Source organism: Ambystoma mexicanum, chromosome 7q (assembly GCF_040938575.1).
Source record: "Ambystoma mexicanum isolate Mex_15411 chromosome 7q, UKY_AmexF1_1, whole genome shotgun sequence".
Classification (NCBI taxonomy): Eukaryota; Metazoa; Chordata; class Amphibia; order Caudata; family Ambystomatidae; genus Ambystoma; species Ambystoma mexicanum.
The window spans coordinates 290,176,509-290,464,866 of NC_090941.1; positions in this window are offsets into that span (position 1 = coordinate 290,176,509).

Sequence of the window (288,358 nt, forward strand, 5' to 3'; positions counted from 1 at the left end):
ACCACACCACATCCCCCACTGGTGCCCGGTCGTGCCTGAGATTCCTCCTGGGTCTGCACCATCTCCTCAACCTCAACAGCATCAAGTGCGTCATCACCTGCAAAAACATGAAAGACAAAAAATGGAAACAGGCATTAGCACCATTGCACACAGATAGGCCTGACAAGCCAGAGATCCAGTACATGATTTACACATGTTCCACATGACTATAACCCTGGCATGCATGCACTGTCACTGAGTTGGAAGGGGAGGCAAAAAGCAGACACTGATGACACCAAGATGGAAAAGCAACACATTTGCTGCATGCTGGGTAGCACTGGCATCACACATTAGCCTGTGAGTGGCATGTCCAATTAGGGTTGTAACGGTACATCGGTATACCGGTGTAAATATCGTGAGCTTCCTCATTTAACTGTCAAAACCGTCACTTTGTTAAAACCGGTTTACCGTGGTTTACCATATTGCTGCCAGCAGCTGTTGCCAACTTGTGTGCTTTTCAATTTGCATGGGGCTGCTAAGAGTAAAAGCAGCATGGCTTGCTCTCACACCCTGGGAGGAGTATGCTTGGGCTGCCTTGCCTTGATCAAAGCAGCTTATTACATTTTCGAGTCCCTCCACCTCAGACGTGGATAAACATCAGTCCGCTTTGCCCAAATCATGCTTGCAGTGCTGCCGCTACATTGAGCACCCTACCTAGATCAACAAACAGCAAAGCAGGTGACCTGCTGGTTGAGGGGGCTCTGCATGAATGCACGAGACTCAAGTGCAGGGAAGGCCCGTGCCAAACTGGACTTACATGGGAAATAAAGCATAAACACTTTCTTTTTGTAATCTTCCAGACACTTATCTGATCGTATATTCAGCCCGTTTTCCAATATGCATTTGGCAAGGCCTCGTCTGTCATGAGGAGGAGGGGTGGGGGGGCGGGGGACTTTGAGGGCGAGTGGAGCTCACACTTATTCGTGGCAGACCGTTGTAAAACATTTTTTCTCTCCCTTTTGTTCGCATGAAGTGTAGAAAAGAGTTGCGAGAGACAGAGGTCAGGAGCCAGCCAGCCTGTTGCTAACAATCTCCAATCAGGCGCCTAAATGTATCGAATTTGCCCGGGCACACTGGACATGCTGTTAGTTCACAAAATTAAAGGTCCTGCAGCACTGGGAAGAGAGCACACTTTACAAGAGCTCTCCTCGAGTGACACGTGCAGGGCTGCGGTGCTAGGAAAAGTGCCCAATGTAGTCTCCCGAGGCGTCCTCTCTAAAGCATGACTGTCGGTAAGTAAATCGCCCCCTGGCATGCTCTGCGTGAGGATTTGTAAAGTGCAACTAGGTTCTCTCCGTGGCAAGAGTTGTGCCTTCCATCCGCCCTTATCCTCACCTCTGTACACAGCACTGGACTCCTGTCGGACAGGGCAAAGGCTGGACTAAGTAGGTATGCTGGGTGGGGTGAGAGGGCTTTTCTCTGTGCTTTTGAATTGAAAATTGTGTGGTACCTCCGAGTACATTAGCACAAGCTCAAATATCATAGAAACACTTCCACTTTACTTTAGATTAAAGAAAAAAAGTTATCTGTGCATACATGCCAACATTCAGATGCACCTGGGAGGGAGATTTCCACAGGGAAATTGGAACACACACATTTCCCCATAGGAATGTATTGGGGCTACAATTATTTTAGGAGGGAGACCGTGAAAAATAGCAATATTTTTCACTGAAAAATCGGGACTCTCCCGCCTATATCGGGAGGGTTGGCATGTATGTCTGTGTTTGGTAGACTCTGGAAAATCTTTTATTTCTTACTTGGCTAAATGCACATTGAAAGTTCCTTTATTTTCACCTCTCACTCATACTCTCATCGGCTGCATTATGAGCAGCAATTCTCTTTTCAACCACGGGGTCGTCTGCCATATTCGTTTCTTTTGGTGTTCCTATTGAGGTGACTTTGCTTATGCATTGGTAGAAATATTTCCTCTTGTTAATTGGTCGGGTTTGTGTTGAGTTGTAGTTTTTGTTAAAATTATCTTTTTTGGTCAGCTCATGTAAGAATTAATCTGATATTGCTGGGCTGAGGCTTGAACTCATGTTGTCCTTTTACATGGTGGGGAGTGCATATTTGTGAAGGGAGCATACGGCTCTAATTCAAAAAGTATGGTCAATAAAACTGCTTCACAATCACTGATGGAGCACCGCACGTATAAGGTCATGAACACAGAATTGATGATGCTAGAAGTCGTGCAACTTGTGAGTGTTCCTTTCATAAGGGTATCTAGTGCGTTTACCAGCCTTGGTAGTGTTGGGGCGGTAATGGGTCCCCTGTGCTGTGGGTCAAACAGTGTGTGGCCATAACATCCAGGCAGCTAGATTGGTTGCTAGCACAAGAAACCACCTCAAAAGTGCCTAGTCTGAGTGGCGTGTACATTTTTTTGTCAAATTATAGATGCTTGTTGGCATGAAGGGACACTGTTGGTTGTTCGAATATGTTTAGGTAAAGTGCTTAAAATAAATAGTATACATTTGCTTAATGGGTTTTATTTGGTGCAACACAAACGCGTGTTTCACACGTAGGTTATTTATTTCCAGGCATATTCGAATCTGTTTTTGCTCGGGTCGATGTACCCATACCAAACTGCAGAATGCTGCTGAAATGGCAGTCACTGCTAAATCTTTTATGCCAATCACCTACCTTTTAATTCAACAATAGATTCTGTATACATCTTTGAACACGCGCTTATTGCCTGCATGCTTAGTGTCTCGTTTGACAAGTGATCTTATCAAAAATGCTTAGCATGTATTTAAGGTTTTACGTCATTGAACTAATATATTGCTTGCTGATTTCTATTTTAAACCATCATATTTTTACATTTAATGTTACCCTCGACCTTAGAATCTCAGTTTTTAGTTTAAAAAAACACAAGCATATTTTTGCTAAAGATTTCTCTAAAGAAAACGTGTCTCAGAGCTTGCTTTTAAAGACAGTTCCAGACATTCAGGCACGCAACGCTGTCAGTGACATAAATCTGACTAGAGGCAGCAATACTAAAACAAAAGCCTTTCTGAATCGTACAAGTGGGGGTTGTAAGGCAAGCAGCTTCTGTTCTGGGGTCCCAAGACCCCATCTTTTTCAAAACCAGGCAGCCCAGGATGAAAATTATTGGGACTGAGCAGCATGCACAAACCGCTGCTCCAGTTCACACTCATTAGCCCCTCTTCAACTCGAGATAAGGCAGTGTTAACCTGCCAAGATCAGTTTTGCAGGTTTCTTGCATTTGTGCGGGTCCATTGTAAAAAGTCCCCTTGCTTACAGCTGGAAAACCTTACTCCATAAGCATATGCAAACAGCGAAAATGCATTCATGTGTTGGTGTATTTTAAGGTTTTCAAATGCAAAAGACCAGTGGAAAAATAGTATTTTATGTGGTACAAGTTGTTTCAGTTAAGGTAGTTTTGTGTCCCTGTTCTCCGAACCACACATGTGATCACGCAATCCATTATAAGGAATAAGACATGAATTCAGTGCAACATAGGAAAAGCCTTCCGTTAGGGAAATCTGCTGTATAGTTTGTAGATAACGGAACATGTTTCCTAACGCATACAGTAATGGGATATTTCCCTGGTTGAGCATTATATGTGCTTAATGTGAGCCAAATTGTGTATGAATGCCACTAATCTCTGTGTGTTGTTCACTGTCGCCCCCACACCAAAGGGTAGAGTATGTGCATATTTATTCACCATCAAACTCCTTCAATCTGTAGCTCGCAGATTATCAAGACAGGAACATGTTTTTGTACCACCAACGGGCCCCATACACGTGTGACGGTTTTACAGTTTAAAGTGTTTTGAAATGCCTTGTGTGCTGGTGCAGCTTGAGCACAGGGTACTTGGTACGACAAAAAACTCATGCTTTATGACCAAATCCACCATTACAGTGGCTAACTGAAGTCGGACTTCAACTTTCCTGCCATTGCATAACTTTTCGTTACTGTTAGGACAAACTTTGCATTTTGTATGACAAAGTCAAAAAGGACCAACCAGATTCCGTCCAAATTTGGCTTAGCAAAGTTAGATGACATTGATTAAAAAAATATAACTTGACGGTGCTGTATTGTTATTGTTGTGAGTTTTTCAGATAAGTAACCTTTTTTACCAAGATAATATTTCTAAGTGCAGTTGAATACATGTGTAATAACGCGATAACCACGGTATACCGTCATTTGGCAAAAAGGTTATCATACCGTCACAAAAGCCATACCGCGACACCCCTATGTCCAATACACATACATGACACATGCCAGCACACAGATGGCATGTAGCATAGCCATGGTACATTTGACAAGTACAGCCATATGTCAGTGAATGAGTACTGTCAGCCATCCATGTGAGATGGACATGATGAGATGAAAAATGCTACATAGTGTGACAAAATACGCCTGTGCCACTCACTGCAACACATCCAGTGTACAAGAATTCAGTGATTGCAGGCAGATGTACACATCAATGGTTGGTCACTTAAACTTCACAGGAAACAACTATCAAGTACCACATACAAACAGGCACCGAAAATCAATGTGAGCAGGCCAATACTCAATCAGCCTGAATGGTCTAATCATTCACATAACAAGGTAACAAATGTGGGCCAATGTGGGGTGTAATCAATGACAGAAGCATGTCACATATGTGACAATAGGGCTGAAAAATGCATTGCAAAAGTGGGAGAATTGAAACAATCAGCCTGAATGAACACTGAAAAATTCTGAACAATGTTGTTGCAAGATGACAGTTCAAGGGCAACTGCAGTAATGTGGCGCTAAATGGCTACTGTGGGCAGAAGGGATACTGTCATACCCAAATCCAAGGCCAGTGAATGTTTTGGAGGAAGCACATGGGTGACCCATGCCACTCAGGTGCACACACCCTCACCTGGCACTCAATCAGAACCCGTCACCCACACAACATACACATGGATTACATACACATGCATGGGCACTCACGGGACAATGCGTCGTAATCTGGTAGGTCTCCCACGCCTTGGATCTGTTCCTCTGTGACGAAGGGTCCAGCAACAGACTCATGTTCAGTGAGTTGGTTGTCCTCTTGTGGAGACCCACCCCCAGTCACCAGAGTAGAAGCATGATTTGAGGCCAGCTTGTTCTTTGCTCTGCGTTTCAGGTCATTCCAGTGCTTGTAGCAATCATCAGCTGAGCGCCTCACAAATCCAAGGGCACTAATGATGTCCGCGATGGTCTGCCAGTGTGCCTTATGTTGACCAGGTGTGGTCTTGCACCCTGCAGTCACCACCATTTCGCAGCTATGTGCCGACACATAGGCCACTAGTGCATCAAGTTCTGCATCATTAAAGCTAGGCTTCCTTGACGTGCTGGTGTGTGTAGCCGTGTCTGGGGTCTCAGCATGTAATTCCAGAGCACCCTTCTTCCTCTTTTTCAAAGGTGGTGTGGATCCTGAGTGGCTTACGCCGCTCTGGTCAGTGGGGGCAGAAGCGCCGGTGGACTGGGTACTAGGAGTGTGCGAATGCACAATGACCATAGGTCTTGGTGCAGGCATTGGCTGCAGGGTGATGTTGGCAGGGGCAACGTCGGTTTGATGGACCGGGACCGACACTGTCCTGGCTGGGAGACTCAGAGCTGGGGTGGATCGAGCTGCAGCTGCCCCTGCAGCCTCCCCACCCTGCCTACTTGGGGCAGCAGATGACATAGCTGCCTCAGATCCACGTGGCCTGGTGACACCAACTTGCACCGCCACACGTGGCGTAGACTTGCTTACCTGGAAGTCAGCCTGGGAGTCATCCTGTGGTGGTTCAGGTGCCACAATGGGCTGGTCCAACAAGGGCTGAGCTGGGATGGTGTCAGATACATTTCCCACAACCATGGGGGGGGGGCATGGGCGTCCCTGATTGCTCCTCCACACATGGGGGTCTAGGGGCACCCTGCAAATCCTGGCCACATCCCCTACCGCGCCCACCATGCCCACCTTTTGGAGGTCGGCCACCTTTGCCTCCCTTACCGCTTGGTCGCCTCGCAACCATGGCACTGATGTTGTTGTCCGTATAGGAGTAGCAGTAAACGATTGTCCTGGGCAATTGGGGGTGAAAGGGGTAGGGTACTAGATGGAATTCATACCCTAGTGCTCTAGCAAGGCTGTCTGTGACCCCTGGGGGAAGATGACGGGTAACGCAACGCACAGGCACCCCAAAAACAAAAAATAACGTGCACGCAACCCCTCATAGACCACGTGCATGGAAAAATGAACCCGCACTATGCTGTGGCACCCAGAAACACAAAAATAAGCATACGCGTGTTACACGCAGCCTACAATGACCTCTGAAGGAGTACGTGACACACGGGGCAAGCACAGTTGGTAAATACGTGCGCGACTCACCATCTGCCTGGAAAAAGAATGTGAAAAAGACGCGTTGGGAACACGCCAGCCAAAAGGAGAATTGTACGCTGTCTGAGGAGACAGGACAAAAGAAGAAGTGAACGCTGTTTGAGTAAACATGCCCAACAAAAAAAATGAACGCTGTCAGAGGTAACAGGGAGTACGAACTTGAAACGCTGTGAAGTAATCGCGTGTGAACCGACAAGAAGTACAGAATTTACCCACTCGCTCTCCACGAAAAGCACGTACAAGGAAATGGGGTCCTACATGTACCTTTTAAACCGGCCCACACGTACAACGTCACTTACGCGTGTACGCGCTAAGGCCCTTTCCTCCAATCACATGAGCTGACACTTGGACATGCAGTTTTTGCACATGTACGATGAACATGCACCCGTGTTGAGGGAAACGCCCGCGCGCGTCACAGACACGTAGGCCCTTTCCTCGGATTACACGCATTCACACGCGGACGTGCAGTTTTTTCACGCACCCTGAACCACTATGCCCACGTCACGAGGTAAACGCCCGCGCGCGTAACATCACACACGCGCTTACGCGCTAAGGGCCTTTCTTCGAATTACACGCAGACGTGTAAGATTTTCACGTGCCAAATCACTCTGTTTCAAGCTGGCCAAGCAACAACACATGGAAGACCACCCTCCTGCCCAGAAGGCCGAATTACTGCCCCCCAGAGCCCCGAGCACGCTCCCATCTGCCATCTGCTGCTGCCTCCCTGACTGCTGCCCACGTGCCCTGCTATTTGGTGCCTGCACGTCAGCCAGGGTTCCAGTTGCTGTGTCCACCCCTGCTGGAACAGAAGACTCCCGACTGGGATACCATCGCCCCACAGCCCAGCCCCAGGACCCAGTTGCCCACCCACGCCTGCCTCGGGGGTCGCCATGTCGGGGCACACACCATCTAAGACCACTGGCGACCCCCAGCCAGAGAGGCAGAGGGCCACCAGCTTCAGTGTGAAGGAAGTTGGTGTCCTGGTGGAGCAAGCCCTGGGGCATTTTGATGCCCTCTTCGGAACATCACGCGCCAAAAAGGAGGGACGGGAGAGGATCTTGGATGACGTAGTGGTTGCCATCAACGCGGAGGGGGTGGAAACCCGCGATATCAAGCACGTCAAGAAGCGCTGGGAGGACTTCAGGTCCAGGACCCTCTACAAGGCCCGGCACCTCGCGGAGAGAGGCCGGGTCAGCATGAGTGACATCCAGATGAGGGTCCTGGAACGCGTATGCCCAGTGCTCCACGCCCAGATCCTTCGGAGGAAGACCTGTCTGGAGTTGAACAGTAAGTGGCCAAGCATTGGTGTGTGAGACAGGGCATGTTGCAGTGTACTGGTGGTCTGATACTTGCCTGTATGTGTGACATAGGCCATGTATGGATGTGTGTGTGCAGGGACATCATGGTCATGCATGTGAGACCAGTAATGTGTGAACCACATGGTTGGTGCATGTGTTACAATGCAACATGGGGAGCTGTATGCCAAATGCACACATGAAAGCATGCCAGTCTCTGTTATTGGACATGGAGGGGGTGTGAGGGATGGGTGCTGCTGTCATGTACATGTATGGTGCACATGTGTGTGTGTCTGAGAAGTGTGTGTGTGACTTTGAAATGCCATGGATGCATGTCCGTGATGATGTGTACATTCACTCATGCAGTGCGGTCACCGTTGTATGCACTGTGTCTATCCAGTGTGTCTGTGGTGTACAAGCCATGATGCATGACCCTCCGGTGATGTGTGTGCATGGGATCAGTGTGAGCCATGATGCATGTGAGTTTGAAGGGAACATTTTGGTTAATAGAGGCCCTTGTACATGGATGCTGATGTTGATTGCAGGCGCTGTGCCTGTTTCTGCATGTGTGTTGCGTGCATTCACCAATGTGTCATGGAGGGACAGGATGGAAGTGACGTTTGACACTGCCACTCATGTGTTATTGCTTCCTGTCTAGGGGAATATTGTACTGTACCCTAATGCTTGTGTTCTATGTCTCCCCTCTATGCAGCGTCAAGTGAAGAAGAGGGCGGAGACGGCGCTGTGGAGCCAAGCGGCAGGGATGCCTTCACTGGGTGGCGACGCAAGGCCCAGTCACACTCCCAGGACTTGCCATAATCCGGGAGCCAGGGGGCTGGTGCCGCGTCTGCCACTACGGCTGTGGCGGAAGGGCCGGGTGAGCCACCACAGGGGCTTGCAATGGTGGAAGACGGTGTGGAGACAGCCAGGTCATGGTCTCCACAGAGGAGGAGGAGCCCGTTACTGAGCCGCACATGGGGCCTGGTGGGGGTAGTACCAGTGGTGCAGTCCAGGGCCAGGAGGCAGCACAGGTCACCACGGAGGGGCCTGTGCATGTTACTGTCCTTGACCCTGTGACTGCACCACCATGCACCAGCAGGGACGCCCCTTCCCAGGGCTGTCCGCAGGTAGGGGAGAGTGCCATGTGATCTGCCTCTCCACTACCTGTGGACGAGGGGTCCCATGAACGTATGGGCTCCGTCCTGATTGGTGTCGTGTTGCGCACGCGTGACATTCGTGATGACGTGCGTTCTTCCTGGGCGGAGAACGCACGCCATCACGGACAGCAGCGTCGCGACGTGGCACTGTTGGGAGGGGCCCTGGTCGGTGGGTTCCTACATGTGACGCGCACCCTGGCGGACCTCTCCTCCTCTGTGGAGACTATGCGCCAGTCGTTCTCCCTGCCGTCTTACGGCCCAGATTCCACCAGGGCCCCCTGTGGACCTGGCCTGACCAACACAGCCAGCTTGGTGGAGATCCCATCACTGCCACAGTCAGGAGTCGGCGGTCCAGCAGGGCTGGACACCACAACTGGAGACCAGCTGATGGAGGATGTGCAGGCATCATCGGACAGAGCACATGGACAGCAGCAGCAGCAGGAGCAGGCTCTAGGTGGGAGCAATGATGGCTCGGGCCATCGACATCAGGGGGGCAGGCATCGGACAGAGGGCAGGAGGACCCTGGAATGGGTGTGTCTTCCGTGTGGCTAGGTGCGGAGCGGCAGCGGGCGGAAAAGACGCGGCTCACCATGGTCAGGGCGGAGTTCTCCATGCGTCGGGCGTTGAGGCGGGCAGAGTGCCTTGGGGCCAGGACAGAGGCCCGCCTCCAGCAAATAGGCATGGAATTCGATGATGCCCTGGCCGAAAATATCACTGAGTGAGCCGCAGGACTTGCCCGTCGCCATTGTAAATAGTTTATAGTGTTAGGTTTCCTTTTTTTTTAATTTTGGGGCTTTTCGACTATGCCCCACACTTTTGTATATATTTTTTTTGTTAGGTAGGTTATTAGATAGGTTTCATTTGTTTCGTTGGGCTCATGGACCCTTGAAAATTGGATTGTACATAGTTGGACATTGGATTTATTTGGACATTTTAATTTCATTTCACCATGGATCAATGGATTTACCTTTTTGGTTTCATTTGGATTTGGTTTGGTGGACAGAGAGTTTTGGCCATTTTTCTTTTAGGATTCCTTGGGGTTTTTTTGAGGATTTTTTTATTTTTATTTGGACATGCATTTCATTTCATGTTTGCCATTATTTTATGCTTTAAGTACTTTCAATTGGTTTTCATGTTAATACATTTTGATCTTTTACTTCAATGTGTGGGATTAACTCATTGGGTTCATGCATGTTGACATGTGGGTTTACTCAATCAATGGCAACCTGTGTGTGTGTGTGTGTGTGTGTGTGTGTGTGTGTGTGTGTGTGTGTGTGTGTGTGTGTGTGTGTGTGTGTGTGTGTGTGTGTGTGTGTGTGTGTGTGTGTGTGTGTGTGTGTGTGTGTGTGTGTGTGTGTGTGTGTGTGACGGACATGTGTTGATGTACATAGTTGACTTTTGGTTTGTGTCATGAGATGGGCATGTCACTGCTGGGTGGGTGAGTGGGTGGGGGGACATGAGTGGGGGCCTGCTGGCAGGCGCCCCTCACTGCTGGGCGGTGGGGGTGCTGGGTGACATGAGTGGGACATGAGTGGGACATGAGTGGGGGCCTGCTGGCAGGTGCCCCTCACTGCTGGGGGTGGGGGTGCTGAGGGACATGAGTGGGACATGAGTGGGGGCCTGCTGGCAGGTGCCCCTCACTGCTGGGGGATGGGAGTGCTGGGGGAAATGAGTTGGTGATCACTAGTGCAAGGTGACATGTGGCATGGCTGGGGGCATGCCCATGGTGGATGGACTGCCTGCGGGACATGACGAGGGGTGCTGGGTAGTCCCCTGTGGTGTGTTTTGCCTGCAGGGTCCGTGGAGGGGGTAGAGGGCACACCTGTGAGAACCCACACTGCCAATTGATGCACTTCCCGTGCACCCCCCTAGATACACGTACCCCGCTCTGACAGCGAAAGCACGTGTGGAACTTCCCCTGTACCGCGTTATACACGTACCCCGCTTGCACAGGCCCACTCGCGTGTGAAACTTCCCAAGCACCCCCCAAATCTACATACCCCGCACGCACAGGGCCAATCGCGTGTGAAACTTCCCACGCACCCCAGTAATCCACATAGCCCGCACACACAGGGCCTGCCGCGTGTGAAACTTCCTGCGCACCCCCCAAATCCATGTACCCTGCATGCACAGGGCCAATCGCGTGTGAAATGTCCCGCGCACCCCAGTAATCCACGTAGCCCGCACGCACAGGGCCTGCCGCATGTGAAACTTCCCACGCACCCCAGTAATCCACGTACCCCGCAAGCACAGGGCCAATCGTGTGTGAAACTTCCCGCGCACCCCAGTAATCCACGTAGCATGCACGCACAGGGCCAATCGCGTGTGAAACTTCCCGCGCACCCCAGTAATCCACGTACCCCGCACGCACAGACCCAATCACGTGTGAAACTACCCGAGCACCCCAGTAATCCACGTACCCTGCTCGCACAAGCCCAATCGCGTGTGAAACTTCCCTCGCACCCCAGTAATCCACGTAGCCCGCACGCACAGGACCTGCCGCTTGTGAAACTTCCTGTGCACCCCCCAAATCCACGTACCCCGCACGCACAGGGCCAATCGCATATGAAATTTCCCGCGCACCCCAGTAATCCATGTACCCCGCACGCACAGGGCCAATCGCATGTGAAACTTCCCACGCACCTCAGTAATCCACATACCCTGCTTACACAGGCCCAATCGCGTGTGAGACTACCAGCGGAGCGGGGTACGTGTATTCAGAGGGGTGCGCGGGGAGTTTTACAGGCGTTTTCGTGGTTGTGAGCCTGTGCGCCATGTACGGGATTTGTGCGCTGTACATGGCGCATGGGGGGGGTTGGGGCGTAACTGGCGCTCCTGCAGGGTCGCTGCGCCACTCTGCGCCACGGCTGGTTTTGGATGTTAAAATCCATGAATATGCTGTGCGCGGAAATGGATTTTAGCGCACGCGGCTGGCGCAGAAAGTCGCACGCGCACACTGTGCGCCAGTCGCGTGCGCCACTTGTGCGCTGAATTCTTTGAATTACCCCCTTAATGACACTTACTTTGACATCACCCACACTCCTACCATGTACACAGGCAGAGTTATGCAATCACCTGGATGAAACTGCAGACAATGGTGGCTTTTATACTTTCCAAAATGAATACCAAAAACAGAGGACTTTATACCAATAAAACTAATAAAATGGGTGACATATTTTCCCAACAACCTATCACAGTAAGCTACAGAAAAAGAAAAGTAGCAATAACCAATAAAAAAACAATGAAAATGACAGAAATCTATTTTTCCCCACCTAGCATCTTTCATAGCCACAGCTATTGAATGCGGCTACAGACCATAGTTTGTATTCGGGGCTAAATGTACATTTGTATCCAACCTAAAAATCAAACCAAAACGGCCCACAAAACTTAAACTAAATGGAGAGAAATCCCTTAGCACATCAAATAACACACACAAATAAAATGCTGTGCTGTATCATCCACATAACAATTTGATTATTGCACAGAAAATGTATATTTATAGACACAGGTACAAATATAACCGGCCTATGGTCTCAACTAATTAAATGATGAAAAGTGTAGATGCGCCTACGCACGTGCTATCTGTAGATGTGGTTATACAACAGCCCTTCATGGATGTTTGTCGATAGCTGCAGCTAATCGTGAAAACCACAAACTTAAAATTGTATTTCCACCCTGCCATACTATAATCAAGTGTCCCTAACATGCGTATTAACCCCCCTCCACACCCCATGGTCTTCCTCCATCTCCCCCTTACCTTAACCCCTAAAACACTCTATGCATGTATGATCCTAACCCACCCAAAATGGTCCATAGCCGTAGCTATCAATGACTACAAACACACAGCGTGCCATTTATCCTCAAATAGCCGCGGTTACAACACTTCCACAAACACACAATGTGCCATTTGTCCTCAAATAGCTGCGGCTACAACATGGAGGAGCATTTACCCGTGGTTAAAAACAGTGAGTTCCAGATGGCTGCTGCATAGCCGCGGATAACCACAACAGTACCATCAACCAATCAAAGACTTCAAAACACACACATCAAATACACCCTGCTCATACAAACTACTAGAAAATTGAAGCTAGGAATAATTTTCATGAAAATAGAGAAAGACTGCACATATCATGGCTGGCTGCAAAATTGTGTCGCTCATAGGAGACAGTTGGCTGTTTTATTTGCTGGCTTTTTGTGAGAAACTAAATATTAATAACATGGAACTAGGTTTGAGAGAGTGTACAATTAAATGGTTTGCATTGCAGGGAATGCGTTGGTTCCAAGTTTTTCCAAAATTGTTAAGTCTAAGAATTACAGGACAACCACACATCATACTAATTCATTGTGGAGGCAATGATTTAGGGAATGTATGGGGTGTTTACTATTTCCTCACACCATCTTTATCTTTTCCGATTTGACTTAGAGGCAAAAATGAAAATGGAGATGGACCACCAAATTTAATGATAAAATTGAGAAATCCTGAAGAAATGTTAACAAATCAGTTTCAGCATTCATGAGAGACCACATCCAATTATGGATATCAAACAACAACATACAGTTCTACATCGCCAATTTCATGACAGAGTACACCTAACCGATGAAGGAAATGCGGTATTCATTGATAACATCAAAACAATACTCTGGATGTGCTAAAATACTACTCAGTGTGCCACAAAACAGTCATTTTAAGGACTACATATCACATATGAATACACAAATAAAATATGCAAAATAAATCTTTTTTTTCATACCAGCGGCTCCAGTTCATTGACTTTTATCATTGCTCCGATTACAAAACTTTGCTTCAGACGAGAGGGACTCACTTCAGATTTAAAACTACAACAAAACTTAAAACATCAATACACCACAACACAGCTCAATCGGTAATGTATAATACTTAAAGTTAAAGAAAGCTAAATAAAGCTAAAACTAATGACAATAAAGTAGGCAGAAAAAAACGGCACAAAACTACAGCATATGGGGTGTCTAAAACTACAGTAGAAAACATCCTTTTAATATAAATTTTTTAAACAATTCTCTTCTGTTCTTCTCCAAGTCTCAGGTACAAAAATCTAAAAGCACACAACCCAAATTGATAACACTCTAAAATACCTTCCGCGTCACTGACCATGGCCTTTTGGCCATGGTCACTGATTTTTCATCGCCAACATCACTATACCTATATAAATAACTTTCAAAAATAAATAAAACACAGACGCCCCAAAACACATAGCCGCAAATACAGAACTACTATTACTCGGGGGTATCTGTAGTCATTTGTAACCTCGGATGTAGTCACGAATATCGGCAAAACGGGCAAAATAAATAAATGCTTCCATGCCCCCAGGCCATTACCAAGTACCCCCCTAATCTATGCCAGCTCCTCCCACTCCCCAGACGACCTCCTCGCCTTCTCTACCCTCTACCTTTCACTGCAGAACACACAGTTTGCTTTCAAATGTCAGCTATTCACTGCTATAGCCGGGACAATAACCTTGGCTATAGCCACAAATATATCTTGCATCAAGAGAAAAACAAGATGGCAGTCGTTTCATTTCTGATAAGCATGATCCTGTAATGCACCATGAGAGATAGCTCTATTTTCTGGGGGTGAGGTGGCACCCCCTTCACCGTCAAATATTTCAATAACTACTGCACAGAATTACCCCAAACCAAGCAAAGCACTCATTTGAACACTTCATGGCCAAGTTGTTTCATACCTGGTTCAAATCCGTCCAGCGGGTTGGGCTGTGCGCTTTGGCAAACATTTGCCTTTTTTGTCTATGGAAAAATGAATGAGAAGTAGGCCACACTTTTGAAAGATTTTTTTTTTTTGATGCTTCGTAACTTTATTATTTTTTAACAAATCTTGACAAAACTTTGCACTCTGGGGGGTTAGGGGGCACACACTTTTAATCAGTTTCGACATTTTGTTCAAATCCGTTACTCGAATCAAAAGTTATTAACAATAGAATTGCTGAGAGGTTCCTATGTGTCTCCGACTCACCTTAACTATAGGGTGGCTACTTTGCATCTCACACCTTGCACTAATGGTTTTTTAGGCAGGTTTGACATCTTTGTTTGCAATCTAACAACTTCTAATAAAGGATGAACAATATATTTCAAAACACTAACATTCCATCAACCATAGACTTTGTGCTTCACCAGTGATATCAATAAAATAAACACCAGGGATATCTCTAAATTGCATTGGACATGGTAACATTATTAGGGAATTTGCAAATCATTTGCTCAAACCTTACAGGAAACCTGCTCAGCATAAAGAGGAAAAAGCGATTAAAGAAAGGTATGAAAATGTGCAAAGGTATGCTAAATATTCGCCTTAACTCTATGAAAGAATCAGCATGCCCCAAAAATATTCACTAACACCTGCCAGTATTTCTGTATCAAGCAGCATTGGAGAAAGAAAGACATTAAAACGTTCTGTGTGTTTCCTATTGTAAGTTATTGCAGACGGAAGCTTCAAATAAACCTTCCTAAACTTTGTCAACCTCTAATTTTATTAATCACCTCATCCAGTTCATTTACATCAAAATCGAGGAACCCTATAAATATACAAAGGCTAATTAACGTAAGAATGTACAAACCCATGACCTATCTGTGCACAGGTATCTACTGTAAAAAAGCATCACTGCTGCTGCTATTCTCATGGTTAAACATGTTCAAATGTCCAACTGATGAGGAAAATATAAAATAACAAAAATGACAACTCGAATAAGACAATGCCACAAAAAATAAAGCCTCCTCTCTGAACCTCTTGCATGGACCTGTAACTATGAACCCCGGGACATTAGCTAACACGATAATGCCCACCTGGCTCACAGCTTATTGATAAATAATAATTTTCTGCAACGCAGATGTACAATATATTACACACTTAGTGGGTCATTATGAGGTAGGCAGTAAGGGGTTAGCGGTGCTGGTAAAGGTGCCGGAACCGTCAACCCCTTACCGCCTCATTACGAGTCAGCTTGCGGGTCCCGCTAGCAGACGAGGATGCTAACAACGGGCCCATTATTAACGGGCCCGTTGTTAGCATTATCCCCGTTCCCATTGAGCCCTATGGGGGCTCAAATGGGAATGGGGATGGGTTCCTTGAATGACCAAGGTCAGAATGGCCCGGTAATTCCTCATTCAAGGAACCCGGACTCGGTCCCCAGTAAGGAGGTAGCCATGCCGCTAATGGCGGCATGGTTACCTCCTACCTCGTAATGACCCCCTTAGACTGAAAAGACAGTGGCCCTCATTCCGAGTACGGCGGTAAGGGGTTAACGGCACCGGTAAGGATGCTGGTGCCGTTAACCCCCTACCGCCGCATTCCGAGGTCCCTTAGCGGGTCCCACCAGGACCGGCTAGTTTTACCAGCCGCCCTTAGCGGGACCCGTTAAGGGACCATGGAGCTAATAATGGGCCCGCTATTTGCAGGCCCGTTATTAGCTCCTTCCCCATTCCCATTGAGCCCTATGGGGGCTCAAATGGGAATGTGGAATGGTATTCGAAATGGGGACTTACCGGGTCCGCATAGGTCGGCATGTCCCGGTAAGTCCCCATTCCGACACCACGGACCCGGACCCGAGTTTGGAGGCAGCCTTGACCCCCAGTAATTGCCCAAACCTGTGTGTAAGTTAATTTCTTTCCATGTTTTCCTTTTTTATTTAAAAGTAATATGCGTGAAAAAATTGTTACAAATATAGATTTTTCTTAAATCTGCAAATAGAAATCTGTAAGAGGGTAAATAATACTTTATCAAAAAGCAAGCTCTTAATAACACAACAAATGCACTCTCTCAGAGTTTCAGCTACAAATAAAGCTGTACATATGTACTGATAATTACTATCTGCTTATCTAAAAAATCCACAGATGTTTACATTAACAACTTAGTAAGCATATGCTCAGTGTGACTTCTGCAAACAGACCTACATTATTATTAAGAAATTCAAAATGTCTATAACCAAACATATAAATAGCATTATGTCTAATGCTATAATTGTATTATCTATGCACACATAATCTTTTTGTATTTTTAAAGAAGATGGGAATAAATTGCCACTTAAAAATAAATATTAAGTATGACAATATGGTATTCAGGTAAACTTATCCCAATCCTAATTTCCACCACCTCCCACAGCAATCCATTTGTGGCATAGATCACAGATAACTGAATCTTCCATCCCATCAAGCACCTGGCATCTGTGAACACTTCTCAGAGACAAAGACAGGAGAAAATCAGGTGCCTGGTAGTTTTTCTTCTCAGCAGTCTTTTATTAGGTGCAGTTTACAAAACACAATCTGGAAAAAAGCAATTAGCAATATTATGCCTCCAACCTGCTTATATAGGCTATTTGGATGACACAACATCGTTATGCAAATGACTACTTGGGTTAGAGCATGTTTCTGATAGGTCCTCTTAGCCAGAGAAAACTCACTTCTCTGTGATTGGATGACTTATCTGGTACACCCCAAGCCCACATTAGCATAGTTGGCATCCACTATTTTTACTGACACACAAAAAAGCTTGTTTGTAAACTTGGCTAGACACATGTATAACATTTCTCAACTCCTGCCAAAAACAACTTCATCACATCACTGTCAATTCTTTACTTTCCGAGGTCCTGCCAAGTCAGTTAGTGCTTTATATCATGGAGAAATGAATAACCTCTATTATATGATGCCAAATAATGTAGCTGGTCTCTCAAATTTGCCTACAGAAAGTACAGTATACCCTTAATAACATAGATAAATGTATTCAAGTATCCTGTGCCTTGTCTAACTACATCATCAATCTAGTCTGCATTTGCTGCCAAGTTCCAAGTTTAACCTCCCAGACTCAATTATCTCACTGCAAGATGCTGCCAAAGACCATCTCGTGTGTCAGCCTCCGTTGCTTATAAGCATAAATCAGGGTTTTCACACCTGGCCTTAAAACTAGACACCATTTTGTGCTTGAGGTATCCATTTTGAACAACTATATCTCTGTCTGCCACTGTATTAATCCTTCAGGGAGCCATTATTTATTAATCTAAGCATGTATTACTATGTATTCCATATTCATAATATATCTTTATATACTCATGGTATGTGTGTGATATTTAAAGCACCCTTCACTTCCTCAGTCATTTTAACCCAAATATGCGCATACCATGTGCACTATTTACCTTAAATAAAGCCACTATAATCCTGATTTCTGCAATAATAGAACCATTTGATCTGCCTATCATGTTATCTGTACTCAGTTCACGGGGGAGGGGTTGGCACCCCTATAGATAACCCTCATAAGTTAGACATTAGCAGCTGGTAAAACTAAAACATGTGGAGTTGACACAGCTCCCAAAGTCGAGGGTTCATTAAGTATTGGTGGTATCACACTGGTGAAATCAGCTGCTGGACGTGGTGCCAATTTCCATCTACATAATACATGAGCCCCAAGCATTTTTATTTTGTGGTGCTTGTGAAATTTCCAATATGGATCATCCACATCATCTCAGAAGACTCTCACCAGATGATTTATCATGATAGATGTTCCCAAGCTTTCTGGTGGAACATTATGAGGGCCACATCTTAGTGTTTTCTTGTACAATGTTAGACATGTTCAAATGTCCAACTGGCAAGGAAAACATAACATAACAAAAATGACTACTCTGAAAAGACAATGCCACAAAAAATGAAATCTCCCTCTGAACCTCTGCAGCATTTCTAATGACTCTTCAAATACACTATTCCAGTACTGCCAGTGTTTGAAGAATCTGGCTGTTTCTAGCAAACCTTTAATAGTTGGAGGTTAATTATGCACAACCAACACTCACAGCTACAGTGAAGATATAAGACCACATATAAGCCGAAAAAGGCTGCAGCCAGTATGGGCCAGACCATCTTGTGCAATTTCCAATACACATCACCCCAGAAGACTTGCACCAGAAGATTTATCATGATTGATGTTCACAAGCTTTTTGATGGAATATTACAAGGGCCACGTCTTACTGGTTTCTTGAACAATTTTAGACAAGTTCAAATATCAAATTGGTGAGGAAAACATACGATAACAAAAATGACAACTCTAAAAAGACAATGCCACAAAAAAATGAAACCTCCTCTCTGAACCTCTCTATCATTTCTAATGACCCTTCAAATAGAGTGTTACAGTGCTGCAGGTCTTTGAAGACTCTGTCTGTTCCTAGCAGGTCCTTTAATAGGTGGCGGTTGATTCTGCACAACCACCGCTCACAGCTATAGTGAACATATAAGACCACATATAAGCCAAAAAAGGCTGCAACCCAAAATGGCCGAGACCATCTCATGCAATTTCCAATATGAATCATCCACATCATCCTAGGACACTTGCACCGGGTGATTTATCATGATAGATGTGCCCAAGCTTTCTGACAGAACATTAGAAGGGCCACTTCTTAGTGTTCTCTTGCACAATTTTAGACATGTTCAAATGTCCAACTGCTGAGGAAAACATAAAATACAAAAATTACTACTCTGAAAAGACAATGCCTCAAAAAATGAAATCTCCCTCTGAACCTCTGTAGCATTTCTAATGACTCTTCAAATACACTATTCCAGTACTGCCAGTGTTTGAAGACTCTGGATGTTGCTAGCAGCACCTTTAATGGTTTGAAATTAATTATGCACAACCATCATTCACAGCTACAGTGAAGATATAAGACCACATATAAGCCAAAAAAGGCTGCAGCCAGTATGGGCCAGACCATCTTGTGCAATTTTCAGTTCACATCATCCCAGAAGACTTGCACCAGAATAAATAAAAGAAAATTTATTATCATTGATGTTCCCAAGCTTTTTGACAGAATATTACAAGAGCCACATTTTACTGTTTTCTTGCACAATTTTAGACATATTTAAACGTCCAACTGGTGAGGAAAACATAAAATAGCTAAAACGACAACTCTAAAAAGACAATGGGCCTCATTACACGGACGGCGGTGGACCAAGGTGCTATTAGCACCTTGGTCCATGCCGGTAAATTACCGGCACCGCCTTGGTGGAAAGGGGAATTACCGCCCTATTCCAAGGTTGGTGGGGCGGTAATTCCCCCTTCCCCCATTGCCCTTCCCCATTTCCATTTTTGCCCCATAGGGCATAATGGGAATGGGGAAGGTGCTAATTACGGCACCGCAAATTGCAGTACCGTAATTGGCTCCCTGGTCCCTTTGCGGGTTGATTTTTAACGCCTGCAAAAAGCAGGCGTTACATTCTCCAACCCGCAAAGGGACCTCGTAGTAAGGCGGTAAGGGTTAGCGGTCACCAGTACCATTAACGATGACCGTTAACCCTTACCGCCGTCCGTGTAATGAGGCCCAATGACAAAAAATGAAACCTCCTCTCTGAACCTCTCAACCATTTTTATTGACCCTTCAAATAGAGTATTACAGTGCTGCAGGTGTTTGAAGACACTGGCTGTTTCTAGCAGCACCTTTAATAGGTGGAGGTTGATTCTGCACAACCAACACTCAAACCTATAGTGAAAATATAAGACCACATATAAGCCAAAAAAGGCTGCGGCCCAGAATGGGCCAGACCATCTGGTGCAATTTCTAATATGCATCATCCACATCATCCCAGGAGACTCGCACCAGATGATTGATCATGAGTCATGTTTACAATATTTGTGACAGAACATTAGAAGGGCCACGTCTTATTGTTGTCTTGCACAATGTACAATGAACATTCTGTGCCTCCCTTTTAAAGCATGGCCTATAATCTGCGCATAGGAATCTACTGTAAAAAAGCATTGTTACTGCTACTGTTCTCCAACCAAATAAACACACTATTACTACTCCAGTCTAATGAGCCAGAGTCCCAATAGCAATAATCCCAGAGCCAAGCATTCCTGCATCAGACAATGCCCCACAGCCTTTATTAAAGCACTCATGTTGATTGGACCTGTAACTATGGGAAAGCTAAATATTCACCTTAACTCCATGGAAGAACCATTGTTCCCAGTACACTGTCATTGACAGCTGCCACTATTTCTGTATCAAGTAGCAGTAGAGTAACAAGAACATTAAAAACAAATCAGTTTTTTCCTTTTTTAATCCGTTGCACATGGAAACTTCCAAATAAACCATCCCAAAATGTTACAACCTCTATTTTGTGTACTAACATTGGATTGCTGAGCACAGAATGCACCTTCATTTATTGGGGCCATTTGCATCAGAAAATCCATTCCATTTCTATTTTACATAATAGCAGTTTGCACTACTAATACCATTCCTATATTCTTTATGAATGTATATTTAAAAATAAAACCAATCGAACATATTTCTCATGAAATTAAACACTATGTTTCACAAAACAATAAACAAATGAAGACAATGGGCCTCATTACGAGGTGGGAGGTAAGGGATTACCGGCACCGGTAAGGGCACCGGTGCCGGTAATCCCTTACCTCCCTACTACGAGTTCCCTTTGCGGGTGCCTCCGTAATGCCTGGTTTTTGCAGGCGTTAAGGACGGGACCCACAAAGGGACTCTAGAGCTAATAACGGTACCGCAATTTGCGGTACTGTTATTAGCGCCTTCCCCATTCCCATTGAGCCCCATAGGGGCTCAATGGGAATGGGGAATGGCCCTGGTGAATGGGGAATTACCAGTCCCTCCGACTTCGGAATGGACCGGTAATTGCTCCATTCACCAGGGCGGAGTCGGTAGGGTTTTGGAGGCAGCCATGGAGCTAATAGCTCCATGGCTGCCTCCAACCTCGTAATGAGGCCCAATCCATATTCTCTTCTAGATAACCACACAGAAACACACTTCAGCAAAAAAATCTTTTTTAAAGCACCACACTTTCAAATACCCCACTTCAGCAAAAAACATCTTTTTAAAACACACACAATTTCAGATCACTCCAAAAACACTTTAACACACACCATAAGTGAACATGCAAGCACTGTAAGTAAAATCAAATTTCTACTGCTCTGTGATCATTCTATTGTTTTGAGTGCAGTTAGTACACTTAATGATTCATCATGCATCTCACTGAAACTCATTTTCGTTCCTAATAAACAACTCCCAACAATTGTTCCCACCCATTTTCTACATATACAGCAGGACCACTTCATTGTTAACAAATACAGTAAATAACAGAGAAACACAGAGCCCCATGCTCAACATATTATCAAATAAAACTTTCAACAAAACAATGACAAACAACTGATTAATGTCAACATGAGAAAAGTAGACAAAATGGGGAGTTTCATACTTTCCAAAATCAAAATGCAAAAAAGAGGACTATATTCTAAGAAAACTAATAAAATGGCCAACACACATTCACTGCAACCTATCACAAAGTAGTACACATTTACAACATTAACACCACCCAATTACAAACCCCAAAACACATACAAAACCCTGCCCAGCATCACTAGTAGCTGTGGACATTCAACGCGGCTACAAAGCTTACTTGTAGCCGCAGTTACACATACACTTTTTACAAACTAAAAACCAAACTAAGCCAACCTTCAAAATTTCAAATAAGACAAGACAATACCTAAGCACACAAAATAATACACCGATACAATTATGTGCTGTATCATCCACATAACAATATGATTATTGCACAGGAAATGTATGCTTATAGACGCAGCAACAAATATAACCATGCCTAGAGGCACAGCCAATAAAAGGACAAAAAGCATTGACGCGCCTATGCACATGCTTTTTATACACAGGGTTATACAAACGTCCTTCATGGACGTTTGCTGTAAGCGTGGCTATTCACAAAAACCATATATTTAAAAATGTATTTCCACTCCCACAAACTCCAAGCAAGTGCCCCTAACACACATACCAGCCCCCCCAACCCCTGACTCCACATGGTCCTCCTCCGCTCCCCTGACCTCTCCCAATCCCCCAAAACACTAAATGCATCTATAAAGCCACTCTACCCAGAATGTTGGATAGCCGAGGCTACCACGCTTCCACAACAAACCCACAATGTTCCATTTGCCCTAATATAACTGTGTCAATGCAGGGGACCTACCCCTCAGGTAGCAATGTCATGCACTGGATGGCTGCTGGATAGCCGTGGATAATTATAACAGTACCATAAACCAATTACAAACTCCACAACACACCCATCATACATACCCTGCTCATACAAACAGCTAGAAATTCAAACTAGGAATAATTTTCCTTGAAACAGCGAAAGACTGCAGATATAATGGCTGGTTTGAAAACTGTGTGGCTGACCGGAGACAGTTGCTGTTTTGGTTACGGCTTTTTGTGAGAAACTAAATTTTAACATGGAACTTGGTTTGAGAGATTTTACAATTAAATGGTTTGGATTGGGGGAATTAATTGGTTCCATGTTTTTCCAAATGTGTTCACTCTGAGAAGTACAGGGCAGCCAGATGTCATACTAATTCATTGTGGCGGCAATGATTTGGGGAATGTACGCGGTGTGTCTCTTACTTTAATGATGAAACAAGACATGGGAAAACTAATGGAACTATTTCCTCACACCATCTTTATCTTTTCCAATTTGACTCAGAGGCAAAGATTGAAATTTAATGGTAAAATTGAGAAATCACAGAGAAATGTTAATAAAGTAGTTTCAGCATTCATGAGAGACAACAGGAAATGTAGTGTTCCTTGATAACATCATAGCAGTACTCCAAATGTGATAAAATATTACACTCAGTGTACCCCAAAACTGTCCTTTTAAGGACTATTACATATAAATACACAAATACAATTAAATAATAACGAAAACATTTTTTTTATTATACCCGCAGCTACAGTTCATTGACTTTTATTATAACCGCGGTTATACATTGTAAGTTAAAGGGGGGAGGGGCTCACTTCAGGTTTTAAAATACAATGGACCTCATTATGAGTTTGGAGGTAGCCATGCTGTTCTTAGCGGCATGGCTGCCTCCAAACACGTGTCCGGGTCCCGATAAAAGGGAATTACCGGGCCATTCTGACTTCTGCGGGCCTGATAATTCCCATTCTCGGGACCCGGACCCGGTACATCCCCATTCCCATTAGAGCCCCCATAGGGCTCAATGGGAATGGTGAGGATGCTAACAACAGACCCGTTAATGATGGGTCCGTTGTTAGCATCCTGGTCTGCTCGCGGGTGGCGGTAGCATGTCTGGTCTGGCCCAGACGTGCATTGCGCCACCCGCGAGCAAACTTGTAATGTGGCAGCCCGGAATGAACGCTGTCGGTACCTGACCGGCACCGTTCATTCCACGGCCGTCGGCCTCGTAATGAGGCCCAATATAACTTAAAAGATCAAAACAATACAACACAGCTAATGTAGTAATGTAAAGTAGCTGAAGTTAAACAAAGCAGAGAATAATACATGACAGTAAATTAGGTATGGAAACATTTAATCGGCACAAGATATAACCGCATGAGTGACAATACACAGACTAAACTACAGTGTATGGGGCATCTAAAACTAGAATGGTGTGGCTTCTTTTTGTATTAATCTTTTTTAACTATTTTCTTCTGTTTTTCTCCACACTCTCACAAGTCCGAAAATACACAGCCAAAATAGATAAGACTCCCAAATACCCACTGGCTGCCTCCAAACTCGGGTCAGGGTCTGTGGTCCCTGAATGGGGAAATACCAGGCCATTCCGACTTTGGAGGGCCCGGTATTTCCCCATTCAGGGAACCCGGACCCGGATAATCCCCATTCCCATTTGAGCCCCCATAGAGCTCAATGGGAATGGGGAGGGAGCTAACAACGAGCCTTTTAATAACAGGCCCGTTGCTAGCTCCTTGGTCCCCTTGTGGGACCAGCAAAGGACATCTCGTCTGACCAGACGTCCAGAGCAGGTCCCGCAAGGGAACCTCGTAATAGGGCGGAATGGGTTTAACAACGCCGGCACCTTTACCGGCGCTGTTAAACCCATTCCGCCTGGGTCGTAATGAGGCCCCCTGTGTCAATGACCATGGCCTTTGGCCATGGCCAGTGATTTTTAACACCCACATCACTATACCTTTAAAAATAACTTTAAAAAAGAAATAAAACACAGACACCCCAAAATGTATAGTCGTGGGCATGGAGCTACTCTTACTCTTAAGTAATCCTTTATAATCCCTGGACATAGCTGTAAACATCGGCAAAACTGAGAGAAAAAAATGCTTTGCTGACACCTGGCCCTCACCAAATGCCCCCTCATCTATGCCAGCTCCCCACTGTCCCCAGATGGCCTCCTCACCTCCACTGCCCTCTCCCTTTCCTCCCAGAACACACGCTGTTTCTGAGATGCAGTTGACTTTCAGAGTTTGCTGTTAGAGGCTATAGCCGAAGCTACAGAAAGCTCTGTGTTGCAAACTCAGACCCTAGACCCCCTCCAACTCCCAAATGTCACTCAGTGCCCTCTAGCCACCACCCCTACACCACTGGCCTGATGGCATGTGCATGTTTTTTGACCTGCAAATTGCTTTTTTCCGGGTTTTCTTTTTCCTATATGCTCGGCTATAGCCGTGGATATCTCTTGCATCAAGAGAAAAACAAGATGGTGGTCATTTCATTTCTAAAAAAATGATTTCGGGTAAATCCCCAGGATATAGCTTTCTATTTTTGAGAAGGAGCACCCCCTTCTCCTTCAAATATTTAAATAATTACTGCATGGAGTAACCCCAAACCACGTATGCCCTTTGGCTAAAATTGACCTTGTTTCTCAATGGTAAAATGAATAGGAAGAAGGCTGCACTTTTGGAAAAAGAAATGTTGAGGCTTAATAACATTATTTCATAACAAATGTTCACAAAACTTTGAGGTCTGGGGGGGCCTGCAGGTTTTGAATCACTTATGTAATTTTGGTCAAATCTGTTACTCAAATCAAAAGTTATTCATTATATTTTGAGGGGTTCTTATGGGAGTCTGACACACCTTAACTAAAGGGCGGCTATCACTGCTCCATAATATGTCACAGTTTTATTACACGGCACACTCCAGCTAGGGACTCCTTCCCCAACAATGAAAGTGGCGTACAATAAAACGTGTTTAATTTTTAATAAACTACATATTCTTTTTGAGTAGGCCTCCAACCCGTCTCGTACCCAACCTCTGCAAACACTCGATGTAACAATTGACTAGGAACCAGGCTGGTGTGTATCAATAAGATATTTATTCATTTATTATTTAATGAAAAAGGAAAATCAAACAATTTCACAACAGCCACCAATGTTGTGGCAACACAAATACAATGACCCTCACAGAACAATTAGGTTAAGATTGGCCTATTTTTTGGCATAGGGCATCTTTTTCCTGATACAGGGCCTCATTACACGGATGGTGGTAAGGGATTACCGGCACCGGTAAGGGCACTGGTGCCGGTAATCCCTTACCGCCCTACTACGAGGTCCCTTTGCTGGTCCCTACCTTAACGGCTGGTTTTACCAGCCGTTAAGGACGGGACCTGCAAAGGGACCTTGGAGGCAATTACAGTACCGCCCCTATGGGGGCTCAAATGGAAATGGGGAAGGGCCAATGGTGAATGGGGAATTACGGCCCCGCCAACCTTGGAATGGGGCGGTAATTCTGCCATTCACCATGCCGGGATTGGTAAATTACCGGCGGCAACCATGGCGCTAATAGCGACATGGTTACCGCCTTCCATGTAATGAGGCCCACAGTGTGCTATTCTGTTCACTGAAGTTATCTCTCTGCTGTTTCATAGCGCTCAACTTCCGGTGTTCCTGGTCAAATTCCTCTTGGGATTGGACCTCTTTAATAATTAACTTGCTATTCTCCTCTTTCAATTGCTTGATCTGATTTTGTAAAGTAAAGATATACTCTAAGCAGGCTCTATTGTATGTCACTTGTTGGTTCAGTTTGAGTTTACTCTCTTTCAGAGAATCCACCCTTTCATTGCACTCCTCTTTTAGTGCAGATAATTGGGATTCTCGCTCTGAACTTGTTTGTTGCTGTATTGCCAACTAATCCTTTAGATGCTGAATGGTATTTCCTAATTCTAACTCAGAGTTTTGGCTCTCTCACACTTTCTCCTCGACTTGCCTTGACTCCCATTTTACTTGCTCCAATAACTCAGATTGATTCTGGCCAGAGGTTACACTTGCCTGGTACCTTTCTTCCATGATTATCATGTGGAAGTAGATGTATGCAGTGAGTTGGAGCATCTTAATTTGCTCATCTTTGATGTTCTGCATCATATAAAACTCGGTCAGGGTTGATGTAACAGGACGCTGTCCTGCCACACATCCATATTTATAGAGGTCCCCTGTTACATCATACTAGATAGCCAGGCTTCATGTTTTTGTTCTGTCCATTGCCCTCTAATTAGCAATTTGGATAGGAGGTGCTATCTAGCCATGTTAATTTCCACAGTGCTCATTGTGAAGTGTGTTCTACTGCTGGTGGGTTATCTATACAAGGACAAAATCTCCACCTTGCTCCTGCCTAGTTTATGCTTACACTATTTTATTTTGAGACACAGCCCTGATACCTAGGGTACAAGTTTTTGGATGGCGCCTTTACAATACAACCCAGTTTTCTATCCACTAAAAGTAACAATAGCTTCAATGGGTAGTCTGCTGTGCTGCACTGCCATGGGTGAATACATTTTTCTCAATCACGGCACGAGCTGACACTTTGTCATGGTTTTATTACATGACACACTCCAGACAGGTACTCCTTCCCCGACAATAAAAGTGGTGTACAATAAAATGTTTTTTCATTTTAATATACTACGATTTTTTTTTAGTAGGCCTCCAACCCATCTCGCACCCAACCTCCACAAACACCCTGTGTCACAATGGACTAGGATCCAGGCCGGTGTCTATCAATACGCTATTTATTAATGTATTTTTTAATGAAAAAGGGAAATCAAACAATTTCACAACAGCCACCAATGTTGTGGCAACACAAATGCAATGATCTCCACAGAACAATAAGTTAAGATATCCTATTACAGTTCACACAGGTCTTTAGTGGCGAAACATAAAAAGAACAATCTTCCACCAAGTTATAGCACCACCAGTTTAGCACTCCGCTCTGCAAAACCCACACCCAAACATCAATTAGATTTGATTCCTTTGAATGGAAGGCAGTGGCAAGGATTAGGAATAGAGAGAAAAAATCGAATTTGGGGTAAAGCCCGCAACCCCAAGATGGGAAGTCAGCAAAGAAAGGGAAAACCCGTTTTTGGAGCAAAATGGCAGAATGGGATTTTGATTCTTACTCACAACTGCTAGGGGACATAATAGAAGGAAATTCCACCAGGGCATGAATAGAAATGAAGTGGGAAAATCGGTTTTGAGAAAAAGCAAATGCAAAGGGTAAATACGGTGGCCAATGGAAATTCGTTTATACTGGGGCTTACAATGACTCGGGGAAGGGGTTTAGCTTACAATAGGAAAATCATTTTTTAGTGACAAGGACAGAGGCACATAACAGGTAGACTTCTAGGCAAAAGGGATTGCTCACAATAATAAAACCTGCTGGGGTTTAACCGCACAGATGCAAATAGGGATTTGTTTGCTAATGCACACAATACACTGACAAATTTGGTTTTCAGCCACAAGGAGACTAATTGTATTTCAATGGGGGAATTAATTGGTTTACTTAAAATATACTAAGGATTTAAACAGACACTGGGTAATTTTTCAAAGGAGATATGCTAACATACACAAGCAAATAAGAGATTCTTCTAGGAAGAGATGACTGGATTATACTGGTAATTTGGGGTTTTCAGTGGGGTATTGGATTAAATGTACTACTCCAAAAATGAAGGGGTTCATGCAATTTAGGGCAGTGGTTATATACTACTTACAAAGCAAGCCTTGGTTTAGGATTCAGGAAAGCCAGCTGGATCTCAGGGCTCTCTGGACAGCTAGGGAAAGGGGTCTAGTCACTGCACTCTCAAAGATGGTGAGGTTCAGCAGCCATCTCCCAGTCCTCATTCTCCTGTCTCACGTTTTTTGTGTGTGTCTCCCTGACCTAGTGCAGCCCCTCTTATATAGCAAAAATGACATCCCTAACTTTACAATCTAGGGGGAGTACCCTGAATTTATCCCTGCTGCTCGGATAGGACAGTTTACCATTCCTCTCTCCACCCCCTGACATGAATGGTTCAAGGGAAGAGAGCACCATCTCTCTGTTTGCATTTATTACAATTCTTTGTTCTCATTAGCACTTTTTGGCAAAAACGAGTTATGTCATATAACTTCATAATTATGCTAGCCACTGCCATGTGAAACAGATATGCGGTTTTAGCTGGTCATGGGGAATTAGATAAGTCAATCGCCAAATCCATACGATGTAGCATGGCCATTTGGCACATTTTTGTCCTTTTCATAAAATGTATAACAGTTATGAATCTGCAAATGATCAAGCATGTTCCTAATTTCATTTCCCATCTTTTCACCAACTGTCATATTTGTCACCTGTTCCGATCAGCCAGAAACATGTTTTAACTGGCCATTTATATTTTTTAAACTGCCTAGAAATTACATGAAAAAATGGCATTAAACGAAATTAATCCTCATTCTGATTGCTGCAAAAAATGCTTAAAATGAAATCAGTCTTTTAATGTCAATCAAGAGTGTCTTGTTCTACCTGTGAGAGGGGCGCTTCATCCCGCACAGTCATCTGTCTTCCTATGGGCTCAGCCGGTGAACAGAGATTTTTATGACTCCCTTTGAAATTGGCAGTTTGTTCTTTGTAGTGGGCTCAGGAAGGGCTCACACCACGTGGTCATGCTTTAGCCACACTTTGCCTTCTTTGAATTCTCTGGGCTCCTGCCTTCATGTCTGCAGAGCAGGGAATTATGACCCCCTCAGCAGCATCACATTTTATTGCAGGGTTGCTCGCTGGTAGGTGCAACTTCCAGCTGGAAGCAGGGCTTTGTCATCATGAATTTCCTGCCTTCATGCCAGAACTGTTACGCTCACCTGACTCCCACGGAGGCGCTGGCCTGGTTCGCGCTGCTGTGACCTCTTCTAAGGTGATGCGCAGGGTTCGGAAGACGGACTGGACCGGGCCCCCAAATCTGGCTTGTCTGGCTCGCAGAAGTATCCTTCTGTAGGCGAAAATAGGGGATTAACTTTCTGCGGGGTAATGCAATCGGCCTCCCACTTTCCCATCTCACCCTCCTTGAAACCCTTCTGTGATTTCTCATAGCGTCTCACCTTAGGGTCTGGAAGGACGAGCTCTCCATCCTGCTTCTGATGCAGGGGCGCGTTGGTATCCAGTTACTTCACTGGATTTTCGGATTGGTGAGAACCAAACTTGCTTGGCTTCCAGGTAAGTTTTTTGATAAGAGGTTCCCCTTGTGTCCATGCATTAATGTACTAATGCTAGTGTCTTTTTCCCCATAGGGGCCGGGGTACGGAATGCCGGGGAACAGGCACCAACCCGAGATGAGAGGTGAAATCCTTTTAGAAATCAGGTAAGTCTTTAATGAGCATTTTTTGGTAATGTCTTTTCATTCGCTCATTAACGCTGATGTCTCTTTTTCCCCTTAGGGGCCGGGGTCCGGAAGTGCCAGGATGCAGCGCGGACCCGAAATGAAGAGGGAATGAATCAACAGGTAAGTCTTAACATGGAGATTTAGCTTTCCTTATTCCCCTTCTCTCTCTCACCTTTTGTTCTGGTCTTTTTCTCCCTAGGCGCTGGGGCGTGACTGCGAATCCGGATGATCGCTGCTGAACATGGAGGCGCCCTGTAAAGGTGAGTGGAATGCGGCGCTGCAGCGATCGACGCAATAAGCTTTTAAATTAAAGTCTTCCTTTTCAGGATTGTCGGCGAGATGTCTCCGGGATGCGGATTTAGCAGGTAAGGACTTTTCCTTCTTCTGTTCTCTTCTTCTCTTCCTTTGCAGGTGATCCAGGATGCTGGCAGGCGTGGCAGAAGTCAGGATGCAGGAGTAGACACGGTGAGCGTCCAGCTGCTAGATGCAGAACAACGCGAAGCATGTGTGGCTGTTCGGGTGGGGTTTAAATAGCCTTGGAAGAAGTTCCAGGTATGTATCCTTCCTCCAATCAGGTATGTATCCTTCCCCGACCACGCCCGGATGGTAAATTAGTCCCACAGGTAAAGTAGTTCCTTTCAGGCCTCAAGGATCCTGCAGCATGGTCTGCATCAGGTAAGTGCACCCAAGCATTCCCATAATGAGCCTGGCGCCTATTGCGCCAGAACTGATGTCTTTTATGAGCGCCTAGGCGCCAGGACACTGTCGAAAGGGCCCCTATATGGGGTTGCTGGGTCCTTCCTTGGGGACTGGATGTCCGCTTTCAGGGACGCCAGGCTTGAACCGGCTCCCCGGGAGCGGGCATCATGACAAGAACAGTTTTTTCCTGTAGTAAGGGTCTATTCAAAGGTGAATGGAGTTTTGTGAGTTAGAACATATTATGCATTCGTTTTGGTCACCACCACATATCATATTTCCCTGACATTTCTCTGTGCAAGCAGTGCTATCTTTTTCCACTGTGGCTTTTTAAAGCCGTTTTTCTTTCCACACGTGTGCAGGCCTTTTTTGCTTTTAATGTTTAAAATCCTGTCTTGCCGGTCACATGATTCTTTGATTTCTCCTTCTTGGGTGAATTTACATTTGCTGATGGTCCATTGACAATGATGGGTGGGCCCCCCTTTCACATGGTTCTTTAATTTGACATGAACACAAAGAAAAAACCAAGCTGTTTTTCATTTGCAGTCCTTAAAGGGCTGCTGTTCATGTGAAAAAGGAAAGCAAAAGCCATGTTTGGTTGTAGTGTTGAAATTCTTGCCCCTCATGTGAAATAAAAGTAAAGTAAGGCCTTTTTTGGTTACAGTGTATAACTTCTTGTCATTCAGGTAAAAGGAAAGTAATGCAAGGCCGTTTTTGGTTGCAGTGTAGAACTTCTTGTCATTCAGATGAAATAAAAGCACAGCAAGGCCGTTTTTGGTGGCAGTGTTTAATTTCTTGCCGCTCATGTGAAATAAAAGTAAAGTAAGGCCTTTTTTGGTTACAGTGTATAACTTCTTGTCATTCAGGTAAAAGGAAAGTAATGCAAGGCCGTTTTTGGTTGCAGTGTAGAACTTCTTGTCATTCAGATGAAATAAAAGCACAGCAAGGCCGTTTTTGGTGGCAGTGTTTAATTTCTTGCCACTCATGTGAAATAAGAGCAAAACAAGACAATTTTGGTTGCAGTGTATAACTTCTTGCCACTCACGTGAAATAAGAGCAAAACAAGGCCGTTTTCGGTGGCAGTGTTTAAATGCTGCTGTTCAGGTGAGAGGGGCTTCTGTCTAGGGCCTTTAAATGCACACCACAAATAAATATTACAGGGCCTGCAGTAGCGGCCCTGTAGTTATGGTTAAGTTGCTCAACCCATAGAAAGAGCACTTTTTGGGCAGCTTATAACATCGCCTCCCCTGGACCAATCCTCACAAAACTATATGGCCCTGTCAGATCGATCCTGCAAAGTGTGGTGAGGTTTCTTCAAGGTGGGGGGGCAAAGTGATAGGGCGGTCCCAAAATGGGTGTTTTTTCCAATAGACGCAATGGAAAAGAAATGTTTGCTCACAGGTACAGCCCAAACCGCTGGATGGATTTTGAGTAAATGTGCGGCAGGAGTGGTGGCTTGGTCCCGAAAGCATTCCTTCATGAATTTGGTGCAAATCCATCCAGTAGTTTCTTTTAAAAAGAGCAAAAAGAAAGTAAAAGAAAATTGGTGATATCTGGGTTTGGTCCACAGACTCACTTCCCAGTTCGGTCCGTGGACGGGTTTCGGATTGGCCCAGAGGATGACATGATGTCCGCATACATCGGACATACCCAATGAGTAATCAATAAAAAATGTGAGATGTGTCAGATTTTTGGAAACATCTGCTATGTTGGATTCACGGACATACGCCGGTGTCTGCGAACACTGCAGTAAAAATATATTAAAAACACAACATTACACTTGTCAAACTTATCAAACAATCACTGGGGAAGCGAGGGGTGATGAGGATGGGATGGGATATGGCCTTAAAAAGCCCAAGAAACACCTACCTACTGTGATCAAACAGGTTCCCTGGAAATTGAAATGCACCCACAACGACATAGCCGCCCTGATTATTAGAGCTAAAGCCCTCCATACTCCAGGCCCGGATGTATTATCAAACTCAATGTTAAAAGAGGAGGCAATCATGGTGCTGATCTTCAAAAGTGGTGATTGTGCTGATCCTGGGAATTACCGGCCATTTGCGCTTTTGGATGTCCTGGGGAAGCTGTATGCAACCCTTCTCCCCCAGAGACTAGAAACATGGACAAAAGAGACAGGTAACCAGGATCACTTCCAATTTGGGTTTGCTAAAGGCCTCTGGACCTCTCACCCGCTATTTATGTTAGCACTATTGAAAAACAAACTATTAAAATCTAAAAGGAAGTGCTACTTGGCATTGATTGACTTTTCAAAAGCTTTTGACAGCATTAGCCGACAATTGCTGTGGGCAAAGTTAACAAAGTGGAACTGCCCGCCAGACCTGATAGCTCAGATCAAAGCTCTACACACTGACATGACTGTCAGAATAAAGCTAAATATGGAAGGAGCGCTAACAGAAAAAATCAAAACAGACTCGAGAGTAAAACAGGGCTGCCCGCTTGGTCCCTACATTTACAATTTGTACATTTCAGATCTTGCAGCATTTATGAAAGCCTGCAACTGCATCTACCAAAAAGTAGGGGACCACGAGCTGACTCATCTTCCATATGCTGATGATCTTGTCCTGATGTACAGAACCACAATTGGGCTATAGAGGCAATTGAATCGCCTGGAAGCATAAACAGAGAGGAATAAACTCTCAATCAATAAAGAGAAAACTAAGGTGATGCAAGTTCAACAGCACAAAGGAACGAGTACCTTTAACTGGTACATTGGCAGGGAAAAGCTGAGTATGTTCCATTGTTCAAATACCTGGGCCTGTTGATTTCTGCTAAACAAGCAGAGAAGGATAATATGGCGGCCTTGATAAGGAAGGTAGATCTACTGGCCAATCAAGCTATAATACTGAAAAGAAGATTTGGTGCTTTCTCGCTTCAACCTGTCATTGACTTCTATAAAGCGAAAGTGGTGCCAATAACCAACTACGGAGCAGAGTCACTAGTATATGTCCGTAATCAACTTTCGACATTACTTAAAGGGAATTTTCGGAAGCATGTGCTTGTATTACCGAAATCAATACCTGTACAAATTGTAAGGAAAGAACTGGGCCTAATTTCACTAAGGGCAGCAGTAGACTGGAAATGATACAGGGCAAATGCGTAAACCAGGAGAATACAGTAGGATTAACGTGGTTAGCACCGTGTAGAAAGCTGCTAACCACAATTAAGGCTTACCCAGAAGAGCTCCTGTCCAACCCAGATAAAATAAAATGGAAACTCTGGGAACGGGATTCGATACAAACTGGGGAGGAAGGAAAAGTGTACAAATGGTTTAAACAGCTTGGTTCGAGCTTGGTTCGAGGAAAAAAGGTTTTTTTTGTGATCCTGTTACTCTGGAGAAAACCGGGCTGTCCCTTTCAAATGGTGCCAATAAAAACATGCCCAGTGAAAGTTCTTTATGTGCACAAACAAATCAACAATAGGAAAGGGAAAAATGACCACAGCCTGGCTAAAAGATAAGACAAATCTTGCCAAAATGGAAAAGTCTGCACAAGAAAGTGTCACTGTGCTAAAAAAAAGACAGTCAATTCTACTATAAAGAAATCATTTATTCCTGCAAAAGAAAAACCCCAAACTTATGAAAAAAAGACGGCGCTGGCCCTTATACCCGCGCAAAGGATTACAATGGGCCAAGCAAAAACACGAACAAATTTACCCCCAGAGTAAAACAAAAACAATCAGATGGCACTTTCAGCCAAAAGACCCGCTAGTAACAAACACAGAATTGGTTAACACTCCACAAAAAGTAGTTACTTTGGTCCAAGCTGATTCAAATACATGGAGATAAGTAACGGACAAGGAACTACTTCAAGCATCTGGGCGCAATGAACCTGCACAAAATAATATCATAGCAGCATCATTTGAAGATTCAGATGGCCCAGATTGCCGGATAAATAGCGGGCACAGGACCTTGAAAAATGCAAATAACATGATTGTTGGTCACTTACAGGGAACTGAAGATGACAATCATGCTCAAAACAATTGTGTCAACCCTTCCTTGTCTAAATCCCTGGAACCAGGAAACTGCACTGCAACGCCTGAAAAACATCCAGAAGCATCCACTCCTTATGGTCGCAGAGACAAACGACCAATTGTTGAAGTGGACCTAAACCACTCGACTCTGCAAATGGCCTTACAAAAAAAAACTAAAATAGGTGTAAGTAACATGAAACAGAACAATTGTCAGGAAAATATTGATGAGAGTCAAGCAACATCAAAAGGGCAAAAGCAAGCCACAACTGTGCCAGTGATCCAAAACCAAATAGACTTAAGTGACATACATTCTTCTATACCATTAACTGACAGTGATGATTCAGAAGATACAGATCAGAGTACAAATCGGAATAAAGAGGAAAATGAAAACCAAATGCACTTGCAAATCGACCAAAGTACATAACAGACACAAAAGACCTCCGCAAGATCCGACAAAAGATCCTATTTTAGCGTGGGCAGGCCAATATGCACCAAATTACAAATGGCATTTGGCTCAATGTTGACAAAAACCTTGGCCCCGTTTCTTAAATTGTATGAAGGTCTACATGAAAATTATAAGGACCCGTCTACTTTACTGGCTCTCATGCATACAAAAGTAATATATATAGAGTCGTACATCGATGCCATAAAGGAGACAAGAGCCAAAGAAAAAGAATCAGAAAATGTAATTATCAAAACTCTGATTGAATTAATGGAGGATGCATGTGAAGACAAGAAATCCTTCCTAAATGGCTTCAGAGACATACTTAAGCTATTAACACCAGAGCGAAGCGAAGAGCCGTTGAGATTAAATGACAGGAAGGAAACAACAACTGATCAGCTACTACCAGAAAGTCTTTTACCACTGATAGGTGAACGTGTGCATGTAATTAACCCAGGAAGCAAAAGAAAAATACCACTTGTAAACTGTACGCTACAAACTTTGTCAAACACGAATCAAACACCCCTGGCTTTGCAGTTGACAAAAGGCAAAGACAACACACTTTCGAACTTAGTGAAAACTGTCCATTTACAGTCTGGCCTAGGTGCCAGCGGGGGAGACCCAATAGGCTCTAGTAAAACATCAAAAGTTGTCTTCGCAGTATTTGAGCCAATAAAATCTATCGGCGAAGTGAAAGGTAAGGAGCTTGGAGCCAGAAAAAAAAACACAGTTTTGCAAACAAAAAAACCTAAGAACCAACTGATGGGAAAATTGTCTTGCAATGGAGGAGCCAGGAACTTCATCAGAAATATAAAACTAATGAAAGAACCAACCCTTGAAGTAGAACCATCTCAGAGCACAAAGTTGGCCCTACAAGAAGATAAAGAAACAAATGGTAAAACAAACACAATACAATTTACTAGCAATCAGTCAAAGGTGGTGGAAACAACATGCTCAGAGGAAAGAGATCAAGAGGCGCTCATGAACCTCTCAACCTATGAGGCAGAGAGCATCATAGAGTTAGAGAGTGAAAATGATATGGAGGAAACTCGGAGTTCGATGAATGACGGAAACAAACTGAAGACCCCTCCTCCTATATCTCCTACATTTGAAACTCTGCAAACAAAGAGAGAGTACTTGGTAAATAAACAAAAACACAAAACTAAACAAAAACAAATAAAGGATGTCATGGTTGTGCACTCCAAAAAGTCTATGTGCCAAACAGACATCCTATACATAACATTTAAAAGGAAACTGAAAATGTCAAAAAGTTGGTGCCCAAAATAAACAGAGAAGATGGAAAGGGCCGAAATTGTCACTTGAGCGAATTTTGAAAGCAGATGATGGTCTGATTCTGAATAGGGCAAAACTGATGAAGCTACTGTGCTCAGTTCCTCCCTTACGAGTGATAGAGCCAAAAGACATCAAAATAGTGGCCTTTCCGTATGAAAAACAAACAGACCATATACATATACATCTTGCCTCCAAGACAATCTCAAATCTAATCAAACCAGCAACAGAAGATCCAAGAATTCTAGGCTTCGATCTTAACAGTCTGCAGGAGAGTGATCAAAACAGCAAAGCCCAGTGGATGGCAATCAAAGTAGATCAAAGTCGCCCAAGCCGTGAGACGACGGAATATATAGATAATGATATCAACAGTAAACCTATCAGATTCTCACCAACAATTCTGAAAGGCCCACAGGCCCTACGTATTATGGTCAAAGGAACCCACTAAGGAAATGGAGACTACCAACTTTGTAAACTCATCAAAAATATCTACAAAAATTGACGATAAAGCGTCTTGGGAATGGCTATCAACAAACCTTGCAAGGCAAAGTAAACAATAGACTGCCCGTCAACAAGTTCAAACAAGGACAAACATTGCCTTATGGAAATCTAGAGGCTTTAAACATCTGTTCAAGAACATAAATCAGGAAATCCTGTTGGCCGACATAATATGTATTCAAGAATGCTGGCTACAAAGTACCCCCTTTATTGATGGGCATGCATGTCTCCTAAACAAAGCTCAAAAGGGAGCTAAGGGGAGGCCCTCAGCTGGGTTGCTAACCATTATAAAAAACACGGCAAGAAAAAAAATCATAGGATGCCTTTCTCCATCTCCCCTGATACAAATTGTAATAATGCAGGATGAACAAGAAGAAACAACAACGGATGCAAAAACCACCCAAATACTTTTCAACTTGTATTGGAACAGCAAGGCAAAAGAAGGCAAGAAATTTCTGCAGACAGTTATGAAACACATAGATGAACTCAGAGCAGAATTCCTGTCATCAAGTCTGTTTGTTTTTGTACAGTCAATATTTAGGTCGCCACAAATAAACAACACAGGGGACAATGTACAACGACAGCCCAAAAATCTTCGGTCCAAACAATGGCTGAAAGAAACAAAAATAAAAGACTTAAAAATGGAAAATGGAAATGTTAAAGGTGACCCAAGGAGAGCAGCCACATGGTCTTCTTATAATGCCAGTGCAACATTGGACTATTTTTTTGTCGATTCTGGCACTTTCCAACAAATAACATCTATGGATATTTTAAACACCGACAAAAGTGATCATAAACAACTTATTATAACACTTGAACAACTAAGGCGCACGTTGAAAGATCAAAAAAATTAAAATACAGATTCATGGCCTTACAAAGTCAGCATTAACAACGTTCTAAATAGGCTCCGATTAACAGACAGAGAACTACCCCGTCTAAACGAAGCTATCCAAAAATGGATAGATCAAAAAAATTCAGATGTTGAATACGAAAAGTGTTTCAGCCTATTTAGAACTGCTGAAGCAAAGCATGGATATGCCCAAGTAAAAAGACTCCATAAACATGATCATCAACTTGCTGAAAAAAAGAAACAATTGCAAAAAAATCTGCAGGCTATAAAGAAGAAAAAAGAGCCATAGATAAAAGACTGGAAGCAAAAACAGCAACAATAATTGAAATTAGTGCAAAGACTCATCAAGCCCAGCTTTATCAGCAGGATGGAGAAAATATGATCCGGACAATTGAAAGTAAAAATCCAAAATTCTTTTGGGCATTAAAAAACGAACGGACAAAGCCGATAGGACATGAACAACTAAACCCAATTCAGGAATCTCAATGGGTGCAACACTTTAAAAAAATATATGATCCAAAGAAAGAAAACTTAAAACAATCAAAAGAAACCCCAGCTAAAGAATCATAGAAGATTCCCTTTTCAAAAAGCGAAATATTAACAATTATCAAGAAAGCAAAGGGATCACGTGCCCCGGTCCAGACGGGCTATCAAATTTTACTCTCAAGTTAAATCCAGAAATGTGGGCAGATTTATGCTATGTCTTCTTCAATAGAATTACCACAACGCGACAAATGCCCAAGTCATGGAAAACCGCGATTGTAATCCCGATTTTTAAAAAGGGGAATCGGACCAAGCTGTAAAATTATCATCCTATTTCCCTAATAGATGTCCTGAGAAAAGTATATGCAGGAATACTTCCGAAGAGACTAAAAGAGTGGATTGTAAAAAGCGGCAAATTTGACCACAGACAGACTGGTTTCATGGAACGGGTTGATGGCGGCCTCAACCTTCTCCCGCTTAACATCCTTAAAATTAAATCATCAAAAGATAATCAACCTATTTATCTGGCATTTATCGACATGGCATCAGCCTTTGATAGGTTGATAGAGAAATCCTTTGGAAAAAACTCAAGGCAGTGGGATGCCCGCCTGATTTACTGGAGGCAATTATAGCACTCCACACAAACACTAACCTTAAAATACGGCTAGATTTAAAAGGTAACCTCAGCAGATGCATAAAAACAACAAGAGGGCTGAAGCAAGGCTGCCCCCTGGCCTCGATATTGTATAACTTCTTCATTCACGACATTGGGAGCTCCTTGGATCCGGAGAGATCATGTGCACCTCGTATTGATAGAACCGTCATAATGCATTTATTGTACTCAGACGATCTAGTGTTGTTGGATCTCACTCCTATAGTGCTACAAAGAAACTAGATGCCCTTCAAGTGTATGCTACAAACAGCAAGCAACAAATACATGCAACAAAATCAGAAATCCTAATCTTTAAGAAACCGCAGACGAAAAGAAACAAGGGATTTTATTGGAGGTTAAACTATACCTCCATTAAACTATCCAATAACTTGAAATATCTTGGAGCAATGATCAGTTCAGATGGTGGTGACAGCCCATGGAAAATAAATCTGGAGCTAAAAACGGACCAGCTAATTACCCAAGCTCTGACCCTGAAGAAAACTTTCGGGAAGTTCTCAATACAATGCTTAATCGACTTTTACAATCATAAAGTCACACCACAATCACCTATGCGGGAGAGTGCTGTTTGAGAATGCCATGGGAAACTTGGGACCGTCTGGAATCCAGATTTTGGAAAAGAACGCTAAGGCTGCCAAACTGTATCCCAAGTGGAGTAATAAGACACAAATTGGGACTCTATTCGCTACATGTAAAAGTGGCGTGGAAAATGTTGACAACCTATAGAAAAGCAGAACTTAGTGACCGCCCTTTACAAGGTGCTAAAGGCACAAACTACAAACATGGAGCCTGGTCTCTTAAACATCTGGAGACACAAATGCCAAGAAATAATGGAAAACATTGGCATCAGTATGGAAGTATTGCACAACAACCCAAAAAAAGGTGAAAGAAGCTCTCTTAGCTGTTGATTGGACTCAAACAGAAGACATATGTGTGAAAGCAAAATCTGTCATGACCCACAGAACGTGCCCCTTCTGGACTTCCTGGTCCTTGTCACGGCGTGGCTTGCATTCATTTTTTCTCCCAACATGGCCATATCACATGACAAGCCTCGCACCAGCATTCACGGCGGATGTAGTGCGTACCATAAATATGCCACGCCCCCGCGGCCCGCGCGTCTCAATGCTATTGCGAAGTAGCGACCAGATGTGTGCTCCGTAGCTCGCAGTATTGTTCCCCTTGCTTCTTCCACTCTAACCCAATTCTAGCCCTTTCTTTCCTTTCTTGATTCCTGGACTTGTGTGCTACTTGCGCACCCTGTTATTTCCTGGATTCCTGGACCCCTGCATCCCGGTACTTGAACGCACGCTGGAGTCGGAAGAGACTCGTGCAGCCTTATTCAAGAATCGAGCAGTACGCAAGAAGGCATCGATCACAAGTCCAGTAAAGATCGAACTCAGGTGAGAAGGGGGGAACTCCTTGACAGTTTGAGACGCCAACCTACCAAACTCGATATGGACATGGAAGCGGCCGTCCAGGACCTGATGCGTGGCATGCAAGAGCTATCAACCGAGGTGCAGAATCTAAAGGCGGAAAACGCCGCTCTCAAACAACTAGTTCTATCCCGCGATTCTACCACAAAAGAAAGTCTGTTGCTGGGCGGTATAGTGGACAAATATGATGGCTCACCAAAAACCCTTCGAGGATTCCTGGATTCATGTTTGGTTCACTTTACTTTTAAGCCCTACTACTTTTCAACTCCCGGGGCTAAAGTGGGCTTCATAATTTCCCACCTTTCAGGAAACGCCTTAACATGGGCCACGCCCCTTGTTAATTCCGGCGACGTTCTTCTAGATGACTATGATGGCTTCATACAAGCCCTTAAAACCATGTTTGACCATCCAGGACAGGTCTATAGTGCCCAGGAACGCCTGTTAGACTTTCAGCAAGGATCCCAGGATATGCTCACCTATGTTACCCGATTCAAGCAGTTAGTCAAGGAAGCTGATTGGTCCCCAGAGGCGAGTTTTACCCTTTTCAGGAGAGGACTGAATGAGGAGATTAAGGATGAGTTGGCCAGAGTGGCTCACCCAAACTCATTCCAGGCACTAATGGACCTTGCCATGCAAATAGATTTTCGTATCCAGGAAAGAAAGGCAGAGAAGAAGAAATCCAAAGCTAATCCTCCAAAGCCGTCTTTTGAGAGTACCACCAAGGCGGACACAAACCCAGGCTCAATCTCAGAACCAGAGCCCATGCAGATAGGAGCCTTCCGTGGACCTATATCCCTGCAAGAAAGAATGAGAAGGATTCATACGGGGTTGTGCATGTATTGTGCCTCAGACAAACACCTGGTTAGGGAGTGTCCTCTGGCCCCTCCTCCGCGTTCGGGAAACGCCAGCTGCCGATCCTAGATGGAGCAGAGCTTCGGGAGAGAGATGTTTGCTCCACATTAATTCCATCCTTGAACTCTCCTGGACAAAACAATTTGGTAATACTACAAGCCTTCCTGTCACCCTCCAAGAATAAGACCTATCCCATTCTGGCCATGGTGGACTGCGGAGCTATGGGAATTTTCATTGATCAAGACTGGGTTGTTATTCATCATATTCCATACGAGGCACGAAGCACCATGCAACTGGTGGAAGCAATCGACGGAAGACCCCTCTCTTCAGGACCCATAAACCTGCAGACAAAAGAGATCCAACTTTCCATAAACCATCACCAAGAGCAGATTACATTCGACATCATTAAGTCAGCCCATTACCCCATGGTATTGGGTATGCCCTGGTTACAGAAGCACAATCCGTATATCAATTGGACAGCAGGATCACTATTCCTAGGCTCAGAGTTTTGTATGTCCCACTGTCTAATCCTGGATCCCTCCTCGACACCCCCTAAAGAACCACCAAGAGACCTGAAAACACCACTCATAGTTTCTAATATCATACAAGTCCCAGAGGCCTATCAGGGATATGCTGATGTATTTTCAACTGCCATAGTCCAGGCCTTACCCCCTCACAGACCTGAAGACTGTGCCATAGATACAGATCCCTCAGCAGTGATTCCTTTTGGCAGAATGTTCATTCTTTCCGAACCTGAGAAAAAGGCCCTCAGAGAATACCTGGATACCAACCTTGAAAACGGAACCATAAGACCTTCAAAATCTCCAGCGGGTGCTTCATTGTTCTTTGTTCCCAAGAAGGACACCAAGGAACTCAGACCTTGCCTCGACTATCGTGGCTTAAATCAATGCACCCTCAAGGATCGGTACCCAGTACCCCTGATCTCGGATATCATGGAAGCTGTGAGAGGCACCGTAGTATTCACGAAATTGGATCTCCAGGGTGCCTATCATTTTTTCCGTGTCCGGGAAGGAGACAAATGGAAAACAGCCTTTAGAACACCCTTTGGTCACTATGAATATCTAGCCATGCCCTTTGGACTAGCTAATGCCCCCGCTGTTTTTCAACGTTTTATGGACAGGGTGTTTTCTGACATGTTATTCCTTTTTGTCATTGTCTATCTGGATGACATATTGATCTTTTCCAAGGATCCTCTAAAGCATGAAGAGAATGTAAAGGCAGTACTGCAACGACTCTGTGAACACAAACATTTAGCCAAACCCGAAAAATGCTTGTTTCACGTTACTTCTGTTCACTACCTGGGATTCATCCTTAGCCCAGAAGGAATTGGTATGGACCTTTCAAAGGTAAAGGCCATACTGGCATGGCCTGCTCCCACCTCCGTGAAACATGTTCAATCCTTCCTGGGGCTTGCCAACTTCTACCGGAAGTTAATTTCTTCCTTTTCCGAGATCGTCCAGCCAATTGTTGCTCTCTTGAAGAAAGACACTCAGTTTATCTGGTCTACGCCGCAAGACAAAGCATTCCAACGATTGAAGACAGAGTTCACGCAAGCCCTCATCCTGGCCCAACCAGAGATAAATCGCCCATTCCTAGTGGAAACGGATGCCTCTAACTACGCCATAGGAGCAGTCTTGAAACAGGAACTTGAGGATAAACTGGAGCACCCCATTGCTTACCTCTCACGAACCCTGACTCCCAGTGAGACACACTGTTCTGTCCTGGAAAAGGAACTGTTAGCCATCCACCAGACCTTCACTGAATGGCGACATCTACTTCTGGGTGGTAGATATCCAATTCAGGTCTGCACGGACCATCGGAATCTTCAGATTCTACAATCATTGGAGTGCAGGAATAGTCGTCAGGCGCGTTGGGCCTACTTCTTTGCCCAATACCAAAGTCCAAATCACTCATGTTCCCGATCACAAAACATGATTGCTGACGCCTTATCTCGACATCCTGACTATGTAACTACTGAAGACAAGGCCTATCCTAAGATGTTTCCCCACACGATCTTTGTAGCTCAAGCAGTCAACCTCCTGGAAGAAATTCAAGTACAAACCCAATCCTCTGACCTCTGGAAGGATATTTCAAGGAAGAATCCATGGAACCTAAGACTTATGGAAGGATACTTATTCAAGGACAATGCACTGGTCATTCCTACACAGAAATTACAACAAAGAATGATAAACCTCTGTCACGATACCCTTCACTCTGGACATTGTGGCATATACAACACCCTCCGTCTTATACAAAGACAGTTTTGGTGGCCTGGAATGAAGAGCGACGTGCAGCAGTACATCAAAACTTGTGCTGTCTGCAGTCAAAACAAACATGATAACAAGAGACCGGCGGGTCTTCTAATGCAACCATTGCTGCCAACAAGGCCATGGGAATTCATTGCTAAAGACTTCATTGTGGAATTACCACCTTCCCTAGGGTACACGACCATCATGGTCACCATAGATTTTTTCACTCATATGGCTCATTTTACACCTCTGTGTAAGTTACCATCCTCATCCGAACTTGCTGGAATTTTCCTGGAACACATATTTCGTTTATATGGACTCCCTTCCAAGAATATATCTGATCGAGGACCTCAGTACGTCTCTCAATTCTGGAAACATCTCTGTCCCATTTTGGGAATCCAACGCGCCCTCTCATCTGGTTATCATCCCCAGACCAACGGGGCCAGAGAACGTGCTAATCAGACCCTGGAACAGTATCTTCGATGTTTCGCCACCAAGGTTCAGGATGACTCTCCGCTCATGATACCCGTGGCTGAATTCGCCTACAACAATTCTGACCATTCAGCAATTAAGGCCAGCCCCTTTTATTGTAGTCAAAGTTTCCACCCATCAGTTCTACCCTCTGTTCTCCCTCATCCTACACCAGTACCTACTGTCGACTCCTGGATTGAAACCCTCATCAATGTACACCAAGAGGCCAAAGAAAATTTAGAGAAGGCCAGAACACAGACTCAGAGGTATGCAGATTTAAAAAGGAGACCAGGTCCTTCTTATGCAATCGGTGATCAAGTCTGGTTGTCCTTGAAATTACTACCCCGGCATCTACGACCAAACAAGTTGGCCCCTCGGTACTATGGTCCATTTCCCATCAAGGAAATTATCAACCCGGTTTCATACCGGATTACTCTACCAGACTCTTGGAAGAAAATTCACCCAGTATTCCACACATCCTTATTAAAACCCTACCACCAATCCTCCCGGAAATCCTACTGACCTCCTCTTCTACTGGTCGACAACCAATTCGAATATGAAGTATCTCGAATATGTGACTCCAGGTATAAACGGGATCAGCTTCAATACCTGGTTGAATGGAAACGATATCCTCCTAGTGAAAGAACCTGGGAACCACTTTCTAATCTCAAGACCCCTCGGCTACTCAGAAGATTCCACCTTATACACCCGGGCAAACCTTGTGGAACGGGTTTTCAGAGGAGGCATGCTGTCATGACCCACAGAACGCGCCCCTTCTGGACTTCCTGGTCCTTGTCACGGCGGGGCTTGCATTCATTGTTTCTCCCAACATGGCCGTATCACGTGACACGCCTCGCACCAGCCTTCACAGCGGACGTAGTATGTTCCATAAATATGCCACGCCCCAGCGGCCCCACGCGTCTCAATGCTATTGCAAAGTAGCGACCAGACGTGTGCTCCGTAGCTCGCGGTATTGTTTCCCTTGCTTCTTCCACTCTAACCCACTTCTAGCCCTTTCCTTCCTTTCTTGATTCCTGGACTCGTGTGCTACTTGCGCACCCTGTTATTTCCTGGATTCCTGGACCCCTGCATCCCGGTACTTGAACGCACGCTGGAGTCGGAAGAGACTCGTGCAGCCTTATTCAAGACTCGAGCAGTACGCAAGAAGACATCGATCAAGAAATCCAGCAAAGATAGAACTCAGGTGCGAAGGGGGGAACTCCTTGACAAAATCTCACAAAATTCAAAACACAGAGATACCCTATTGCGCTTCAGACTGAACATCTTAAGAACTTGTCAGATCTTAAAAAAATATGGCCTAGTGCAAGACAATATGTGTTATCTCTGTAACGAAGAAGAGGAATCCTTGCAACACTTGACGATGTTTTGCAAAAAACTCAAATCTGAAAGAGAAAGGACTCTCCTACTCGCTTTGCCAACAACATGTGGTTTGGACTCCAATGCATGGTGGGACGCCATGTATGTAGTGCTCAACAGAAAAACGGTCAGAGGCCTAGGCTTATTCTTAATTGCAACACAGGAAAAACTTGCTGAGCGAGACAACTCTGAAAGCCTGTGATTTAAGTGTGTGATTTAGTTGTAAATTTCACCTAGACATAAAAGCCAAAAATAGGATAAGTAAGATCGTGGTAAGAATTTAGACGAATAATAAGCGGAAAAATGTTCGGCTTGGTGATAAAGACAAAAGAGAATGTTAAGCAAATATTTTATTAATTTATGATAAATGCTTTAAATACATTTTTTTTAAAAGTCACGCAGTGTGGGCACTGGGTGCAGTGTTTGCATACTGTCAGTATGGTACAGGGTATGGTTGAAGGGCAGCTTATATGTGTTTGGATAGTGTGCTGCGTGCACAATGCTTGCAGTATGGGCAATGTTGCACACATTTTGTGGTTAGGTTGGCAGTGAAACAATATCTTCTAAGTGGAATTGGGTAAGACAATAGTATGTGAATGAAAGGGCGTAGGGGTGCCCGAGACAGTGTAATGTTTATACATTATGATAACTGTTGCATGTAACGCTGTGCATGTCCATTGCTGTGTGGAGGTGAGTTAGAAGTGCTGGTGACAATGGTGTGTATGTACATAGTGGTAGTTGATGACATGCTGACATGCATGATTGCATTATGGCGCAGGGAATGTGTGCAAGGAGCACACCCACTGGAGCAATGCAGGTTTGACAGTATATGAGGCCCACAGTGGTGATCTTTGGAGAATGGGCCTGGAGCACAGTGTCGACGTGCTATAGCATCACATGTGAGTTGCAAAGCGTGTATTGTGCATTCCATGGTTGTGGTGACAGTTGCAAAATGCTACAGTATTTGGTGTGCGGCAGGAGATTGTGCAGTGACAAGTTGTGCAGTGTGGCCACAGGGTGAAGTGTGTACGTAATGTGAGCAGGGAAGTGGGTATGGTTGACGTGCAGCTTATATGTGGTTCGTTACTCTGCTGTGTGCAGATTTAGCTGTGTGCAGATTTATTGAAGTAGGTTCAATATTGTGAAGCTATTGTGCATAGGTTTCCAGTGACACAATACTTTGTCAATGGTAGTGCGTAGGGGTGATGCAGGCTGTGGTATGTTTGTGGATTCTGCTAAGTGTGACAGGTTTGCGTGAATGGGTGCTTTATAGTGTGGGGGAGTTGGGTAGAAGTGCCGCTACGTATGTTAGGTTTGTGCATAATGTTAGGTGGCCACATGGTTGCTTGCTTGGATGTATAGTGTTGTGGAGGGTGTGGAAAGGGCTGGAATGTTGTGTGTATGGCGAAAGGTGTGCTCAGTGCATCTTATGCTATTTGTGGATGCTGCAAGCGTGCATTCGTTAGCAGAAGTTTCTGTTGGAGCGGCTTTGCAATGAAATGGAACGTGTACTGAGAGTGTTTAAGTGTCAATATGGAGTGGTGTATAGAAATGAGAGTGTACACTGCCGAGGTTTTGTATCTAATTGCTGCATGCATGTTTGAAAATCTGACAGCACCCAATGGGGGAGTGCTGCAAAAAGTGCCAGTGCAAAGGGAAGAAGTATTGTGTGAGCTTTACTGGGCCGTAGATGGGAAAGCTCCCGTGCACATCCTGACATTATGAGCAAGGTGGGAAGGGAAATGGAACTGTGGGAAATAGGCAATGAGGAGTTTAGGGCGTGGTTCACAGGAAGGGGCGGTACCATTTCGTCCCAATACTGTGTCGTGAGGGTGGTCGAGATGGAGAGACACACAGTGCTTATCGTTGGTGATACCTTTGTGCGCCATCTGCACCTGTGTTGTGTGCAAATAGGCGTTGCTGGTAATTTCGGGTTGGAAGGAGTGGACACTTTCTGGGCTTTTCGGGGTGACTGCAGTTTCGGCAAGATGGTTTGCCTTTGCAGATATGTGGCATCCGGCATGAATGTTGACTGTGTCATGGTGCACTATGGAAGTCTACATTTCTGTTACATGTCGATTAATCCGTCTTCTGAAGAGGTTGTACACTGCAGTGATGCATACTTTTCCTACTGCAAAGGTGGTTTTCTAAAGCATAACACCAAGAGGACAATGGGTTCATGACGGGGTAATTTGTCCCCAGCCAGAGGTTGGAAGGTGTGTTATAAACAGAATTATGCGTCAGTTTATGCAGACTGCTGGCATGTTCTCCACCGGCTATGAGATTATGAGGTCGCAAAATACGAAGTGGTTTCATAGAAATGGCATTTATTTGAGCACCATTGGCAATGCTGCTTTCTTTTACACTGTGCAAGAAGCATTGACCAGAATGTGGTAAAAATGTGATGACAGGCAAACAGAAATGCATGTAAAGAGAAAATAAAAAATAAGTTGCTTGCACCCACGTGAAAAATAAAAACCCAAAAACAAACCTTTATACATCTACGATGGAAGACTAAATCCCCTACCAAGTTTGATATTGTTTAACCCCCCTCACTATCATGATTACACGTGCCACATTGAGGGCGGATATGTGGATGTATGCGGATTGGGAAATGGTGCATACTTTCATTGAACTTTGTAGTGGACGTGCTTTGGAATGGCACGACATTTGTATTGTAAATGTGGAATGGTACATTTCAAGTGTTGTACAGGAGTGAAAGTGTTGAATGATGGAGGCTTTGATGTAATTGGTGGATATGTCTGTGCCTATTTACGCGTAAAGCAATGAAGTAGAGCTGCAGAGAAGAAAAATTAGTGCTGCAGCTTTACAGGGGTGCGGCCCTCGCGCTAATTTGCAAGGCGCACGTGACAAAATCTGCCCTTTACACCACCTTGCCCAATTGCCATGGCAGTGTGGGGATTAGTCAATCAGGTACTGTGGGTGTGGTTAACAGGAAGGGGAGGTGAAACTGTTCTACATTACACTCTGTGTACTGAGGGTGGCTGACATGGCGAAACGTATTGTGTTGAGTGTAGGTGAACCCACTTTACCAGCAATTTCGCTTTGGAAGGAGTGGACGCTTAGTCGAACGCTGTGTATGATTGCCATTTCACCGATATGCATGCACTTTGCAAAGACCTTGCCACTTTTCCAGCAGTATCATCCATTACGTCATCCATTACGGTGGCATGCATATGGGTTACCTGCCTTGTTTAGATATGTTCCATAGATTGAGGAGATTTCTGAATGTAGTGAGGACGCTTTTTCTCACTGCCAAAGTGCTTTCATCATCCATAATACCATGAAGAGCATGGCCTACTGCTCATGGATGTTGTTCGGAGCCAGACGCAGGAAGGTGTCCCATCAACAGAAGCATGCATACTTTTTTGTCCGCTAGTGGAATGTTATTTTGGAACAATGACCTCATTAGTTGTGGAAATGCAGAGTTTTTCCAAGAAAATGGCATACTGTTGTCACCCATTGGCAATGCAGTTTTGTTTGCTCGTTTACAGGATGCAGTGAAGACTTTACTGTACTAATGTGACCAGAAGTACACACACAAGCTAATAAAAACCAAAAAAAATGTGTTTGTGTGGAAGCATCTAAACAACAAAAAAAAACAAATGTCTCTTTTAAGAGTTGTCCCTTACTACAAACCCCTCCTACCCTGGTTGCATAATAGGAAGAGGGATTCCTACTTCACTCGGGACAGCCTTCAGCGTACTTGTGGACCAGCACGTGCCACATTCGGCGCTTCTCACCATGCTGGTCTATGGAAATGGGACTGCAGCGATTGTCCTAAGAGGTGGTGCTCAGTGTGTGAGTATCAGGAAAGCGCACCAATAGGAAGAACTCCTCCTGCTGTACTCGAGCGCGGCTTGCGCGGTACTTAGAAAAAGGCACGTGCCACATTATGCGCTTCTCAGCATGCTGCCCAATGCCAATGGGACTATGGCCTTTGGAAAATCAGGTGCTAAGGGTGTACATCACAGGAACGAGCTCCAATAGGGGAAGGAGTCCTCCTGCTTCACCGGGACTCAGCCCTCGCAGTCATTGGGGAAAGGCACTTGGCAAGTTTTTTGCTTCTCACCATGGTGGCCAATGGGAATGGGACTATGGATTTTGGCCAATCAGGTGCTCTGGGTGTGTGTCACAGGAAAGGGCCACATTCACGTTCTCTATTACGTTGTGTACTGCGGTTGGCAAACATGGCAAGACGCACAGTTTTCATCGTGGGTGATGGTTTTGTGGAAGATCTGTGCGTGTATGCCCTCCAAGAAGACTTGTTTGGCAATTTTGGTTTGGAGGGAGTGGAAGCATTGTGGTGTAGTGGCGAAGCATGCTGTTTCGGCAGACTGCTTGCAGGATGTTGACTCGTGGCCTCTTCAGAAACTGTATACGTTGTGATTGTGCACTTTGGAGCCTTCTTCATGGGTTACTTGCCTTGTTCTCGTGTGTTAAGGTAACTGAAGCTTACTATGAAAGCAGTGCAGCGCATTTTTCCTACTGCCAAGGTGCTTTTCTCATGTATACCCCGGAGAATAGTGTGGAAGTATTCTAATGATTCCTGTCGCCAGCCAGAGGTGCGAAGGGGTCTCATCAACAGAAGCATGTGTGACTTCTTGAGTGCTGCTGGGATGTTCTCCTGTGAGAATGAGAACATTGGATCAAGATACATACACCTTTTCAAGGCAAATGGCATGTCTTTGTCGGACAGTGGCAATGAAATGTTGTTTAACAATCTACACACTGCAGTGAAGACCCTATTGTAAGAATGTGAGCTAATGTTGAAAACACACATTTATGTATGAAAACCGCAAACAAAGTGTTTCTAAAGAAGCACCTTTAAAAAAAAAATACCACCACAACTAATGACATCTGCTCCCCTGGTTGAAAGTTATTTCCCCAATACTGGACGCGCCCAGCAGTAAAAGTCTGCAAATATCACAATTGTTGCAGGGTGGCACGTGTTACATATTCCCATTTTGCAGATGACGGCCATAGAAATGGGCCTGCAGAGGCTACGGGATTGGGCAATAACGTTTGTGGGTGTGGTGTGTACGGCCAGACTGTAATACACAGTGTATTTGTCGACAGAAATTCAGAGGGTGCGGTTGTGGCTGTGTGTTTCACGAGGCATAGCGTGCAGGGTTTAGGGGATTTCCACATTCATTGAGTGAAAGTGAATGGAAAACACTGTGTAGTGGGTACTCATTTTGCGATCTATCATGTCCATGTGTAGTGCTATGGAGTAGCTACAATGAAGTGCCAGATTTTGGTTTCTCTGTGTGACACTTTGGTGATACGCAATCATGCCGATATTATTGTTCTTCGTTGTGCAGGGAAAATTGCACAGCATGTTACACACCCTTAAGTGCTGTTTGCGATGAAGGATGCACTTGCCCAGTTCAGGTGTTTGTATATGATCGCTTGCATAAGTTTCTATCGCATTATGCAGCCACTGATGTGGCAGCGTCATTTTGTATTTGGTCTGTGAATGCAGACAGTGCAGTACATTGGAAAGAAGAGTATTTGTGGCTTTGTTCGACAAGTGCCAATGGCATACTTTGCCCATGGGACTATGACGTTTCACAGCACTAATACTTTTCCCCACCTATAATGTTCATCTTACTATGGCAATCATTTCGATTTTTGCACACCTCATCTAAACTGTCTTGGTGCCCTTCTTGAAAATAGTGATTTTTTTTGTAGTTAGTGTTGCGCTGTGACTCTCTTGAAAACGCTCTGCAACACATTAAAAAATGTCTTTACAGCGACCCCCATCTTTAGCCCATTCAACTACAGTGTTTACCACACTGCCACGCCTCCCATCCTGCATGCGTGCATTGCCAAACCCGTTGTTGATATGTGAAAGGTGCTTTTATTATTTACCTTTTCCCATTTCACAGTTTATTTACATTTATTATGATGTTCTCACACACGCCACAGAAGGAACGGCAGGAAATGTCTGGTACAGAAGGGCCAGCAGCTGCCTGGATACTATAGGGGACGTGCGAGAGACGGAATTAATGGGTGGTCCTCACCTACATAGGTGCTAGTAATTGTAATGCTCCCATAAGGACCGTTCCCATGCACTTCCAAGTACCGTCACTCTACAGTACCACGTTGCAGTACATGCACAATACAATGCCCTTTGCTGGGTAAGGGTCTGCAGCGTGGCATATGGTTTGCAAAGGTTGCTTTACAGCTCCGTTGCCCTACAGTAGTGCCCCTCTTGTTGCCCGCAGCAGATGTGGCAAATGCTGTACATGAAAGTATCATACATAATTGTTGGAATGGCGGTAGCCTGCCCACTGGTTCGTTGTGTTTTCATTACAGTTGTCGACACATGCACTACAAACACTTTATGCTTTGCCATTACTGGTAAGGGTAGCAATCACGGATATACATACATTGTGCAATACAAGAATGTTTACAAGAATGCGAAACACAGCTTCATTACGTGGAGCAGGAACTCATTTATTCTGTGCGGCCCATGCAACTACACTGCTTTTTTAACCACTATTAAGGTTGTTTGCGCTGTGCATATCCTGCTGTTTCTTTCCTTGACTTTACATGCACTAGTATGTGCGTGAGGAAGGGGCACTAGTTTTGCCATTTTGCAGACTTAGTAGAAACTGTCTGTCCTGTAGTTACATGTTTTCTTCAATTGTACGACCGGCAGGCAACCTTTTGATACTTTCAGTCACACTGCTGAGTGCAGACACAATCTACCTGTTTCACGGCTCATGGCAAGGCAAGTAGCAGATAAATCAAAGTAATGCGACATTTAACACACCCATGTGACACTGCAGGTTCCTGTTCATTGTTTACCAGTGGCCGTTATACGGTTAGGAGTACTTTAGCCACACATTGGTAGGTTTGCAGATGCAGCTACGAAGTCGGCAGCAGTACTTTAAATGCAGTAGCCTACTGCATGAATACGTAGGGCTGGCGACACGGGCGGTGTTACCAGCATACAGTGGATGATTTATGCATGGGTGTAGGTGTGGAATGGAAACACTTGCGCTTCCACAACTACTTAAAAGTGCATTTGAAGATGCGGACATGCAGCCACTAATGGAGTCCTATGGATATTTGCAGGGTGATTGCACATGTGCCAAACAGGTGCAGTGTTCTTAGAAAACGTCCATATTGTTCATTTCTAGTCATCTTGGCCAGTACTGTGCGGCGTAGATTTATTATGCCCTGTTAACACATAAAGAGAGCCTACTGACACGCTACACAACATTTACTATTTACATTTGTAATTGGTACGATACACCAACACTATTTGGAAAATTAAGGGGTAACGCAAATGGATATATACACCAGACAATTTGGCCTTTCCACACGTTTATCATGAGGGCAGCCAAGGAATCAGTAACTAACCATTGTTAACGGGATGTTATGGTTATGTTGCTGTACCAAATATTTATCTAAAGCAACGTTCTGCTTACAGTGACCTACTGAAAACCTATGAAATTCACTAACAAAAACATTGTTAAAGGGACGTTATGGTATAGTTGCACTAGCAAAGACCTATTGTCATGATGCCTGCTCCCAGGGAGCCGGTTCAAGCCCTGCGTCCCCGAAAGCGGACATCCAGTCCCCAAGGAAGGACCCAGCAACCCCATATAGGGGCCCTTTGGACAGTGTCCTGGCGCCTATGGCGCCAGGCTCATAAAAGACATCAGTCCTGGCGCCATAGGCGCCAGGCTCATTATGGAAGTGCTTGGGTGCCATTACCTGATGCAGACCATGCTGCAGGATCCCGGCCTCCTTGAGGCCTGAAAGGAACTACTTTACCTGTGGGACTAATTTACCATCCGGGCGTGGTCGGGGAAGGATACATACCTGATTGGAGGAAGGATACATACCTGGAACTTCTTCCAAGGCTATTTAAACCCCACCCGAACAGCCACACGTGCTTCGCGTTGTTCTGCATCTAGCAGCTGGACGCTCACCGTGTCTGCTCCTGCATCCTGACTTCTGCCACGCCTGCCGGCATCCTGGATCACCTGCAAAGGAAGAGAAGAAGAGAACAGAAGAAGGAAAAGTCCTTACCTGCTAAATCCGCATCCCAGAGACATCTCGCCGACAATCCTAAAAAGGAAGACTTTTATTTAAAAGCTCATCGCGTCGATCGCTGCAGCGCCGCATTCCACTCACCTTTACAGGGCGCCTCCATGTTCAGCAGCGATCATCCGGATTCGCAGTCACGCCCCAGCGCCTGGGGAGAAAAAGACCAGAACAAAAGGTGGGAGGGAGAAGGGAATAAGGAAAGCTAAATCTCCATGTTAAGACTTACCTGATGATTCATTCCCTCTTCATTTCGGGTCCACGCCGCATGCTGGCATTTCCGGACCCCGGCCCCTAAGGGGAAAAAGAGACATCAGCGTTAATGAGCGAATGAAAAGACATTACCAAAAAACGCTCATTAAAGACTTACCTGATTTCTACAAGGATTTCACCTCTCATCTCGGGTCGGTGCCTGTTCCCCGGCATTCCGTACCCCGGCCCCTATGGGGAAAAAGACACTAGCATTAGTACAATAATGCTTGGACACAAGGGGAACCTCTTATCAAAAAACATACCTGGAAGCCAAGCAAGTTTGGTTCTCACCAATTCGAAAATCCAGTGAAGTAACTGGATACCAACGCGCCCCTGCATCAGAAGCAGGATGGAGAGCTCGTCCTTCCAGACCCTAAGGTGAGACGCTACGAGGAATCACAGAAGGGTTTCGAGGAGGGTGAGAGGGGAAAGTGGGAGGCTGATTGCATTACCCCGCAGACAGTTAATCCCCTATTTTTGCCTACAGAAGGATACTTCTGCGAGCCAGACAAGCCAGATTTGGGGGCCCGGTCCAGTCCGCCTTCCGAACCCTGCGCATCACCTTAGAAGAGGTCACGGCAGCGCGAACCAGGCCAGCGCCTACGTGGGAGTCAGGTGAGCATTACACCTATCAAATTGTATGAAAAAACTGTGTTATAGGGACGTTATGGTTACAGGTAAAACCAAAAAACCTCAGAAATTCGCCAGATTATGGTAAGCTAAGCAAACATAACTTGCGCCACCACCGTGGTGCTTTGCAGCAGAGAGGCTCAGGGGCTATTCAGAAATGAAAATCTACCATTTTATTCTGCTGATGCACATGATTCCTGCGATATTACAGGGAGAAGCCACAAATGAAAGAACTCAAAACACTATTTGAAGGGACGAAAAAGGATGCCATCAAACTTTGGAATGAACTCTCCCACAACCTTACAGAGTCCAATAAAGATCTCGACTTCCAAAAAACTCTCAAAACTCTTCTGTTTATAATGTCCCTCCTAGGAGTACACTGATTGTTTTGAACAACAGTGCTTAGATGGCCTGGCCATAGGCACTATATAAATACCAATCCCAATAGCAATAGAAATATCAATCACATCAGGCTAGATGTTGGGAGTGGGAAAGAAGACCTGTGAAGTTGTGGATTTGGGGGTAGGTTGTGGAGCCATTTACTGGTAAAACATGTTTAGTTTATCTGGGGTAGCCCACAGAAATTGCATGAGATTACTGCAGCAACACAACAACACATGCTCAGAAAGAAATGTACGTCCCATTAAGCAATGATTGATATAGGGCAATGGGAGAGTGTAAAGGAGGGAAAGAGCAATTGATTGGAGTGAGGGGATATGGAAAAAGAAGGGGGACACATGTTGGATGACTTTTCAATTCTGAGCCATTTTTCCAGTTATCATGGGAATCGGCGAACTGCCACCCCATTCTACCGCAAGAATTTCTGTTATTGGAAAGTATTACTATGCTATTATCACAGGAATAAGGAGCTAGAAAAAAAGGTTTAACATCTGCATTGCTTATACCTACTGGGCACGGGACAATGGTATTTGGAACCACAGGAATAGTGTGGCATAGCCAGTGGCCATGGCTAGTGGTCCGAAAGCAAAGCTCTTTTTGCAACACATATAGAGACCGCTGCCGAAGGCCATAGCTAGTGAGACCTCAGGGAACTATTCAACATGTTCAACATGTTCAGCTGTGGACACTGGCCATGGCTGAAGGCCATGGCTAGTGGGCCCTGAGAAAACTAAGATATAGAAAAACCCTTACAATTCAATGAAAAACCGTTTGTTAAGAAAGCTAAGGTGATCAATTGTAACGCAACAAAACCCCTAAAATTCAGCATTCGCATTGCAATCCACCTCAGGGAAAAGAAACTATGTCACACAAACCAAACAGTCATAGGGGATAATGGTCAGGCGAGGGCCATGGAGGAAAATGAAATTGAGGAAGTGAGCTTGCTGGTGCCTTTGAGGACAGGGAAGAGTAGGGATTTTCAAACGTTATTGGCGCATACCAGGGGAATTCCACAGGCATGGGTCATTCAATGCCACTGTATGTGTAATTTCTATCGGGGGAATCCAGCCGTAATATATAGAGTGAAAAAAAAGTAATTTTACAGCTGCAGTGATCACATCTCCTACGCAGGGGGTAATAGGTTTCTGTGCCGAAGGCATTAGGTAGTGGGTCCGAAAGAAACCTATTGGTGCAACATACACAGTGGCCGCGACTGAAGGCCATGACTAGTGAGCCCAAATAAATCTATTGGTGCAACATGTACAGTGGCCACAGCTGAAAGCCAAGGCCAAAGGGCATGGCTAGTAGGCCCCAAAGAAACCTATCAGTGCAAAAGGTACAGTGTCCACGGCTGAAGACCATGGCTAGTGGGCCCCAAAGAAACCTATTGGTGCAACATGTACAGTGGCAACGGACGAATGCCATGGCTAGTGGGCGCCAAAAAAACTATAGTAATACAAAACCCTTGAAAATCAGTGAAAAATCTTTAGTAATTAAGGTGATCATATTCAACATGAAAAATACATAGGGCTTCCTCACGGGTTGGGCGAAGCGTTAAAAATGGGGCAGTAGTGCTATTACCACCACATTACCACTCTGCCCAATCCGAGTTTGAGTGCTAAATTGGGAGATTAACCTCCAGCTATTAGCTGGAGGTAAATCTACAGACTTTCTGCCCATTTTCGGTGCAATTAACACAGCGCAATTTACGCCATGGTAAATGAGCCGAAAAAGGCCCATAGAGTCATACAGATTCTTTAAAAAATGGGGATTAATAGCTTGCCGCAACTCGGGATCCGGTGATAATAGCGCCGGAACAAGTTGTGGTAAAACAATTTGCATTGATCAGTATCCCGGCGGATTTCCCGCCGGGATACCGCCCAACTTGTAGTGAGCGCCGTTGCAACAGAACCTTTGAAATTCAGTGAAAGAAATCCTTGGTTAAGATAATCAGATTTAACAAAACAAAACCCCTGAAATTCAGCAATCGCATTTCAACCAAGTGCACTTTAACTTTCTCCCCCTTGTGCGCAGCGTATGACCACACCATGATGACATCACTGATGATATCATATGAAATGTGAAAGTAGAATAGTCCCTTTGAGCCAAGTCACACATGCCACGGTGCCACCCAGTACCACATAGTAATCATCATTGGAAGTTCACCTCCAGTTCAGCGCCACATCAGCAAGGCATTGTGATTGTACAAATTAGCCCAAATGCAAGCCTTTTGCTCCAGAAATGTGGCTTTGTCTTACAGGGCAGTGCTAATGTATACACAGCTTTATCAACTCAAGACAGATATATATCAATGCTGCAGAACTGGTTTCACCCTTATTAAGGATCATTAGTGCATTATAGTCTTGACAACATTGTGGTTCAGGCACTGGGATATATTTAGAAAACACCAGCACTTTATTTCAGTAAAACATAATTCTACCATAACATTTATCAAATAAAATACTCTGCGTCTGCGCGATAAACACTTTTTCAATATAAATTATAATAAAACAGATTGATGAATTGCAAATGTGACGAATCACAGGTATTCCTCCCTTCTCCCATAGGGGAGAACACTCCAGTGAGGTTAGTGAGGTGAGCCCACTCCGAAAGACCCTCCTTTGGAATCAAAACAAGTGGTACCTTACTGGAAGAGAAACATCCTTTGGGGACATGGACTCACGATCCTGTGATTAACTCCCTGAAGAAATTACCATAGCTGCGGCTATTGGACTGTCTTCCATAGAGAATACTATGAAGGTGTCATGTTTGTCTGAAGGTAATGCAGGTAGACATATGTCTGAAGAAAGTAAGGACATTTATATCCCTTTAACTTAAGATGTGTATTTTACTGAGATGAGTCAGAGCATAAAGAGGAGAGGAGAGCCTGATACGCAAGGGAGGCCCCCGTGACCTCATCACGCATTGTGTAGGCATAGTCAAAGTACATTGGGGAGCCTGTGAGTTTTAAAGGATTAGAGCAGCAAATTGCGAGACGCCGGAATCCTGGTGTACAGGACCAAAAGGAAAGTGGTAAGAGCCAGCAGAGAAGGAGAATGTCCTTGGTAGTGGCAAGACCATGCATACAGAGTGGTAGGCGGGATTCCACAGAACATTGCAGAGACTACTGCAACAGGAAGTCTGAACACCTTCCGAGCACCAGCGTATGCAGATGGTAGATGTCCGACCCAAGCCGAGAACGAGAGACCAAAGAAGAGCAAAGAGAGCGAGAAGGAGTAAGAAAGCGAGCACGGAGCCCTGCAACCATTCATCAAATCATGAGAGGTACTGGGGGAATAGAGAGCAGTTGGAGGCCACTAAGGAATCATTATTTATGTGAAGTAACTCGTCCCAATCTTAAGAACAAAACCATAACCAGAAATCTGAATGGTTGGAAATGTGAAAATCGAAGGGAACACAAAACAGATAATCCGGTAAAGAAAGAATGGGAATATATGAAAAGAGAAAATTGTCCCAGTGACAAGATCAAAATATTGTAGAAGAGCCCAGATTAGAAGGGAAGTTAACAACAAGTGATAAGAGAGACATTTAAACAACCCATGTGGGGCACTAAGAGAGACTTGGAATGGAAACCCTGGTAAGAAGGGCAAAAACCCTATGTGTGCAAAGTTGAGACGTGTGAGACGGAAAAGCCTAAAACATATAACGAGCAAGGAAAGATAAGGCTTAGCATTGAAGAGGATAGAAGAATCCTAAGTCCCCGAGAGAGTACAATTGACAAAGAAAACCTAAAAGGTTATAGAACTAAAGATTCTTTGCAAATGTATAAACAGAAAGAGTGTGAAGAACATACATGTGACACAAAGAAGAGGAGAAACGATTGTAGGGAAAATTATTACCGAGAGAGGACCCTAGGAAGGTCAAGAACTAAAAGTTGTCTTGAAGAACTACATGACCTAATAAGAAAGACTATCATAATGCACTATACCAAGAAATATATAGTATAACAAGAAATTTGGATACAGAGAAGACCAAGGGAAGAAGAGACATTTGCTTGGCCTATTAGTTATATTTAGTGGTAGGGTCAGAGAGGGTTAGCTTAGACGGAGGACAGAATTTCTTTGGACTTCCTGATATCTGACAAGCACCTTTTGTTTATTTAGAGAGGTAGGGTATTCCCTTTAGTCATAGGGAGATATAGGCCTTATTCTTTTAGTTTAATAAAGAGAGCACAAAAATCTCCTCAAAATGTCTTCCCCTTTCTTCCAACCCACCACACAAACTAAAACCATATCTCACCATAAAACAAGGACAATCTAGCAAAACAAAATAATTCCGAAAATGAAACATTAAAGCATATTAAACACTTTGGGCCTCATTACACGGTAGGTGGTAACCATGGCGCTAATAGCGCCATGGTTGCCGCCGGTATTTTACCGTGTCCGCCTTGGTGGATGGCGGAATTACCGCCCTACTCCAAGGTGAGCGGGGGCGGTAATTCCCCATTCACCAAGGCACTTCCCCATTCCCATTTCTGCCCCCATAGGGCTCAATGGGAATGGGGAAGGAGGTAATTACGGTACTGCAAATTGAGGTACCGTAATTAGCACCAAGGTCCCTTTGCGGGCCCGTTCCTTAATGGCTGGTAAAACCAGCCGTTAAGGTCGGGTCCCGCAAAGGGACCTCGTAGTAATGAGGCCCTTTATCTCTACATACACAACGGATTACCAGGGGAAGAGAGCACAAGTTCATGCATACCTGTGCATACCTGTGCATTTTTAAGCAAACGCACAAATGGCAGTGTACATGTAGGCACTTGGAGAGGCTTTATTGATCACTCATGACTCCACTCATGACCGCCTTGTAAAACTGCCCTTCAGTCCCCACATTTGTGAGGCTCCATCCCCGTTTATAAGCCCAGTCAATCAGCAATTAGGCAATGTATGCAGTATTTCTCAGCAAAATATTATCAATGAAAATGTTCAGAGGTTCCACCTTCTAAGGAAATTGTATTTTTCAAACATGGTTTTATATTCTAAGAAGCCTCGTTTTTCTCTCAGATAATGGAGCAATATGTCTGCGTAGCCTGTCAGACTCTGCTCTGTGGTGCCTTCAATCAGGCTACATCTTCAATTATGGAACAACCATATACATTGGCCTTACAGATGTTACGTTTATGTTCCCAGTTGTAGCACCAAAAAAGGATACTTTGCAGTGGTGATGGTGCTGGGAAACTGCAAGGGGCATTTTCCATTGCCCTGGAACACCAGATGAAAGTGCAGGAGAAAAGGACATCTTGAGATTTGAGATAATTCAGTGACTGAGAAGGGCAGTGCCTTAGACTGGAAGCAGTGGCTGGGGGCTAACATTCCCTCCTGGCGATTTCCCCCCAGACGAAGACCTGCATGCAGAAAAAATGGTAATGCGAGCCTGTATACATTGTTGGTGGGGTCCGGTGATTTATTCTGTTCCCATTGTATGCTTGCATTTTCCTTTTGGCCATACCCAGTTTCCCGACCATTTTCTCTATTTGGGTAATGTTGCATTGCTGTAGTTTATATCTTGACATCAATAAGAACATTGGGGATTTAGGTTCTGTGGGACAGTTGTGAGGGCAGTTACAAAGCTGATGTGGCGATGTAAACAGCCTGCTTAAGTCCTGAGGCTATATTGTGGAACTTGTGCTTAATAAACCAAATGTGCTCCTGAAAAGACTTGAGTATCCTGGCTGTGACTTGGTGTGCATGGAGCTATCTTATATTTAGCAAACTGGTTTCCAACCACTTTCTTCGTTGGCTCTGCAGGTGTGTCTCTGGGTGGTTAGGCATCTTCTTTTACTTGTTTCAAATAATTTCCGGCTGAGGGGTGGACACTCTCCAAGCAAACATTTAGGGCACAGTCTTCTTATCCTCTCAGGAGCAACCATTAAAGAAAGAGGTTATCAGTGTAATTTGGCACAGGTTTGGGAAGCTGTCAATTGACCTCTTTTCCTCTTGCGAGATGGTAAACGTTAAAGCTATTGCTCGAGTTACTTCCTCCTGAAGGTATGCAAAGTAGATTGATCAGGTTGTCATTATCAGCCGTTTGTAGGGCAGGGATTTGGGTTTCCTAGTATACTTCTGTATGTTTTTGGATCAGCTGAAAAATTGATTTGATGTGTATTTTGTAATAAAACACAGGTGTTGCAAAGCGGTGGACTGTATAGTATCTTTTACTTTGCATATTTGTTACCCAAAGTAAGCTTGACCTTAATACAATGTACCTCATCTATAATGACTGAAACAAAATAAAGACCATTTGGGATAATTCTTGGATTGCGTAATGTTAATCTCCAGTACTTCTAGGTCTACACCCCCTCACTACACATCCCACCCCCTCCTTAAAAGACTATGGCCTATATGAAGACATGGATGTGTATAGAGAATTCTATGAAGCAACCGCATTTTGTTCCTTGCTGGTTAAATGAGAAGGGCTGGTATTGCAGGGTCTGACTTTTATATATGAGCAAGCAGGTTCCCTGCATCACACTCCCTTGATGAAAAACATTATCACAAGGTATTACTTAACAGTATCAGAAATATTTAAAAAAAAGTGTTGAAAGAACAGTCAAGGAAGCCTGCATCAAGGTCTAATTGAACAAGAATGGAAGACGTCTGATGATGTACTTGATGCTTGATGATTGAAATCAGAGAACAAAGTGGAGCTGTTTCAGTTGGCTAAGGTGACAACCAAACCTCAAAGGGGATAGTTAAGTATGAGCATTCATATGGATTAAGAAAATAAATGTTGCTGAATGTTAGATAAATAGGTTACAAAGAAATATGACCATAATTAGAAGGGTTGGGGAGGCAAACAATTACATCTTTTGCTAGGGCAAAACAGCACATTACCTAAATCTAGAGAAAAAGCCCCACCAAGAAGAGAAGAATTGAAAATTAAAGTCAAGTGAGAAACCAACAAATGGCTGGTAGTGGATTGGTGGGCAGGCCACTCTAGTTGGCCTGAGAGCAGACATGTAAGAGATAAAGACCCACTGTAGACAGAGTTAAGTGAAATATGGAGGGAGAAAGATGAAGAAGGCGGAAAAAATGTCCACATTTGATCCATGACTTTGGTGTACTCTAATTATGTAGTATGGTAAAAGTAGTAAAGTGGTCATATGGATGTATTAAGTAATTACATAGGTGATGATGTGTTTTAAGTTCAATGTAATTACACAATATGTTTGGTATGTTTGTATTTAAAGTAATTAATTAGATGCCCATTGGTGGATTCTGACTGTATAGTATTGTAAATGTGTATTTAAAGGGTGATTTAATTATTAAATGTGTTTGTGTTTTTGTGCCGGCCATGCTTAAAAAAGGAATGAAAAAGTTTAGTTCAGCTCCTTAGACTTTCTGCAATTATGTGGTGGGGTTTATACACACTCTTCAAACTCAGGTCATTGTTTAAATCACTTAAAATAGAATTTTGCACTACTACCATATTTCTCCTGGGTTTCATTCGGGATTCACAAAAGCAACTTAGCAAACCTGGACACAGTAAACATAGGTGAACTCAGTAGTAACTTTATGTTTAAACATTGGTTTCTTGAGTATCCGCAATATTACACTGGTAATGGGTTGCTATGCACTGCGTAGCGTGTGATCCATGACTGGGGGGGGGGGCATAAAAGAGCCAACCTACCTTTTCCATGACATGCTCTGCCAAGAAAGGAACAAAGATGTTCCCCCCACCAAAAGCGAGTGAAACCACAAAGGGATCGAATTAACACTGATTAAAATGATGTGTTTCGCTAATCCCCTTCAATAAACTGAATAGGGGGTTTGAAAATTCGCGACACATGCCATTCTGCGTAATTATCGGTATACACTGGGCTCCGGCCAGGGACTCATTTCTTTGCTGCACATTTTTTTTTCAAATTCTTTTGCAAGCTAAAATCGATACTATGCTCCATAGACTGTGTTTTAGCATTTTCTTCACATATGATCATCATCTAATTAAACAAAATTAAGGCGTTCATTTGTTTTTCTTGCCTGAGGGGTGGAGGGAGCGCAATATTGAATATGGTGTCTTGCAATGCCTCTCTCTTTTTTCCCCTTGGTTTACTGGGTCCCTGTTGTTCCCAGCGTATAATTTGCAAAACATATTGCTTCAATACTTACAATGAGAGGAGCATCCCAGCTGTGGGAGGGAAAGGACAGCACTCTCCAATATTACCATAATAATCTGCCTAGGGTCCCAGGGGCCCTCTGGTGCATACAATTCTCTCTACTGCCGGCCCCAGCTGGAGGACATTCTCTTGACATGTATGCCAACCTTTGCCTGCAGGCAAAAGGGAGGGAGAAAAAGGCAAAGAAATAATCATGGAAATAAAATATCTTGTCAACACTGTTTGGAGGCCCTTTCCAGGCTTTTGCTGAGGGAGGGAGTCGTTGTGCTGACAAAACGGAAGCAGACTCATGAAAAGACTGCAGCTGCCGAGTGCTTAAGTAGTGAAAATATGATGTGCCACCATGTTAATTCAGGGGATTCAGAAACGGCAATAAAAAGTGCGCGCGGATATGACAATGCCTGTCAATATACGTGACAGCGTAATGCGTCTGGGCCACGTGACATGCTCAGTGTCGCAGGCGCTGCCCCGGAAAAGTAACAAGAAACGATCTGGGCTAATCTCTACGGAAGCTTTTAAATACAAGTAATAAAACACTTGCCAAAATCAGGTGGAAAGACAAGTCTCTGCTAATGCTCCTGGCATCAACAGAAACGCTTGCAGCTCGTAATCAAATTTTGCCAGACATCGTGTTACTTACAATTCATTAAAACTATCATGCCATGAAAAACGCCTTTCAACCTAGGAAGGCGAGTGGCAGAGTGGTTTGTATCCCAGATGCTGCCTCCTTAGAGAGCCAATTAGATCTAAAAGTATGCTGAGAAATGTCATCGCAATATCCCACATTGAGGGAGAACGGATACGTGTCTCAGTTGAGAACTTTGTGGTCCGAGTGTTTTTGTGTATTGTATTTGTAGGGAGGTTTGTAGAACGGCAATGTTTGCATGACGGCAACATGGCGCTGTAGAGGAAAACGACAAGTGACCGGGATTGGGAGACACAACGTTTTCCAAACATACATACAGGCCAACATACCGAGGCACCTGGGAAGGAGATTTCGTCCGGGAGACATCAAGTTTCTCATAGGAATGAATTAGGGCTAAAATGATTTTAAGCGGGAGAACGTGAAAAATTGAAATATTTTTCACTGAAAATCGGTAGTCTCCTGCCTAAATCAGGAGGGTTGGCATGTATGCGGCAGATTTCTGTCTTCCAAGCATTCATCATATTTCTGTATGTTTCTCAGATCTTTGTAAGAGCAATGTTTTTAAATTCTTAAAAACAAGGGTTTTTTCTTGACCCCTTCAGTTATCTTGCAGCAGGTTCCAGTCTATAGGTGCCAACACTTATAAGTGTCTGTGCTGATTCTCGCTATCTTGAGTATGTGAATGGTACATATGCATGCTGTGATCTACGTCTCATAGGATGCTATTGGCTGAGCTTTGAGGTGGGTACCATAGGTCGAGAGAAGTCTATGTCATTCCAGATGAAGCACACAAATTTGAAGAACACCACCCGGCTTCTGTCCGGTAGCCAGCGCAAACAGACCAGCCTCAGAGAGATATTCTCCAGCCAGTAGTTTAGCCACCACATTTTGGACTTGTTTCAGACAAGTTATCTGTTTGGTAGGTACTGTTTCTGATATTAAGACAGGGCCAGACAAAAGCCTTTGGTACTTCACCTTGTGGGGGAAAGAAAGAAATGGAAGACGTTTTAGCTGAAGAAAATTATAGTTCACCACCGAGGATACTTGGTGGGCACCGAGAGACAGCTCATCATCCATCAGGATGCCCAGAGTCCTTACCATGGAATTTGGTGTGGGCATAGACCAAATGATTCACGGAAGAAACCATCATCGGAAGGATTGCATACCATGTTAACCAGTTATTGGACATCCTGGGTAAAGACCTCTCCTTCAATGAAGACTTGTGAATAATGCACAATTACGTTGTCATGTGATGTTTATGTTTTTTTAAAGTGGAACAACCACCAAAAAAAACATCACTTCCCTGCCTGCTGTATGATGGGAATCTGGCCTGCTGTGTTTCCCCATTAGCTCTCAAAATGGCTGTCCTCCCAGTGACATGGCCATTCAGGGTTTAAGAGCTACTGCGATGATTCTGATGTACACCAAATAGTATTTTCTCTTATTTGAAGCAAGGGACATTCCCTTTAAGATATATTTGGAGCCACAGGCCAAATAATAACATTCTACAAACACTAGAATCACTTTATTGTTCTTTCAATTTTGCAAGGAGCTATAGACTTTTTTAAGTTACATCTCATTTAACATAGATAAATCCCTCCGCTCGGGTATATGGTATTCCCCTACTTCATTGAATGTACACATTCTAGAATTGTCTCAATAGAAACCTTCATCCTTGGCATCCTACTATGCTCTCTCCACACAGGGAATGCAGCTTAGTATAACACTCTGTTTGTACGCAGATTTGTTTGTTCTCAACACAAAAAATCCCCAAAATAGATTACAATTACAAGTTGCCTCATAGTTCTAACAGACCACCTGCTACAAGGCAGGGCCAGAGGACAGAAACCCTATGGCAACAGCCCGTGTTTTTGACTTTTCCTGAACATAAGGTCCTGGCTAATAATGTAAATATCACAGGGAGGCTGTATGAGGTGTGGTGGTACAAATAAAAAACTCTCCAGCACTTACATTATTTTTGTAAAGGTGGGAACAGACAACTGAATTTTTGACCTAACTGTAATAACTGAGATCACAGACAGCAAATAAATCTGCTATTCACGAAGCTGGGGTTCATCCCGTACGAGTGCCAATGCACATAGAAAACCTGTACAGATCCCTTAACCTAGGACAGATGGATGCTCTTGCCAAAGCTGCATCCAGTCAAAGCCAATACAGCATTAAACCTCTGCGCCAAACACAGGAGAGGGCGCACTACTGCCAAAGAGAGTAAAATACAATTAAACCACAACATATGTCTATGATACCAGGGAAAGCACCCTTCTGAAAATATACCCCAACTAGGGTAGGGCAGTGTGAGAAACTTGAAGGTACTCTCAGATCTACTCCCCAGGGATCTTTGGTTCAGGTGGCCAGGGAAGGGCCATCGCTTTTGGATCCTGACCCTGCGGGTGGACTAGCGAGGGAGGATCACCTGGGTGGAGGATTTTTGAAGATTGAAGAGAGGGTACCTGGAGGCGAGGCATGGTATCCTCCGTCTCTAACGCTGACCTATCAGACCCTTCCTCAGTCTTTATGGGATATTAACAGTTCTTTTCAGCTTTTCCCTGTAATTTCACATCAAGTACTGAGACGACGAAGAGGCAATTAAGAGTAATGCATACTTCCTATTGGAAACACCACTATAGCACTGGGACGAAGAAGATGGTGTCTGAACACTACAGAGCCAAAGGTTAGGCATGTTGCAGTAATTGGTCTAATTGGAATCAGGCAAAACAGGCAAAATAAGCACACCTGAACACCCCTGATGGGATACAGGTGTACAAAAGGATGGTGTGGAAGCAGCAGAGCAGAAGGGGAAGGGGAAGGAGAGAGCAGCAGAGGGGAAGAAGAGAGCAGCAGAGGAGTCCAGACGGACTGTTGGGAACTGGAGGAGAGCAGAACCTGAGAACACTGGAAAGTTGCAGAGCAGGGCATTCTGCGGAAGCATGGCAAGGTTGCCGTGTCTACAGAGGTTCCACAGAGGGTGAAGTGCCAGAGAGCCAGTTCCAAGGCAGCAGGCAAGTGCCTGGCAGAGACCACTTGGTAAAGGGTGGTCACCTGCCAATACAATAAGCGCAGGCCTGCGGGACAGCACAGGCCAGTGGGTGCCCAAAGGCAAGGGCAGGGGGAAGGCATAGGCTGAAGGTGATTGGACGGAAGGCCAGGACCCAGAAGGACACCTTAGGACCCAGGCCACCAATCTCAGCGACTGAGGGGTTTAGCACGGGGGAAAGAGGAGGAGAAGAGGAAAGTCTTGAGGAGCTTGCAGAATCTGAGGCGATCCGGCTGAAGATGGTGAGGAAGGGGGAGGCTGTTCCAGAGAAGGGAGCCAGCTGAGGAAAGAGATCGGCCACCCGCTAACTGCTTAGAGAAGCGCTTGACATGCAGAGAGTTGGAGCCAGAAGATCATAGAGATCTGGAGGGAGAGTGTTTGATGATAGCAATTGCTAGTTTCTAGCCCCAGGTAGGTGTAGCAGTCAACATAGTTAATGCTGCCCAATTTAGCAATCATTTCCTGCTTGTGAACCTTTTTGCAAGTTAGCAGCATGCTTTTAGTCTTGGTGATGCTTATTACAAGGTTGTTTTCATATGCGTAATCACATAGCTCATTTAATATATCTCTCATACCTCTATACGTATGTTAAAACATCACTAGGTCGTCTACATACAGCATGCTGCCAACAAGTCCACTACCCAATTTGGGTGGGCAGTAAGACTTTGCTAAAAGTTGAAGAGGCAGGTCAGTCAAGTAAAGGTTAAACACAGGGTAGCCAGCACACAACCTTGCTTGACTCCCCAGCTGAGACCTATCAAACCTGACACGCCACCTTCATTATCCAAATGCACCCTAGCTGCTGTATTTTTATTCAAGAGCTGAACATCATAGAGCAACCAGTATGGACATCCAATCTTCTGCAACATTTGGCACAATATCACATGATCCACCCGATCAAAAGCTGCTTTGAAGTCGACATAGGTCACATACAAAGATGGTCTATCTTTGCCAACTGTCCCCCTCATAAGCCTTTCAAACATCCTTATGTTGTGTGTCGTAGCCGAGCAATGTCAGAAGCCAGTCTGGTGTTGCAGTTCCTTTAACACGAAAGTTCCAAATAGCTTCCCCGTTACATCCAACATGGACAGCAGTCTGCAGTTGTCTGGCACATTTCTGTCTCTTTTTTCATAAATGGGGACCAACACATAATGCTCTACAAAAATTCTTTCAAACAACATTCATAGGATTTTTGCCCAGGCCTCGGGTGATTTTTTAAGCACCAAGTTGGTCAACCCATTTGGGCCAGTGGCTCTTGAGCCTTTTAATTTCTTAATTGCACCTACTATAACCTTGTGTGAAAACTTCATGGGCCACTGTAGTTCAGGATTTGGCTCTACAAGTGTATAGGGAGGGCCTGGTCAATCCTCTTTTTTTAACAGGCTCATCACAGCGTCTCCTTTTATTGGGTTTACTATCGTCTTCACACTATCTCCTGTGGCTTGGAATAAAATTTACCATATGGTGTGAGTATACCAGGATTGGAGAACCCCCAACATTCGTTGCCATTGGGCATTCTTAATCAAGAATCTCGAATGTCTGAGACAATTTCAGTAATGTTTTTTTTCCTTTCTCACCTTAGATAATATCTCCTCCAACGTTTGATTAGACTCTCTAATGCTTCTTAATATTCTTCCTAACTAGCGTTTAGCATTGCGGATCATGATATAGAATGTATTTCATGCCTTTAATACGAGATCACAATACGGTTACCTTAATAGCTCCACTTCCATCTGCTTCCCACTTCAACCAATCTTCAAATTCACCAGGAGTAAAATCGGCAAGGGTTTCTAATTCGTAAAGTAATACATGCAGTGCTACCTTTGTTACTTTGTGGAGGTTCGCTGCAGACCAATGCATGCGATTACCTGCACTATGTTGGTCAAGTCCCCCCAGGTAACGTTATTACCAAAGCGATAGACCAGCGTAGCCCGGGTCTCACATTTTCTCCGTCTATACTTCCCTGGGACATCCCGTTAGCTCTACCATTTATTAGGAGCAATGTGTTTTGTTTCATTAGGGCCATTCATCACTTATTCTTGTCCTGCAACATTGTACTTCTGCTCATAATATTAATATAGATAGCACATTCCGTATTGTCTGTGCATCAGGCATTTAAATCACCACCCACAAGGTTGGCTCCTTGCCTTTCATCTCCATCACATTTTGAGAAGGTATCCTTGATACATTCATAGATTGTATCTATATTTTCGAGGCCAAGTGGCACATATACATTAAAAATGAGCAACTTTCCAAACCTATTCCCCTTTTCCAGTTGTACCTCTACTACGATCACATTATCCTTAAGAGTTGACTGTGGCATAATATCAGATTTAAGTGCATGCATGACACCAATGATAAGGCCACTGTACGGTCGACCTTGAGTTCCTTTTTTTGCAAGTACTTCGTATAATTGGAACCCATCAACTGCCACTGAGGAAGTCAGCCAGGTCTCTTGCAACATAAACATTTCGTGCTTTATAAGAAAATCAAGAGAACCTGACTCACCCAGAAGATGCAACAAGCAATCACAATACTTCACTTGGTCTCTACCCCTTGTGTATGAAGAAAACCTTTCAACCGTACCTAGCCTTTTTCATTTTTCTCTAGCGATGCTTGAGTGATGTCTCTGCCACTGCTTTTTACATTTCTTTCATTACTTGCGTGGTCTTTGCATCTCTCACAGCATCCCTTAATCTTTTCTTTAATTACTTCTTTATCTAATATGTATCCTATGTTTAATGGTGTAGGCTGATGTGAACGAATCTGATGACTTATCTCTGCTAGGGCACAGTGTATATGTGAGATTTTACCATTATTACCAACAAGGGGTTCGACCAACTCAAAATCCCTAAATTAAGGAATTTTATGGAGAATATGAAGTAGCTCACTGGGATGTATCCTCTTTTTTGTTATTTATTTATTTTTTATTTATTTATTGTGCATTTGTTAGGTGCTTATACAACAAGTAAATTGTATTTCAAAGCACCCACATGCCAACAGGGAGGGGACATTGAAATTGAAAACAATATATACACTGGAGGATAAAGATGAACCTACTAGGCCTTGTGAGTATTCAGAATGTGCAAGTGCAGAGAGAGAGGAGGGGACGAGGGAGTGGGTGGTAAGTGCTGGAGTGTCCGTGCTCATGGGTGAGCAGCAGAAGAAAGTGCCAAGAATACTAAGTGCTAGGTAGCATAGAGCTGCAATAAGTAGGTAAGTGCAGGCCTACAAGGCGTAGGCCAGTGGGTGTGGAGGCAAGTGCTGTATGTAGACAGGGGCTGAGGTGATTGGGTGTGGGGAGACCAGGGCCCCGAGGACACATAAGGGCGCTGGTCACCGATCACAGCGAATGTTAAATTAGCATAGGAGGGAAGAAGGAAAGGAGGAAGTGAAAAGGAAAGTCTTGAAGAGCTTCTGGAATTTGAGAAGGTCTGGCTCAAAACAAAGAGAAAGGGGGAGGCTGTTCCATAAGAGAGAGCCAGATGATGCAAGAGATTGGCCTCCGGCCCTCTGTTTTACGAAACGCTTTACCCACAGAGAGTTGGTACCAGAGAAACGTAGAGGTCAAGAGGGAGAGTATTTAGTAATAGAAAGTTGCAGATAGCATGGTCCCCAGCCCCAGACAGCCTTGTGGATGATTCAGAGGGATTTGAATTGAATCTGTGCAGCAATTGGGAACCAGTGAAGAGTTTTTAGGGCAGGAGCGATGCAGTCCCTGGGCTTAAGGCTAAGGATAAGTCTTGCTGCTCTATTCTGAATTAGCTAGAGGGGGTTGTAGAAAGGAGAGTGTAGATTCAAGAGAAGGCTATTACAGTAGTTAAGCCTAGATAGAACCACAGCTCGGGTAACAGTTCTACGTCTATTGTAAAAACCTTGGTCTCCACAGGAGGTTTCGGCTCTATAACAATGATGGGATTTTCCTTTCAACTAAGAGTAGATTGCAACCGAGTTATGCGCTCTCTGCCCCCGTCTGTGTGGCTATGGCCCCAGAAGGCTTACTCATGTCACACAGCGTTGGCTCTGAAGAAGTGCAAGTCTCATGGGTTTAAGCTCTACTTCCTTTTTTTTCAGGAGCCAACTAGTCAATGTTGCCAGGCCCCTTTGTGTCCTCTTCTTACACCTGGACTCCCTCATCCGATTCTCTGCGATTTAGGGTGGGTCTCAGTGTTTATAGAAGAGTTCAAAAGGTCATTGAACCTAGAACTGGGGGTGGTGGAGCGGAAAGCGTCCTTCCTTCCACTTGCTTCCTCGGTCCATTTAGACGGAGCTTTGCCATTCTTCTTTGTTTCCGCATCTGGAAGATGGGTGATTCCTCCATCCCATCCATTTACACTCTTTGTTCCTGGACTGGTTTATTTACTGACATATTTAATAATATGCTTATGTCCTTTAGTGTGCAGGTTCCTCCTATAGTCTTATTTTTAAATTGGGCTGCTATTGATTCAATTACTGCACTCTGTAAGTTTATCCCCTGCAGTATTGTGCCACACAATTTCAAAGTGTCTTAACGGTGAACTGTAACGTACCATTTGTGTCTGTGGTATGGGCTGTGGAATTTAAGTTTCCTGAGGCTCCCATGCTCCCTGTGCCATCTGATGCTGGGTACAGCATGGGGGTTGTCGACATTCTTTGAGATTGCACTGGTGCCATGGGCAAAAGAAGGGGGAGTGTTGATGATGCAGGAGGATGGAGCTGAGTGAGGGGTTGGTTTTCTGTAGTTTTAACTGAGGAGCATCCGCGGTCAATTTGGTTTGGAGGAACCCTTACTGCAGCGTATCATGTAAGATGTAGCACAAATCCAGCAGAACATTATTATCTATGCTTCCAAATTCTATGAAGGAGTGCTCTAAATGTATGTTCTGGGCATGCTCCTCCGGCACCGACTGCACCGGGTCCTTGTTGACCAAACTTGCTTCAGCCTCTCGATGAAAAAAGACAGTGATTCTTCCACGAGTATCAGTACCATCTGCCATTTCCTGGACCTGTTCTTTTCCCCCATCCAATTCAGTTACGATTTGAAGATCAGTCGCTGTTGCCCGTGGCCTAGTCGTTGGCATTTTAACGGAAGGTTTAATTTGCCGCTGCCTTGCGGATTAGCCCTTATTTAATACTTTCCTGGGCATCGGTCAACAATTTTGCAGCAGTTAGTGATACACTTTTAGCTGAAATTTGAACGTCAAATGTGAATACAGAGCAAATATCTAAATTGTTACGGGGTAAGTCATATCCACAGATGTCGTACTGCAGATGACTTATGTCAGGCTTCCCCGTAATTTTTCTTTTACACTCTGTACTAATGCCTACTTTATCACCAGCGAGTGTAATAGAAAAGGAAAATACAAAAGGTGGGTGTTCAGAGGGGAGAGATTAAGGGGTGGGCGTAAAGTTACCTTTCAATCCTCAGTTGATATGAATGTCCACAACGTCCTCACTCCGACCCCCCATCCACCCAAACACCAAAACACTTTGCGCGTGCACTTCGCGCACAGGATTGCCTTTTAAAGTTCCAGCGCTTGAGGTGACAGCAGCACGAAAAGCTTTCCAGGTAAAAAGTAAATCCGCTCACAGAACCCCCACTCCACCAAAACACTTTGCAAGTACACTTGGCACAAAATATTGGATTTGTACACAATCTTAAACATTTATGGCAACGAATCACAGGATGACTGTGTGTTTCAACCAGTTGTGGTCTTCTACAGGGCAAAAAGATTAATTTGCACAGATATCCCAGAGAAACACTTAAAACCGGATGGTATACTCTGAATGGCAATGCAGCTTTAATGAACTGATCAGAAAGAAGATTGAATCCCAGATCAAACACTGAAAAAATCAAGAAATGCAACTGTGTTCCTTAATAAATTAGCAGGTTAGTACTCTTGGCACCAATTGACTGACGGCTCCAGTGCTAACCTAAACGAATAGTCTTAAGTTCTCATTAATGTAATATTATCCAGTTAAATGGCACTTTTTTAAGTTTGATCGGAAGAATGAATGGAGACATTAGGGAAGCCATGCATGTGCCTGTGTTACTCACCGGACGGGAAGTAAACCAAATCGATGGCCGGAAGACACAGGACTGAACTATTGATTGAAGAGCTAGGTCGGGGCCTCCAACCTAGTCTCCTCTCTGTGAGGGCACAAGACCTTTTTAACGATAAGACCCTCTGCTGGGTAAGACCAGGCAGAGGGACTGATCGCTCAAAAGGGCGGGGAGGACAAGCCGCCAAGAACCCAGCTGTAAAGGAAAAACAAGAGGTGAGCAATGGGAGATTTAAGATAGATCCCTTTCCCTCGATACTTCTTTCTAGTAGTACCTGAACTATGCCCTCCCCTTGTTTCAAGGCAACCGGAACCACCTACAAGGAAGAGAGGAGAATGAAACCTATACTAACTATAGTGGTCTATTAGCTAAGGAATATGGAATCATATAAATAGAAAACCCTTACCACTGATGTGCTGTTGAGTCTGTGTTGTCCCAAAGAGTTCATAAAACGGAGGTGCAAAATAACAAACGGGTAGGTTAGTTAGGGAACTGAACCCGGGCGGAACGAGGGGCGCGCTAGAGTCGGGTAGGTGCACTATCTGCAAGGCGTCCCTGTGCACTACTGAAGAATGTCCAATGGAAGTCTGATTGTGGAGAGGATGGTAACAGCAACAATAAGAGACACAATTGAGTTGGAGAATTGCAGGTGATGTAGTTCGGCGGCAAGGTACAATGAGTACAGGAGATGCTTGTTAAAAAGTGGTGAAAAAGAAGAGTCTTACCAATGCCGTGATCACAAGTTTCCAAAAAGCGGCAGGCATAAGCAGTCCGTGAAGGAGGAAACAGGTCTGGTACACGGGTAAGTGGTTTTCCAAAAAGCAGCAGGCATAAGCAGTCCGTGAAGGAGGAAACAGGTCTGGTACACGGGTAAGTGGTTTTCCAAAAGCGGCAGGCAAAAGCAGTCCGTGAAGGAGGAAACAGGTCTGGTACACGGGTAAGTGGTTTTCCAAAAGCGGCAGGCAAAAGCAGTCCGTGAAGGAGGAAACAGGTCTGGTACACAGGTAAGTAAAGGAGGATCGAAGACGGAACTTCTAAACACCGGGATGCAACTTTAATCAGAAGCAGCGTTTCGCCCGGTTCTGAGGTTTAAATCGGGAAGGAGAAGGCGGAACTGGACGAAACCGAGGTTCACGCATCATCGCCTTACCGCTGACAGCGGGAGGCGGAAGGCTGGGAATCGTAGTCCAACTTGCCGCAGAGTGCTGCGGAGTGAGCCGAAGCCACTATTTTCCAGGGCAGTTGCCAGTGGGCGTAGAATGGGTTTGCAATGTGACGCATACCCTTACGGAGGGCAATAATCTTCCTCCGAGCCTGCCGAGGCGTAACAGCATCCACCCCCAAAGGCGGCACCACCCCCCTACGGGCATGAAAGCGGCGAAGCAGGGCCAGAGCATGAATATTAGATAAAGGCTCCCAAGGCCTATCCTCAGGGCCAAAACCCTTCCAGTCAACCAGGTAAAAAGGACGACCCCTCCGAAGTCGGAAATCCAGGATATCAGCCACCTCGAACTCATCATTGCCATCCACCCGCACCGGGGGCGGGCAGGCCGGCAACCGCATGTTGGCCGGACAAGGTTTCAGCAGGCTGACATGAAACACTGGGTGCTGTTTCCAGGACGAGGGCAATGAAAGACGCACAGCAACTGGATTTAGGACCTTAGTGACAGGAAAGGGACCCACAAACTTGGGTAAGAGCATTCGTTTACCAGGCATCTCAGGTTGCGTGATGACAGCCAAACCTTCATACCCACATGGTAGTCGAGTGCAGGTGTCCGATGCATGTCAGCAAATTTCTTAGCCTTTGCCTGAGCATGCAGCAGGTGTTGACGAACGACCTCATGAATGGACTTGAGGTCCCGAACACATGCATGAGCCGCTGGATTGTCAATGGGAAGGTCAGGATCCAGGGGCAAGGACCGCGGATGGTGTCCATAAAGTGCAAAAAAGGGAGATACACCAGAAGCGGTATGCAGAGAAATGTTATAAGCGAATTCAGCAGGTGGTAGCAACGCCAACCAAGAGGACTGGAAACGAAGTGTGAGGCAGCGCAGGTATTGCTCGAGAGTAGCGTTGAGCCGTTCAGTTTGCCCATCTGTTTGCGGATGGAAGGCAGAGCTGAACCTGTCATCAATGCCCAGAGATGCCGTCAGAGCCCTCCAGAAACGTGACGTAAACTGCGGTCCGCGATCCGAAACCATAATAGAAGGCAGACCAAAGAAACGAAATACGTTCTTAAGGAACAATGCGGCCAAAGTCGGAGCAGAGGGCAAACCCACACAAGGAATGAAGAGCGCCATCTTTGTGAAATAATCAATTACCACCCAGATGGTATCAAAACCTTCCACCGGTGGCAGGTCCACAATGCAATCCATAGAGACCATGTACCATGGCTTGTGAGGAACCGGGAGTGACTGCAACAAACCCACAGGTTTGGACCGGGAGTCCTTACATTGAGCGCACACAGAACAGGAGGCCAGATAGTTAACCCCGTCTTGTGACATAGACGGCCACCAGGCCCAACGACGGAGCAAGTCCAGAGTCTTCTTTTGGCCTGGATGAGCCGCTATCAAGGAGTCATGGGATAAAGCAAGGGCCTGGAGACGGGCTTTCCCCGGGGGCACAAACAGGCGGCCCTGAATATAGGGAAGTCCTTGTACCACATCAAGATTTAGGGCTACACATTCCTCTTTATGTGTATTCACCCAGTCCGAGATTAACGAACGGAGCAAAGGGCGTGGAGTACATGCACATACTACCCTAGAAGGCAGCAGAAGAGGGCAATCGGGTTTGCTTTGCTCCGAGTGAGAGGGCAGGCGAGACAAGGCGTCTGCACAAACATTGAGACGGGCTGGCCTATACGTGATGGTGAAGTTGAACTGAGAAAAGAAAAGGTGCCAGCGGGCCTGCTGGGCAGTGAGACACTTCATTGATTTGAATGCCAATAGACTCCGATGGTCAGAGAAGACAGTAACCGGATGACGGGCCCCCAATAGGTGATGACGCCATTCAGAGAAAGCGTCCTTGACTGCCAGCAATTCTCTTTCCGTGATAGGATAGTTGCGTTCGTATGGTGTCAGCTTCCTCGAAAAGAACGCAACCGGATGAATCTCACCCGAATCCTGACAGGGTTGCGACAGTATAGCCCCGATGGCCAAAAGGGTAGGAGCGGATCGGGATGTTGCAGCACTGGGGCTGAAGAAAAAGCCGCTTTTAAGGCCTCAAAGGCGGATTGCGCTTCTGGTGTCCATCGGTATGGCTGTTTTGAGCTAGTTAAAGCCGTCAAAGGAGCCGAGATGGTAGAAAATGAAAAGATAAAGCGCCTGTAAAAATTCGAGAACCCCAGGAATGACTGTAGGGCTTTGGTTGTAGTAGGAACAGGCCATTCCAAAACGGCCTTAACCTTGGACTGGCTCATCCGGATACCCCGATTGGTAAGGTCATAACCTAGAAACTCAACCTCCGACGAATTGAAGATACACTTCTCGGCTTTGACGAAGAGACGGTTCTCTCTCAGCCTTTGTAAGACGAATCTCACATGTTCAGTGTGTTCACTCTTGGATGAGGAGTAAATCAGTATATCGTCTAGATAGACCACAACAAACCGGTCCAGACAATCGTGAAAGACATCGTTCATGAAGGCCTGAAAGGTGGCCGGGGCGTTACACAACCTGAAGGGCATCACCAGGTATTCAAATAACCCGTACCGGGTCTTGAAGGCGGTTTTCCACTCGTCCCCTTCTCTTATGCAAACTAGGTTGTAAGCACCCCGCAGGTCAAGTTTGGTAAAGATTATAGAGGATCCCAACTGATCCAAGAGTACAGAGATCAGGGGTAGAGGGTACTGGTTCTTAACTGTGATTGTGTTTAATGCCCTGTAATCAATGCAAGGGCGAAGGTCGCCTTCTTTTTTAGGAACAAAAAACAGAGGATACGCTGCCGGTGATCTCGATGGTCTGATGAACCCTGTAGCCAATGCCTTATCAATGTACTCTTTTAGCACTTTGTCTTCTGGCAGTGTGAGCGAATAAACCCTGCCAGCAGGTATTTTAGCCCCCGGTACCAGGTCGATAGGACAATCATATGGCCTATGTGGGGGCAACTGGTCTGCTCCACCTTTATCGAAGACGTCCTGAACAGAAGTGTATTCCCCAGGGATGCGAGGTTCAATGGCATTGGTAATGGCACCTATCAAGGCCATTGAGGCCACCAGGGCTTGACAGGAAGTACCGGAGATGCTACTAGTCTGAAAACACCTTTCGTTACAGACAGAGGAAGGAAATTGTACCACCTTCCTGGCCCAGTCGATGTCAGGATTGTGGTGTTGTAACCACGGAATGCCCAAAATTACAAGAAGCTGGGGGGCCTTAATTAGATGAAATGCGAGTGTTTCGGTATGTCCATCGTCCGTCTGCATACGGACGAGAGACGTGCTTTGAGTAACCAGACCCGAGACCAGAGAAGAGACGTCTACCGCATGAACGGCTTCAGGTTGTGGTTTAGAAACCACAGGAACGTTATTGCTCATGGCATAGTCATAATCCATATAATTCCCAGTAGCACCGGAATCAATTATAGCCTGAGAAGAGAAAGAACAGTCAGTTGTAGTGGTAAATACCACTGGCAGACTAACAGGTATGGTAATTGCCACATTCGAGTCCAAAGATAATACCCCCGGCGTAGGGACTCCTGCTATCGCCGGGTTCTGGCGTTTCCCGCCTTCTTAACGGGTCTTTTTGGACAATCCTTGAGTTGGTGCTCAGACGAACCACAGTACATACATAAATTGTTGGATCGACGGTGTTCACGTTGTGCAGGAGACAACGGACCACGCACTGCCCCTATCTGCATAGGTTCAGAAGAAGCAGAGGAAGGAGGATTAACGGAATCAACGGAAAGGGGTACTGGAGTCACATTCTTCCGTTCTCCCTTCCTTTCAGATCTTCTAGTGTCTATTTGTAACACCAAATCAAGCAACTCCCCGAATGTGGTAGGAATCACTGCCACAGTAGCAAGGATGTCTTTTAACTCCTCAGACAATCCTTTGTAGAATACCGCAGACTTCTTCTCTTCTGGCCAATCCGTCTCGGCTGCCAACTGATTGAACCTAGGGAGGTATGCAAACAAGTAAGACGTACCCTGACGTAAATTTAAGAATTCTAGATCCGTGGCCTGTGACTTGTACCGGCTATCAAACACCCTATTCATGGCTGTAATAAGAGCGTCACAGTCATACAAAACATAGCTATTGGATTCAAGCAAGGGATTAGCCCAGGCTGCCGCCGTCCCTCCAAGGTGCGAAAGGACAAAGGCCGCCTTCGTGGTGGGATTGGGAAAGGCAGAAGGGCGACAAAGAAAATGCAATTTGCATTGGTTGATAAATGTCCGGTACTGCTTTGGGTCACCAGAAAAACGTTCCGGAGGAGCCAATGGGAATTGGGTGGCCATCAGAACGGGGCCCGAGGCGAACCCAGAGGCGGAGGCTGAATGAGCTCCAGAACCTGAGGCAGTAGCACCGGACGGATCAATCCCCAGAGTCTGGGGTGCAGGAAAGGGCCTCATGTTGTCAATCTGCTGGTGTAAGGCATCATGTGCGGCAGTCATGTCTGCCCGTAGTTCGGATACCAAATGAACTAGAGTGGCCAACGGATCCGCTTCTTCCATGGCTTCTGATTTTGTTACTCACCGGACGGGAAGTAAACCAAATCGATGGCCGGAAGACACAGGACTGAACTATTGATTGAAGAGCTAGGTCGGGGCCTCCAACCTAGCCTCCTCTCTGTGAGGGCACAAGACCTTTTTAACGATATGACCCTCTGCTGGGTAAGACCAGGCAGAGGGACTGATCGCTCAAAAGGGCGGGGAGGACACGCCTCCAAGAACCCAGCTGTAAAGGAAAAACAAGAGGTGAGCAATGGGAGATTTAAGATAGATCCCTTTCCCTCGATACTTCTTTCTAGTGGTACCTGAACTATGCCCTCCCCTTGTTTCAAGGCAACCGGAACCACCTACAAGGAAGAGAGGAGAATGTAACCTATACTAACTATAGTGGTCTATTAGCTAAGGAATATGGAATCATATAAATAGAAAACCCTTACCACTGATGTGCTGTTGAGTCTGTGTTGTCCCAAAGAGTTCATAAAACGGAGGTGCAAAATAACAAACGGGTAGGTTAGTTAGGGAACTGAACCCGGGCGGAACGAGGGGTGCGCTAGAGTCGGGTAAGTGCACTATCTGCAAGGCGTCCCTGTGCATTACTGAAGAATGTCCAATGGAAGTCTGATTGTGGAGAGGATGGTAACAGCAACAATAAGAGACACAATTGAGTTGGAGAATTGCAGGTGATGTAGTTCGGCGGCAAGGTACAATGAGTACAGGAGATGCATGTTAACAAGTGGTGAAAAAGAAGAGTCTTACCGATGCTGTGATCACAAGTTTCCAAAAAGCGGCAGGCAAAAGCAGTCCGTGAAGGAGGAAACAGGTCTGGTACACGGGTAAGTGGTTTTCCAAAAAGCGGCAGACATAAGCAGTCCGTGAAGGAGGAAACAGGTCTGGTACACGGGTAAGTGGTTTTCCAAAAGTGGCAGGCAAAAGCAATCCGTGAAGGAGGAAACAGGTCTGGTACACGGGTAAGTGGTTTTCCAAAAGCGGCAGGCAAAAGCAGTCCGTGAAGGAGGAAACAGGTCTGGTACACAGGTAAGTAAAGGAGGATCGAAGACGGAACTTCTAAACACCGGGATGCAACTTTAATCAGAAGCAGCGTTTCGCCCGGTTCTGAGGTTTAAATCGGGAAGGAGAAGGCGGAACTGGACGAAACCGAGGTTCACGCATCATCGCTTTACCGCTGACAGCGGGAGGCGGAAGGCTGGGATTCGTAGTCCAACTTGCCGCAGAGTGCTGCAGAGTGAGCCGAAACCACTATTTTCCAGGGCAGTTGCCAGTGGGCGTAGAATGGGTTTGCAATGTGACGCATACCCTTACGGAGGGCAATAATCTTCCTCCGAGCCTGCCGAGGCGTAACAGCCTGACCCTGCTCCAATTGAATGGGCATTTCTTAGGCACATTCACTCCATGATATCTTCATTTTGAAATCATATCAAGGCTCGTCATTCTCATTAACGTGAATTCTCTAGAATTCAATACTGCATCATACACTTCTGCCGCCTCTGCAGCAGCTCCATGGCACTTTCAGAGGCACAGACCTTGCAATAACCTTCCCTGTTGTAATATTAACCACCTCAATGATACTCATGTAAGCATCCTAAAAGGATGAATGGCGTTCATCAGGCATGCTTGACATGTGATTGTGTGTCAGCCACACTGTACTTTCAGATGTACAGGCTTGACTTAAACTCAACCTACAAAAATGTTCACCACCTCAACAGTACTGTTGGAAGAGAAAATGAAAAGTTAAAAAGCTTCATCACATGCACTTGGCATATGAAAGTCTTTGCCCTAGCAAACCACATTTGTCCGTGTTATGTGATGTTCATGAACCTGACATTTTGCAATATTACGTACCCTACTGGTACTCATTTAAGTTAATTCAGAAGTATGAATTGCCATGTTGTGAAAACTTGACATGTGACTAGTGTGTTACAAGCCCTACAGGCCTTTCAAATATACAGGCCTGCCATGTCTTCACCCCATTCTATTACTAGGCACCTCAGTGGTTCTCATTGTATTGGCCACAGAAGGAAAAAAAGGAAAAAGAAACTCTGGCATCAATGACATGTGATCAGGTGTAGACTGGCATATAGGGAACTCTAAATGTTCCCCGGTAGGCTTCTGCACCCTGGACCTCTTTGGTGTGGTAACCTGTTTTATTTCCACATTTCCTCATGAGAAAAGGGTTGGGCTGGCTGAAAATGTGTAATATGGGGCCACTTTTAAAAAAGATTTCCAGGGCTTCTTTTGGTTCCCAGTCCACCCATGCGTGTGATTGATTCTGGCCAAGACCTAAAGGTGATCAAGAAATCTCAAAATTCCCTTCACTGTTACTTATTCAATCAACTTCACAAGGGCGGACGGATGAGTGTCCCTATCCATATTTGAACCTGTGGCTCATAATAGATGTTCAAAATGTCCCATCCCCCATATCAAGTGGAAACTGTTTGGGTGTGAATAGGAAAAGCACCTCTGTCTAGATTATTGGCTACCCACAATCAGCAATAAATAACTATACATATGATTACACATGAATACTTATCCAAGCTGCACTTGACTCAGTGTATTATCACAATGCAGTTATTATGTCCTATCTAAAACAAACAGGCTATGTGTTTCATGCGTTCTAGCATTTTGGGGCCTAGAAAGAAAGACGTGCTACTATCGATTTAAAAAAGTTCTCATATCAAAACCCTCTTTTCATATCCCCTTCCTTCTTCAGAATCCTGGTTCCAACAGGTGAAAGAGTCTGTCTGTCTGTCTGATAGACAACGATGAAGGAATCTCAAAGCGTTCCATGTCAATATCCCATTCCCGCCATATTGGATGAGCCCAGACACCAACCCCTTCCTTTCCACTCGGCCCTGTTGTCCGGAATGGAATGCAACAGTTTTTGGTAAACAAAACAAGGGTAGGTGAGGAAGTGGCTCTTCACAGGAATCCCTAGTATGATTAAAGTCAAACAGAGATTAACATCAATAATCTCTCCTTCCTTGTTCCCATGTTTATCCCACTATGCAGTAGCTTCACTTACCAGGCAGAGGGCTTTAGGCTGTGTTGTCTGCTGACAGCTACCAGTTCGCCTCATGCCATACATCAGTATTGAAATTGAGAGGGAAAAAACAGGGACCTCCAGGCCAAAACCTGGCCTTCAAGAGATAGCTTCCTAATAATAGGGTCATGGGTATGAAGGGATAAGCATTAAGATCGGTCCTTCACCGACAGGATATGCAAGGACTGCAGTGTGCAGAAGCAAGAGCACTGCCAAGAACGGGAAGGAGACTAGCGGTAGCCATGCCGGCGCAGACTTGGACAGAAACAGCATGGGAAAAGCGACTGCAGAGGGTGTGTGAACAGAGCAAAATACAGATATGCAGAGAAACAGGATTCAGGTGGGACGAGGGGCCAAAAGCCAAACTGGAAGTCCTTCAGCAAGGATGAACAGCAGCATCACGGAATAGATGGAATCCACTGGCCTGGAACACTGAAAACAAAGCAATCTTTTCTTTCTTGTGCTGTGTTTTTAAAGGCCGTCCTAATGCATAAGTGTTGGTAGTTTTACTTCTGTGTTGTTGTATCTGGTCATTCTCAGGGGCCATCTTGGATTGGTACTATGATCAATATAGAAAACATATTTAACTGGTGATGCTCTAGGCTACCTGAGCCCTTTCTCATTTATACCTTGAGTAAACATTCCACTGTCTTTGTGCCTTCCCTCCTACGTATAATATTAACCCCCAAATTCGGGGTTGCTCTGAAACAGTACTTCAAAAAGGAATAAAATGCGTAAACCTGAATGCTCAGTTAATTAATACACTTTTTTTGCATTGAAATATAATGTTTGCTCATAGCTAAACACAAAATACATTAAGACAACAATGCTTAAAACAATGTATCAAGAACTAGAGTTACAATGCAAAATATATAAGACAATCAACTATGAAATTACTATGCAAAGTACACAATACAATCCATCCCCACATAAGATACTAAACAATGATTTGCTTATTACCACACTATATTCATATTTTCTTTTTTGTCTAGACAAATAAATATATATCCCCAAAAAGTACCCTACATGTACATGTTTCTTTCCCGAGAGCTACATTTGCTTGGACATTCTTGAGGTGTAATAGACTGTGTTGATCGTGTCCAATACATGATAGTCTCCATTTATGTGTAGACTATCATCCATGCATCACAATAACACTGTTTTAAAATAATTTTAAATAATAATCTGAATCTATAGTTATAGAAGGGGAGTTACCTAAAGCTGTTATTTTACCTCTACTTCATTTTCAAAGCGACCATTACTTTTGTAATTGGATGTTGTATTGTATTGTATTGTATTGCATGGGTATGTAGGTCCAAAGAGAGTGATAGTCTGGGGGCTCACAGAGTGAGGTGAGCGGCTGCATTCTGGAGAGTCTGTAGGCATCGTAAGAGAGCCTCAAATTGACCAAGATATATGCTGTTACAGTAGTCTATAGAGCCCATAATGGATGCAGTCACAATTTTAGTCCTAGACTCAGGCAGCAGAAATGGTAAGACTTTTCAGTGCGTTCAGTTTGGTATAACCTAATTGGCAAAGCACAAAGATTTGTGCTTCTCTGGAGCCGGTGGCCATTAATTTGATCCCTAGGCTCTTCATTATCGGAGTGGGCTCAGTACAGGGACCCATGGAGGCTGGCCAATAGTCACAGTTCCAAGACAGTCCTATGCTGTTTAAGCCTACCAAAAGGACCTTGGGTTTATCTCTGTTAAGTTTAAGCAAGTTGTTGGCCCTCCACTCCTTGCAGATAAGCAGTCTTTCAATTTAGAGTGGGGGGGGTCAGATGATGGGACATTCAGGCAAAAAAAGCATCTGCATGTCATCAGCGTATGAGCTAAAATGCACCCCGTGGATTGCAATCAAATTGGCCAGAGCCTGCATGTATAAGTTAAACAAAAGGGGAGACAGAGCAGACCCCTGGGCGACCCCACTATTCAAAGCTATGGAAAAAGAAGTGAAAGGGGGAGGGAGACTGTTTGAACCTGGCCAGACAGAAAAGAGGTAAACCACCTCCGCAGGATGCCTGAGATCCTGCCTTCCAAAGACATTGGAGCAGGTTCTGATGGTCAACAGTAATAAAGGCCACGTAGAGGTCAAGGAGAATCAAAGCTCCCACCTCTCTGCATTCCTGAAGCAGGGCAATGTCGTCCATAAGAGCAACCATCACATATTCCGTCCCCATACTGAAAAGTGTGAAGGAGGTGGTTAGATTCCAAAAAGGGCAGCAAGCTGAGGGGTCACAATGGACTCCATCAGTTTCATGAGAACAGAAAGTAGTGAAATAGTAAGGTAGTTCTCCAGTACTGCTGGGTCAAGATGTGCCTTTTTAAGTAGGTGAGAGATAACTGCGTGTTTGAGGGACTCAGGGATATGCCTTGTCGAAAAGGAGAGTTGAAGCGCAGCGGTAAACAGAGAAATAGACTTATTAGAAGCTGCTTGGAGAATACGAAGAGGAATTGGGTCAGTGGGGGAAGCAGATCTAAGTTTCAACAGTGCAGGGGAGACCATACTGTCTTTCACTGTGCTGAATTGAAAGACACTGATTTGTGTCTCTTCAACGTTAAGAGTTACAGAATGGGGATCTGAAGGATCTGACCTTCCTATTCTTATCGGATCCCAAATGTTACAGGTTTGTCCCTAAAAAAGAGGCAAAATGGTGGCAATGTGCTTGTCTTTGCAAGGTCTTTAAGGGAGGTCGTACTGGAGTGGTCAGTTCCTTAGCAACTCCAAACAGCTCCCTCAGAGAACAGGAAGCTGTTAAAATGCGCTCAGCAAAATGACAAGATTTCACTTTTTTTTATAGCAGTCTGATATATGGTGCACGCCTGTATGTAGGCTAGCTTGGCAGAGGGTTCGAAGTGACTATGCCATCTCCATTCAGCTTGCTGACATTGTTTCAGGAGCCTAAGTGCTGTCAAAAACCATGGAGCAGAGGGCTTGGCACGTCCAACTGTGAGCCTGGAGGGGGCCAAGGTGTCTGCTGTTTCCTGCATAGCATCGATCAGAGCATCACACAGATTTCTTGTTTCACTTACTATCCCTCTTTGAGTGAGGGCTGTGATCAAGTCTGGAATAGAGTTAGGGCAGACCTTGGTCCAGTGTCGATGAACTTTGAATGAGACATTAAATCTTTGTCTGGACACTGGAGAGGGGAGAGAAAAAGGCAGCAGATAGTGGTCCGACCATAACAGGGGCTGGGAAGGGAAGCTGTAAAACCCATTAATTCAGAGAAAATTAGATCCAGCGTATTCCCTCCCTTGTGGGTAGGATTGTGGTTTCTCAGGGTAAAGGTACAGTCAACCAAAGAGGATACGAGTCTGTTAGCTTTCTGATCATTACGGTTGTTAGGGTGCAGGTTAAAATCACCAGGGATGACTAGTTTAGAGTGAGCCCGGGAAAGGTCTGCAACCAGCTGTGCAAAGTTATCCAAAAATTGATTGGTCACATGACCTGATGGGCAATAAACTATCAAAAAGTGAGTTGAGCTCTCAGGTGGGTGAGCCCTGAATCCTAACTAACAGTAGTTCACACAGTAGTTTATGGGTCAGGGCGATGGTAGATGTTCACCTCACCTTCTGCTCGTCTTTACCATACAGAAAAAACAAACAACCTCACTATTTAATATTGCCAACTGTTTAGCTAGATAGCCAAATGCTTACCCTTAAATATGCCTTGTTTCTCCTTATTTCTTTAAAAAGGCCTGTTTCATCCTGAGAAACACATTTACTTTCTTTACTTTCTTTATGCCATCATTATAAAAGTCTAGAACTCACATAATCAAAATCTGATGGGATCAACAGGCACTCCGGATGTAAGAGAAGTGATGGCCTACCTGGCAAGTGACTGTAGTTGCAAAGTAACAGCAAGAACAGGATCGTGGGAGGAAGCTAGAGTCTGAATGTTGCACCAATAACTGAAAGAGATGAATGTCCCATTGGCAAGTAAAGAAGTGTCTAAGAAGACGAGCCCTGTATCCTCTGTCAGGTAAATATTTTGTAGAAAGTACAAAGCACCAAAGCAAATAGCCTGTAAGTAGGGTCTGACATGCAAGAGCAGGTGGTTGTGGGAGGAGAGCATATCATGAACAAAGGTTCCCACGTGTAGGTCCTCCCCAATGAATTTGCATTTGAAGAATGTCTCCAGATGAATATCAGTCAAAAAGCCTGGAAATGTACAGAAGATTTGTATTTAATGGAATGGTAACATGTATATGCTTTGTGATAATTAAAAAAAAAGGTTTGAATGAGTTCCTTCTTCGATTGCATTTGGAATGTATTCAAAAGCAATGTTGTTCTTAACATATTTTCCCTTTGTGCTGTTTTTTTAAATTATGGATGCAGATTCCTTTTCACAAAAGAATGATGTAAAAAAAAGACATAGGGCCTCATTCCGAGGTTTGCGGTAAGTATGGGTTTTTACCGGCATGGCGGAAAGACCGAGTCCGGTCTGGTACAACGCCGCAATTTACAGGCCATTCCGACTTCGCGGGCACGAGCTTTCCGCCATGCCGGTAAATCCCCTAGCGGCATACCGCTAAAGGGCCCGTAAAAACCCCTTAGCGGCATGAAGCGAGACGGTCGTTACAACACCGCCACCGAAGCTCTGCTATCCGTTATTAGCGGTGACCGTAATTTACGGACACCGTAAATTACGGTCACCGCTAATTAATGGATACGGAAATTACATCATCGCACAGGAACGGGAAGGAGCGCGGCGGCCATCTTTAAAAACACAATCCATTGCCATCCCCTTGATACAGAACCCGGAGGAAGATTCTGAACCTGAGACTTCCCAGCATTCACCTATATCATGCCGAAAGCACTCAAAAAAGGAGCTGCACGCCTCCGCAAGGAGCGCTTTACACAGGATGAGCTACAGGTCCTGGTAGACACCCTGCATGCCAATGCAGAAGTGGTGTTCAGCACTGATATGCGCAAGGCCACCATAGCAAGAAAAAAACAAATATGGGACCTGGTTGCCCAGAGGGTGAGCGCTGTCGGCAACACCCCCCGCACAACAAGGGACTGCCGCAAAAGGTGGGACGACCTCCGTCTCAGGGTGCGGGCCATCCTATCGGCCAACAGGACCCAGGCCCTGGAGACAGGAGGAGGCCCAGCATCTCCAATCAAGATGATGCCCTGGGAGCAGACTTGTGCCGACATGATGGGCCCTGAATCCATCGAGGGGGTCGGCGAGATGGAGTGCGGTGCCCCGTCATCCGCAGATGGAGGTGAGTGTCATGAGTGAAGACAGTAAATGCATTCCCAATTCAAGCCACCGCCAAGGGATGGGCAAGCAGTCATGTCACATATGCCCCCCCCCAATCATGCCGTAACAAGTGAGACCCAGGCTGATGCCACTTGCAAGGCTACAACCCATACTGCCCATAGCACACAAAGAGGCAGTCACTGTGAGTCAGCACAGTACTCTGCCAGCTTGATTGACCCAGACACCTGCATGCATTTACCATCCTAGCCCAGATCAATGTCCCACTCACCACCCAAATGTCACCCAAACGCTGCAACACCATTCTCATACCATAGCCTTGAAGCGATGCTGACCCCCAAATCATAGCTAATGCCATCTCTCTCTTCCACCCCACAGGCAGCGGACATGAAACTGAGGGCCATGAAGCCACCCAGCCCTCCACCTCCAGGGGCACAGGCAGGGGACAGCGGAAGCCTGTAGGAAGGAGGAGGCCACAGGCAACACCATCTGCACCAGCAACCCCCATGGAGGCTGCACAACCCCCACCCACACCCCTACCCATGCCTGCACTGGGAACGGACACATACCCCACAGTCCACTCGGAGGAATCCAGTGTGGCAGGGGAGCACGCTGCCATGTGCCTCATCGACGAGCCGGAGAGCCCTACATCGGTTCACCTATCTGACGTGGGGGAGACATGTGACACAGCGTACAGGCCGGAAACACCATCTCACACACAAGTCGCACTCAGCGACTCTGGGGAGAGTGACACCCCAATCCTTACAGGCCAAGGAGCACCACCTGCCTGTCCTGTATCCTCCTCCCCTGCCGAAAGCCCACAGAGCCCTGCACGGTCAACACCACGGCTGGCTACCACATCTGCCACACCATCCACGGATGGAGTGCACGGGCAGCGCATCACAGCCCTGCTGGAGGACTTCCTACGGGACAACCGTCAATCACATTCACAATGCCACAATGACCTGCAGGCCCTGGGTGAGGTAATCACTTCAAACACCAACCGCCTCTGTGAGGTGCTGGGCCGGATTGCTGATGCCCTGGAGGCAGCACACCCAAGAGCACAGCCCCAGTGGGAGTACCCACCATCGCAAAGTTCATCCACACAGACCAGCCCTGTCCGCCGGTCAATGCGGACACTCCGCCGCCAGAACATGAATCCCCCTGGCTCCGGAAGTGGCCAATGAACATCCTGGCACACACATTTGGGAGGGGGAGGGGGGTGAGGGTGTGTCATTGGGAGTTGGGGGGAGGGGGAGGGGGGTGAGGGTGGTGGTTTTGTTGTACACGTTCAAACTTAAACTTTTTAATACACTGGTTGTTCGTTCACTAAAACAGAGTGGACATTGATCATTTTGCTTGTGTATTTTAATGTCGCACAGTACATGGTGTACATGTATCCCCACACCCCGTGCCCAATGTCCTCTCATCCTGAAACCCTCAGCTGACTTGTGAGTCAGAAATATTGTCCAATCAATGCTTGACGCACAGAACGTCCCTCCTGTGCATCGGGACCCGGCTGCTGTCCTGCCATTCCTACCTCCTCCCCCTCATCGTCATCTGGTGGTGGCATTTCCACGTCAGGGGCCAGTGGCACGTTCCGACGGATGCACATGTTGTGTAGCATTACACATGCCATGGTGATCTTGGACACCTTCTCGTGGCTGTAGATGAGTGCCCCACCTGAACGGCTGAGACTACGAAATCGTGCCTTCAAGAGCCCGAAGGTCTGCTCTATCACCACGCGTGTACGGGTATGGGATCTGTTGTAGTCCTCCTCGTGCCTGTTCTGTGGGTTGCGGACGGGGGTCATGAGCCACGGCTTCAGAGGGTAGCCAGCATCACCTGCATGGAAGTGGAAATGAGGTAATCGTGTGTGCCCTCATGGTGGAAAATTGTACTGGTCATGCATGGCCACAGATGATTACTGGGATGAGCATGCATCCCCCCCTTCCCGGCCAGGTAGAGTATGAACCCCCCCCCCTTCCCAGGCAGGTGGAGTATGAACCCCCCCCTTCCCAGGCCAGTGGAGTATGAACCCCCCCCTTCCCAGAACTACTCACAGCACCAAAGCAACGCCATGGCCCATTCAGATGACTCACCAAGCAGCCAGGCACGACGTCCGGCATGTCGCTCCATGTAGCGTGGTAGTGTTGAGTTCCGCAGAACCAAGGAGTCATGAGTTGATCCGGGGTATCGGGCATTGCAATGTGTGATGGATTTACTGGCATTACACACCATCTGGACATTGATGGAGTGGTATTGCTTGCGGTTGCGATACGGCACCTCCATGGCATGCGGGACCACCAATTCAACGTGGGTGCAGTCGAGGGCACCTATGCAATTTGGCATGCCTGCCAGTGCATGGAAGGCAGCTTTGGTGTCGTAGATCTCCTGGGGAGTCTGGGGTAGGGATATGTATTCCCTTGTGTGGGTGAGGAGGGCATCCAACCCTTCTTTGAGTATCCGTGAAAATATGGGCTGAGAAATGCCATGCATTTGCCCCACTGTATGCTGGTAGGTGCCTGTGGCAAGGAAGTGGAGAACAGACACTACCTTCAGTAGAGGGGGGATGGCAGTGCGTATTTCTATGCGGCTCACGATATCATCATGTATCATGTCCACTATGCTGGTAATGGTGTCCCAGTCAAGCCGGTACAGGGTGTGGATCTGCTCTGGTGTGAGGTTGAAGGGGGTGGCTCTGATGCGGGGGATTGGGGGCTGCTGGCGTGGTAATGGTGGCTGCACCGGTAGGGCATGCTGGCCCTGTCTCACCCTCCTTCTCCTCCTGTGTATCCTCTGTGGTGGTGGCTGTGGTTGTTGTTGTTGTTGCTGTTGTAGTTGTTCTTGCCTTGCAAGCAGGGCCGCCAGCTCCAGGAATGCTGCTACAATCGGTATCATTTTGGTGTGGGAGGGGGTGTGGTGTGTGGGTGTGCTCCTTTTGTGCTGTGCCAGACTCCATTGCCTCCACCTGTGCTGATTGAGTGCACCTGTTCCTCTTGGAAACACTGCTCAGGGTCCTTTACACCTTCTCAGCGATGCCAGTATTTACTCCATGGCGGTAAGGTACTTTGCGGTCTTGTGGAGGCCGTTTTTTCCATGTCCGCTTTACTTGGGATCAGCTCCGGTTTACGCCATGCCGCTAATTACGGCATGACGTGTCGTGCGCGTGCCACTAAACCGCTATTTACGGCATCGTACTTTACGACGCCGTAAATAACGGTGTGGTGGGTCAGAATGGGCCGTAAAGGGAAACGATGCCGGTATTCCTTTACCGGCATCATTTTTCCCTTACCACCCAACTCGGAATGAGGCCCATACACTTTAAGACCTACACATGTTTTGCCTACACCTCTGTACTTCTCACCTATTGTGTTTGTATGGCCTGGGCTCATTGCGCGTGCTGATTCTTTGTGCATCGTGGGGTAAGCGGCCTCACCGGCTCTTAGCAGCTGCTGATGTGCACTTTCCTGCTTTTCATGCCTGCCCACCACTCAGTGCGTGTATTTGCTTATCTCCCTCATTCCACATACCTCTCCATCCACTTTCTGCATAGATCAAATGCCTCGTCACCTCCCCTCTCCGCTTCTTTCTTGCACCATGTCCACTTTCCCCTATTTTTACGAACTACTTCACTGTTCTGCTAAGTCTACCATGTAGAACTAGGAGAAAGCTACCGTTCAATGGAGCCTGGCTTTGGCTATAGCCTCTAAAGACAATTCTTATCTATACCTGCAGGTCTGGTATGTAGAAGACCTTCATGTTGTCTAAATCGCCCATCTCAGGCCCTGCAGCCTATTTATGGGTGCGTGGGAAGGGACATACACCAGGGCTCCTCCTGTCGCAACCCACGCAAGCAAGGGTGGTTGTGCTGTGCCAGGATTAATGGAATTTCCAGATGCGGTCTTATTGTGGCACCTCCAAGACTTTAATAGTCGGCAGTGACTACAAGTCCCAGGGGTTTGCGCAGGATGGTCACCAAACATCACGCACAGGTGCAATGCGGCTGTGTGCATGGATCCTTGGTTTGCCCATGAGAGCAGCGGGGATTTAGAGAAGGAGGTGAGCGGCTTCTCAACATGTGTCTCTGCGGTAGTGGCATTTTTTGTGATTCTGTGACTCGCTTGGCTGTACTGACTCCAGCCATCTCCTCTGAGTTGACCACAGCACGCGTACCAACCTGAAATAGGACTGACCTACCTGTTCTCGTGCTCACATTGCTGCCTGAGCTGGATTGTGTCCACAGCTTTCTGCCCGTTAAAGAGGAACTAATAGGATTGTGTTTCCTGTGTGTTCCCTCTAGATTTTCTGTCGCTTAGCTTGGTCCTTGTGCCACCCTGTGGGCCCCTTCATACACCTATTGTTTTCTTCGAGTGTCTTGCTTGATAATGACTGGGGCAGTCACCTCGAGACTATGGACTCAGGCAAAGCATGTAGGAAGATTCACTTTGGTTCAGTGAACATCTTCTCTCCGAGGTATTGTGTGGGTAAAGAGGGAGTACTCAGTCGGAGACAATTGGTGAAGAGAATAAAGTTCAAACTATGCCTTTTGTTTCCATCCTCCGGCTTGTTTGGGAATCTTGTGGTAGTCCTATTGCCTTTCATCCCGTGAGTAGGTCCAGTATGAACTACTGAGCCCTGGACGGGCTTATTATGAGCAAAGGCTACTGTCTCCTTGAGATTATTACATGCCATGACTAATTGGAAAAAGTGTATACCGAATAAATAAGACAGAATTCTGACAACTTCCAATGTAGGAAGCTGGTCATTGTTGGGAGAGATTTCTCTTGACTGCACCTTTCCTTCCATCTTTATGGAACCCCAAACTTTTTGCGTTTATTTTTGATTCTGACCTGTGCCTTAAGCTTCACTGCACTGGCTTTTGCTCATATGTCATGGGGAAACAGTCATGTCCTTCAGGCTGTTACTACTGGGAAACCTTGTTTCCCTTAGTCGTGTTACTGTGTTACTACTTGTGGTTACCTTAGTATCACTTGTGGTAACTTTCTATCATTGTACAATGCAGTTTACAGTACAGGACAATGGGGTACATTTTTGTTTTGCCATATACTAACACTCAGAGGATTTTTGGTTACTCTAGGTGTGCTAAAAGGATAGGCTATTGGCAGCAGTGACTTTTTCCCACTTTTACTGCGTTCGGCTACTAACTGTGGCTACTGGTCGAACATGGCTGTGCCACGAGATTTTTCGCTTGTTCTTTTGCCATCTTGTTCTTTAGCCTTTTTCCTTGCCTGAGATGCCAGGAAAATCCTTATAAGGACTTCCAGTGCCCGGGAAAGCAGAAGCTTTTGGCTGGCTACTGGAGAGCTCTGTGTGTTTGCTGGCAGGATGTGGGCTGGCACTGTCTGGTCCCAATCCACAAACTGGTTTCAGTGTGTCTCAGAGTTATGCATGAATGTTCCCGCCAGTGGTCCTGATTGGACCACTGGAAGGGTGTGTCTGTGGGCTACTTCTGTCATTGGCTAGTGCGGGCTGCAGCTTTTACCTGGCTTTTCGGATTAAGAAGGGGACCCCTGCACCAACACTTCAGAGATCCTGGAGAAACCTGAAGAGCCAAGAATCCTACCCGCAGACCTGTTGGAAGGAAGATTGGCTACCAACTTCTGCTGCTGTCCTGGAGGAGCCCTGTCTTGCTGAAGATTTTTACCAGTCCTGCGAGGGAGCTGCGACCCTTGGAGTCGAGAATCCATCATTCCTGATATCTGCTTGGTACCCTCCAACCAAGAGCCTTCGGAAGGGTCCCAGGATAGTCCTGCTGCTGCCCAGCTCTAAATTTGGGCTACCGTGCTGCTGGCGTCACTTTTCTGAGTTTCGGTCTGGAACTTGGTAGATCCTCAGCTGGCCCTACGAGACTAACCTCTGCAAAATGTCAGCATCCTAGCACCAAGGGGACCCAGGATAGGAGGGAAAGTCCAACAACGCCAGTTGAGTACATTTGCATCACCATGCTGCAGTGACCACCATCTGAAATCGCTTACCTGACCTGAGTCCAGTCCTGAGAGGGGTCCTGCATTGAGTTTTACTGCATTCTTCAATCGAGAGTCCTTGCAACAGTGAAAGACACCAACCAGTGATCAGCTAGAACCTGCAACCCTTGCAAATCGAGGACTGCGACTTTCGGCATGAAAAGAAACCATGGACCCTGTTCCTTTGTCTTGCCAGGTCTGGGGAAGAATCGGAGCACGGAGTAAGTTACAGAGATTCTTAACTACCTCTATACTCCCATTATAAGAAGTCAATGGGCTTATAAAAAGCCTTTATTCTAACACCTTTTGGCTTTATCATTACTTGCTTGAGCAAGACTTCTGAAAGTCGGGGCTACTTCTGTTAGTTAGTTTAACTTGTACTCTAACCATAATAACCCTTCACTGGACCCCAGAGACCCTACCTGCATTTTTTCCTGCTTCAAACATTCTGTGGAACTCTTACCTGAATTATTGGGCAAAAGGACCCAGACAACTTAGGGCTGGACAATTTTAGTTAGGGATCATTCTCTGTGGACCTTGAGTGCATAATACTAATCTTACCTTTCCTTTGCAGGAGTTTGTGATATGTGTTATGCCATATAATAAGTGAATGTATATATGTATCTATTTTATTCAGTGTTGTGTGATAACTCTACTCGCTAGTAGTCATTTTTCTGTAGTGTGTTTTGGCAAATAAATGATAATTGTATTTTTATACACCCTGTCTAAGTGTAATTTGTGATTCACATTGTGTGACCTCATTGTGGACCCTTCACAAGCTCACCACCTCCGAAGATATTTGCCTAGACCGCCTGTCACTGCTACCTGAACTGGTTTGGCTACAGATCCCCAGAGTTGTCCCTGTCACAATATAGGTTGGCCTTCTATACATCTGTCCACCAGGCCAGAGTATAGGAAATCAGTCCTAACAGTCATCAATATGTTAAAAAGAATTTAAAAATCATGGCTCAAGGGAACCTGGACACCTTTATACTTTCGGCTGCTGCCCTGGAGTTGTCACCTCTTCTGTGGCTGGAAAACTACCTGCCAACGCCTCCAACCTCACCAGGGCCAACACCTTTTCCCTGCTTCGACCTGGAGTCCTGCCTGCCAACCCTCCTAGACTCCAGTCCCTGTTGTCTGCCCCATAGTGTCCATGGCTTCTGTATTCCTCCTTCTCCCCTAAGAGGTGTTAATAAACAGAACTAAAATACAAGTTCTTCCCATAAACATGTGCCCAGCATCCGCAGCATACTTGAGTATAACAATACTCACTTTCTTGGACTGAGACTTGGTTTTCTAGCAACTACATGGCCGCTATTGGGACCCTGCTTCCTGATGGATTCAAAATCCTTGTGAGAAACTGACCCAATGAAGTGGGTGGGGGAGTTGCACTTATATACCCTGTACACAATTCCACCACTAATATTGCCATTGCTGATACGGTTTTCCTTCAGAGCCTTGAATGCAAGTCCCAATTGGATGTCACCGCTTGTCTCACAATTGCACCATCTACACACTTTGTGCCTCAAAGAATGCCCTAGTTACATTTACAGAATCCGATTTGCCTCCATCCTGATCCTCATTGTCGGGGGCTTTAATATCTGGCTTGATATGCTGGCGAACAAAACTACTGCCATTTTTAGGAACTCCTGTAATTCGCTTTCCATTGGCATTTGGCTGTCCAATCTTAGCCACTCAGGGGATCATACCCTCAACACATTCCACCCAACCAGCATGGCACTCACTAAAACCTGCAACATCCCCCTTCCCTAGACTCACCATCACCTGCTCATGGCCTGTCAGGCCAAACCTGTCAGAAACCCACCAACTTCCTAAGATGCTAAGTTTCCTTTTTTACAGTGTATGTGTAGAAGAGGTCCCAAATAAAGCCTGCACTCCCATCGCCCATTTTGAAGTACCAGGAACGTTCACACCAAAATACATGACGTATGACGAGCAAATAAACCAGCAGAGAGCCGCAGTAGGGCTCTGCCCAGTGCCTATCAGGAGAACCACACCTGTTGAAATACCGATACCTAGAAAACCATGGACAGTAAAGTATCCATTGAGAAAACCCTACCAGCAAATAAGACGAAATGAAGATAGCCTAAACACTGTCCCAGAAGGAACCCAAAAGGCCTTAATGGAAGACGAATGGTGATGTCACAAGGGCCTGGACTAACATGCAGAACCAAAGAATGACACACAGAGACAAAACGCCATGAATAAGGATATCGTGAACCTAGAAGGAGAGACGATGTTGAAATACAAAGAATCTTCAGCTGTAAAGCAGGATGAAGTCATTCAACCAGCAAACAGCTGTACATATGCTTGAAACCGCAAGAAAGCTGAGAAAACAGTGCAGCTTGCTATGCTTAGTAGAAGATAGACTGCGGCAAGCGCCACCTATACATATCTACCTCAATGAAGCACATTATATAAGTGCGAGTACACTTTACACAAAAGCAGAATCAACTCAGGTTACTAGAGGCCAAACAGGACAAGATTCATATTCCAGCTAAAACAAGAAGAGATGGCTGAATCGAATCTTAGCAGATGCAACTTGCGCCAGGAAAGAGCCAAGGTCAGACCAATAGAAGGAGCGAACAGTAGCTTCGCAGAATTGAAACTTAAGAACAGAATATCCTATCTCTGGAAGGTCGAGATAAGGAGGCGTAGGCAGGTGGCAAGCTGAATAAGAACTAAATGCACAAATTGAGGGAAACTAGGCAGATTCATGGTGTGAGTAGCACGTGACCATCCGAGCAAGAAGAGGCACGGGTTCACACTTACACTTGGCAACCGCCCAGACAGAGATATCATAACTTTTCCTGACAAGAAGACACAGTTTCGAGGCCAACCACAGCCAACTAATTGACACATAGCCACTAAAGTAATGATTGATTGAAGGAAGGTCAGGTGGATCGTGGGGCACCCTGCACCTGGCTGACCATTCTGCGTGCTGCTAAGTAAAGTGGAAATGTATGCATGCGGTTGAAGCCAACCCAATCACAATGGACCAAATAATCTAGGGTCCTATAGATAGTAGAACCAATGGGACATCATACTCTTAGTGACGTCTACAAGAGTGATGTTAGAAGGAAGGGCTTAGACGGCCACCTGATAGAGTTTATCCAATCCCCTCACTCCGTTACCATATACAGATATAGTACCTATATTAAAGTTACCTTTTCCAAACCAATAGAATTACATGATAAATTTTAAGTGTTACACGTCAATTATGATGTGTTTTGAATATAAATGCTCTTGTTTGAATTAAGTTCACAGAGTCGAAGCAAGACAGACTATCGCATCACTGTCGATTTCCATGATGCCCTGTTTTTTGTACTTGTCATTAAACGGACTCCCTTTGCCAAACCATTGAGTTGTCCTTATTGATTGGTGTTGGAGTAGAAAACCTGCACCCCATCCATCTCAAAGGTGCAGCTATCTTGTCTTAAAGTACTCTGGAGAAAACCCTGACTATATGGGCCGGCCGGGGGTCTCCCCAGTACACTTGGTAACAGAGATTTGATGGTTATCGACTATCGATTATTGACCAAAGTAAGACACCTATTGACCATTGACATAAAGTAACTCTAGGTCTTCAGCAATATCATTAGTCATTTGCCATTCGGCTGAGTAGACCGTGAAGCTCCCCGTAGACAATGGTAGCCTAAGAAGAATCTGCAGAAAGGGCCGGAAGGGACCCGTTTTCCCCACACATCCCTTCCCATTCTTACGGGCAGCTGAGCGGGCGAAAAGCTGAAGGAGGCGGTAACAAAGGCGGTGATCCCGAGGGTCCAGAGAGGAACTATGCGAACAGTGAGTGAAACAAAAATTGAATGTTTTGGCAAATGATGCATGCCTTAGAACAAGTAAAAGGAAAGGTAATGGAGGGAGGAGGGAAAACAAAATATAGTTCGAAGTAGAGAAGACGGTATATATATAAAGGGATAATGACTCGAGTGTAATAAAAGTAGAGAGAGGTTACAGGGGTAGACACCCGAGAAGAGAGAGGTTACCGGGGTAGACACCCGAGAAAAGAGAGGTTACCGGGGCAGACACCTGAGAAGTGAGAGGATTCACCTTATTCCTGTGCTTTAAATATAGCGGCTAGAAGAAACGTGTACCCAAAGTCCCACATAATGGGGAACAATTAGACTACCACAAAATTTAAAGACATTGTGAAAGGGGTACGCTTACACTCCATGAAGGGGTAATGATTAGAAGCAGAGATATCTGTGTCCAGCTGGTGTCCGTCTAGTCTGTCAAGCATCTGTCTTACATGTTTCTCTGTTGTGACGTCATATGTATTGGATATTTTCTGGGAGAACTGATTTGAAATTTCATGCGATTTGATATCTGAGACAAAATCACACGTGAATTGATGTTTTTTTAATAAATTGGAAGATATAACATTTTGTGGAAAATTTGGATTGGAGCTTGCAATATTTGGTGCTCGCTCATATTGTTAGAAGCTGTTTTAGTCGCACAAAAACATTGACAAGTGTTATATTAGAGGAAAGGGAACAGATTTAAGCATAGAAGACATATCTCCATTGGCACACTTATGCGAACAGTTTCCAAAGCACGCACCCAAGGTAAACAAATATAGTACCGAGTTGGTTAAAGATACTGCCCACAAGATGTTTATGCCGTGGCCACAAAATGGGTCTCTATCCAAAGCCGCCTACAACATATGATGACATATTTGCATGCCACATATACAGGCAAGAAGTTAGAAAAACACCTTGCTGTTCTTGAGTTATGGAAAATGTATGAACAGGGGAAGGAGGAAGAACCACCAACAGATTGGATACTTAATGTATGCACAGAGGGGGGTGAGACGCCTACCGCGCCACCTGCCCCACCTGAAGCAAAAGTCGAAGAAAGTAAGGATGAGGGATTATACCCGTTGAGGGAACTTAAAGCAGCCACGGGGTACAGCAACCCCGCATATGAGTCACCTATACATAGTAGTGACAAAAATGAAGTGAAGGATAAGGACAAGAATATTACCTCCATAGTCCGAAGGGACAAGGGGAGATGCGATGATGAAAGAAAAGATCAGGTGCAGACAAGTGCCTCTCTCGACAAAGAGAGAGAAGGGAAGAGATGGAAAGGGAGCGAAGACAGAACTGACGAGATAGCATTCGCAAAAGACAAATGGATGGGATGACACATATTATTAAAACTCGATGGGTAAGGCAACGATGACACGAAACAAAAGGAGAGGTTAGATGTGACACAGAGAAAGGAGAAAAGAAGGAGTTAAGAGATGAAAGGATAAGAAGGAAAGACAGACAAAGGCGAGAACAGCTATATCGCGAAGAGCAAGAAAGACAGCTCGATCGCAACCCAAGAGCAGCCTATGATCAAGACAGACAGAAACAGCAAAGGTTAGAAGAAGAGCAGAGAATACGTGAAAAAAGAATAAGGAGACGAAGAGATGAGAAATTTGAAAGGCAGATGAACATAGAAATGAAAAGAGAAAGGAAGAAGATAGGGTGAGAGAAGAGGTGAGGAAGCGCAAAGAATTTGATGACGATATAGAATGTAAGTGAAGACAAAGAGCACGCGATCGTGAATATCTGGGGAGTGAGGTTAAAAAACCTGCTCCAGTTGTAGACTGGGAAGACATTGAGGAATTCTTTCCCGTGTACGATTCAGTACCAGGCACGTCTAGGACAAATATTGACGATGACTTCGACACCAGAAGCATCAGAGAAACGATTGATAGAATCTATGATGAAATGGGGCTAAACAAATACCCCAAGGGGAGGGGGAAGATGAGCGCCTAGAAAGCACTCAGCTGTATGACACTGAGGATGTCACCCGAATTAGTGGGGATAGAGAGCTATCTCTGGATAGATTGGAAATAAGTAGGAACAAAGAGGATACAAGAAGTCGCACTAGTTGGGGACAACCAATGTCCGACTCCGAAAGGGAGGAGCGTGAGGAAAATGAGGAAGAGGGACGGAACGAAAGACGACTCCCAAGAGAAAAAGGAGTAAGGTGGTCAGACAATAGCGAACCTATACCGAGAACATCAGAGTCTTCCATGCAGCCTGACCGATATGAAGAAGTATCTCACGGTCAGAAGGGGTGTCTTCACCGCCCTATGTGGACAGACTAAGGGCATTTCCAAGTAGACGGCGATGCAGGAATATTACCCCTGCAATAGACAGTAGAACAATGAGAGAAGAGAGAGAAGGCTACACATTCCAATTTCCGTTGCTCGAGAAGGGGGGAATAAGACCACAATATATTCCATGGCCACACATGGATCGAGAACATTTAAAAAACAAGCTTCCAATACTGACATCGGGAGCCGGAAAGTGGATACACGAGTTAGAAAAGATGACAGGAGGAAACACGTTAGCTATAGGGGATATGAAAGGTCTCCTGATCGCCATACTTGTTGAGAGAGCAGATGATGTGTGGGCACAAGCAGGCTACCCTGGCGTAACCACAATTAATACCGCACATGACGGAGCACCATTTAACAATTGTAGAGCCGCAGTATGTAAAGCACTACGAGTACTTTACCCAGATACTTCTGATATGGGAGCTATAATGACTCGAAATATGAAGGAGTCTGAAGATCTGTTAATTTATATACAGAATTTCCAAGACGCATGGGTGCTCGAGACTCATGAATCGTGGACGAAATCTATACCAGTGTTTTACCATATCCTGTGCCAAGGGCTGCCAGGGCCGGTGCAGAAACAACTCAAGAAACTGGTGGGAGTCGAACCCAAACCTTGGGCTGAAATACAGTTGACCATCGCACATTATTGTAGACTGTTGCAGGAAAAGAATAGCAAAAAGGAAGCAACTCAAAAAGGTGAGGAAGCGAAATTGGTGCAAAAGAAATTGTCAAAATATGCCCTTGAGGGAGCCATAATAACTAGTAAAGCTGCACCAAGCATGCAGCAGGTGGCTAGTCTGCAGCAAAATAACCAGGGCAAGACAGGATTTTATCCAAGGGGAAGAGGATTTAGGGGAAGAGGATGGCAGAGCAATCAGGGAGGTTTCCAAAATAATCAAGGAGGCTTTCAAAATATGCAAAATGGTAACCAAGATATGTCAAATGGGCAAATGATTCGACCACTGCCAGTCTGTTGGCTGTGTGGAATGACAGAGCATTTGGCGCGCACATGCAGAAGTCAAGGCATGATGCAGAATGGCCAAGGAACAGGAGCAGGCATGACAAATCCACCTGCAGTTTTACAGCAGGGTGGTGCACAGAATCACACGGTGCAACAACAAGCACAAGGAGCGCAGCAAGGGGTGCAACCACAAAACATGGGGAATTTTCCACAAGGACAATCTTAACAGGCACCGCTGCAACTATCACAGACCATGAACCCTGGAATGGGAGGTAACAATGTGAATGGGGGAAATCCACCAGCACACAGTAGGCCGAATTTATATATAAGTTAGGACAGCTCACTGGGAACCCTGATGTGTTCTATCGTATCGGTGACACCAGACCCTCACAGGGAACCCAGGGTGGATGTCATCCTAGGGGATAAGGAATATTCCTTCCAAGTTGGCACGGGTGCGACACGCTCGTGCATACGTGAAGGCAAATTTTCCTTGTCCGGCGAGGCCATAGATACTCAGAGTTTTACAGGAGCGACCAGTCGAGTTCCCTTTACGAAGGCACGTCCAGTCTCTATAGGGGATTGCGAAATGAAAGTAGCTCTACTATATTCTCGGCAGACCCCAGTAAATATTTTTGGTCGAGACTTAATGACAAAGTTGAACATGACAATCTCGTTCACGGAGGAGGGCATAGTATGTTCCACTCCAGGAATTGCACTATTCAAATGTATGTGAAATGGTTAGAGCATACTCATGACACGTAGCCATGAGGGCCATACCATTAGAGCCAGAAATCATCGCATACGACATGCGTGTGCTTATGGCAGGATTACCGGGCCTTGCAGACAGAATCATGAGAATCCCTGATGAGTTTTTATTCAGACCAAGAATACTGATGCACGAGGAGAAGGGACAAGTATTTCCCTTGATGATACACACAGCTGCAATATGAGGGAAAGCGGTCTTGGTTGACGGTTACGATGACGAGGGCAGACGATTGTGCGCGATAATTGCCATTGAAGAAGGATATCGAGTGACTGACATCACAGATGACGGTCTGTTTGAAGAACAAGCAGAAATGGGAGAGACGATGGTGGAAGTGAGTCTCACCTTTTGGGTAAAGATGATGAAAAGAGAAGTACCTCAGAGAATGATGTTGGTACTAAAACGTCCTGAATATTTTGATGACGATGACAACATAGCTAAGGTGCCTTTCTCAGTGTGGACTACAGGGCCCTATGACATGGAACTCTTGAAGGGGGTTGGAGTAGTAAGGATTAAACTGAAACCAGGAGCAATTCTACCCAGAGCCCGACAATATCCCATATCCAGAGAGGCAGATGAGGGGATTTTCAAGACAATTTCTGCCATGATGGACCAGGGCATCTTAGTGACATCAGAGTCACCATGTAATACATCAGTGTATCCTGCGAAAAAAGTAAAGGAGGTCATGGAGGCTAGTACAGGTCCTAAGGCCAATAAACAATATTATTGAGGCTGAGTTCCCTCTAGTCCCTAACCCATCTACAATCCTATGTAATATACCTGTTGAGGCAAAATATTTCACAGTGATTGACTTGAAAAATGCATTTTTCTCCATCCTGTTGCACCGAGACTCACAAGATCTGATGTCATTCACGTTCAGACAGATGCGTCTGAAAAGCACAAGGCTGCCACAGGGCTACTGTGAGTCTCCTAATATTTCCAACTGAGTCCTGCAGATGGACTTAAGCAATATCGCATTAAAAAGTGTCGCTTTTCAGTATGTGGATGATATCTTAATCTGCAGCACAACAGAAGAGCAATGCAGGCACGAGTCTGTTCAGCTACTGACTATACTGGCTGAGAAAGGATATAAGGTTGACAAGGAAAAGTTTCAATACTGTCAACAAGAAGTGCTGTACATAGGCCAGCTGATTTCACATGAAGGAAAGACAGTGACCCCAGAAAGGGCTGAAGCCATATTGAACATGGCTAAGCCACACACGATAAAGCAGATGCAGAGCTTTTTAGGTCTATGCAACAATGTCAGGGCATGGGTCTTCGACTACAGCTCTTACACCAAGCCTTTACTTCAGGCTCTTAAGAAGGCCCAAGTGTCGAAAGAAAAGATCAAATGGTCTGAGGCCATGGAGAAAGGGTTTGCTGAACTCAAAAGAGCTATTTGCACAGCTCCAGTTCTAGGGATCCCCAATTATGCAGAGGAATGTTACCTGTTTTCACACACACATGGCAGCGTCATGACGGCAGTACTCGCTCAAAGAACCTCGCTGGGGTACAAGCCCCTGGTGTATTACAGCGGGAATCTGGACCCAGTAATGAGAGGCCACTTCCCATGCGAACAAAGTTTAGCTGCCACAGCGTTCGCCATAGAGAAGCCGACAACCATTTTAATGGGCTGCTCAATGACATTGTACGTCGAGCCATCATTATGTGCTATTTTATAGAAACCGAAAGGCACATTGACATCTCAGAGAGCTTCTACTTATGAAGTGATTATAACGAATCCCTCGATAAAAATAGTCTGATGTAAAATAGTGAACCCAGCCGTGTTCATAGCAGTGCCAGTTACTGAGGGAGAGCCCATACATGACTGTGCAAATTAAGAAGAATTCTATGATGAAATCCCCAAGCTGAAAGAAAATGCCTTGGCAGGAGGAGAGATCATCTTTATTGATGGGTCTTCAAGGATCGATCAAAATGACGGACAAAGGTATACAGGCATTGCTGTAATGAAACACATAGCAAATGGGAAATTCGGAGTACTTATTAGTGTGCGAATACCACCCCATTACTCAGCACAGGCTGCAAAATTATTGGCATTGATACTCGCTATTGAGAATCACGCAGACCAGGAAGTAACAGTGTACAGTGACTCTGCCTATGTGACGTCAACTGTACACGCAGGCTTACCGCGCTGGAAGAGGAGGGGCTACCTCCGAGCAGACGGCATGCCAGAGCAGCACGCAGCCCTATTGGGCAGGCTGATTAAAGCACTACAGCTCCCAGTGGGCATAGCGGTCATGAAATGCGCCGCCCACACGAAAGGGACAGATTTTATCTCACGAGGAAACCAAGGAGCAGACATGAAAGCCAAGCATATCGCATCCAAAAGTGAGACGATTGTGGAAGTGGAAATCGCCTGTACCAATGAAAGAGCGATGGTTGCACGAACAACACCTGAAGCCTATAATAGCCTTGGGCAAATGCAGCTAATGGAACTGCAAGGGGAGGTACCACAGGAAACGTTGAGGGTGTTCTTTAACCCCCTCTGACAGCTTGTGGTGACAAGACAGCACTGGTAAACCAGTAATGCCTGTAGCCCTATTAAAAATAGCACTGGAGCAGTTACATTACCCGGCGCATATGATAAAGGAGAATCTAGCAGCAACGCTCGCGGAAGACTGGTTCATACCAAATTTAGCTGAGCATGTTGCATTCTTTATGGTGAACTGCATAATCTGCCAGCAATTCACCGCTGGGCACACACTAAAAGTAATGAGAGGAGTCATCCCCAGGCCAAATGGGCCTTTTCAGCACTTGCATGTCGGTTACGTCGACATGATTCAAGTATGTAACGGGTACAGATACTTAATTGTTGTGGTGTGTCTATTCTCTAGATGGATAGAGGCAGGTCCATGTACACACCCAAACTCTACCTGTGCGGCCACATTTTTAGTGAGGGAAGTGTTCCCAAGGTGGGGGGTATGCGAAGTCATGAGATTGAGATTAGATAATGGCCCTCACTTTGTTAATTCAATATTTGAACAGATTAGCTTACTGCTTGGTATAAAGCACAAGTTCTCGTTGGCTTATCATCCGCAAGGTAATGGGATCTGTGAGAAGCTCAATGGCTTGTTGAAGGAGAGAATAGCCAAGTTGAAGCTTACTCTAAGGAAGGGATGGTTGCACTGCCTTCCATTGGCACTGTATGCACTTCGGAACCAACCAGGCTCCGACCATCATTTTACGCTACACGAGATGGCCACAGGAAGAAAAATGAGAACTCCCCTGACACCCCGAGATAGAGTTAGATATGATGCCCAGTCAACAGGAGAGGTTTTAGGGTCTGAAATGCAAAATTACCTGAACTGCATGATATCTTGCCTAACTGTAATTTCAGACCAGCTGCAGCGACGAAGAAAAGGGTGCAGCACAGCACAGAACACAGAAGGAGACACTGCATCAGACTCAGTTCAAGGTCTACGTGTTCCACTCGTCTTCCCTGGAGACGCCGTCCTTTTGAAAAACCATACAAGGAAAAGGTGGGACGAGCCAAGATTCAACAGTCCTTTTATCGTAGAGGACTGCACTACATCCGCTGTGAAGTTACAGGGCAGGAGAGCGTTCATTTTTCTTGGTGATATCAAACCCTACATCGGAGAAGGCCCCCTACCTGCACCCCAATGAGAGGAATCGACGAGCGACGGGGAAGAACCACAGCACGTGCAGACACAATCCATGACGAGGAAGAAGGACGCATGACCAGCAAAGTAAAGACAAAGAACTTTTTTCAAATTGTGGCTTAAATTGGACACTTGTGGTGACAAGACAGCACTGGTAAACCAGTAATGCCTGTAGCCTCTTAAATTGGACACTGAAAAGTTGAATTTATAAGTGTGCCCAGTTGCATTGAGAAGTTGCACCCAATAGCCTCTCTGAGAAAGTTGAATTTAGAAGTGTTCCCAATTGCATTTAGAAGTTGCACCCAATAGCCTCTCTGAGAAAAGTCGAATTTAAAAGTGTACCCAAACGCATTTTCATGTTGTGACCAATCGCCGCTCTGTGAAAAGTTGAATCTAGAGGTGTACCCAATTGCATTGAGAAGTTGCACCCAATAGACTCTCTGAGAAAGTTGAATTTAGAAGTGTACCCAATTGCATTTAGAAGTGTACCCAATTGCATTGAGAAGGTCCACTGAAAGAACTGCACCTACTAGCTTACCCTAACTAATCGTATTTATATAACTAAACAGTATAGCTATGTATTGTAGAACCTAAACGGCAACTAATAATCTAACACAAACTGGATTTAGATTCATACCTAATACCCTCCCAGTATAAAGGTGAACTGAAAGTAGTACTCCTACCAGCTTGCCCTGCTCAATCCTATTAGGATAACTAATAGTTTAGCTATGTAATGTAGAATCTAAAACGGTGACAAATAATCTAATACCCCCCTATGTAAACTGAATCTAGAGACTGACCGAATATCTTCTCTGTGTTCAGGTGAGCTCAGAAATGTACCTAATATATTAACATCATCTGCCGGCAATTGTATCTAGAGAGCATCAAATAGTCTAATATCGTCTAAGACCAGTTGAACCTAGAAGTGTGCCTAAAGGCGTGACACCCGATCCTAGAACTACAATCAGAAAACCCTCCTAAATCAACCTAAAAGCCCGCACCAATCATGAGCGCACCCATTCCACCAGAGTCTGCCAGAAACGACCCCCGTGGACCACCCCCACTCTCCGATCTGCCTTCCCTCCCGCCCCCTTCCTCCCAAATCACCCCACCCTCCTCCACACTCACTGCCACTCCCCTCTCCAAACACCAAGCCAGAGGAGCACGATGGCGAGCCACTCACCCTAAGACCTCTCATCCCCAGAACCCCACCCCCGACCCGCCAGCATTGCCCACACCCGCCCCCCTCACTATCAAACCTGGCACACCCCACTCCGAAACCACCCACCCACCGCCTTGCCCTCATACCCCTGCCACCTTCCCCCACCGACCGCACCCTTTCCCCTCCCTAAAAACGCACGCCTAGCCCTAGCACGAACTGAAGCTGCTTCCTTCTCCCCCTCTGACCCACCTACCCTCTCCCACACACCAGTCGCAGCAAAGAAACTAAAGAGGAAACGCTCCTGGTCGCCCTCAATCTCTCAGCACTCCTCGCCTCCCCTGCCTCGACCCACCACCTCTCTCCCGCATTCTCCGCCTTCCCCCGTGCCCTCCCCCTTCCTGAAACCCCTCTCCCTTGATTTCTCATCAACTGCAACCGAAACTCCCATCCGCCCACTCCCCTCCCTCAAATCCCCCAACCCAAACCCGATCATCCTATCACACCCAGCCATCCAGCCCCGCCTGAAACCTGCCAAGTTTTCTGCCCGGCCACTATTCCCCTCTAGCATCGCCCACCGTACCCCCCCCACTCTCTCCACCACCGCCCCATCCCGCTCCAGCACCGAGACCTACATTGCCTGCCGATGTGAACTGTATCCTATTCAACGCCCGTTCCGTAGCGAAAAACAGACATTGGCCCTCATTACGACCCTGGCGGAAATCGAAAAACGATGGCGGAAATGTAATACCGCCATCGAATACCGCTCGGTGCGATTATGACCCGTCACCGTAAAGTACGATGCCATTAGCGACACCGTAGTGAACGCCAACGCTAACTGCACCAAGTACGCGCACGCGCGCCATGCAAAACCGTAATTACCACCATGGCGCAACGGTACGCGAATTCTGACCCTAGCGGACATTTACTTAACGCCATCAAGCATGGCGGAAAGTACCATTCCGCCATGGTGAGAATTACGGCATCGTGAACCAACCGTAAATGGCCCTACTGAGTGCCTGTATACCACTCCCTGCCCACATTGCACAACTCCTCGTAGGTGCAATGAAGTTACACAATGCAACCAGTGAAATGTACAAGTCACCCATGCATGCCAACGAACAAATGAATGTAGGGGCTCCAAGTGCCTTGTGAGTGGCCATCCATATTTGGCATGTCACCATTGCCGTACTGATGCAGCACAGGCATGTGAAGGTTCAAGTACAGCAATATGAACAGAAATATGAGACAAAACAACAACAGGCCCCCATCGCTTGACACCAGTGTAAGGCAACATTCAAAGCAGTATCCTGAGGGAGACTGCACCAGCCCTGTACTCTTGCCAGTAAACAAACCAACCATCAGCATAAGCATGTACCACACAAGTTGGCAGAGTGACTGAGCAGCCAGGCTCATCTCAAGAGGGGCCAATGGGAGCTGCAGGGCACAGATGGCACGAATACAGAAGCTATTCCAATGGACATGACCTCAGTCTCCCTCCAAGAAACGCACGCAAACACAGGCACCTGTGACCAGCCATTTTCTGATAATCACATCATTCCACCAATCCACCTGGCTGACCGGCATCTGTTACACAAAAGCTAATCCCCCGCCCCTGAGCATGACATCATTAAAACAGTCATAATGGCAGCCCCTATCCCTGACCTTACTGGGCTTCGTAGGCAAACGCGGCCAGTACAGTACCACGCAACTATACTCAGAAGCCGGAACCCAATGCAGATCTTCTCACAATACATCGCTCCACAAATAGGAATATGCTACATTACTTGCAAAGAATAACGCTACACGGTTAATATCAGAATAAAATTTTAATGCACATCAAATTCACCAAGCCCATACAGCTATTAGGTCATAAACTCCAAAATATTTTTCATTACTGTGGGCTGCATCCGCAATAAATGACCAGCTTCTTCTTGTGTGACGCCCTGTTCCTTCATGGTACACAGGGGCTACATTCACGTTCAAAAAGGCAACATGGAAGCGCCTAGAACCGCAGGGCCGTCCCATTAGGTAGGCACTAGTCCAGCTGAAAGGTTGATATGTTGCTCCTAGCCACTAGTACTGCGTAAGGGCATGTGGCCCATTGGCGATCGTCCCATAAGATCGTAAGGGTGCTCCACTGATTAACTCGAAGCAGCAGGTGTCGGGAGTAAAAGCCATCTGCAGGAGTGGCATACAGATGGCAGCGGCAAAAGGGGAGGAGATACCTGTCACCCAAATGAAATGAAAAAGAATAGTATGGGCATCAGAACTTCATTTGTATTACTCACTTCAATGATCACACTAAATCTACAGCCATATGCATGCTAGCCCACTCAAAAGGATTATTTCCACCCAAAAATCACTTGCGAATCATAACTATATAAATCGAGGTGAAAACACTATTACAAACGAGTGTTTGTGTGCATGCGTCTGTTAAAACAGAATCCATTAGATGGGATTAGTAACGTGCATAGACACAAGTGTTTGAAGGCGCGTCGAGACAGGGAGGGTTCAACAAGGGCAGATAGACGATGGTCCCACTATGGCAGCTCTGCATCACATAGCGCAGGGGAAGGGGATAGATTCCAAAAAGCCATGTACATGGCAAACTCTCAATTAAATCATCTGTCCATGCATCCATACATCATTCCCTCATCCCGGTATAAAAACGCCTGATTATTTACTCACATAACATTTGAAATTTCCATTGAGTCTGTGCGTAATGCAGTCTGCAAAATCCACTGTGCTCCAGCCCGGAATTCTAGTGTTGTGAAGTAACATGTATTTGGGAACGTCCTGCCTTATCGTCCACTACGCTATTGCGCATCCCATACTATTCATATCAATCATTGCATTCTCGCCATGGCCCCTGTCCCAAGGACATTAAACAATAGAACGTTATATTTGCAGTCAGACCTGTGGGCGTCTCCTCGCCGCTAGCTGAAAACCGAAAGCGCTGTCCTTCGAATTCCTCATTTGCAACATCACGTCGAAAAGGCATCTGTGACCGCTTGAAATCACAAATTCATCCATGTAGTGCGGCAGTGTGTGAAAATGGCAACTGGCTTCACTCACAAATGGGACGCCCCGCCCGTCGGTGAACCTCGGTACAGTGCTGCATGAGGGTCCACCGTTAATCGAGTACTACATTCCACTGACCCTTCACAAGTTTGTTCGCGACTGCAAAGATAGTATGTGAAACAATGGGACCATAGCAGAATGAACATATAAACCAATATTTCACTGCCATCGGGATTAAATACATGATTGTAATAGCAAGATGCCATGCGTCAAATTGCAGCGTTGTGTGCGGGACGTGCTCGCCCAAAGGGGATTGCAGCTGGCACAGGTGGAATGAATCACCACAGGTGGAGGCTATACAGCCTGAAAACACATAAATTGCACACCCAACCCCCTCCCACAACCACACCCACTCCAAAATGCTACCGGCAGGACTAGCGATGTTGGCCCTGGGGGACCTGATAGCACTGCAAGTACTCCAACTTCAAGAAGAAGACGAACACCAACTACTACAACAACCGGCCGCACAGAGGAGACGCAGGAGGAGGAGGAGGGCAAGGCAGGGCCAGCAAGGCCCACCAGCACAGCCACTACCACCACGCAGGCAGCCCGCAATCCCACGCCTCCGAGCTCATCCGTTCAACCTCACTGCTGAGCAGATCCACACCCTCTACCGTTTGGACCGGGACACCATAACCGCCATTGTGAACATGACACACGCTGACCTTGTCAGCATGATAGATAGCCCAACCGCCATCCCACCCCTACTGAAGGTGGTGTCTGTACTCCACTTCCTGGCCACAGGCACCTACCAGCACACAGTCGGACAGTTGCATGGCATTTCACAGCCACTGTTGTCACGGACACTATTGCAAGTGCTCGATGCCCTCCTGAAGCACGCAGACGACTACATCTCTTTACCACGCTCGGAGCAGGAGATTACAAACACAAAAGTGGGATTCCATGCACTTGCCGGCATACCGGGTTGCATTGGTGCCATCGACTGCACCCATGTGGAATTGGTTGTCCCACATGCCATGGAGGTCCAGTACCGCAACCGGAAACAATATCATTCTCTTAATGTACAAATGGTGTGTGACTCCAACAGGATCTTTACACATTGTTGTGCCCGATTTCCTGAATCAACCCATGATTCTATGGTCTTGAGGGACTCTACAATACCACGCTACATGGAGCGACACGCAGGGAACAGATCCTGGCTACTCGGTGAGTCTCATTTCATGCATGATAATGTGGGGTATGTGATGCGGCAATGACCTGGCAGGAAGGGGGGGGATGCGTACGTAGCAATGTCATTCCACAAACATCCTTTATTGTCCACATACAGGTGATGCCGGGTATCCACTGAAGAGATGGCTCCTTACACCACTCCGGAACCCACAGAACCAGCATGAGGAGGACTACAACCATGCCCACTCACGTACCCGTGTAGTCATAGAACAGGCATTCGGCCTACTGAAGGCTCGTTTCCGCTGCCTCAGCAGGTCTGGCGGGGCACTCCTGTACCACCATGAGAAGGTTGCAAAGATGGTCATGGCATGTGTCATGCTACACAACATGTGCGTACGTAGAAATGTGCCCATGCCCCCTGACGCAGAACTGCAAGCACCTGAAGATGGTCATGATGAGGGTGGGGATGTGGCAGCACCTCAAGGAGTCCGCGAGGCACAGGAGGCCCGTGAAATTCGTCAGAATATCATAGATTCATGCTTCTAGCACTCACGCCTGGTGGCTGATACATGGACACGGGACTTGTGGCACTGTGTGTGTCTGGAACATGCACAATGTGGACTGTACGCCTATAAAGGCCTCGTACACAAAGATCAATGTCCACACATCTCATTGGATGATTATGAAATGTTTATAGCATATGTGAAATTATATTACACACCCCATCGACCCGCCACCCAAGAAAGCCCAACACCCCCACTCCACCCTCCTACCTCCCCCCCCGAACACCAGTGTCCAAAGATGCTCATTGTCAGTGGGCAGACGCTATTGCAAGCCCCCTCTCCGGGTATCAGGGGCACCCCTGCCTGTGGAGCGCAGGTTCCTCCCAGATCTACGTTGGGGGCTGCCCTGGACGGAACTTGCAACGGATGATGTCTCTGCCTGCTCACGTCCATGCATGTCCCTAAGGGTTTGTGAGAGCTCAGTGAGCACACGGCGCACAGCGGCAAGTTCACCACATACGTCTTTGGACGTCGCATGCAGTTCCCCCCTCAGGCTCTCAGTGCTTCTCTCCATTTGTACCCTTAGTGTCTCTGTACTTCTCTCCATTTGTACCCTTAGTGTCTCTGTACTTCTCTCCATTTGTACCCTTAGTGTCTCTGTACTTCGCTACATTTGTACCCTAAGTGTCTCAGTAGATGTTTCTATGGCTGCCTTAGAACCCCCACATTCATCAGCATGCTCCTTGAGGAGCGTGGCCAGTTGCTGCTGTTGCACGATCACCTGGTCGAGGGACTGTTGCCTCTGCTGGGCCATGCCCATTTGCGGTGGTGTCACAGAGGGGCTGATCACCTCATGTTGCCTTGCCACAGGGCTTGTGGGGGATGGCCAGTCGTCGTCTTGTGGGTGCCCCTGCGTGGTATCCTCATGGTGTACGGGATGAAACAAACAGGGGGATTGAGACAGGTCATGGATGGGTCCTACATCGACAGCACCGTTTTCTGTGTCGGAGCATGCTGGCATTAATGCAGTGTCACCTATGGTGCTGCTGCCACCAGAAGCAGTGCCTTCTGTGGCATCCATTGGGGGGACCTGTGGTGCTGCTGTTGTGGGCATGCTGGCTGCTGGGGTGCCTGTTGAAGTCCCCTCCTGTGTGCTGCCACTTGATTTGTGCTGCTGCCGTGTCTTGATCCGTGCAGCTGAGGTGGAGGGTCTTTGGCCGTTGGTCTTGGCCCTCTTTGCAGGTGTGCTGGTAGGGGTGTCCTGAAGCTCGTCGTTTGAATCGGACCCTGTGGTGGAGTAAAGGAGGGCGAGCGTTATTTATGGGGCTGTGGAAATTGGAATGGCAATGTATCACATGCATTGGGGTGGTACCTGAGGGTGATTTGGGTCAGGGCCTTGGAGGTGGTTTCATTTTTGTGTGGATTGAGGATGCAGTTGTTTTGCAGCCTGCAGTTAGGGTGTGCATGCTGCACGTGTAGAGGGTGTTTTTAGGATTTTTAATTATTTATGTATTTAATGTGACTTTTAAAGTGCGCTATCAGGCCAATGTATGTGGATGTTCTCCTGGACATGTGTTTCTGTTGCACTATGTGGACACATGGTACTTCACATGATTGGACATTGTGGATTTAGCATTGTTTTATTTGGCCCACCTACCTGATTCTTTGGATGTCTGCACTCCTTTCTCCATCCCTCCGACTCCCTCTATACTCTCCATTCCAATGGTGGAGGCACAGATTTCTTCCCAGGGTGTCAACTTGATGGGTGATTCCGATCCTCCCCCGGTAGCTGTGGCAATGTTACGGTTGGCTGATAGTATGCTCCGTACGCGTATCCGCAAGTCGTCCCATCGCTTTCTGCATTGCTGTGGGTTGCGGGGTGCGGTCCCCACCGCACTTACCCGCTGTGCCACCAGGGCCCATATGGCCTTCTTGTTCGCAAGTGCCGTCCTGGTCATTTGCGTCGAGAAGACGACGGCAGCATTCTCCTGGAGGGTCTCTGTGAGCACGGTGAGTTCCTCATGGGAGAAGTGGACCTGCCGCTTGCGGTCGCACGCTTTTTTAGCAACTTTTCCCATTTTGATTGTTTTGACTAGGGTGGCTAACGGGTTGGGATGTGTCTCAGGGTCGGATTTTTAATGGTTGTGTTGGGATTCTGATTTTATAGGTGTACGGCGTGCTGTTTCCCGTTCCGGGCCCATGTTTTTACTTCCGTTTCCGTATATTTACGGTCACCGTATTTTGCGATTACCGCTCATTACGGTGACCGCTATGATGGGTGGCAGAATTGCACCTAGGGCGCCGTACGACGGCGGTGAGGGGCGTTTTGGGGACATTTCCGCCATCGCGGACTTTGCACTTCCGCCATGGCGTAATGCTCGTGCCCGATGGGTCAGAATTAGCCGCACTTTACTCCATCGTGCAATGGCGGAAACGCTATTTACGCTATGGCGGTCAGGTCAGTTACTTTCCGCCAGGGTCGTAATGAGGGCCATTGTATCTATGACCTCCTCGCCTCTGTCAAACCAGACCTAGTCTTCATCACTGAAACCTGGTTCTCTGATGACTTCGGCCCAATCGCTAGTGAAGCCTTTCCCCCCGGCTACTCCCTCATCCCACTGAACCGTCCATCCAGAGGAGGTGGGGTAGCATTTGTCTTCAAAGCTCTCTTCCGCGCCTCAATCATCGACACCCAACCCTCCATCCCATCCTGCGAATCTCTCCTCGTTAAACTTTCCCTCTCCCCATCGCTCTCGCACAGCTTCCTAATAATCTACAGGCCCCCTGGCTACGATAGACAATTTGCAAACAACCTTTGCGACTCAATCGCCACCCTCCAACTAAACCATCCCAACCTCACCCTCCTTGGTGACTTCAACATATGACTCGACATCCCCACCAACCCTATGACACACTCCCTGGTTGACGGCTTAGATGCAATTAATCTCCAACCCCGCGTAAACGGACCGACAAAGGACACACTCTTGATGCCATCTTCAGCTCCAACACCCTGATTCATTTAAAGCCCCCCACCCCAATCATCTGTTCCGACCACTTCATTCTCTCGTTCGCCATCCACTCACCCGACCCCCTTCCCGTACTTGCATCCGAACCTCCGAATTTACACAAATGCTGGAAAAAACTAACGATCACCCCGGACCTAGCCGAGGCACTCCTCCAATCTCCACCACCCACCTGCCATCACAACAACCAACTAACCCCTAAATCCTTTGACTCATGGCTCAACGCATCCCTCCTGCGACTCAACCCCCCATGCAAACCATCAACCTGCCGTGGCCCTTTCCCCAGATGGTTCACTCCTGAGTTGAAGACCACTAAACGACTTTACAAATGCCTAGAATGCAAATGGCAGAAAGAGAAAACCCACGAGAGCAAGACCACCTTGGCCCGGCACCTATATCAATACAAGGCCGAAATCCAGAAAGCAAAAAAATCCCACTACAACTCCCGAATCCTAAACTGCAAAAACCCAAGCAAAGAACTCCACAAAATCATCTCAGAATTCACCAATCCAGCTTGTAATACAACCGTCCCGACCGCCTCACAATCACTTTGCGACTCACTCTCCCTCCACTTTTACAACACGGCTATCGAAAGAACAAAAACTCTAAACACCAAACTGGCTAAACTACAGCCACCGGGAATTCCTCCGCCCGTACCGGCCAGCCCATCAGCAGCCGCAAACCCTACGCAACCAACCTTTGAATCCTTTAGTCCAATATCATCAGAACAGTTTCTTAAACTTCTATCTGCCCGCAAACCATCTGGATCACCACTGGACCCTTGCCCAGCCACAACCCTTAAAGAAATGTTTGCCTCCACCTGCGCAGGAGAACACGCAAGATCTATCATAAATTCCTCCCTCTCCTCGGGTATCTTTCCCGACGCATTGAAAATGGTCCACGTCAAACCTTTTATTAAAAAACCCTTGCTCGACCCTCTCGAGCCCAAAAACTACCGCCCAATCTCAAACACCAGGTTCCTCACCAAACTCATTGACCGAACCGCCTACTCCCAACTAAATGCCTTTGTCGAAACCAACAACCTCCTAGACCCCGCCCAATCAGGTTTTAGATCACGTCACGGAACTGAAACCACCCTAACCTCGATCTGGGATGACCTTAAAATGACAGCAGACTCCGCGGGATGCGCCGCACTAATCCTCCTCGACCTATCGGCCGCCTTTGACACGATCAATCACTCAATTCTCCTAGACCGACTCCACTCCCTAGGAATTCGTGGAACCGCCCTTAAATGGATAGTTTCATTCCTCAAAGACAGGCACCAAATAACAACACTCTCCAGCTTTACCTCCCAAGCCCGACCAGTCGACACGGGAGTCCCTCAAGGAGCATGTCTATCCGCCCTCCTGTTCAATCTCTACCTGAGCACCCTCCCACCAATAATTAGTTCACACAACATCCTGTGTTACAACTACGCCGATGACACTCAACTAATTCTAAAATTCCTGAACTCGAAACCCGACTCCCGACCTGACCTGGCATCCTGCCTCCTTAACATAGAACTCTGGATGACCCAAAGCCACCTCCTATTAAAGCCCTCCAAAACAGAAATCATGGTCTGCGGCAACTCCGACATTCTTCCGAACCCACTACCCTGGCCATCCGCCATGGGCAACTCACCAACACCCTCCAACACAGTGAAAAATCTTGGATGTACCCTGGACTCCGACCTAACACTCTCGCGCCAAGTCAACAATGTCTCAAAATCATGCCACTGCCACCTCAAAAACCTTAGGTGCATATTTCCATACCTCTCATTCCCCAACAGAGTCTCTGCGGTCCAATCAATCGTCATATCAAGACTGGACTACGGAAACCCCCTATACCTCGGAATTCATGCCTACCAACTAAACAAACTCCAAAGAGCACAAAACACAGCAGCCAAAATGCTACTTGCGCTCGGTCCAAGGGACCACATTCCCCCAGCCCTTAAGACACTGCACTGGCTTCCAATAGCCCGTAGGGTGGCTTTCAAAACCTTATGTCTCTCCCATCAAGCACTGCATAAAACTGGACCGCAATATATTCAAGACAAACTAATACCTTATCACCCCACTCGCACCCTAAGATCAAGCTCAGCCGGCCTCCTAGTAATTCCTAAGACAAACTCAGTCCGGCTAGGCGGATCATCATTCTCTTCCCTGGCCCCAACGCTATGGAACTCGCTCCCACCCCACATCCGCCTAAATGAAGACTTAACGGCCTTCCGCAAACTACTGAAAACCTGGCTCTTCCCATAAAACTAACCAGATCCAAACTAGCTTCATCACAATAACACCGACCCAGCAATCCACCTGAAGCAAGAAATTTACAACTAAAAAAACTCGAATGTAAACTATAAAGACGAGTAATGCAGACCAAAACAGTGAAGTGGAAAATAGGAATAAGTAACCGGAATCTAGGAGACCTGAATCGATAAAATGGACATAACGAATGAGGAGGGAACGTAATGAATGACTTCGACACAATATGTAGAATGGACGAAGCATATAGAACAGATGAACACACTAAGTGGAAGGGTGCGAGAGTGGAAGAACAGACGACTAGAAAGATCAAATGAATATAGAGATCAGAGGAAATAGATTAACATACTAGAGCCAATGAGTATGCAGAGTGGTTGTGTGCGTAGAGTGGGCGAGCGTGTAGAGTTGATGAGTACGTGTAGAGTTGATCTGAATCTGAACGGACGAACGTATAGACTGGATGGAAGTTTGACCGACGAACGTATAAGAGCGAACGAGCAGGTAGAGAGGAGAAGGGTGGAGAGTGGATGAGCGTGGAGAACGGATGAGCGTGGAGAGCGGATGAGTAGGGAGAACGGATGGGTGTGGAGCGTGGAGAGCGGATGATTATGGAGAGCGGATGGGTGCGGAGAGCGGATGGGTGTGGAGGGCGGATGAGTCCGGAAAACGTATGAGTGTGGAGAGCTGATGAGTATGGAGGGCGGATGAGTGTGGAGAGTGGATGAGCGTGGAGAGCGGATGAGTATAGAGAGCAGAGGGGTGTTGAGCGTGGAGAGCGGACGAGCGTGGAGAGCGGACGAGCGTGGAGAGCGGATGAGCATAGAGAGCGGTGGGCGTGGAGACCGGATGAGTCTGGAAAACGTATGATTGTGGAGAGCGGATGAGTGTGGAGTGTGGAGAGCGGATGAGTGTGGAGAGCGGATGAGTGTGGAGAGCAGAGGAGGGAGGAGAACAGAGGAGTGTGGAGAACGGAGGAGTGTGGAGAGCGGATGAATATGGAAGAAGGAAGAGTGTGGAGAGCGAGAACGGAGGAGTGTGAAGAGCGGATGAGCGCGGAGAACGGATGAGCGCGGAGAGCGGATGAGCGTGGAGAACGGATGAGTATGGAGAGCGGATGGGTGTGGAGAGCGGATAAGTGTGGAGCGTGGAGAGCGGATGAGTATGGAGAGCGGATGGGTATGGAGAGTGGATGAGTCTGGAAAACGTATGAATGTGGAGAGCAGATGAGTCTGGAAAACGTATGAGTGTGGAAAGCGGATGAGCGTAGAGAGCGGATGAGCGGGGAGAGCAGATGAGTATGGAGAGCGGATGGGTGTGAGCGTTGAGAGTGGGTAAGCATGGAGAGCGGATGGGTACGCAGAGCGGATGAGTCTGGAAAACATATGAGTATGGAGAGCGGATGAGTATGGAGAACGGATGAGTGTGGAGAGCGGATGAGTGTGGAGAGCGGATGAGTGTGGAGAGTGGATGAGTGTGCAGAGGGGAGGAGTGTGAAGAACGGAGGAGTGCGGAGAGCGGAGGAGTGAGGTGAGTGGATGAGTGAGGAGAGCAGATGAATATGGAAGGAGGATGAGTGTGTAGAGCAAGAACGAATGAGTGCGGAGAGCGAATGAGTGTGGACGAGTGTCAAGGATGAATGCTATTAGCGGATGAGTGTGGAGGGCCGATAAATGTGGTGGGCCGATGAGTGTGGAGGGCTGATGAGTGTGGAGGGAGGATGAGTGTGGAACGAACGAGTGTATGCAGCGGTTGGGTATGTAGAACAGATGAATATGACGAACGGATGAGTACGTAGAGCAGAAGAATAGTACATAAAGCGGATGAGTATGTTGACCGGACGAGGGTGTAGACCGGATGAGTGTGTATATCAGTGTGCATGCATATGAAATACTGGAGAACATGAGTGGAGCACACTAGAGAATAAATCATAGACTAGAACACGCATGGGAACCAGAGCGCGTGAGTGTGTTGTGCAATCTTGAACGCCTGAAATGACCAAGAATGCATAGAACGGACCTGACCGCTCAGAATTGCGTGACGTATATAGTATGCCTTGGAATGCATGGAACCTATGAAAGAGTATACTTCATATCACCCCCCACGCTTACTCTCTCCTTACACCACCACTCAACTAGAACACAGAGATACTATGACACCATTCAGTGTAACTGTTCTCATATCAACATCTGCTGCTCACCCCCATCACTCAAAGTCATGGGTGCACAAATGCGGCCCGCGGGCCAGTTGCGGCCCGCCATGCTCTTTTGTCCGGCCCACGAGGCACAAAGACTTTCCTAATGGAGGGCGGCCCGCGGCCGCCCTCCATTAGGAAAGTCTTTGTTGTCTTCCGGGCCGGACAAAACACTGGCCCTCATTGGCTCAGCACACACACGCACCACGTCGCTCCTACGAGCCACGTAATGCGTGTGTGCTGCACCAATGGAGGGCCAGCACTACGGCTGGCGTGGTCCATAAGGCTTGATACCGGAAGGCATTTTAGCCTTGGACCACGCCAGCCGTAGTACGATTCCAGCGTTCCAGCTTACCTGCTGCACGTCTCCGGTAAGTGGTCTGTTTGTGTTTGTGTGTCGGGTTTGTTTTGCTTTATGTTTGTGTGTGTATGTTGCGATGGGGGATGGAGGGGGTGTGTCGGATGTGTATGAATGTTTGGATTTGAATGTATTTTGTGTGTATGTTGAGATGCGGGGGTGGGGGGTGTCGGCTGTGTATGAATGTTTGGATTTGAATGTATTTTGTGTGTATGTTGAGATGCGGGGGTGGAGGGGGTGTCGGATGTGTATGAATGTTTGGATTTGAATGTATTTTGTCTGTATGTTGAGATGCGGGGGTGGGGGGGTGTGTCGGATGTGTATGAATGTTTGGATTTGAATGTATTTTGTGTGTATGTTGAGATGCGGGGGTGGGAGGGGTGTGTCGGATGTGTATGAATGTTTGGATTTGAATGTATTTTGTGTGTATGTTGAGATGCGGGGTGGTGGAGTGTTGGATGTGTATGAATGTTTGGATTTGAATGTATTTTGTGTGTATGTTGAGATGGGGCGGTGGGGGGGTGTCGGATGTGTGTCGGATGTGTATGAATGTTTGGATTTTAATGTTTTTTGTGTGTATGTTGAGATGCAGGGGTTGGGGGGTGTCGGAGGTGTATGAATGTTTGGATTTGAATGTATTTTGTGTGTATGTTGAGATGCGGGGGTGGAGGGGGTGTCGGATGTGTATGAATGTTTGGATTTGAATGTATTTTGTGTGTATGTTGAGATGCAGGGGTGAGGGGGTGTCGGATGTGTATGAATGTTTGGATTTTAATGTTTTTTGTGTGTACGTTGAGATGCGGGGGTGGGAGGGTGTCGGATGTGTATGAATGTTTGGATTTGAATGCTTTTTGTGTGTATGTTGAGATGCGGGAGTGGGGGGGTTGTCGGATGTGTATGAAGGTTTTGATTTGAATGTTTTTTGTGTGCTTAGTTGGGGGTGGGGGTTCGGGTCTGTTTGGGTGCATGTTTGTGTGTGTGCTGAGTTGGGGGGTGGGGGTTCGGGTCTGTATGGGTGCATGCTTGAGAGTGTGTGTGCTGAGTTGGGGGGTGGGGGGTTTGGAGTTGGGGGGGTGCGGGGTTCGGGTCTTTATGGGTGCATGTTTGTGTGTGTGCTGAGTTGGGCGGTGGGTGTTCGGGTCTGTATGGGTGCTTGTTTGAGAGTGTGCTGATTTGGGGGGTGGGGGGTTCGGGTCTGTATGGGTGCATGTTTGTGTGTGTGCTGAGTTGGGGGGTGGGGGGTTCGGGTCTGTATGGGTGCATACTTGAGAGTGTGTGTGCTGAGTTGGGGGGTGGGGGGTTTGGAGTTGGGGGGGTGGGGGGTTCGGGTCTTTATGGGTGCATGTTTGTGTGTGTGCTGAGTTGGGTGGTGGGTGTTCGGGTCTATATGGGTGCTTGTTTCAGAGTGTGCTGATTTGGGGGGTGGGGGGTTCGGGTCTGTATGGGTGCATGTTTGTGTGTGTGCTGAGTTGGGGGGTGGGGGGTTCGGGTCTGTATGGGTGCATGCTTGAGAGTGTGTGTGCTGAGTTGGGGGATGGGGGGTTTGGAGTTGGGGGGTGTGGGGGGTTCGGGTCTTTATGGGTGCATGTTTGTGTGTGTGCTGAGTTGGGAGGTGTGGGGGGTTCAGGTTTTTATGGGTGCATGTTTGTGTGTGTGCTGATTTGGGGTGTGGGGGGTTTTGTTGGGGGTGAGGGGGCCATGGGGTGGGGGGTTTGGTTGGGGGTGAGGAGGCCATGGGGCATAGTGTTTGGTTGGGGGTGAGGGTGCCATGGGGCATAGTGTTTGGTTGGGTGTGAGGGGGCCATGGGGAATAGTGTTTGGTTGGGGATGAGGGTGCCATGGGGCGTAGTGTTTTGGTTGGGGGTGAGGGGGCCATGGGGCATAGTGTTTGGATGGGGGTGAGGGGGCCATGGGGCACAGTGTTTGGTTGGGGGTGCGGGGGCCATGGGGCATAGTGTTGCACTCCAAGAGTGAACCCAATAATAAAGCTAAAACGGGCACAGTTAGGAGATGTTCATCTTTGGCTTTTTGAGGAAACCTGACTCAACGAAGGCCATACTCCTCTTGGGCAACCCAAATAGCAAACTGTAGCAGTCCAAAATAACGGCATGTCCAATCTAGGGTTAATAAAATATATATAAGTTAATTAAACAGGCGAGATACAATAACTAAATAGAAATAAATTATAACAATGGAAAATGTGTAGTACAAAATGTAAGTTTGAGACCCCTCAAAAACATTCTTTTTCCATGTGTTTAGTATAAATTGGGGGTTTAAAAAGCCTCCTGCCACGCCCCGCCTACCGCCCCGCCCACATTTACTTTTTGGCCCACTATAGCCCTCATGTAAGGTACTTTCGGCCCTCTGTCAAAATCATTTGTGCACCCCTGCTCTAAGTAAACATTGCTGGTCTCACACCCCCAGCCAGGCGTTCTCCTCAGGCCTAATGCTGCCACACTCGGTCTGGATAATTCGGCCAAAGCGAACACATACTCCTGATCTCTCAACCACCACACCTACCGCTAAGAAGCAGCTACCACATGAATTCCACACCAGCTGCACACATACCCGGTGCGCACACGCACCTTTGGACTCTCTCTAATCTCTCTACTGACTCGAACTTCGGTTCTCAAGGGCGTTCAACCTACCAGCACCTTCAGACCATACCAATGGTATATAAGGCGCTATATAAATGCAAAATAACATAACATAACATAACTTCCTCTAAGCAAAAAAGGGGATGAGGACATAAAAACTGACACTCTGTGCATCCTGGTTGCAGGATGAAGAAGAAAAATTGCATACATAAGCCACAATATAATCTGTTGACTTTGAACTTCGGACTGAGGCACACTTAAGCCTCGACAAGAAAAGGATATGCCAAATTTTGACCGAGGACACTTACATTGGAAGCAAATACAGTACCATTCCACACCGGAACTCTATTCGGAATCACTTATGTTGTCCCATAGTAGAGACATCACCAAGGACCTAGTCACCTATTTCGACTTAGTACTGAGGTCATACCCGTCACTGGTAGGGAGGCTCACCAATGTCACAGACTTTCTACAAGATCCTGAAAACAAAAAGACAATAAGACAACTCCTCACTGTCATTGCCGAACAACTTATCCTACTCCCTGAGTACAGTGAGAAAGAATCAAATGTTCCCAACACAGGCGGAAATAAATGAGCTTGTCAACACACTGTTCTTTTGCATAATCAAAGACTTTCCAACTCTTATTGGAAGAACGACAGACACACTCGCATTTCTTCGAGACTCAGCAAACACTGAACATTTAAGCCATCTTTTAAAAAAGATCAGAATTCTAGTCACACTCCACGCGACCGGACAGTGCAGACATTGTTTACATCAAGGAAAAAACATACAATCCTGAACCCAGCAAGACAGGACAGATGTCCCTGTGTCATGATCTCTGCTTCCAAAAGGTCAGGGTTTTCCCAACTCCCTTGGAAGCAGATCCATAACCCAGGTTCCGAGTGCCAACCAGTCCCAATTGGGACCTTTTGGACCCAGTCCTGGCGCCAGTGGCACCAGGCTCATAAATATGCCCAGTCCCAGCGCTGGAAGCGCCGGGCTCATAATGCTTGGGTGGACTTACCTGCAGCAGACCATGCTGCTTACTTGCCTGCCAGTTGAGCCTCTGATCCTCTTCTGTTTGGAACTACTTTTCCTGTTGGGTGGGGCAGGAGCCACTCCCTAGATTCAGAACACTGGAACTCTTCTGGAAAGCAGGAACTCTTTTCTTACCTAGGCGTGGCTGTGGAAGGAGACACCTAAGCACTACAGGAGGCTATTTAAACCACACCCGATGGATGAATCTTGCTTTGCGTTATTCTGCATCCTCTGCAGCAGAACGCTCATCGTGTCTTCTGCATCTGATCCTGGGCCTAAGGAAAAAGGCTTACCATCCTGAATCCAGTCTTCAGCAACACCTATAAAGACAAGAAAGAACAGGTTAGCATTACGGTCTTCAGTGACAGCTCTTCACTTACCTGGTCCATCGGCTGTCACCAACGCCTCGCGCTGCATTCCGGCATCTGAAAGACAAAGGCTTACCTACTCCTCGTGCGCTCCGGAGGTCTTCACACTGCATTCCGGCATCTGAAAGACAAAAGCTTACCAACTCTTCGCACGCTCCGGAGGCCTTCGGCGCTGCATCCCGCATCTAAAAGACAAAACAAGGTGCGTTTAAAGACATTGGGGAACTTTAATACTCACGTGCCATTACTCCTTTCCACATCTAACCCAGTGGGTATTCCGGCACCCTGCAGCCGCTCCGAACTTGTACCTGCAAAATAAAAAGACAGTTAGAGCGCATCGTGAAGCAGGCAACAAGCGCTTACTTACGTGCTTCCAGGCGCTTCTATTCATCACACGGGCTCCATCTTCAACTCACTTCAGCCCGTCATCCGCCATCGCCGGAACCCTGCAAAACAAGAAACATCATTACTAATGACTTTAAAGACATTAGAATTACTCGAAACTTACCGTTCGTGCAGTAAACGACGGACAGCAGTCCTCTGAAGTCAAGAGGCCTGCTCCCCTTATCCAGTGAAGAAACTGGTTACAGCACCCTGCCCCGAGGCAGATGGAGAGCACGGCGTTCACTTACCTAAGGTGAGAGCGTTAACCTTTGGGGTTCTACAGGAGAAGAGAAAGGGAAGAAGAGAGAGACATTCAATAACCCAGTTCCTTAATCCCATATTTTCTATCTGCAGACATCTTACCCTTCGAGTCAGACATACAGTGCACAGAGGTCCAGCCCAAAGAGCCAGCCGTGTGTTACACATCACCTTTGAAGATACGGTATACGCCCAGTCAAGACCGGCGCCTCTACGGGAATCAGGTGAGCGTTACAGAACGCAAAGCCTACCACAAAACTCCCGTCCAGGCGCTATGGAAACCTCGGATACCGACCAGCTAGCCCAGTTACTTGGGGAACTAAGGGCAGAAGTGCATGCAGCCCGTCAGGAAATGAACGCTCTAAGAAGGGAACTGATTATTTCCAAGGAGCGAACAGATGATCTCGCTAGACAATTGCTACAGTCACAAGCCGGACAGACCCCGTTACCCGCATCTGGGGGAAATCTTCCTTCTACATCCTCTATGAATCCAGTGCAGATCAACCTACCTGGGAATGTACCTCTGGCTCCGCCCGAACGATTTTCTGGTGACCCAAAGAGGTTTGCAGAATTTATCAATCAGTGCCGGTTGCATTTCTTATGCCGGCCAGCAGCCTTTCCAACTTATCAAGCTAAAGTAGCTTTCGTGCTTTCGTACCTTAGTGGCAATGCGGCAGACTGGTCGATCCCTCTAGTAAATCAAGATGATCCGGTCCTCCATGATTTTCAAGCTTTTCAGCTCAGTATGGAAAAACTGTTCGCAAGACATTCACAGGGGCAGGCCTTGGACAATGAGCTTCTTTCGTTGCGACAAGGTAATCAAGACCTTTTGGCTTATATTGCGTCTTTCAACAGACTGATAGTGGAAACTCAATGGCCTGAGGACAAAAGGATTACGCTGTTTTATAGAGGTCTACGTGGAGAGCTCAAAGATGTGTTAGCCCAAGTAGTGAATCCCCCACAAGATTGTTCGGACTATATAGACTTAGTCGTTCAAATAGATCACAGACTGCAGAACAGGAAGGCCGATAGTTCCAAGTTTGATGCTCGAGTATTTTCCAAACCGCCAACTCCTTCCAAAGGAGTAGACTCCGGGGAACCCATGCAAATAGGGGGTCTGAAAGGTCCTCTAACACAAAAGGAGCGGGAAAGGAGAAAACAGTTGCAATTATGCCTCTATTGCGGAAACTCAGGGCACTTTCTTCGAGACTGTCCGGTGAAACCTGCCAAGAAGGCAGTAGGAGCTGCAGTTACCAAAGTTACAAACTCTGAGCAGGGAAACGACCTCGCCCGACAAGAATAGAGGTCCTCTTGCCGAGCGTGAAAACCAGTTCCGTGACCTCGCATTTCGTGATACCTATGGTCCTCATTAGCCCTGATAATCCGGATCGATTACATGCAATTGAAGCTTACGTCGACAGCGGTGCCATCGGCAATTATGTGGATCATGAAATGGTTTTGAGGATGAATCTAACTCTTTGTCCCAAGGCTGTAAAGGACGTCATTACTACGGTGGATGGTACGGAGATAGCCTCCGGGCCAGTAACGCATACCACTCAAGAGGTGACGCTAGTAAGTCAAGATGGACACCATGAGAAGATCGTGTTCGATGTGATCAAGGCCCCTCAGTTTCAGATTATTCTAGGAATACCTTGGTTAGAGAAACACAATCCTCTGATCGATTGGCGAGCAAGAACGGTCCAGTTTCCAGAATGTGTCTCTACTTGTCACCCTCCACCTGGTGTTGCACTGGCAGCAATTTCTTCAGAGACTCCCCAGTTACCTCCCGAATACCTAGAATACCAAGATGTTTTCCGGAAGGATCAGGCTAACTCTCTACCTCCTCATAGGTTTTATGACTGCCAGATAGACCTGATACCTGGATCTACTCCTCCTTGTAGTAGAATTTATGCCCTCACCGAGCCTGAGAACCTTCACCTTCGACAATACCTGGATCAATACCTGGCAAATGGGTTTATTCGTCCTTCCAAGTCCCCTGCTTCTTCAGCTTTGTTCTTCGTTCCAAAAAAGGAAGGAGACCTTAGAACTTGTATAGATTATCGCTCCCTGAACCAGATCACCGTTAAGAATAGATATCCGTTACCTTTGATCCCTGAACTCCTGGACCAAGTCAGAAAAGCATGCATATATACAAGCTGGATCTTAGAGGAGCTTACCACTTGGTACGAGTAAAAGAGGGCGATGAATGGAAGACGGCCTTCCGCACCAAGTATGGGCTATTTGAATATCAGGTCATGCCCTTCGGACTTTGCAATGCCCCAGCCGCCTTTCAATATTTTATGAACGATGTCCTCAGAGAGCTCATAGATGTGTGTGTTGTTGTTTACATTGACGACATCCTCGTTTATTCTTCATCGGAATCTGAACATCGGAAACACGTGAAAATGGTCCTCGAAAGATTGCGTCAACACAAACTTTTCGCTAAGTTGGAAAAATGTGTTTTCAACGTGACTGAAGTTGAATTCTTGGGATTCATATTATCACCTGGCGGAGTGCGTATGGATTCAAAGAAGGTCGATGCAGTTCTCAAATGGCCATCACCATCCTCCGTAAAAGGTGTGCAAAGCATGTTAGGCTTCGCTAACTTTTACCGCAGGTTTATCCCCGAATTCTCTCGAATAGTCCAGCCCATCACTGCCTTGTTAAAGAAAAATAAACGTTTTGAATGGTCTACCGAGGCGGAACAAGCTTTCCAGGATTTGAAGACTAAATTTATCTCTGCACCAATCTTAAAACACCCTCGTCCCGAACTCCCCTACATCGTGGAAACTGATGCTTCAAGCCTTGCCATGGGGGCAGTTCTATCACAAAAGGACCCGGTAACCAATCAGTTGCATCCCGTGGCATTTTGGTCCCGCAAATTCTCGCCTCCTGAAATCATTTACACAATTACTGACAAGGAACTTCTGGCTATCAAGTCTGCCTTTAAGGCTTGGCGGCATTATCTGCTGGGGGCCCGACACACCGTTACTGTGATTACGGATCACCGAAACCTGCAATATTTGAAAACCGCAAAAGCCCAATCCTCTAGACAACTCCGTTGGGCATTATTCTTTGCCGAGTTTGACTTCATAATTACCTATCGACCTGGTACAAAGAACGGTAAAGCTGATGCCCTTTCTCGGATGGGAGTGGAAGAACACTTGATCAACCCTAAACCTGTACCAATCATTCCCGAACAAAGAATTCTGGGTGTAATCGCCACAGAATCCATAGAGGAAGTTAAGGATAAAGCCAGGCAACTTGTAACTCCAGCAGACATACAGAATTGGCATCTGCAGGGAAAGGACTTTGCAGTAAAGGACAACTTATTGTATTTCCAAGAGCGATTATACCTACCCAGCACAGATTTACAGAAAAAAGTAATCTCTTGTTATCACGATTCTTTAATGGAAGGACATCCCGGTATGGCCAAGACCTCAGAAAAGATCAAGCGCTACTTCTGGTGGCCGTCTTGGAAAAAAGATATCAGAGACTTTATAATGTCCTGTGGAGTATGCGCCCAAAACAAGAGTCAAAAGGAAAGACCAGCAGGCCTCTTACGCCCTATTGACATCCCACCTCGCCCTTGGCATACGCTTTCTATGGACTTCATCACCGATCTACCTCCATGCTCCGGATACAATACGATTCAAGTAATCGTGGACTTATTCTCCAAGATGGCGCATTTCATTCCGCTCAAAGGCTTGCCAACAGCAGCAACTCTGGCCCGAGAATTTCTCAAAAACATCGTCCGACTGCACGGTTTTCCTTCGGTTCTAATTTCGGATCGAGGTAGTCAATTTATTTCTCATTTTTGGCGAAGTTGCTGTCGGTCGGCTCAAATTGATGTGAGACTATCGACCAGTCACCACCCTCAGACCGACGGACAAACCGAGAGGACCAATCAAACTCTGGAACAGTATTTATGCTGCATGCTGCAACAAACTGAAAAAACTTGGAAAGACATCCTTTGGATAGCCGAATATGCCTACAATAACTCTGTCCATTCGGGAACTGGGAAAACCCCGTTTTTTCTTTTGTACGGCAGTCACCCTCGAACCTCGGAGTTGGATCCCTTCCAAGATCTTGAAACACCAGCAGTAGACTACCTGCATTCTACAATCACCCAAGCCTTTAAGGAAGCTGTTTCTCACCTTCAAAGGGCTAAAGAACAATACAAGAAAGGAGCAGATCAACATCGGAAGGAAGCCCCTCAATATCAAGTAGGGGATCAAGTCTGGTTATCCACCAAATATCTACCTCTAAAAGGGCCACGCACATTCAACCCAAGATACCTTGGTCCCTATTCCATCACTACCATAGTAAACCCAGTAGCGGTCAAGTTGGACTTGCCCCCGCACATGAAGATACATCCGGTCTTCCACGTCTCTCTATTAAAACCCGTGCAACCTCAAACCCGACTAACTAAATCTCCAAAACCTATCCTAGTTGATGGAGAACTCGAGTTTGAAGTCAAAAGCTTTCTGGACTCCAAGATCTCCAAATCTAAACTATTTTACCTAATTGACTGGAAAGGCTACGGCCCCCAAGAGAGATCCTGGGAACCTGCTGAATATGTCCACGCTCCTCGCCTAATCAAAAGATTTCACCGAACATTTCCTGACAAGCCAAAACCCCCGGAGAAGCCCGGTTTGGGAGGGGCCTTGAGGGGGGGTACTGTCATGATCTCTGCTTCCAAAAGGTCAGGGTTTTCCCAACTCCCTTGGAAGCAGATCCATAACCCAGGTTCCGAGTGCCAACCAGTCCCAATTGGGACCTTTTGGACCCAGTCCTGGCGCCACTGGCACCAGGCTCATAAATATGCCCAGTCCCAGCGCTGGAAGCGCCGGGCTCATAATGCTTGGGTGGACTTACCTGCAGCAGACCATGCTGCTTACTTGCCTGCCAGTTGAGCCTCTGATCCTCTTCTGTTTGGAACTACTTTTCCTGTTGGGTGGGGCAGGAGCCACTCCCTAGATTCAGAACACTGGAACTCTTCTGGAAAGCAGGAACTCTTTTCTTACCTAGGCGTGGCTATTGAAGGAGACACCTAAGCACTACAGGAGGCTATTTAAACCACACCCGATGGATGAATCTTGCTTTGCGTTATTCTGCATCCTCTGCAGCAGAACGCTCATCGTGTCTTCTGCATCTGATCCTGGGCCTAAGGAAAAAGGCTTACCATCCTGAATCCAGTCTTCAGCAACACCTATAAAGACAAGAAAGAACAGGTTAGCATTACGGTCTTCAGTGACAGCTCTTCACTTACCTGGTCCATCGGCTGTCACCAACGCCTCGCGCTGCATTCCGGCATCTGAAAGACAAAGGCTTACCTACTCCTCGTGCGCTCCGGAGGTCTTCACACTGCATTCCGGCATCTGAAAGACAAAAGCTTACCAACTCTTCGCACGCTCCGGAGGCCTTCGGCGCTGCATCCCGCATCTAAAAGACAAAACAAGGTGCGTTTAAAGACATTGGGGAACTTTAATACTCACGTGCCATTACTCCTTTCCACATCTAACCCAGTGGGTATTCCGGCACCCTGCAGCTGCTCCGAACTTGTACCTGCAAAATAAAAAGACAGTTAGAGCGCATCGTGAAGCAGGCAACAAGCGCTTACTTACGTGCTTCCAGGCGCTTCTATTCATCACACGGGCTCCATCTTCAACTCACTTCAGCCCGTCATCCGCCATCGCCGGAACCCTGCAAAACAAGAAACATCATTACTAATGACTTTAAAGACATTAGAATTACTCGAAACTTACCGTTCGTGCAGTAAACGACGGACAGCAGTCCTCTGAAGTCAAGAGGCCTGCTCCCCTTATCCAGTGAAGAAACTGGTTACAGCACCCTGCCCCGAGGCAGATGGAGAGCACGGCGTTCACTTACCTAAGGTGAGAGCGTTAACCTTTGGGGTTCTACAGGAGAAGAGAAAGGGAAGAAGAGAGAGACATTCAATAACCCAGTTCCTTAATCCCATATTTTCTATCTGCAGACATCTTACCCTTCGAGTCAGACATACAGTGCACAGAGGTCCAGCCCAAAGAGCCAGCCGTGTGTTACACATCACCTTTGAAGATACGGTATACGCCCAGTCAAGACCGGCGCCTCTACGGGAATCAGGTGAGCGTTACACCCTGTCACTAGAAGACAGCAGATTGGCACACAATGTCATTTTTCGCCTAGTCACTGACTTTCCAGAGCTAGTGGGGAGAGCTATCGATGTTGATGTCCTCACATTCATCAAAGATGCAGCTAATGTTGCACAGATGGGAATGCTCCTGCACTGAATCGTATTCCAAGTGGAACTTTCCAACCATCAGAGAGACTTTCTGAGGAGATTCTAAGAAAGCCTTCCGCCGAGGGACAGATCGAGGGAGCAGAGTCAAGAACTTCATTTGTTATATTTATTGTCATTCTTTCCCTATTTCTTCATACTGATCAGTGTCCAATATGTCCTCAAGACTGAAGCAGATTCGAGGAGTGGACTGGGAGCTTACTTACTTTGAACATGCACAGTAAAGGAACTCACTGAAGCATTATTTTATTAGATTTTTCTCCCCATAGTCTGGCAAAGGAACTGCATCCTGAAATAAGAGACAATTTTTCATTCACAAGAAGGGGGACACTTTTGAAGCACCTGACACTCTTAAACACAGAACTTGAAAGACGATATTGGGTGAGGGAAGAATAACAGTGACATTTGTTGATTGATTAATATGGGCGTCCAGAGCAGCAACCTTGTCCTCCCACAAGCAGAGAGGCACCCCCGCTTCTCTGGAAGGAAATGCTGTCGCCTAACGTATAGAACCATAATGTACTTATGCATCATATTTATCATTATTTTACTGTCATTAACTGCATTCTTTATTGGTGCACGAAGCGTTCCATTTTCAGTGCACCCACCTGATGATACCCGTATGAAACCCACAAAAGCACCCAGACATTATATAGTCATTCCAGTCCCTAGGAGATCTGACGGTGGAGTGAATAAACTCGAAATCAATGTAATTAGCAATTATACACACACACTTGAGGTAACGAATGAAAAGAAAAGTCAGAGACAGAGCCGGCACGAGATGAATGAAGTGAAATCACCGACAACTACACGCACACCAACACTGAATGCACATGAAACAGGCCTAGTGTCAATGACCGCGGAACCACAAACCAAAGCAGTAGAGAAGAAGAGACTGCCTGCCATAAAAACCTTCACAACAGATATTGTAAGAAAACAAGAAGAATTAAGATAAAAGCCAACAGAAGCAGTCATATTAGAAACTCTTGAGAAAACAAAAGCCAACTACAGGAAAACATTAAGAATCAAAAGAAGTATGCATGGAGATGACAATGAACTAAATGACTACCTGGATAGCACAGCACATCTGGGAAACAACATTTGGCACCAGCACATGAAGGAGGTGGGAGACGAAATTCTGGAGGAGAATGCTTTGTTTGTACACTCCTACCGAACCGCATGGGGAAGTCCAAGGTCTTCGTAGCTGTATAAATTGATGTCCCGACAGCACACTGTCTCTCACACGTAGCAATGTGCAAGACCAGAGGCCAGTTCATGGGAAGTGACGCCTCATTGATCTGGGCAACTGAAACAGATTATCCCGATGAAGATGATTATGTCCAGGATATTAAGACGAGAAATAGAGCTCATACTAGGAATCATGTGGTCAGGTACGAGAAACCTGAAGTTAAAGGAGCATGAATAAGATGGGAAGTAAACCCGAGACTAAACGTCCAAGGGAAAACTCCAGAAGATGCTCAAATTTGGAAAAACAGAGGCCAAATGCAGATTTGGGGAACAGTACTCTCACCAAACGGATGGGAGCAAGGAGTAGTGATATGCCGAGCATGGATGGTCCTTGGAGCCTTCAAGGAAGCAATTGAGAATTCACAAAGACTGTGCAAACCAGTATGGCCAAAACTTGCAAAGCTGCTGACATGGGTCGAAGACAGAGAAGGACCCCTGCAGATAGTGCCACTAGAAAGCCCGAAATTGTGCTTCAGGAACAAAGTCACAAGGAAGATGGGAGAGAATCAGAACTGTGGACGAATCTTTGACGCTCCAGGAATGGTACATGGAACCGCAGTAATTATGGATCATTATTGGCCATGCGGACCCAAGGCATACATCAGACTGCCGAAAAACTGGGAAGGCATATGCACAATAGTAAATGTCCACGTTCCAGCACTGGTGATCCCAAAAAGAGACCTGAACATTGACAGTTTCCTGAAAGCAGCTGCTCACCTGAGAAGGAAGAGATCTGTGGAACTGATAACTCGAATGAAGAGAGAAAATTACTTCACTGCCAAATCGGAAGAAGCATTCCACGCAATCCCATATGAGCATGGACTGTTCAATCTCACCTCATCAGTGTTCACAACGCTCTTCGTGCCAAGAATTGAAGTTGGAGTAAACATTAAATGGTTGCAGATAACCAGACGGGAATTGCTACAGACAATCAGTACAGCCATAGAAGGATTCAATGCGATTAAGGAAGAGCTAAGAGCAATCTGACTGATGACTCTCCAGAACAGATATGTCCTTGACATGATCACAGCTATGGATGAAGGAGTTTGTGCAAAAATTGGAGAATCATGTTGCACATTTATACCTTCTCACAATGAAGCAATTGTAACTTTAACAGAAGCCATAGGAATGCTGATGAAGCTACAGAATCAGATGATCAATGAAACCGACGAAGTTGACGATGACAGCTGGTTTGGATCACTATTCTCGTGGTGTAACGCTCACCTGATTCTCGCAGAGGCGCCGGTCTTGACTGGGCGACTACCGTATCTTCAAAGGTGATGTGTAGCACCCGGTTGGCTCTTTGGGCTGGACCTCTGTGCACTGTATGCCTGACGTGAAGAGTAAGATGTCTGCAGATAGAAAATATGGGGTTAATGAACTGGGGTTATATGGGTGTCCCTATCTCTTTCCTCTTCTCCTCTCCTGTAGACCCCCAAAGGTTAACGCTCTCACCTTAGGTAAGTGAATGCTGAGCTCTCCATCTGCCTCGGGGCAGGGTGCTGTAACCAGTTTCTTCACTGGATAGGTAGCGCAGGCCTCTTGACTTCAGAGGACTGCTGTCCGTCGTTTACTGCACGAACGGTAAGTTTTCGTGTAATTCAAATGTCTTTAAAGTCTTTAGTAATGATGTCTCTTGTTTTGCAGGGTTCCAGCGATGGCGGATGACGGGCTGAAGTGAGTGGAAGATGGAGCCCGTGTGATAAATAGAAGCGCCTGGAAGCACGTAAGTAAGCGCTTGTTGCCTGCTTCACGATGCGCTCTAACTGTCTTTTTATTTTGCAGGTACAAGTTCGGAGCGGCTGCAGGGTGCCGGAATACCCACTGGGTTAGATGTGGAAAGGAGTAATGGCACGTGAGTATAAAGTTCCCCAATGTCTTTAAACGCACCTTGTTTTGTCTTTCAGATGCGGGATGCAGCGCTGAAGGCCTCCGGAGCGTGCGAAGAGTTGGTAAGCTTTTGTCTTTCAGATGCCGGAATGCAGTGTGAAGACCTCCGGAGCGCACGAAGAGTAGGTAAGCCTTTGCCTTTCAGATGCCGGAATGCTAACCTGTTCTTTCTTGTCTTTATAGGTGTTGCTGAAGACTGGATTCAGGATGGTAAGCCTTTTTCCTTAGGCCCAGGACCGGATGCAGAAGACACGATGAGCGTTCTGCTGCAGAGGGTGCAGAATAACGCAAAGCAAGATTCATCCACCGGGTGTGGTTTAAATAGCCTCCTGTAGTGCTTGGGTGTCTCCTTCCACAGCCACGCCTAGGTAAGAAAAGAGTTCCTGGTAAGAAAAGAGTTCCTGCTTTCCAGAAGAGTTCCAGTGTTCTGAATCTAGGGAGTGGCTCCAGCCCCACCCAACAGGAAAAGTAGTTCCAAACAGAAGAGGATCAGAGGCTCAACTGGCAGGCAAGTAAGCAGCATGGTCTGCTGCAGGTAAGTCCACCCAAGCATTATGAGCCCGGCGCTTCCAGCGCTGGGACTGGGCATATTTATGAGCCTGGTGCCACTGGCGCCAGGACTGGGTCCAAAAGGTCCCAATTGGGACTGGTTGGCACTCGGAACCTGGGTTATGGATCTGCTTCCAAGGGAGTTGGGAAAACCCTGACCTTTTGGAAGCAGAGATCATGACACGTGGGTTCCACCATGGATGGCAGATGCATTCAGGGTTTCTGGGAGCCCTGCTAATGATGATATTACTAGGATTTTGTGTCATCAAGATAATAATCTTGCAATGTCAGAAAACTGTGAAGAAAGCCATAGGGATGAAGATCATGATTGATGTCAAGCCAGGATGGAGGCCTAGAGATCTCACTGATGATGAAATAAGAGACTTTGTGAAGGCCAGCGAGCATGCACTAGAAGGTACAAAGTTTCTTTATCCCAGAAATGATGAGGAAAAATTGATTTACTGCAGCCCAAATGGACAATGCCAATTAATGACATGGAATAAAGATGAACATGTAAGAACAGCAGGAAGCCTAAAAAGAGTAATAAACATATGGACTCCAAAGAGACAATTCTTCAAACCATCATGTACAAACCTAGAAGATGAAGAAGGAATGAACCCAGATGATGAGGTGAAGATGAATACAGAGGAACCAAGTAAGCTGAATCCAGAGGAAGAAGTAGAAGTGGTCGATGAATCACCCAGAGGGGTGAGAGTAGAGGAGGTCCCAAATAAAGCCTGCACTCTCATCACCCATTTTGAAGTACCAGGAATGTTCACACCAAAATACGTGACGTATGACGAGCAAATAAACCAGCAGAGAGCCACAGTAGGGCTCTGCCCAGTCCCTATCAGGAGAACAACACCTGTTGAAATACTGATACCTAGAAAACCATGGACAGTAAGGTACCCAGTGAGAAAAACCCACCAGCAAATAAGACAAAATGAAGATAGCCTAAACACTGTCCCGGAAGAAACCCAAAAGGCCTTAATGGAAGACGAATGGTGACGTCACGAGTGCCTGGACTAACGTGCAGAACCAAAAAATGACACACAGAGACGAAACGCCATGAATAAGGATATTGTGAACCTAGAAGGAGAGACGATGTTGAAATACAAAGAAGCTAAAGCTGTAAAGCAGGATGAAGTCATTCAATCAGCTAAGTAAAGCAGGATGAAGTCATTCAATCAGCTAACGCCTGTACATATGCTTGAAACCACAAGAAAGCTAAGAAAACAGTGCAGCTTGCTATGCTTAGTAGAAGATAGACCGCGGCAAGTGTCACCTATACATATCTACCTCAATGAAGCACATTATATAAGTGCGAGTCCAATTTACACAAAAGCAGAATCAACTCAGGGTACTAGAGTCCAAACAGGACAAGATTCATATTCCAGCTAAAACGAGAAGAGATGGCTGAATCGAATCTTAGCAGATGCAACTTGCGCCAGGAAAGAGCCAAGGTCAGACCAATAGAAGGAGCAAACAGTAGCTTCGCAGAATTGAAACTTAAGAACAGAATATCCTATTTTTGAAGGTCGAGATAAGGAGGCGTAGGCAGGTGGCAAGCCGAATTAGAACTAAATGCACAAATTGAGGGAAACTAGGCAGATTCATGGTGTGAGTAGCACGTGACCATCCGAGCAAGAAGAGGCACGGGTTCACACCTACACTTGGCAACCGCCCAGACAGAGATATCATAACTTTTCCTGACAAGAAGACACAGTTTCGAGGCCAACCACAGCCAACTAATTGACACATAGTCAATGAGTAATGATTGATTGAAGGAAGGCCAGGTGAATCGTGGGACACCCTGCACCTGGCTGACCATTCTGCGTGCTGCTAAGTAAAGTGGAAATGTATGCATGGGGTTGAAGCCAACCCAATCACAATGACCAAATAATCTAGGGTTCTATAGATAGTAGAACCAATGGGACGTCGTACTCTTAGTGACGTCTACAAGAGTGATGTTAGAAGGAAGGGCTTAGACACCCACCTGATAGAGTTTATCCAATCCCCTCACTCCGTTACCATATACAGATATAGTACCTATATTAAAGTTACCTTTTCCAAACCATTAGAATTGCATGTTAACTTTTAAGTGTTACACATCAATTATGTCAAGTTTTGAGTATAAATGTTCTTGTTTGAATGAAGTTCAGAGAGTCGAAGCGAGACAGACTATTGCATCACTGTCGATTTCCATGACTCCCCGTTTTTTGTACTTGTCAGTAAACAGACTCCCTTTGCCAAACCATTGAGTTGTCCTTATTGATTGGTGTTGGAGTAGAAAGCCTGCACATCCATCCATCTCAAAGGTGCAGCTATCTTGTCTTAAAGTACTCTGGAGCAAACCCTGACTCTATGGGCCGGCCCGGGGGTCTCCCCAGTACATATGAAAAGCGTCTTAACTGCTACCTTTGCAGCACCTTCACCTCACCCAACACAGGCCCTGAAGCTTCAGCCATTGCTCCTGATACCCTGGTCCCCCAGGTTCTTAGTGAGATAACTAACCAGCTAACACCTCTTAGCTTCTATTGTCAAGGAAAATAGGAACATACTGCCGAAATATGACAGCTTTGACAACACATACTTCACACATTTGAAAAGAATAAACAGAACCTTTGAACATCGTTTTCACAAAAATATGTCCAATGAAGATAGGATGGTTGGCCTGTGTCATAAGATAGGCAATTTCACTGCCATTAAACACACAAAAGGAACTTGCATACTTGCATTGACCAGGCAACCAACAAGTCTGTTCAAGTCTTTAGGGTCTGGAAGGAGTTGAGAGCTCCAGTCAAGCCCTCGCCCAGTGCCACTCAAGCTATGGCTGATGACCTGATGTCCTATCTTTCCAATAAAATCCAGCTAATTCTGTAAGACATTGTGTGCCATGTTGAATCTGTCCCTCTTTGTCTTTTCCAGCAATTGAAGTCACACTCAAAATCTTCCCTTCTTCATTCGAACAAAACACCCCCATGGAAACTATAAAACTGATGATAAACATGAAAGTATCATATGAACAAATCAACGCTTTGTGCTTGAGGGCTCGGATGGCGGGCCATTAAAGCGCATGTTGGCCCCCCCGCACCAACCCTGCCGTGATATGAAAGCTATTCGCACCCCGGGATTTTCTGGGGTGCAGATCGTTTTTTTTTTGCCTGATTGGAGATCAGCTCAGCGTGAGCCCATCTCCCGTCGCAGAAAAAATGTTTTTACAAAAATGACCACCACCATTAAAATGGAAAAGGGACTATACCCCTTTTTGGATGACGCCAGCCATAAAAAACATGTTCCAAAATGGCCGCTGTCATCCAAAAAGTGACCTGGTCCCTTTTCTATTTTCATGGAGGCGGTGCGGGCAGTGAAATCACAAACGCGCCTGGGAAAGGCAGATTGTGATTGGTTAATTTGTCTTTCCTGGGTGCGAATGATACACATATAACATTACTTCTCTGGGTTAATCAATAACAGCTCCGTGCAATAGCTCTTCCATGCTGGTGTTTTTATTCAGGCACTTGAAAAGACTTGAATCATGCCCTGCTGAAGAAACCATCAGATGACCAAGCTATCTCAGTGACCTATATTGCCCATTGCTTTAAGTGTTTCATTGACAAAATTCTGGGAAAGGCAGCGATTGCACAACTCCTTGACGTCAGTGAATCCATCAACCTTTTAAATTACCATCAATCTGTGTTCTGGTCAACTAGAGGAGCAGAATTTGCTCTCATTTTCATGAGGCGTAAGCTTCTTTAGCCCTTACACATTGATTTCACAGCCTTCCAAAATCTTCTGTTTACTGCATTTGACACTGTCAACCATACCACTTCGCAGGAGCATCTGCAAATTCCTTCAACATTAACAACAGTGTTGAATGGATTTCTTCATTCCTCTGTGATGGGGAGATTCAGGTGAAGTCTGGCCCCTTCCACTCAGAATCTAAAATCTGTAATTGTGGAGTACTTTTTTTTTTTATTTAAAATTTTGTTTTTGATGCATACGCATCTTTACAAAATATTGATGCAGTTCTTATATACTTCCATAAGTTACATCATAATGTAAGAAAATGTTTCATACTTCCAATATTAAAAGAACAAATAAATGCAGTTACTGTCCGTGCATCATAAGGAAACAATAAATGAAAAGTGTCTCTAATTCTAGAATAATACATACATTAATAAAAAATAGAGTATAAATCCTACGCAGCAAAACAATATATAATTACATAATTCGCTAACATGATGAATTATAACATATAGATTCAAAATACAAACAAATATATAAATACACAAACTTTAGGTCACGATATACACATTTAAAGTTGATTCAATAATTTTCACTAAGCGCACAGTTGCAAAGATAATGGAGTTACAAGATCCCCACATGGACCGAGACCATATTAGCTCTCTTCCAACTTCTGAGTGTGTGAAAGAGAAGGACTTAAGGTTTAACATCCTATCTGTTTCAAAAAAAAGGACATGTCAGAAAGAAATGTTTTAAGGTTTCTAAAACATTAGTGTTGTTACAAAATCTACAAGAATCATCTTGAACATTATAAGCAGTTTTAACCCAGTGTTTTGTTCTTACTTTTGTTGGTAAAAGATATAAGCGAAAGCGCAAATAATGTATCCGAGTTTCAGCACTCGGGCATAACAAAAGATATTGTAAGCGTGGAGATTGTTTGTGTCTAAAGGATGCGTATTCCGAAAAGGATGCGTAAAGTGAGATTTGATCACACGTAGCTGCCCAGTCATTCCAAAATAACCGTTTATGTGCAGTGGATAATTTATCCTCTAACTCGTGAGGAGATATATTTATTCCAGATAAGATAGAGGAAATACGCTTTGAAAATTTCTTATCGATCTCGGATGTAGAGTTTGTACAAGTCTTCATAAAGCGAATTTTCAATCAGAAAGTTCATCTTTGCAAAGGTTTTGAGAATGCGCCAATTATGACGCACTGCCAACGAGTTTAAGCCTAGTTCGTGACGAAGGATGGCATTTGGAAGATATGTTGGTAATCCTAAGGTTGCCTTCCATAATTTAGCCTGAAGTTTGTTTAAGAAAATGGATACGTCTAAAAGACAGAGATCAAGACCATATAAAATGATTGCTTCCACCTTCTTTGAATAAAATTCAAACAATGGTACTAAAGAAAACATACAATATTTTCGAAAAATGATTTTCATTTGATTTTGTAATGGAATAATTTTTTCACTCAATGCTTTATACCAGAAGGTAGCAGAGGAATTATTGGCAAGATTATATCCCAAGTATGTTGTTTGTGTAACAATTTGAAGATGATTTAAATCGATATGCCAACTAAATTTCCGCACTTTTTTTTTGGAAGATAAAACTAAGATGTTAGATTTGGAGAAATTTATCGTAAGATTGTTTAATACACAAAAATGATTGAAGATTTCAAGTTTCTTCTGAAGGCCGGAATGCATGCTATCGAATAGAAGCACATCATCAGCATATGCTAACCAAGAAAGTTTAAGTTTGCCAAGCCGAACCGGGTTAAATTGTGAAGACTCCCAGAGATCTTCAATGTCCGATAGATAGAGATTAAATAGTACTGCCGCGAGGTTACAACCTTGTTTCACGCCAATTGCTGTCGGAATGGCGTCAGTTAGCAACCCGCTATTAGAAATACGGACTCTAATAGAAGTGTGGTGATGCAACAAGGCGATAAGTGCAACTAAAGTTGTGGAGTACTTCAACACACCATCCCCTCCCCCAGCTCTTCAACACATATCTACAACCATTGGCTAACCACATTGGAGCATCCTTCTGCACCTTCCAAACCTTCCTGGGTGACGCATAAATTGCATTCAAGCTTGGATTCAACTACACCCTCGATTCCAGCTCTAACTCACCTTGGCTTTCTCTCATACTGAAGTGGAATTTCACCAATGAAATGACTTATGGCCTAATGCTACCAAACCTGAAATAACTCTAGGTGGGATACATTGTCCCTTCCTCTCTGCCTTGCACCTGATGTACTTCTAATAACTCCTGTAGCTAGGAATGTGAGGGTTATCTTTGACGACACTGTCTCCAAGTCCAAGAACTTTCTACCCTCAAGCGTATCCTCCCCTTCTTCAATATGTCTCGCAAGGTGGAGACGACAAGGGCCTGTTCCATTCGAGGCTGGACCTTTGCAACAGGCAATTTCTTAGTCTCCTGAAGAATCTAACTCATAAGAGGCAGGTGAACCAAAACAAGGCTGCTGGACTTTTCCTTGGGTGTGTACCTGCATTATGCATGCCTTGAACTCATTGCACTGGCTCCAGGTGGGGGGGCCGATTGAATCTGTGGCCCCCTTTCTCCAATGCAAAGGGTACAAAGCACTGCCCTGTTGGCTCGTAAGATCAGCTTCGTTTATGTCTGTCCATCGGCAGGTGAACAGAAAGAAGATTTATGGCAGAACTTTAGGGGACTAGCCTTTGTAACAAGTTGGTCAATACTCTCAGAGGTGAAGAAAACCACATATGATCCAGAAAACGACAGAAGGCTCTAATTATCAAACAAGGCTTTGGCTTCTAGGTCCTTGACAGCTGACCTTCTCTGACCGTACCTTCAGCGCAGAAATGTTGAGCTCTTGTTGCTTTGCTGTTTTGCTTCATTAACCTACCTCTGGAACATAGCCCTTGTTATCATGCAATATTTATGCCTTTTTGCACTTACTCCTCTTCTCCTACCCTTGCACTTATCAGATCAGCATGTTCCTAGGCTATCAAGATATGCTCTCCCCTGCCACCTTACTTCCGGGGAGTTAAGAGGTAACATTGTTCACTGCCAGAGCCATATAAATCACCCATAAATAAATAAATGCATTAATAAAGATTAAGTCCATCCACGCCAGATGTTTCTGCGCATTTTGATACTCGTTCCCTTAAAATGTGGAAAGCAAAACTAAAATAGTTCAAATGCTGAGGAGAGATTGACTGGATGCACCCAGGGATACTTGAGATATCTCAATATGTCGGTTGGGTGGTGTCCACCCACACTGCACGGATCATGTATTTCCTGGCTCCATTGCTTACATTGGAGGACCGAGAACGTCTAGCCTTCTGAAATGTTTACATAACTAGTCAGGAAGCAAGCAGGCTGATGGTGTATCATGAAAAAGGATTCATTTATCTGCCTCCCTCTTTAGAGGATGGAGGAGATCGATAGGTTTTTCAACAAACCCCGAAAAGTCTGTCCTTCTAATGTATAGCCCTCCTAGGTCTTGCAGTGAGCCTCGTGTAACAGGTCAATATTTCATAGAGGATGAAAGCTACACACTGTAAGCTGTGCACTTGCTTCTGTACTCTCTGCCACACATATATATTTTGTACTAACTTGTATTTTATGAAGGTCAAATTATTTGTAAGATGAAATAAAAATGTGTGTGGTTCCATGCTTTTAGTTAGTAAGAAAAGGTTACTGAGATTTCTGCAACCTGAGAGACAATTATTTGTAGAGCAGAAGGAATATGTTTTAGTCTACCAGGCACTACGAAAGGTAATTCACAAGACACAATAGAATAGATGTAGTTGAATACCACCTTCACCTTGGCCAGCTGTCATACAATATGGCAAAATCTAGGATTGTGAAGAAATTAAACCTAATTCCTGACCTAAAGCATCATTTGGGAGCCAGATGGCAGGAACATTGCACTGGTGTAAGGGCAGTTTAGCACTAGGTTAAAGTTTTATTATGTCTCTTTGCCTTTGTGCTATTAATGCACCATGACTGTAACCGATTTGATTACGACCTGTTCAGCCTTTACTGTCGAGATAACTGTTTTGTAACACCTTACTTTACCTGACAATGGGCCTCATTCCGAGTTGGGTGTTCCAGTAAAAAAGTACCGGTATCTGTGGATACTGGCACTTTACCGGACCGCCCGACTATGGGTTTTCCAGTGGGGCAACTAGGTTTCCTCCAGCTAAATGCTGGCGGTAAGCCATGCACCCTACAAAAAATCCCTTGTTACTACCACCGGCATTCCCTAAGGCACTCCATGAATGGGGATTTACACTGCACCGCCACCACTCGAAATCTAATGCCGCCGGACTGAGTGCCGGTAAAGGTAAGTACCAAATGTTGGTATCCTGCCGGCTATACTGCCAGGATACCGGCATGCTCGGAATGAGGCCCCATGTCTTGTGATTTACTGTAACTAGCGCCTAGATGCCTGTGGGCTTTGTGTTCTGCTATAAATGCAAACATGAATAAATAAATAATAATATTTCCTCACCTCAGTAACAAGTTGGCACATGAGTACCAAATACTGTAAAAGGAATGTCAAAGCTATGATCAGCAAGAGCTGGATCAATTAATCATGTAATGCTTTCTGTGTTCACTGTGGAATACATCCTTTGTGTGTTCCATACAGCACAACTTCTGTAGCATTATTTCCTTTCTGTGGGAATTATGTTGATCATTACAATAGCCAAAGTTGAAATCCATATGGAAAAATTGAGTGCCACAATGATTCAGAAGTTAGCTCAGTGTGTTAATCACTCATTGCAGAGACATGTGTTCATATGAAAGATTAGAAGAGCACATTCCAGCAAGGCTGACTGAACCTTTCCTATATCTGAAGTTTATAGACCTACCTGCATATGTACTTGGTTTTACAGTATAAAAGGTGCTATTATCAGCAAGTTTCCTGCACCAGATAGGGGTTGCTATAAAAACGAACCTGTCATTTGTGTGGTGAAGGTCTAGAAATTGGTTTGTTCAGAGGGGGCGTTCTAAAACCTAGGCAATCCCCTCCAAAGTTGAGAATAAACTATTAGTCCAAGAGGTGAATAAGTATCCAAATTCAAGAATGTGCAACCAAAGTGTTCATGCTTGTATCCTAGCTTTTCCAGCAGACGATAGAGTAATCCTGGTCAAATCATATAATATATCTTGCATTACTGTGCTTTCTTCTGTGAGGTTTGCCTTCTTGCATGCTGGTGGCATTGTTTAGCTCATTACCTGATCTTTCTTCTTATGAAGGCCATTTGTGTGAAAGGGGTGGTAGACAAGAGAGAGCGGACCAGATATCGTAGGCCATGTGCAAGCATATTTTAAGATCTGCTCGTTTGACACATAAACATTTTGCTTTTTGTGTAAAAGTCAAAGGTTTTTCTGCACGTTTATGAATGACAACTTCACAAGCCATTGTTTTAGAAGTATTTAAAGCTTAAAAGTACAAAAGGCATACCTAGATTAAATCTGCTAAATCACATCGATTTGTATGCTGGTACTTATATACTTCCCTTGATGATGGAGAGAATGAAGCTAGAATCATTCCCATTTTGCATAACACCCTTCTGTAATATTTCGGTTTTAAAAATGGTCAGGTTTGGAAATGTGATTTGTGTACTTTGCAAGTCAGTTTTATAAAATGAGATTGTTTTAGTACACGGTAAGAGCTGGAAAAGAAAGTGTTCAAATGCAGAAATTGCAGAGTTGGTACAAATCCCAGCTTCACCCCTTAAGCAATATGTGATCCTGGGCATCTCATGTAATAATGTATTACCTAACCTCTCAGAATTACCAGTCCCTAATCCTTTACAAATTGTCAGCCCTTCAGAGTGATTGACTTCTTTCTCAGGGTATGATCTTCATAAAAGCCTCACTCATGGTTTCACTGGCTATAGGGTTGCTTCCACTATAACTGTAACCATTGATAAACTGCACACCACAGCACTTGTTACCTTGATCTGTAATGGCAACACTATTTGAAAACCATGTCCCACTTCTAATCTCGGTCTGTCTGGATAGAGGCACCTTCCTGGTAGCTTCTAATCTGCATGCCCTTTCCAGGCTATGCTATGTGTAGCTTTCTTCTTCCTTACAATTGGTCTAGGCTATCCATGCTTGAGCACTTTTGCATTCTCTGAGGCAGCTAATGTGAGTTATCTGTCTATTCTGGGTTACATGTACCTTTTAAATACAGTCCTGCGTTAATACTACAGGCTGCATACCTTCCCGGATGCTATTGATAAAAAATATCCTGTTTCTATACTAGAAGAGAAGTAACCTCTATGTAGATTGCAAATGTTGGCCTTCAAATGCTACTTGTTTATCATTCTGATTAGAGCAAGTATGGAGAGGGTAAGGGGGCTTAAAGGGAGTAAACGTGCTTATTTTGAATGCTGTGAGGCAGCATATCAACCTATTGGTTATCATCACGTTGGTGGGGGGGGGGGGGGGTGCCACCAGATATTCTTGATCACTTTATTCCTTTGGTTTGGTGGAGGGGGGGGCAAAGATGTCCATGCCCAGGGCCCCAAAAATGCTTAAGATGGCCCTGCATACTCCTATGGTTTAGGATGTATCTTCATTTGCAGCCCCTCTTTTGCTGGTATCAGAGAGTTTCGAGACTCTTCCAGAGTCTTATCCCACTAGAACTAGCTAGAAAAATATTGAGCTCTCTCCCATGACTCTTGGAGATAATTCTTAGAGAACGGGCCTGCACCACGCTTCTCTCCAAGTGTTTTGGGCTAAGACTACCAGGACCCCTCACCATTGTCTATGCTGGTTGGGGCTGACAGGAGTTTTCGTCCAAAGCATCTGGCGAGCCAACTTTTGCAGACTCCTGTCTGAGAGGGACGTTGCTAGTAATGAGCTGCTTTGTGGCGAAATAGTACTTCGGTGTGGTCCGTTATTTCATGCCCAACTTCCTCTCCTCTGTTTCTCTTTGGCTGCCTCGGCTTCCGTCGTTATGTCAGTAATCATCGCACTTGTAAAGTTTGTGAATGATGCAATCCTTCATTTGTCAAACTCTCTGACGAGCCTCCCGTAAATCGGAACGTTTCTTTAACTGCCTCTCCCTGCTTCGTGTGCGTCAACCCTGTTTTAATTTTGTGTGTTTCTGTCTCCTCTCGTTTAGTGAGTATCATTCTGTATTATTTTTGCTTGGGTTATGCGTTTAAATGTAGATTTACGACGACGTGTCTTTGTTTCCAAAAGGTGTTGCTTTGCTGCTGAGGGGAAGGCTTTGGCGTGCGTCACTCCTCCTGCAACAGCTTTCTATATTTCTCTGATGTGCACTGTGCTGAAACTAAAACGTCTGCATAGGAACACATTGGTACAAAGCACTATTTCTAATGATGGCAGCGCCCTTCCCATCCACTCATTCTTTTCACTAGACCCTTTGCAATTAATTCTGTGTGAAAATAAAACACGCCTTGCAGGAAAAAAAGACTCGTCAGTGTGTGTGTGTGTAATGAAACTTCATGGTGGGGAAATGAGTCCCGGCATCATTCTGAAGTATTCTTTACAGGGGATAGGTAGATTACTGCAGGGGAATTCGTCCAATTCAATGTCAACACATGTATTAAATTGAATTTCGCCGCAAATATATGCAGGGTGTGTGTAAGGGTAATAATTAAGGTGACGGTTGAAGGGGAGCTCCTGAGGGGTTTCCCCCTTATATTTTTCAGCAAAACGGTTAACAAAAAAAAAATTGTTGACATCGATTTCGACCAAATCACCTGCAACCCTCTACTGATGGTGATTAGAGCAATACGAATAGGCAGAGGCGTAGACAGGGTAGGGCCTGAGCAGGCAAGACCCACCCAATATCTGGAAATGCCCTCTGTGTGGGCATTTAGAGATGCTGATGCCACTGTGGTGGGCCCAACTACATTTCAGGCCCCACTTGTTAGACAATCCTGGTTTACGCCTCTGTGAATAGGCTGCAGAGCACACCTGGATCTTTGTAATCTGATAGTCATACTGAAGCGAAAGCATCTGGGAATCCTCTTCAATGGCAAAAGGGCTATACGAAGTACTGGCAAAGCCAATAGGTCTGGCTTTGTAGATGCAGAGGGTATCAATTATTTGTCTTGCAGAGGTTTGAAACAAACGATAAATAGCCTGATTCCTGGAATTATTTGCTTGAAAAACGCAGATTAGCGCGCCTTTCTGCCCGAAAATCCCCATACTTCAAACAGGGATTTTCGGGCAGAAAGGCGCGCACATCTGCGTTTTTCACGCAAATAATTCCCTGAATCAGGCACAAAGTGCATTCTCCATTTACAAACCCAGACCTATTGGGCCTGATTCACAGAAGTGTTTTTTAATGCTGAAATCCCATAGGAAAACGCTCTGTGAATCGGGCCCATTGAATGTGTCAATCCTTGTTTTCATGTTGGACTTGCTTTGCATTGTGTCTTCACCCAAAGAACCTTGTCGCGCAGAAGAACTATTTTGATTTTGCACTGCCACTTTCAGGTCCTGGTGTGGATCAAGGCGTTCTGCTGTGTGGGGTGCAGACAGGGAGGAGGGGGCCGTCTGTAGTCCAAGGCTTCTGTAACAGCAGAAATCTCAAGCTACTCTATTGTGTTGTGCATGTATATCGTGCTAAATGCTGGACACCTCCAGATTCTAAGCACAGGACCAGGAATCAAACCCATGCTGCAACAGATCGCCTTGTACCCCAGGCAAGCATGTTGACCCTGAGCTATCCTCCTGGATCTACTGTTACAGCCCTCAGAACGGAGAGTGAGGATGGAGAGTACATCTTTGCCATGCTTGTTTTCAGGCACAGCACAACACTGCAGTTGCCCCTCTGTCATTTCCAGCTGCTTGTGCCACCCGCCCCCTACCTGTGCCTTGGGTTCACACGATGTGCAGCACTGTTATTTCCCAGCTAGGCTTGCGCTTATAAATGCCATGCATTCATGCATAGATACATAGATACATCATTTGGGAATGCAAAAATGTGCTACTTTTGACACAAAAAATATATTCAAGTAATGCATAGACATAGATGTATGACAGGTGCATTTTCCATATTGCACATACATCACAAGCACAATAGTTGCACTGCAGTTGCCAAGCAGTTTCCCAGTCGCTTGCACCTTCAAGCACAAGAGCGCCAGGGACCACTCCGGTGGTGATAGTGCGCGGTACAGATATCCTTTAACATTAACATTAACATAACAGTAGCATTCTAACGAAGGCCAGGAGAAGGATGGCTGCTAAAGATTGAACTCGCCAGGGTGCCTTGCTCGGGTCACTCCTGAAGGTGGCGTCTGCACACCCTTTCTTAGTGAGCAGCTGGCTACTTAGTCACTTCAGGAGTCCGTGAGAAGGGCTAGTTGCTCTTGATAACAGAGGTGATATGTGGCATCTCTGACAGTAAATGATGGTATGTAGGTCCCTGGAAGAACGTTGGTGGTGGAGAGATCAGGACCGGACCTCCAGAGTTGCAGCCTCATTATGGCTTTCAGGAGTGTCACTCAGGAAGTGACTATGCTTCAGAATCCAAGATGGAGTTCTCTCATTGAGCGATCCCTCTGATGCCCTCTCCCTGCAGCTTGCGCAGGAGCCTCAAACTATCCTTCCCTCTCAAGGTCAGAGGACTGAGACAAGGACTTCCCTGACTGAGTGTGGAAACATCCAACAAGATGGATTCTTTCTGTAGGTGTGAGGGAGGGGGGAATAGCCTCGGACACGTTTGGTCTTCACTGGTTATGAGCTGACAAAGAAAGAAATATAAATGGCAAAATATCTCTCTAGGCAGTGAACTTAGATGTGCGTCAATATATGTAGCGCCTGTAGCCCGTAATATAAATACATTAGTGTGACTAAATGACCATTGCTTTGCAGGAGTACGTGGATGGGTAGTGGCTAAATCAACTACTCAGCCACACACTACTACTCAACCAGCAATGGTCCCAATCGTAATGGCAAAACTGACACAGCCTGATGGGTATACCTCTTTCTCCTTTGGTGGTAACCCGGGCCGATAACAGGCTATACTCTCAGGAGGTGTGTGAGGTGATAGTGGTAACAAGCCAAACACAACATTGCAACAGTCCAAAATAAAACAATGTCAAATCAAGGTTCTGTAAACAAATAGACTTTTAATTGAACAATGCAAAATGCAAATAACTGTTTAAAAACAGTATAAATCTCACCCCTTTAAGAAAGAACACATAAGTTGCCGATTTATTTATTTATTTAATATATTTGTAAAGCACTGAGACAGAAGCACTAAGGCATGAGACTGCTGATGGAATAGTAATGTATGGCACTCTAGGTACTTGAGCTGGGGTAATCACGCAAACAATAGCAGCAATGTCACTTTAAAGGATGTATCTTTGGTAGGAAAAGGTTTAAAAAGGAACTTACACTCCTATCGGGTCCAGAAAGTGGACATGGGGGGTTGGGCCTCTGAACAGTATTTTGTTTTTTTATCTTGGGCGGTTCAACAGCTTCGAATTGGGGTTATCTGCTCTGTCCTTGTGGGTGAACCCGGTTTGAGATGTGGCAAGTCGTGCTGTATCAGATAGCTAGTCAGAGTCAAGTCAGCCTTGAGACAGGACTCTGTGACATTCTATGCAACGTTCAGAGTGATACATGTCAAAGAGTCTTATTAGCTCGGGTCAGCAGTCGAGTTGAATTAAGACGATGTTATCGCTGAGACGAGTCGATGAGTGACACAATGACTTGCAGCGGTTTGATTCGAGCCAAGGCGAGATCCTGTTGGTTCAATGTGTGCTTAAAGAAGCATTGAGTTGAAGGCTTCTGCACTGTTGAGCTGGTGTTCGAGCTGAGGCAGCAATTATTGCTGTTGGTGCGATGCAGTGTTAAACTCATTTGCAGGTTCGAAGGTTGCAAACAGTGGTTTGAGAATGCGGAAGAGCTCCAAAAGCTGCACTGTGGGGTCTGGGTTGGTTTGAAGGTGTCTAGCATGGTGCAATTAGTTTGAAGGTTGCTCAAAGCAGTGAAACAGGAGTCCATGCTGTTTAGCACATCTTAGGGTGCTGTAAACCCCACTCCAGGTGCTCTAGAATGAGGTAAATCCTCTGCCTTCCTAGTCCAGGGAGTTTAGCAGGCACCAAAAGGGGTTTCTTCACATCAGGCGAGGTGCCTGGTTCCAGTGTAGCAGGCAGAGCAACAGGTTTTGATCCACAGACATTCACCGCAAATATGCCCTGCTGGTGGTTAGGGCGCAGAGCAGTTCTCTGAGTTGAATATCACCTGTCTTCGCTTCTATGACAGGGGACCATGGAAAGGACTACACTCCCAAAAGGGTCCCAGAGATGCATCCATCTTGGGGTCCAGGAATGAATTAAGGAAAGAATGAGAGACACCCTCATTATAAATGTAAAATGTCACAGGGGATTGAACAGAAGGAAGTCTACTTCAATTTTGCCCCTTTCCAAAGCCTACACTTCAAAGACCCTTTGGTGTGCAGCACCCTAGTTTGAGGCTGGTCTTTGTTATGTTAGTGCTCTTTTGAAGCATGGTTTCCAGGGGATCTTCGTGTGAGAGCTCCTATGGCCTTGGGGAGGTTTTACCCTAGCTCCCAAGCAATCAAAGGATGCATCATCGTCCCTATTGTCTCACTCACTGAAATGGAGACTGCCAGGATAGTCAGGAATATGCAGTGTGCTCACATAGCTGGTGTGGGCTCACAGGGTTGTCACTTGTATGATAGCAAAGTGGTGTGGCTTTAATAGTTTTGTGCTCTTATCAGTTACTATATCATAACCGAGTTTAGGTTTTTCTCAACGTGTACCCTGTCACCAGAAGGATACGGCAACAATTATCACATTTTGGATCGGAGATGCAGAATTTAAATTGTAGCCTCTGTCTGCAGTGACTTTAGATGATAGCAGCTGTCAGAAATGCATATGTGACCTTTCAACTGAACCTGTCCTGTGCTCATGTCCGTCAAAAACTTCACCCATGTGACCATGGCACAATAGAATTGGCGGTATACTCCGCGAGTGTAGGGATACGTTCCTTTGATGTTGACTACTTGATGAAATCTATTTTCTACATCGATGTGACTTTGGATTTTCATGTGTCCCTTCAGCTGCACGGAAAGGCATGGTGGTCTGTGGTGTTCTTGTCGGGCAGGGGCAGTGACAGGGGATTCCCAGAGTGGCTTTTATTTTTCACACAGTCATGGCTGCATTGCCTGTGATGTGCTTTGCTGCGCTCATGTGAATTCTGCTTTGTGACCGTAGGATGGTGCACTGTGGTACCTGTGGCTCCAGTCTGATGATGTATCATGTGCATGTGCAGGGGTGGGCGCTGTGTTTGTTGCTACCATTTACACATTGCTGTACAGCTATGGCACGTCTACATCCATTGTCCATCTCATGCATTCTGTTGAAATCATTTGGGTCACAGTGTTTGGCACCCAGGACGGTGTCCAAACACCCCTACGACACCCCCCATGGCCCAGACAGCAGACAGGTTACATATGCCTGTGGTCCCCCCCACAACAACACCCCCCATGGCCCAGGCAGCAGACAGGTTGCATATGCCTGTGGTCCCCCCCGCAACAACACCCCCCATGGCCCAGACAGCAGACAGGTTGCATATGCCTGTGGTCCCCCCAAACGACACCCCCATGGCCCTGTGGCCAGACTTACGCAGCAGCCAGGCACATTGTGCAGCCTGTTGTCCCATGTAGCGGGGAAGTGTGGAGTTCTTCAGCACCATTTCATCATGTGTGGATCCAGGGTATCTAGCACAGCAATGTGTAATTATCTTGCTTGCATCACACACCATCTGGACATTGAGGGAGTGGTATAGCTTCCGATTGTGATGCTCCACCTCCATGGCATGGTGGACTACCAGCGCCACATGGGTGCAGTCGAAGGCACCAATGACGTTTGGCATGCCTGCCAATGCATACAATGCAATTTTGGTAGCATTCATCTCCTCCACAGTCCGTGGTAGGGATATATGGGCCCTTGCGGGCTTCAGGAGTGCATCCAGCACCTGGTTCAGCACAGAGGAAAAACATGGTTGTGAGATGCCATGCAGCTGCCCCACTGTGTGCTGGAAGGTGCCTGTGGCCAGGAAGTGGAGCACAGACACTACCTTCAGCAGCGGTGTGATGGCGATGCAGATGTTGATCAGGCTGACCAGGTCATCATGAATGTAGTCCACTATGGTGCTGATGGTGTCCCTGTCCAGGTGGTCCACGGTGTGGATCGGTGCAGGGGTTAAGCCAAATGGATTGGCCCTTATGCGAGGGATTGGTGGATGCCTGCGTGGTTTCACTGCCTGCACTGGTGCTATGTGCTGGCCCGGTCTCACCCTCCTTCTCCTCCTGCGCCTCCTCTGCATTCCCTAGTTTACTGCCTGCTCAAGGAGTAGAAGTGCAGCCATGTCCTCCAGCTCCAGTATAACTGCTAGTGGTATTATTTTGGACTTGGAAGGGGTGCGGTGTGTGGGTGTGCTCCTTTTGTACTGGGCCAGACTTCATTGCCTCAACATGTGCTGATTGTGTGCACCTGTGGCAGGTCTGGACACAGCAGATTGCTATTAATGGCTGCCCCGTGATGCCGGTGTTAGCGGCATCATGGTAACCCTTCTTACTGGCATCTGGATGCTGATAAGTGCATGTCTGTGCAACTCGTAATGTGGCCTACATTGCGGCATGCCAGTGTTACTGGCACGGCCGACGCGTGTCCACGCACATTCCGTTAAGGTGGTGCCCGTCACAGCAGGTCCCTGATGATGCTGGTTACACTGGCATTGCGAGTTGTAACATGCCGGTCCCGTAAACGATGCCGGTATTACCATACCGGCATCATTTTTGCCAGACCGCAAACTCGTAATGAGGTCCAATGTCTCCAGAGCTCTGGTTCTCTCTAGGCTGGACTACTGAAACAGCCTCTTCCTCGATTTACTTCTTTCCTCCCTTCTCCCTCTTCAACTAATCCAGAATAGGGCTGCAAGACTTATCCTTGGCCTCAAGCCCAGAGACCACATCTCTGCAGCCCTAAATTCTCTCCAATGGCTCCTGGGGGCTGCAAGGACCAAATTCAAGATCCAGGCCCCATCCACACGGTTTTTTGGGGCCTAGGTCCCCGCTACATTCAACTTTATCTCCCTAAATACCTCCCTGCTAGAGTTCTTCAGTCCTCTAGCTCCAACACTCTGCAGATCAGACGTTTATTCAATCAGAGAGTGGGGGGTAGATCTCTTTCTTCAGCAGGATCCTCCCTCTGGAATGGCCTCCCCGCCCCTCTCAGACTTGATACGGATCTCCTTAAATTCCAGAAACTTCTCAAGACTTTCCTTTTCTCCCATCCCCCTCCCTTGCTAATGTGCCTCTTTTGCTGAGAATGGTGTCTAGTCCCTTATGAATCTTAGCGGGGCCAGGTCCTCCTCGACTAATATACACTAGCACCCCGTAGCCAGCACTTCCCTCATCACCTTTCCTTTACTGGTCTTAGCCTGGACCAACCAGTCTTTGCATTTTTTTACCCTAACCCCTGTTTTCTTCCTTAGCACTTGCCCTCCTGGGCTCCCCTCAGCACTTGCCCATCCCTGGGGCCCCCTACTTCCCGTACTTCTCCTGTGCCCTTATCCGCCCTGACCTGCACCCTCCCCCTGCACTTATTATCACTGCACTTGCACGGTCTGGAAGTCACACGGCCTAGTAGGACTGCTTAATGTTATTTCTCCTCTGTTCCCTACCCACCATGTTTGCCTTGTGGCATCTGGAAACACTTGTCTATAGGCGCCATACAAATGTCCAATGAATACAACAAATAAAATATATAGGCTACATTACACGTCTATCTATCTATCTATCTATCTATCTATCTATCACATCTGCATGATATATCCTAAATATGATGTTATCGGTAACACGAGGCAATGCAATAAACAATGTCATGCTATAGCCTCACATTGCTGCTGCCAATGCAAATACGTAACCTTACCCTGAACCTGCATGTCACTAAGGTACTGTCTTTTCAAAAAAGCGCTGCATAAGATTATGGCAGATGGGGATTTTTAATGAGGCCTTGCACCAGCAGATGGTTCTTAGAGACGCCACAGCCGATTGCTGTGACCACTGGTGGCCTTCCCATAACTTTGGGGAAAGTGGCGCTCACTCGTCAGCATTGCACTTCAGCACTAAGCCAAAAGTGATTTTTACTGCAAAAGTGATGCTCTGAACATGTGTGATTGTTCACAGCCTAGAGCCTTCAGCAATTAGGTTCTCAGACGGTTTACAATGGCACTGTTAGTGAAACAGCAGCCAGCCTTGAAAAACTCTATGGCAGCCATCATGAAAAAAGATGGCTGTGCGTGTCTGGCATGAGGAAACTAAAAATAACTGTGGTTTGCCAAAGATCATAATAGTGAAGAGGTGAGGGTGCCTCTAACCACTAGTAGAATGACAAGCTGTGCTCAGGGCAACGTTCCAAGCCACAAGTATGGAACTAAATGATCCACAATCATTATGTATATAACATTTCATAATAACACTGTATGCTGGCAAGGACTGGGGTTGAGGTAACTCCAAAGAGTAAACTTTCTGACTGCCAGCACATGTGATATCCAGAAGGCTTTTTTTCGGAAGTGTTTTTTTTGGTCTTTGTGCGGTTTGTCATGCTGTATAATTTTAAGGGGGGGTCAAATCACCAAAGAGCGTGAAATACACAGTAGATGTTCACATAGAAAAAGCTCTCAATAATAACCCTTTTGTCATCAAGGTGCCAGACTTTTTTTGATTTTACCCTACTAGTTTTACCATTCCTTTCTCTTACCTTCTGTTACCAACAACATTCACAAAACTATATTTTGACTATGCCACTCTTGGGGCAGGCTTGGCAGTCGCCGAATGAACAAGGAGTTTGTCCTGGAGTACAAAGTATATAGATGATAGGTGCCTGGGCAAATAAGCCATCAAACATCCGGGATCACTCTAGCACGCTGACGAGCCGCTTATGCACCCAACATTACATTGTCTACTAATTTACAATTTGCCAAATCTGCTTTGGAAACACAACCCAATGTCCAGAACTCTTTAGGACACATTCGCCACCTTCCTTTCGCAGGACCATGATTCACCAAACAGGACTGGCATACACCATGCTATCTCAAATAAATGTTCCTCAGCTGCCTGTGTTTGTAACATCTATTTCCCACTTTCCCATCCCGTTATCTTCCCTTCGCTCATGTTCTTCCCTACAGCAGGTACACCTCTGGATACCCCTGGCAGGGGCACGGTGGGACACTCCATCCGCTCTGAAACTTCATAACAGCATAAAAGCACATCAGCATAACAAATTCAAAGGCAGGCACCCATTTATTTTCATGATTTGCAATGTGCCGCATGCAGTGAGCCTTGCTTCAGAGCGCTCGGCAAATAGCTGTATTTATTTATTTATTAGTGCATTTGTGGCAGCGCACTGAACCCTCAGGTATATAGACGCTAGTTATAAGAGAAGTACAATGGGGAAGGAAAAATAGGGTGTCAGGTATCAGGGAGAGCAATCACACAGAGAGACCAAAAAGAGTTGGTGTGTCCATATGGGAGACGGTGCAGGAGCAAGGTGTCTTAGATCCAGGTGTCTTAGGTGAAGAAGCTTTAGCATTAGCACTGTGGCCCTAACTCCTTGCATCCTCATCGCTTTGTTGCCTCTCATTTTGGGCAGACAGATTTTTTTGGGGAGGGTGGTGATTACCTACCAATGAGTCTAAGGCCTAATGCCAGTGGTCGAAGTGAGCGGGAACGGTCGGGAGCGGAGTTCCACTACTTTTCTTTTTTGCTGTTAACAGTTCCACTACCTTTTGCAACCACTTTCACCATTCTGGAACTGTTCTTTGTGAAGTTAAAGACCATTTCTCCACTTTAGCACCCAATAGCAGTTTCCGCTAACTGAAATCTATTTCAACTCAATTGACTGTCAAGCAGCATGGCTGCCTCCCTTGAAATATCTGTTGCACGTTCTTACCTGCCCGGGTCACAGTTCCACTACTACCACTGACTGTGGGTTGCTTTTCCTCACCCTACAATTGCTGCACGCCGCTGCATGCGCGGAAAATGAATCATGAATAAATAATAGACGTCACATTTCGCTTTGCCACAGTAGAGGACAGCCATGTTAGGCGTCCAGGTTTGATATCGCCATCATTATACATAACACTGCATGAGAAGGTTCCCCTTTGTTGAACATGATGGATGCGACATCCTTAAAACCAGTACACGTGATTTCTTTACCCTGTAGTCAAACTTTGTTCCTCCCTGTGTTTATCACCTGAAGCCTGACATGTCGATAATCCGATGAACTGAACTCCAGGTACAGTTGACAGGCGGAGAAACCCATAATGGGTTGTCATTTTTATAAAAATCGAAATCAAAACTGCCCCTTCTAATGATGACGTCTCTGGGGTATTCGGCGCACTTTGATGATGCAAGCGCAGGCCTGTGCTGAATCCCCGAGCACGGCTCTTCCCACAGTGATGAGCAATCGCCTTGTGTCACAGACTGCAGATCCCCTGGAGGAAGGACTTGAGCCGTCCAAAGACAGATGCACAACAGCCTGTCTATTAACTAGCACTTGTGGCCCACTGCATCAAACGCGGCTGACAGATCTAACAGCGTCCGCGTGCAGAGCCTGACCTTTGCCCATCTCTGGGAGGGAGATTATTAGCCACTGTTCTTGCTGCATTAGCCTCCCACCTCTGGGGATCTGCGTCAGACCCTAGCAAGGGTCCCCAGTGATGAATCACGCACTTCCCTTTGAATTCATGTGCATATTCTAGGAATCACACAGGGTTCTTGCTCTCACATACCAAACGTTCTACATTTCGCGAAGTTCCATTTTGTGTGTGTGTGTTATAAAGCACCATTTGTCTCCTTTAAAAAGATGTGTATTCTATACAAGGCAGGGCATCATGTAGAAGAGTGCGAGCGAACCACAAAAGTGATGGGTGGAAGGTTTCGAATGAATCTAAACCACTGGCAATTGCTCTGGGCAACCTTCCACAACACTGTTTTTTAGCCTGTCTGCGCCATTGCAAAAGGGGACCAGCCATGTGCAAATCAGTCAGCAGCATTCGAAACCTTCCACCCATCACTCTTGTGAAGAGTGCGAGCGAGCCACATGTTAAGGGAGATGCCTTCCATCTGTTTAGCCATTTGCTAAGCACGTTCAATGTCAATCAAGACCACACAGTGGTGGAAGTGAGCGGGAAGGGTCGGGAGCGGCATTCCACTACTTTTATTATTTTACTGTTAACAGTTCCCCTACTATTTGCAACCATTTTCACCATTCCGGAACTGTTCTTTGGTAAGTTAAAGCACACGTCTCCACTTTACTACCTGACAATAGTTAGAGCTTAACTGAAATGTGTTTCAACTCAATTGGCTGTCAACCAGCTTTACCTGAACCCTTGAAAAAGGTGTTGCACATTGCTCCCTTCCTGCCCAGTCTGTCCCCCACTGGGGTGACAGTTCCTCTACTTCTTTTGGCACACTTCTACCACTGAGTCCACAGTTTGGCAGTGTTGTCTCGGGAAGATAGCTCAGGAGCAACCTGCTCTCCTTGGAAGCAAGACGACTTGGAACAACACGGGTTCGACTCCCGGGGTCCGCGCGTAGAAACCTCTGGGTATCAAGCGCGATATAAATAACCCATCATCACCTCTGTTCAGAGAACCTCATGTGGTATAGTCCTGCTTACCCACGGAATGGGTAATTGCAAGGTGTGTGGCATTGTCATCAGCAATAGTGCATGCAAAAATTACCATTGCAACGTCTGGTATTCTCCGTGGTCCACACAGACAATAACTTCATCCCGTTAGGTCAGTCAAGTCATGCTATTTGTGGAATACTGCAATTCTTATTTATTAAATATCCCATGTCCTTGTTCATTCAAAGTAAAAACAAAAATGCATTTCCATTCCTGTTGCGGCTGTTGTCCCATGGAGGAATGTGCACAGAGGGTCCAATAGGGACCCTGAGAAACTGGGAGAATTTGAGATGCTCCCATTCTTACCCCATGTTATCCTCCCACAAACGTTTGCTCAAAAGATTCAAGGGTTAGGAGAGCAAATCCCTTCATTTGCAAGGCAGAAAGTTAGTGATGTGTGGGTGAAAACATTGCTGTCAGTTTTTGGGTTAGGGCAACATCATGGGGTGCACCCTTTGCCTTTAGGAGGCATTTCAGCCCATAATCATGCACTTTTTAACTTAAGTGGTATTTCCAAAATTCCAAAATAATAGAGGAGACACATTCTTCAGAACAGTTAGGGCCTGATTCCGAGTTAGGGGGACTTTTTTTTAGCAGAAGTACAGATGTAAATACCGCCCCTGATCATGTATCTGCATGTCCACCGTATCCTGCGTTGACCAGTGCTGGAGGGAATATTCCAGAAATACCACCTCCACAAGTGATAACCTTAAATGTGATTGTTAGAAACCTTTATTTTCTATTCATTCTCACCTTCAATGTGATCCTTTTTGCACTACATGGGTAAGGTGGTTAGAGTGGGAATAGCATACTATGTTCCACAAATTTATCCTTCCCTTCTGTATATATACAAACAAAGATTTTTCCATCTTGGTGTCATTTTCAAATGTTTACCTCCATAAGAATATATTACCATGGAGTATAAGCACCCCTATATGCGCTAAAATAGTTAATCCCTTTTCATTTATCACCGCCAAACGTGACCTGATCTACCCTGTTTCGCTGACTTTTCTCAAGCTCAGTATAAACATACTATAATTCTGAGGAAAGATGTCTTTGCCGGGCTGCAAGCGACATGTAATGTGGCAAAGACCCGCACATCAATTGGTGCGTGGAGGCTGGGCTTTCGGGAGGCCAGCGGGGAGTGGGCTGCTGGGGGCAGAGGAGTGTGCAGAGTGGCAGGAGTGGTGGGGGAGGGCGAACTATGGAAAAAGCGCCGTTTTTTCTTGAGTGGGGAAAACGGGTTCTCCCAATGTGTGGTCAAAGAAGGTAGCAAGACCTAACTACCCATCTTAATGGGCGTCAATGAGCGCACCAGCAAAACCAGTACATCTAGAGCAGTTGCAGCTGGTGAATTTGTAAAATGAAGGGATATTCAGCTGAGTGAATGGACGTGCAGCAAGATGTTGGTCCTTTACAAAAACCAAAAAAAGAATGGGTTGAAATTATGCATTTTGCAGCAAAAAAAATATCAAAAAATGGGCAACAATGTAGAATGTACACAGGAGGGGACACATGAAACACTCCAATAGATGGCAGGTCACCAACAGTAGAAAGGAACATGTTTTATTGTGTGTTGATGTTGTCTGTCCCCAAAATAAAATCAGGAGGCCTCTCTCCACAACACATGCCAGCGTTCCTCGACTTTCAAGCAAGTTATGTCTGTCCCCTTTTCATGACTTTTGTGTCCTGCGCACCTTTCATGTAGCTAGTATTGCAATCTATCCTAAAATATGGCCATGCTGACCTCAGTCTTGTATCATGTCACTCACAGTGCCCGCAAACTGAACCTTTGGCCCAGACAGGCAGACGCATGCGCATATGTACACAAACAAATTCACACAAAAAACCATGAACATTTTTTTTAAAACATACCATTGTTATTTGTTATGAGTCTAAAAGCCAGAAATGGTAGTTATTTCACACACGGCACTGGAAAACTTGCTATCTCCTTAAACTGTATATATGTAATCTTTAAAAGAAGCTCTGTTGTAATACTCACTTAAAGTATCTTGGTAGCAGACAGATCTGGAGCCAGATTACAGAAACTTTGCACCGGTGCAAGCGCAAAGTTGCACGGTATTAGCACTAGTGCAAAGTTTGCCCTATTTTTAAAAACAATGGGACATATTAGAAAACTATTGTACCATGACAAGTGCAGTTTGGCATGGTATAAGCACCAGGGCAAAGTTTGCCCTAGTGTTAATACAGAATGGCATTAGCACAAGGGCAAGCTTTGCCCGGGTGGAAAAAACCCATTGAAAATGTATCTTTACTGCACTATGGCAATGTTTGCCCTCATGCTTATACCATCCCAAGCTGCACTTGTCATAGTGTAATAGTTTTCTAATATGTCACAGTGTTTTTAAAAATAGGGCACACTTTGCCCTCGTGGTAATACCGTGCAATTTCTGCACTTGCACCAGTGCAAAGTTTTTGTAATCTGGCCCCTGGTAGGTGACCAGAGGGGAGGAGGGGCCTCTTTCCTTTGGAAATGTCTTATCACTTTGCCAATTGACTAAGGCTCTGCTAGCTACAGAATCAGACACTTTTACATCAGTAACTGACACAGATTTGCTAAAGTGCTTTTTGTCCTGCTTACGGTGGCCCTGAAAGTGAGCACCTCCCTTCAAGAAAGGCTCGAAATGGAATGGGGCGGTGCATCCACGAAGATAAACTGTTGATCGTTAGCAGGGCCCTGCAATAAATAAATAAAAAGTGTGAAAACTGTGCCGCCCAGCACAGCAAAGAAAGCGAAGGTGGAACACTTTCACACAGTTGCAGGGCCCTACAGTCAGCAGTTGGGCACACATCTATCTGGCCTGTTTTTCGGCCCTGTGGGCAGGTGGGGGGCTGTTTGTTCCCCCTGCATCCTCACTGGGTGGGGCTATATGTAGGGGGCATGAAGGTGGCAGGTGCCTTAGCGACTTTCACGTGGAGTAAAAGACATGGAAACGAAACTTTGTCAGCAGAATAAGGTAGGTGACCATTTAGGGGAAGATAGGTGACATCCCCTTCATTGGAGTTGGAAACAGGAGGTGTGGGGTGAAGAGGCGGGGCAGGGTGGGACAGGGCGCCAGGGGAACGAATCCAATGTATTTACTGTGCAGTAAAGACGCAGGGAGTAAATACAATCAGAGCAAAGACATGGACCTTTAAAAGAAAACCTCCCTGTTAAGGTTAGCATAAGGTGTGCCAGGTCTCAGATGTATGTGTATGTATATAAGCATTTCTACTGTGATGGGACCTTCAACTATTCAATGGGTAGGGGTTCCGCTCCTGCTACATCAAAGGGATTCCTCTGGTATTGATGCCATTGTAGGGTTGCAGGTGCAAAACCTAGCATTGAATGGCACAACATTTCACAAAGTGGTTTTTGTTTATGGATGCTTAAATTTACAGGCCGATTCATGGAATCAACGTGCGCCGAAAAAACGGCGCACGCATGCGAAAACGTGCGATTCGCAGTGAAATAGCGAAAATCGCAGTGCAAGTGCGATTATGGCAGTACAAGTGCGATTATCGCACAGAAAACATCGCACATCTATTCATGGAAGTCCGTGCACACGCAAAATGTGGGATGTGCGCTGAAAAAGTGCGCGGCGCACGCTGGCGCACGCTGGCGCACAGGTCATCGAACGCCGTGCGATAAGGCCACAGCGAATTCGCACATAGCGCGGCGCACATAACAAAAGTAGGCGTAACACGGGGCGTTACACGCAGAATGGGGAACAACTCGTGAAAATGTGGGCGTTACGGGGGAAGTACAGGAGGCAAGTGCGCAGAACGCCCACACGCTCGCCTACAACACGTATTCATGGAATCGAATAGGGAAAAACAGCACACGGCCAAAGACGCGCGCAGGCCCATACATGTCCGCCACACGAAAGCAGGCGGTAGCGTCCCTGCGCAGGAAAAAAATGTGCGCCAAAGTTCTACACGCGCGAGAAGTTCCACACGCGATCGGGCCTGGGGGAGCATGCGCATGTATTTCAGGGGTGCGCGAGAAGTCCCACACGCGATTGGCCTGGGTGCGTGTATTTCAGGGGCTCGCGGGTGTTTACACACGCGATTGTCCTGGGCGCGTGTATTTCAGGGGTGCGCGAGAAGTTCCACACGCGATCGGGCCTGGGGGAGCGTGTGCGTGTATTTCAGGGGTGCGCGAGAAGTTCCACACGCGATCGGGCCTGGGGGAGCGTGTGCGTGTATTCCAGGGGTGCGCGAGAAGTCCCACACGCGATTGGCCTGGGCGTGTGTATTTCAGGGGCTCGCGGGTGGTTTCACACACGATCGGGCCTGGGGGAGCGTGTGCGTGTATTTCAGGGGTGCGCGAGAAGTTCCACACGCGATCGGGCCTGGGGGAGCATGTGCGTGTATTTCAGGGGTGCGCGAGAAGTCCCACACGCGATTGGCCTGGGCGCGTGTATTTCAGGGGCTCGCGGGTGGTTTCACACGCAATCGGGCCTGGGGGAGCGTGTGCGTGTATTTCAGGGGTGCGCGAGAAGTTCCACACGCGATCGGGCCTGGGGGAGCGTGTGCGTGTATTTCAGGGGTGCGCAAGAAGTTCCACATGCGATTGGGCCTGGGGAAGCGTGTGCGTGTATCTCAGGGGTGCGCGAGAAGTCCCACACGCGATTGGCCTGGGCGCGTGTATTTCAGGGGCTCGCGGGTGGTTTCACACGCGATCGGGCCTGGGGGAGCGTGTGCGTGTATTTCAGGGGTGCGCGAGAAGTTCCACACGCGATCGGGCCTGGGGGAGCGTGTGCGTGTATTTCAGGGGCTCGCGGGTGGTTTCACACGCGATCGGGCCTGGGGGAGCGTGTATTTCAGGGGTGCGCGAGAAGTCCCACACGCGATCGGGCCTGGGGGAGCGTGTGCGTGTATTTCAGGGGTGTGCGAGAAGTTCCACACGTGATCGGGCCTGGGGGAGCGTGTGCGTGTATTTCAGGGGTGCGCGAGAAGTTCCACACGCGATCTGGCCTGGGGGAGCGTGTGCATGTATTCCAGGGGTGCGCGAGAAGTTCCACACGCGATCGGGCCTGGGGGAGCATGTGCGTGTGTTCCAGGGGTGCGCGAGAAGTTCCACACGCGATTGGCCTGTGTACGCAATTCCACTGGACCAAAGGCCCTGACAGCGCAGGCGCGTCTGTGACGTGACACGCGCGGGCGTGTCCTTGTACCCGGGGGAATGTTACAAGACCAAAAACTGCACGTCCTAGTGTCAGCCTGCGTGATTGGAGGATAGTGCCTCAGTGAGTATACGCGGAAGTGACGTTGGACGTGTGGTGCGGTTTAAAAGGTGCGTGTAGTACGTCATTTCCTTGTACGTGCTTCCCGTGGAGAGCGAGTGGGTGAAATCTGTACTTCTTGTCGGTTCACACGCGATTTACTTCACAGCGTTTCTAGTTCGTACTCCCTGTTACCTCTGTCAGTATTTTTCTGATTTTCTCTTCGACCTGTTTCCTCAAACAGCATTGACTTCTCCTTTTGTCCTGTCTCCTCAGACAGTGTACAATTCTTCTTTTGGCGGGGGTGTTGCCAACGCGCACACGCGCGTATTTTTCACGCTCTTTTCCCAGGTAGACGGTGAGTCGCGCACGTATTTACCAACTGTGCTAGCCCCGTGTGTAGCGTACCCCTTCAGAGGTCATTGTAGGCTGCGTGTGACACGCATACGTTCATTTTTGTGTTTCTGGGTGCCACAGCGTAGTGCAGGTTCCTTTTCCCACGCACGTGATCTACGAGGGGTCGCGTGCACGTCATTTTCTGTTTTAGGGGTGCCTGTGCGTTGCGTGACCCATCATCTTTCCCCAGGGGTTACATACAGCCTTGCTAGAGCACTTGGGTACGAATTCCATCTAGTACCCTACCCCTTTGACCCCCAATTGCCCAGGACAATTGTCCACTGCAATTCCCATACGCACAACTCCATCAGTGCCATGGCTGGGAGGAGAGCAAGTGGTAAGGGTGGCAAATGTGGCCGAGCCTCAAGAGGTGGGCGTGGTGGGCGCGGTAGGGGACGTGGCCAGGATTTGCAGACTCCCCCAAGCCCCCCACGTGTGGAGGACCAGTCAGGGACACACATCCCCCCCCCATGGTTGAGGGAAACGTGGCTGACACCATCCCTGCTCAGCCCTTGTTGGACCGGCCCGTTGTGGCACCTGACCTAGCACAGGGTGACTCCCAGGCTGACTTCCAGGTCGCCAAGTCTAGGCCACGGGTGGCGGCGCAAGCCAGTGTCACCAGGCCACGTGGTACAGGGGCAGCCATGTCATCTGCTGCCCCGAGTAGGCGGGGTGGGGAGGCTGCAGGGGCAGCTGCAGCTCTGTCCACCCCAGCTCTGACTCCCCCAGCAAGGACAGTGTTGGTCCCGGTACATCAGACTGAGGTTCCCCCTGCCATCATCACACTTCAGGTAATGCCTGCAGAAAGTCATGTGGTCAGTGTGCCATCGCACACTACTACTACACAGTCCACCGGTGCTCTTGCCTCTAGTGTCCAGAGCGGCGTAGGGCACTCCGGATCCCCACCACCCACAAAAAGAAAGAGGAAGAGTGCTCGTCCAGTACAGGCTGATGACCCCGACACGGCTACATGGTCCGGCACGCCAAGGAAGCCTAGCTTCAATGATGCCGAACTGAATGCACTTGTGCAGTATGTGTCCGAACATGACGCCGAAATGTTGGTCACTTCAGGGTGTAGGATTACACCTGCTCGACGTCAGGCACACTGGCAGTCCATCGCGGACAGCATAAGTGCCCTTGGGTTTATGAGGCGCACAGCTGTTGAGTGCTACAAGCGCTGGAACGACCTTAAGCGTAGGGCAAAGAAAAAGCTGGCCTCAAGTCATGCCGCAACTCTGGTGACTGGAGGTGGGTCTCCACAAGAGGACATAGAACTCACTCTACATGAGCATGTTGCTGGGACCTACATCACAGAGGAGCAGATCCAAGGTGTGGGAGAACTGCCAGATCACGAGGCATTGTCCAGTGAGTGCACATGCATGTGTGTGTGATCCATGTGTATGTAGTTTGTGGGAGGGGATCTGGTTGAGTGCCAGGTCAGGGTGTGTGTGCCTGAGTGTTTTGTCCCACCCATGTGCTTCATCCAATGCATTCTGCGCCCCGGGATTTGGGTATTACAGTATCCCTTCTGGCCACAGTAGGCGTTTTGCACTACATTGCGCCAGTTGCCCTTGAAGTGGCATCTTGCTACCACATTGTTCCGTATTTAGCTGTGTTCATTCAGGCTGATAGTAGGAATTCACCTGGTTCTACTGCGCATCACTCTGCCCCATTGTCACATATATGACATGCCCATGGTACATGCCATCTGTGTGATGGCATGTGTCATGTATGTGTATTGGACATGCCACTCACAGGCCAATGTGTGATGTCACTGCTAGCCAGCATGCAGCTGATGTGTTGCTCTCCCATCTTGGTGTCATCAGTGTCTGACATTTTCCTCCCCTTCCAACTCATGGACAGTGCATGCATGGGAGGGTTATAGTCATGTGGGACATGTGTAAATCAAGTACTGGTACTGTAGCTTGTCTGGCCTAATAGCGTGCCATGGTGCTAATGCCCGTTTCCATTTTTTGTCTTTCTTGTTTTTGCAGAGGATGACGCACCTGATGCTGTTGAGGGAGAGGAGATGGTGCAGGCCCAGGAGGGATCTGAAGCACGACCAGGCACCAGTGGGGGACGTGGTTTGGTGGTGGGGGAGAACCCTCTCTTGCTGCAGGCCATACTGTCCCGGGGTGTCCCTGGCTGCAGCTCCCCAGAACTCTTTTCAGGTGTTGATTCGGATGAGGCCTATGTGGATTCGCAGGTATGTGTTCATGGAAGGGATACTGTTCTGTCCGACCCACCTGCACCAGGGGTAGAGCCCACTATGGGGATGTCAGTGTTGGTAGGTGCGCCTGTGGTGGTTACTGATGCAGGGCCACACTCTGCAACATCTGATCCTGTTCCTGGGCCAGCAGTTCAGAGGGGAAATGCAGTCCTGCAGCCTCAGGCAGTGCCGACACAGCAAGGCGCAATTCGCCTTGCCCCAGACAGGTGTGGTGCCCGCCAACGCGGTGGCCGTCCGCCACCAGGCAATACCTGGGAGCAGTCCATTTACGGTATGGCCAACCAACAGACAGCATCATCCGAAATGATTGCTCAAGCCATGGAGAGGGTGGCCACTTCCATTGTCCCCCCAGAAAGGCAGATGGAGCTACTACAGCAGGCAACAGACTCCATTTGCCAATCAGTCAGGGAGGACATGTTGGCGTCCAACAGGGACAGACAGGCGGCCCTGGACAATCTGAGGGAATCAATTTCTATAGATGCCCAGGGACAGAGGGAAGCCCTGAGGGGAGAGGTCCGGCACCTCAGGCAGACTCTTGTGGACCTTGAGGCTTCCACTGTCACCAGGACGGAACAGCTGCTGGAGCGCGTCACCCGTACGCTCTCAGCAGAGATGCAGGCAACTCGGGCGGAGGTCCGGGCAACACGTCGGGTGTTGCATGGGGATCTCCGCACCATATCCCTCCAGAACGAGGCCTTCCAGGCCTGCATGCTTGCTGCCATGGAGGACCAAACTAGGGCATTGCGTGGGCTGCCTCCCATGGCACCACCACCTCCTGTGGCAGCAGCAGCAGAGGTTGAGGAGAGCGAATCCAGCAGTGAATCTCCCACTATTTAGTAGCCGTGCAGGCCATGAGCCCATGGAGGTGTTTTTTTTTTGCAACATTCACGCAGGTGGCTGTTGGTGGGCACCCTGTCCTCGGACCTCCTGGGTGGCCTCCCCCACACTGCCTTGGGCCACACATGGCCATTTTTGATTTTTGATTTTTGAGTTTTTATTGCAGTGTGTTGCCTTGTGTGGCTCCCATGGGCATCCACTGTATTCCGGCTGGGCACATGCAGGCTTGTCCTGAGTTTGGGTTAGATGCTTGGGTCAGTGAGACACACACCCCTCCTGCTTCCCGTTTCCATGGGCTTGCAAAGGGTGTGCCCAAGTGACAGTGAATTACACAGTGACGTTGGACTCCCATGAGCTGTGTGGGCAGTCTGTAGTCAATACTGTGTATACATTCCTAGTGCATATTGTTGTTGTATTGTGCACTGCATGGTGTATTGATGTGTGCTTGTGCATCCATGTCTCCCTCCTGATTTGCAGGTTCATTCCTCATGTCTTCACAAGGCCGTCCACTTTGGAGATGGGGGCTCATGTTGTGAGCAGTGGACTTCCAGATGTGCGTGGCAACAACACTGTACAGTTGGAGGTGGTGGATGTGCTGGCATTCTCATGTTGTAAGACTACGTATCCTTTGCCTTAGTACTGTCATGTTTATGCTATGTTGATTGTATTGTGGTATGTATTTGGTCATGTGTGTTGTTGTTTCTACATTCATGTGGGCATATTGTGTGTGGCCAGTTTCCATTAGGGACACTGTACTTTTTGACACGTGTCATGTTTGGGGGATGACTTTGTTTGCTCTCACATGGCATGTCATGCCATGGTGTGTTGGGTGGCGGTGCTGGGGAGGGGTTGGGTGACATGGCACTGTTGTCATGTTGTGTCTTGCAAGGGGGTAATGATTTTAGCAGCATAGGAGTGTGTCTTTTGAACATAGCATTGGTGCTGTTTGTGTAGGTTGGGAAGCACACAATGGAACACTTCCAGATGTACAATCTCAGGCTGGTATGGTTGTGACAGTTGACTGTCCATTGACACATCATAATTATCAGTAACAATCATCATTGATTGTCAGCTGGTATGTGCCAGGGCTGTGTGCACTCCACAGGGGTGTGATTTTATGTGAAGTAATTAGCCAAGAGCTGCGTACGGGCTGCCTCACCCCGTGCCCTTTCCCCTCCCATGCGCAGTGGGCATGCATGTGGTTGGGGATGTGGGGGCACCACCATGTCCACGGCCAGGCCCCGGCGTGTTGCAACGTTGTGCAGGACACATGCTGCCACTATGATCCTGCACACTACTGGGGGAGCGTATAACAGCTGCCCGCCAGAACGGTCAAGGGAGCGGAAGCGTGACTTGAGCACTCCGAATGTGCGCTCCACGATGCTCCGGGTTGCAATGTGGGCTGTGTTGTATCTTACCTGGGGTGGCGTGGTGGGGTTCCGAATTGGCGTCATCATGTGGGTGCTGAGAGGGTAGGCACTGTCCCCTGGGGTGGTGGTGATGGGTATCATCAGTGGGGTTGTGACATTACTCAGTATCTGACATGCATGCATGCGCAGTTGCATTTATACTCACTGAGCAGCCATGTATCACCATGCCGCCCAGCTTCTATGTCCCGGTTTAGGATAGACATTCTGTAGATGAAACTGTCGTGGGTGGAGCCTGGATAGTTGGCGTATACTGAGGTGATGATTCCCTTGGCATCACATGCTACCTGGGCGTTGATGGAATGCCAGTGCTTGCGGTTTCTATAGATGTGCTCAGTTGCCCTGGGGGGACGTAGAGCCACATGGGTGCAATCAATGGCACCTAGCACTTTGGGGAATTGTGCCACCCTGTAGAAGTCCTGGGCAACATCCTGCCTTTCTGCAGGTGTTCTGGGCAGGTATATGTGCCTGCAGACTGATGGGCGTGCAGTGATGATGGCCAAGACCTGGTGTAGGCAGCGTGACTGCCTGGCCTGTGACACCCCCCCCACTATGGCACTTGTCCGCTGAAATGATCCAGTGGCCAGGAAGTGCAGTACATTGAGGACCTTCTCCAGGGGGCTGAGTGCTTGGGAGCACAGGGTGGTTGATGTGAGGTCATCCTCCCACTCACTGACCAGGTCGAGTATTATGTGAGGTGGAAACCTGTACCTCCCATACACATGGTCATCAGGCATCCCAAAAAGGCTGGTTCTGGGTGAAAATATTCTGGCCCGGACTATCCTCCTCCTCCTCCTGCGGTGTCCCACGGCCACTGCTGCTAGGAACGGTATGTTCATCCTGGCGTTTGAGCTTGTTTGTTGTTTGCGTGCACTTTTATGCTGTGCGGGTGGACGTACGCCTACTTCCTGCTGGCGTACGTGTTAACGGATTGGCCACGTTCGTTTCCATGAATACGTGTTGTAGGCGAGCGTGTAAAACTTCCCGCGAGCCCCTGAAATACACGCGCCCAGGCCAATCGCGTGTGGAACTTCTCGCGCACCCCTGAAATACACGCACCCAGGCCATTCGCGTGTAATACTTCTCGCGCACCCCTGAAATACACGCACACGCTCCCTCAGGCCCGATCGCGTGTGAAACCACCCGCGAGCCCCGGCAATACACGCGCCCAGGCCAATCGCATGTGGAACTTCTCACGCACCCCTGAAATACACGCACACGCTCCCCCAGGCCCGATTACGTGTGAAACCCCCTGCGAGCCCCTGAAATACACGCGCCCAGGCCAATCGCGTGTGGAACTTCTCGCGCACCCCTGAAATACACGCACACGCTCCCCCAGGCCCGATCGCGTGTGAAACCACCCGCGAGCCCCTGCAATACACGCGCCCAGGCCAATCGCGTGTGGAACTTCTCGCGCACCCCTGAAATACACGCACACGCTCCCCCAGGCCCGATCGCGTGTGAAACCACCCGCGAGCCCCTGAAATACACGCGCCCAGGCCAATCGCGTGTGGAACTTCTCGCGCACCCCTGAAATACACGCACCCAGGCCATTCGCGTGTAATACTTCTCGCGCACCCCTGAAATACACGCGCGCAGCCCAATCGCGTGTGAAACTTCCTGCGCACCCCTGAAATACACGCACGCAGCCCAATCGCGTGTGGAACTTCTTGCGCACCCCTGAAATACACGCACCCAGGCCATTCACGTGTAATACTTCTCACGCACCCCTGAATTACATGCACACGCTCCCCCAGGCCCGATCGTGTGTGAAATTTCCCGCGCACCCCTGAAATACACGCACGCAGCCCAATTGCGTGTGAAACTTCCCGCGCACCCCTAAAATACACGCACGCAGCCCAATCGCGTGTGAAACTTCCCGCGCACCCCTGAAATACACGCACGCAGCCCAATCGCATGTGAAACTTCCCGCGCACCCCTGTAATACACGCGCCCAGGGCAATCGCGTGTGGAACTTCTCGCGCACCCCTGAAATACACGCACCCAGGCCATTCGCGTGTAATACTTCTCGCGCACCCCTGAAATACACGCACACGCTCCCCCAGGCCAGGTCGCGTGTGAAACTTCTCGCGCACGCGTGTTCCCGACACCCGTAATACGCGTTCCGCGCTTTGCGTTTGCTGTTTGCCAGTCCGGTAAACTGGTACAGGGTTGGCGCAGCCCTTTGCGATGGTTTTGCGATCTTGGTGGCTTTTCCTTGCGCGAGGGCATTCTTGGGGGCGTAACTGGCGCTGCTGCAGGGTCGCTGCGCCACTCTGCGCCACGTCTGCTTTTGGAGGTGGGAATCCATGAATACGCTGTGCGCGGAAATTGATTTTATCGCACGCGGCTGGCGCAGACATTCGCACGGGCACGCTGTGCACCAGCCGCGTGCGACACTTTTGAGAGGAATTACATGAATCGGCCTGTTTGTTGTGTCCTGTGCATGCTGTCTCCTTCCGCTATCTCATTGCCTCCTTACAACATCTGGTGTCTGTTTCAGACGCTGCCAGTGCTGCTGACCAGTGCTTACCTTGCAGATATAAAAGTTGTGAATTGCAGAGATGATTGAACGGAGGAGTTTTAGGGAAAGGGGGAGGTCTTTCGTGCCTTTCTAACCTGAAAATGACCATCAATTGCTGAAGGAAGAGAGTTCTGCAGGAAAGGCGCACGGGGCAGACGGAACAGCCACCCGTGCACTTGCGAGTAGTCTTTGTGACAAGCAAATGAAAACAACTTTGTGATCCTACAGCCCAGGCAGGAGTGCATCTTTGAAGTCTATGGGTCCAATTCCAGGAATCGTACAAAATGTCGAACAAAAAACAACAGTATGGTGGAATTGTTCGAATTTCGGCTGTACAAAAATTACATACCGCCTAAAATTTGGAACAATTGGACCATACGGCAACATTATGGCAAACAAGGGGAGCAGAGGGTGCAGGGGTGTCCCTCGCACCCCTGTTCACTATAATGACATTGGGCATTTCGGGGGTGTCCCCCGCTTTCTAAACAATAAAGATTTGAAAAAAAGGACCCTGCGGCGCTGGTTCCTGTCTACGTAAGTGGAAGGAACTTGCGTCGCAGGGAGAAAGGAGAGTCGGCAGCACACAACGAGGTGAGCCGCCGAAAAGTAATTAGGGTGGGGGTTGAGGGGGTAATAGGATAAATGTTAAAATGTTAAAAGGGAAATGCTGTTAAATAAACTTTGTTTTTTCCTACCTCAGACTTCTTCCCTTTCGACATCCCAATTCCATGCTACGATGTGTGTAGACTGCATTAGGATGAACACTTGTCCTTGCCTTGCACTGGCAACCAATGCAGGGATTTAGCCAGCAGGGTCATATTGTTGAGTCTGTGCCGTGTCAGCGGGAGCCCGGCGGTAGCATTCTGAAGTCTATAAAGGCTTCTTCTGGAATTTAGGGAGACCAAGATAACTACTATCTGCAAAATCCAAGATGGAAAGACCGAGGAATGCAGTAGCTTGGAATCCACTGAGAACTGCTACCATCTAGAGCCCCACACTAAGATCTGCACCAAGCACTGCCCCAAGGTTTTTTCGCCAAAGCAGATAGTATGAGAAATCTCCTCAGCTGAAACGCCCAGTGAGTAAAAGGATAAAAGCCAACACTTGTACCAAATAACAGTGATCTCCTTTGTAATGGGGTTTATATTTAAATTATCCCTCTAGGTACAACTATGGATATAAAAAAGTATTCTGAAAATGGGTGGAGCCTTCATCATCTACCCTGAATACAAAAATCAGTTGTCTTCAATCGGTATGTTTAAATGCCATGAAACCAAACGTCTTAATTAGCATACGAAAGAAAATAATATTGTTGGGGAGAAGCTGGACCCCCACCAGGGCAGTGGGGGCCATCAGCCATACCCTCACCAGCTATGGGAGACCCCAACACCTCCCATATGGCCCCCAGAAATGCAACAGAGTCCCAAACAAGCAGCAGCATGTTCCAAACTGCGTTTATTTCTGGGCAGCAAAAAAGAAAAAAAACACGCAGAGCATCGTGCACATCAAGAGTTCAGGCGCCGTCTCCCCCGGGGCTGGCTTGCAAGCCAGCTTTATGATCACACTGCAGGCTGACCTCACAGAATTGGATCAGTTCCCAGAAACCTAACTCCTCCTGCTATTGGCTGCTAAGTGATAGGTTACCTATGTAGCCCTTATAGAGAGCCTGATAATTGGATATTAGCCTTTTGCGTCAGTGGGTTGGTTTAGCTGTGCCAGCCCCCATTACCTAATTCTAACTTGTTGCAATATGACTTTGTTCCCATAACTTTTTAGCTGAACAAGCAGTTCGCACCTGGGCTCTGGGCGCTGATTAGCTGGGCTGCGCCATTCTTGTTACAATTTATGTTTCAAATGTTGTGCGAGTCCTTGAGAAAATGTCTTTCTTTCCCAGAAAGAAAAAAAAGCACACTGGATTGCCGTGATTTATTCGCATTTGTGGATAATTAAAAAATGTTTGTCTGCAGAAAGCAATCTTATCTTGAATGCGCGGCCTTGGCAGCTCGGAGGTTTTGCGAGGAACATTGCTGAAGGCTCCCGCAGCCAGTGTTCAGTGAGAGAAATGAACTTGGCTGTAATTTTCCTGAAACATGGCTTTACACTGTGCATTTAGACCATGTTAATTCATATAGGCATTTGCAAGCCTTTAAACAGGGATTTTTGTGTTTGTATATTCTGATATTTCAGCATTGATTCTAATGTAGCATGGAAGTTGCACTGTTGGTGAAGTGGGTGTGTTTCAGCATATTTGTCACCCATGGGTGCGCTGGGGCCTGGTTCAAATGATAAGTGCGCTCCTTGTTCTTCCTGCTGTTCTTCTGTATATGCGCCTGGGGTGAGGGGGCATGGGTTTGATCTCGATTTTCCCTCTTCAGTCTCCCCTCTGGTCGACTTTGTCGACCACACCACCAAACAACATTCACCTCCTTCCGCTCTTCATATCTTTGTCAATTCCTTGAAATGTCCATAATTTTTTGCATTGTTGTTGATGAACAGTACATATAGGAGTGTTCTCCTTCTGTGTTCCACCACACTCACTTCCCTTCGCACTTCCTCTGATCACAGGGAGTGGCCACCTTTATTACTGCTGGAACCATGTTGCACACCGCTAACTTAGTCCGGCTCTTCCTTTCACCATGTCTCTTATTTGCATTCCGATAACTTCTTCTGTTGTTCTCTTGCAATGTATCTCTATCTTGCACAATGATGCTGTGCTCAGTACTAGTCCTTCCGTTATCACCTTCAATCAACCAGGCAGTCATGATGTCCACCATTACCATGCAAGCACTAGCTAGTTCTTTGCTTTCTCTTTTCAGATGCAGTTTTGCTGATCATTCTTTAGTATGCTGGTACTTCACCCATTATCCTTCTGTCTCGCTCGAGAAGTAATTCCCCCCTCTTTTTACTCCTCTGTCTGTTTCTCTTCTTCCGTTGTTTTCCATCTTGGTGAATGTGTCCCTCTTCACATATTCCTTGGTCATCACCAACAAGGGCATGCTGATGTGCACCAATGAACACTCTCCTCCCCAATTCAGTGGTAGTTTCTCTTGATCTTTGGATGCATGTGCTCAATAGTAGTCCATAAGCAGTGATGTTCCTGCTCTCATCTCGCAACTTCTCTCAACCTTCTTGCATCCAGAATGATTGTCCACTTCTTGTCACTGTTGTGCTGGTAACATAACGCTGGTACCTTAACAGTATACGTCCTTCTTCATTCTCCACCCAAGTGACCATCTTTGCTCTTTTGTCTCACTCCGTTAGGCACTTATCAAATTTTTGTCTCTTTTATTTTATTTTTTCTTCTCTTTTTGTTTTTCTTTCTTCTTTTATTATTTATTTTTTCTTGTTTTTTTTTTTTCTCTCTTGCAGCTTGCTCACTGGTGCATTTGCTCGTTGTTTCTTCTCTCTCTGGTCACTTTCCACATACAGTTGTTCTCCAATTAGCTGCTTTATGTAATCATCTTCCATAGGGGATTACCCCCCCTTTTTTTTTTTTTTTTTTCAATCTCAATGTTGCTGTCTTCCCTTGCAATCTTCTTCGCACCTTGGCATACATGTGCGTCGTGCTCTGCTGTAGTAATTTCTGTTGTAATCAATTCTCTTCCGGCATATGTTAAAGAACAGTCAGGACAGCTCTCTCCAGGGGTGTCCCTACCAATTTTGTACATGTGTGCATGTTGTTGGTCACTTCTACTATGTGTGTTATGTGTATGTTTTACTCCCTTTGTGTCTGCCCTTAACTCTCCTTACTTTAGCAGCAGCTTTTCCTCACCCACTGACGCCGTAACTCTTCCTGCTTAGGTTAGGGAATGTTAGCAGGGGATACAGCGGTAATGCTCACTATTACAAATAATTTTCAAATTACCACCCCCATTATTTCATTCATCATTAATAGTCCCATCGTGAAGGTAAAAGTCCTTATTTGCTTGCCCATAACCACTTACGCTGCTAGGTCCTTGCCGCTGATGAGATGATAAAGTTGCCCGCCTGAAAATCGCAAGAAAGGCGTTAATAGTTAGTACTTGTTAGTAACCTCAAGCTCCGCGAACTAAACAATCACTAAGGGCAAAAATCAAACCTCCCCCTGGACATTTCGTGTTTTCAAAATTTCTCAATATGGGTAGGGAAAATCTTGGGCTGTTTATTCAATGGAAGCAAGGAAATATACTTCAGGGAAACATGCTCTAAGGGGTCTGAGGTTCTTGATAGGGTGGGCAATTGAGTGGGGAATGCTTCACGATGTTTTAATCAGTAGGCCTCACAGTTTCTAATGGAAGATAACATTAAGGAAATTTCCTACACATTTCTAACAGCATACATACGCAACAACCTGCATGTGCAGGGAAAAGAGAAGGAACAAAACAGTGTTACAGCTGTAGGTGCACAAAATGTAATATGAAACTCAATTAAACTTTGGAAATGCGTGTGTCAGTCCCTATTCTAGTTGCTAGTGTGCTTTGGACCATCGGATGGCCATGTTTCCCTAACTCGGGAGTGTTCGTGCTATTTGGCCCTGTTGATAGTTGCTCCCTCGTTGCCAGGGTGGCCACCGCTTTGTAGGGCTTGACGCCTCACACATCTAACAAAGTCTGTCAGGAGGGGAAAATGTCCCACTGTAGTCCATAGCCATTGGGTGTTGGTTGTCCGTTGTCTTCAGGCCTGCCCTGGGTCCTTTATATCTGGCGAGAAATGAAATGGAAGCGCTTGAGACCTGAGAATTTACATATTCTTCAATTTCTTGACCTAACCTCTCTGCACTACTCTCACACTATTCAGTGTCCTAGTGGGAGGAGCCAATGGTACACCTATGCGCCATCCTGTCACCACCTGGTGGCGTTCAATGGCGGTCTGACTGTAAATTGTTACACAATTCGAAATGTACTCAGAAAATGGGTAGGCACTTAATTTATGTGAAGATACTCAATACACACTTGGATCATATATATGCAATTTAGGTGCTAGTGTACAAATGGGCCTTTGGATCTTTATATTTACTGTGCTTTTGTTGTAAGCTATTTATAGTGCGTGCCTTTGTCCCGTGGGGCATCAGGCACTGACAAGCTAAATAGGGAAACATCAGGGTGGTAAATTTGTCATATAGGGTGGCTGTGTTTCTAAATTAAGTGCACCATATTACTTAGTTAAGATAATCGCAGGGTTTTTAAATCTTTTTTCTTTCTATGGCTCCTCTCTCAACTTCTCAGGGCGTGCCTCGCAGTGAACTGCAGGCACTTTAAGCTGGTACTAATGAAATTCGCTACCAATTATTCGCTACCTGTCACTCCCCCCTCTTTGAATTTATTTATTTATTTATTTATTTATGTATTTATTTATTTATTTCCTCTTTTCTTTCAAACCCAACCCTCACAATTTACTCCCATTCCCTCTATCCCACCCCATGTCCACTTTTTAAACCCTACTTACTCTGTTAATTACTCATTTAGTCTAGTATTTTATTACTCCACTACTTTAATTACTGTTACATTTAAACAATATATTTATCCCCCCATTATCTGCTCTCAAATTTTAATACAACCATCATGCTCCAGTTCGTGCAGCAATGACCTCTTTCCCTATGTGTGTTGGCTAATGCATTTGTGCCAGTGCTATTTTCAAAAGCGCTAGTGGCATTACCACTTGCACTGTCATTTTGTCGCCAAATTAATTCTGTTGGGAACATGGATCATCCACCCTTTACCCCTATTTCTCTCCTCCTGTGGTGAACTGTCAATGAAATGTAGGCCTTCCCCCTCAAGTGCACCTTCTTCCACCTTGTGTGTCTTATTTAATTGTTCTGTGTTAATCGTGTATTCATGAGCCCAGTCTCCTCACTGAAAGATGTGTGCTCAAAATGTAGCTAAATGTACTCTCTTGTGATGCGCTATCATTATGCACCCCCCTCTGTACCGTGTACCCCCATTATCCTTAAACAATCTTCCTTACTTTCAACATGTGTATGCCTGGTGTTTAACAAGTTATGGATTTCTCTGTTAATAAGGTGGTCATGTCCACATCGCTCATGATGTCACAAATGTCTCTTCCCTAATGCATGGCCTAGTCGCCCCACTGTCACCCAGAAAAGAAAATGTTTTGATACCTATCACCACCCCTATGCAATTGTCCTCTGCATTATTGAGTGTGCGTGAGTGTGTGTGTCAGCGTGCGTTTCGCCCGCTCTTTCGGGGAGGTGGAGCATGAGTGTGTGTGGCAGAGTGAGTCAAATCAAGTTTGTCTTGGGCTGTCCTATTAGCGGTATAATGTCAATCTATGTCCTTTGAAAGGTTTGTTCCCCATCAGGAAGACCCCACCCAGTCATGTAACCGGTACCATTGCTATTGTGTCAGTGTTCTGTATGGGTGCTGGCTGCTGTGCAGTGCCCCTGTGTTGTGATTCTAGTCAGTCCTGGGGTAGTGGTGCTGTCATTTGTTGTGTCTGTACATGTAGTGGTGACAGTACCTGCGTTGGTGCTTGTGGTGTCTGCTGAAATGATCCCATCCTGCCCCATGTATCCTCCCCACATGGGCGGTGCATATTGTGGTGGTTGTTGACACTGCTATTGTGATTCTTGTGCGTGTGTGTTGAGGCTGTTTTTAACTGCCCCTCCCATTGCATACTTTAATAATTTATTTTGTGCCTACTTGTCCTCATCTGCCTTTCTCTGCCCCTGCGTTTTCTTGCCACAATCTACAATGCACACAGTCAATGTCTAGCGCGCTATCATTCCTTCCTCCCTTCCATAACCCCATGCATGCTGCACCACCCCTTACTGATCCTCTATCATGTTTGGCTGTGCTGTCTCGTTCAGTCCTTCTCTCCTCCTCCAATCCCTTTCTTCCCTTTCCAGTTCCCCCTCTTTGTTGCTATTGTTACTCCTTGCACCTCCCCCGTTATCTTCCCTTTAAATTTAATTCCTCTGTACCTGTGCCTTCAAATCTGCTTCCATGCACTGCAGCCCTCCCTTGCTCACTCCTGTGCTGCTAGTGGGTTGTTCTGCACCTTCCTGTTTGTGTATTGTGATTGTGTGTGTGTGGTGTTTAAATGTCCTTCTGCTGTTTTCAGTTCTCTCATGCAATGCATTCCTTGCTTACCATCTGTGTCATCAAATATTACACTCCCGGAGGTTCAGAAGGGTGAGTCCCCTCTTCCCTTGGCTCGCGCTGGTTCAGCATCAGCTGACCCCTCGCATCTTCCCTTTCCTTCGTGCACACAGTTCAACTGTAGCCATGTGCTTTTAAAGCTATTCCCGTGTAAGTGCTGTGTATGTGTGTCCTTAGCGATTGCTGCACGCTTCTGGAGAAGCCACCTATGAGCAGCCATGGTCTTTTTTAATTTACCTTCAGTACTTTTGGATCTTTGCACACTATGTTTTACTGACTTATTTCGGCATGGAAGCTGTGTGCTACACAACAGGTGAAGGGGAGTCATTTCTGTATTGTGTGATACATTTTACCTCTATTCAATTCGAAAATTTCGATAGTCTGCTGTTCAGGGAGTAAAAGTTAGAAAATAATTGAACATTTTTCAACTTCTGTGAGCCTTCTTGGCTCCACACCTTAGCCAGTGCACTCCACGTGCAGCCCATCTTCACCAAACCATTGCCTTCTCCGGCACACCCCTACAATCTTGCGCATGTGTCTTCCACACACCGCCTCTGGGTCACCTATTCTCCAAATCCAAAACCACACCACTATCTCCTCACCATCAAAACTCTGTGTCCTATGCATCAATCTGAAGGTGACGTCACCAAACTAAAAACACAGTGCAAATGAACAGACAAATGTGCATACACAGAACAATAACCCATTTCTCCCAACCCCACGAAAATACCAAAATAAAACCCCACAATCCCCACAGCTGTCTTCCTGTCTCAACTGGAACAAGGTAAACTATAATAAAAACTCTTATAATTGGACTGCACACGCTGCGTCGCCTCACGTGTGATACGCTCCTCACCAGGGGACCTTAACCAGCCAACTATCTTCCGCACTCGGGAACAATCTAGCTACCTCCTGCGGGGAAATATCATCCACTCACTGAACTAAAACGCTCAATTAGCAGGGAACCTCATCTACTCATTGATCTATAACGTCAATTCATAGGAAATCCAGACCCCCGTACATGAAATCGCCATCCAGACCAACCAGTGCGACACTCCTGTCCTATATGTGGGGAGTCACTACCCCACCCAATAGGCTCAAAAACACAAGAAGGGACCACTGCCACCGCCCCAGTCCCAACTACAATTCACGTGCCGATCACCACCAATGCGCTGAATTTTGCGACAATGTACAATCACCCACCACCCAATTTACAATGCCTCCCTCAGTTTCTACCCAAACAAAATAACTTAACATTTCTGCAACATACTGATCAACAATGCATCATAATACTTTAAACGTTTCCCCCCCTCAAAGCCCATGTTGCTGGTTGACTTACATTTTCCTATGCTGCACTGGCAGTTGCTCCGCTGCTGGACACCCCCTCAAGGCGCTTCACCAGACCCCTTCTCCTGCAGGGCTCTCACCTGCCCTCAAGCGGGGTATTTCCAAGTGGCCCCCGAAGCCTTTAGCCGGTTACGCGTTTTCCGGTGGTCTTCAGGTGCAGGCGAGGGTCCCACAGCTTCCTTGAGTCGGCGGCAGGGAGTTCAGTTCAACGCAGGGCTTGCGCAGGCAGTGCTCATTCACCCATGTTACAATGAGCAATGAGCCTCACAGAGGGCACCAACTTGTTGGGGAGAAGCTGGACCCCCACCAGGGCAGTGGGGGCCAGCAGCCATACCCTCACCAGCTATGGGAGACCCCAACACCTCCCATATGGCCCCCAGAAATGCAACAGAGTCCCAAGCAGGCAGAAGCATGTTCCAAACTGCGTTTATTTCTGGGCAGCAAAAAAGAAAAAAAACCACGCAGAGCATCGTGCACATCGAGAGTTCAGGCGCCGTCTCCCCCGGGGCTGGCTTGCAAGCCAGCTTTATGATCACACTGCAGGCTGACCTCACAGAATTGGATCAGTTCCCAGAAACCTAACTCCTCCTGCTATTGGCTGCTAAGTGATAGGTTACCTATGTAGCCCTTATAAAGAGCCTGATAATTTGATATTAGCCTTTTGCGTCAGTGGGTTGGTTTAGCTGTGCCAGCCCCCATTACCTAATTCTAACTTGTTGCAATATGACCTTGTTCCCATAACTTTTTAGCTGAACAAGCAGTTCGCACCTGGGCTCTGGGCGCTGATTAGCTGGGCTGCGCCATTCTTGTTACAATTTATGTTTCAAATGTTGTGCGAGTCCTTGAGAAAATGTCTTTCTTTCCCAGAAAGAAAAAAAAGCACACTGGGTTGCCGTGATTTATTCGCATTTGTGGATAATTAAAAAATGTTTGTCTGCAGAAAGCAATCTTATCTTGAATGTGCGGCCTTGGCAGCTCGGAGGTTTTGCGAGGAACATTGCTGAAGGCTCCCGCAGCCAGTGTTCAGTGAGAGAAATGAACTTGGCTGTAATTTTCCTGAAACATGGCTTTACACTGTGCATTTAGACCATGTTAATTCATATAGGCATTTGCAAGCCTTTAAACAGGGATTTTTGTGTTTGTAGATTCTGATATTGCAGCATTGATTCTAATGTAGCATGGAAGTTGCACTGTTGGTGAAGTGGGTGTGTTTCAGCATATTTTTCACCCATGGGTGCGCTGGGGCCTGGTTCAAATGATAAGTGCGCTCCTTGTTCTTCCTGCTGTTCTTCTGTATATGCGCCTGGGGTGAGGGGGCATGGGTTTGATCTCGATTTTCCCTCTTCAATATGATTGTTAAACAGAAGGGGGGATAACGTAGGTCCTAGAGGCACCCCGCATTCAGATGAGCAAACTGTCGATGCAAAAGGAGCTAATGAGTCTGTTTGCCATCGGGCAGATAGAAAGGAACACATCCATCCCTTAGCTACATCTTAGCATTCTCAAGCCTATGGAGTAAGTTCTCATGGGACACTCAAACCAATACAAATGAAGTAAACATACATATCTTTAGGATCCCTTGTTCAAGATCTTTCTGTGGATTTTTGGAACACATGTATTCCATGCCCAGCACGGTTGCATGATGTGTGGATATGGTGCCATGTGTACTTCCAAGATGGCAACAGAGCCTCTCTAATAGTTGTGCTCTAGCTCTTTCTGCCATTTTATTTGAGTTTGCCTTGACGCCTTCTCCGTTTCAATGAATCTACTCATGGAAGCATATGGGATCCTGAAGACTGGCATTGCTCCCGAGACACCTTCATTCTCTGCTGAGTTATTTTTCACCACATTATTTTACATTTTGTTAAATCATTAAATTCTGCTTGTGTTGTTTGGATAGCCACGTTTGGCACTTAATAAGAACTTTTCTGTTGTCGTCAAAAAAAGGCTAAAAAACTATTTTGCACTTTCTCTTGAGAATGAAATTCCATCTCGACTTGCAGTGCTGTTGCCAATGCTTGATTTGATAGTTAGTCAATGCATGCTGAAAGTAAAGGCCGCCTGCACCGGCTACTTATGTATTCATGGAGCCTGATGCCCAGCCACCCTACTTCAACTAGGCGACTAGTAGATTCTCTGGCTAGCCAGGCCCAGACAGCCAATGCAAGTGCTTTACACAAAACTAAGGTCAGTGATGCAAGCAATGATATAGGCTCATTGGGTTCAATTGTCAGAGAACTCAGGCGAAAGTGACTACAACAACCTACACAGGAAAGAATCATCCAAAATCCCAAATCAGAAATACCCACGGGTCATACATTACAGAATTGTAAAGGACCACGTTTAAAGTCCTATTGTAGAACACCAGAATGGGGGCACCTGCGATAAAGCTGGTGGTGCTCAACCAGGTCTGAACAGGGAGGGATTGCTTAGGGGTGAACTTACAAACCCCATGTGAACAAAGAAGACTGACCAGAGGTTCATGTATATATGTATGTGTATATGTTTGTGGGTGTGTATGTATGTATGTATGTATGAATGTATATATGTATTTATGTATGTAGGCATGCATGTGTGTATTTATGTTGGCATGCATGGTATTTATAGAGCACGAACCTAGCTAGGAATCAGCAGAGCACTGTACGTAGTAAGTTTAGAGGGGTGACCAGAAAGGTAAGCCAGGCACCTCAATGGGGGAGCATGTGTTTGGTATGGGATAAGAAAAACCTTAACTCTCAATAGAGTTGACGTATTGGCATTCTAAGACCCAAATAGATTAGGATTACACCATGTTACATTCTATGTGTTCTTATTAGGAAAAACACTACCTCAGTGGCTTGTAGTTTCTGTTTGTGGGAGTCAGTTGGGCCCCGGGGAGGGCGTGGAGCTCACAGGCCCCCTGGTCTTGCTTGCGGTCCCACCGATGTGGCTGATTCCATCAGGGTTATTTCCCTTCTTCACCACATGACCTGCCTGGCCCTAGAGATGGTGGGCCGCCACGTTAACCCGGGCCACTGTTTGCTGCGAATCCCAGGACTTTTGCTTCCTCTAGTCTGCCCGGTCTGGCCCCGTAACCCCACAGGCTAAGCTCAGGGTCACACACACACGTAGCCCCGGGCTAGGACACTTCTTCACCCAGCCGCCCTCACAATGCGGCCCGGGCTTCCCCTTATTTCCGGTAAGCCTGGACTGGCCCCCAGATGTGCCCCTACCTCCCAGGCCATGGTCACGTTTTGGTGTCGGCCCACAAACATGTCCCCAGTGGGCATTACTTTACCAAGGTCGCACCCCACTCGTGGCTTGGGACTTCGAATCGCGCCAGGCTGCAGCTGGCATAAGCAGCCTGGCCAGCCACGCTCAAAAAGCCCAGGGGCCACAGACATCTAGGGAGTGGAACGTTTCTTGTTTCTATTATTTCCTCTTCTGTATTCTTTCTCTCCCACTTTATCTGTCTATCTCTGTCCTCCTTCCAACTGTCACATTTTTTAAATGACTTCCTTTTCATTCCATTTTGCCATTTTTCCAAGTCCAGTCCATCCTTTATGGCTGGGGGGCCAGCCTATTGTTTACTGTACCAGTGTTCCATGTATCCCCCATGATGGGGAACTTGGTACTTTCATGTAAGTCCATAATAAACACATACACATTCAAATTAAATAAAAGACTTTGGGCCTCATTACACGGTAGGAGCGAACCCTGGTGCTAATAGAGCCATGGCGGCCTCCAAAACCTTACCGACTCCGCCCTGGTGAATGGAGCAATTACCGGTCCATTCCAAGGTTGGAGGGACCGGTAATTCCCCATTCACCAGGGCCCTTCCCCATTCCCATTTGAGCCCCGACAGGCCTCAATGGGAATGGGGATGGCGCAAATTGCGGTACCGTTATTAGCTCCAAAGTCCCTTTGCGGGTCCTGTCCTTAACGCCTGGAAAAAACAGGCGTTAAAGGGAGGACCCGCAAAGGGAACTCGTAGTAGGGCGGTAGGGGATTACCGGCACTGGTGCCCTTACTGGTGCCGGTAATACCCTACCCACTACCGTGTAATGAGGCACTTTGTTTGAACTCCTGTGTCCTGGTGTCTATTTCTCTTGTATTGTTTTGCCTACCTACACTAGTATATAACCCCCACCTGAAAGGGCTCCATTTCGGCCAGAGGTTACATGTGGGTTCGGGAGATTGGCAAGGGCTTGAGTTCATTGAGGGTGAACTGTTGATGACATCAGGGTTGACTGATGGGTGCTCTCTGCATTGCTGTTTTTGAGGTATGTTGGTGCTTGTTTGGCAAAGAGTAGATCCTCTGTCTCAACGATGGCTGCAAGGTGATTCACTTGACTTGTCTTCTTTTTTAGATTGTGGGTTCCTCTTGAGGGTAACATAGTGATTGTCAGCAAGAAGGTCTAATTGGTTACCAGGAGATGATGCAAATGTCTCAGTGGTGTTAAGCTTGACATACTTCTTTAGGAGCATCGATTATGAGCTGATCTGTCTTTCTGCTTCCTGAAAGCCCACCAGAGCCCTGAAGAAGCTTTTCTAGACAAGCTGTTCGGGGGAGTAATCAGATGACATGAAAGAGGAGCTGAAGAATGCAGGCCTATTGATCATTACCCAGGAGTAAAGATCCATTAATTGTGATCTGTCCTCTCTCTATCAGGTGTCCACTCCCTGTCAAAACTCAGCACAACAGTTTTTCAGAGCCAGAATGCTGCTGGCAAAAGGAGGAACAGATCACAGAGGCCAACAAAAAAATGTCTTGAAGATGAAGTGTCATAAAGTAATAACTGGAAAATGTCTTTGAAATCTTCTAGAAACCCCTTTTCTCACTACCCACCAACGTGTATTCCTAATATATGAACATTGTTGTGCAAAGATGGCCCACTCTTGGAGGTGAGAGGGAATGATGTGGCTAGACCCAAACTAATCAAGTAAGGGTGTGTGACAAGTGTGTGCATTATGGGTGAAAGCAGGATCTGTTTTATTATAATATATTGGCTCTTCCCAACCAGAAGGAACCTGATAAACAAGTCAATAATGTTTTCCCTAAGCACTGATATTTGGTGCAGGACAAAGGGGCCTGTTAGGCAGAGTTAGTATGCAGTACCCTCTGGGACCACTACACACAACTATGACTACAGGTGTAAGGAAACCAAACTTTGGTATAAGTCTGTACTACACAGTTTTTGGTAGCAGAGCTGAGCAGCCAGGCTTATCTCAAGAGGGGAATGTGAGCAGTAATGATGTTACACAGAAGTCTACAATCACAGGTGCTAAAATAGACTCTTACACTCAAGGTTTCTTGGTTAAACACGTATTCATTTATTCAACAGTCATTTATAAAACATTCACTAGAAGGAGGCAGTTAGCTATCATACAAAAATATACTTCAGTACTACACTCTAGGTTTCTGAGGCATTCAACTACTTTGAAGGAGGAGCAAAATGGCATTCAAAGTACTTTGAAGGAGGAGCAAAAAGGAATAGGTTATCAGAACATAGAAAGATTACGATTATTCTTAGACAGTGTAGATACTTTGAGTTCACCAGAAGAGTCAATGAAATTCAATAGGTTAGGCCAAAATCAGGATCTGGCAAGTAAACAGTAAAGACTTGGCAAAAGTTCTCAGAAGTAGTTTGTAAAAAGAATCATATGTTGGGTCAAAAGCTGATTAGGCCTGTGAGTTTCAAATGTTTCACACACTTTCACAGTGAGAGGTAAGTTCTCTTGGTCGGGTTTTCACAATACCTTACAATGAAGAAAAAGATGCAGCTGAAGATTTCTGTTCCTGGCGGTTCCTGCAGATCTCGCTGTTCCTGAGCCTCAGTCGTGGGGAAAAGAGGGAGGACGTCGGGGGACTCCTGCACTGCACTGGGACTGTTCAAAAAGCTGGCAATTGGCAATCTTCAATTCGGTAGCTGTAGTCAAGCACACAAACTGGTGTCCCTTTCCCTGGTTATTCGGTTTCCTGCAGCAGTCTGAGGAAAATACAACCAGCTCTGAGATTGGTATCCAGGTGACTTAGTGTCAAGTTGATTGGTCCCACCAACTCAAATGGAGAAGTCGTCCTTGAAGGGCTTTTCTGTCGAGATGAACTTGGCGTTTCAGACCTGCAGCTGGGCTTCACCGGGCAAACCAACGGTCCAGGAGCTGCAGCGGCCATCCTCTCCCAGCTCGTCTTCGGTTCTTTCGTTCCAGTGGTTGACTCTGCCTTCCAAGCCAAGAGACTCGCCTTTTATTCAGTTCTCTCCCATTCATTCCAGCCTAGCTGTCACTCACCCAGGAGTGTGGCTGCCCTTGCTGGACAGTCAGCCAGCCAATCACGCCAGAGTGCATTTGGGTCTCCTTGGAAACTAAGCACAGGGAGTTTCGGGCACCTCCCTCACTTTCTACCCACCCCAGACACTCGGGCGCCAGAGGCGGTCTTCAGTCCTGAAGCCCGCCAAAGGTGAAGGGACAAAGGGACCAAACCTGGTTTGGCGCACAGAGACACACTCTAGAAGGACCTTTCCAAAAAGAAATGGTAAAAAAAGAAGACCGGAACCTGTTTAAGCAATGTGTGCTCAGATGCCACCTTGAAAAACATGGCTCCTGTGATTTAACGCTACCATTGTTCGCGGTCGGGAAAAATCATGATAGTTTGTTGCAAAACCACTGCCACCAGCCATTTCGAGAGGAAAGGGTAGCATTTGACTGCTACATGATTATTGAGACACACTAAGTAACCCCTCCATCACTCCATTGTAAGATAGGGTGTACTGGGTCTAGGAATTTAAAAGACTACTGTCCTGGGAAATAGTAGTTGATTCCAGAGAAGGTATTTAAACCTTAGAAAACCTAAAAAAGGCTTCCCTGTGTCACTGCACTGAAGGTGCTGTGTAACACAAATAAACAAGATGATGCCTATGGAGTTGGTAAGACTCCATAACCAAAAGAAACAAACACAGAAAACAATTAGAATTAAAAGTAAAAAGTCCCAAAGTTCAGCAAAAGAGCTGGGGGTCTCTAAGTAGAGAGGAATTAGCAAATGTATGAGAATTCTTCCTAACAGGGCCCCTTTTTTATTCTGGACGCAAGCATCACAGGTCTTCGTCGTAGGACTTCAAAGACAAGGGATAACAAAGGCAGACTGACAGGGGCTTTATAGAAGTCCAAAATGAATGGTAGTTTCTAGATTGAATATACAAACTGTCTGTGAAGAGTCATGCAGGGCTCCCTGCGATGCAGTTCCAAAGCTCTTAAGTATTAGTTGATCTCATGCAGAATCCATCACATAATTAATGTAGGCATATGGCTTTCCTACACTGTGCAGGCCATACCAATGCACTGTGCAGACCATACCAATGCACTTTACATAACCTTCATCTTAGAAAGAGACAAGAACGGTTCTGAGAGGTTTCCACCAACCCCTCCCTGCGGGTTACTGCCAGAAAGGCCAGCATTAGCTCCCAGTGGAACCACTACACTGTATTCATATCTCTCCCATCATAGCTTCTACCTAACACCAAGGAAAAGTGTGCACTCTTATAAGTGGGGTCCACACATGAAACCCAACCACACAGAGGGACATTCCTAGAGAATGGACAGAGACAAAAATATATAAAGAAATGATCTAATGACCAGACACGATCCAAGATCTCACATGTGAACAAGTTATCCTCACATTTTTTTATACATGGGTGCATCACAAAGCTCCTAAACTATTTAAGGATTCTTCGCAAATATAGGCAGACACAATTATGTCTGTGCGCAATGTCACAAAAATAATTTAAAAAGCTCTCAATTATAGGGTGTTGGGTGTCCTGACCCACGTTTGAGCTATCATGCTGCAACATTTGGTGCTGTGGGCTTAGAAAATCCCAGATTGCCAAAAAGCCCACATGTGCGCCCGATTCCAGGAGAACCACGCAGTTTGCACACACCAAAATGGTTGCCTAACCTGCCACCCACCAGTGCGAGCATGAGTGGAATGGGTGCCAAAGGAAAAACACCAGTGCCATGTGTTGAACCTGGAGAATATACTTCCATGTAATATCTCTTGTTTGAAATGCTTGAATCCAAGGCAGATCCAAAAAATGGCTGCAATACTGGTGCTCACCACTATCAGAAAGCCGGCGTTTTAAAACAACACCAGACATTTGTGTAAAACTGAATAAATGAACCCAAAGCAGGCCAAAGAAAGACTTACTGAGAGGTGGATACAATGTAAAGTTATATTCTGAAGTGACTTGAAGGTTTATAACAAGACTGGCTGAGCTCTGCAGGTCTGCAGCGGCTTAAACTGAAACTGGATTTAAAATTACCAAAAATCGAAATGTGTAAATAAACTGAGGGACAGACTTGTGACTGCCACATAGTTTGTCACTGTTAAAATGTCATAGTTTTGAACTTAGAATCAGCATTCTAGCTGCATGTGTAAAAATTGTTAGTTTTATTTGAATGCAGAAAACTGGGTAACTAAAAGTGACATTAGCTGGAGCCTGGCTTAAGGAACTGGATTCTGCCTGACAACTTCCCCCCAATTGGAGTGAAACTGAATCCACAGCAGTTCTCAGGCCTGGCCGCATTCTGAGGGGAGGTTACCCCTCTCTGATTGAATTACCAAGGGACTGCTAGAGACTAAACAAAGGACCCAGGCAGAGGGTTTATTGGGGGGAGGTCATAAATGGCTTCCTCTTGAGCAATGGGCCTTCCAGGGCCCAGGCAGATGGTTTTTTGGGGGGGGGCCGTAAAATAGCTTCCTCTTGGCAGAAGCTGGGAGGGGCAGGGTCTCTGGGCTTGGCAGAAACTGGATAAACTGGTTTCTACACCATGTGACCTGGGAAGACACACCCCTGTTGGCCAGAATATGATTTTAAGAAAGATGTATAACTCATGGTGCGGACTTATCTAAATGATACCATAATTCTTGTGATTTTTCTGCCCACATTTTAAGAGGTTTTAGGACCTGGTGGTATGATCTGGGGGGTTGCTAGCGGAAAATAGGGTTTCACTCCAAATGTATGCATGTTAAAAATCTGACACTTCCTTATATAAATGCATACATGCCTTGCACACATTTGTATACATTTTAATGACAAACCAATGTTGCATAGCCCACTAAAATCGAAAATATGTTGCCATTTTTGAATGCAAGCCTCCAGGAAGAGCAGAGTTTGATCAGAGTATACCTCATGTGATATGTGATGGGTGCATGTAATTTTAAACAAATGTGTACCTGTGCAAATATGTATTTGGGTCAAATATAGATTTGTGTGCAATTTGACAGGGGAGTATCCTTTCTGCAGACCATAAAACAGCATCACCATGACTCACATTCCCTTCCCCCAATCATGGGAGAGGGGAGAATTGGGCCAATGACAAGTAGAAAGAGGCAGGCTTAGCTAGGCCCAGGCACACACCCACTTTCAAAACACATAAAAAGAGACTGCTGGGACAGGTAGAGACCTTCAAATCCTGTTGCTGCAACGCGCTCTGCCGGACCACACAACATCCAGAAGATACCAGATCCAACACTTAGACTTTAAAACTCCAAAGAACTTGATTCAGAACTCAAAGCAGGGGCCTAAACCCACAAACTGAGAACTCTTCTCAGCAGGCCTCAGCATCCAGCAAACCTAACAGCGGTAGCAGCATCCAGGAGCCGTGCAGATCAGCGCTGTGTCCAGAGAAAGCTGTGCAGAAAGATCCAGGAGCTGGGCACAGACGCTGTACCCAGAGATCCAGGAGCCGGGCCAGGAGCAGTGTCAGACCAGACCAGCAGAGCAGAGACCAGACGCTGTGCGCAGAGACCGTCCAGGGCGAAACCAGAACCGAAGCCATCTTGACCCGATCTGTGAGACCTAGACCTTCCAAATACATTGTGAGTACAGCTAGGACGGTGTGAAACCAAATCTCTTAGTTTCCAGGGATATAATTCAATCTATTTAATCTAAGTAGAACTGCCTCCTAACTGTCACTTGTCAATTCTGCAGCCGCATAGCTGTCACCTGTCATTTTTAAAAGCTGTCACCTGTCAATTTGAGTTACTTTAAATTCGAAAAACGACCTTTACAAAATCGTTCATATCTTTGGAACCGTTTGGGCTAGAAACTTGGTTTAACTTTCCTCTGAAAGCTTAGCATCTTAGCTTTTCAACGAACCTAGAACCGACTTGCACCTTATACTTTTGCCGTAATCGTGATTCACGCATTCGCGAATTTTGCCACGATTAGCGATTTGGTTAAAAATCCAGCCACGTGTGAAAACAGCAGCTTCCTTGCTTTTCTTTGCCAAAAATTCGTTTAACCTGCTAGTTACTCCTAGAGCATTGTTAAAGGGAGCCTGAGCTCATCCCGAGTATCTTTCACTCACCCTGAACCTCCTAAAGGGAATTAAAACCATTTTCAGCATATTCCTCACTTCATTGCCAGCACATATAAAAGCATTTTGGGCCTGTGTTTCAACTTCTATCTGTTGTATAAGCTGCTGGGGGGGAATTGAACTGAATTCTATTTGATTACATTCCTAAGAACTGAGTGCTCTCCTCTTCATTTCCTTACATTGCATAAAGGGGGGGGAGGGGTGAATTGTCCAAGAAAGTGATTACATTGTTTTGTTGAAATCATATTGAGTATTTTCTGTACTGCATTTTCATTCAACATTGCATCCATCTGAACTTAAATAAAGCATTCTCTACCACCTTATTCTTCTGTTCCTATTCACAAGTGTGCTACCTCATCCTTATACTACTCCTGGATAACCAAATCAGTTTACTAGTAGGACATTATTCACTGTTGATCACTGCTCATGTTTTAAGTGTGATATTAATTATTAATTCATTATAAAAGTGTGATATATATATACTGTTTAATTTTTTTTCAAATAAACCTTTTAAACTTGCAAAACAGAACTACTTCTTGGCTCAGTGGGGTCAGGGGGATTATACGAGAGGGGTGTTATATAGGGGTAGTCATCCAGAACTCATGAACTGGACATAAAGATAAATCAATAAGGGTTTCCATTCAGTATCCCAGACTAGGCATTGACTTAGCTGTAGTGTTGAATTGAAGCTTCTTACAAAGTGGGGGCTCGAGCCGGACGTCTGGGTTAGACCTATCACTTGTGCAGCTTAATACAGTGTGCTAACTGACGGGATACATACATCCGGTCGGATCACCACGCTGTTTTACGCTGTAAAGCACTCTTCAAAGGGACACTCTAAGGAAAAGGTCTGTTTTGCAAAAATAAAATACTAATTTCTGTAAGTCAGGACAGAGATCATACTCTAGAATGACGACGTTGGTAGACATGAAAATATTGAGGGAGCACCTCTTACATAAGCTATTCGTGAGAGGTGAGTGGACTCACCAGGACCAAACGGTCGGATTGCAGGCCATCGCGCAACAGGTCACTGAAACAGGGTCAGACACATGGAGAGATCAGGGTCCATTACATGTGGCCCTGAGTGAACTATATATGGCTCCTAAAGCCAAAGATGAACACAATAAGATTGCCAGGATAGCGGCATACCTGTACCTATATATGGGAGACATGCAGGATAAATGTACTGAAAGCCAAGATCTGGTAAATAGGCGACAGATGGCGTTAGAGAAGGTCCAATCTGACCTGGTCTCTTCTGAGCAGAGGCTGCAGAGGAGCCAGGAGTTAGAAAATGATAGTAGGCAGTATATCATTAAAACAAAAGAGGATATGGACATCCTGCAACAGGAAAAGGCTGACCAGGATACCAGATTTCTGGCCTTGCAAAAGGAGTACCAAGAAGGTTTGGACTCCCTACTACAGAGCCAGAAAAAGCTGGAGCAACAATTAGATTTCAATAGGGCATGCGCTGAGCAGGTAGTCACCCTGCAAAGCCACCTAGATAGGGAAAAGGCAGAAAGCAATAAATTGATTCTGAAAGACCTGGATACCCAGGCAGAGTTTGATCAGGAGCCACAGAGAGCTGGTGCCTTCCAAAGGCAAAGGGACGACCTGGCGGCACAGATACAGACTCTTAGTCAGGAAAGGTACACCTTAGGCCAGGATGTCTGCCATTTAAAAAGGAAAATGGAAAAAAATCACTGTGCCCTCCAGGGACTGGGTGACCTCCAAAAAGAAAACCAGAACTTGTTAGAGCACACCAGGAGTGTGGAGGATGCTCTGGCAAGAAAGGAGCAGGCCAGTAGGGAAGGGACTCGGGAGGTAACCCTCCTGCAGCAAAGATTGGCCCAGTACTCCAGGACCAATCAGGAGGAGGCGCAGAGAGAGAATGAGGCTCTCTGTCAGCACAATGATAGGCTCCAGCAACAGGTAGCCATGCAGGAGAGACTGATAGAGTCTAGTAAGGCCTTAACTGAGGAACTGAAGGCACAGGCTCTTGCATTGCAACAGGGAGCAGGGGCGGATAGAGACCAGGTTCGCTAGGAAAGGGAAACTCCTGAGCATAACCTCAGGAGCCCTAGTACCAGAGGCCTTTATCTCCCTCAGTCCCTGGACTCTGCCACCCCCATGTCCCCTGGCGCACATGAGCACCGGGCCACAGGGATGGCAGATTACTATCCAGCCAAAAGCATGGGGCTCATAGGCCGGTACCTCCCAGGAATGGAGGGGCAGGCATCCGGATATGGGCACCCAAGCACAGTGCAATTTAGTGGGGAACCCTAGGAGAATAGGCCCATTAAGGGCAACCTGAAAACCTCTGCCCAGTTAGGTCAGTGGGGGGGGGTACCCATCAAATCCTGGCAGCAAAGAGGAATCTGAAGACTCCTCTGAACGGCGCAGGACACAGGAGACCAGGTCCCCACATTCTGCCAGCCATTCCCAGGCTCGCAGAATCCGGGAAAACCTGGAATATCAGACAGGAACCTCTGGGAGCAGTGCCTCTGAGTCAGAGGATGAATGGACCAGGGTTACCCGAACCAAAAAGGCCAATAAGGCAAAAAGGGCCTTGCTTAAGGACCCATTGAAACAGATTAAGGCAATCAGGAGTGTCATCACGCCTTATCATAAGAACGCCAAGTACTCTGTTTGGGAACACTTGGAGCTCTATGAGCAAATGATGGAGACATTTCATTTGAAGGACAGCCAAAGCTGTATTCAATATGTAAAGTGGACCTTCTCACCAGAGTACTCCAGTTTCTTTGCGGGGCTGGAGGATCAAAACCATTCAAGGTGGTCCACATACAGGGCGGCCATCTTGAAACATTTTTCTGTGCACAGAAATCCCCAAGAGGCTCGCAAGGCAGCCTACAATTTGCAATGTGGGGAGGATCAGGCCCCACAAGAGTTTGTGCAAGAATTAAAGCGTGCTTTTGCACAGACCACCAGAAGGGTGCGCACGGACAGCAGAGAATTTATCAATACATTTTTCCATGCCTTGCCCAAATACATCATGACCCAGCTCGTGAGAGATTTTCACGAGAAAAGATCTTTAGACTGGGTCATTGAACAGGCTACCCGGATCTATGAGGTGCAGAAGCCCATAGAAAATAAAAATAATGCGCCCAAAAACCCCAAAACCAACAGCACCCCTGCTGCTGCCAAGGTGGCAGAGGTAAAGGTTGCCCCCGTTTTAGATTTGGAGATGGGGGGGCCTAAAAACCTACCTGCACCTAATAATCCTAAACCCAGAAGGCCCTCGGGCCAGTCACAGACAGAGAGTCGAGGAGGTAGTGCCCACAAATGGGGTCCCCCGCTCCCCTGACTATGTAAATCCCTGCTATAAGGGAAACCGACCAATCCTGGGTTATGTGTGGACTCCTCCAGCCCAAGGGGGGGATCCAGCCAAGCACCTAACCCAGGGGACTTCCCTCCCAACTTCCCACAGGAGGGCAGAAATTCTCCAAATCCTGGGCAGAACTTTTTCCCCAGGTATCCACCCAATTTCCAACCCCAAAACCATCCATCCTTCTTTCCCCAATTCCCTGAGCCCAGACAACCTAATCCGGGAGAGGGGAGGCCAAGGGTGGAGGGGTACCAAAATCTTCCCAACCAGGGATACTACCAGAGAAGGGATAGCTACCCTTCCCGGGATCAGCCCAGGGGAGAAAATAGGGCCCGTATCAGCCTGAGCGGGTTTCCCAGTTAGAGCGCCAGGTCCAAAATATGGCACGGGATCTGGGTCACATACTGAGGGCTCAACAGAACCCTCAGATGAGCATGCCACCGCAGAATGCCCCAAAATCTGGACCTGGTGCTCCAGAACAATGACGGGGGCAGCACCCCGATAACACACCGGTTCCCAGGGAGGAGGCACCATGGGAAGGGGGGTGTAAAGCCTTGGAGGAAGCTTCCTTCCCAACTTGTAAACAGCCCCTGGAAAACCAGGAACCGGAAGCAAAATCTCCTACCCCTGAAAGTCTGCCACCCAAGGAGCAGAGGGGGGTAGGAGAAACAAAGGACCCAAACAGACCCACTTTGTGGAGGAGGACAGATCTTCCAATTTGAGGGAGAGAGATCCTCAGAAGATCCTGGGAAAAGGATCTTCTCCTTCAGAGATGGGGGAACTCCTCCCAAAGAAAAATGGGTCCCAAGGGATTCCAATCCAGACTGGGGAGATATGGAGACTGAGCTACCGCCGCCCATCATCTCATCCCAGAACCCACAATACCAAAATCCCCTGGTTCAAACACATCCTGGTGACTGCCTCCAAAAAGGGGGGGGGGGGGCGGCCCAGAACCGGAACCAGGGGAACCCACAATGGCTCTGATCTCCAGTTGCCAACTTTGTCTTTCAGATTCCCAAGGCTCTCCACAGAATTCTGCCCAAATCTCTTCTCTAGCAATGTCCAAAACCAGAAAGTTAGCCCACCAGTTGTCCAAAAATGTGCATTATCTGTGCCCCCTTGAGGAGAAGGAGGGAAGGTACTATGCCCCGGTACAAGTACAGGGGCAGGGTACAATTTTGGCACTGGTGGACACTGGATCCCAAGCTACCCTTCTGTCCAAAAGGGCCATTGAGGAACTAAATGCAGGAAGGGGGGAGAATTACCAAATTCCTCTCACCTCTCTTCCTGGACAACTGCAGAACTTTGACGGGAAGGAAATTCCCGTTGAGGGGACTGCAGACTTGGACATTAAAATTGGGCGACACAAGGTGAAACACCCGGTCATAGTAGTGACTCCAGAGGGCACCCCTTGTTTACTAGGGAATGACCTCCTGAGAAGGTTGTCACCCCTAATAGATTGTGTAAACAAGGTCCTCTGGACCCAGACTAGCCGACCAATAAAATTAAAACAGAGTGTCAACCATGTTAGTTTAAACGGCACCTGCCACATGGTTGAACAAAAATCTGACCAAGTAGAATTTCACTTCCAGAACAACCAAACTCCAGACGTGACAGTAATAGCAGTAGGACAACAGACTGGTGATGGGGGGTCCTCTCTATTTCTGAAAATCAACCTTCCTTCCAGTTTAAGGTGGTATTCAACACTGGAAGGAAACACTCTGAAATTCTTCACCAATCCACAATCAGAAACTCCCACTCCTATAGTCCAGAAAGATGTGAAATCAGCTCAGAGCCTGGCTGATATTCAGCAAATTGGAGAGCAGTTGTTCATCCCTGTTCAGTTAAATGATGGGAAGGACTCTGTTCTCGCTCGAGTGTGTGTGAACAACGGTAAGAGCTTCATCAGCGAAGCCATGTTCCGCCAACTCCCAAAAGATCCAGCCATTCCCACATTCAAAATGATAGACAAATGGGAAATGGACCTGGAAGCACCTAATTCCAAACATCTCCTGCCAAGCAGGTGTATGCTCAAAATCTCCATTGGCAACAAGAGCATAGTCCATAATTGTTGGGTCGTGCGAGACGTCACTGCCGCCTTTTACTTAGGCAGTGACATTCTCAATCACTTTGCCATTAGTTTGGACCTAATAAACTTCAAAGCTTGGTCCCGATTAGCGGATAATCCCATGGGCTTTGATGATCCAGAAAAAGCATTTAGGTCAGCTCAATTGCTACCTTATGCAGTTGAAATTCAGATCAAAGAGGAAGTCACCATCCCAGAAAGGACCCGACAATTCTCCCTGGAAGTGAAAGTTAAAAGAGGACAACATTTGAAAAACCCTGATGCTTACATACATCTAAACGCTTCTCTCCAACAGCAAGGGTTGGGGGTAAACCCAACTCCATTAGTCAACATAGAACATGACACCATTCTAATAGAGGTGGATAACAGCGACTTAAAGAGTATTACTCTAGCCGCAGGCACCATTATTGGAATGGCGGTTGATGACTGACATTTTTCCATCGATTTAGGAAATGAACTGTTAGGACCAATCCCCAAGGACTGTTTTGACAGTGACAGTGATGACAATACAACACCAGACAGGATTTTTACCCGGCATGGGGGGAACTTCCTGGTGTACACTTCCTGCCCCTATGGTAAGGAAGATGTGACTTGTGACTTCAGGAGGGATGAGGTGATTTTCCAGGTCCATGAGGGTTGCCTTTCCCACCTGAGGCCTCCAGTCCAAATCAGCACTTTGACCAGGGACTTCTCCACCCAGCTGGAGGAGGCCACTGAGATAGCCAAACCAGAAGTCTTTCCAGGCTTCAGGCAGATGGTGGAAGAGAGAGTCAACTAGCTGATGCCTGTGTGACTCTGGAACAGAAGCAAAAGTTGCAACAAGTTTTCTTGGATTTCCAAGATCTCTTTGCGGTAGACTCATATGACTGTGGCCGCACCGACATCCACACAACAACAATCCCCACGGACCCTGGAATGACTCCAGTGTTTGTGAAGCAATACCGCTTGCCTCTCGCATCAATGGAGTCCCTTACTGAAATAATTAAGAACCTGGAGTCCCGGAGAATAATCCGTCCAGTTCACAGCACCTTCAATAATCTGGTGCTGGGAATATTGAAGCCAAACGGCCAGTGGAGACTCTGCGCCGACCTCAGGGAGCTCAACAAACGGGTCCATACTTCCCGATGGCCTCTGCCCTACATTGACCAAGGGCTGGCCCAGATCCAGGGGTCACAGGTATTCACTGCAATAGACCTGACCAATGGATACTGGACTGTGCCTGTCAGTAGGGAGGACCAATACAAGCTGGCTTTTACCTTTGGGGGCCAGCAGTACACATGGACCCGGACTCCCTTCGGATACCTCAACTCCGGCAATGAATTCAACATTTTCCTACACAAGGCCATGCCGACCTGGGTGCAAGGGGTAACCTGGCTTATGTAGATGATGTCCTCATCAAAAGTTCATCTGTGGAGGAACACATAGCGGAGATCCGTTATGTTCTGACCCAGTTGAGGGCCGCCGGAGCAAAACTTTCCTTTCAGAAAGCACAGTGGTGTAGAACCTGTGTTAATTTCTTGGGGCATGAGATTACTCCTCAGGGTCTCTGTCCCCAGGAAAAGAAAGTGGAAGCACTTCAGAAACTGAAAGACCCCACAACTCTGCGGGAACTAAGGAGCCTCCTTGGACTGACTAATTACAGCAGAATGTTCATTGAGGGCTACGCAGAGATCACCAGACCCCTGATTCATCAGGGGTCTGGGGGGGGTCAAGTGGGAATGGGGTCCAGAACAAGCCGAGGCAGTAAGACAACTCAAAAGAAGCCTCTCACAAGCGCCCTGCCTAGCTTACCCTGTCAGAAACAAGGAGTTCTTCCTGGAGACAGGGTTCTCTAATACGTGCTTGACGGCAGTATTATACCAAAAGCATGACAAGGTCAATAAAGTAATCTCCTATGCGAGCAAAACTTTATCCTGTGGGGAGGAAAAATTCAACGATTGTGAGAAGGCACTCCTGGCAACTGTGTGGGCATTGAAGAATTACCGCCCGTTTATCCAGGGGGAACACATCATAGTGGAGACTGCACACCAGCCTCTACAATATCTCCAAAGCGACAGAATCCGGGCCGGAAATGCGAGTAATTCCCGAATTACTTCCTGGATTCTGTCAATGCAAGGCTTTCCTGTGGAGGTCAGATATGGCCAAAACAAGAAGAGTCCCCTCGCGCAAGGTCTGGCTGACTTGCATGATTGTGCCAGAGAAAACTGTCTCGAGGACGAAAGTCTAAAAATCAAGGACAACACGGAGGCATACCTTAATTCCCCACACAAAGTCTTTGAAGAAGACAAGTGTGAGGGAATGCCCACTGTCTATGTGGATGGATGCTCTTACCATGTTGACAACGACGGGGAGAAAGAACTGGTGGCTGGCGTAGGGAATGCATGGGTGAAGGAGTTCCCAGAACCCTCCGCTGGATACAAAATTGGTCCCCGAAGTAGTCAGGTGGCAGAATTGATGGCTGTGCATCAGGCCATCCTCACTGCTGTCCAGCATCAACTCCACGAACTGGTCATAATCACAGATTCGGATTATGTACGGAACGGGTTCGTGGAGCACCTGGTTAATTGGAAAACCAGAGGCATGTTATGTGCTAATAACAAACCCTTGAAACATGGGAAGTTAATCCAAAACTTTGATGATCTGGTCACATCGAATGGGATGACCATCTACTGGAAAAAGATCAAGGGTCATTCCAAAGTAGAGGGACCAGACAAAACTGGAAATGACTTAGCGGATCAGCTGGCCAAAACCGGGGCCATCCAAGGGGATCTAATAGAAATAGAGTCCCTGTTGGGGGAAATCCAGGTCACCGCTATCACTAGGTCCCAGACAAGTGCTCACAATGATCTTTCAACTGCACAATGGAGTAAGGAGACCCCTGATGCTGATTTAATTACAGCTCAGAAGGGGGATCCAATTATTGGTAAGTTTTACCAACACCTTGAGGACCCTGAGAACTTTCCCCTGACGGATACCGATTACATTGGGAAAGAGGACCTAAGAGTGTTGATGAAATGTCCAAAAATGTACCGAATCCAAGACGGTTTGCTGGTAAGGAAATCCAAAGCTGGCCACGATCAGTGGGTGGTTCCTACCTCATTCCGAAGCCTGATGTTAAGTCACGCCCATGATGCGGCCACCGCCGTTCATAGGGGGTTTCCCACAACACTGGAAATCTTAAGAGAGGTTGCATACTGGCCACACATGGGGCAGGACCTTGACCAATTCTTGAAGGGGTGTCTTGTGTGTGCACAATTTCAGCCATCATCCCTCACGCACTGTGCACCTCTCCAAAAGAGGGGGATGACACTGCCATGGTCAGATTTGCAAATCGACTTTGTAGGCCCTGTGATTCGCTCATCTTGAGGAAACAAGTACATGTTGACCGTTACATGCTTGTTTACCAAGTGGGTGGAATGTCTCCCAGCCCCAAACTGCAAGGCAGAAACCGCAGCTGCCTGATGATTAACCACATCTTTTCCTGTTTTGGTCTACCTCAAAGGATTGAGTCAGACAGAGGTAGCCACTTCACCAGTGAAGTAATGACAAAGATGTGGGAGATACTAGGGGTTAAAAGGAAGCTACATATTGCTTACCGGCCAGCTTCTTCTGGGGCAGTAGAGAGATATAACTGAACCACTGTGAGCATATTAAAGAAGTTTGTGGCAGATTCTGGGCCACGTTGGGATATCCGATTACCTCTGGTCCTAATGGCCATCAGATCTACCCCTTCATCTGCAACCAAAATGTCACCATTTGAGTTGATGACTGGACGCAAGATGGTGCTTCCCCAGCATTTGCTCTACAGAACCCAAGAGCAAACGTTGATAAATGCCTCCACAACTCATGAGTATGTGGAGAATTTAAGGAAACACCTTCAGCATGCTTTTGCCTATGCTCAGAGGAATCTAGAAAGATCAGCCGAGAGTATGAAGACCCACTATGACCTGAAAACTTCCAGGAAGGAATATCAGGTGGGGGACCGGGTCTATTTATACAACTTCCAAAGAAACCAGGCAAAGCAGCGAATATTGTTGCCTACATGGAAGGGACCCTATGAGATTATAGACAAGATCTCCCCTGTGGCCTACAAGATCCACATCCCTAAAGGTCCTTTGGCAGAGGGGGAAGACAAGTGGGTCCACATTAACCAGTTGAAGTGTTGCCATCCCAGGCACACTCTGCAACAACTGGAGGAATCCTCTGGAATCCTAGAGGGTACTGTCTCAGATTAATTCAATTCTAACTTAAAATATCCTACATATCGCCTATCAAATTCTGAGTTTCTCAATGTGGGTGTTTTCGTTTTTGAATGCAAAAAGAAATGTGCATGTTCATATGTTTTGACTATAAATTTATATGCCACCCCACTATATCAATGGTGGGGAAAAAATGTCTATGAATAGGTATTGCCGCTCTTCCTTTGTCGTCCTAGGAGAAAGAAAACCTTGAGACTGGCCAGGGAGGACGATCCGGAGACCGGGAGCAAAGACCCAAGGGGCCCGGGGTACCGCCCAATATTCCCTTCAGGACCGGCGAGGAGAACCGATCGATCAGTACCGGATGGAGGAAAAGATGCTGAACTGTGCCATTTGCAGAATTGGAAGAAGATTATGCGGACATACCAGTGCGTGGGTCATCACCTTCTGTGCACCCGACTCCCCATCGACTCAAATTCAAAGTGAAGTCGCGTGGGGGGGCTTTGTTGGGTGTCCTGACCCACGTTTGAGCTATCATGCTGCAACATTTGGTGCTGTGGGCTTAGAAAATCCCAGATGGCCAAAAAGCCCACATGTGCGCCCGAATCCAGGAGAACCACGCAGTTTGCGCACACCAAAATGGTTGCCTAACCTGCCACCCACCAGTGCGAGCCTGAGTGGAATGGGTGCCAAAGGAAAAACACCAGTGCCATGTGCTGAACCTGGAGAATATACTTCCATGTAATATCTCTTGTTTGAAATGCTTGAATCCAAGGCAGATCCCAAAAATGGCTGCAATACTGGTGCTCACCACTATCAGAAAGCCAGCGTTTTAAAACAACACCAGACATTTGTGTAAAACTGAATAAATGAACCCAAAGCAGGCCAAATAAAGACTTACTGAGAGGTGGATACAATGTAAAGTTATATTCTGAAGTGACTTGAAGGTTTATAAATAGACTGGCTGAGCTCTGCAGGTCTGCAGCGGTTTAAACTGAAACTGGATTGAAAATTACCAAAAATCGAAATGTGTAAATAAACTGAGGGGCAGACTTGTGACGGCCACATAGTTTGTCACTGTTAAAATGTCATAGTTTTGAACTTAGAATCAGCATTCTAACTGCATGTGTAAAAATTGTTAGTTTTATTTGAATGCAGAAAACTGGGTAACTAAAAGTGGCATTAGCTGGGGCCTGGCTTAAGGAACTGGATTCTGCCTGACAACTTCCCCCCAATTGGAGTGAAACTGGATCCACAGCAGTTCTCAGGCCTGGCCGCATTCTGAGGGGAGGTTACCCCTCTCTGATTGAATTACCAAGGGACTGCTAGAGACTAAACAAAGGACCCAGGCAGAGGGTTTATTGGGGGGAGGTCATAAATGGCTTCCTCTTGAACAATGGGCCTTCCAGGGCCCAGGCAGATGGTTTATTGGGGGGGCCGTAAAATAGCTTCCTCTTGGCAGAAGCTGGGAGGGGCAGGGTCTCTGAGCTTGGCAGAAACTGGATAAACTGGTTTCTACACCATGTGACCTGGGAAGACACACCCCTGTTGGCCAGAATATGATTTTAAGAAAGATGTATAACTCATGGTGCGGACTTATCTAAATGATACCATAATTCTTGTGATTTTTCTGCCCACATTTTAAGAGGTTTTAGGACCTGGTGGTATGATCTGGGGGGTTGCTAGCGGAAAATAGGGTTTCACTCCAAATGTATGCATGTTAAAAATCTGACACTTCCTTATATAAATGCATACATGCCTTGTGCAGATTTGTATACATTTCAATGACAAACCAATGTTGCATAGCCCACTAAAATCGAAAATATGTTGCCATTTTTGAATGCAAGCCTCCAGGAAGAGCAGAGTTTGATCAGAGTATACCTCATGTGATATGTGATGGGTGCATGTAATTTTAAACAAATGTGTACCTGTGCAAATATGTATTTGGGTCAAATATAGATTTGTGTGCAATTTGACAGGGGAGTATCCTTTCTGCAGACCATAAAACAGCATCACCATGACTCACATTTCCTTCCCCCAATCATGGGAGAGGGGAGAATTGGGCCAATGACAAGTAGAAAGAGGCAGGCTTAGCTAGGCCCAGGCACACACCCACTTTCAAAACACATAAAAAGAGACTGCTGGGACAGGTAGAGACATTCAAATCCTGTTGCTGCAACTCGCTCTGCCGGACCACACAACATCCAGAAGATACCAGATCCAACACTTAGACTTTAAAACCCCAAAGAACTTGATTCAGAACTCAAAGCAAGGGCCTAAACCCACAAACTGAGAACTCTTCTCAGCAGGCCTCAGCATCCAGCAAACCTAACAGCGGTAGCAGCATCCAGGAGCCGTGCAGATCAGCGCTGTGTCCAGAGAAAGCTGTGCAGAAAGATCCAGGAGCTGTGCACAGACGCTGTACCCAGAGATCCAGGAGCTGGGCCAGGAGCAGTGTCAGACCAGACCAGCAGAGCAGAGACCAGACGCTGTGCGCAGAGACCGTCTGGGGCGAAACCAGAACCGAAGCCATCTTGACCCGATCCGTGAGACCTAGACCTTCCAAATACATTGTGAGTACAGCTAGGACGGTGTGAAACCAAATCTCTTAGTTTCCAGTGATATAATTCAATCTATTTAATCTAAGTAGAACTGCCTCCTAACTGTCACTTGTCAATTCTGCAGCCGCATAGCTGTCACCTGTCATTTTTAAAAGCTGTCACCTGTCAATTTGAGTTACTTTAAATTCGAAAAACGACCTTTACAAAATCGTTCATATCTTTGGAACCGTTTGGGCTAGAAACTTGGTTTAACTTTCCTCTGAAAGCTTAGAATCTTAGCTTTTCAACGAACCTAGAACCGACTTGCACCTTATACCTTTGCCGTAATCGTGATTCACGCATTCGCGAATTTTGCCGCGATTCGCGATTTGGTTAAAAATCCAGCCACGTGTGAAAACAGCAGCTTCCTTGCTTTCCTTTGCCAAAAATTCATTTAACCTGCTAGTTACTCCTAGAGCATTGTTAAAGGGAGCCTGAGCTCATCCCGAGTATCTTTCACTCATCCTGAACCTCCTAAAGGGAATTAAAACCATTTTCAGCATATTCCTCACTTCATTGCCAGCACATATTAAAGCATTTTGGGCCTGTGTTTCAACTTCTATCTGTTGTATAAGCTGCTGGGGGGGAATTGAACTGAATTCTATTTGATTGCATTCCTAAGAACTGAGTGCTCTCCTCTTCATCTCCTTACATTGCATAAAGGGGGGGGGTGAATTGTGCAAGAAAGTGATTACATTGTTTTGTTGAAACCATATTGAGTATTTTCTGTACTGCATTTTCATTCAACATTGCATCCATCTGAACTTACATAAAGCATTCTCTACCACCTTATTCTTCTGTTCCTATTCACAAGTGTGCTACCTCATCCTTATACTACTCCTGGGTAACCAAATCAGTTTACTAGTAGGACATTATTCACTGTTGATCACTGCTCATGTTTTAAGTGTGATATTAATTATTAATTCATTATAAAAGTGTGATATATATATATACTGTTTAATTTTTTTTCAAATAAACCTTTTAAACTTGCAAAACAGAACTACTTCTTGGCTCAGCGGGGTCAGGGGGATTCTAAGAGAGGGGTGTTATATAGGGGTAGTCATCCAGAACTCATGAACTGGACATAAAGATATATCAATAAGGGTTTCCATTCAGTATCCCAGACTAGGCATTGACTTAGCTGTAGTGTTGAATTGAATCTTCTTACATGGGTGAAGCATTATCTACATTATTTATGTATTTAGTGTGGAAGGTTTGTTGTGTAACAAAATCACACTTCTAAATAAACAAAATGAACATAAATAGTCAAGAGGGCTGGAGAGCTTTCATTGACGAGAAGGTATGAAACCACTTGAAACACAGCTTCAATAATACATCTCTGATACTGTGTGTTCTCTTATCCTATGTGACTAGTCATTACACTTGGGAAGGTGTTGACTCTTTCTCCATTGCACAAACATCTAGGAGGTTTGGGACATATGTAAGAGCTCTATAAAAATATGTTCTCAAAACATGCGCATGGCTCATCGCACTGGTGATATTGGGGTATTTGCAGTCTGGTATCACAAATGGGGCCACAAGGATCCTTATATAATACTGAAGGTACAGCCTGGTGAACAATCCATCGATGGGTACAAAACATAGATTTCTTGAGCTTGACTTTGATATTCACCATTACTTGAGTAGACCTGTCGTCCCGATAAAAACCGAAATAATGGCGTGAGACAGGAAATGGAAAATCCTGCTGGTACAGGCGGATGACAACATACGCTGAATAGCAAAGGAAGAAATCAAGATCAACCACACTTCGAGAAAGTTGGACGAAACCCGCTGATGACGCAGCTGGGGATACATGGAGGGATTTGCTGCCTGATGTCTGATACTGTAGTTATCAGTAATGGCAGCGAAAGAGAACTTGTAAAAGGGGATGGGAAGAACATCACAGAATGCCACCAGAATGGGTAAGTGGCCGTATGGTGCAGCACGCGCTGAGGGAGAGCAGTGGCACAGGAGGGGAATCAAAGAATAGATACAACACCGCTGAAGTAATTTGGGACCAAAGTCCCAGGAAAATGGGTGCACTAGCCTATAGGGAACTCTGGAGATTTTCCGGTAGACCCCTGTACCCTGGACCTCTTTTGTGTTGTCACCTTTTTTATTTCCACATTTTCTCATAGGAAATGGGTTGGGCTTGCTGAAAACGGGTACTATGGGGCCACTTTGAACATTATTTACAGGGCCTCTTTTGGTTCCCAGTCCACCCCTGAGCAGGGAGACAATTAAAATAGAAGGCATGCATCTGAGGGCCAAGTGAGGAAGCCCAAACATTACTACTGAGGAAAGAATGGTTGAGAAATCTTGAATTGCACACTGGAACTTGTGGTGACAATTTCCAAGCTCACAGCAATAGTGACAGTCAACGTTTTGAGAATGAGACAACCCCACACTCAACACTGGAATCTGCAGTGAATGTTCCGATGAGTGCAACATCAGAAGTGAAGACTGAGAGAGCGAGAGAACTCTTACTGCATTCGGGTACTTGGAGCAAGAGAATCCTCTCATTGCATCTGGGTGCTTGCGGCGCCAATTCCCAAGCATGCAATATTAATAACAATGAACACTGTGAGAGAGAAAGACAAACCCACACAGAACCCTGGAACCTTTGGTTAAGGATCACAAACGCATGACATCAATGCAGTGATTGTAAGAAAGAGAATAACCTCATGCTGGAACTCGTGGTGGCTGTTCCCCTCTGTGCACCAGAAGCAACAATTAATATTGTGAAAGAGAGTGAAAGCTTATGTTGCCTTTTGAACCTTGTGCCAACACGTTCCAACAGTAGGAACAGCAAAGAACGTGAGAGAGAGAAAGAGAAACCAGGTGCTGCATTCATGAACTTTTGAGGACAGTTACCAAGAGCAAAACATTGAAGTTTGTTAGCAGGAGGTAAACTGCACGTTGAATCCTTGACCATGGAGAGAAGGTTATGAAGAGCGTAAAAAATAAAACCCGGAGCATGGAGTGAAGAGGTTGCCCAATCAGGTCATGGCGAATCACACTTTGATGCAGACAAAGACAGAAGGTGGGAACGTACCACCTGCAGGAATGTAGATTACCAGAAGTCCTGACCTCACCTTCATCCATTAAGACAATGAACTCTTTCTAAAATTAAATCAGACATCAGTTGTCATTATTTGTATGATAATGCCAAAACACGCAGTAATGAAAAGCATGTCCTTAGGGGGCTTTCCCGAATTTGTATGGATGCATGCCCTAGCCAAATCAAGAAATGTGTTACCTTGGGGAATGTTGCCGTAATTCAGCATAGTCGGAGAAAAAGCATATCTGTAGGAAGTGGAGATTGGAGGGTCTGTGAGTTGGCACAGAGGGTCTTAAGAGATTCTCTGAGGGTCCGCCTAGGGAGAGAAAGCTCTGACTGACTGAATTCCATCCATAAGGGGTCTAAATTCCTTGTAAAGTCTGTCATGTGGACTCCCAAACAGATCTTACATCTGAATCAGGGTAGGTTAAGACAGTGACTGCAACCACTTTCACAATGGCCTCAAGCCCCCATTTGATAGATAGGCTGGGTACGGGAATGATAACCTTTGCAGAGGAACAAGAAAGACCACTGTCTGGCTAAGTTACAATCAAATGCCTAATTATTTGAATTTCATGTGCCACACTGATGGACCGCAGGAATAGATGGTTCAACTGGTACCTCCTTACATTAGCAAGAGGAACAGAGTTTATAATATTCCCCCGGATATTTTAATTATCACAGGAGGTGGTGCACATGCATTGCACACACCCAGCGTCCATTTCTATTGAAGGACATGGGGGTCCCAGGAACCCTTGGAGTGCCTCTCATGTGGAAATGCAGTACCAGATGTGGCAGGGGCATGCGTCTGGGATGCAGTGTATTGAGACAAAGTTGCATTGTTTTATTGTCTGCAGGCTCCCCCTCACCCTAAGCTACCACCCCTCATAGTCCTTAGGATAAGCTCTACAACCTCGGGAGGATAGCTCAGGGGCAACGTGCTCGCCTTGGAAGCAACACAACACAGAGCAAGACAGGTTCGATCCCCGTGTCCGCGCTTAGAAACCTCTGGGTATTAAGCACGTTATAAATAACCTATCATATCATAACCACAGCAAGCAACACTGATACATTTACACAATTGCATCACATGGGTAACGGGTACTTCCAATCTACACTCTTCAACAAATCATTTTTCTGCATCTGCCTCGCCATCTATTACACTAAGAGTCCCCACCACCCATTCTCTTTATAGAGCCAAGCACAGCAAGGCCAACAATATTGGCAGAAAGGTGCTTTACAAGACCACTTAGCTTAACTTAGCTCACCTTACCAAATATAACTGACACTTAAAGGTTTCTTAATGAAAATTGCAGAGCAAACTAGGGGGGACTGGGCTGTTCCCGCTGTCGAGGGTTGTCCCTCCCTGATGCTTGGTGTACATGGCTGTACGTGGGAATGGTGGTTGAAAAACAGGCACTGAGCACTCGAGCGGAGTGGAGCGGGGCCCGAAGCGGACTGTTCCCACTGTTTGAGCTGGACATGAAAGACGCACATTATTCTGACCGAGCTGTGCCGCTATGGATTGGATCATGCTGGTTCCTCGGCTGATTTTTTGAGTTTCTATTGTATGGAGCTCACTGGAGCACATTGGAGCTCATTGGAGACAGGTCACTTCTACCCCTGCATGCTCACGTTTGCTGTTGTTGGGGGGAACTAGAGGGCTAGCGGCAGAAGTAGGTAAGGCTTTGTAGATTTTTTTTTCATGCCAGAGAGCTGCACACCTCTTTGCCTATGCTCAATTGCCTGCATTTCTCTACAACCTGGAAATCGCTTCATGGTGGAGGCTAAAAGTGAGACAAGCTCAACTAACGACAGAATGAATTTCTTTGTTAGTTGAACCTAATTTCCTTTTTAGGCTCCACCATAGAGTGATTTGTGGATTGCAAACAAATGGTAGAAATTATCTGGTGCACACATTGTTTCCCACTCCAAGTCTGGCACCACATTAGTTTAGTTCCGATCCGGATTTGGGATTAGGGTTGGGACAGACACACAAAGTGAATTTGCTGGAAAGCAGTGTGCTTTCCATTCAGGCTGGTTGTGGACCAGTAGGGGACCCTTATGATTACGAGGAACTGATACAGCCAGGCTAACCAAAGTTGGGCACCACTTGGACAGGAGGTGACTCCAGGCTTGTGCCTTTGAGCCTTCTGTGAGCCGTGCATTATGCACGGGGATCTGCTAGGCTCATTCTTGGCCTACGTACATCTTTTATCATACATCAAGACCAGTGGAAACAGAGTTTCTATATCTATGCGAAGAAAGGTAAAATGAAAAGCAACCAACCCATGCCCATAAGATCCTAGCAGGCAAAAAAGCAAAGAAAGCAGGCTGCCTCAACAAAATGGTCGCCCAGAAATCCACTTTAGATCTCTATCTACGCCAAGTTGCGGGCAGGTTGGACAAACAGATCCTGGTTGCAGAGTGTATCCTTCCTGCCACAACACAAGTGCTGATCTCTACTGAGCTTCTTCACCCCGTGCAGAACCCTCAGGGCCCCCAGGCAGTGCAGGCAGGGCGGGTCCCTCAGGATCCTAACTCACTGATTACTCAACACTCATGCAAGTTCAATTTCGTCTCTATACCAATATTACCCATAGAAACTAGCCTTAAGTGCACTGAGGGCCTTCCCCAGTCTGAATTTGTCTTGCGTCAGGCAGATATGCCACCTGCCCTGCAAGTGGAGCCGAATTCACATAACACACTTAAAGTGGCAGTTCCTGTGTCAAGTCCAATCGATGGTGAGGAGGAGATTTTTCCATCTTCCAGGGTTGGCCCTTCTTTGCAAGATGCAAGAATGTTGTCCATGAGCGTATACTCTGGCATAAATCATAACAATATTTCCAAAAACAGGCAGAAAATGATATATTGGTTTCACTTATTAAATACATGCGTGCTTCCTTTTTAATGTTGACAGGGAAAGTGCAATCGATCATGGATTTTATAGCTAATTTTAAAACGAATGTTTTTAACACTCTTGTGATTACTGGTAATCTAATTAGATCTATTAAGACCGAATTACTGAAGCTTTTACCTTCAAAGATGGCAGCTGGCCAGCATATCCCAACATCCACTGATGTCCTTCCAGTGAGCAAGACAGAGTTGGCACATCAGACGCCATATTGGCTACTAACCCCTGCACTAGGCCATCTGCGGACTAATGGGCTCCCAAGCAAACAATATAAGCACATGTAAAAACTGCTGCACTTGCTGGGACTAGTGAGCACTGTATTAGATTGCATACAACCATGAACCTACCAGTACTGCAGGAATCAAACTCACTGGGCCTCATTATGAGGTTGGCGGAATGGGTTTAACGGCGCCGGTAATGGTGCCAGTGCGGGTAAACCTCTTCCACCCTATCACGAGTTTCTCTTGCAGGACCCGCTCTGAACGTCTGGTCAGACCAGAGGTCCTTTGAGGGTCCCGCAAGGGGACCAGGGAGCTAATAACGGGCCCGTTATTAGCTCCCTCCCCATTCCCATTGAGCCCTATGGGGGCTCAAATGGGAATGGGGATGGGTTTTTTAATGAGGAATTATCGGGTCCTCCAAGGTTGGAATGGCCCAGTAATTCCTCATTCAAGGAACCTGGATCCGGACCTGAGTTTGGAGGCAGCCATTCCCTTATTAAAGGCATGGCTGCCTCCAAACTCGTAATGAGGCCCACTGTTTCTGTCTCTCCAACCAGATGCTTTACCTCTAGTAGGTGTTATTGTAGCTGTTACCCCTTTAAAAATGACCAGAATTAGACGATTTCTTTAGTAAATAAAACAAGTAATTGGATCAATTCTAACCTTTTGGCAGATCATCGCCGAGCACGACACCAGAATAATCTGATGCACACAGCCACATTTATAACTGTACCACAGAGATTGAATCCCAAAATGAAATCAGACCATATAGTAGCACATAGGAATATTCCCACTTTCTACAAGCCAGTAAACATTTCCAAAGTCCCTGTGCAAAGATCACTCCTTCGTGCACCACTAATACCCATGAGAAACCGATTTGATCTGTTGTCCCCATTGGATGATATAGACTGACAGTCAACCAAATCTAATCCCAGGCACAACCCTGACGAGTATTATATGCCCTAACAATCAATTATCCCTGCTAATCCTCTGGCAATCCACTGGCAATCCAAGTGGTAAATTACCCTGTGATACTTGACTAGGACAATTTCGGTTTCGTCATGGAACATTGCTGGGGGTAAGAATAAGCTGGTTATTCCTGAAACCAGTGATTTTTTTTCAATGAGTTTGACATAGTATTATTACAGGAAACATGTCTAATGGACACACCCATTTGTGATGTTTCTTTTTGTCTTCCAGACCCCAGCTGAAACAAGCAACCAAGGTAGACATTTTGGGGGTTTCAAATGCTGATAAAAACAACATAATCCCCCCCAATACTTATCCAAATCATGCTAGACAGTAGAAATGAACTTTTTATAGTACATTTTTACAACAGTCACCATAAAGGGGCTAGGCTGATGTCGGGACTCGGGGCTAGCTAGCCTTTTGGTTGCAGCTCCTGAGATTCTATCCGGGGCTACAACCAAAAGACCCGGGCTATAGCCCCCTAATCCACCACATAGCAACGCCTCTGCTTGTAACGCCTTACTGATAATTGGTGGCCAAGATAGGGAATAGCCCTCCGCCCAACTTATTTGACGACATGGAAGACAGGTTGAACAGCATTGCAGCCCTCAGTAAGTATAATCCATGAAATTGTCCGAGGGGCCTGGAACTGTATTCCTGGCTTCATCAGTGGGGCCTTAGATCAATCAATGGGCGAGTTCCCTGTGTCTCACTCAGCAAATATACATTGTGGATTTTGCAGGGAATCTACTCTATTGATTATTAGTTTTTTTTCCAGTAGTTTACTGTAATTTAATTGAGGATTTTCAGATTACGGATCACATACTGAGCAATCATTTCCCTCTGGCTTTTAAATTTAAGTGTAAGGCCGAACCACATTTTATCATTAACCCTAAAGTAAATATGATAGAAGCTTGTCCTACAAAAGGCAGATTAAGATGTATAGGTTCTGATAACATGGCCCTGAAAAAGACACTAATTACTAATAACCACCTCATCATGGCACTCTTAGAATTCTGGATCAACATCGAGAACATAATGCACAATTTTAATTCCCTGATCACAGGCATTTCAGGCCAATTGTTAATTGTCAGCACGAAATGGGGGAAAGCACACCTGACCGGCTGGTTCAATAAGGCTTGCAGTGGTACAAAGAAAACATTAATCCTCCAGTCTATAAAACAAACGATCTACTTATGGCTACACTGGTACAAGATAAGAACTGGATAGATGATTTGTCTGCCCTCTACACTGTAAATTCCAGTCCAGATCTGTCAGGGTCACCTCACTTGACAACTGTCCTACCAACAGCCCCTTATGCATGTGATGCGCCAAATGGTAACAACCTGGTTTATTCACTTAAAGAATTTTCAGATGCTATAGGCAAACAAATAATAAACTGAAGTCCTGGCCCAGATGGGATTCCGGCAGACATATTCCAAGCCGAGATGAAGCTTTGGGTACCTTCATTAAAAATTGGTATTAACGCCATCATCAAGTCAGAAAAAGGATTCCTAAGTCGTGGAAATCGACCATAATTCAGCCAATATACAAAAAAGGCGATCAGCAAGATCCTAAATCATATACACTGATATACTTATTGGATTCCCTCTCACAAGTTTTGGGCCGAGCACTATTACCAAAATCAGAGGAATGGATCATGAAGGATCATGTCCTCTCCAGTGTTGAACTTGGTTTTCGTCCTGGCATAGGCACAAGTGAGCAGGCCCTAAATCTGTATCTCTTGATCAGAAATTGTGTTTATGTTACCATGGAGCCCATCTACTTGTCCTTCATAGACCTGAGCATGGCATTTGACAAGGTTAACCACCAGAGGTTGTGTGCTGTGCCCAGGTCATCAAATTGTCAGTCAGAAATATTAGACTGTTTGTGTATGATACATCATGACACGACAGCATTTGGGAGGAGTGGGAAAGAGGGATGTTGTAAATACTATTTTGATGTAGGGGGGTGTCAAGTCAGGGCTGTGTCCTGGCACCTATGCTGTTTTGCCGATACATTCATGGTCTAAAATACACCTTCAATGAAACAGGGGCAGATGTGTCAAGACTAGGCGGCACAGTGTTTCCGTGTTTGCATAGGCAGATGACACAGTGCTGCTGGCTCACACCCACCATGCTCTTCAAAAATAAATAATAGCTTATCCTATTCATGACCAATTTAGATCTTAAAGCCAATGCAGACAAATCTGTGGTTATGGTCTGCCAGACTGGCAACCGCTGAGCGTCATTACCCCTATGCATGACAATAATTCCATAATCCCTGTGGCCAAGGAATTTGACTATTTAGGAATTCGGTTTGCATCAAAGGTTCCTGGAACGCCCCATATTATAAAACAAGCAGACAGATTTAAGCAAGCATTGGGTGGAGTTTTCAGGTTTATCCATATGTCCAAATCAAAACCTATTCATCTGATTAAGAAAGTTTACATTGCTAAAGCTGGAGCTTGGGCCAAATATGCGTCTTCATTATGGGGTTTTGTGAGGGCTCCAGGCCTTCAAGTAGCTGAAAATTACTTTTTACACAAAGTTTGAGGTCAGCCCCTGTAAGCGTCTAATTATGGTACCCATTTACAGTTGGGATTGACTTTTATGGAAGACGAGCTCGCCCACATCTCTGATGTCTCTAAAAAGTCAAACTTCCTACTCACCTCCTCAGAGGTACTTTTCCTTTCCTCTCCTTCCCCCAAAAGGTCATGGTCTCCCAAGCTCTGGTTCTTTCTAGTTTGGACTATTGTAGCAGCCTCTTTCTAAATCTACCTGCCTCTACTCTCCACCCTCTGCAACTAATCCAGAACAGGAATGCAAGACTTGTCCTTGGCCTCAAGCCCTGGGATTGTATCTCTCCAGCTCTGAAATCTCTCCATTGGCTCCTAGTGGATGCAAGGATTACATTCAAAACCCTCTGCATTGTCCACAAGGCTTTCTGGGGCCTGGGTCCAAAATACCTTCAGCTATCCCTCTGCAAATACCATCCCTCTCAAGCTCTTCGCTCCTCTACTTCTCACTCACTCAGGGTCAGTCGTTTTTCAAAGAAACAAGCTGGGGGTAGATCTCTGGGGCTTCCCTCTGGAACAGACTCCCTGGCAATCTAAAACTTGAGGAGAACCATCTCTGGTTCTGAAAGCACCTTAAGACCTTCCTCTTTGCTTCTGCCTTTGCTCCCCCCATCCCCTGCTGATCTATTCTCTCCTGGCACTGTGTACCTGGCCACCCTCTGTCCTCCGGGCCCAGGTACCTGCTCACCCTGCCACCCTCCCGCACTGCCCACAGGCCATCCCTTGCACTGGTGTCTGTATCTGTACCCATACAGTCCCCCCCTTTTTTCTTCCTGCTCTTATCAGATCTACCCTGTCTGCTGCCTTAAACACAGTACTTGCCAATTGCTGGCTGCACTACCACTGTTTGTTGCCGTTATTATTTATTTATTTATTATTATTTATCTGTTTCTCCTTTGGTCCGCACTTTCCACTTCTCCCCTTACATGCAATTTTCCCCTCCCCCTCTCCCATGCACTTGCGCGTTCTCAATGTCACTGGGCCTAGTAAGATCGTTGTTTTGTTCTCCCCTGTTCCCCTCCCTTACCTTGTCACGCTCTGAAACACTTATGTACGAGCGCAATAGAAATAAAATATCACTATCAATATCAATCCAACCAACCTTACACTGGCTACGTGTCTGGAGTAACAAGAGAGCCTTCCTTACCTAGACAAGCAAAAGAGCGATATTGTTAAAAATGAACATAGTTGAAATTCCTTGGCTCAAACATGTCCATACACAACTATCTGCCATCAATGCACGGTCCTATTTTCAAGAAATCTCCATTATGGATGGCAGCACAGCCACTGCATTAAAGAACAGGCTTAGGGCCATATGGGAATCAAACAGAGAATCATGCGAACTAACAACATTGTCTAATCAGAATCACGCCTTAATCCCATTAGGAGGGACACAAAAATACTTGATGTGGGCTACAGAGCTGATTCAAAGGACACTTATAACGAGGGTGAGATTTAATTGTCTTCCACTGAGGGTGAAGACTTCACTTTGGTCATCCCAGGCAGATGATACAAATTGCCCATTATTTTTGTTTTTTGTTTTTTGTTTTATTGGTAAAAAAATTTCAACCTTTAACAAAAGCACTATATACAAAAGAACAATTAAGAAAAATAAAGCAAGCAAATAAAACATATAAAAGCTGAAACAGTAGAGAAAACGAATACTGCCAAACAAAGGAAATTGTTCATCTCAAACAAAGAGGAATATAAAAACAATGAAAATAGACTAAAACTGAATATGAGAGCATCATAATGTTATGCATCCAATTTCGGTGAGACAGAGTAAAGAAAAGCCACCACAGCATTCACCATTGAAGTTGTACTCGCAGATAGACAGTATTCCCACTTTTGCTCACATTTCTGTCCTATACCATCACAAATAGCTCCTTTCTTATGCAAGGCCCTTTCCCTGATCACAGTTAGCGCCCTACATGACAGTAATAGATGTTTCAAATTGAACCTGGTTCAAAGTGAATTTGCACTGCTGAAAAGTGACTTTGCATTGTCGACACAAACCCTCATTCATGGAACTGTGCAAAGTGTATTTTTGCTGTGCAAAGTCCGGGCAAAGTCATGTTGTACTGCAAAAATGACCATGTGTTGACTTTGCCCGGACTTTGCACTGCAAAAATACACTTTGCACGGTTCCATGAATCAGGGTTTGTGTCAGCAGTGCAAAGTCACTTTTCAGCAATGCAAATTCTCTTTGAACCGGGCAAATATTCCATGAATTAGGCCCACAGTGTATTAGATGGTGTTTGGTTATAAGCCCACCCATTTCTTGCCCATAGCCATGCTAATGCATGTGGCAAATCCCACCCATTTCTGCCTTTCTTCGCCCGAATGTCCTCCGCATTGGGAACACTTTGAGCTCTTGCTCTTCTGTGCCGGCTGCCATGTTAGATTACTCATCCTGCCCACAACTCTCAAAGACTCCCGATAGAAGAGGGGCTGCACTTGTTTTTCCACTGACACAGCATGGAGAAGTAGGGGCAGGATTTGAGTGGTGCTCGCTGTCCATGGGAGGAGCCCACAGCTTTGTCTCCTTCTCACGGGTTCATACGAGGGATCCCTTCCTGCTTTCACTCCCTCCTCTACCGGGTTGCTGGGGGTGGCCCAGTCTGATAGCCCTGACTCCTACATAGCAGGCAGCAGCAGATGAAGCTGAAAGGAGTTATCAAGCGCCGGACTCTTGGGTCTTGTAGTCCTACGCTAAGGTTGCAGTGGCAAGATTTGAAAGCTGTGTCCCTTCAGCAGAACTACACTTTCGAGGGCCGGGATATTCAGTGAAGTTGCCGGCACCCTCGTTGCTGGTGGTTTTGGTGGCCGCTATGATTCGGGCTGTGCTTTTCGGCTCCAGCCTGGCCTCCTTCATCTCCGAGAAGGTAGAAGTGGTGTCCTCACTCAGTTTCTGGAAGAGAGGTAGGTGCGGGTATCGCAGGATCTAACCTGCATCTTGGCTTGCTGCCAGTGAGGTAGAGGAAGCTGCTAGTGATGTATGAATTCGGAGACTGGTCATTAGAGGGGGCGAATTATACATGGAACACGCATTGACGATGACAACTTAAAATGTAGCAGGTATCTAACACTGGGAACTAGAGTGCGCGCCTCACCCACCCTCTGTTTTTCTACAAAATTGACAATGACAATAGTTTGGGTACACACGACCAAACTGTTGGCTTTGCTAATGCTTATATTTTTAGATGTATTTGAAGGCGAGTTCATTAAGCACGAATCCCCACGTTGTGGGGTGTCCAGGGGCCAGCATACCTTGCAAATCCCTGGAGCAGTATGGAGCGGCCTACAAGGCAGCACAACCATTGAAGAATGAAAAATGGCTTTACGGATTTTTAGGTTTAACTTCTGCTTTCGAAGATATCTATGTTTCGGGGAACCTTTGTGTGTGCACCACAATATAACTGACAGTGAAGAGCAGGGGGAAGCTTGGTGACAAAAAGCAAAGGAGGTACATACAAACCTTGGGCGAGGGGCTTAGTGGGGGCGCTCAGGGACGTCATTTGGGGGTGGCCAGGGGTCGCACCTGCTACGCTTGAGGTCTCCTTTGCTACCCCTGTGGTCTCCCTTGCTACCCCTAAAAAAAGAAAGAACAACATTTTTTTTTGTCTGAAAACTCCTGGGCTGTGGCCAGCGCCATGTGGCTTTGTTTCTTGAGTAGCTAGCTTTCTTGTTGCTTGGGTGTTATTGTATGCATATTTGTTCTATATAAAGCGCTTAAGTGTAAGTACTATATAATAACACAACATTATCATTTGGCCTTGGACATCTGCTTGCATTCACAGTAATTTGGTAACATACGTCTATAAAATTGATATTAACAATAAATATGGTGAGCCATTCTTATATGAAATGTATATAACATTGCAGTGATATCGTAACCATATTTTACATAGTGTACTTAGAAACAATGCTATGTGATGGCACTTCCTGTTTCGTCAAGGGGTGAAAGGTCATGCTTTATCGCTTCCCGTGATGTCACTTCAGGGTTGGGTCAAATGACATCACGTCCTGTGATGTCATCAGAAGTCAAGGGTTGTGTGGTGTGGTGTCACTTCCACTACCCATGGCATTTTGGTGAAAGGACGTCCCTGGGGGTGCTGTGTGTTGGTCGGGGCTGTCTCAACTGTGTGTAAGCCCTAAGGGTGAAAATAGGAGAACATCTGCAGTCACCTGTTCTGCCTGTGTGAAGATTACGTGGAAGAAGGGGTTGTATGTGTGGAATTGTACCTCTAGTTTATTTTTCTGAGGTGGTCCCTTGCCGCTCCCTGATAGACTGGAGCATGCACGTTTTTTTGATGGCTGGATTTTTAAATGTTTTGTTTTCAGCCCAGTGGGTTAATGTGCTTGCTGACCATGTTCCTTTACTATGAACTGCAGGTTTCGATACCAATGATCCACCTCAGTGGGCTAATGCCACTGCATCAAAGATATGCGCAACCTGCCTGTCGCTGGTGCCAATACTAGTAAGATGGCTCAACGGGTTATGCACCTGCTGGAAAGATGCAGGTGCTGGACCCGGGTTCCAACCCTAGTTGCATGTCACTCTGCAAAGGGGGCAGGGCGAATAATGGGCCTGCTTCAGACCTGTGCATACAGACGAGACTACTTAGGATGCTGACTCAGCCTTTCTGGGGTTTATAAAAGGAGCTGGATAATCATACCCTGTTATTAATCTACTGAAAGATTGCGTCGTTCTTCTTCACTCCATCCTTTAAAAGCCATTCCATACAATGCCTCTTTAGAACCAGCCAGACAAATGTCCCACTTTTGATTTTTTAATGTTTGGGAGCTTTGCAGATTGGATAGTGTAATCTTTGATGAGCTGTATAGCGCAGTGCTGCAAAATGAATCTTCTTTAGGTGCTTAGTGGGTTGTGCGGGACTGTTGCATCACTGAGTGTATGCCTCAATACAAGTTATGTTATGTTAGTGGGATTTATACTGTGCACTGCTGCAACTCGTAACGCTTTTGTGGATCTGAATGGCAAAGTGGGTGGGTAGTTTAGTTAGGATAGAAAAAGTGAAAAGACATGGTTTTTGTGCTTAGTTGCCTTTGTTTGTATAGCCAGGAGCAACTGACCACTGTGTGGGTGTACTTTCTGGATTGGGTTTTGGTGTGTACACCATAGGCATATTGTTTCCAGGTAGGAGGCCTCCAGTGCTTGGGTTGTGAGGATGGTTAAGCCAGTTGGTGAATTTGCAAGCAAATTTGAGAGATAAAGATTTTACAGTGTTTCTCTAGCTGTTTACGTTGGCATGGTTTTTTTTTAGCAAGTGTTGAGCAAGTATGGAAGATATTTATTTTTATAAGGATTATTTTTATTTAAGAATGACACTAATTTAATAATCCCAACCAATGAAACATCCCCAGGCCACAATCTGGAACAAAAAACAGGTGGTTTTAATCTCAATACTTTTTTTTTTTAAATAATAAATTAAGGAATTAAAGGTGGTGCCCCAAACTTCCAATGCTGGGGAATTGACCCACAATCATTAAAATAATGCAAGCAGCCATTCTACAGAAAGGAAAACACAACCTGCCTGCTATTATCTCACAAATGCTTTCATTATAATGTGTACATCATCAATTTATATAAAAACAAACATGAAAGAGTATTGTAGACAAGAAGTACATACATATGCTTTGTTTTATAGATACAAATGAATAGTGATTTTCATAAAAATGTATTCACACAATCTACAGTATGGAATTATAGTTGTCTACCTGAAACCAATCTCCCCTTGCAATCATAAAGAGAAGTTCTTAAAATAAAACTGGAAACAAAACAATGTACTTAGTTTTCACTGAAACCATTCAGGATTGGTACTGGAGAAACATGTTGCTCTAATGTCGTTCACATATTCTTGGACTTGTTCAAAACTAAAATGTTGGTCACTACCTGTTACAAAACTATTAGTTCCTTCCTTGGACGTAGATGAAATTGGATATCTGTTATGATATTGAAATGGTTGCAAATAATTTTAAAAGCTTGGGACATCAACCAGTTTCAGGCAGCATCACCAGGAAAGCTGATTTCCTATCAGTTAGTTTGTTATAATCCCAATCTGCTTCTCTCCTGCTGGACGGCTCGCTTACTTTTCTGCTTTCGCAAAAATCTCCATTATTCCAACATGTTGGAGTTTAAATACCACACAAACTCCACCCATGGAGCATCATAGCAATTTTTGATTGGACAGAGCCTATGATAGGCTTCCTTTATGTTCTGACCCAAACTAGGGCCCTCCTCCTGACCTCTGTTGGCACAATGTATTTTGATGTGTCAAAATGAGAGGTATTAGCTATGTGTTAGCCCGCCCCTCAGGAATGAGGAAATAAATTGGACCGGAATAATCTGAAAACAGAGGCTTAATTTATGTTTTTGTCAGTGCAGGATTAATGGAGCAATTAAAATATGTGAATTAAGAACTAATCATACATTTTAAAATAACATAGTTATATGCATGTGAGCTTTGCGGGTCCACTGAATCTAAATAAGTATTGGGGGTTTGCATCAGAATAAGGGCTGCAACTAAAAATGTATTTTCCATGGTCACTTTAAATACATCTTTTCTGGTATAGACTTAAAATCTGGCATTGTGTCATTCTATCTGACTTTCATGTGTGTAAGCATAATCCATTTTTTATCAGTAGAGCCATCTGCTGAGAAAGACATTCTGCTGAACAAAAGGATCATTTTAATAGGCAGCTTTATTAAACAGACACATTATTTATAAAGCATATGCAATGCCAAGTTTGGAGGTTAGGGTCTGTCTAAGCCTCTATTTCTTTTGACATTATATTGAATGGTCGAATTGACACACATCCATCTATTCCCAGGTTGGCCTTCGATATCAGCTTAAAAATATTAGATCAGGAAAACCCTGATCCTGCAATTTGTTTTGACTTATTTTTTCGTATTTTGAAAACAGTCCTAGTGTCTCACGTAAACAGTTGGGCCAATAAATCCTTTGATGAAAGTGAATGTGAAATACCTACATTCAAAATAATTGACTTCTGCACAAACATATGGTGTCCGGTGACCTGGACTTCACGGCTTATGTTCAAAGAATGGCAAAGTGACATGTGGTATATTCTGTCCCAGATACATTTGCAATTGAACCTGTTCTTAATTGTAATAGCAATAAAACAATATTTTGTTCTGATCTTAAATATGCTAGAGCTCCTTTCTGATTTGTAGTAACTTTCTGTGTATCATTTCATTGCAGAATGCTAAAATTCAAGTTGTACAATTCACCATTTTTCCTCTTTTGCATTACTTTATTTTAATTTCAGTAAAGCCAACAACACAGCATGTTCCCATGGCCTTCTGACAATTTACTAGAGATCATTACATTCAATCAAATGATATGTGACATAGCAAAGTTGTACAGATCAATGATCACCTGTACAACAAGCACACACTATTGAAACAATAGATAGCACCCACCCTCATTAAGATACCCACCCACATCTTGACCCTGAGAGCTTTCACCCCCTTTTGCCAGAGGTACACTGCCCACCGAACATTTAAAAAGCCATCACACAGCAACAAGGCCCCATATCTATCTTCTGGACCCATCTTAACTGCTCCATCGAATAAGTAACTGACCCACATATCTTCAAATCTCTGTTTACCAATTTTCTCCTACATAAACTACAAGAAATCCTGATGACCCAGATAACTACCTCCCAATCTTTACCATTTCCTGCAAAGAAAAAGTGATAGAGTAATGTTTCTGTCAACATGTTTGGGACCAGGTAGAGGTTGGTGATATCCTACATCAGTTATTGCTAGCATTCAGACCAGTGCCAATAATGGAATTTTGACCTTAGCCTATAGAGAACACGTTTAAGAGCAATCCATATCATATAATGACATCCCAGCACTCTCATTCTCTTATAAATCTTTGCAGGGTTTAGCCACGGAATTCTCTTAAAAGACTGACAGTGCTATCCAGGTTAATGTAATTGCTTTCCAAAAAGATGGACATTACCCACATTCCACACCTCAAAGGAGCCCCACAAGATCACATGCAGATTTCCACCGGGATCCAATATCTCACACCTTTAACATATCCATGGCCCCACTGATGGAAATCAAGGATTTACATGATGCAACTATGCAGATGGCATTCAAAATGTCTAAAGACTCCTCCCAGACAAAAAAAAGCTAATTACCAATCCAGTATGTGTCAGATTTCGCTCTCACCTTTGTAAGCTCGGCCTCCGGATCTGTGTCTTCTTTCTTTGTCTTTCCTTATTTTGAAGAGAAGGGATAGGCAATCACTTCAGGTAGCCACCGTGCCAACCCAGAGGAAAGCCTGGGGGAACGGGGGCCACCCGGAGAGCTGGGTCTCAAAGGGAAAAAAAACTCTGACATCAGAATACGATGTAACGTGTCTTGCAGTAAATGGTTCCTTGTAGGAAAGGTGCGTCCAAGTCCAAAGGAAGAAGGTAGTCTTGGCTGTGTCAATGCCAACTTCTATAAGACTCGTGTAGTAAGGAGCGTCTGTGAAGCAGGAGACAGGAGAGTCCAGAGAACCAGGAGGAAGGCTTGACAGAGACGGAAGCAGACTGGAGAAAGCAGAATACTGTGGCGAGACCGCAGGTCGAAGCCGGAGTGAAAGGTAAATGAGGGAAGCAAGAGTGAGAGTCCCAGAGACGGGAAATTGTAAAGAGGAACAAGGTACGTACTCACGAGCGTTCTGCTACGAAAAAGCACAGTTGCAACGCGAAGCTCAATACTACTTCCCGGTACTTGTTGTCAAAGTGGAGCGGCGTCATTGGTCATACAAACGTGATGACGTGCGCTCTCTGCTGCGAACAGCGACCATCTTAGATCGGGCTCTCCAGCCCCAATGTTGCCATAACGACCTTAGCTTGTGCAATTGCCACAGCGTTTGTATGCTATGCTGAACATTCAGAGTTGTTACAGTATGCCGCAGTTTATTAGGAGGTCACCCTCAACTCAGGGAGTTCCACCCCCAAGCAAGGTGGCACACAATAAGGCACTTTACAGATTCAAATTTAGTGAGGCCTTCTACCCGTCTCACGTCCACCCCAAAACAAAACTGTGTCACCAATGGACTAGGAAACAGGCCAGTGTCTAGTTAGAATATTTATTTATTTATTTATTTATTTATTTATTTATTTATTTATTTATTTATTTAAGGTTTGGCAAAGAAGACTAGCAGCCAATATCAGCCACCAATGATATGGCAACACCCAATATCACAACTCTAACTACTTCTGGTTATTAAAACAACACAGGTAAAATTTGGAAACATGCAGTCACAACTTACAACGGATTTAATTTCAATGTAACCAATAGAAAACATTCACAATACAATGGAAAAATCGTTTTTCAAAACACATTCAAAGGACAGGCAGTGGTTTGGGATTCTGGTGTGGGAGGCAAGGGAATAAATGGGAAATTTCGTTTTTAGGCTTTCATTTGAAAGGAACAGTTGGGAAAAGGGACTCAAATGGGGAAATCGTTGTTAAACTTTTATTAAAAGGCAAGGTTGGGAAAAGGAACTCAAAGGGAAATCATTTTTCAACACACATTCAAATGAGAAACAATGCTTGGTAATTCTGTTATGTTATGTTATGTTATGTTATGCAGATTTGTAAAGTGCGCGGTCACCCAAGGGTATCATGGCGCTGGAGAGGAAGACAAAATTAGCCACATGCCCACACAGCCCAGATGTCTAGAACAAATATGTTTTTAAGGCCTTTCTGAAGGCCAAATGATTAGGCAATTTCTTTACTGCCAACGGAAGATCATTCCAAAGTACCGCCGCAGCTACCGAAAAGGCCCGGCCACCAAGACGGGTGTGGCAGAAGGGAGGCACACAGAGCAGGCCTGCCGAGGCTTAGTGCAGCGAACGCTTAGGAGAGTAACGGATGAACTTGGTGTGAAGATATTCTGCCCCCTGGTTATGCAGTGCCAGATGAACAATACAGAGCGCCTTGAACCTAATACGCGGGGTCACCGGAAGCCAGTGCAGAGCGCGAAGAACAGGTGAGATTTGTGACCCTGTTGCGACCCAAGCCGCAGGATTTTGCAAGCGTTGAAGACGTTGAACCACACCCCTAGGCTGAGCCAGGTAAAGGGTGTTACTGCAATCCAATCGGCTAATTCTGGTTTGAGATACAAGGGAATAAATGGGAAATGTTGTTGTGCAACATACATACAAATGATATGCAAGAATTTGTAATTTTACTTTGGAATCACTGAAAATAAATGGGAAGTTTTGTTTTGTTCACTTGAAAGGTAGATTTGGGATTACTTATTTTGGGATTATGGGCACACCCATTTTGGACAGGAGTCAGGGGTTTCAGAATCCCAGTCACCGAAGTCTTTATAGTCTATACCGGCTCTAACACACTGGGCATGAACTTTGTTAGTTTTGAATTCTAACAACACTCATCCCGTAATTTTCTATATGGGAATTGATTTACCTTCAGTTCAATGCACTAAGGATCTACACAGTTGCCCCCCTCCGTACAATTTAATGGAAAGGATAAGGTGGGCTGTTCCCAACACAATGCAATTTAAATGGATAGGGTTTTTTTCTATAGTGGAATTCATTTTAATTCAATTCAATACAATTGGCCAAAGGCCTTCCCAATTTCTCCCTCCCTACCCACTAATGGAAAGGGAAGAATTGAAAATTGATGGCGTTTGGATTGGTCTACTTATATGGGAGGCTTTGGTCAGGGAAAACAACAGGGCTCCTCTGAGGACAGCGCAGATCTGGTCAAGGGCTTTTAGTCAAGGATTTTCTACTGCACCCAGACTCCTTCTGCTCCCCTGATGGGGTCCCAGCTAGCTTCGAGATTTCCCTGTCACTGTCTCCAATGCAAGGATTGTGGCCTCTCTACTAGTTGTTGCTTGCAAGAGTCCGTCAGCTGGCTATCTCCCGGAATAAAGTAAAAAAACCCTGTTCTGATGCAAACATGCTCTCTTATATTGCTGATGACACTCCAACATGGTCATAATTCCCACGGTAAGGATTGGCTAGCGCTCTCCCTTCACCTCCCACCAAATTACCCACTGGCTACTGATAGGACCAGAAGTTGGGAAATATGTATGATGTAGACTGAGGGAGGAGAAAGATTTGTCATTCCCAAAGTGACATGTAGGTTATGCTCTAAAAAATTCCACAATGTGGAACCTCCCTTAATCTTTCAAATAACCACATGAATATATATATTTTGAGTTCTATATTTTATGGTGTGTCAGACAATACTCATTTTATTTCGGCGTGCCCTTCTTGGGCAGAGCCACAATTTTTCTAGGTTTGCTGCTGCATCAAAATAGTTACAACTCTGATACTATGTACTGCAACATTAATTTCACCGTCTATTGATCTATCAATATTTCCTATTCCTCAGATTTCTGAAAATGCCAGAATCATAATTTTGATCATAACTTAAGTTATGTACATCACAAAAACTGTGTTTTTACATGGTCCCAACTGTCCTTTTATCCCCTGAACCCCGGGTGGGCTTGATAGGACACACAATGCTCTTTTTATTTAGGAAAATGTTTTCAATGTTTAATCAATGGCACTGCATGCTATGAGAAGTAGTTTCATTTCTCCTGAAGCATGTGAGCAGCCACCTGCTCGGACCAATGTGTATCCTACTCTTTCCTGCTATGCTTCAAAGGGTCTTTGTTCAGAGCTAATGCACATTTTATATGAAACCTGCCCTTATGGGTAATTTCTGTTAGTCATGTTATCTGTACATCCCATACTTTCAATCTACTTCTTTGTATATCTTAGCATTTAAATTGACAACCAGACATTCTTCTCTTGGGGTCCTCAGCCCAAAGATCATGAGTTCAGATTTTCAAAGGGTCTTTGCTCAGAGCTAATGCACATTTTATGTGAAACCTGACCTTACAGGTCATTTCTGTTGGTCATGTTATCTGTAACTCCCATAATTTAAATCTACTTCTTTTGCATATCTTAGCATTTAAATTGACAACCAGACCTGTCTCCTTGGTCAGCCCAGCCCCAAAGGTCTTGGCGTGAAAGTTTCAGCTCAAAGAGAAAAACTATTTGCAATTCACAATTCTGAAAGACTAGCATGTTGCATTTACCCTCCGTGTAGATGTAACTTTCAATACTTCACCAGGACCTGTTGTTCACAATATAATGTTTCTTTATATACTGTATACACAGAAATAAGTTCACTTATAAATGTCATTTTTATGTGTTGAATTAAGTCTCTTTATTCCTTATTAAGGCAATTTGTCATTCGACTTTACCTTTCAGAGCTAAGGCCTCATTCCTCCTTTTTAGCTTCCAGATGCACATTATTTCAAAGGTTTTTTTATTTCCATTTGCACTGTTTCAGTTTTGAATCTGTCAAAATGGGCATTTCCACAAAGTCAACATCTCCAGTGCCCCATGCACTTGGAATCCATCTGCTGCAGTTAACAATTTTCCAGTTCTACATCTCACTCTTTTCTGGCTGAATGCATGTACATTGTAACAAAATCGAGGGAGGCCAATTCTTGCTCATTCACTATGTTGAAATCACTGTTTTGTACTGGGTTTTATATTTCAATTGAACTCCACACTGAGCCAGTTCTCACTCTCACAATGGGACCCAAGCATGGCCTCCCCGTCTCTGTTGCTCTGGGACTGTCTTTTTACCCCACAAGTAGTTTTCACTAAAATATGCCTGAATGACTTAACACCTATTAAAGCTCAACACAGCAACCTGCCATCACAAGACAACATACCATGCAACTATCCCCAGGCCAGAAGCAATGGAAAATTGCCTTCGGTTCACCACAATTGAAAAAAATAGGATTCCTTATGGATAACTCCTTTACCATGGAGCCAGATATAAAAGCAATAGTCAGAAGATGCTTCTTCCACCTAAAATCTGTTTCAGGCACCATGATTTACCTGTCATTACTGAATGCACATTGGGCAGTTTTCAGACTATTGCTCTCAAGTCTAGACTATGCCAGCAGTCACTAGATAGGCCTCCAAGAATATTTCTTGATCGGTTTTTGAGAATACAGACTCATGGACCAACTGAAACGATTGCATCACATTACATTGGCACTCTTGACCCTTCACTGGCTCCCAGTCAAATGTAGGATCCAAAAGAATCATCACTTCTGCTTGCATGGACCTCCATCTCTACAATCTCTAATACTACCACCATGCTACATCTACACCTCACCCAGCAACTCGCCACAATTCAGCCCTCTCAGAAACCCCCAATCCAGGTCCACAAGGCTAATCACACATATATGAGAATTATAACTGAGCCAATGTCATACCTAACTCTAACACTGGCTGTGAGCCCAGGATGGCAAAATACTTTACCACTGACTGACCTTCCAAGAGGTATAGACAACTCCTCTGCTGTGAGTTCTGGTGAAAAGGAAGACGGAATATCACAAGGCCCTCACTGTGGTTCCAGAGAAGAAATACAATGTAAACAACTCAAGATATATTCCACACAATCCTAATCACTAAGTGTCCCCTCCAGTCTCCAGAAAACATTTTCAAACCTTAGAGGGAGCAACACATTGTAATGAACCTAAGAGAACATTAATTTGCATGAAATGCACCAGAGTCCGTAGGCCAGGATCGACCTCTTGGCAAGATGATGCCAATCAAATGAGGTGACTGCACTTATATGTGTGTGTACAAGGGGCCTGACCCAGGTGGCATGAGAATGCTATTACTGGAGATAAAGAAAAACCAAGGAAGTCCCAAAATCCAAGGAATCCAGAAGGTGCCAAAAGGAGACACAGGGCTGATGCTGACAATCCACTTCCCAGATACTGAAGCAGAGAGGTAACACCGGAGCCAATAAAAGTTCTATCCAGAAGAAACTTCCAGGAATTCACAGGAATGGTGGAACATGCAGGCAGGGCTGAGAATCCGGACTACCTGACCATCTGAGACACTCTGGCTGATTGAAGAAGAGGGCAGGAGTGAGCAACACATCCCTGGATCATCACAAGAAGCAGTCCAAGAAGACAGGACGGGTTGGAATACCTACATAGCACAGTGTTAGGTTCTGGGTCTGGCTACTGATGACTCTTTGTAAAAGTTGTTTCTGACATCAGTAATGCAACCACAGTACATTAACGCTAAAATATGCACCATTACATGAAAACATTATTTCATTTCATGAGTCCCTCTGTAAAATTCACATTGGGCCTCATTACGATCTTGGCAGTAGCCATGCCGCTATTGGCGGCATGTCTGCTGCCAAAATCGGGTCCGGGTCTGGGTTCCCAGAATGGGGAATTACCGGGCCATTCCGAGTTCGGAGGGCCGGTAATTCCTCCCTCCAGGAATCCGGGCCCGGACCTTCCCCATTCCCATTCAGCCCTTACAGGGCTGAATGGGAATGGGGGAGGGAGCAAACAACGGGCCGGTTACGAGCGGCCCGTTGTTTGCTCCCTCTTCCCCTCACGGGACCCGGTAAGCACGTCTGGTTTTACCAGGCGTTACTTACAGGGTCCCGCGAGGGGAGCTTGTAATGAGGCAGAACGGGTTTAACGGGTCCGCCTCCTTTAGCGGGTCCCGTTAACCCGTTCCGCCTCACTTGTAATGAGGCCCCTTGACTTTCCATTAAAAAAATTTGCGAAGAACTGTTGAACGTGTTCAAAACTGTCATGATGGAAAACCTCTAAGCCAAAGATATCGGCAGTTCAATGGCGTTCCTCCTGCTCCATGCTGGCACTAACGTTAGACAAAAAAGTACCTGGTGTGGAGAACACGGCCCCCTCTGCCTGCATCAGTCACTGCTGTCATTGGACTGCAGCCACTCGCCAACATGCTTTCCTCTTCTTTTTTTTTTTATAACCATTGAAACACCACCATAATTCCATACGCTTTCTTACCGACTCCCTTAGTTTTGCATTTCAAAACAGTTCTGGCGCTTAATGCTGCTGTGCGCCCATGAAGGAAGTAACCTCTGAAGACACGCTACGTTGCACGTTATGGCACACAGCAAGGTTCACTTTTCTTTCAATTCTCAATACTCCCGGAAAGTAACTGAACGTTGCTACATGTGATGAAATTCCTCACAGCACAATAGCCAACTCCCCCAGCATTCTACCTGACGTAATCAGTCGGACTGGGAAGCTGAGGGGGACGAAGCTCTCCGCACCAATGAACTCTGCTGAAGATCGCCCACTACTCCGTTCAGGGCCACATCAAACTCCCCCGAACAACGCTCTCCCCACAGGCCGGCGCTCCAGTCTCACCTCGCCAGTCATATCATCATGCCGGTAGGTGGCCATATGCTGAAACTGAAAGTGCTTCCCTCACTGTTACTTTTCCAATTCTTATTAATCAGTGGTCCTGTCAGACGCATTGTCTCTGCAGCACACCACAGGCTTCTTGGGGCAAACTTATCGCAAAGCGCTCCTTGACATAAAATGCCACTTAAAACAACAGGTAGCTCTAGTCATAGTTCTTGAAGGACGTGAGTAGCACTGCAAAAAGCTTCTGAAGCACCTCTATATGGTTATGCTTGTACTAAATGGGCCTGCAGCGCCGCTTTGCCTTCTCTCTATAGCGCTGGCTTTCTCTGGTCCCACAAGCTGTTGGAGCACTTTAATAGGCATTTGCAGCTTCCAATACATTTGTAGCCCTTCATTATTGGCCATTAGTACCCGGCACGCGCGGCGCAACGGGAATACAGTGTGGTGACTGGCTCATTTGTGAGCCATACCACACGGTATTCCCTTTTACGCTGTGCGTGCCGGCTACTCTGTTCCCGGCGAGGGGCGTGGCAGCCCCTCAGCCAATGAGAAGGCTCGAAACGGGGCAATCCCCGCTCCGAGCCTCCCCATGGCTGGAGGCTTCCTTCGTCCCCCGCCGGGGACTCAGGTAAGACATTTTTTTTTTGTTTCCCCTTTCCTCCTCCCTCCTCCCTCCTCCCACCTCACCCCACTTACCTTCTAACCCGCAATCTCCGGTGGGGGATGATGGAAACCTCCAGCCGTGTGGAGACTCGGAGCGAGGCCATCCCCGCTCCAAGCCTCCACACGGCTGGAGGCTTCCATCGTCCCCCGGCGGAGACCGCGGAGACCGCGGTACGTTTTTTTTTTTTTCTTCCTTCCCCACCCCACTTAACTTCTTTTTTCTTCTTTTCTCGGGAGCGGACGCGCTGGGAACAGAGTGTTCCCAGCGCGCCCGCTCCCGATGGTTGCGATGGAAAGGGAAAATGGACTACGTTTTCCCTTTCCCGGCGGCCATTTATTTGGCATTTCTTTTTTTTTTCTGTTACAAAACGTGTTTCAGAACAGAAAAAAAAGCAATTAGTACCCCGGTCTAACGGGCCGGGGTACTAATGGCAATAAGCCCCTCGACTGCGGGCCAACACCGCCCACGCTAATGCCCCCGGGGCTTCGTTAAGCCTGTAACTACAGCCCCGGGGGCATTACCTGGGGCGGTATTGGCCCGCAGTCTCGTGGCTTATTGCCACAAAGTTGCTCTCACTACGCCTTGCATACAGCGCCCTTTCTGCCAATTTGCGCCCTTACCTGAGAGAGGATTTCTTCTCTTGGGGGTCCAGGTGGGTGTCCTTCCTTGGTGCCTCTGTGCCCTCAGCAAAATCAGCTCAATCCTCGTCGCCATTGTTAGGTTCTGGGTCTGGCTACAGATGACTCTGACAACTTCTTGATAACTGTAAGTTCTTTACTTGGTTTGGGCTTATTAATTACAGTTCTTTAAGTCAGATAAGTCATGGGGAAAATAGGACAACCACCAGCATCCTCTCTCAGGGCTTACATCTTTCAACTGACCACCCTGGAACACTCACTCATGGGTAAACATTCTGCGCTCTGCCTTCCATCTCAACATTCCACTCTCTTGCAGGCAGAGCCAATCATAACACACAGCAGAACAGAAGGACAATCCATGCAAGGTCGGTAGAAATAGCAAGGGTCAGAAGTCCAGGAGATTGAAAGTTGGGTCGGGGAAAATAAGGTCTTATTTTGGGCTTTGTGGGTTGCCAAGGCAAATGGTAGGCACAATTGGCGGTTGCATACTAAAGATGATGATGTCATATTGCACCAGGGAATATGTGTGCTGTAGTCCCTAGTGGCCTGTCACTGCCCCAAATGCCAAGGAAAAAGCCACAATGCATACAGAGAAGTTGGGCACTCCTTGCGCTGCAGCAGGTAATTCATGACACCTAGACTCTTACCCCGCACAGCAAATAGGATCTGCATTCACCAACTCGTCAGGTTGCACCTCTTGTCTCTGCCTCTCTTTGAACTAGTTGCACAGCTCCACCTCTTTCTTGTGACGTCCCAGCGCCACTATCGCGCATGCGTGGGCCTCGTTCTCGGCCACGCATGCGCAGATACAATAAACCGCGCCCGTGCGGCAGTTCGCGCCGGGACGCGCAGAGACCAGCAGCGCGTCCCGTGTCTCCTTGTGCGTGTGTGCGAGTGTGACCGTATGATTGCCTGCCACTTCCCCGAGACCCCGGGGACCACATAACAACTGGCGACGAGGCGGGACGATCGCCACGGCAACATTGTGCATGTACGCACGGCAGCTGCGAGAGAGTGTGATCGGCAGTGCTCTTGTGTCGCAGCGTGTCATAGACCCGACGCGGATCCCATGAGACACGTGCAGCGGTAGCGGCCTGAACAGGTGCTTGTGCGCCGCTGTACAGCTAATTAGCTCAAATTTTTGGAACGTTGGTTGTCCCCCAGCACACGGGGACGATTCTTCTTCTCCTTCCCCCTCCGGAACGCTGACGCCTCCTGGGAAGAAAGAAGTGAGGAGACACAGTGGGCATCCGTCTGGCAGCAGGTTCAAGATCCCCAAGTAAGGTTGCGGCCTCTATAACACCAGGAGGTGCCTGTGCGACCTGTAATCATGGCGGAAAGCGAGGGGGAGGAAGGAACTGCGGCAGGTGCGGTCAGGCCTCAACAAGGGTCTCTGCTACCAATGCAAGAGTTTGATGTGTCTGGCCCCCCATCCAAGCTGGGGCCTAGGTGGTTGCTATGGATTAAGAAACTTGAGATGTACTTTACTGCAACTGGCATTACCGATGATAATGCGAAGAGGGCTACGCTGCTATACTCTGCGGGGTTGGATGTCTTACGTATTTTCGAATCATGCAACCTGCAGGTGGTGACGTACAATACTGTTAAAACTGCGCTGGAGAACCACTTCATTCCTCTCTCAAATGTTGACTACGAGAGGTTCCTGTTTTGTGGTGAGAAGCAGAGAGAAGGAGAATCCCTTGATCAGTTCTGCGCCAGGTTGAGATCGATGGCCACCACGTGTCGGTGGGACAATGACGAGTTAATGATACGGAACCAACTCATCCAAGGCTGCAACTCCGGAAAATTAAGAAGGCAAGTGCTAAGGGAACCGGGGTGGACTCTGCTGCAGATCCTAGATAGTGGCAGAATATATGAGCTGGCGGACGTGAGAGGAGCCAAGATGGATGCGGCAAGGCACACAAGCGCGTCCGAAGATGCATTTGCCATAAGTAGACGGCCCGGAACAAAGGACAAGTGGGGACAAAAAAGGCAAGAGACGCGTCATCCTCCCGAGTCGGGGTCAATGTGTCCGGCTTGCGGGTACGACCTGCCCCATGCAGAGGAATGCCCAGCCGTGTCGAGGTCGTGCGGCCGGTGCGGCAAGCCAGGGCACTACGCCCGGATGTGTCGTGCTCCAGTTCCCATTCCGGTGCCGAGAGGCCCCGCACGAGGCAGGAACAGTGGGACCAGAAGGCTAAGGAGCATTGCGGCACTGGAACAAGAACTGCAGCGACTGCAGCTGGCCGAAGAAGAGGAGGATGAGGACGAAGAAGAGGTGTTCTTCATCTCAAACTTGGCCTCTGTGGCTAAGAAGAAAAGACAACCTAAATGCATGGTGGACATTCAAGGGGTGCCGACTCAGGTCCTGATTGATACAGGCGCATCGGTATGTGTGTTGGTGGAGGACCACTATCAGAAGCTGCCACGTCCTCCCCCACTGGACAGTTCGGCAGCAAAGATATTCACTTTTGGTGGGGATGCCCCGCTGCCTATCAAAGGGGTGTTTATCACGCCAGTCGCGAAGGGGGACAGGGTCATCAGAGCGCGGTTCTTTGTCACAGACGTGAGCCCCCATTCGTTGCTCAGCTGTGCCGCGTCTGAAGCCCTCGATTTGGTGCATTTTGCATGGGAGGTGTATCAAGTAGACATTGTGGGCTTACTCGACAAGTATGCGGACATATTTGAAGGGGTCGGGAAGTTGAAAGCGCCCCCGATAAGGCTACACATCGACGACACTATTAGACCAGTGGCCCTCAAGCATAGGAGAATCCCGTTTCATCTCAGGGAGAAGGTTGAGGAAGAACTGAGGTCGCTCATCAGCATGGATATAATTGAAAGGGTGGAGGGGCCCACACCCTGGGTATCGCCTATAGTGGTCGCTCCCAAACCTAAACAGCCAGGAGCGGTAAGGATCTGTGTTGATATGCGCCTCCCCAATGCTGCGATTAAGAGGGAGAGACACTTAACACCGACACTTGATGACATTGTGGGGGAACTCCAAGGGGCACGGACGTTCTCAAAGCTGGATCTACGAGCCGGCTATCACCAATTGGAACTTCACCCGGACTCCAGATTTATTACAACCTTCACCACCCACGAAGGCCTCTACCAGTTTAAGCGACTAAGCTTTGGCATCTCATCGGCGGCTGAGGTCTTTCAGAACACCATAAGGGGGGCGCTGGCCGGCCTTCCAGGCGTTATAAACATGAGTGATGACATTTTAGTGTTCGCAGATTCAGAGGCGGAGCACCTGAGAAGGTTGGAAGGTACGTTAAGAAGGTTGAAAGAACTGGGTCTCACTCTACATCGCCAGAAATGCGAATTTTTCAAAGACCGGATAGGATTCTTCGGTTTCATTTTTCAGGCTGCAGGCGTGTCACCTGACCCGGCAAAAGTCAGAGACATAAAGGAGGCTGCAGCACCACAATCCCCCACGGAAGTAAGGAGCTTCCTAGGAATGGTGACTTATTGTGGGCGGTTCATCAAGGGGTTAGCGTCGATAGCGGAGCCTCTCAGGGCGCTGACACGAAATGACGCGGTATGGAAATGGGAATCCCGAGAACAAGAGGCGTTTCAGGCCCTCAAGAATGCTCTGTCAGACACAGACACCATGGCGTACTTCAACCCGGCCGTGGAGTCGGAAGTGGTGGTAGACGCCAGCCCCGTGGGTGTAGGTGCGGTGTTGCTGCAACCCGATGAGCATGGCGAGATGAGACCCATTGCTTACGCCAGCAAAGCGCTGTCCAATACTGAGATGAGATATTCTCAGATCGAAAGGGAAGCTCTGGCCATCCTATGGGGCTGTCGGCATTTCCGCCTGTACATTTTGGGCAAGCCAGTCGTGGTGGTCACTGACCACAAGCCTTTGCTGCCGATACTGGCGGGAGCATCATCCAAGCCTCCGCCCCGGATCGAGAGGTGGATGCTGGCTCTAATGGAATATGGGGTAAAGCTTCTGTATAGGCCCGGAACCAACAACCCCGCAGACTATTTGTCGCGTCACCCGAACAAAGAGAATGCCGAAGTGGAAAATGGAGAAGTGGACTGTAAGGGTCTGCTGTGTCAAGTGGTAGAAAATGCACTTCCCATGGCGCTCTCGAGGCTCACCGTTGCGACGGAGTCCTCCAATGATGAAGTCTTCCGCATCATCAAGGCAGCAGTGAGGAGCGGGGACTGGAGAGAAGTGCTACGGAACAACTCAAGGCGCCAGGAGGAAGCACAGAAGGACTTGCAGGCGCTCTGGAGGGTGAGAGATGAGTTGTCGATTTCCGAGGATGGACTGCTTCTCGGGGCAGCAAATCATCATTCCGAGGGGACTAAGGATGCGCGTGCTGGAGCTGGCGCACATTGGACACCAGGGCGTCATCAAGACGAAGGCCAGGCTAAGGGCAAAAGTCTGGTTTCCCGATCTGGAAGGGAAAGTGGAAAGCTTCGTGAAGAGGTGTCTGGCCTGCCAGGCGGCAACACCGGGTGACAAAGCGCCACCCATCAGTTCGATGGAGCGCAGCGAAAAGCCATGGGGTACAGTCCATGTGGATTTTGGGTCGACGGGCCGTGGACGATACTTTTTGGTGGCTGTCGACCAATGGTCACGGTACCCGGAAGTAGAGGTGGTTGAATCGACGGCGACTGAGTTCACCACGGAGGCATTGGACAAGATGTTTGCGGCACATGGATTCCCGGAGATCATCTGCTCGGACAATGGGCCACCGTTCACCGGCAGCCACTTTGCGCAGTATCTACGAGAAAGGGGAATAAAACACAGGAGAGTCTCCCCGCTATGGCCGCGAGCCAATAGCGAAGCCGAAAGGATGATGAGAACGCTCAACAAGGTAACGCGGATCTCGGCCAGCAGGGGTGAGGATCTGGTCCAAAGAGTGGTGGAATTCCTTCGAGTGTATCGCTCAACCCCCCATCAATCCACAGGGGTTGCCCCCACTGAGGCGCTCTTCGGGCGGTGCCCGAGAGGGATGCTTCCAGAAATGGAAGGCAGGAGGCCGGGGGTCATCGACGACGATAAAGTTCGTGAGGACAGAGCGGTACGCAACCAGAAGGAGAGTGAACGTAGAGGACTGCAAGAAAAAGAAGTAAGAGTTGGAGATTCCGTACTAGTAAAGAATAGACATCCAGAAGGAAAGTTGTCCCTACCGTTTGAACCACGCCCATGGACAGTGACTCACGTGAAGGGCACGATGGTGACCGCAGCCAGTGAACGGGGTACCGTTACCCGAAATAGATCCTTTTTCAAGAAAGTGGATGTCCCGGCGGACCCGCAGGTAGCGAATGACTCCTCGAGCCAGGAAGGAACATCAGAGGACCAGGACGGCGTCCCCTCATCGGATCTCGGCTCCACAACGGAGGCTGACCGGGTTTTGCCAACGGTCACATCGAGATATCCAGTGCGTGGGAGTCGGAGGCCTCCAGCTCATCTGAAAGACTATGTCATGGACTCAGGGGACTGAGCGAGGGGTGAGTTACGTTTGGGATCACGGGCTCACCATAGTTGGTTACTGTTATGTTCCACTGTAACATGTTATGCACCAAAGTTTGGTTTTGTTCTGTTGTTGGGGAAAAAGAAGGGATGTGACGTCCCAGCGCCACTATCGCGCATGCGTGGGCCTCGTTCTCGGCCACGCATGCGCAGATACAATAAACCGCGCCCGTGCGGCAGTTCGCGCCGGGACGCGCAGAGACCAGCAGCGCGTCCCGTGTCTCCTTGTGCGTGTGTGCGAGTGTGACCGTATGATTGCCTGCCACTTCCCCGAGACCCCGGGGACCACATAACATTTCTTACATGTCTAGTGCCAAGAGGCTGCCTAAATGACAGAAGTCATGCAATTGAAGACCCAGTTACATGACACTACATTCCTCACTAGCACCCTCTGCTCCCAGAATGAATGTGGGCCAGAACAGAAAGCAGCATGTTATTCCCATGGCATCACTCCTGAGCACCGCATGTGCGCTCAGGAGTGGCATTTACTTTGACTAATGGGGCACAAAACCCGAGACTTATCTTGACATGGCATGCATGCGCTGGCCCAAGTGCAGCGTGGAGCTTTATTCGTGCTGCCGCTTTTGTGAAGGTTTTTGTTGTAGCAGAGCCTTCTTCAAGGATTACAGGGAGTCTCTGCAAGCTGACAATGGTTCCTTAAATATGTTACTAATACATACTTGCCTCCAATTTTCCTTTTGCTCATATTCAAAACAATATATAATATAAATCAAGCCATCAAGCAATAATCATCTACATACACATTCTGCACTTTGCATGATCTTTCTAATTGGTATGTTTTGTACCAGGGTCCAACAAGAGGTAGAACTGATCCAATGATAAGCAGCAAATGTATTTTTGGGAGTATTGGTTTCGCCACTTATAATGCTGTAGAGTGCACATGTAGCCTCTGATGACGATATACGGTTGACAGCAGTACCATCAATTGAGAACGGACTGCACTTCGCATGGGCACCAGATGCTGGGCAGTGAGAAGGGTAACCAACAGCAATACACATATAGGCGCAAAAGGCAGACTGTAGCTAATGCGTGAACTCTGGCGACCAGGGGGCAGGGGATTATTTTATTAAGCGCCGTCCCGGCATTTGCTGAGCTATGTCAGAATATAACAGGAGTGCGATGGCGTCTCTATCCCAGAGGGAACCGTGCCCTGATTCTAGCCCCAGGTGTGCTCCCGGTGCTCTGTGTCATGCATTAAACAAGGCCCTCAACAATTTGTAGTCAGTAGTTTCCAATTATTTCTATTCCCATGTTTGCCATAGTTGGGATCTGCGTAGTCAGTCCACTGGACATGCTAAGTGACCGCGACAGTGTTGTTTGTCTTCAGCATTTTCAATGTTTTTCCTACAGGACAGATGAATGTATCATGTTTATTTACGTGGATAGTTGAACGCTCTACATTGTAATTGGGTTTGTGGGAGCAACAAGAAGCTGCTCCCAAATGTCCTCATGATGCTTCATGAATATGATGTAACATTCAATGATTCAGGCTCAGGGGTTTTCAGCCCAGTCAAACTAACACCCCCTTAGAGGTGCAGGTAGGCACTGTGGCTCATCCCACAATCAATGCCTTACTCTGCTTCATATATGTTGAGATAGGCACTTTGGGGTGTTTGGATACTATTTTGTAAACATTTGTTTGATTCCTTTAGGGACCTTGAGCAGATATATATGGGAGTGTGACTGTGGCACTCCCACTCTGGCATTGTAACCTGCCCCCATTATTCTTCCACCAGTCTAGTAACACAGCAGGCTGCCCCTTGGATCTTCAGCTGCATAGCTCTCCTTTCACTATTCAACTTTGACAGCTTGATACTCCCTGTGTCCCCGGTTTTATGTCATTTCATCGATGGGTGTCATTTCGATGGGTTTTACTGAAAAAACTCATCGAAATGGATGTATTTTTATTTTTGGGGGGTTGCCACCCCATGCTGGTGACCACCGCAAGCCCCATCCCCTATTTTTTTACCTATTCCTATATACTTTTCCAACCCCCCTATATAATTCGATTCGTTTTTTGGGGACAATGTACTGGGTGGGGGGGGGTTGGGAAACCCATCGAAATGACACCCGTTGATGAAAGAACGCTATACTGTGTCCCCATTACTTGCCACCCATAATAATAAATATCCATCGGTGAGGAGCGGGACTCCCGATAACTGATTGGCTCTTCATGTTATTACTTATTAGGTGGCAGCCATGCCAACGGGAGTTGTTCCTTCGTTCTTCCTCACCCACCTCTGCTGCTTTCGCGTGCTCTCTGTTCTGCATACATAGAGTTTTAGTCTTAAAAGCTTTGCCTGAGAAATCGTGAAGTGCTGGTTCTACATGACTGTACCGAACCAAAAAGGTTGATTCCAAAAAGTCTGTTTTTGTTTTTCTTATTTTTTTATTTTCCGCAAATATACATGTGGGGGAGACCCCCCCCCCCACAGCACCCCCACCTTACCCCTATTCATTTTTTATTCACTTTACCCCCCCACATATATATATGCAGAAAATTGGGGCGCTGACTTTTGGGGGCTGAACTTTTGGGAGTAGGTAATTTTGTACAATACCGAACTGCCTATACACCTACTGCAATACCCCTGGAGGAGATGATGTTGGGCAGCTCAGCTTGGAACTAGGCCACTTCTACCCAGAATCGTGTTACTCCATATATTCCGGACATTAGCTCTATTTTCTGTTACCAGTAGCCACCATATGTATTCCCTTTTCCTTTGTTAATCCTCTTTTCTTTTTAGCCATGCCACACTCCAACACCACTCCTGTCTACAGGCTGCCTGGTGCCAGAAGTAAATGACACTGCATGACACTGGTTGAAAGGCTCAAGGAGCCATGCAAGAATTCGAACATATGCATGGAGGTTGCAAAAAAGTCTTGGGAGTTCTGCATATATGTGTACTTTTCCCATGTGAGGAACCAAACTAACTGGCAAAAGTACCACAGGTTTTCTTCTGTAGCACAACAGTATTCTGCAAGTAATTATCGGGCATTAAAAATGGAAAGTTAGTAATGCAAAAAAAGCGCTGCCCACTTTTCTCGCCTAACATAACAGCTCACCATCTTGTTGCCTGCACACATCCTGAAGCAGAGATCTCAAATCATGTTCTGTAATTCCTGTGTTTTATTGCAATTCATGTTGTATTCCTGCACTAATTTTTATAAATTCCGGATTAGACCAGCATGCATTGTGATGTGAGACTAAAGACAGGACTGATAGATAATTTCACTCCTGGGGCAAATTGCATGTCTGATAAAATCATCTACCCGTAGTCATTGTTTGCAACAGGCTTGCAGGACATTTGCAGTTCAACGAAAAATGTAACACATTTTATGCATTAAACAAGCAGAAATCATAGACTTATCTGCTGTATAAAGTTATTTTACTTTAGTTTTTGGTTTACTTAGGTGTAGGCATAGGCACAGAGTGAGAATCCAACGGGAGGCTTGGAAATGCAGATGGTAAGATGGTACTTCTGAGGTTTAATGGCCAAAACACTGACAATTAAGAGAAGCATTGACATGCATTGGTTAAACCTCTGCTGGAGAGGTACTGCCCTCATGATGTCTCTCAAAAATGCAAACAACGCCCCAAAAAATCTTGGACTGCTCAAAATGCCTCAGTTCACATCAATGCGGAGCCAGTGAAAGGACAATATTCCCACTACCCCACTGAACGACATGCCACTGGTTAATGTGGAGCGTGAGAGTTCACATTGTAGTTCAAAGAGAGGATGAAACAGCTCAGAAGCATGTTCACTTTATTAGTGGGGTCACATATAAATTATAGGATCATGTGACCTTTCCTCAGCGTGTCAAAAGGGGAAAAGTACAAAGATATGATACGACCACTCACTGAATTTCTATAAGGGGTTGTGATGAATCAACCTCTGGGGCACCAGTGATCCAGTGATGAATATCGGTTTCTAAACCATCCACCACCCCCACACCTCTAGTACACCAGAAGGGATCTGAACATATTGGAAACACAAGCAAATTATAAACTTCCTTGTCCTATTTTGGTGGCGGGGGCTTAACGGCAGGTTTATCGCTGAAAGGTCGTGGATCATTGGTTAGTTGCAACACTGCAAAAATACAATTATTACCCAATGATAAAAAGGACTGTCCAGTCACGGTCGTATACAAATATCTATTTCATTATTATGACAACGGACAGTTCTGGCGCATTACAAAATACAACCCACCCTGTAAAGGAATGCAGAGGACAGTTTCAAAGAAGGAAAAGGGATGCAGTCTGGATATTGACAGGGGGGTAGTCGGTAAAGTAAATAATCGCAATAGTTGAAGGATACTTGGTTTCGGCAAAAAGGGAGCAATGTGTCATAAAATGTAACTAGGGGCCTTCAGAAAAGGACCAGGGGGGCAGAACCACATTGTACCTTGTGCTGTAGGTGTTTTTGGTGCTTGACAGGGTCGAGTCGGTTTCAGGGTGCTTTGCAGCTTCTGCAACAGAGTTCAAGATGGGAGACAACTGTGGGTATCAGGCGGCAAAAGGTTCAGAGAGTAAAGCTGGATGGATGGCTGCAGGCTGGCCTACATGGGGGCTCAGGCCAGGAATCATTGTCTCAGTGCTGATCGGCTGTTCTGAAGCACTGGTTGAGGCATCTTGGAAGTCTTTAAGCAACTGCAGCATTACTATCGGTTGCAGCTCGAGGGACTCAACTGTCTCATAAATTTCCTTTAAAGCAGACGTTGGTGGATGCTTGTCGATGTACTTCTAGCTTCTTCACTGGCCTCGTGTCGTCCTTTAAGGCGGATGGCCGCAAGCTGAAGAGTGTGTTGCAAGCAGTTGATGTGTCCTTGGTTTAGGGCTCAGAGACTCTCAGGAACATCCCACCCAGGAAGCTTGCTGCAGAGCCAAGCAGGGCATGCTGTGTGCTGGCTGGGTACTGGTTCTGGAGCTGGTGGAGGGTATTCTGGATTCGGTATCTCCCTCTGTTTCCTGGGAGATGTTTATGGGAGGGATCTTGCTTCCCTCTTGGAAGTCCTGGCCTTCCGTCACTGGCAGAAGATGTAAGGCAGACTGTACATGCAGTCAGGTTTCAATTATGAGTTATTCTTTCTGATTCTGGTGAAGCCTTCAGATATTCTGGCAAAAGAGGGGCTTGGCCCTCTTTTAAACCCTAATATGACACTGCCTACCTTAATGAACCAATCCTGGGACCTCACCAACAACCTCCTGTATGCGTGAGGTCATAACCAGCCTGCTGTGCAACAGAAAAGGTAAAGGGGTGAAAACATCTAATACTAAGTCCCACCCATCTTTCTGTCTGTTGTGGATCAAAGGGTGCCTCTGGTTAATGGAGCTCGCTGTGGTTCCTGATTAAAGTGAACAAGAAAAAAGTGTCTATTTCTAAAGACACTCCCGTCCCCTGCACACCATTAAAGCTGATACAAAATCAGTCAAGGCACTCTTTGAGTTTTTACAACAATGTAATCAAATTATAATAAAAAAAAGAGCACAACCAATTAAATCCAGTAACTTCTGGTTAACATTCTATGTAAATGTAAAGAAAAAGATGCATAACGGCCATCATGAAAAAAGGAATATATATATATATATATATATATATATATATATATATATATATATATATATATATATATATATATACAATATTCTTGTGATGAAATGAAGATTCAAGCTCTACGCGTTTCGGGGAACACCCCCTTCTCAGGAGCGAAGTAATCTGTAATCATACATATATATGGAGAATCCATCAGTTGATTTTTCAAACACTTTTTTCCACAAAACAGAAAGTCATTAAACATATTTTTGCAAAAATAAATGTTAAGACAGCATACCAAAGCTAACAACACACACTAGCATGGGTATGGTTCATGTTATAATGTATAATATCTCAATGCATAATGTGCCCAAAAATACATATGGTGTGACTCAGAAAAATAAAACTAGAAGGGAAACGTGATTAAACTCAAAAGAGTAAAAATAGACAAAGTCTAAAAGTGTACCTGATTGGCTCAAAACACAGATCAGAGGATTTAATTACTCCAAAGATGCTGGCTTCCCAGGCTTAATCTATTCGGAGTGTGCACTGGCACCCACGGAGGGGAGTCCCATGTGCCGTGTCAAATCTGAAGTAGCCCGTACCCAGATGAATTCTAAAGGGGGCTGTACATAAAAGGTGTAGAAGGCAATCATTTAACAATACCCGAGAGCATGATAAACCGGTAAATCCACTATGGTCTAGATGGAATGCTTACCTAAGTGGCTTACACGTGCTGGTAATTGACGATAGTCCACCAAAGACAGTCTTAAAGGAGACACTTGCACCCTGGTAATGTCTCACCAACCACTTGGCAAACCTATACAAATATAAGCATGCCTCTATAGAGCAGAGTACAGCATTTACTGTGCACAAACGTTTGGAATGCTAGTGAAGGACAGTAAACAGAAACACCATCAGTGTTGATCACCGTACACAGACCTTTGAGAGGGCTAATGAATGACACTAAACAAATACACCGTCGGTGTTAGTCAACCACAATTAGTCAAAATGTAAACACTGGTCCGTCTCTTTAACAGCTTAGGTAACAACTTCTCAGCCTGATATTATACATCGAGGGTTGTCAGACCTAGTGAGTGTACCACCACATGGCCAGAGAACTTGTAGTTAGCCAGTCCAGAAAACAGTGCCGGTACGGTTTTACCGGCACCATTATATCCGGACCGTCTAACTTGTAATGAGGCCCAATATGTTTTTTGTGTCTTCCTATTTGTAAACCATCTGTTTATTTTTCTCCCATCTTCATTGCAATTCCCGTGGTATTCAGTATATCAGTCTGCACACCCAGCCTATATTTCCTATGTGATTTCCTTTGCAAGGGTGGTTTAGTGTTGGTAATCGTTGTGTTTATATTAAAGACTGCGGTTGCCAGTTATAGGGTCGAAAACAAAAGGATCGAATGCCTTTTGATCGACGGTCAAAGGACCAAAAAAAAGGGTCGAAATATATTTTTTGATTTTTTTGGGGGGGGTTCCCCCGCCCAACCCCCCGTTTTCTTTATTAAAATCATTTTTTTACCAACCCAAACTAAAAAAAATATATAAATAAATGAAAAAATATTCAAACCTTTTTTTTCCGATCCTTTGACTGTCGATCAAAAGGTCATTCGATCCTTTATTTTCGATCCTTTGACTGGACACCAAAGACTGCTTGTGTGTGGAGCTTGCTTGGACATTATTTTTATTTTGGAACTTACCATACTATTGCTATTTAGAAGTTTCTGTTGCTGATCCAGAGATAAGCTTACCCTCCGTCTGCATTACCAACCAGAGGCGAAGGAGGCATACTATCAAATTTTGTCTGTTCAAACTATTCAAATAAAATATATATCTATGAGCTGAGTTGTGGTGACATTTTGGACATAGCGCATAGAAACCCTTTATCGCTCCCTTGTAGTTCTTTGATAGACAATAGGATTTAATCACAACACCAATGTACTAAAAATGCAGCACCAGCAACCAATTCTTCTCAAACAAAGTAGAGAAGATCCACATTTAAATTGACAATTTCAAGGAACATTTGCCTTTTCCTCCCACCCCACCCATGATACCTCTAATGTTTTGCATTCAAGGTAATTATTTTGAAGGCCAGGGCCAATATGCTCCCTGCCATCTCGATCATAACCTACCTAAATGAATGATACTCAATTTATCGGCCTTGGAAAAATGAAGAACTGAGCAAGCCCTGCCAGGATTCAAACTTGTCAAGTCTAGGAGGGTCCCATGTCAGATGCCAGTGCTTGCCTTACTGCGTTATCCACTTAGACACTTAGACACATCTGATCTCATCATTGTCAAACTGTCAAACTGAACATGGAACTCCTTCTATCTAATGGCTCTGTCTTACCTTGATCAAAGTCGGAATAACAAGTGCCTAACTATAAATGAATCTGTGTGATTACTGCGACCCCCAGAAGTCCGACAGCCGAAAATGCAGATTTTCTTTTTCTTTTTTTTCAACCCCCTTTATACCACATACATATGTGGGGGAGACCCACCACAGCCCCCATCCTTGCATTATATCCCATACCCCCCCATACATATATATGTGGTGTAACGGGGGTCGGAAGATAAAAAAGTCGACATTTTCGGCAGTCGGAATTCTGGAGGCGACATTTTGGTATATTTCCCCTTTAAATGAACCCATCAGAGAAAGAATTAATCCTCAATGGAACCAGCACAAGACAAAACACATATCACCAACTTGCTTGTTAACTTGAAACGAAATGATTCTACACCCAGTATCACCCCTGTGCAGTCAGCAGGATTCATCATGTACAGAGACCTCACCCTGAAGACCCACATCCCCAGGAAAATGTAAACAACCTCTCATTCCTCCACAAAATCAACCAATTCCTGGAAAAATAATTCTTTAGAACTGCCATCCAAGCTGTGGTCCTCACCTACACTGACGGTGGCAAGGCCATTCTCATTGATATCCTTGATACCTCACCAACCCACTGAAGAACATCCTACATGCAGAGCCTGTCTCATCAAAGGGCTAGAAAAGTATGACCGTATCATCCTACCCTGAAGGATCTACACTGGATGTTGCCAGAGGATTGCCTCATCTTCAAAAATGTCTGCATCACCTACAAGACAATGCCGATGAAAACTACCAACTGCCTGACAGAACAGTGCGCCATCTTTGTAATCTAATGGAAAATAAGAAGCCACAACATCATAAACAGTGAAAACAAAAACAAATGTAAAAATGGTAGTCCAAAAAACAAGCCTACTCAAGCTAAGTAACCAGAATCTGAAATGGCATCCCTCTCACTTCAAACTGACCCCTTTCGCTGACATTATGCAAAGGAACTGAAGACACACTCCTTCAAAGAATATCTTATCAACCCATGATAACTGTTTATTTCAGTCGCCCAATGCCCAGTCTTGGTCGTTATATGGCAGGTCCTCAGCAGCTCAGAATGGTATGATGTTGGCTCCAAATCCTGATTGCTGTGCTGAGCCACAGTAGCTGCCAAAGTTAATACTTCAGGACTGCTTGGGGAGTTCTACTCAAACCTTCTCCAAGATCTTCCTAGATTATGATGTTTTGAGGGGAGCAAATTGTCCCTGCTCTCTCTTTTGCCTTGAGAATACCTTTTTTTTTAATGATATTCAGTTCTCTTACCTTCACTAAAGCATATAGGGCCTCATTACAGTTTTGCTGGTGTGTTAAAAGTGCTGGTAAAACTGCTGGCCATTCCGGCACTTTTACCACACCGGCGAAATATACGTTTGCTGGTGTGGGAACTGATTTAACTCCAGCCAAGAGCTGGAGGTAAATCCTGCCCCCACTGGGGAAAAAATGCCAGAATTACTGGCACCGGTAATTCCTGTGCTGGTAATTCCGGCAATTCCCTCCATGGAGTCCTATGAGACTCCATGGAATGGAGATTTACCAGCGTTTCCGGGACTTTCAATATGCCGGTAATTCTGGCATTCCAAGTGGCAGAAACAGTATTACCGTTTTAGTGGTATCACACCAGAATTACTGGTGGGATACCACCAAAACTGAAATGACCCTCATCCTCCTGCATCCATGGAATTATCCTTCTGCATGGCATTGGTAAAGGAGTCAGTTGCCTTACACCATACAAGGAATCGACACAGCATAAAGAGGGGAAGAACTTGAGTGCTGACACCATGCCACCAATGTAAGCATCACTAGAGGGACAGAGCATCCCTCCTATAGACAGGCCCATATTCTCTGTCCCATGCAATGCTCCCACCAGCCTCTCAGACTCGCTTCTGAACAGCGTAAAATCTAGCATGTGATCGGAGCAGAAGGAGCACAGGGACGCACTGCTCCAAACTCATTGCTGTCCCCCCTTTCTCACTGACATCTGTGGTCCTGTTATCAATGTCAGTGAGGCTCAAGTGAGTAGGCTAATGCAGTGTAGAAATGCTCTTCTCTACAATTGTTGTCCCTCAATAGTGATATTAATGAGAGAAAAACACAGCATCACTGTTTGCCCAGCCATGCACCTCCTTGTCCCTGGGTCCAGGGTTTAAAGGTGGTTTACAGGAGCATCAATTTTGAATCCTTACCATAATAGAATCGATATAAACAGTTCAGCAAGATCTCATGTGACCTGCCAGCATCCCCGAAGTTGCAGCCAGACCCATGCGAGAGATTCAGCATTAGGAACATGCATCAGCTGGACAATCAGAACCACTGACCACCCCACAGAGGTGTGGCCGGCCAGTCAGAGCCCCAGACTCCTTGGAGAGGTTTGGTGATCTGATAAAAGGCCCAGCGCACTTGCTGGTTCTGCTTGGCTGTTAGTGGGAGGAACGGGGATCATCTACATGGGAAAAGATCAGGGGAGCTTGCGCTGCAGTGACAAAGACCATCTTGTGTGTGTTTTCTACATTTCATTTTGTATTGTGCTTTTTTTGGAAAGTTCCTTAAAATCTGACTACCCTTTGATAAACCCTTTGCGAACCTCTTTCTGTTTGCTTGCATTTTGACTTCCTTTCCCTTCTCCTCCCTTTCTTCTTTCCCACAAAAAGAAACCAGTTAAGAAAACCCTTTGAGAAGCCATGGGTGATTGATCATTTTGTAATCCCTTTCCCTTAAACCACCTTACAAATAGAAAAGAGGAACCCTGTTAATCCCTTTGCACTAAACCTTTGTGATAATCGTTTTCTTCGTGCCCCCAACAACTGTTATGGAACACATGATCTTTTTGAAAGTAATACACTTTAGGCCAGACAGAAGAGTGAGCAGCAGTACGTGGAACAAAAGTTGGGTGGAGATTGGGAGTCAGCAGGAGGAGGAACATGATGAGGCAGAGATGGAGTGGAAGCAGGAGGTGGAACATAATTGGGCAGAACATGAGGGGAATCAGGAAGGGAACATACATGAAGAGGCATATGAAGAGTATCGGGTGCTAAATGATGTTGTGAAATAGGCGGATGCGACAAGGGCAGGTGGGGATGCAGATATGGGGCAGAAGGAGGGGGCAGGAGGAGGGAGAGTGTCTGTCAGAAGAGAGGGTATTCGAGGAGGCAGACAGAGATAGTGCTGGTGTTTCTCATCCTGTAGAAGGAGCCCAGAGGACAGGGTAAATATAATGATACTGGTTCAATGGTTTCTTGTTTGGGCCCTTTCTAGGTGTGGCAATACTTCCCTCCACCTGAGCAAAAGGTAAAGGCAGGGGCCTGTGCTGTTGTGCATGCTCTTCAATAATGCCGTACAGAAGAGCAAGAAGACTAATCATTTTGCCTTAGTCAAAACTACAATTCGACAACAAATTTGGTAGTGGCATAAATCAACATTTAAATCATGTGTGCCATAAGGGTAACCACCACCAGTGGTGTGGAGGAAGCTCCTGCCAGCACATCTTGAGGTGCAAGTCAATTCCCATCATGGCATGGGGCACGACAGCATGATACAAAGGGCCAAACATAGCCTCACCACACTTCTCCTCCTGACACCCAATGATATAGCACCTTCCTCCACCTCTCCATCTCTTGCCCACCCTGAGCTACCTCTGACTTTGTCTCCTTTTGCCCCCTTTGCCGTCCCTAACCACTAGATCTCCCTATCTTCTGGCATCAAAAACACCACCAACATATTTACATTCACGTCCGCCATCCAACTCAATGTCCTACACTTAGACAGTGCTCCCACACTTCCGCAGCACATTCTTGACTATAACCCCCTTTCCCTAAATGCAACTATATATATGCCTGGTGGTATCTTCCTCTAAATACTCTGCTTTGGTCCCTTGTTAGTCTGTGCTCTGTCAGAAGTTAATGTCCTATCTTTTGACCACCCCCAACAGGAAGACCATAAGAAAATGTATATGTCTGGGTCTCCCTAGTGTAGCATGGTTAGAACCAAAACAATATTAATGTTGGTGACTCTCAGGCCATGTTGAAGGTTGTTCATTCCACCACTACTGTTATTTTAACATAGCAGGAGCAGGAACTTGGAGCCAGACTTAAAAACATAACATTAGGTGCACAAACGCTAAATGCATCTCGTCATGATATGACAGTCACATATCACCCACATCACAAGTTATTCACTGTAGCTATAGCTTCCATGACCACTCCCCACACTAAAAAGCCACCCTCCACTTTCCAGCTTGTAACTTGAAGCAGTCAAGAAGTATTCATCATTGGACCGGGTGGCTTGTCTAGGGCCGGATGGCTTGCCATAGTCTTCCACAATGTAGTTCTGGTCTATTCTAATAATTGTTAATTGTTCAACATGGGGCAGTGTCAGTCTTCACCAGCAGTGAGATTGAATAGCCCTGGCAGCATTAAATTCTTCCTCAGATTGTACACTGGCCTGGGGGCATCTTAGGTATTCTATGCGGTATTCTATGGGCAACTCTCACAAGTGGAGCTGCTAAGCAAACCATTTACTGAACCATTACTGCAGTGTATCATCACTCCTACTTGTGTGAGATACATTAAGAAGATATGCATCAACCACCCATGTTTTCTTTTAGAATCGTCTGTATAGAGAACTGCCAGTTGAGCGAGAAGTGTATCCTACAGGGATTGTCCGTCTCCAGCCTATCACTGTAATGAGTAGTTTTCACAGAAGATGGGTCAAGTGGTATAAGCGACAAAAACAATGCGACCCCAGATGAAGAAGCAGATAATATTCTCTGGTATTGGTATGCTGAACTCAGGGTTTGTTAGATTTTCTCCCTCTATTTTTCTTCACACCATTTTATTTCCACCTACAAGCAGTGTACCTTTCTCCCATCTTAACTGTGTTTCATTCTTCTAGGTGGTCATAGTTCTCATCTGGCTGCAATGCTGCCACTTTGATCTTGGAATGTGGATAAAAAATGAAGCCAGGAGGTATTCAGTATTACCCTGCTTGGTGCATGTTTGACAAAACATTACACTCCAGCTGTGCTGCATCAGCATTGCCAGCACAATCAGAGGCACTTATCATTTTGGACATGTTGAGTTCTAGCAGCTACCCCAGGGGAAGTACCTCAATGAAGGATGCACTACGCCAGCTAACAAGCTTGGTTGTCTCCTTGAAATATGGCAGCACACACCAGACATCAAGCAGCAGCTGCCAATGTATTGGCGTAAATAACGTGCCATCCAGAGATCAGCTGTGACTGTTGCAATAATAAGTGATGAGGCCTCACTATAACCCTGCCGGTCGCAGTAACAACAGTGCCTGTGAGCTACTAGCACCCTTGTTACCGGACTTGCAGAGTACAAGTTTGCGGGCGGTATGCCCTCCCGGCTGCCAGGTTTGACCTGGTGGACAGACCGGCACCCGCCCACAGCCTTTGACGGATGCACCGGCACTGTTGCATACAGTGCCGCTGCATCCGTCCTCCCCATTCCCATTGTCCAATGGGACTCGAATGGGAATGCAGAGTTTATTTTTCCGGCGCCTGGAAAACAAAGTGGAATTACAGTGGGTTACAACTGTGGCTCTCACATGGTGCCCTCTAAACTCCCTGTGCACCTGTAATTGGTGCAGCACATGTCTTGCACTGTAGGCTTGCCTGGAAAGTGAGCTGGCCTTCAGTGCCATGGCAATGATGTATTTCACAGGATCACAATGAAGCATGAAATGCGGCACCAAAAGGGCACGCATAAATCAAAACACATGCATAGTCTTTTCAATTTGTTTGGCAGCCTGGATATTCAACCTGTTAGTAGCAGCAAAAAAGCACAATTGTAGGTGTTGTGGTCTTAGTGACTGCACATCTACCTCCTCCACATTCTCCCTGATGTCAGCACCCCTGTGATTTCTGCCCTCGCATCATTGTCTACATAAAGTAGCTGTGTGCTAGATGGGAGATGATTGCTGTCTTCCAGGATTACTTAGGTCCTCTCAGCCAGTTGGGCGAGGGAAAGTGTGTGGATACAAGCATGAAGTAATTTCTCTCTCCAATGGCCCAGATGTTACTCTGAAATGCACTTTCTAGCCTTCTGGCTTATCTTGTGCCTACCCAGCTGCATAAAGCAACTCATACAACTGTGGTATAGCCTGGCATTGAAAGTCATGTCTACTGGGAATTACCCAGTGGACCTCTGGGGCAGTGGTAATCGACTTTGCTCATAAATTGATGGAAAGCAGGATTTTTGACAAAAGAATAGAGAAATAGCTCAATAGATAACATTACCCCCAAGTTAGCAGTGACGATGCAAAATCACTATACCATAAGACTTGTGATCAGTTCATCCATGCTCCAATGCCTGCATCACACTGACTTGGAGATTAGGGGTGGTATCACTGTGGGCCCAGCAACCAGACCAATGTTTGCATGTGTGGTGAAACAGAAGAAGGACTCGGACTACTATGTACCATGTCACGTTTTTTACATTTTTTTAAATGAAAATGAAATACTTATTTAGCCCTACCACTATAAGGGACATTCCCTGCCTAATGAAACTAAAACTAAGGGTGCTCGTCAAAGCCCGAAATTAAATAATCCTTGGTTCAAATCCTAGAAGCAAACTGGCCCTACCACTTAGCAAAACAACAAAAAGAAGGAGGCCGGAGCAATAGCCTCTGTCTTCGGCTTCTGCCAGGCCCAATCAAGTGGTCCGCTGTCCAGCAGGTCTACAAAGTTCATCAATGTCTTCAAACACAGTTCACAACCTCTTTGCAGGTTCTGTTGTTTAAGTGTTAATATCTTCCATAAGGTTTCCTCTTCTTCTGGAAAAAAAATGGTTTTTTGTTCATACAATTTCTCCAATTTCGACTAGATGCTTGAAACCCTCTAGTTTCTCTTTCTCTACAGTTCTCTTTATTACACTTCATGATTCCCAGACTCTATAAAGACCTCTGGTCCTCTGACAGGCTTACTTTCTCTCAGTCTCAGTGGAGCCTCGCCCGTTTGGTGTTTCTCAGTTCCAGCAACATTGATGGCTCTCCCAGCCTCGAATGTTGCAGATAATTTGTTTCTGTGTACTCCTCAAAGTCCTCTTGCCTTTTAGTAGCCTCAGTGGAAATTGATTTAAATAGGGCGTCTGCCCACTAGGGTTTATCAGGCTCCCGTAACCATGTCAACTTTCCCATACTTGAAAGTCTGTCAGTTTCTCAGGGCTTTCCAAAGTCTTCTGGCCCTTTAGTAGGCTTGTTTTCACTCTGCTCAGGTTTATCAGGTTCCCTTAACCTCTGCGGCTTCTCCAGCCTCGACAGGCTCTTAATTTCATGGGGTTCTCAGAACCCCTTTGACCCTCTGATGGGCTTGTTTTCTCTCTGCTCGGGTATATCAGGCTGCCGTAACCTTGTCAGCTTCCCCAGCCTTGACAGTCTCTTAGTTTCTCAGGGCTCTCCGAAGCCATATGGCCTCAGATAATATTGCTTTCTCTCTGCTTGGATTTATCAGACTCCCGTAACCTCGTCGGCTACCCCTGCCTTTATTATCAATGTTTGTACCTCTCAATTTCATTCTCTCCTCCGGAGCATTTGCTTCCCTTCTGTTGCTTGTCTCAGTAGCAAATGTACTTCTCATGCTGTGCTTGTGCCTCCGGGCTCCCCTCTGAAGTTTGGTCTTGGCATCGGTTACCGAGCCCCAGGCCCATCACAGCATCCATTTGGCCGCACCACCAGATGAGATGGTTGCTCTCCTGTCTCCGTCTCTTTCCTAACCTTGGCTTCTCAGTTGGGTAGGACGTCAACTGACTAGCATCCGGCTAGCAATTTGCTTGCTCTCTACTCTAACACCGGCTCTGTGGTCTAGCGTGGCTCAGCCCCCCAGGTGGTCTTCTCGTCAAACGCTGCCTCTGCATAGAAGTCACACTCCTCCTTGCCTTTGAGTTTCTCTCTGATTCAAAATTCCTCTTGTTTTTATGTGCGTAATCACAAACAAAATGGGTGCGTCCTTTTCTTTGACTGTGGTGTTCAGGCGAGATTGAGCATTACCTGAAATCAAAGTGATTGAAGAAATGTCAGTATTTGGTTGATTCAAAACAGAAGTAACAAAAGACTCGCCAATTCGCATATGGGTAGATAATGTACGCTGGACTGGGAGTTCCATATTGGAATGGGAGTGCTTATCTCCAAGATGGGAGTCACTCCCAGTTAAGTCCTATTTTCCCACCAGACCCCTAAGAAGGGGATTGTTGAGCAGACTCATCTACCTAGCCTCAAAGGGGGTGTCTCCCCTCTCGGGAGAAGGGATGAATTGTCCAGATTCATCACACACATTAGAAATATTTTCTAGGATGACACTATGGGTTAGGAATGGTATGGTATGGTGATTGAATGCTGATGGGAGGGCTGCATTTACATTTGAAGTGTGTGCATTCTACCCGCTCATATTCATGTTGTTGAATCGTGTCAGAATGCAAAGATGTGGTAGCCAAGTGGGTCCCAGGCTTCCTGCAGTAAACAATTCTCTTGGACAGTGTGCAGGTGTCAAAATGTTGTAGATCTTTGCTCTCTTTACAACATTCTACACTTTGGATTTTTGTGGAGGGATAAGATGTGGTCCAATATTCACCTCTGCTTGTAAAGGTGATGGTGGGAGTTGGGCTTTTCATGGTGGCATTGGTAGTCTGGCTACCACATTGGCATTTTGACCTTCCAGATCTTAGAGATTGGGGTTGAAAGGTACTGTATATAGGTGGAAGCGTAGCTTTGGTGTTGCCTCTCATGTATGTGCATGTGGCATTTTCCTTCTCCTGTTTGGTATCAGTGGTTTCCAGAATAATTCTTTGGTGTTTTTCATGTACTCGGATGGTCATAATCATCATCTAACGCAACATTATGATTATACTCATAATAACTGAATGCGAGTGGTAGGGGAGACCATGAACTTCCTACAATTTGCTCTCTACTCTGTGTGCTGTTTATTCTAGCTTATTATGCACCTCTAGACAGTGACTTATTTGTTATTGTTCATCATGCTCCCCTAAACTGCATGTTTCTCTTAGCTCATCATAACCATCCAGACCGAGTGTTGTTTGTCCTGGATCATCACTGTTCTCTGTACTATGTGTTGTTTGCCCAGATCACCAGTATAGCCAATCTGCCTGACTTACATTTCTGCTCCAGAAACAGCAGACTGAACATCCTCCTCCCCTCCATATTCAATACTTGAGTATGTTCTATTCAGCAGCTACTGCTGCTGAATGCAATATGTCTGCATGTCTACCCATCCACCTGCACATTTTGGTGCTCCAGACATGCTGGCATTCAAGGTGGCTATTTCTCTCCTTTCCCTGATTTACAGTCACTCAGTATAACCTCCTCCTTACTCCCAAGAATTGTAAGGCTTTTTCTGAGCAAACAACAATTATTTATTTTCTCTCGCTACAGTAAGACAATACATTCAGTTACAGCCACTGAACACACTTGCATTCTTAAAGAGAATTCTAGGGCTTTTTCTTTGCAACTTCACAAGCAACACGTATTTGGGCTGACCAAAAAGATGACACGCTCAGTTACAGCCACTGAATGCACTGTCTTGCCTAAAACAGAATTCCAACATTCTCATTACGAGTTTGGTGGTATATGCTCTAGAAATACTGTCACACTTTGATATCAGTGCTGAATGCAGTAAAGATGAAGAAACATGAAGGAGCTGCATTATTCAGAGTTTGCATACTATTTAAGTAATTCCCATTTTGGAGTTCCATTAACTCGTGTCGGCAAATACAGTGTTATCACATGTAGACTGCATGGGTAGTACTGCATATTTTAAGGCTTTTGTGTGGAGGTAATTACTGCCACTGTAAAGCAGGCAGGTTTTACGAGTTTCGGTAATGAAACTCATAATTGGAAGGTGCACAAAACCAGGTCGTATTTCCAAAAGCTGTCTGTTTTACCACTATTGGCCCACTAGCAATGAGGCCCGCATACCTTTAATTTCCAACTTAACAAGCAACAAGTATTCGGTCTGGACATAAAAAGAATTTACAAAGCCACATTAAGAGTTTGGCGGTACTAGGAGTGAAATCCAACAAAATGGAACTGCAGTTACCACCTGTTGAATCTCTGTTTGATTATGTGCTTTAGTTAGTCTGTATGCTGAAAACCTACAGAGCGCCAATGGGAAATTAAGGTAATGTGCCAGTTTGAATTCCATTTATGCTGGAGGTATTACCCACTTACGGGTTTAATAACTCATAATCAGAGGCTCATAGAAAAGGCAATAATGCCATTACTGCCCGTTTATTCAGTTAGCCGTTATTTTCAACATTGCAAGTAACAGGTATTTGGTCTGGCCCCAAATAGCGCACTCACTGACTGACATTGAATCTAATTTGTTCATGTCTCCAAAGAAAAATACAATTTTTACTACACAGGCAATACGTATTTTGTTCGTCCACAAAAATATGGCACACTGATTTGCAAACACTGACTATAATATCCTACTGCTCCAAAAGAACTATAAGAATGTTTCTATGCAAGAAACACATATTTTCTCTGGCCACAATAAGATGACACACTCAGTAACTGCCAATGAATGCCTCCTATTCACAAGCAAACAAAATTGACTTAAGCCACCAAATGATGATTCACTGAGTTATAAACACTGACAATAATCTACTCTTGCCTCATGATAATTCTAAGACATTTTTTTGCAAGCAGCCAGCATTTCTTCTTGACTTCTGTCACAATAAAATGGCACTTTCAGTTACTGACACTGAATGCACTCTTTCTTCAAAAGTATTCCAAGACTATTATGGTGTCTTCACAAGTGAACCTTAAGGGTACAACCTGGCTCAAGTTCCTAAAAGATTGGGACTGTTATCAGCTGAACGGCCGGGCTATAGGAGATAGATCAGGCAGGCATACATGGAAAAGTGGCCCAAATGTTTCTACACTGGACTACTTCTTCTGTGGTCTGACTGACATCCCGTGTGTTAGGAAGCTGACAGTTACTGAGACAATTTTTAGAGATCACACCATACTTACCCTAGACATTGAACAGTCACACTAGGCTGATGGTGAGCAGGGTCGGAACCTTAGGAGTTGACAATGGTGGAAATAGGCTTACATGAACTGAGAAGAACATTGAGCAGACTCATAAATTCCTTAGCATACATCTGGAGGAACTGCTATCTAATGCTCACTTATTGGCAGCAGAGGGCATTGAGGGATGGATTACAGGTTGTATGTCATCAATGGCCACCCAAAAGATCGAATACGCCATATGGGACAAAGCAGCTAGATCTCACCACATTGACAAAACGATTGGTGATGCCAAACGCTCTTTAAGGACAGCACTTCGCCTAATTAACAAAAGTGTGGCTGATCACAGAGTGAGAATGAGGGCACGAAAATTGCCAAAGAATAAGTACCGGAACTAGGTTAAAATATGGCTAAGCTCTGGGCATAATGACCAATGGCAACATCTAATTGCCGCAGCCAAATAAAAAAGACACTCACAAATTGTGGAGGCTGTTGGTTGGATAATTTAAATTCTGCCTCAAAAGATCGGGTGATTTGCAGAATTGATGAGCAGACTTGGCCCCAATTCATTAGTAAGAATTTTAAACTCACAATTAATATTAACACATCACAGGGACATGACATTATTAAAAACCAGAGTCTGGATCCCGCTAGGTTTGATCTATTGACAGAACAGAGAGAAATTGAGGGAAAAATCAGAGTATTGAAGGACAGTAGAGTCCCTGGCCCAACTGGCCTCCCCAATGCTGTGATTAAAGGTGCTTCAATATTCTGGGGTAAGCTCTTGTTTACACAATATCAAAAGGTATGCGAGGAAGGTTGGATTCTGCCCACATGGTGCAATTCCATACTAGTGCCCATATATAAGTGTGGTGAAATATCAAAGCCTAAAAACTATAGGCTATTGGCAATGTCGGACACAACAGGAAAAATATTTGCCTCATTACTACTGGATAGACCCGTAGCCTGAGTAGCCTCAAATAAGATTCTTGGTAAATTTCAAATGGGCTTTCAATTGGGCTCAGGTACAGCACATTGTCTATGGCTAATAGATATGCTCATAAAGACTGGAAATGCCCCAGGGCAACCCAACCTGTACTTGCCCATGATTGATTTCAAGCCTGCATTCGACATTGTAAATAGGAAAACACTATGGACAATGATGAAAGGGTTGGGTTGTCCTGTTAATTTATTGGCAGCCATACGGGGCTTACATAAAAAAACTTCTGTCCAGGTAAATCTGGACAATGGGGGAACAGTGTCCTCGACAATAAAAAACAGGACGGGGCCTGAAACAAGGGTGTGCACTGGCACCTTTACTGTTTAATATCTTTATCGCTGATGTGGTAAAGAAGATGGTGCAGGCTAATACTTGTCGCCCTAAAATATCAGGTGAAAGGGTGGAGTGTATATTTTATGCAGATGATCTGGTCCTCTGTGATCATACCTTCTCAGGTCTAAAAAGAGCATTGCAAGTACTGTACAAATTTGCCTGTGAACATGATTTGGTACTTTACTTTGGTAATACCAAGGTTATACACTTCACTTGTGGGTGTGCTACAGCCCCAAATATGATAATTGATGGTTATCATATAGAGCGGGTGACTTAATTTAAATACTTTTGTCTGGAGATCACTGCTAGAGGTAGCTACCAGTAAATAATTGACATCAAGAAGCGCAAGTTAGTGGCGCTAACAAATATGATTTACAAATGTGTCAGTGCAGTGTCCGGATACAATTACTATGGTAAAATGGCCCTGTACAAACAGAGCTTTTGCTCTGCGATACTAAATGGACTAGGGTCTATAATGTATGGATGACTTTGGCTGGCTGAATGTAATAGAGGGCAAATGTTGGCGCACAATGCTTGGTCTAGGCCCTAGTGTACTGGTAGAAATTATAAAACTCGAACTGGGATTGACATCTTTGGCAACTATGGCCCGCAAAAGAAAAGCCCTGCTGTACTTAAAATCTCAGAAGACCCCTATGTGCCCCCTGCTGCAACTTTTGGGAAACCAAGTCGAACTACCCTATAAACAAAATATGGGTAGTTTGGTAAAAAATATCTTTTGAGGTGATAAACTGCCAACCTAGCTGGGAAGATGGTTTAGTTAAACTAAAATATTGTATGAACCGCAAAATAGATTAATGGGATTGGATCTCAAATGACCTACATCTCCTAGATTAAAAAGCTATGAGTTTGTAGGGTTTTTGGTTTATGCATATATGGCGCCGCAGATCTATTTAAAAATATACCCATCTCCAGATTTTTTGTAGATTCCGGTTACTATTATGCATTAACCAACTCCCTGTGCTGGCAGCCAAAGGTTCCAAATTGGGCATTAAGAAGGAAAATAGAACCTGTAGACCATATGGGCTCCCAAATAAAATGGAGACAGCACAACACGTTCTGTGTGCTGTGAACATAGCAATCTGTACATGAGACTGCTGGGCCCCTATGTGCATGACGTCAATATAATCAGAAGTGATGGATTCTGGTGGATGTGTTTGAATTCTCCACTTGGGGCTCTGAAAATAGCAATATATAATGTATGGAAAATCATATTTGCCAATGGAAAATTGGCATAGATACCATAACAGATGCCACCTGGTGAAATTGGAACTAGATACGATTAGAGAGCCTTTTTATGCAGTAACTGATTAATTAAATTGTTGGCCTTGTACTATACATGTGGCTCGACCTATGGCTGGGTATCTATATACTGCCTCAATGCTAGCCTGCATTTCTTTCATTTGGTTTTAATGAATTATGATGATTTACTATTCTGTAATGATTGTATTAGTACTTTTAAAAGTTTTATATATGTTTCATATATGTTATGTTATTGTATCTATTTAAAAGCTCTTTAGAACTATAAACATAATGAAATAAATAAAATAAAATATTCTAGCCCCATACCTGTACCGGGTGTACTTGGAATCAGTGGGGCGAGATATACTTACCCCGATGTTTATGGATGCTATGATCACCCTATTGCTAAAGAGGGGGAAGCTGCCAGAGGAATGTGCATCCTATCGTTCAATCTCTCTTATTAACGTCAAGAATAAAATGTATGCTAAATTACTGCCCAACAGGATCCTCCCTCTTATGCAGGGCTCGGTTATCACGGATCAGTCAGATTTTATACCAGAAAGAAATACCTCCTATGCTTTATGCAGATTTTTTGGGATTCTTGAGGTGCTCGACCTGGGAATTCCAGCAGTCTCAGGTCTGTTGGATGCCGAGAAGGCATTTGACTCAGTTGAATGCGTCTATCTTTTTTTGATGCTAGAGAAAATGGATTTGGATTGAAGGTTCCTGAAGTGGGTGGCTCTCCTCTACAACTCTCCCTTAGCAAGGATATCTGTAAATGGGCGATTGTCAGATGTGTGGGGTACATTTACCAGCCCAGCAGAACTCCCTTGCACCACCAAACATAATTTTCAGCAGTTACAAGAAGAATGGCTGTGCTGGCTCTGCTGAACACTTATTCCCTTGTTTGTTTGTTTGTTTACTTTGCATCAAAACTACATTTTTAGCAGTTACCTAAAATAATGACTGTGCTGGCTCTGCGGAGCACATATGGGGCGAGAGGGAACATAGAACACCCCGAGAATGGCTGCAGTTATTTTCTTCATGTGCACGAAAAAGAAGAATTCAAACGCAGTCTGGGGCAGTGCTGCTATGCTGCCAGCTCAAGATTTCAAACTGCCAGAGAAAATGTGCTATGTAAAACGACTGTGCACTGGTGCTATCTGCATTTTTGGACATCACCCAGCTTGGGCTTTGGTAAAACACAGTCATGTTCATCCATATTCAGGTTGTAAACCAGCAAACGGGGGTATTCCTCACTGAATGGCATGTTGTGTCAAGCAAAAACTGTGAAAGAGCAGAGAAATTTGTTTCAAGCCGTACGGCAAGCGTTTACTCTTGCAACAAAGTAACACAGGCAAAATTCCTCACAAGATGATTTCTCTCTCCCTTTGCTTATGTGAAGAGCTATGGAAATGTTCATAATAAAGATGCGAGGAAAATCGCATATGGAAATTACCAGGGAACGTAAAATTAACCTGTGTTGCACTGCTGTGCAAAGGAATGAGTGGATATTGTACAAGCTCAATGGAAATAATACTGTAACATGCCGAGGAACAAAACTATATATGTTGGGAAGAAAAGCTGCCAAAATGTAGGTAAATTGTACTATGTGTAGTGTATTTTCCCCACCAAAAGAACTTCCACATCATGGCTAGGCTCAGAAATTTCTGTCAACCCAGTCTTTGCAAAGGCAGGCACGTCTAATGTGCCAGCCCCATGGGAAAGGAAGTTCCTTTTCCACATGAAACGACCAAGGTGTGGGAATTTGTGACCTTGTCAGATGTCCTGCCAGTTCAGCATGGGACAATGGATCAGGGGAACTGGCCTTGTCACAGGCAAGTGTGAATTCCTTTTAACACCTCTCTTCAGCTGCATCTGCCAGAATGAAAGGGTGCTATGGAAACCTACTGCCCAGAACTGACACAGTGGGTGTAGGATGACTGGGGAAATCTTAAGGGATGCCATCCATTTGATTTAAAAGACTTTTTATATCAAAGTATTTTTTGTCAATAATCTACAGAAGCAGCAATGTGAATTTTTGACAGCTTGAATGTAATTTTTGAGCCAGTAAAATGAGACTATGGGCCTCATCACGAGTTTGGCGGTAACGCCGGCAGTATTACCACCGGCGGTATTAGCCCTACCGCCAAACCCCCCGGCGCTATTAGCGCCGGATCACGGGTTTGGAGGTAATGGAATTCCCCATTCCCCACTAAGCCCATTCGGGAATGCCCCATTCCCCATTGGGCTCAATGGGGAATTTTCGCGCTCTTAACGCCGGCGGATTTCCCGCCGGCGGTAATAGCGCAAATTTTTGGCGGATTTCCCCCCAGCTCAGAGCTGGGGAGAAATCCGCTGACGCCCTGATTTGGCAGACCCTTAAATCCAGCGGTAATAGCGCGACCGCCGGATTTAAGGGTTACCGCCAAACTCGTGATGAGGCCCTATGTATGTTATCCTAGCATGTGGGGGATGCGAACTGCATTAAAGTGTAATTTCTGGAAAAAGCATACATGACACTGTTATGAAAGTTAATTGAAAATATGCCTGACATTAACAGGCTTAAGTGTATCTATTTTTAGAAGTAGTTTTCATAGAAATTACTAAAGAATGCCACGAGAACAAAGCAATGTCGTACAAACTTGGCATTCGTACAGAAATATTCCTTGTGAAATATGGTATTTGCCTATCTAATTTTTATAAGGGTGACATTTATAAATATGGGTGTTTTGTGTCATAACTACTTTTGGCAAAAGTAGCTGTGGTATAACAAAGAACCTCATAAAAACACACACACTAAAACTGAGTCTCTTCCCTTCAGTCCAATCTGCTTACAGGGAGACTGTCACATCCTCAGGCTGACCTCTCCGATTTTAGAGGTATGTCTAGCTTAGTTCTACCCACATAGTAAAAATCCTCTGATGTCATCCGGCCTATATGAGGGGACATTCAAAAGTCAGGACGTTCAAAAAAATCCAACTCAGCATCCAGAGATCCAGACATTCAACCTTCACCCTGCAAGATTCCAGACTCCAGAGCAAGGCCCCTCTGTATCCTGTCTTTAGGAAAACCTGTGTTAATCTCTGTGTATTAGCCTCATTCTTTCCACATCATTTCAGTTTGTTGTATAAATCCTTAGTATTGTTTGGAATAAATTAATTAATTCCTATATAAAGATGCATACGGCGTGAAGGTGTTACAATTGCAAATTAACCTTTTCGCAGGCAGAGTTTTTCTTTACTAATCTAGCCACTAAAAATCATCTCAGTAGAATGTGTCATTTTCCACTTAAAACCGATTCCGCCAGTCTAACTGCTTTCATTAGAAAATCCGATTTGTAACTGCTTTCATTCGAAAATCAGATTTTTAACTGCTTGCATTCGAAAATCTGTGTTATGTGCCTTTGTACCTTAGCATTTAAACCGATTTCTGATGATGTCCGTTTAGCTCATTTTCCAAGCCGTTTTGCTATTTTAAACCTGTGAAACAAAGGAATTGCAATTTTACCACATGTGATTCTTGCTGCACTGTGGTTTTCCTTCCAAAGTCGATTTTCCAGACTGTATGCCCGTTGTTTAATACATTGCCTTGTAGATTGCGAGTTTGCTTGCTTCTTTGATACAGCCAAATACATTCTGGCCTTATTCATTCAACTGCACATATAAAATCACCATTCAGTAATTCCGAGTGACATTTTGCTCATTTTTCAAGGGAACTCAAGCGATTTTGGCCTCCCATTCAGGGGTGGTAGGTCAGATTTTCATGCGGATTGTTGCCTAGTATACCTGACTCCTTGCTACTCCTCTCCACCCACACAGAATTTGATTAACAGGTGTTTGAGGGAAGTGTTGCAGGGGGAATGCTTAACTGTGGTGCCATTTAAAAGCACTACCCAAAAGTAATCTTGCTTTCATTCAATTGTGCATTGTGTATCTTATGTTATAAGGTTAAACTAAGTGTATCCTATCATTCTATTGTGTAATTATCATCACACTGGTAATTGCTGCCCTATATTGAATGTGTTTGATTTGTATTCATAAATTAAAATAAATAAATATTTCATTATTACAGACCGGCCTGGTTCATGGTCCATTGCGACACGGGGTGTACATTAAGGAGGGTGTGAGACAGGTTGGCTACCTTCTCAACAATTGAATCTGAAGGAAATAAACTTTAAAGCGTTTTAATTGTGCACTGCATCCCTGGCCAGTAGAAAGAGTTCTGGTCTGGAGTGTGACACCTCTTTAAAATCCTTAACAGATGCCTTCAGCATGGGGAGGGGAACTAAGGCAGGGGTGTCCATTGTCCACAATAATATTTGCGCTGGCCATGGAACCCATGGTGGCTCTCTTGCATGAACAGCATTTGCACAGGGGGATTCAACTGAACACTCATAGGTTGATTATTTTGCTATTTGCGGATGATACAGCACTCTTTCTTAAATAGCCCCATGAGAATTTAATCCGGGGTGTGAGGCAAGTAACCAGGTTTGGGGAGATATCTGGCCTGAGAATGAATCATAGTAAATCAGTGATCTTTGCCCTAACTCCGTCCACAGTGGTATTTGCAGAGGATTTTGGATTCCAGTGGGAACGGGATAACGCCAGGTACCTGGGAATGGAAATCTTCCGGGACCCAGATATACTCTTACCGGGAGAATTATTGCAGGGCAGTGGTTGCACTTAAGGATCATGTGCAGAGATGGCAGGGTTTGACACTCTCCTGAATGGGCTGGATTGCTGTGATTCAGATGGTTCTCCTGCCGAAATGTCTGTGCCTAATTTTGAACATTCCCATCTATCTCCTGGTGATCTTATGTACAAGAATTTGTGGAATTCTGTTGGAGTTCATCTGGGTCGGGGAACAGCCTAGAGCGAAATGGAACACTTTGTTAATTCCATATACAAAGGGAGGCCTGGCGCTTTTTGAAAGGAACTATTGTGGAAGCTCAGGCCCATTTCCTGTCCTATTGGTATGAAGTACGACTCTCCACACAGCAAGCCCAGAAAGAGCGAGATATAGCAGCTCCCGCTTTACTCCAGACAGTGATAATAGAACGCACGAAGCTCAGGTTATCGAGGATAAATGTTGTCTCTTGTACCTGTACAGCATGGCATAAGATAGCAGATAAAATGTGAATTGAAATTCTATACTCCATATTGATACCAGCTAAATATGTCCCTGGATGGGGGATTACACACGAAAAGGCCTATATACAATTAATAACCAATGTATTATTACAAAGAAGGACTGTTTCTGGCATTGGAGGAATGTAAATAAAAGGGTGAAACCCCTCCTCTGGATGGATTTAGGTATTTCCACATAAGGAATGAACTTAAAGTGTGAGTCCCTTCCTTTCCTAGTCAAACTCCTGCTTTCTCACCTTTGCATGACATCATTAAAGCTCAGAGAGAAGGTTGCTTGGTTTCTCAGATCTATGGTAGATTGATGTCTCATATGCCCTCAGATAATGTGTCACGATCTGCAGTGAAAGGTTGTGTATCAGCAATATCGGTGTCCACCTCCCCTTCCTCCTCACCTGTTTCTTCCGATGAGATCTCGCACCAGTGGAGCTTCTTCTTAGACTTCTTCTTTTTAGAGAAGAGGAACGGTCTTCCGTGGTAAGAAGCCACCCTGATTCCCTGCTAAACAGGGAAGCAGGGGACCCCCCCTTCCGCAGAGACCAATTGGAGAGGAAAAAAAGCAGCCGCTTAAAAAAACCTCTCTGTGTAAGTTGTTGCAGCGGATTGATGATTTGACTCAAATAGTCCAGGACCGGATAGAAGATTCCCCAGATCCATGTTGGAACGGAAGTACTGAATGGTAAGCACACAGTGGCGTTGTAGCGGAGGGCAGTTCTTAGGTAAGTTGCATGTCGTAGATGTAACGTGGCAGAAGATAGGATACAGGTAAGTTGAACGTAGCAGATGCTTCGTATCAAAAGGAGAATCTCCGGAGGACTGGAAGCAGCAACCCGAGGAAAAGGGGTTGCAGAAGAAAAGAAATAAACAAAGAAAGAGAGAGAGCGAAAGCAAAAGGCAGCAGGGCTAAAAAAATGAAAACAAGCGAAGAGGAAAAGTAAGAAGGAAGGGAAAGGGGAAATACAGGGCTGGAAAGGACGAGTAGCGAGATACTCAATATCCACAGGAAAAGGCAGGCAGGAAGAAGGAAACAGCGGTACACTTGATAAAAGGTAAAGTGTACGAGCGGGAAGAGCACAGCAACAGAGCGGAAAACAAAGTTGCAATGCGCTGAGCCAGAAAAGAGGTAGAGCTAAATCCAGAAACGAAAGAGACAGAACAAAAAGACTAGACCGCAAACCCAGGAAGTGAAAAACCAAGAAGGAACAACCTAATGGCGCCGCCAGCGCCAAGCGTTCCAAAGCCGCCAGTGGCTTCTAGGCGTCGACGGCATGACATAATGATAGAGCCGGGCAGAGATGGGAGAGAGATCTGGGGATGGAGATCCGGGTGGAAGAATGGGTTCACTTAATGAAGCAGAATAAAGAGGCTTCCTTGAACGCCAGATACAAAAGGATCCACTTTAATTCTATGCACCAAACGTACAACTCTCCGACTAAGCTGCATAAATATTATCCAGAGGTTGCACCAAAATGTGTGCAATGTAGGGCTAATAATGCTGATTCTGTTCACCTAGCTTGAAGTTGCCCCCAATTGCATTGTTTTGGGAAAGGTTTTTTGAGACGATATCCCATATTGTGAAAGATAGGGTGGTGGTGGACCCGGTAGTGGCATTGTTGGGTTTGGCTGGGTCCCTACCGAGACATGCGCAGGACTGTAGCGTGTAGCGTTCATCCGGACATGCCCGCCCCCCAGAAGTATGGGGCCCTTATGTACAATACTTGGTGTCAGTCTTGAATTAAGCATCTGCTGCTAACTTTGGAATATTTCTGCGTGTCTGTGGGTAGCGGGCCGGCCGTTGACTTAGATGTGCAATGTTCTAAGTGGTGTCAATGTAACACTGGGTGCTCTGTGTTGAATTTTGTTTGGTTATATGTTTATGCAAAATCAAACAACACAGATGTTGTAAAAAAGAAAGCCGTACTTCATGACCTCCGAGACATCATATCCCCTGGACTATGTCTCGTTACTGTGCGTACAGTTTCTCAATATCCATTTAATTTGTAATGCAGGCAAAGAGTGCCAGCCCCAATGATTCAGCAGTGTAACAGCTGAGCAGGGTGTCGTTAGCTTCCAGTGGGATGTATAAAGTTGCCCGTGTGGACACCCTGTCATTGGCCACTTGTGTGTGAAAGGCTCCTTCTAATGGGATCGATTGCTTAGGCCCATGTATATATACATATGGGTGGGCGCATCACATTCGCGCACCCCTCCATATCAATCAGAACTGGTACTTGCATTGCAAGTATGGTGACCTTACATCGGGGTTGTCTACTTTTTGATTGCATCCCCAAAGACATGACCAAAATGAAAAACACCTCTTCATCATCGAGTGTGTCTTCTTGTTCCTCTAGACATTCTGGAATGTCTTCCGTGAGTGAGGCCACTTTCACCCCCTGCTGTTTTGTGACGGACTGGGACTTTGATTGGGAGCGGGAGGCCACAGGGCTCTGCAGACCCCAGCAAAGTGACCTACTTTCCTGCAACATCCACATTCTTTGCCTTTGGCTTGGCATTCGAGGGCCTGTGGACAAGCCCCCGCACAGAACTCACATGGGTTCTGAATGGGGTCTGACCAGGATAATCTTGGTGTTAAACTGCATCTTCCCTTTTCTCTGGCAGGGCTGTTCCTTTGAGGTGCAGTGTTGACCACATGTGACTCCTCCACTTTCAAGCCCTTCATAGCTTCTTCCATGTCTATACCTCGCCACGTCGTCAGCTCCTGCGCTGCGCCCGACCCACTTCAAGAATGTACATGAAGAGGAGGCCTAGTTCCCTTAGAATTTGATTCCTGAGCTGACTGGAGAAGCATTTCTGGATGATTTGCCCCTGCAGTTCTCCTTCTTCATCCCGGAACACACACGCCGCTGCAAGATGTCGTAGCCGTGCATAAACAACATCTAGCGATTCATGTGGCCCCTGAGCCGCCTGGCATAGTTGGAAAATGTCATACTTCATCTGGACCATTGACCTGAAGTAGTTCATGAGTGCTTCCACCACCACGCGATCTAATCCATTGGGAGCATCTTTGACAGTGTATGCACCTCACTCACTATGTAGAGTAGTGACATGGATTTCTTTTTGTCGTCCTCTTCAATCCCTACAGCATTAAACAACATTTGTAGCCACATCTCCCTGAGTAACCACTTTGGCCCTAGGGACGCTGGAGCACCAGAATGATCAAATTCTGGCACAGCACAACTGTGTAAGTTAATATGTCTCTCCAGCATAGACACCAGGAGTTGTAATGCGCTTGGACCAGCCTTACTGTGTGGCCTCTTTGTTAGGTGAACGTTATGACGCCAAAAGCATCATCTATAACTATAACACCATCTTCAGTTTCCATGCCCTAACGTGCGTGCGCCTGAAATAACCTTCATTGCTATACAAAGGATTTTAAATACATGCATAAATATACTTTCAGGTGCCGTTTTTTTTAGAGTTACTGCGCAGACACCAACAGGGATCAAGAAAATGCGCCAGACCAGTCACTTTCCCTGCTGTTGCTTTTTTGCGTCTTTACTGAAATGAGAGAATCATTAGCGTTTAATGACAACTAGTAGCATTTACATTTTAAAATTCTTACTCACGGCTAAAAACCCATTGCAATATTGCACGTTGACTGCGTGAACGTCCTTAATCCTTAATAAGGAAACGTGCTTTGTACAAGGCCTGCATAACAGGGTCCGTCAGAGGGGGGCCCCACGGTTTAATGACAGATTGCTAACCTCCAGGTTTGTGTCTGCCTAATTTGGGAAGAACTCGCACAGCAGGAAAACGATTAAAATGAATCCTGGGGCTCCGAAGCAGACAGCACCTTTGCTGTCCATTAAGCTTCCAGGAAGTGAGAGGCTACGAGAGCCCTTACTCCCCGCCAAGATGGGGCCAGAGGCTGCCTGAACAGACCCGGATATTTAAAACAACAAAAAGACCCATATTGTGACACTTGCCTCTATTTTATGAGATAAGCGCGACAGAGGGAGAGGGAGGGGTCCTAAGGCCCTTCATGCTTGCAAGTGTTTCTTTTAAAATAAGCTCCTGCTGGTTTGGATACAGTCTGTGCAGTGACCCGACTTCCATTTATCCCTTCAGAAGCTGCCACTTGAGAAGAAGGAAGCCAGGGCTAGGGAGGGTAAATAATACGAACCAGAGTCATTCTTTCTATTAAAACATTCCTATTGAATCAAACATATGGTACCACTGGGTCAGGTCGCTGAGGGTTAATTTGCCACCGTGATTGTGCAGGCCTTGTGGTACTTGAATTGTGTAAACAAACTGCTAAAAATAGCCCACGCATGATCCATTCTAATTGTTGAACATTCCTGCTATGTGAGAACAGTTTTTAATGAGCAATTTCGGCTTATTGGTATACGAGAGATGTAATGCAAGGTTTCTTTCATTGTAGATAGGGCTGCAGGACTTGATCGGGATGTAAGACACCCAAAATAAACTGCTATTTACAGCCTGTCATGACCGGCAAAAGAAATCTTTAATGACTGTATTCTGGATGACATTTTTTGGGGATATTTAAAAAGAAAACACAACTTGAATAGAGCACAGAGCTTGGCCTGGGTGTTCCTGCTGCACTAACATTTTTGATCTTGTGTAGCCAGGCTTGCTTTTAGACAGTGGTTGATGGGCCAAAGGTTCCAGGAGGGAGGCAGGGAGCCCTCATTTCTCTCTCTTAAACTCTTAAAGGGCACACCATGAATGCACACTAATATCCATCACCTCCCACTAAAGCATTGCTAATTCATTTCAACTTACTAGTTTGTGTTCGTGACTTGCACATGCTGATTCTTATCACATCTAAGCGCTATGATAACAGCTGTTGTTATTATCCAATTTAGGTAAGAGTATGTTTTACATACTGAAATCATAACAACAGAGTACTACCACCACTCCATGCACTAGACATGCAAAAGCCAAGGTGGAAATTCCAATTGACCAGTTATACATGTTTTCTACTGGATCCAAGTTTAAGAATGTGGGGTTTTGGTCATTGGACTATGCTCATTTGAAATAAGAATGGAAATACTACTGGTCGAATACACATAGCGCCTGAAACATTGGATACCATTAGACACGAATAACCTGTTCGAAAATTCATCTGGAATATACTGGAATTATCTCCACAGCACTAGAAGCTTAAGCCCAACAACTGGATCGAGTAGAAGTTATGTGTAACAGGTCAACTATAATCTCCATCAGGGTGCCTGAACCGTTTTGCATATATAATCATGTGGTATTTAACAGGTGGTCATAATGTGTCTCTATGCAGATCCTATTTTGGGTGTTTCTTTGGTTTGTCAGGTTGTAGCTGTGTGTTGTGAGTGTGTTAGAGTGAAGACTAAGAGGCACCGAAGACTAAATTAATCATGTCAAGACTTTCATTGTGACAACATGCAACATTAAGTACTTGCGGGACTCTTAGAACATCTGAAGATATTTGATAAGGAGCAGGGTTTCACTCTCAGAAAACCGTTTCAACATGGCTCTTTGCCCGCAACGTTTAAGGTACTGAATCAATACAAGATGGTGTTACCATGCTGGCCTAGTTGGCCCTGAATCGCCTGGTTCTCTGCCTCTCATCCTATTTCACCTATGTTTTCTTTATGGATCTCCTTTGTTATCTTTGTCCCTCATCTCTTCAGAACACGTTGCTTTTCCTTTACAACTGCTGTTTCTCATTGCTCCTGCCAGCTATCTCCTCGCTCCTCCAAGACCTTTCGTCCTGTTGTACCAAAAATGTTGATGCGGATTGACCTGCCATTCCGGATCTGGTGTTAGATACGAGGCTAGGTATCTCCACAACCTATAATCGGATGGAAATAGTTATATTACCCCATATCCTCATTTCACTAGCTCTCATGAAATCCATTCTTGGAACAATACAATTCTAATTCTCTTTTGCTTTTCTACATTTGTCTGATATGGGTCACATCCTTCTCATTCTCTCCAGTGTGGGCAAGGACTGGACAACTAGTGTAGAATTCTGTCCCATTTTAGCCTATGAGGGGGCTTATTGAAATAACCTCACATCTGTCTGTCTCCTTATTTGAGATTGGCCCGAATTCTGACACTTCATCAGCTTTGACTCCCAATGGCTTCCTTGCCGCCATTAGATGGCACGCTATTGTACTGGTACATATTTAGGCTTGATGGTAATGTTTGGAATCAGCACTGTTGGAGGGAATGTTTTTTTATTGTAATAGTTTCATTCAAACCTTATACAAAGAATGTACTAAATCAATCACAATAAACTAAAATACGAATTTCATTACAACAATTTTATTTATAAAATTAGTCTTTTCAGTAAAATGTAATTAAAAAACCTCAATTAGTTTCTTCTTATTATTTTTTATTTGATTAAATTGCACTTTGCAATTTTTACAAAAGAATACAAAAAACACATTCACACTTCCTACAGGTCTTACAATTATTTTGCACATTCCTGTGCACATAAGTCAATTCATCAGTCAGCCATTAGAAGTGACGAAGATCAAAATGCATAGATCCCCAACCATAGTTTCTATTTAGTTTAAAAAGTTACAGCTTTGATTAGTAATGATGGCGGCCGACCCAATAAAATGTGTTCCCAAAAAGTAATCGTATTAAGAAAGCGTTCTTTGTAAACCTATTCAATAAAACATTGTACAAGATTGCACTCTTGTAGAGAGCAGCAATCAATACATACATGTTTTAGTGACTCCTTTGACAAAATCTACAAAAGAGGCTATCAACTTGTCCTCTAATGTGCATAATCGCCTGAGTATGTATCAAATGTAATCTGATTCTCAGAAATGTTTTAATAACTTGAGGAGAACCATCTCCGGTTCCGGAAGCACCTCAAGACCTTCCTCTTTGCCCTTGCTTTCTCTCCTCCTCTCCCCCTGCTGATCTCCTGGCTGAATCTGAAACTGAACTAGTTACCTGGCTATCCTTTCATCTCTGGCCCAGGTCCCCTCCCCGCCAGTTGCACACTTGCACTGCCCCCCTGCCAACGCTTGCATTCAGGGACTGTTTCTGTATCCCTGCAGCCCCTACTAGCACTTGACCCCTGATGTCTGCACTTACCTTTGCACATGCCACCAGCTGGCCGCACTTTTATTTATTATCTTTATTTATTTCACCGTTATCCTATGTACTGCACTTCCCCCTCCCCTTCTCCCTCCCCTTCCCCCCGCACTTTTCCCCTCCCCCTCCCCTGCACTTGCGCAATCTCAATGTCACCTGGCCTAGTAGGATCTTTGTCTGTCTTCCCTCTGTTTCCCCTCCCTTGCCTCATCCATCGCGCCTTGAAACACTTGTGTATAGGCGCGTTATAAATGCCATATCATATCATAAATATTCCATATGGACTACGAGTTAAGTAGTTTGGGAGAGTATTTCTCTTTTTTTCTTCTGTGCAAAAGTCACTATACAATTTATATGTTGCTCTTTTTTCACACGTTTGAATCCAATCATTCTCTAAAAGTTTCCTTTTAATAGGTCATGGTTGAAGGCAATGTCTTCCTTGTGCAGACTGTGGTTGTCACGAATTCTAGTACAGTTGTCTAGAAAAAGAATTGCTGTCTTCAATAAATGATACAAGCAATTTGGCCCTGCCATTTTTAGCTTCACTTGCACACGAACAGTATTCCAATTAATCAAGCTTGAGAGAGGGCCAAAGACAAGTTCATATGCAAGTAACTAATAGAAACGCAATTTGGGAATGGTTTGTTCATTAAGGCATGCAAGGACTTTCCCAAGAACAGAGCTCCTTTTATCTCCTGTGGAAGCTGGACATGCCATTAGTGACATGTACTTGATAACATTTTGATAGCGCCTGACAAATGTGGCCACCTAACTTTCAATGCCAGGGATGTCACCCACAATATTCTACATGAATACAGGTAGCTTGTCTACAGAAAAGACAACTCAACCTGCATTCTGTTGTCTCGCTAGCTTCATTACAATTTGCACAAACATCCTGTGACAAGTCACTAGGTGTTGTCACTTCTCACCAGGAGGGAGACCTTTCCCATGAGGCTAGGGAGGTGCGTTCGCTGCCCAATATTCCCCCTAGTGGTGGTTCAATGTGGGAGGACCTTATTGGGAGGCACTTCTCTCCTAGAGACAAGGCTGACTACCTAGGGTATGGCCTGGCAAACACCAACACATACTCTAGCTCCTCTTTCTTCTACTAACCTCTTTTTAGATAGAAGACCCATGTACTATTGTAAAGCAGAAGACCTCAGTGTGACCACAAGTACGATGACCAAGAAGAACATGGAACCATGAAGATCACTAATTATAGAAGTACTAGTATGAGGTGGCCCTGCGGAGGCATGAGTATTGTGACCAAGTGAGAGAAGAGGGACTTGCATAATGGGTCAAACAACACCTACCTACCTTACTACATTGTATGCAATCCGACAATGGACTAAGTAATGAGTCAAGCACAGCCGGGACAGGCTGGGAGTGCAGAGCTTGTCCGATGCGGGAGTTACAAGCTCGTATGGCAGACCCGAGGAGGAGAGTACAGAGGAATGCCGGCAGTAGGCCGAGCGAGCTTCCGGGTCGGACTGCAGGAGCTGGCCTGTACAACCAGCCAGAGGGAAGGCAAGCTGAGGAAAGCTGTCGGTGGAGTCGCCACCCGACAGCAGACGGCAGCCTGAATAGCCCGCAGAAGCAAGCTGGAGGACCGCTGTCCCTGTAAGCACCTGAAGCGCACCTACACCCAAATCAAGGTAGCTGGTGAGGCGGGAGACCCGGAGAGGACACGGCAGACCAAGTAAAGCAGTTTAAGGATAACTCCCCTCAATACCTTGCTAACAGTGCACAGGAGACCCTGAGAGGCCCAACGGTTAGCCCAGCTCCTCTCGAGGAATTACTCTTATCTTCAAACACTCTCTACAAATCACCTGTCTGCCAGAACTCGCTGCACCCCTATGTGAATTGTGGCTCCTTAAATTGAACATCTCTTCCTTCTTCCTTTAACATCACCTTCCTTCTCATATATAGACCTCCAGGCTACAATGCCAAATTAGGAGTTGAACTCACTGACTTCATCTCCACTTCCCTCTCTGAACACCACAATCTTCACATACTGGGTGATTTCAACATCTGGCTAGAGTACTCTCAAATAGCCTCTGTAAAACCGTAATCCCAAACCTCAAAGGATTAGACCTCCACATGCTGAGCCACAATGCAACGCATACAGCCAAGCCCATATCAAATGCTATCTTCTGCTCTCCCAATCTCTTGAAAGATTTGCCTTCTTTGGAGATGCATTGGGCAGATCACTCTGTACTTTTTGTCGCTGTGATTTTACTACTAATAAAACCTTGGCAATCCATACCAGGGGCAAATGGCCCGTACAGAAACTTAAAAGGAATTAACCTGGTGTTGCTAGGGGGCAGGGAGGCTGAGCGGGCTATAGCCCTGGGTCTTTTGGTTGTAGCCCCGGATAGAAGCTCAGGATGCTATAACCAAAAGACTAGCTAGACCCGAGTCTCAACAGTCCCGACATTAGTGTAGCCCCGGATCCTTTCCAGACCTAGCAACACCCCTGCTGGAAAACAAGTGTATCCATTTATTGAAGAATAGCACACCCCCTCACTGCAATTTCAAACCCATTAACCACAGCAAAAACAGGTAATAACTGGCTGACTGACTGAAGCGCTTGATGCCACAGCCCCATTGAAATGTGGGAACAAAACAAGACCACTGAGCAATCCTAGATGTTTCTCTGACCACCTACAAAATGTAAAGAAGTTAATTCACATCTGATTCACATCTGATTCACATCTGGAGATAAAATGCACAGATTGAGGGACAAACTAGCCTATCTTAGACATAAATGTGGCTATCACACTGAGATATGAACAGCTAAATCAAAATACTACTCTCATAGGGTTCTTCATTTCACAAACCCCTAAAGGGAGGTTTTCAAAATGATCACTGAATTCAGATTTCCTACTGCCTAATCAACTGTTGTACCCCCATCCCAAGAATTCTATAACTTACTTTCAGACACCTTTTACAACAAACTCTTAATGATACACTCCAAAATCAAATCAAAAGTCACCTCTGATGACTCCATTATCTCTCACTTTATTCCCCCTGCCTCATCCCTTCCTACCCTCAGCAACTCCTTCCTCTCTTTTTCACCTATCCCAATACTAGAATCGGCGTCTCTCATCACTAAGAGCTCCTCATCAGGCTTGCCAGCAGATCCCTGCCCAGCTGCCGTACTCATAACACTTCTCACTGTCCCTGAATTGGCTGAAGTCGCCAAAACGCTTGTAAACCACTCCTTAACAACAGGGCTAGTCTCCCCAAATTTCAGATTAGCCTACTGTAAACATTTACTTAAAAAACACTCCTTAATCAGGACAATTCCAACAACTTCTGAGATATTTCTAACTGCTGGTACTTGGCTAAATTGGTAGATAAAGCTGCTTACAATCAGCATATGAAATTTGTTGAGGACCAAGACATATTTTACCCTGTAAAATCTGGTTTCAGACCTGATTATATTACAGAATAAGTTTGTCTCTCTATCTGGGATGAGATGAAACGTAGCAGAGACCCTAATCATACTCCTGGACCTATCTGCACCATTTGATCTGGTTGACATTAACATCCTCCGCCAACACCTATTTGACTGTTGATTTAGAGCTAGAGCACTCGACTGGCTAGTGTCCTTTCTCACCGACCAATCACAATGCATCTATTTTGCCACTTTCCACTCAAAGTTAACACATTTTGGTGTGCCCCACGGTGCTTCAATATCACCCCTACTCTTCAATATTTAACTCAGCAGATTCCCCACCTTCCTAAGATCTCTTAACTCCTCCTACATCAACTATACAAATGATGCACAACTCATCGTCACAATACAGAGCAATTCTGCCTCCTTGGTCAATATGTCGAATGCATTTAAAAAATGGATACATAACCATCTTCTACTGAACCCAGAAAAAACTGAAATCCTTTCAGCTGGGAAAGTATCACAAAAATCCTGTCCCCTAAAACAAACAGAACTGATCATTTCTACCTTATCCAATTCCCAGAAAGTCAAAAATCTGGGCCTGACCCTGGACACCAACTTCTTGCTAGAACCTCAAATCACCATTGTCGCCCGACAAGCCTTCACTCAACTGAAAGCCCTCAGAAAGATATTCCCATTTGTAGCTTTTCCCCAAAAATGTAGGGCTATTATACCAATAATAATCACTAGAGTATGATAGAGGAATAGCCTTCACCTGTGTGCCACAGCATACCTCATTGCAAGACTCCAGAGAGTCCAGAATGCAGCTGCATGTACCTTACTCCACTTGCGATACAGAGATCATGTCTCACCGGTATCATTCAGTACAAATAGCCAATAGCACTATCTGGAGCACATCTCAAAGCTGTCACATATCCATAACCAGTATTAATAAATATCCTCAATACATTGAAGATATTTGTGAACAATATAAAGAGGAGGTAGCCCTTAATGTCCTCTCTTCCTTCCTTCTGAGTTTTATCTTGAATTTCCCAAAAAACAGCTGCATATCTCATACATACATCCAAGCTCAAACCTGCATTCTACCTGTTGTCATTTTAACCAAATATTTGTTATCCCGGTTTGTCATATTTCATTCACCCATTCTCCCCAACTCATTCTTTTCCCTCTCTCACTTTCCCTTTTCTTCTCCTCCCTCAGACTACGGTAACACCCTGAGCGGGACTCAGGGCTTTAAGACCACATAGGTGGTGATTCATGGAGAATAAAATGCCAAATGACATAACATAATTCCCAATATGGATTTGTACCATTAACACGCATTCTAGATTCAGATTTGCAATATTATTCTGAATCTGGAGACATCCTTTATGTTTTTGTGACTGCATGCATAACAGAGTTTTAAACTATACATGTATGCATAATCCTTATATTTGAATATCCTCGTGCTATCCAGGGGGTCCATGTTGTTCTGCTATATTCAGATCTCCATTTATGTTTTACATTGCTTACATGTTATAACTAAAACGTATTCCCACGTGTCCTCAAAATACATAATTGTGTGAAGCACATACTTAAATAGGTGTTTGTTATAAGTATTCACTAACTTGCATTTCCATTGCATGTGACCTACCCACCATCATTAGAGACATCTGCTACTATGAAAAAAGGAAGGCTTGAATAGGATGTTTAATGAACAGACTCAAATTCTTCACTGAGCCTTATTGCTCTGCCAGGTCGGAAGTCAGGATCCGCATAGACATCTGTTTATTTGAAGTTCACAATTACTGACTGACACTGCACTCATCAATCTCTTATCAGGTTGAGCTTCCAGATAGGTTTACAAAAATAGGGCCATGAGAATCCTGATGTTGGAATTCATTTTGTCCTTGTCACAGGCCTTTGACTCGAGTAAATACAGATGTGTCCATTAACTTGGAGCATGGAGCAAATTGATTGATAATGGATTGGTGTATTCCTAGTTTCAACAAAGCTGACACTTGCATCAACATCCAGTGTAGAGTTCAAAATAACTTGAAATTGATTAGGTTACATTTAAAAGGAAAATGCTCTCTTTGTTTCAATGTTCATTGGCAATGAAACTGAAGTGCATGCCTATCCACAGATTTCTCTCAAATGCATCATATACACATTCTATCATTTCCTTATAAAATACTAAAATACAAGTTCTACAAATCTACATATTCACTTTCTGTCATGGTTATCGGGCCAAGGAAGCAGACCTTACAGGGTCACACACAGAGGGGGCCCAGATTGACACAGTCCTGGTGCCTTTGGTGCCAGGCTCATAAAGAACAATAAACAAGACATTCATCTGGGTAAGAAATAATTTTATTATGGAAATGACACTTTCATTTCGGGTGCATAGTGTATTTAACATGGAACTTTCATCTTTAAAGCAGCCCCACGTGTATTCTTGGGTGGGGCTACTGCTTTCGTATCGCCTGGCACGTGCTGACTCACTATGAGTGGCAGGGTGTGGCAGGCAAGCCAAGCCTAGTGGGCGTGCCCACGATGACAGCTATAAAAGCTGCTCCGATCCCTGAGGCAGATGCTTCACTTTATTCTGCATTCCATGCAGTGTAATGCTCACCGCCGCCTTGGATTCAACATACCTTTGGAAATCTTGTCACATGCCTCCATAATTACTACCTGGGGGACCCTGCTCTCACCTGTGCGCGTCTTCATCTTGGCACTGTGGCTCACCTCCAAATCATCCGGGATGCTGAAATCTTCATCTGGACACCGCAGCACTACGCGCTTCACCCGGTACCGCAGAACCTGCAAATAAAAACGAAAGGCAAGGTTAAACACTAAGCAGACATTGCGTTTAAGGTCGCGCTACCATCAAACCTCGCGCTTTCCCTTAAACCATCACTCACCTGTTGTCAGACATTGCGGTTTCAGTCATCTTTCTCCCGGCCGCGTTCTGTGCCTCCAAAGCTGCTTTGGGCTGCATTTCCAGCTATTGGGAAGAAAACAGAAGATAAAACGTTATTCAGGAATAAACAACATCGAGAGCAACAATATCAAGACAGAAAAACAGAAAGGGGAAAAGGCAAGAGACATTGATAGACACTTACCACCAACCAGGAGAAGCATAGTCGCAGCTGGACTGGACTATTACTTACCAGGGATCAGTGAAGGAACTAGATCCCACCAACAAGTGCCCCTGCCAGAAGTAGCAGGACGGAGAGCTCATCATCCATACTTACCAGGTGAGCCTTATGGGCTGGTACATGCCCATAGAAATCGTACCTTGGGTAGAAGGGTTTGAGAGGTACAACAGTCACCAATCAGCACACTCACATTTTCTCATATCCACACAGGAGCAGTGCCACCAATTGTTACCGCCCACAGCTTATCCGCAGGGGGAGAGACCTGAAGGGGGAGATTTAATTCCTGGGAGGGCTGCAACCGTGACCCAACACCTCCGCAGAGACCAGGTGAGCGTAACACTTTCACATGATAGCACAAATACAGAGCAACAGTTTAAGTAGCCTTAAACATACCATGTCACTTTGTATTATCTGTCTAAAGTTAATGACTTTCATGGAATCAATGATGAAATGTTTGTATGGGAAATGTTTAATCGTAAGATCCGGTTTATTTATTTTTCTTGTCATTAGATTTGTTTTACTCTCCCTAGTTGTACTCTGGTACTCGGGTACTTTAGCTACATTATTTAGCTTAGTTTCTCTGGCTCTGCCAGCTCTGGCTTTTGCTTTATACATTTTGTTTGACCACCCATCATACCCCGGAATCCTTTCACCAGACTGGAAAATATTATGTTTTTCGTCTATTAGAGATGGTCAGAAAGGCTGTTTAGTATGGGGCTTGGAGACGGGATAGGTTTTCTTCCTATTCTCCATTTTACTTATTTATTTATTTTAACAACATCATTGCTATAATACAATCCAAACATTAATCCTTGTATCTAAGCATCCTTAATTACCCGTAAAAACAGATTCCAGTCTTACACAGAGTTCCCCTCAACTATAGGCTCAGATGGTTCCTCTATTTGTCTGAGAACTAAACTGGGATTACAGGCCTTTTGCTGGTTGATATGTACGCAGTGTTCATATGTCTAATCCCCTTTCAGGATTTTATTTGGTAGGCTACCAGAGGTTCCTCTTGGTGAGAAAGAGCAGAGGCAACTGGGATGTGGAAGAGCATGATGGACTGACAAAAGAAAGAGGATAAGGAATTAGGAGGAGGAAGAGGATGTGGACCTAGGGCAAAGAAGAACATGAGCGACTGAGATGAGACAGAACATGGGGACTGTGTCAAGGAAGAGAATGAGGCACTGGTATGACATGATATGATATGATATTATATGGCATTTATAACGCGCCTATACACAGGTGTTTCAAGGCGCGATGAGGCAAGGGAGGGGGAACAGGGAAGAACAGAAACAATCCTACTAGGCCAGGTATCATTCAGATCGCGCAAGTGCATGGGGAGGGGGAGAGGGACAAAGTGCGTGGGGAAGGGAGAGGGTTAAAGTGCAGTACAAGGGATAGTAGAATAAATAAGATAAATAAATAAAAAAGAAAAACGGCCACTGGTGGCAAGTGCAAGGTAGGTGCAGACATAAGTGCTGGTAGGGGGACTGTAGGGATATAGAAAACAGTCCCCAGGTGCCGGGGTAGCAAGGGAGGCAGTGCGGGTGGGCAACTGGCAGGGCCTGGGCCCCATGAATCAGAAAGGGTGGCCAGGTAACCAGTGCCGTTTCTGCCAAGAACTATAGCAGGGGAGAGGGGGAGAGAAATCAGAGGCAAAGAGGAAGGTTTTGAGGTGCTTCCGGAACCGGAGATGGTTCTCCTCAAGTTTCAAGGAGACATGAAGGCTATTCCAGAGGGATGCCCCTGCCGAAGAGAGAGATCTGCCACCAACTCGTTGCTTGGAGAAGCGACTGACCCTGAGGGAGTTGGATGCGGATGAGCGAAGAGCTCGAGAAGGAAGATATTTAGGAAGAGAGAGTTGAAGGTATTGAGGCCCAGGCCCCAAAAGGCCTTGTGGACAATGCAGAGGGTGTTGAACTTAATCCTCGCAGCCACTGGGAGCCAGTGAAGAGATCTAAGTCCTGGAAAGATGTGATCCCTGGGCTTGAGGCCAAGGACAAGTCTTGCAGCCCTGTTGTAAAGGGCGGAGAGTAGAGGCAGGCAGATTTAGATAGAGGCTATTACAGTAGTCCAGCCTAGAGAGAACCAGGGCTCTGGAGACAGTGAGCTTCTGGATGAAGGAGAGAAAAGGAAGGATACCTCTGAGGAGGTGCAGCTGGTAGTGAGACTTCTTAGAGACATCGCAGATGTGAGGAGAGAAGGAGAGAATGGAGTCGAAGATGACTCTGAGGTTTTTTGCTTTGCAGGTGGGAGCAGGAAGAGGGCCAAGAGAGGCCGGCCAGAGAGCTGCAGGGAAGGAGGGGGCGGGTGTGCCGATGAGTAGAATCTCAGTCTTACTGGCATTAAGGCAGAGGTCATTGGCGGCACACCACACATGGATGGCAGAGAGACAGTCAGATGAGGGAATGAGAGAATGAGGCCGAGGGTAGCCTGAAAATGAGCTGGGTATCATCCGCATAGCACTGAAAGTTAGTGCAGAGAGCGGCAATGTGGTGGGCAAGGAGTGCCAGTTACTGGTTGAACAGCCAGGGAGAGAGGTTAGACCCCTGGGAGACAGCACAGGTGGAGAAAAAGATATCAGAGAGGAAGGACCCAAGTTGGACCTGGGAGGGTCGGTCGGAGAGGAAAAAAGTCAGCCACACCAGAGCTTGACCAGTGATACCCAGGTTATCACAGAGACGGTTGAGCAGGATGGCATGGTTGACAGTGTCAAAGGCAGAGGAGAGATCAAGCAGGATGAGGACGCATGGGGTGTTGGAATCAAGGTTCGAGAGCAGGTCTTCACGGATGTTCAGGAGAGCAGTGTCCATACTTCTGGCAGCTCTGAAGCCAGACTGATGGTCATGAAGACAACCAACAGATTCAGTGTGGAGATTAAGCTCGGATATGGACAGTTTCTCCAGGAGCTTGCCCAGAAAGGGAGTGATGGTGATTGGGTGATAGTTAGCCAGACAGGAGGGGTCGGCAGAGGGTTTCTTAAGAAGAGGGTGCACAAGGGAGTGCTTAAGGGGGGAAGGGAAGACTCCAGTGGCGAAGGAGTGATTGCAGAAATCAGCCAGGGCAGGAGCCAGGGTGTCGATGTGGTCCTTGATAGTTTTGGAGGAACAGGGGTGAACTTGTTTTGTCAAGACTTTCATAGATCGGACTTGTCTAGAAACCTCATCTGCAGAGAAAAGGGGAAAGGCAGAGAAGGAAGGAGTAGGGTGGCTGCAGAAGGGCCGGAGGAAGAGCAGGGAATAGGCGGAGGCGATAGGAGGAGGGTGAGGACAGGATGTCATGAGTTTTAGAAATGAAGTGAGAAGCCAGTGCCATGCAAAGGGCCTGGGAAGGGACAGGAGAGGAAGAGACTGCGGCAGGATTGGCCAGTTCCTTGCAGATTGTAAAGAGTTCAGCCGAGTTGTGAGATGCCGCAGAGACGTGGGCTTGGATATGAGCTCTCTTCTTGGTGAGGACGGAGAGCCGGTATTGCCTTTGCAGCAGGCGGCAGGCCAGTTTGTCAGAGGATGAACATGAAGCACGCCATTTCCTCTCGGCCACCCTGCATTTGCGTTTAAGGGTGACAAGGTCTGAGGCACACCAGGAGTTACACTTGGCTTTGGGCTTCAGGCGGATTCTCATGACAGGGGCAAGGATATCAAGAGTATCAGATATAGAAGAGTGGAGCGTGGTGAGGGCTGTGTCATGGTGCGAGTCAGCCGATGGGGAGGTGAGAAAGTGGTGGCGAAAGCCTCAACTGACACATGTTTCATGGGTCGGGTGACCGAGAAGGTGGGTGGCAGTGATGGAGATGGCTTGGCCTGAGGAGTAGGGAGGGTTAGGTGGGAGGATAGGAGAAAGTGATCACTCCAGGAGAGAGGAGTGGAGAGAGGGATAGAGAGAGTAAGGTCTGAGGAGATCAAAACCTCAAGAGGGTGTCCTGCAGAGTGAGTTGGGCCAGAAGGGAGAAAAGTGAGTGAGAGACAGTCGCAGAGGTTACGAAAGAGTTCAGAGGGAGGACAGGAGGCATCCAGGTGAATGTTGAAGTCTCCAAGAAGGAGCAGTTGAGTGGTAGAAGCCAAGAGTGAGGAGGAGAGGTCTGTGTGCTCAGAGAGGAAGGAAGAAATCTGACCTGGTGGCCGATAGATAGTAGCCACAGTAAGGGAATGACTAGGGTAGAGAGAGCCTGCAAATGAGGCATTCAAACGAGGAGTAGGCCTGTGTAGGAGTGAGAGTGGCATGGATCCACTTGGGGAAGTTCAGGGCTACACCACCACCTGAGCGGTTGGACCTGGGCACGGAGAGGATCTTGTAGCCATCAGGGAGAAGAATGTCAAAGCTAGTGACAGAGCCGGCCGGGAACCATGTCTCGGTGAGACCGAGGACATCAAGGTCAAGTTCTTCCAGAAGGTGGCAGAATGCGGCAGATATCAGAGGCGTGTTTGATAGCAGAGCGAGAGTTTAGAGTGGCAACATGGATAAGGTTGCCATCCTTGAAGGACTTGCGGGGAGGGGTACAGGTCATAGGTACGCCCTTTGGAGGTGTAGCGGGAGCCCGAGAGGGGGCAGAGAGGGAAGGAGGAGGCAGGGTAGCCAAGGAGGAGGCAGAAGAGGGAGGCATGTTAGTCAGGGAGAGGCAGGAGTGGACAGCAGGAGAAGAAAGGAAGTTGATGAGGTGCGGGAAGCATCTATCAAAGAGATGAAGGTTGGCCTGAGGGCCTCGGACCAAGACGGTTCCATTAGAGTTGACATTAATGATGACCCTAGAGGATAGGAAGGAGGCCAGCAGGGCGTCCCAACGGGTGCCACCATTAATGGGAGAAGAGGAGAAAGGAGAGAGCACAGAGACCATATGAGGGGTCCATAGATCTGGTAAATGAACGACAAAGAGGATGTTGGTGAGAGTTTCCTTGGAGGAGGCACTGGTATAGATGTCGGCAATAGGGAGGCCTGGGTTGGGGACCAGGATGTCCTTTTTAAACTTCTTCCTGCCAGGCTTAGTGAGGAGAGCAGGATAGTCAATAGAGAAGCAGTTAGAAAAGATAGGGGAGACCGAGAGCACCATAGAGTAGGTGGAAGAGGAGGGGGGGTCCCAGGGGTAGACAGACAAGACAGCGAGAGGCAAGTGAGTAGAGCTATGGGACAAGATGACGGCACTCAGGATGCGAGCTCAGAAAAGCACAGGACATTCTAAGACAGGAGAGAACACCTACCTAAATTTGAGAATCCTAAAGAGGGAGAAAAAGGCCTAGGTTTCACAATGCAATTTTAGTGGTGCAGATAAAAGCAAATTTAAAACCAGTGGAAGCCACCTAAATTTGAGAATCCTAAAGAGGGAGAAAAAGGCATAGTTTTCAAAATGCAATTTTAGTGGTGCAGTTATAAGCAAATTTAAAACCAGTGGAAGCCACCTAAATTTGAGACTCTGAAAGAGGGAGAAAAAGGCCTAGGTTTCACAATGCAATTTTAGTGGTGCAGATACAAGAAAAGTTAAAACCAGTGGAAGCCACCCAAATTTGAGAATCCTAAAGAGGGAGAAAAGGCCTAGGTTTCACAATGCAATTTTAATGGTGCAGATACAAGCAAATTTAAAACCAGTGGAAGCCACCTAAATTTGAGAATCCTAAAGAGGGAGAAAAGGCCTAGGTTTCACAATGAGGTACTAAGGCAGGCGGTTTATGCAAGTAGAACTGCAGAGGAATAACCTCTAGTGAGTGGAAGTGGGGTAAGAAGGAGGTCAGAAGGGAAGTGGCTGGCAGGTGGCGTCCCCAGCGGACACCTGCAGACACCAGCAGGGGAGCCGCCAGTAGGAGGCACCCTTTGCCTGGGGCCCTTAGCTGAGGGGCTGCCAGGCAGAGGCTGCCCAGGGAAGGATAGTGATAAGGGAGGGAGGCCAATCAGGGCGGGTGGGCAGGTTTGGAAGCGGGTGGAAAGGAGGAAACAGGAGCAGGAGGAGGGAGGCAGGGACACGGGACACATAGAGAGGAATCACAAAATAAAATAAACAAAACACACAATTCGCCGGAAAAGCGTGGCATATTGGGATGAGGAAGAGGGTGAAGAACTGGGATAAGGAAGAGCAAGAAGGAGTGCACCATGAAAGTCTAAGATAAGGAGTGGCATGTAGGACTTTATCAGGACTAGAGTAGCTAATGTATTGGACAGATGAATGTTGTAATCATTTTAGTGCTGGGGTTCAAGACCGGCATTCCGCTACATGTTTTGGAGTATGACTCCGATGATCCCTCATGCTTGCCTATGCTGGTTAGGACTAGTGGAAGTTGTAATGTAAAACCTCTGGAAATCCAAAGGTTGCAGATTCCCACTGTATTGAATCTGAAATTGCAGATTGCTTTGTGCAAGCCCAACTTTCTGAGGTTATTTACAATATTTGACAAATGTTTTTGCTCCTTCATAAAAGAGAGGGTATTTTGTATCCCTGGCATTCTTAAAATTCTGGCATGCCCCCTAAGTGATGTCATGTGTGATGTCATTTGTGATGTCATCAGTGTGTTTAGGGGTTACGCAATGGGGGCCTCATAGTTTGGGTGGCGCAGCTTCCAAAGCCTACCAAATTATAGGAATTTTGTGGCATTAAATCGGCACCTTAAAGTCACTTCAGGTGTATTTTTGTCACTGAATTTCAAGGGTTTTTTCTTGCATCAGATTGTTTCACCTTAATGGTGCTTCAACTCAATATTTTTTCACTGAATATATATAGACACACAACACAAACACAATAAGCTAGATATGGCGGGTCATGCATAAGTTGGTCTCATCAATAGGCGTGCGTGCACAAGATTACGGACTACTGAATTCTCAAACAGCCCCCAGTGCTTTGAGACCCTCACAATGGAAATAGGAACTACTTACATTTCACATAACCCTCACAGATTGCTCCCGACGCCTTCTGCGCATAAAACCCTTTGGTGAATCCGGGTACTTTCGTGCAAGCAGATCCTGGAGCAAAATGAAATTAGAAGCCCCAGGTAAACGATGAACACACTGGTTTAGGTTCCTTAAAGGCAGATGCGAACTTGCGTAATTAAACTGAAAGCAGCACCGGTGCTGCGAACACGGACACGCTCGTAATATGCTGTGAGTCTGACATGAAAGGTGTGCTTAGAGACAGCCCAATGCACAGTTGATGTTTTCGATCCCCTACTACTTTCCATGCTGCTGCTGGGGAGGGGAGCCGTTCTGCGGCATGCCCCGCTTCCCCTTGCCTCAGCAGCAGTCATCTGGGGGAGGAGAGGCTGTCACTCAGCTGTTATTACTCAATTAGGCGCTCATTGTGTGTGACTGTTTTTACACAGGGGTTGACATGATAAATTCTCGGGTCGGTTGAGGCCTTCAATTAAGCAATTTGTCTTCCAGTGTCATGCCGCCCTTTTATATTGCTGGCAATTTTGAAAGAGCTCGATGATTCATTTCAAAACCAAGTGCTTAAATACCATTGCAAGAACGACGGGGTAAATTTCTCTTAAAACGCATTTAAAAACATTGCTTTGTTTGTGGTGTATGCATGATGTTTGGACATATATCTGCGACGTTTTTCACACAGAAGCATCCTCTATAGCCAAAAGAAAGTTGATCTTTTGTTACAAAATAATGTGATATGCTGGTAATGCGAGTAACACTGTTTTAAAAAAAACAGGTACACAATGAAACTGACCACACAGGGACGTCATGTGGGGGTCGAAAGGGGTCGCAGATGCGACTCCTGAGGTCTCCCTTGCTGCCCCTGTGGTCTCCCTTGCTACCCCGTTCCTGAGCTGTCGAGGGTGCCATGTGGCTCTTTGTTTCTGGAGTGGCTGGCTATCTTGTTCAGGCCTCTTTAAAAAAACACAGGGGTTCCGCAAGTCTAACACTTTGAGCAGTGACCATAAATAACAAAGAATAGGAATAACAAATAATGTGTCTTTCTGGAATTCTATACAATAATTGCTAGACTCAAAGCTTTATTTCAGGCACACTTCAGGGGGTGAGTCACTGATTTTTTTCTGTTTTTAAACACTTCAACTCAGCCTTTCATCCATCTGAGGTCGATAAATGAGGACCAACACAGGTTGGGTGATATTATATGCATGTTTGTTCTATATAAAGCGCTTAAGCGTGAGTGCTATATAATAACACATTATCATTTGGCCTTGGACGTCTGCTTGCTTTCACAGTAATGTTGGTAATATAGGGCTATACACACTGATATTAACGTTGCATAAGAGGATCCATTCTTGCATGAAATGTATATTGCATTATAGTGATATCGTAACCATATTTGAAAGGTTGTGTTCCATCACTTCCCGTGATGTCACTTCGAGGTGGGGTTCAATTACATCATGTGCTGTGGTGTCAGCAGAGGTCAAGGGTCATGTGATGTCACTTCCTCTACCCCTGGCATTTTGGTGAAATGACGTCCCTGTGACCACACTAGCCATTTTATTTACCAGCGATCACACGTATGCGGAAGCCAAAATGAGAACTCTGGACTTCTCGTACCATATGGGCCACATAACCCACGGAGGGACATAACATCAATGCAATGCAAAATGTGATTGTCACCCAAATATTTTTGTCCTGCATTCAATGTATTTGTACCCCTATGTTCAACAAATTGTTGTGATGCCCCCCGTTAATTGGAATAACTCAATACCCCCAAACTAATATAGTGTACATGAAACAGTTTGCTTCTGGAAAACACCACAAGCAAACACCTGGGTATTATCTGATGATACTAATAATGCGAAGCCCCCGAAATAGTGTTGCCACCTTTGCTTAATGCCAAAACTAGAAAACTAGTCTTTAAGCACGACTATGGGTCCTTGAACTTTGCTACATGTGCCTCGCAGGAAGCCAGAAAATTAGCTTTTACTGACTGCCGAGGGTGGGTGGATGGGGGGTGAAGTCAGGGATTGGGACGAAGGAAGTGTTAACATGCCACGTTGAATTCTCATGGGTCTACCCCAGCTTCTAGCCTCAAGGAGGTGTTCCTGCCCTGCTGTCCAACTGAGAAGATGCTTGAAAGAAGAGTTTGACCAAGACAAGCAAGTCAACATTTTTGGCTCTTGCGTGTAGGCATGCGATAGGCTTTCGCCAGACATACTACATACTAAATACTATAGTACTGCATACAGTAGTACATACTATCTGGCCATAAAATGTCAAGAGCTGGCAAATGGTGTGACTAACTGGGTATATGATGGCAGTGCATATTAAAAAGCAAGGACTTGACTTTTCCATGGCTTGTTAGCAGGAATTCAGTGCAAGGAACAGTGTTCAAGGTGTAAGAGGATTCAATTCAACACTACAGCTAAGTCAATGCCTAGTCTGGGATACTGAATGGAAACCCTTATTGATATATCTTTATGTCCAGTTCATGAGTTCTGGATGACTACCCCTATATAACACCCCTCTCTTAGAATCCCCCTGACCCCACTGAGCCAAGAAGTAGTTCTGTTTTGCAAGTTTAAAAGGTTTATTTGAGAAATAAAACAAAATATAGATACCACGCTTTTATAATAAATTAATAATCGATATCGCCCTTATAAATATAATGTTAATCAACAATGGGTAATCTGACACTAGCACATTTCTTTATAATCAATGAGGAGTTAGTATAGGATGGATAAAGTAGCAAAAATACTTTTATGATTTCAAGGGAAAAGCAATGAGGAATAAAATGCAGTACAGAAATACTTGATATGATTTTAGCAAAAGATAAGATAATCACTTTTTCTGTGGCAATTCACCCCCCTCCCCTATGCAATGTAAGAAATGGAAGGAGATGGAAGTAACACACACAGTTCTCAGGAATGCATCAAATACAATACGAAATTCAATTCCCACCCCAGCAAGCTTAGAGGAAACAGGTAGGAGTTTGAAACGCAGGCAAATTACTTTAATGTGGTTTGCAAGGAAGTGAAAAGGTGCTAAAATTGCTTTCAATTCCCTCTACAGATTCAGGGTGAGTGGGAGATGCGTGTTGGTATTAGTTCAGGCTCATTTTAGCAATGATTCAGGGATGGTTATTAAGAGGCAAACAAATTTTTAGCAGAGGAAAGCAAAAAGCTGCTATCTTTTTACAGGTAAAGAAATCAGGCCAAATCGCAAATCGCGGCAAAATTTGCGAGTGCGTGAATCGTGATTAGGGCAAAGGTATAAGCAAGTCGGTTCTAGGTTCGTTGGAAAGCTGAGATTCTAAGCTTTCAGAGGAAAGTTAAACCAAGTTCCTAGGACAAACGGTTCCAGAGATATGAACGATTTTGTAAAGGTCGTTTTTCGGATTTAAAGTAAACTCAAAATGACAGGTGACAGCTTGCAGCTGCAGAATTGACAGGTGACAGTTGTGCAGCTTTAAAAATGACAGATGACACGATTTCTAGGAGGCTGTTTTACTTAGGTTAAAATAGTTTGGATTAGATTATTTTAACTAAGAGATTGGTTCTGCACAGTTCTGCTAGGTACTCACAATATAAATTTGAAATAGGCCTTGCCATGGATCTGGTCAGGTTTTGGACTGGACTCCGGTTCTGGTCTCGGCACTTCACAGCGATCTGGGTCACTGGTTCTGCTCACAGCGGTCTGGGTGACTCGGGATCTCTGGTCTGGTCTCTGGCAATTGTTCTTGGCAAAAGAATTCAAACAGCTCGCCCGGCTGTGGAATAGTTCGCAAATGATTTTAAGGTTGCTGAGGCCTGCTGAGAAGAGTTCTCAGTTTGTGGGTTTAGGCCCTTGCTTTAAGTTCTGAACTAAAGTTCTGGTCTTTGGAGATTTATGGATTTGAAGTCTGGATCTCTGGATGTGAAGTCGTCGGTCAGCATGCTCCGCAGCAAATGGAATTGAATGTCTCTACCTGTCCCAGCAGTCTGTTTTTATGTGTTTTGAAAATGGGTGTGTTCCTGGGCCTAGCTAAGCCTGCCCCTCTCTACTTGTCATTGGCCCAATTCTCCCCTCTCCCATGATTGGGGGAAGGAAATGGTTTGTCAGCATGATGAAGTCTGTTTATGGGTCAGAGGATCCTCCCCTGGTCAGTTTGCCCACAAATCTATATTTGATTTAAATACATCCTTCCCAGATATACAATTTGTTGAAATTACATGTGCACATTATATATTCCTTATGGTCCATGCTTGTCCGCCTCTGATCTTCCTGGGGGCTTGCATTAAAAAATGACAACATTTTGCGCTTTTTAACTGGTTTTGCAATATCGGACATTTACCCAAAATTACACACATGTGCGCAAGGAGTATGGACATTAATTGATGAAGTGTCAGATTTTTAACGTGCATCCTTTTGGAGTGAGACCCTATTTTCCGCTAGCAACCCCCCAGAATACACCACAGGGTCCTAACGCCTCTCAAAATGTTCACAGAAAAATCACAAAAATAATGATATTACTTATATAATTCTGACAAGTCTGCACTATGAGTTATCTATCTTTTTAAAATTATGCTCTGGTCAAAAAGGGGTGTGGCTTCCCACATCACAGGGTGGAATAACTGGTTTATCCACTTCCCCCAAGTTCAGCTGCTAGCAGAGGCACTGCCCCTCCCAGTTTCCCCTAAGAGGAAGCCACTTTTACGACGCCCCCAATATAACATTTGCCTGAGGCCAGGACAGGCCTTTGTTCAACTCCCTGTAGTCCCCAGCTGCCACTCCCCTTTCAATCAACAGGGCCATGTGTCCTCAGGATGCAGCCAGGCCTGGCAGGGAACACAGCTGTTGATCCAGTTTCAACTCCTGTCGGGGGTAGTTGTCAGGCAGAATCCAGTTTCATTAAGCCAGGTTTCAGCTAAATGTCACTTTTTGTTCCCAGTTTTCTACATTCAAATCAAACTGACACTTTTTACCTATACATTAAATAATTACCTCCTTCAAGTCATTTCAGAATATAGTTTTACATTGTATCCACCTCTTAGCAAGTCTTTCCTTGGTCCGGTTTTGTTTCATTTGTTCAGTTTTACACAAAAGTCTGGTGGTTTTAAAACGCCGGCTTTCTGATAGTGGTGAGTACTGGTAATGCAACCATTTTTGGGATTAAGAAAATGAATTCCCCACAGTTCTGAGTTGCTTTTTTTTGCAATCAGCATTGCCATTCCCAATGGTTTCAGGCAACTGTGTGTGTAGCCCCATGGTGGTTTTAGGCAGTGCCCTCCTGTGCTCACTACATAGGCAAAAATGGGTGGCAGCCTATTCTTCATGCATTTCCCTGTGCATTTTCTGGGAAGTTCTGGCCATCATGATGTTTTCAATGCCAGTAAGGCACAGTTTTTGTGGTAGGGCTCGGATGCATGGGTAAAAACATCCCACAAAGGACACACATTCACTTAAGAATCAAGTGGTTGACGGTACACTTGGTTAGGAGATTTTATTAAATCAGAAGCTGATTTACAGCTGCAATTAAGCCATTACCTTTAGAAGACTGCTCAGAAATAACTATGGCAACAAAATCCTATAGTTGGATGTTACTGGGCAAAAAGAATGACTTCAAAGAGATCCCAGAAAAATGTTTCTTTGACGGAAGGCATGGGTAGTGGGTGGGAATGGATGTTACTGGGCAAAAAATCCACTTCAAAGAGATCCCAGGAAAATGTGTCTTTGACGGGAGGCGTGGGTAGTGGGTGGGGAGGACCGTAGAGGTTAGCATGGCCATGGTCGGTCATTGGATGGGGGAAACCCTAAAAAGGACCCACAGGCTAAGTACTCCTCTTCGCTTCCCACTGCCCTCTTGTCTTTACTCCTATATGAATAGTTGTGCCTTTATAGTTGGCATTAAAATTACACTAAACAGCCAAAACTACAAAGTCTGAAGGGTTATAAAAGAATCAGCTTCCGTCCTACTTCCGTTTTGGATTTTTTTGTCTGCCGATTGAGGAGTGGGCAGTGTTGTCACACAAATTTAATGCATTTTGGAGGGTTTTTGGTGAGTTTAAGAGAATTATGGTGTGGTTCACTAGTTGTTTGTAATGTATGTGGTGTTTGTTTATCACTGTTTAAACATCCTGTGTCTGTTGTAGTTGTTTGTGGTATCTTTATGTTTCTTGATCTCATTTGATCCTCTTTTGCCTGTGTGTATGTGTGTGTGGGAGTGGGGTGTGTATTGGGTATATATTTAGTCTCTCTGCAATCTCCCCTTTTTATCCTAACTCCCTCATTAAAAAACATCACACAGAAAAAGATCCCCTTGCACACCCCCTGCTCCCTTTTGTCTGTGTGTCACGCAAAAAATTGTTTAAAAACAAATTGTCCTTTTGTACTTTATCCTTTTCAGTGTTTGTAGAAACCTTTGCATGAACTGAAGAAGTTGTTCCATTCCATGTGTAGTCTGTCGCCCACCATACTATATGTATGTTCTGAAAAGCATTTATCATAGTTTGAGTCTTGTGTAAATCCCTTTATCTTTGTCACCTATTTTATGTTTTGCAGATTGATAGTTTAGGAGACTTGCCTTTTTATTTGGAGGCAGTGCCAGTGGTAGAAGATGAGGAGCTGGACTACTCCTCAAACTATCTGTTAGTGGTCAAGGTAGTCAGTAAATGGTGGACATGGAACTTGAGGACGGGCAGTCCTTGGCAAAGGTGGAGTGTGAGGGATGAAGGGCTTACTGGTATTAAGGAGGGAGGGGTGGACATTGTGCTATGGCCAGCAGACGGTGCAGGGGCAGATGGAGAATGAGGAGAAGGCAGTGGAAGTGGCTGATGCTTTGGAAGGAGCCATGTCAGAGACAAAGGACCTTAAGCTGAACTCAGTGGTTGAAGGAGCTTGTGAGCTGCATACCGGGGAAGACGTGGAGATCAATCTGGGAGAGGTTGTGGTAGCTGCAGAGTCACCCCACAAGTACCTGCAGAATGTGAAAGTTCGCATTGACCTTGGAGTTGGCAGGGAGGAAGTGGTACCCCTGCAGCAGTAGATAAAGGTGGCCACAGAGGTGCAGGAGGATGAAGGACAGAAGTGATACCAATAGATGCTGATGCAGCAGGAGACTAAAGAGCACCAAGCGGAGGAGCCAGAGATGGTCCCAGTCGGACGGCTCAGGAGAAGGACACTGTGGCTACTGCACCACAGCCTGCCCATGCATAATAGACAAAGCAGGCTGAGGCTTCCCCTACAAAGACGAATGTGGGGCCGAAGCCATGCACACCCATGGCATCACCACCCATCTGGTCATTGGTGTGGCACTACATCAGCTCAGCGGCGAGGAAGGCAACCTCTGCCAGCAGACATTTAAGTGTCTTGGCACCTGATCAATGCAAAACACCTGTAGGATATGGTACAGGGATGTGTTCAAAGAGCGCACATCACATGCCATAGATCTGGCTTCTACATAGTCCTCCTTCTGTGATGCTGATGACAACAAGGGAGTGCCAGATAGCATACCAGTTTGTCACGGCTCATGCTCAAGCAAGTGACCCTCATGTCATCGTGACTCCGGGCCAGCCCAGCCATCTTCCCAACCATCCATATGTGGCTCAGCATAGCTTGACCCAGTAGCACCATTGCCTAGCAGAACCACCTTACCACTACCAGCACCAAAACCTCTTGTTGGTGGTGGCAAAGTTCAAAGTGTGGTGGTATTTGGGTCAGAAAGGAGAGATTTATGAGAAATGCAGCAGTGGATGGCATGGATAATCATGTGCTCCAGCACCACCCTGCTCTCTTGCAGGTGACTGGGCAAGACGTTAATAAAAGTGGAGACACAGAAAACTGGAAGAGTCCAGAAATAATGCTGAGGTAGGTGGCGCAAATAAATGAACATAGAGCATCCAGTTTGTGACCAGGGTACAAGAACTTACAGAGTGTGTTTGCTGGTTGGCTGAGCAAAATATATTGAGACGGAACCACCAGTCTTTTAGTGTATTACTGGGATATAGGGGCTCATCTGGTTGACAGAATCAAATATATTGAGAAAGAACCCCCATCCAGTTTATTTGCACTGTACTATGACATACAAAGTCATCAAGAATCAGCATGCAATATTTACCTCTACTCACTGGTCGGCTTGTAACCTAAATATAGTTGTGAGCTCCTCCTGCATGCATATGTTCAACTACTGAGAGTGAGTGAGTGAGTGAGTGAGTGAGTGAGTGAGTGTGTGTCCCCGGGCACTATTGTGCCATCTGGACTCATCTAATAAATAGCATGTTGTTGCAGTCTGTGCACTTTTTGGGTAATTTGTTTTTCTAGATACACTGATTTGCTTCATCCCCACTTTGTATAAATCCAGGAAACCATTCATTGGAGTTTGCTGAAATTATATATGTTTACTGCAGCAGATTCCGACATCCACTTCCACCTTTAAAATAAGCAAACTTCCTAATACTGCTTCTCCTTTCTCTACAAAGTGCACATGGGATTCTCAGGGAATTGTCCTTATCCAACTAATACATTCAAGAGTGCCTGACACTTCTTTGGCCTTCACCTCCACCTACAAATTGCAAATGTTATTCTCAGTGCTTTGGCCTTCTCCTCTGCCTACTAAATGTAAGTGTGCCTAAAAACTTGTTTGCCTCCTCCTCATACCAAATGCACTTGTTCCTCTGTGATTTAGCATTCTTCTCCACCTGCAAAATCCATGTGCGGTTCTCAGTGCTTTAGGATTCTCCTTCACCTATTAAAGGTACATTGAGTTCTCAGTGCTTTGACCTCCTCCTCCTCCTCCTCTGTCTTCAAAATGAAAGTGCATTAGCTGAACGTCTGGTTTTGCGCTACTTATTTATAATGGTGCTCATTCTGTTGCTTCAAACTATTCAAAACAGATTTGGAAAGGTTAATTGTTGCTCAAGTTGTGGTGTATTTGTACCAAAATCAGCCAACATGTGTTTCTCACTACAGGACACTTTCTCAAGGTATTTATTTGACAAGTAAAATGATCTACAACAATGTGCTTTCCTTGAAATCCAAACCTTCTGTGTAGCTAGCAATTCTTCAGATGAAAAGAAGCAGTTATACGTATCAATTGGGGCAAACACAAATCTCCAGTACAAGAAAGGTGACTGTGAATCTCCAGAACAGAGACAGGCAGCAGGTACACTGAAAAGGCCAGCCAAATGATGCAACTGGCAACAAGGTCCTGGCTCAAGATGATGGCGGGCTGAACTACTCCTTCCTCTGCATGCATCGTTGCTCTCGCCAAAAGACCAAGCAAAAACCAAATTTGATCATGACCTTGGCCTCTCTGGCAGATGGTCCTATCTCCTTCAGGGATCCACTTTCCATGCACGTCCCATTTATTAATATGAGTCACCACAATATCCTTTGAAAAAATCTTTCTGAAACTTTGAAACATCCTTTACCTCTTTCTTTGTGAAGTATTCTATGAGGTTCCAAATACGAAAGCGAGCCACCCGATCACTCTCTTGTCTTCCCATCCTGCTCATTCTTTCGGTACTCTGACCTGTTCTGTCAACTGGGAATTCCTTTTCTTCTCACTTACGCAATTGCCTTTTACTGTCCTCCCTTTTCTGCATCGACCATGACTTGGTGTGGTGTAGGTCTAGGACACATAAGAAGCCTGCCCAATCCAAGCAATCCACCAAGGCTCAGTAGGCCTACACCGCCAGAGTGACACAGGTAACCAGATCTCAACCACTATAGTGGGGACTAAATGTGGACCTTTAGTCTTTTAAAGAGCAAGGAATTCTAGCTTTTCCATTGACTTCCCGCCTCCATCACAGCATACCTACTCATCCCTCTCCAAGATGTCATTCACTTATCATACCTTCATCCCTTGGCACCTTGCCAGTTGAGAACTAATGTGGGCCTAATTTTAACACATTCATAAAGGTAAAACAGGCACAGTCAATAGATTTACCTCATTTGCCTTTTGTGGTAACGTGGAACGAGGCAAGGCTCTATTCTCAAGAGGGGTGTGAATAAGGTACAGTAGCAATCCAAATGGAGATGTATAACAGTCCAAAATAAAGAAATGTCCAATAAAGGTTCTATAAAAAATATATACTTTAATCAAACACACCATGTACAATAATAACTAACTAGGAAATACTTTAATAACCCACCCCTGTAGAAAGAGCACAGGATATGCAAAGATAGGAAAAGTGCAGCACTCTGGGTAATGAGACGGCAGAAAAGTCAATAAAAGACTACAATGTTCAAAGGATATGTTCTTGAGGTTGCAAAAGCGATTAGAAATTACCTATTCAGTCTCTAGGGCCCAAGGATTGACTAATAATACAGTTGTTTAGGTCTTGGTGCTTTGAATGTGTTGGATAAGGCTTCTCAGCATCGATTGCGGGTTGTCTTCAGTTCAAAGATGCAGAAGTTGTGGTGGTCCAGTGACAAGCTGGCACTGAGTCGATGACGAACGGAAGGTAGCTGCAGTCATTAGGCAGCTAATCAAGCTGTGTGGGTCGGGTGGTCACCAGGTTCGTTTGGTGGTCGCGATTTGACGGCAGCGAGCTGGTACATGGATGTACTGTTGAGTCGATTGGGGCT